Raw genomic sequence first — 288,358 nt, 5'->3', positions numbered from 1 at the left:
ACATACCCAGTATGGAGAAGCTCTGCACTCAAACTATTGGTAGATGAAGATACAAATATTTTTTTTATTATTCAAGCACAAACATGATCATTCTGCTGATAGAATAAAATAATCACTATATATGAGCCACAATACATGGACATTACCCTGAAAAGGATCAAAATAATATTCAGTTCTACAATTACAAATACCAATCCGGCAAGAATATAAGTACGGGGAGGAGGAAGAGGTCATAGAGAACCTGACCCTCCAGGGTATGAACCTTTCTTACCGAAACACCGAGAGAGAGAGAGAGAACAAACATGATTATCGCAAGTAGCCATTTGGACTATGCTTTTTATTTATTATCAAAATTTATTTGCATCTAACTAGAAATTTTCTTTTCACCCATTTCAAGCCCTGGGGGAACAATTTATCACTTTATTGTATAAGCCTATATAATGTATAACAATTTGGGAATTGTAACAAGTCGTAATATTTGTCTCTATGAGCGTATAGTCGTAATATATACACCAAAATCGTAATGGTTGGCATCTCTGTGATTACAAGATAAATAATAATTCCTGAAATAACGTCATATTTGAAATACATTTGGAAATTTCGTTAGCAACAACTAGAACATTCGGTATTTCATTGGAAGGTATAAGGGTAAAATACTTTTGTTATGAACAGAAATAAATTGGGTACTATGTTCCAGGTACTGATAACAAAAATACAAGTTTAAAACAAAATCAAACTGCAACAAATTCCAATAACACAATTACACATAAGAGAATTTAAAGATATTTTAAAGCTTAATGTCATTAAATGAATAAACCTATTTCTGGTTATATTAACACATGAACACTACAACATTACTAATAGTGATACATGTAGTCTTGTGCTATTATGGATCAAATGTGATACCGCAGTGAAAAATAAGCTACCAGAATATTTTAACTCGTTAAAATATCATAACTACGTGAACATCATACAAACCAGGGAAGTAGAGGCAGAACAATGAACTGCAATAAATGAAAATAATCTTACTTTACATTAATTTAACTTCTCACGGTCTTAAATTTTTAAAACAACCCATGTTAACATAGATTAAAACTCACTTGAACTAAAAAAGATAACACTTCATTACACACGTTATTTTCAAAACAACCTTATTTAACTACATAAGTTTATTTCTCCAAAACTAACTAGATCTCATTTAAACAAATCCAGATGCTGATAATAAAAATATCACTTTCAGGCTGAATGATTACATAAGTACAACTGTATTGTTAAAATTTAATGTTCAATGCATTTAACAGCTTAAATATTTTAAACAATAAAAAACAGCTGTATTCTCTATTATTTTACAAAAAAAACAGTAACTCTAAAGCTGCAAACTCTCTTTGTTAACCTGAAGATGACCTAAGAAAGTCGAAACATTTGTCTACTTTATTTCAATAAAAGTTTTAATACCCATACCAGTCATCTTGAGATACACTGATGCACACTGTTTGTGTCAATGTACAGCAAAAAACTATTGAATAATAATGCAAAATTGAACATGTTATATGGCTTCTTGAAAAGTTTCAGTTTACTAAATGTTACTCTATTTTATGTTTGTTGCATAACTTTCCTTTTTTTTACATTTTCTTTAACAAATATTTCTTGTTCATTGCATAGTTCCTCAGACAATTAAAACCTTAGAAATATGACAATAGTAAACAGTAGTCTTGTCAACAGAATCCATCTTATGCAAAATTTGTTTTTCTACTAAAAATTTTATTTTCTACCAAACTACAATAACATAATTCAAATGAAGTATAAAACAATAAAGCAACGTTTCAAAATAAATCATGGTTGTAATTATAGTTCAAGATACTGACAAATATATTTTCTTTCAGCAGAAATATCACCAAGCTGAAGATTTTATTATGGCATGTCTTGATGGTGGCATGTGGACGAAGTGATGCAAATGTCAGAATGAGAACAATGGTCGGCATCGTAATTCCATCTTTGCAAGTCGAGATACGCCACAGTGCAGAAACTCATTGGATGGAGAAACCAGTGAGAATCTCTGACTTGGGGATGTTCTTCAAATCCCTCTCAACAATAACTTCTCATGATGAGTTCAAAGTAGCATGAGGTGTAACCTCAATAGGTATATTCCCAATCACCTTTGAATACAAAAGGAGTTCACTGTGTTGAGATGTGGATGTTTCCACCAATATGTCACCAGATCAAAGATTCTTCATTGACTTTGGAGAGCCAGCAAGTCCCTCTAGTCCCTTCCGAATGAAAAAGGGAGACATATACCCTAAAGGTTTGTCTGAAAGAGAATAGAGTATAAGTAAACGAAGTACAGATGTAACAGAGGTTAAAGCTTACTCCTCAGAATCTTCAAGACATAGTTGTTTACCTATGGACTGTTTTTTCAGTATTTCATTTAAGTTTTTATTTGAAGGATCCATAATAAAAAAAGGAATATTTTGATGCTCACTAATCCTACCACCCACCATGGAGCCCTACAAAGGGATGCACTACAATGCCAAATGAGGACACTGCAACAATGCCAGAGTTTTGTGATTACTATACCAAACCAAATGTATTTTGTAGTTATATTGAAACCAATGTTACAATTATGGACACGTCAAGTAACAAGGAAAGATTAAATTCTCTAAAGAAATCAGATAAAAAGAATATTATTGTTTTAAAATTACTCTTATACTTTTATGTAATAATTTTAATATTTTAAAATGCAAAGAATTATTTATTCTTAAAATTGTGTAATGTACGTACAATAAATAAATCAAATTTTGATGTTTTTGTGAATATATATCACTTTTTAATCACGTTAAATCCAAGTTAAACAGTACTACAAATTATATGTCTCGTCTTTCAAACATTGGAACGTACACTTACAAACGTAATGACCGACAAGAGCCAGCTGAACTATAGCGTGACCAAACGTTTTGTCTTTACTCCACTTACGAGTTAAAAGTTACCAAAAATGAATAACCCAACATCTTGTCCAGTAGCCGTAATAGACAACTTACAGAGATAGTTTGAGTTCAGTCGTAGTAAATTGAGAAAGAACAATTAATTTCAGTATTTATTTTGTTGACCCAAACTCCGGAAGAACCTGGTACTTACCAGAATTATACGAAAAGCGCTATCTGAGAGTACTACTAATCGCCTGTAAGTTAGTCACTTCTTGGCCACTAGGTTATAAGAGAGAACACTTCTCAGCTACTACTTTACAAGACAAAACAATTTTTGGATACTAGGTTACAAGACAGAATACTTCTTGGCCATTAGGATACAAGACAGAACACTTTTTGGCCACTAGGTTACAAGATAGAAAATAGAATGGATATATACTTCCGAGTCTCATACCAGAAAACTTTTAAAATGGTGGTGAAAGAGAACTTGGTATTCTTATTTTATAATTTAATACATGATTTACCATGTATGGCCTACAGAATGCTGTGAGGTTGGTAAAAAAAAAGTGTCTATGATGTACATTTTGACAGTCAGTATTCTTTAGGATGACATATACAGTTGTTAACAATAGCAGGATGAAGTTAGAAAAAAGAGGTAAGTTATTGGATTTTGCGCAAAGCTACTTGAGAGTTATCTGCACTAAATGTCTCTAATTTAGAAATGATAGACTAGAGGAAAGACACTTAGTCAACTTACCGCCAACTCTTAGGCTTCTCTTTTATTAATGAATAGTGGAATTAAAAGGGTGAAAGGACGAAATGTTTGACCATAGGGTTTGAACCCCCGATCTGCATATTGTGAGTGGAGACTCATAACCATAACACCATGGCATGCTTAGAATAGTAAGGAAGGATACTTTGCCTCCTCCAAGTTTCATTAAAGCATAGGAATAGTTGGCTTTAGCTGCATTCAAGCTCTCTTAGATTGGTGAGATCATTATCACTCTCATAGGTTGGATCATAGGTTATCATCCATTTAATGGGTGGAACAAGTCAAAATGAACAAATCAACATCCAAACAGTTTGGCCTGAGACATATAATTATGCCATATCTCTAGAGGGAGAAGTCTCATCTGAAATAGCTTTATCAGCAAAGGGAATTTCAGGAGTTTACAAAATACTGAGATAAGGCAAAAACACACAGAATGTTGTACAGATATCGATGTCTAAACCCAAACAAAATAGTGACATGCACAGTTGAGGACTAACTCGCTTCCATTAATAACACAAACAATTTTCGTAATGCCGTCCTTCCAGTAGCAGCATGATTGCAAATAAGAAGACGTGATCCCTGACAGTTTAAACATAAAGGTTCACAATTAATGCTATCATAGTTATTATTTCCGTAGCAAACACAGGTTAAAGCTACATAATATAAAGTATTCTAATAACCACATTAATGGTAGATTATTTGAAGTGGGTTTTTAAAAACTTGACTTAATGTTTTCAGAATAATAGGAAAAAACAGACTGAGAATAATGGTGCTGGTTGGTGTGCATCAGTTTATCTAACACCCTGGTCCTGTTGCTTGGACCATATTGGACCTAAAAAACGAGCTTTGATGTTTTAATAACAACAATGTCTATTGATGACAGATTTTCAACACATTTAGGGAGTTCCCCTAAGTCCTATTGAATAAATAATGATATCATTTTACCCAATAAGGTTTGAAGTTTTGTCCAACAAAGAAGAAGAATCTGAAACTGTGAAACAGATCGTAAACAAGATAAGACAGTATTCATAAAAATGAGATATAATTTGGTGTCGACTGACTCACCCACCATGGAATCTTACAAGCTGACATGCTACACTGTCGTATTTATAAAATGCAGCAACATTGGGATATAATAATCTCTACACACAAACACAAATTCTAGACATAACGTCCTCAACATCCATTAAAGATATTTGACATTGACACTCAGTAGACCAACCAACCGATTTTTAGGAAGTCACTTCACAACTTTCCGTCTGAACGAATTAAAGTTTTAAGTTGTGTGTTGTAGTGACCCAGTTATCATTCTACTATCAGGACCCTTTTAAGCTATATGTAACTAATAATTAATTCTAAATAATTTGCTTACTACGCTATTTGAGCTCTACTGGTAATAATTATGTAAAGAGTGAAAAAAATTAAAATATTAGATATATTTTTCTAATGACACTGATGTAAGTGTGAGTGTTACCTCTAGAACAGTACAATACGTACATAGCTAGCATGATATGGCCTCAGTCGATGTTTTGTTGTCCTAAACCCACCGCTTAGATGGAATAACCAAACGAAAACGCTAGACGGCTTGAGGAGATTGTCCTTATAAATGCACCCAAATTCAAATCATTTGACAAAAGTTCGTGAGAGCTTCTTTAGTCGTAAATAGGGAAGTGGTATCAATATATAACATGATCAGTGAAGTAAGTACTACACATCTCAGCCAATGATGTTAGATAGTATTCTGACAGATAAAAAGTACATAATCTTGTTTATCGTGTCAGCTCTCAAAGACAAGACCTGTTGGACAGAGTTTCATAATCCAGATAAATTGAGATCCCAGACATGCAGAAAATGTGAGGGAATAAGAAATAGGAGGAAAATAACTCTCAATCATGTCTCGACCAGCTAGATGTCCAGATACAAACATTTTAAGAGGCTGTTCAAGCAGCAACCTGGGAATTTAGCTGATTTATGTGGTATAACAATTTGAAGTAACAATTAACAAAGATACATTGATGGACTTATGTTATCGTAAGAACAAAATGTACTAATAGGTTTAAAACAAATATAAAATTAGTACATTATAGAACGTATCTACTTTTTGTTTGTATTTATTGTAAGAGTGACAAGCTGCACATTTAAATGCAACTATTCATTCTTTTTTACTCATCATTGTGAATCACCTGTACATTTCCAAATTATTTCCACTGCTGTATGTCCCACAAGCAGTATAACAGTATACATAGTTATAAAATTTATTATTATCACTTCATGGATAGGTTTTTAGCACATTTTTTCTCAACATCATTGATATGGAATCTGAAATTCAAGTGCAAAAAAGACAAAAACGTTCTCACTCCATAAAACTACTTTAAAACATGAATTGCAATATATTTCTTAATATCCTCTTTTTTTTTCTTTGTTACAATTCACAGCCAAGAATTGACAAATCGTGAGATATATTTCAAATACGTATAATGTCTTTTTGGCTTCTGCTGGCTTTGTTTCATTGAGTCTCAGCTGCCAGCTGGTCAGCATAACGAAGGAAATTGTAAAGAAGTTTATGCCAAAGTCCAGGGCTAGTTAGTTAAGCCGGATGGTTTCCTCTGGAGATCTTAACATCTTGACTTCTGCGTAACAAGCACAACAGAGCGGAATATTTCCCACGATCATACTCTCTTAACACCACCAACGTAGGAGTCTAAAATATGATAAAAATTATTGTTAATTTTCTAGAAGACTAACAATAAACACTAGACGTGTGTGTAGAGAGAGGGGGAGATAATCTTGATTTCCAGAAGACTAACAATAAACACTAGACGTGTGTGTAGAGAGAGGGGGAGATAACCTTGATGTCCAGAAAACTAACAATAAACCCTACATGTGTGTGTAGAGAGAGGGGGAGATGATCTTGATTTCCAGAAGACTAACAATATACACCAAACGTGTGTGTAGAGAGAGGGGAAGATAATCTTGATTTCCAGAAGACTAACAATAAACACTAGACGTGTGTGTAGAGAGAGGGGGAGATGATCTTGATTTCCAGAAGACTAACAATAAACACTAGACGTGTGTGTAGAGAGAGGGGGAGATAATCTTGATTTCCAGAAGACTAACAATAAACACTAGACGTGTGTGTAGAGAGAGGGGGAGATAATCTTGATTTCCAGAAGACTAACAATAAACACTAGACGTGTGTGTAGAGAGAGGGGGAGATAACCTTGATGTCCAGAAAACTAACAATAAACCCTAGATGTGTGTGTAGAGAGAGGGGGAGATGATCTTGATTTCCAGAAGACTAACAATAAACACTAGACGTGTGTGTAGAGAGAGGGCGAGATAATCTTGATTTCCATATCTTCTTTTACATGTTTATTAGATGCTACATTCTACTTTCAGATAGACATGGTTTACATGAAGAAGAAATAGTAACATTTCGATGACAGATCTAAAAGTTTATTACTTTTTTCTTTATTACTCGCTATAAAATATATTAAATAATAAGATACCCTCCTCTCATGACTTAGCTAGAAGTCTCACAACTTAAAAAGATAAAATTCGGGTTTTGATACCAGCGATGAATAGCTTATTGTGCAGCTTTGTGCACAATAACATACAAAAAATATTAAAATACATAGGAGAATAGCTTTATTTTATCACAACTGGCAAAAACTGAAATATTCAGCCTTTACAAATATGTTTTAAATAATAAGATAAATTCAATAAATAAATAAATTATTTATCTTAATAATATAACTGATAAAATTTCCAATGAACATTACAAACACAATTCAAATTCTCTGTAAAATACCACGTGATTCATAATGTGTTTTTAATAATGAATATGTTATATGACTGAATATCAAACGTATAAACCTGATTTTGAAGGATTTAATGTATTGATGAAACTGGTGCTCTTTGTTTCTTAACATAACTTACTATATAAACCAACAGATAAAAGTCAATCATGAAATTTCATCAATTTCAACGTAGAATAAGAAATAACGTTTTCATTTTAAAATGTTAAGAAAGTTGAAAGTCCACCTCACAGAAAAACTAATTAGAAATTTACCCAAAATTTCTCGACTTATTTAAAATATCGAAAATCTAATCTTGATTTATATATCTGTTGTGATTGTTTGTGTGTTTTTAAATAGTCGTGAAATACCTGAAATATAGTTTACTAGTGTATAACTGGTACAACATTTCTTTTAAAATCGTCACATAACCATAACTTGAACTTGACTACTTTAGCAAAAAAAAATGACTTGTCGGGGTATTTATTTAGGTTTATAATTATTTTAGGAGAATAAATAGTAAAGTTTACTTCGTGTGCTTTTCTGAACAAAAGACTCAGCCCGGCATGGCCAAGCGTGTTAAGGCGTGCGACTCGTAATCTGAGGGTCGCGGATTGGAATCCTTTTCGCGCCAAACATGCTCGCCCTTTCAGCCGTGGAGGCGTTATAATGTGACGGTCAATTCCACTATTCGTTGGTAAAAGAGTAGCCCAAGGGTTGGCGTTGGGTGGTGATGACTAGCTGCCTTTCCTTTAGTCTTACACTGCTAAATTAGGGATGGCTAGCGCAGGTAGACCTCGTGTAGCTTTGTGTGAAATTTAAAAAGAAACAAAAAATTTAATTTATGATAAAGGTCTTGAGTACCTATCTCTTCATTCAGTGATGAACTGACACCAATATCCAAATATTGTAATGTTAAATTAGCAATGAACTGGAGTCTATATCAAAATATTGTAATGTTAAGTTAGTATTGTTTGTTTTGAAGTTAAGCACAAAGCAAAACAATGGACTATCTGTGCTCTGTTCTGCCACGAGTATCGAAACCCGGATTCTAGCTTTATAAGTCTGCAGTTGTACCGCTGTGTCATTTGTGGGGAGCAACGTGAGTAATGAACTGGCGCCTACCTCTAAATGTTGTAATGTTAAGTTAGTAATGAACTGACGCCTACCTCTAAATGTTGTAATGTTAAGTTAGTAATGAACTGGCGTCTACCTCTAAATGTTGTAATGTTAAGTTAGTAATGAACTGACGCCTACCTCTAAATGTTGTAATGTTAAGTTAGTAATGAACTGACACCTATCTCTAAATGTTGTAATGTTAAGTTAGTAATGAACTGACGCCTACCTCTAAATGTTGTAATGTTAAATTAGTAATGAACTGAGGCCTACCTATAAATGTTGTAATGTTAAGTTAGCAATGGACTGACGCCTACCTCTAAATGTTGTAATGTTAAGTTAGTAATGAACTGAGGCCTACCTATAAATGTTGTAATGTTAAGTTATTAATGAACTGACGCCTACCTCTAAATGTTGTAATGTTAAGTTAGTAATGAACTGACGCCTACCTCTAAATGTTGTAATGTTAAATTAGTAATGAACTGAGGCCTACCTATAAATGTTGTAATGTTAAGTTAGTAATGGACTGACGCCTACCTCTAAATGTTGTAATGTTAAGTTAGTAATGAACTGAGGCCTACCTCTAAATGTTGTAATGTTAAGTTAGTAATAAACTGACGCCTACCTCTAAATGTTGTAATGCTAAGTTAGTAATGAACTTAGGCCTACCACTAAATGTTCTAATGTTAAGTTAGTAATGGACTGACGCCTACCTCTAAATGTTGTAATGCTAAGTTAGTAATGAATGATGAGTCTACATAATATATTCATACACAAAATACAATACTCACTTAGACGTTTAGGTTTAATTCAGTTTTCAATTTACACAATAAAAATAAATAAATGTTATATTTCAAATTATTTTATTAAAGAGTTTATTTGTTTGAATTGAAGACCAAAGGTTTGTGACGTTGTGAGTCCGCAGAGGTACCGCTGTGTCACCGAGTCATCAAAAAGTACAAAATGTAAAGATCTATAATTTATTTTGAGTTGCCAATGAGCGTATGTTACCGAGCACAAGCTATAACATCATATAGTATCAGGATCTACATCCACTTACCACAGATATTGCATTTGCGGCAACAGCATCTACATTCCATTCACCAGAAATATTTCATTTGGAGCAACAGCATCTACATTCCATTTACCAGAACTATTCCATTTGGGGCAACAGTACCTACGTCAACTTAGTAGAAACATTCCATTAGGAACAACAGGCTATAAAACCACTTACTTCAAATATTTCATATGGAACAACATAATTCACATCCACTTACTACTTGGTGGATTTGGAATATGAACATAATATAATTCTTCCTAATAATTCAGACATGTTGTGAAGTTATAAATAAATATAGAAGTTGATGGTTATTCAGGTTTAAGATAAAACCATTATAATATATATTGTGTGTATTGGTACTCTTGTTTGTAAAACAAGTCCAAATGGTTACCTCTCGATGTGGATTCCTTTACATGACGAGGGAACCTTGTAGGACTTTGAAGGGAAGAAGAGGATTCTATTGGTTGAGAGGCGTCGTAGGCACTGAAACACACCACTTTGGCCGTAAAGTCCTGTAGCTGGGTGAACTTGTGATGCTTTCCCCTAAAGTCAGTCATGTGATCCTGCTGGGCAGAGGTAAACTGAGTACTGGTGTTGAACGTTCTCAACGGGTATTATGGGCAGTATGTCTGATGCTAGTGTTTGGGTATAACACTCACAAAACTATGGCATAGCGACACTGTCCTAGTTGGGTAGTGTAGCGCGTCCTCTTGTTGGAGGGTGGGGTCAATGGGTAATGAATCATTCTGTATTCCTTATGGATAATAAAAATAATGAACATCAAAATAAAATAAAATTCATTAGTAAACGATCAATCATAAGGACAAATGGCTCCCTTTTACATTCAGGAGTAACAAAAGGGGCTGATTAGCTCTCCTGATAAAAAAGCTACAATATGAGGATATTTCAGTTGAAATATCTCAAACACAAGATAGCACACTCCTCATGAAATCGAAGTCCATTGGGAATATGCCTTTCAAGGTTACTCCCATGCGAATCTGAATTCCTCAAGAGGAGTGATCATGAAGAAAGATTTACTTAGCATCCCTGAATCGGAGATCCTCGCTTGTTTCTCCAGCCAACATGTTTTGGATGTTCGGCCTCTCTCCATTTGTAAAAATAGAACAATTTGGATTACAAACGTTCTGATCTTGCTGTTTAAATTGCTATGCCTGCCTGCCACTATCAAAGCAAATTATCTGTCACATGTTTCCAATGCTAAAGGTTCAGATATTCTAAGAAATCTTGTTGTAATTCTTTGACACGTGCTCGTTCTGGAGGCTAAGGCCACAACAGCTATGAGTGTCAATCGGACCCACATTGCTCTAACTATAATGGTTCCCACCCTCCATGTTTTCGTCCTTGCCCTGAATTAGCAAAGGAAAAAGAGGTGTATTTTTGAAGACCATAAACAACATTTCCTATCCAGAAACAACACATAAACTGTTGTTTCCTCTTCCATCTCTGATGTATGCTGCTGTACTCCACTCTACTGGTACAGCGGAGGTACAGACAAATCTGTCTGATTCTCTTATAAAGATTTTCTCTCATCATGTGAAGAGTCTTCTGCCCTCCAAGGATACACGTATTAATAAATCTACGTCTTCTCCTGTCTCTTTTGCAGCTTAGACCTCTCTACACTGGTCCCTTTAATGTGCAGGTAAGTTATTTGATGACGCACTCACTGATTGAATTCTAATTTCTCCAACATGGACCTGCCTCACTGTCCCGTAGCAGAATCCTTGTGGGTTAATAGACCTCTTTCTACTAAACAAAAGCTAAAACACACTGCGTACAGTTCTTATACATCAGGGGTGTGCAACATTTTTCGTCGGTGGGCCATATAACCAACTTCATCAATCAAGCGGGGCCACTTAAAAAACAAGCTTATTCGTGTACATGCACAATAAATTAAAAAAAAATTCTCAAAATGCAAGCAATAATATTTTATATTTTTGCATGAGTGATCATTTTAGTGCGACACTTGAAATTTAGAGTCCTTGCAGAGCTTGTCAATATCAGCTTTGACAGAAGTGGTTGCCACTCTTAACTGACTGGTCAAATGTTCATCAGTCAGCTGACTTCTACATTTGGTTTTGATGAGCTTCATTTTGGAGAAAAATTGCTCACAGCAGTAGGTGCTACCAAAAAGGGAGGCAATTCTTTGTGCATGACGGGACAAATTGGGAAACTTTTCACGTACACAGAGTTTGTAAAAGTCTAGCAAACTGTTTTCAGAGAATTTCCTTTTAGTGTCCATGTCAGCCTGCAGTTCAATGAGTTCCATTTGGCAATCATCAGGGCTGTCTTCCACTGCCAAATCAAAAGGTTGAGCGAACAATTTCAATCTAATTTCAGTTTGTCTGAAATCTGGAAATCTGTTTGCAAACTCATCACGCAGCTTTTGTACACTGGTTCCATATTTGGTGCAATCCAGATTAGGAAATTCCAGTTTCCTGGTTGCAAGACATGTAAAATGGGTCAATATGGCTCTTCTCAACTGAACCTGGAAAAGTTCCAATTTCTTTTCAAAAGCACAAATATGCTCAAACAACTTATTCACAAGTTGACTTTTCCCTTGTAGTTTTAAGTTTAAATCAGACAGATGCTGTGTAATGTCTGTGAGGAATGCTAAGTCATTCAGCCAGTTCTCATTGCTCAAGAAGTCCACATTCTGACGTTTGCTCTCCATGAAGAACTTAATCTCCTCTCGCAGATTCCAGAATCTCTTCAAAGTAGCAGCTCTACTAAGCCAACGTACAGCAGAGAAGTACAAAACATCTGAATACTCACTGTCCAGCTCATCTAAAAAGTTTTAAATTGTCGATGATTTAATCCTCGTGTTCGAATATAATTTACGCATTGGACGACATTTTCATGACTTCTGCAAAATCCAGAACTTTGGTGCACAAGCTCTCTTGGTGAATAATGCAATGGCTTACAACTACGTCTTGTGCTCCAATTGCAGTTAGAAATTTCTTGGTGAATCCATTTGTCCTACCTGTCATGGAAGGAGCACCATCTGTTGTAACACCACATAATTTATAAGGATTCAGTTCAAACTTTTCTACAACCTTAAGCACTTGTTCACAAATATCCTGTCCTGTGGTTGTGGAGGAAAGGCTTGCCATATCTAAAACTCTTCGAAAACATCAAAGCCTGCAGTAACAGCTCTGATGAAAATGACAAGTTGGGATGTGTCATTGATCTCAGTGCTTTCATCCAAAGCCAGACTGAAAGCTTCACACGAATTCAATCTCTCTTTCAAAGTTTCTTTGATGTCCTCTGAAGGATCTTTTGTCCTGCGTGAGACAGTAAAGCGGGAAAGGCTAGTTTGCTCCACCAAATATTTTTCTCTGGACATGCATATTCTGTGAATATTGTTAAACAATTTTAATAAATTCTCCATCACTGAAAGGCTTTCCCTTTTCTGCCATACATTCACAAAGCTTAAAACTCAGTTTTGTCACCAGTTCTGAATTTTTCTTGAAAGTGGTAAAACACCTTGTTGCTTTTCAATGGATGTTTTAAATGTTCAATTTTGTCCTTTCGTGCCTGACCAACAATTTCATCAAACTGGGAGGAGTGCTTAGTTGCGTAATGTCGCTTAATATTGTACTCTTTCATGACTGCAATTGTAGTTTGACAGACGAGACAGACAACACCTTGATTATGTGGGACAACAAGATATTTTGTGCACCATTCACTGTTGAATAACCTTCCCTCATCATCAATTTTCGTTTCTTAACTGCTGACATTTTACTAGCCCTGAAATCAAAACAAAAATTATTCTCACGAAAATAGCAAAGTAGAAAAAACATAGAATTTATTTACACATGGAACCTCTTATGGACAGAAACACATGTTTCTAAATTGGCATCCGATCATAGCCTTCCGGTACTTAAATTAATTGAGAATAGCAAAATACAGTGTGACCTCGCCTATTCGCGGTTCGCCATTCGCGGCCCCGCATATTCGCGGGTTATGCGCGAACTGCGTTTTGTAGGTCACAGAGACTGAAAGGGCTTTTCGAGGAGATTTCTGTTGTATTTACTCAATCAAGCCGTTTTATCAATTGTCGTCTTCACAAAACAAGATTGACTGCTATTGGCTGACTGCCTCAGCTTCCCCAACAACGCAAACGGCAAAGCACAGCCCGGTAACGCACGGTACAATTTAGTGAAATACATAACAGTATGCAATATTGATACATTATTACTGCATCAATGAGTATAAGTATCATTAGTGTTTGGGAAGCATTTCATATAGTATATAATCGCATACATATACGTTTTAAAACTGCGTCCAATATTCGCGGTTTTCGCTATTCGCGGGAGGGTAAAGAACGTAACCCCGCGAATAACGAGGTCACACTGTACATAGAATCAGATGCATCTGAAAGCAAAATTTTAATAAATTCAGTAAAGTCACAACAATATGCTAAATAATAATCAATTTACCTTCAATCTCTTGTAGTAACTGTAAAAGGTAATAAAATTTTCACCAATAATGAATGACGGACAGCAGAGGTTAGGGAAAATTGTCGCCAGCGGGCGAAGGCGAGGTTCAGGACATGACGTTGAGTCGTAGACAATAGTGCTAGTGCACGTAACCTATTCATGCCCTAAGGAGGCCGACCAATCGAATTCGGCCTGCTCCTCTCTAGCAAAGATAATTTTAGAAGTTTGTCGAGTCGAAGCCTGGGAATCCCGTAGGATCGATGCTTTTAAAAATATTCCATTTGCGTTGGATTACAGATCAGGCCACATGGTTAGATTACAACAACTAGGGCCACACTAAATGGCTTGGCGGGCCGGGTTGTGGCCCGCGGGCCGCCTGTTGCACACCCCTGTTCTACATAATAAAAATGGCTATTTTCGTAGAGTGGAACAGTCGAGGTTTCCATTTCAGTTTATATGACACTAAAGCCTCGATTGATTTCAATCATCCTGTGTGTCTCTCCTCACAGAAACATTCCTTAAGCCTGTTGCTGCTGTAACCTTTCAGCGATTTTTCTTGTAAAGGAACGACAAATTGTGTGATGGATGAGTTCTGCTGGTTAACTAACTGAAACATAGCTGTTAAAGTTCTTGGAGTACCAACTGAAACAGTTTTGTTTAAGTTCTAGAAGTACCAACTGAAACATAATTGTTAATGCCCCAGGTACATTATGAAAAAGAATATAAATATGGCAGATTATTCAAATAGGCTGCATTAAAATAATAGGAAAAAATACTGGTAAGTCAGCTTATTGGTGATTTTTGTTTGGGACGTGGGAAACACAAAAAAAACGTAATTTCCAATGAGAATAACGTAACTTTAGAAAAATGTTTATATATGTGACATTCCAGTAGTAAATAATTCCACAAGAGCAGAAAACATGGAATGAACATCTTTCACTTTTTCAGCATATTTCCTATTATTGTCGACAACTGGAGACGTTTTTGAAACTCCAATAGCTTTGTTGTGACGAATGTGGGTTTTTGATTAAAACTACAAAATACACTTTTGATTTGAGGAATGTCACTGACTCTCCATCCGTTTTGTCAAGAGAAAGTTCCAATCTTTAGTAACAAGATAAAAAAATGTTGTATTGTAAAACTGTACAAGTTTGGAATCAGGACAATAGAATATCGCTTCAGGAACCACAAAGAGATACAAATACAAGATTTGTATTCATTGCAAATGATAATCAACAATGTTTGGCTTTATAAATATATCGTTGATATACAATAAATCTTGAAATGAGGTATAGGTTTCTTCTAATGAGGAATAACGTGTAGAAATTCAACTGAAGAGAATACTTAAGCAGAGGTTAGGACTATGAAGATGAGTTGTCTGGAAATGATAGAAGTCTAAAGATGGCAGCACTCCTCCACAGTGGACTGTTCCTGTTATTAACAATGTAAAAACAAACCATTTTTAATAGGCCTGCTTTACTGCCAAATAAAAAAAACAAAAATTATAATTTGCGGTCAATCCCACTATTCGTTGGTAAAAGAGTAGCCCAAGAGTTGGCGGTGGTTGGTGATGACTAGCTGCCTTCCCTCTAGTCAAACACTACAAAATTAGGGACGGCTAGCGCAGATAACGCTCGTGTAGCTTTGAGCAAAATCCAAAACAGACCAAACCTATCCAGAATTTTACATCAGAAAAATTGTCAGAAAATTATAAATCAGATTCACTGAACATAATAATGAAAAACTCTCCCATGTTTTCCACCATTGTAACTCAAAAATCCACAGTATATCCACAAAAAAGAGTGTAATTTTAAACAAATAACGATAAACAAAGAATGATGGAAGCTATCTTAATTGAACAAAACAACCCCGCTCAAAAACCAACACCCAGGGTACTAAGATACCTATACCATGTTGTGAAGAAATCTCCAGTAATGTGACCTCTTTATTCTTTAGTGTGTGTATTACTGTGTCACTGTAAACTATTTGTACCTGATAATGAATTAATCAGGTCAAAACGGACGGTGTGCATTTATAATAAAGTTTTATTCGTTACTAAATCAAACTGTTTCCAGTTTATTCTAATATATCTTTATTCGAAGATCCCTGATGAACAAAATTCCACCTTTTGAAATCATTTAGGCTACAGGACTTCAAATTTTTTATTTTTTATTTTATTTATTTATGTTTTCTTAACATCATGAATGTATTCAGGTATATCCATAAATTTTTACTCTAATTGTCCTTGCAGTTAACGAAATTTTTTGTTGTCTGTAAACGTGAGTTAATCCTTCTACTATAATTTCTTGGAATACAGCCTATTCAAAAAGAAATACATAAGCTTCTGATAAATGCATAGGAAAGAATTTAGTTAACGTTACCCACCGCTAACAAGAAAAGTAAAATTGATCGTCACATTAAAACGCTTCCACGGCTAAAAGATCGAGCATGTTTGATGGCAGGATTCAGACCCACAATCAGTAGCAGTTCGTGAGTCGAACGCCAGGTGCCCCAAGGTAACAGAATAGTGTGTTAGTGTTGAATAAACAATTTTATTGTTTTAAATTAAACTTTGGTTTACTTGCTTTACCCTACCATCCGTGTTCGATTTATTCTTCACTTAGATAGTTCTGTATACACGATTTTAAGGCTTATCTGTAGCTAAGTATCACATGAACATGATTCCGTGAGAAAGTCTAAAAAAAATTATGTACAACTGTTTGAAACTGTGGCAGTTTTGTAAATGACTACCTGTTTGTATTTCCTACCTAGGAAGTTGCAATATTACCAATCATCTTGTTTAATACGATATAAAATAATAAACAGTACAAACTATCTTTACCATCAGTCAAAATTATCAAACAGTCCTTAAGCCTTCTCACAACTCCATTATAAAAATATCATTTAAAAGTCAGTTTTGAAACAGTGTTAAGTTAACATTAACATACAGACTGTTTATGTGTCTCTATACAGGTAGGTTCTACACATTATATCATATTGCTACATTTATATTATTATTACAACATTCAGTATAAAAAACTTTATAACAGGATGAAATTACTGGTTTTATATATAAAGCACATAGCGAACTCAAATATTCTATTTGTAAAATACGCAAGATTTCAAATATTTTATATATGAAACAAATAGAGAATTCAATATACATTTGTGAAAATAGATGCATCATGTCTTCTTTTTTTCTCAATGTCACTCATTTTTGATTAGGGTATATGTATCAAACAGGCCTGCCATGACCAGGTGAGTAAGACACTCGATTTGTAAGCTAAGGGTCGCGGGTTCGAATCTCCGTCACACCAAACATGCTTGCCGTTTCAGCCGTGGAAGCGTTATAATGTGATGGTCAATCACACTATTCGTTGATAAAAGAGTAACCGAAGAGTTGGCGGTGGATGGTGATGACTAGCTGCCTTCCCTCTATTTTTGCACTGCTATATTAGGGATGGCTAGCGCAGATAGCCCTCGAGTTGCTTTGCGCGAAATTTACAACAAACCAAACCAAAATCATATCTAACAAGTATTCAATTACAGTACTGAACAAAAGTGTTGTCCCCCGCTGTTACAGTGGTAAGTCTAAGGATTTACAATGCTAAAATCCGATTCCCCTCGATGGACTCACAGATAGTCCGATGTGGCTTTGCTATAAGAAAACACAAACACAAAAGTGTTAAGACAAGAAAATATTTTGTCATTCTTTCCATTTTGTGAGGCTAATTCTTCCATGTCACCACGTAAGAAAACTCAAATATTTTATACCTAAAACAACATGGTAATACTTTACTGTTGACAACCGATGAATCAGTATGAGAACACTTGTCATTCTTTAAATTTTCCGTAAACTTGTACCAAGGACATATCATAAGGGTTTTACTTAAATGAACATACTGATTAAATTTAAGGTCTGAAATAACTGTCATGGTGATCAATGCAGTATGTTAGTAAGGAACTAACATATGGTATCGGTGTATGTTAGAAATCAATTTAATAACACTCCACAAATAAACCTTCATACAGAGAGTGTTTAACACATTATATTAAGTTTTATTTTCATGGCCCAAAAAGCTTAGAGAATTGTCACTAGAGCAGAGAGTTTGTACATAAACTTTACGTTGTGCTGATTGGACTCTATAGCAAATTGCTTCAGAATTGAAATGTTCTCCTAGAACTGTCAAGTACACCCTAGATCATGAGACTGAGACAGGTAAATTAGAAAATAGGAAAGGAAGAGAAACACCTAAACTCAGTTATACTGATGTTAAGTATCTTTGTTTATGCAGCTTTCAGGACAGAAAGAAGACTACACGAGATAAACAGCCATGAACCTAATGACAGAAAAGTGTCCTGATATACAGTGTCAAGAAGACTCAATGAGAATGAAATATTTGGTTGTGAAGCAGTTAGAAAACCTTTACTTATACCTACAATCATCATGAAGAGACTGAATCTGCTACAAAGTACAAAAAATGGACGGCTAATGATTGGTAAAAGTCTTTATGAGTGAATAAGTCCAATTGTGAAATATTTGGTTCAAAATGTAGGTCGTACGTCCGACGGAGGAAAGGTGAAAGATTCTTACCTCAGTACATAGCACCAACCATGAAATATAGGTTGAGTCAGTGTAATGGTATAGAGGTGTTTTTCTGTTAATGCAACAGGAGATATTTGCAAAATAAACGGAATAATGAACCAGTACAGATATCATCAGATACTGATACGTCATGGTATATCCAGTGGTTTGTGTATTATTGGTTAAGGATTCTACTACCTAGAAAATAACTACCCTCTTTCAAACATTAAAAAAGAATCTGCTGGAGTCAGTTTAATGATACAATGGCCCCCATAAAGACCCGATCTCAACCAGCTTGAGTAGATCTGGAACAAGAAGCTGCTGGAGTCATTTAAATGATACAATGACCCCATAGAGTTTACTATGTTTACTGAACCCAACACTTCCACTGACTTTCTGTTGTACTATGTTTACTGAACCCAACACTTCCACTGAGTTTCTGTTAAACTATGTTTACTGAACTCAACACTTCCACTGAGTTTCTGTTAAACTATGTTTACTGAACCCAACACTTCCACTGAGTTTCTGTTAAACTATGTTTACTGAACTCAACACTTCCACTGAGTTTCCGTTGTACTAAATATGAAGATTAATAACATTTTAGTGTTTCACCTGTGATTTATCTTCCAAATAATAATATCTATTATTTTAGTTGTAAGTGAATCCGCATGAGTTACTAGCCTCACGCTGAGAGGATATAGAAAAACAAGTACCATTAAAGTAACTTACATCGACTGTGATACTGGTTTCTTTGACATCAACGTCTGCGACCTTTCGTTTAATTTCTTCTGGTATTTCATGAGACTGCAGGTCGATGTGCCTCCAGAAGTCTCAAGTTGTGATATTTGTTGTTTGATCTGAGGTTTGTTGACCACTGGCACTTCCAGCTTGACATGGCCAACGTGTTAGAGAAGCACTTGCAAGAAACAATTGCATAGAAAGCTGAGACATCATAATATTCCGTCAAACTGGTACTTAGAAGAAAATAGCGGCTAGATACAGTTCAAACTGAAAAAACAACAACTTTGCCCTAAACCACAATAAAATATCCAGTAAAAAAACCTAAATGTACAGCAAAATAAATTTTTCTTTAATATGTACGCCATGGAAATTTAAATCTATTTTCCTATTTTCTTTCTTTATTATTAGATCAATAAAAGAATCACCAATTTTTTGAGGATATGTATATTCAAATACGTATTAACAAAATTTCACGTGCTTTAAATTTCAGAGTTGGAAATATTGCATATTTGTTATAAGTAACTCCAAGAACTGCTTTCTAAATATTGAGTTAACTTACCGAAGAAAAAGAGTAATTTATTCAAAATCAATAAATGACATACTTAAATAAACAAAAGAAAATACGAAACTGATAGACATACAGAAATCTCTCCTATATCGTCACTTTTCTACAAAGAAGATCTGGTAATAACGTCTCCTCTACTGTGAGTACATGATATGAAATAGAAGGATGAAACATTTGTCTTGAAACCTCGTTTATATAGCGCTACCAGTGCTGCATCATCTACCTACACTCATAAAAAGTATGTCACTTTAGCCAACTGTACTTACAATATCAAGGATAAACAAAAGTGTAGAAATCTGTCTGACAAGATTTTAGCCGGTTCAAATCATATATGATCCATACCACCAGGTACCCAGCTCACGGCAACAACAATTAAGCCAACGTTTGATGACTCAACGGTAAGCTTGAGGGCTCAAAACACTAATAATCGAGTATCGATCCAAATGGTTGTAGCTCATTATGACTTTTTTTTTTCAATTAACTCAAGTAAACGAAAGGATGCGTAATCACCTAAAAACTGAATGTACAGCAAAATAACTACTCACAGGTTCCCTCGAGACAGAACCTCTACATGCAATACATCTATAGTCATAGCTTGAGGCCCCCTAATTAGTATGAAGCCCTGGAATTCAGCCCGGTAAGTCCATGCTTTAATTCGAGTTGAATATACTTCCTAAACTTTGTTTCAGTCGTTGCAACAAGAATGTTAAGGCTAGGATCACCAAGACGTCAGAACTTATAATACTGTACAATTTAGTTCCAACTTGTTTAAAGTAGTTTGACATAGACCGTCTCTTGACTTGAGCACTATTTTTTAAACTCTTTTGAAAAATTAATAATTTCAAGTTGCATTTTAATAATAATTTCATTTAACTTTCCTTCATTTTCTAGTTACTGAAATTTATTATATTGGTGTTTAAGAAATAGATTGCGACATGAGTTAATAATAGGTAGCGCTGCAATGCAGGTCCATCACAGAGAAAAGGAAATTATTTTTCGTCGTCAATATTTTCACTTAAAGTAATTGTACGATAATTTTCTGTTAATTTCAGTTAATCACTAAATATTTGTACAATAGAAAATTGGCTGCTACAGTTGATGATATGATAATAATAAAAACAAAATTTAAGAGCAAGCGTTGATAAAAGTAACAAATATTAACTTTCTTTTATGTACATACACAATATTAAGTTTACGTATTGATAACGTTACCATCACTAACTCTTTTTATTTTATTTTTAATCAGGATAAACTGCTAATCATATAAAAAGAAAATTATTTAGACCTGAACACGTTTATCGGTAATATAGTGGTGAGTATCTCCGTTTATCACTTAGGATACCGTGGTTCGATTCTTCGCCGGGGAGGTAGGTGTACGTTTTACTTTTTCTATTAAATATACAATTTTCAACACTTTTTGTCAATTACAAAATTTGAATTGCAGATAACAATATTTTTGAAAAGTAAAAACAACTTTTAAAAGTAAATAAATTTATTTGGCGATGGGCAACATTAAAACTGACTACATGTTTCAGTATCTCTTCGCCACCGCCACAAGAAATGACTCGCACTTGGCAAAAGGAGCTTTGTAAGTGAATAATTTAACTCATTACGCGTTTAAGAGGTTTATATCAAAAATTAATATTGCACTCTATAATTGTGCATTATCACCTAGCAACCCGTCGCCTTATTTAACGATAAATTATAGAGTTTATGAAATAAAACTTCATTTTCGTGCTAACTTATTAAATATCATAAACTTTACGACTTAAACGCTAAATACAATCGAAACATTGGAAAAATTATTGTAAGAAACAAAGTTAAATGCAAATGTTATATCTCACACTATGACTTAAAATCAGAGTCGTGTAAAGAATAACATTACAGATCTCTCTTTAGGGTCTTACAAATTATTGCCCAAAAAGCTTTACGTTCAGTGTCAGGATTCATCTGTCAGGTTGGATTTTGAGAAGCATAAACATTTTCTTTTTGCAACGTTATCTCACTCCAGTCTTTCAAAATGAATGGCGAACCAGCAGAATGTTTCCTCCCCTTTTCGGCCAAGAAAAGAGACTTCTAATTGATTATTGACTGACTATTTGGAATTAAGTACACAGCTACACAATGGGCTATTTGTGCTCTGCCCATCACTGGTATCGAAACCAAGTTTCTAGCGGTGGGAGTCCACAGACATACCATTGTGCCACTGGAAGGAGGGGCTTCTTATAGAAGGGAAAATGTGTAACGTGTTAGTTAAGAGATGAACTGCATAAATGGGCAGCAACAGACAGTACACGAGAGAAAATAAAAATGTGTAATAGAATATCCGTGAAACAACTTAGTTACTTTAAATATACTGCTGAGTCATTATGTTGAATAATCATGTTGAGATAAATTAGTCATTGTTTCGGTGCATATTTTGAAGGTTACCACGTGGTGAAAGTGGCTACCTTTGAGGACGAGCAAGTCGCCAATATTTACACACTGAATTTCAAAAATACGAACGAAATAACTTGTATTAAACTGATAAAAGAAGTTTTATAATATGTGGAGAGGTATGATCACACAGTTCAGTAAAGTGCGTGCCAAATCATTATGCAAGGGTTGTTCATACGAATATTTTGAAAAGTATATTTATGATCTAGGTTAAATTTATGTATATTAACTTCCATATTGTTATACACAAGCTGTGCAATTGTCATCGAAATCTACTAACAAACAAGGTTTTCTAAAATGCCATGAGTTATACAGTGGAAAATAATTAAGCAAGATCCTGGCAAATGACTGACTCTACAACACAAAAATAACAGGCATTGGAGGTAATAATAAATAAAACTGATACAATTAATCTATGTTAACCAAAGAAAACCCACAAACCGCCTAATACATAAGAATCAGAAGAGGATACCTCATTTATTGGTTGGTATAACAACCATTTTCTGACACGACTTTGATGATCCTATCATCGACAGAGTTGGTCAGTTTTTAAATGTCTTTTGCTTCATCATCCCTTGCAAATGATAGTACAACATTTTAGAGATCATCCTTTGATGTAAACTTTCTTCCACCAGCATAAATCGTAAGTTTCATGATATGTCACAAGTTCTCTATGGGGTTTTAATCTAGAGAGGAAGCTGGCCATTCAGTAAGTTAGTTAGTTTTCAAGCATAATTTTGAAAGGTAACTCAATGTGCCATGAGAAGCATGAGATGGGGCATTATATCTCATAAAAATGGCTTTTCTTTTGAATCCCATAGACTTGGACCTTTACCAAGGTTTAGGTTGTCTTTAAAAAATGCAACATAGGCTTCAGAAGTCACTTTTACCTCATCAGGTACTCTAAATGGACCCCAAGCTCAGTACCAATGATACCAGCCCAAAATATCACTCCTCCTTCTCTTCCTTGTTGACGTCTCAACCTTCCTCTGATCCACTCATCTGGTCAATCAAGACTTGCATGACACTTATCTGTAAAAAAACTTCTTCAAAATTGGTTTTTAGATACTATCAGCTCATACGAGTCGTTGGATTTTGTACACAAAGCTTGTTTTGATCACAAGTTTTACTTTACAGTCAGTTGATGAGCTCTGATTTTGATTGAAAAGAGTAAAAAAAATATTGGGTCTGACTACCACTCTTATAGAGCACTCACGCCATCGAAGTGTTGAGCACCTAACGTGGCAAAGAAACGCATACCATAAATTCTTAATTCACGTTCTGAGCACGCTAACCATTATGCCACGGTCTCGTTATGAGGTGACATAGTATAAAAAAATGTTAACGTCAAATAATAAAGACTTACCTATTTTTGTAATGATGAGCATTTTTAATTTAGTGGTATACGATTGTAAAGAAAATGTGAAAAACAAATTCGGGTAGAAAATTAATTTCAATCCATTTTAATAATTCATTATAAGTAACTAATTTTGTCTCAATCATATTCTGTAGAGACAACTTAATTTAAATAATTATAAATTAAAATAGAATTAATTACGATTTCTTTAAATACACTCTCAGTGGCTCAACGGTGTGTCTGTGAATTTACAATGCTACAAACCGGTTTTCGATATCCCTTGTGGACACAGTACAGAAGTTCCCTTGCGTAGGTTTATTGTTAATTACCAACAAACCTTTAAAACAAAATACAACTGTTATAATAATGAATCTAAATTTGGACAACTTTTGTGAAACTGTCTAAAGAGCGAACAAAAACTTTGTTTATCTGGGGTGATTTGATACTGTTGTTTTTTATTGAAAATTTCGCTAATAACCATTTTTGCACACCTACTTAGTGCCATTTAGTGTATCACTGGTTCCTACATAATGTTTTTGTCAAATAAAGAGAAAATTAGTGATTATCTTATCAAAGATTATTAGTATTGTATTCACGTATTTTTTTCTTGTTTTATTTTTGACCAAGTGAAGGGTTAATCGTTTATTAATAATGATTCATGTTAATTAGGGTTCTTCTGAATGGAAAGTAAGTAAACTTTGTCTGTAATAACATTTAAAACAAAAGTTAAGCACGTCTCGAACATCCAAAGTATTTGGAACTGGCTTGTTCTTGTGCTTAATATTTGAGTTTCTTTGTTTGTTTGCAGTTAAACACAAACCTATACAATAGGTTATCTGTGCTCTGCACATAAAAGATATCGAAACCATTTTTCCAGCAGTGTAAGTCCGCAGACGTAACGCTGTGCCATTGGGGAGCTAATCTTTGGAAGTAAACATTTTTACAGTACAATGAGTGATTGTATACGGCGGTGTTTAAAACAACGGATTTAACAAGCCCAGGGTAATTAAACAGCATTATACTAATGATTTATTAGCATCAGAAAAAATTTGTACTGGTTAAGCACGAAGATACCCAATAGGTTTTATGTGCTGTACACATCATGGGTATCGAAACCCGAATTATAGCGTTGTAAGCCTGCAGATTGCCAATGGATGTTTATTTGTTGGAAAGGGAAGATACTTTTTGGACACAAAGTAGAACAACTGTTGTGAAGAATTTCAAGATTATTTGTTTATTTAATTTCACTTTAAGGACGAACAAATACATCATCGGATATTTAAGATGTAAACCCTCGAATTTAAATTTACGCAGCACTTTGGTTGATATTTTCTTTAGCTTAAGTATTTTATTTTTGCAACGGTTGATAAAATTTGCATTCGTGAAAGAAATAAATTGTTTTTTGTTTCTGTACGTTTAGGGCGATTTTATTTTTCTTCTACCAAGTTAATTATTTTTAGATACTTATTACCTTCCCGTTACACCAAACATGCTTGCCCTTTCAGGCGTGGAGGCGTTGTAGTGTAACAGTCAATTCCACTATTTGTTGGTAAAAGAGTAGCCCAAGAGTTGGCGATGGGTGGTGGTGACTAGCTTCCTTCCATCTAGTCTTAAACTGCTAAATTAGGGACGGCTAGCGCAGATAGCCCTCATGAAGCTTTGCGTGAAATTCAAAACACAAAATTATAGATCGTTTCTTTAAATCAGGGGTCACCAAACTACGGTCCGCGGACCAGATATGACCCTCGAGGTCATTTTGTCCGGCCCGCCAGCAGCTAGCCTCTTGGAAATAAAAAGTGACATAAAAATGTCCGACTGTCATAACAAAATAAATCACACCGATGGCCGCTTTAAGCTGGAGAATAGAAGACGTTATGGTAAAAAGAATCAAGGCTGTCACGCGCATTTTTAACCAATAGGACAATTCTTCATTCGTCCTTGCTGCCCGTTTATTCATATCGAGGCACGTATCTGTGAAAGCATTAGGATTTCGAAAACGAAAACAGACTTAACCTCGTCCTATCGACTCGTCTTGTAAATTCAGTGGCCTAGGGTTATCGCTTCAGCAAGCTCATTTCTCTTAGTAGTCGGGTTATGCGCTTTTCGTAACTCGTTCTTAGGTAAAATGTCGTGGCAAACGTACGTTTCAATATATTTTGTTTGTGCGTTCTTGGATCTGTACAATACGTTTCTCTCAGCGTTCTGTTTTTTATTTTCAGATCCTGTTTTTTTTTCACCCATCGTTATGGCTGCTTTTAAAAGAAGAAAAGTGGACTCTGAGTGTCGTGCTTCAATGAAGAATGGGCAGAAAAGTACTTCTTTGTGGAAACAAAAAACCAGAAAGCTACTTGTGTGATATGCACCGAAAGTGTTGTCGTTTGAAAGAGTACAATCTTTGGCGTCACTATGAAACAAAACATCTATCAACATATTTGAAATTTTCAGGAAAGCTTCTTTCCGAGAAATTTGAATCCATGAAACGTGTTTTTGAATCTCCAAAGAATCTCTACACGAGAAAGTTTACTGAAAATGAATCTGTCACTCATACAAGTTACAAAATAGTGCAACGGATGGCAGAGCGAGGAAAACCTTTAACTGACGGCAACTTCATCAAAGAGTGTATACATCATACATCAGCAAGCACTCTGTGAAAAAGACTGAGATATTTCTTGCGTACTGAAACCAGTCATTTCTGCAATGAACTTCATTCGGGGTCATGGACTTAATCATCGCCAGTTCAAGGCGTTTCTTGAAGAAATTGATAAACTAACAGACCAAATTGACAAATTCAGCAGGCCAGTGAAAGTTTAATCAACAAATTGTAGTGACAAATCAACAACTTCAGGAGTTTTGTCAGTAGGTAAATTATCAAATGCAACAAGCCTCATCCATGAATAGTGGAGAGGAAGATGTTTCTGTATGGTATAGAGGAAGAAGAAGAGGTTGATGAATCAAGTGTCAGATTACTGAATACAATCGGACATTGCCACATTTAAGATTGTGTTGGTATGCAGAAAGTATATATTTTACAGACATAGATGATAAATGTCTCTTAAACCCTATTTTCTTACTATAAATGGGTACATTCTTGAATTTGAAGAGTTGAAACTGAAAATATATGGGAAGAAGCCACTATTAACGTTTTAAAAGCAAGAACAATGAATTTGCAAGAAATAAAGTAAGAGTAAAAAGAGTTGAGACCATCTGCTCTGAGTCTGAGATGTTAAATTTATATATGTAAAAATGGCTGGTATGGATTGAGAAAATATTTATGTAGAGGAAGTTCCCAAAGAAAGAAAGAGGTAACTGACCGATAGCTGACCACATGTTTGAAGGGGGTTATGTAATTGAGTGTCGGAATGTAGAGAGCGAGCTTAGATGTTTGATTATATAATTTTATATTTTATATTTTATTATTATTATTTATTATATTATTTTTAATATAGGTATAAAGGTGTTCCCTTGTATTGGTTTATTTTGGGCTTGAGTTGTTGTATAAGTAAGGCTTCTTTAATTTTGCGTTTGTTTATATATGTTCCTTTGTTTAGTATTTGGGTGTTTTTTATGGTTATGTTGTGTTTATTTGATTTGCAGTGTTCGAAAATGTGTGAAGGTGACTTTTTGTGTTCTTTGAATCTGGTTTCCATTTTTCTACTTGTTTCTCCAAATAAGAAGTCGCGGCAGTTATCATATTGTATTTTATAAATAATGTTGGTATGGCGTTTGTCAGTGTAGTTTTTACATAGTATAGACCTCAGTTTTGTGCCTGGTTTTTGAATAAATTTAGTATTAACTGTAATGTCATATTTTGTTGCTAGTTTTTGCAAAATGTTAGTTATTTTGCTGCTGATATCAGGAATATATGGCATGCAGCAGTATATGGTTTCGTGATTTTTTGATTCGTGAGATATATTTACTTTTGTTGGTTGATTTTGCTTTCTGTCTAGGTGTGTATTATAATGTTTTCTACGGTTTGTGGAGGAAACTTATTGATGTTGATAAAGTATTGTTTTATTTTGTCTAATGCACACTTCATTTTATCTGGTGAGCATAGTTTTATGGATGTGTTTATTTGGTTTCTTAGTATGTTGAGTTTTTGTTTTGTTTCGTGTGCTGATTTCCAAGGAATATGTAGTGCAGTATGGGTGATTTTTCGGTGGATTTCTGTTTTAAATTGTGTATCGGTTCTTGTAATTTTGAGGTTAAGAAATGATATTTGATTGCTTTCTTCTTGTTCACATGTGAAGTTGATGTTGGGATGTATAGAGTTAATGTGATTGAAAAAATTAAGTTTTGTGTTCTGTAGATGTGAATCACAGTACGTAACACTATGTTGTGGATTACTGGCTAAATACTAACAAGTGTATTCTGGACTATGTTTCGGCGAAGTTTTTCATCTAGTTGAAATACGTAACAGAACTATTTAACTTTATGATAATTTTACGAGTAACGTTTATTTTTTAGTCTTAAAGTATGTGATAAAGTTCACATAAGCTGCTGAGTTTTTGTTATTGTTGTTTTTTACGATCCTATTAATTGTCAGTTTAAAAGCACATAAATCCGAAATGGACAGTTTAAGAAGAATCTGGAAAAAAAAAGGTACTGAATTTGTGTAATTTTTGTTAAAATTCAGAATTTTAATGTTTCGAAGACTAGGAAATTAATCCTTGTTGTATTATCTTTTACTTTGTATACCTAACCTCGTCAAAGCATTTTTGTAACTATTTAAAGAACAAGTTTAATATTAGTATCAGAAAATTAAATACTAGGTTTGAATAATATCCAAGTTATTTATATTTTTTATTAAAAGAAAGAAAGTGTTTGGAACTATCTCCATTCGTCGTTCGTACAGTTTACAATATTAGTATTAGACCTATTATATTTTAACACTACATTCGTTATTCGGTCCTTTGTTGTTTTTTCAAGAAGAAATGTTGAGAAACTGAATAAATAACATAATATTAAAAATCCAATACGCCTAATATCTATAATTATGGTTGGACAGCTAAGAAAATGTATTTATACCAATACATGTATAACATATTAGTTATTAAATGTAACTTTGTATCAAACCCGTAAACCTTTGTTTGTTTGTTTTTCGCATCGACATTGTTGTGAACGAGAGTACAATTTGTCTCTGACGTAGGAAGCTTCGAAATTCAAATGCACGCGAGGAAATTCGAGAAGCTAAACGTTCAACTTTCTCTGAAACTTGTTCTCTAATAGTAGTTCAACCTGTGTCTACAAAATATCGTGAATACTTGTTTATGCTAAGTATGTAATAATGTTTCAAATAAGGAATAATATAAGATATAGTTACACATCAATGATTTAATGAATGTTCCGTTGATAATGTTAATATCGATGTAACTTGGATTTATAAATATTCATTAAACAAGACGTTCATTTCCGATCGTATAATAATAACTTAAAATATAGAAGAGAATAGACTAATGAGTAATATTAGGCTAACGTTTGGTTCAGATCTAGGTGGGTATTAAAGTAACTTAGGTGGCGATGATATTCAAAAATGGTTTTTGTTTTCGAAATATTTTCATGGTGAGCGAAATCGAGAGTTTTAAAACTGCCTCATGTGACTTATGTATTTATTCGTTTTAAGACTTTTATGTCCCATTAAAAAATACATAATTAAATTGCCTATGTTATATTAAAACGTTTGGCCGAATCTGCATTTTTATCAATTTTTTTCATTGTAAATAACTGGCTATTCTATAGTATTTTAACATTTTGTGTGAAAGCTTTTAAATTTAGGTTAAATTTATGTTATTACAACTTGATTTTCTGTCATATTACGGTAAATGCTGATTAATTTTCTAGTATTTTAAAAATAAAATATTTTTTGGGCATAGGTGGTTCTTGATTAGGAGTTTGGCTTATATATGATATTTTTATGGTATGTTCAAATCTTCTTGGCAAAGGCTTATAATAAAAACAAGAAGAAAACTCAAAGAAATATTCCTGAATTGTGAAATGTCTAATCCAGCGAATTATTAATTGTGATGTTAAAATCTGTGTGTTTTATGGTAAACGAGAAATGTACAAATTCCTAGTAATATTTACAAAAATACAAAAATATGTTCTTTTCTAACCTATCTTTAAAATATCGTAACAAATGAATAAATCGAGTTTTTATTAATTTTTTTTACATTAACGTTTCATAAAAAATTATTATACATTTTTTGACTAAATGTTTAAAAATCTGTTACCTAAGGCGAAAAATATTTTTATTACTATAATATATATAATAATATAGCGTTATCTGTTGGGGTAAAATATATTTAATTCTTTCTGACTCATAGTCACTGGTGTTTATTCTGTAAGTAGCTTCGCCCGTTAAGAAATGAGGGGTTGGGGTTTGTTACCCCCCTCCAACGTCCTCGCCCTTCGTTCAGTGAGTTTGTTTATTAAAGATTAGAAGGAAGGCAGCTAGTTTTCCCCCCTGCCAACTCTTGGGCTACTCTTTTACTAAAGAGAAGTCGATTGGCCGTCACATTATAATGCCCCTCACCTGCTGAAACAGACGAGCATGCTTTGGTGTGACGGGGTTTCGAACCTTCATATTACGAGTTGGGCGCCCTAACCACTTGGTCATGTCTATGAAATTCTATCCAAGAGATATATATATACATTGAAATGAATTAGGCTTGTGTGACGGGTGTATATTTAAACGAACCCTTTGATCTAGATTTATTGCATGGTAGAATAAACATTTTGTATTTCTTTGTAAAAATAATAATAACTGTTTCGTATTCTTCCAGATTTTCATTTTTTTTTTCGTTCTTTAGTTGAAAACTTTTGCAAAAACTTATCACCCTTCACATTTTAAGATGAAAGATGTCACATATCCTATCATAAATATTCTTATTTCAGTTGCTTCTGAAGCCAAGAAGTCATTACAGTCCCCGTGAAACGAATTCATATTTCCAGTGAATTAAAACTGACTTGAATGTCTACGCTGGGGTCATCAGTATCACTTGAAGAAATGGACTTGAGGAGAAACTTCATACGAATAACTCACCTCATCGAGATGTCTCTGGTTGGCATCAAATAGAAAATAACCATTCAGTCCTATCTGTGGAAGAGTCACAATATTCTTGTAGTTTACCCATTTTCTTAATAGATATAAATGATGCGCAGACACAAGATGTTCTTGATTTGTCTCCAAATGACTCTGTGGCTGATCTTACTGAAACCAAAACCACAGGGTGACTCTAAATGTTGGTGGTGTCAAACATCAAGTGATGTGGAATACTTTGAAGTGCTTCCCTCAAATCCGCTTAGGTCGTCTACGACTATGCCGAGATCCTGAAGAATTTGAAGAATACTGTGACGAGTATAATCCTGATGAAAACGAGTTTTTCTTTGATCACAGTCCTGCATCATTCACTTCGATTATTAATTTTTACCGCACTGGAAAATTCCATTTGGTGGACGAACTTTGTGTGAGGGCGCTCACTGACGATGTTGATTAATGGATGTTAAAAGAAACTTGTATGGAGCCTTGCTGTATGAGCAAATACTATGAAAAAAATGAATCAGTTTTTATTGACTTAGACGTTCAACGGTTTACTTTTAGAACAGAAAAGTTTGAAGAAGGTAAGTATGCGCAATGTAAGCAGTTTGTCTGGAACCTAAAGGACCTGATACTTCAGTGGCTGCCAAAGTATGTTCATTTTTATTTATTCATGTTATCACTACCAGATGAATACTGCATTCATTTTATTATCCTTTTATCTTATATGAAGTCGTATAAATAAAGTAAATTCATTACTAATTTGTTTGTTTCACTAGTCCCCCAATTACTTTCCTCCTTCCCACGCGGCACGTCCATAAGCTTGGGGACCTACAGCACTAACGTTTAGGGTTTAATCCCTGTGAAGGAATTATCTAAGAATGCCCATTGTGCAGTTTAGTACGTAGTTAAAAGTAAACTATTTTCACATGCGTATGCATATTAGTAGCTTCAAAAAAAATTTAGATTATATGCTAAACTTATGGCTTTATATGTTGTAGAAAAGTACGTTCACCGTTTTGAATATCTTATCTCATGATGTTATGACTATTCTCATGAGATTTGTTACTTAAGTATAAGATGATTCACAGTGACAAAAGACAAAAAACAATTAATGAGGCCAAAGTCCAATAGCCTCCAAATCTCCGTTTCTGTGCGTATGTACGTATTGGAAGTAAATGTATAATGGGTAACAAGGAATGGTTTCACATTAATTCACTGTTCTCCTAACCCCTTTTAACCGAATTAATTTCCAAAGTAAAAATCTCACGAAGTTTCATATTTTGTACAAAGCAAAACTTGCACGTTCCCTTACTGTAAAATCTGTATTTCAAGAAGGAAAAGAGCGTTACTGTTTGTTTTGCTGGTTCTTCAAATTCAAACAAAATAACAATATGGGTATTGATCATCAGTTTTAGAAAGCACAAAACTCAGAAGGAATTGTTGTAGATGAACTATGGGGACATAGCACGAAACAGAAAGGACACCAAGTTGGTTACAAAATATATTATCATGCAACAATAACATGTGACATGGTAGAATTGTTACACGTCTTTAGTTTTCACCTAACAGTTCAGTGGGTGGGAGCCATGAGGGAAAAACTGGTGCTATGTCTACAGCGAGCTCTTCAAAGGGCCACCAGCTTTGGCAACATTATTTAATTTATCATACAATGATATACTATTTATTGGCAAATGAGTAGCGTGATTGACCGTCACATTATAATGTCCTCACGATTGAAAGGGCAAGCTTCTATGGTGGGACGGGGATTCAAAACCACGACCCTCATGTCGGGTCCTTGAGGTTATATTTTGTGTTTTGTCCATCTTGAGGTCTGTATTTTGTGTTTGGTTCATAAAATGAAAGGCATGCAAGGTACAGTTCAAATAGTTGAAACAGAGGATAGATGGAGCTCTCTAAATAAAATCATGGACCATCGTACATCTATCATTTCTTCATCACTGCAAGGATGAACTAAGCTGAAGACATTTCTTACAAAAGTTAGTAAAACTTAATATTTACATTCCCATGATTGTTATTTTACGTTTTTAAAGGACATCCATACCTATCTACAACTTGCCAAGGACAGGGGATGAATGGCTAAACTGAAAACATTATTGGATTTGGCACTTGATGTTTACCCTTAAAATAGTTTTTGGATTGGTTGTCCATTGTTTTCATTCTATTCGGGTGCTACTACTGCAATTATTCCTTATTTGTTATATTACAAAATGTACTTTTTATGATGATTTTATAACTGGTATTTTTATTAATTCTTACGTAACACAGGTTTGCGAATTAGAACTTTATAAAAGTTGTTTTCGTTTTAATAACGGGTGTTTCGTAATTTAGCTACGTAGATTTCGAAAATAATATTCATTTTGTCTCTCATGTAAGAATTATTTACAAATCATAAAAGGAAAATTACTAGAATCAAATTATTATTTCGTTTACTCACAATGAACATTTTTTTTATTATTATGTTTGGGTCACATACCACTCGGCTACGCGAGCGTCTTATCGATTGCCAATATTTTAAGCGTTAGAAAGTGTGACCGGATTTAAATGAAAGTAATTAACTTGTCTCAACATACATATGGCGTATTATGAAAAATCTGTACGCGACGAAGAAAATTGATATCATTGTTGGATTCAGCGTACAAGAATTACTGTAAAACGTGAATATTTCAAGACAATAAAATCATCGCAGGCAGCCCTGAATGTCTTAGACACATATACTTACATAGTGATAATAAATATCAATTAGTGATTAGAATTTTACTATTTCTTTTGATCATTGCCAGCTTCTTTGTGTTCTTCATCCTGCTACCATCCATCACACAGATTTTAGGTTCCTTAAAGGAACAATATGATGAAGATGATTAGTATCATCATCATCATTAGTCTCATAATCATTATGATAATCATCTTCATCATCATTAGTCTCATCATTATTATGATAATCATCTTCATCATCATTAGTCTCATCATCATTATGATAATCATCATCATCATTATTAGTATCATCGTCATCATCATCATTAGTCTCAACATCATCATCATCATTAGAGTTAGTACCATAATCATCATCATCATTAGTATTAGTAACATCATCATCATCATTAGTATTAGTATCATCATCATCATAAGTATTAGTAACATCATCTTCATCATCTTCATTAGTGTTAGTAACATCATCTTCATCATCTTCATTAGTAACATCATCATCATCATCAGTATTAGTAACATCATCATCATCATTAGTATTAGTAACATCATCATCATCATTAGTATTAGTAACATCATCATCATCATCAGTATTAGTAACATCATCATCATCATCATCATTAGTATTACTAACATCATCTTCATCATCATCATAATCATGATCATCATCATAATTAGTATTAGTATCATCATCATCATCAGTATTAGTAACATCATCATCATTAGTATTAGTAACATCATCATCATCATCATCAGTATTAGTAACATCATCATCATCAGTATTAGTAACATCATCATCATCAGTATTAGTAACATCAACATCATCATCATCATTAGTATTAGGAACATCATCATCATCATTAGTATTGATGATGATGTTACTAATACTATTGATGATGTTACCATCATCACAATTAGTAAGATCTTCATCATCATCATTAGTGTTAGTAACATCATCATCATCATTAGTATTAGTAACATCATCATCAACATCATTAGTATTAGTAACATCATCATCATCATTAGTGTTAGTACCATAATCATCATCATCATTAGTATTAGTAACATCATCATCATCATTAGTATTAGTAACATCATCATCATCATCAGTATTAGTAACATCATCTTCATTAGTAACATCATCATTAGTATTAGTAACATCATCATCAGTATTAGTATTAGTAACATCATCATTAGTATTAGTAACATCATCATCAGTATTAGTATTAGTAACATCATCTTCATCATCTTCATTAGTAACATCATCATCATCATCATTAGTATTAGTAACATCATCATCATCATTAGTGTTAGTACCATAATCATCATCATCATTAGTATTAGTAACATCATCATCATCATCATCATTAGTATTAGTAACATCATCATTATCATCAGTATTAGTAACATCATCTTCATCATCTTCATTAGTATTAGTAACATCATCTTCATCATCTTCATTAGTAACATCATCATCATCATTAGTATTAGTAACATCATCATCATCATCAGTATTAGTAACATCATCATCATCATCAGTATTAGTATTAGTAACATCATCTTCATCAGTAACATCATCATCATCATTAGTATTAGTAACATCATCATCATCATTAGTATTAGTAACATCATCATCATCATCAGTATTAGGAACATCATCATCATCATTAGTATTAGTAACATCATCATCATCATCATTAGTGTTAGTAACATCATCATCATCATTAGTATTAGTAACATCAGTATTAGTAACATCATCACCATCATCATCATTAGTATTATTAACATCATCATTAGTATTAGTAACATCATCATAATCATTAGTATTTGGAACATTATCATTAGTATTAGTAACATTATCATCATCATTAGTGTTAGTACCATCATCATCATCATCATTAGTATTAGTAACATCATCATCATAATCATCATTAGTATTAGTAACATCATCATCATCATCATTAGTATTAGTAACATCATCATCAGCAGCAGCAGTATTAGTAACATCATCATCATTAGTATTAGGAACATCATCATTAGTATTAGTAACATCATCATGATCATCATCATCAGTATTAGTAACATCATCATCATCGTCATTAGTATTAGTAACATCATGATCAGTATTAGTAACATCATCATCATTAGTATTAGTAACATCATCATCATCATCATCATTAGTATTAGTAACATCATCATCATCATCATCATTAGTATTAGTAACATCATCATCATCATCATCATTAGTATTAGTAGCATCATCATCATCATTAGTATTAGTAACACCATCATCATCATCAGTATTAGTACCATTATCATCATCATCATCATCATCATTAGTATTAGTAAAATCATCATCATCATTAGTATTAGTAACATCATCATCATCATTAGTATTAGTATCATCATCATTAGTGTTAGTACCATCATCATCATCATCATTAGTATTAGGAACATCATCATTAGTATTAGTAACATCATCATCATCATCATCATTCGTATTAGTTACATCATCATCATCAGCAGCAGCAGTATTAGTAACATTATCATCATTAGTATTAGTAACATCATCATCATCATTAGTGTTAGTACCATCATCATCATTAGTGTTAGTAACATCATCATGATCATCATCATCAGTATTAGTAACATCATCATCATCATCAGTAGTATTAGTAACATCATTATCAGTATTAGTAACATCATCATCATCATTAGTGTTAGTATCATCATCATCAACATTAGTATTAGTAACATCATCATCATCATTATTAGTATTAGTTACATCATCATGATCATCATCATTAGTATTAGTAACATCATCTTCATCAGTGTTAGTAACATCATCTTCATCATCTTCATTAGTAACATCATCATCATCATCATTATTAGTATTAGTAACATCATCATGACCATCATCATCAGTATTAGTAACATTATCATCATCATCATCAGTATTAGTAACATCATCTTCATCTTCATTAGTATTAGTAACATCATCATCATCATTAGTATTAGTAAAATCATCATCATCATTAGTATTAGTATCATCATCATCATCATCATTAGTATTAGGTATCATCATCATTAGTGTTAGTAACATCATCATGATCATCCATCATCATCATCATCATCATTAGTATTAGTAACATCATCATCATCATCATTAGTATTAGTAACATCATCATCATTATTAGTATTAGTTACATCATCATCATCATCAGCATTAGTATTAGTAACATTATCATCATCATCATCAGTATTAGTAACATCATCATCATCATTAGTATTATTAGTAACATCATCATCATCATTATCATTAGTATTGTATTAGTACCATCATCATCATTAGTGTTAGTAACATCATCATCATCATTAGTATTAGTAACATCATCATCATCATCATCAGTATTAGTAGTACATCATCATCACATCATCATCATTAGTTCATCAGTATTAGTAACATCATCATCATCATCAGTAGTATTAGTAACATCATTATCAGTAGTATTAGTAATCATCATCATCATCATTGGTGTTAGTATCATCATCATCATCATTAGTATTAGTAACATCATCATCATCATCATTATTAGTATTAGTAACATCATCATGATCATCATCATTAGTATTAGTAACATCATCTTCATCATCTTCATTAGTAACATCATCATCATCATCATTATTAGTATTAGTAACATCATCATGATCATTATCATCAGTATTAGTAACATCATCATCATTAGTATTAGTAACATCATCTTCATCATCTTCATTAGTATTAGTAACATCATGATCATCATTAGTATTAGTAACATCATCATCATAATCATCATTAGTATTAGTAACATCATCATCATAATCATCATTAGTATTAGTAACATCATCATCATCGTCATTAGTATTTGGAACATCATCATTAGTATTAGTAACATCATCATCATCATCATTAGTATTAGTAACATCATCATGATCATCATCATCAGTATTAGTAACATCATCATTAGTATTAGTAACATCATCATCAGTATTAGTAACATCATCATCATCATTAGTGTTAGTACCATCATCATCATTAGTATTAGTAACATCATCATCATTAGTATTAGTAACATCATCATCATCATCAGTAGTATTAGTAACATCATCATCATCATCAGTTATATTAGTAACATCATTATCAGTATTAGTAACATCATCTTCATTAGTAACATCATCATCATCATCATTATTAGTATTAGTAACATCATCATGACCATCATCATCAGTATTAGTAACATCATCATCATTAGTATTAGTAACATCATCATCATCATTAGTATTAGTAATCATCATCATCATCATTAGTATCATCATCATTAGTGTTAGTACCATCATCATCATCATCATTAGTATTAGGAACATCATCATCATCATCATCATTCGTATTAGTTACATCATCATCATCAGCAGCAGCAGTATTAGTAACATCATCATCATCATTAGTGTTAGTACCATCATCATCATTAGTGTTAGTACCATCATCATCATTAGTATTAGTAACATCATCATCATCATCATCAGTATTAGTAACATCATCATGATCATCATCATCAGTATTAGTAACATCATCATCATCATCAGTAGTATTAGTAACATCATTATCAGTATTAGTAACATCATCATCATCATTAGTATTAGTAACATCATCATCATCATTATTAGTATTAGTAACATCATCATGATCATCATCATCAGTATTAGTAACATCATCATCATTAGTATTAGTAACATCATCTTCATCATTTTCATTAGTAACATCATCATCATCATTATTAGTATTAGTAACATGATCATGATCATCATCATCAGTATTAGTAACATCATCATCATCATTAGTATCAGTAACATCATCATCATAATCATCATTAGTATTTGGAACATCATCATTAGTATTAGTAACATCATCATCATCATTAGTGTTAGTACCATCATCATCATCATCATTAGTATTAGGAACATCATCATGATCATCATCATCAGTATTAGTAACATCATCATCATCATCAGTAGTATTAGTAACATCATCATCAGTATTAGTAACATCATCATGATCATCATCATTAGTATTAGTAACATCATCTTCATCATCTTCATTAGTAACATCATCATCATCATCATTATTAGTATTAGTAACATCATCATGATCATCATCATCAGTATTAGTAACATCATCATCATTAGTATTAGTAACATCATCTTCATCAGTAACATCATCATCATCATCATTATTAGTATTAGTAACATCATCATGATCATCATCATCAGTATTAGTAACATCATCATCGTTAGTATTAGTAACATCATGATCATCATTAGTATTAGTAACATCATCATCATAATCATCATTAGTATTAGTAACATCATCATCATAATCATCATTAGTATTAGTAACATCATCATCATCGTCATTAGTATTAGTAACATCATCATCATCATCATTAGTATTAGTATCATCATCATGATCATCATCATCAGTATTAGTAACATCATCATCATCATCATCATAGTATTAGTAGTAACATCATCATTCATTAGTGTTAGTATCATCATCATCATCATTAGTATTAGTAACATCATCATCATCATTATTAGTATTAGTAACATCATCATCATCATCATCATTAGTATTAGTAACATCATCATCATCATCATCATTAGTATTAGTAACATCATCATCATCATCATTAGTATTAGTAACATCATCATCATCATTAGTGTTAGTACCATCATCATCATCATCATTAGTATTAGGAACATCATCATGATCATCATTAGTATTAGGAAAATCATCATTAGTATTAGTAACATCATCATTAGTATTAGTAACATCATCATTAGTATTAGGAACATCATCATTAGTATTAGTAACATCATCATCATCATCATTAGTATTAGTAACATCATCATCATCATCATCAGTATTAGTAACATCATCATTCAGTATTAGTAACATCATCATCATCATCATCAGTATTAGTAACATCATCATTAGTATTAGTAACATCATCATCATCATCATCATCATCAGTATTAGTAACATCATCATTAGTATTAGTAACATCATCATCATCATCATTAGTATTAGTAACATCATCATCATCATCATTAGTATTAGGAACATCATCATTAGTATTAGTAACATCATCATCATCATCATTAGTATTAGTAACATCATCATCATCATCATCATTAGTATTAGGAACATCATCATTAGTATTAGTAACATCATTATCAGTATTAGTAACATCATCATCATCATCATTAGTATTAGTAACATCATTATCAGTATTAGTAACATCATCATCATCATCATTAGTATTAGTAACATCATCATCATCATTAGTTTTAGTGACATCATCAGCATAATCATCATTAGTATTAGTAACATCATCATTAGTATTAGTAACATCATCATCATCATTAGTGTTAGTATCATCATCATCATCATCAGTATTAGTAACATCATCATCATCATCATTAGTATTAGTAACATCATCATCATCATCATCATTAGTATTAGTAACATCATCATCATCATCTTGTATTAGTAACATCATCATCATCATCATTATTAGTATTAGTAACATCAACATGATCATCATCATCAGTATTAGTAACATCATCATCATTAGTATTAGTAACATCATCATCATCATTAGTATTAGTAACATCATCATCATCATCATCATCAGTATTAGTAACATCATCATTAGTATTAGTAACATCATCATCATCATTAGTGTTAGTACCATCATCATCATCATCATTAGTATTAGGAACAACATCATCATAGATCATCATCATTAGTATTAGTAACATCATCATCATTAGTATTAGGAACATCATCATTAGTATTAGTAACATCATCATCATCATCATCATCAGTATTAGTAACATCATCATCATCATCATCATCAGTATTAGTAACATCATCATTAGTATTAGTAACATCATCATCATCATCATCATTAGTATTAGGAACATCATCATCATCATTAGTATTAGTAACATCATTATCATCATTATTAGTATTAGTAACATCATCATGATCATCATCATCAGTATTAGTAACATCATCATCATCAGTATTAGTAACATCATCATCATCATCATCAGTATTAGTAACATCATCATCATCATTAGTGTTAGTATCATCATCATCATCATTAGTATTAGTAACATCATCATCATCATTAGTATTAGTAACATCATCATTAGTATTAGTCATCATCATCATCATTAGTATTAGGAACATCATCATTAGTATTAGTAACATCATCATCATCATCAGTATTAGTAACATCATCATCATCATCATTAGTATTAGTAACATCATCATCATTATTAGTATTAGTAACATCATCATGATCATCATCATCAGTATTAGTAACATCATCATCATCAGCAGCAGCAGCAGTAGTAGTAACATTATCATTAGTATTAGTAACATCATCATCATCATTAGTTTTAGTGACATCATCAGCATAATCATCATTAGTATTAGTAACATCATTATCAGTATTAGTAACATCATCATCATCATCATTAGTATTAGGAACATCATCATTAGTATTAGTAACATCATCATCATCATCATTAGTATTAGTAACATCATCATTAGTATTAGTAACATCATTATCAGTATTAGTAACATCATCATCATCATTAGTGTTAGTATCATCATCATTAGTATTAGTAACATCATTATCATCATTATTAGTATTAGTAACATCATCATGATCATCATCATCAGTATTAGTAACATCATCATCATCAGTATTAGTAACATCATCAGCAGCAGCAGCAGTATTAGTAACATCATCATCAGTATTAGTAACATCATCATCATCATCATTAGTTTTAGTGACATCATGATCAGTATTAGTAACATCATCATCATCATTAGTATTAGTAAAATCATCATCATCATTAGTATTAGTATCATCATCATTAGTGTTAGTACCATCATCATCATCATCATTAGTATTAGGAACATCATCATTAGTATTAGTAACATCATCATCATCATCATCATTCGTATTAGTTACATCATCATCATCAGCAGCAGCAGTATTAGTAACATTATCATCATTAGTATTAGTAACATCATCATCATCATTAGTGTTAGTACCATCATCATCATTAGTGTTAGTACCATCATCATCATTAGTATTAGTAACATCATCATGATCATCATCATCAGTATTAGTAACATCATCATGATCATCATCATCAGTATTAGTAACATCATCATCATCATCAGTAGTATTAGTAACATCATTATCAGTATTAGTAACATCATCATCATCATTAGTGTTAGTATCATCATCATCATCATTAGTATTAGTAACATCATCATCATCATTAGTATTAGTAACATCATCATCATCATTATTAGTATTAGTAACATCATCATGATCATCATCATCAGTATTAGTAACATCATCATCATTAGTATTAGTAACATCATCTTCATCATCTTCATTAGTAACATCATCATCATCATTATTAGTATTAGTAACATGATCATGATCATCATCATCAGTATTAGTAACATCATCATTAGTATTAGTAACATCATCATCATAATCATCATTAGTATTTGGAACATCATCATTAGTATTAGTAACATCATCATCATCATTAGTGTTAGTACCATCATCATCATCATCATCATCATCATTAGTATTAGGAACATCATCATGATCATCATCATCAGTATTAGTAATCATCATCATCATCATCAGTAACATCAGTCAGTATTAGTAACATCATCATCAGTATTAGTAACATCATCATCATCATTATTAGTGTTAGTAACATCATGATCATCATCATCATAACAGTCATTAGTATTAGTATCATCATCATCATTTGGAACAGTATTAGTAACATCATCATCATCATCATCATTAGTATTAGTAACATCATCATCATCATCATCATCAGTATTAGTAACATCATCATCATCATCATCATTATCAGTATTATTAGTCATCAACATCATCATCATCATTAGTATTAGTAACATCATCTTCATCAGTAACATCATCATCATCATCATTATTAGTATTAGTAACATCATCATGATCATCATCATCAGTATTAGTAACATCATCATCGTTAGTATTAGTAACATCATGATCATCATTAGTATTAGTAACATCATCATCATAATCATCATTAGTATTAGTAACATCATCATCATAATCATCATTAGTATTAGTAACATCATCATCATCGTCATTAGTATTTGGAACATCATCATTAGTATTAGTAACATCATCATCATCATCATTAGTATTAGTAACATCATCATGATCATCATTAGTATTAGTAACATCATCATGATCATCATCATCAGTATTAGTAACATCATCATTAGTGTTAGTATCATCATCATCTTCATTAGTATTAGTAACATCATCATCATCATTATTAGTATTAGTAACATCATCATGATCATCATCATCAGTATTAGTAACATCATCATCAGTATTAGTAACATCATCATCAGTATTAGTAACATCATCATCATCATCATTAGTATTAGTAACATCATCATCATCATCATTAGTTTTAGTGACATCTTGATCAGTATTAGTAACATCATCATCATCATCATTAGTATTAGTAACATCATCATCATCATCATCATCATCAGTATTAGTAACATCATCATTAGTATTAGTAACATCATCATCATCAGTATTAGTAACATCATCATTAGTATTAGTAACATCATCATCATCATTAGTGTTAGTACCATCATCATCATCATCATTAGTATTAGGAACATCATCATGATCATCATCATCAGTATTAGTAACATCATCATCATCATCAGTAGTATTAGTAACATCATCATCATCATCATTAGTATTAGTAACATCATCATCATCATCATCATTAGTATTAGGAACATCATCATCATCATCATTAGTATTAGTATCATCATCATCATCATTAGTATTAGTAACATCATCATCATCATCATCATCATCATTAGTATTAGTAACATCATCATTAGTATTAGTAACATCATCATCATCATCATCATTAGTATTAGTATCATCATCATCATCATCATTAGTATTAGTAACATCATCATCATCATTATTATTAGTATTAGTAACATCATCATGATCATCATCATCAGTATTAGTAACATCATCATCATCATCATCATTAGTATTAGTGACATCATCATCATCATCATCATTAGTATTAGTAACATCATCATCATCATCATTAGTATTAGTAACATCATCATCATCATTAGTATTAGTAAACATAGTGATCATCATCATCATCATCATCATCATTAGTATTAGTAACAATCATCATCATTAGTATTAGTAACATCATTATCAGTATTAGTAATCATCATCATCATCATCAGTATTAGTATTAGTAACATCATCATCATCATCATTAGTATTAGTAACATCATCAATCATCATCATCATCATCATCATCAAGTATTAGTAAATCATCATCATCATCAGTCATCATCATCATCATTAGTAGTTAGTAACATCATCATTAGTATTAGTATTAGTACATCATCATCATCATCATCATCATTAGTATTAGTAACACATCATCATCATCATCATTAGTATTAGTAACATCATCATCAGTATTAGTAACATCATCATCATCATCATCATATTAGTATCATCATCATCAGTATTAGTAATCATCATCATTAGTATTAGTATCATCATCATCATCATCATTATTAGTAACATCATCATCATCAGTATTAGTAACATCATCATCATCATCATTAGTGTTAGTATCATCATCATCATTAGTGTATTAGTAATCATCATCATCATCATCATCATCATCATCAGTATTAGTAACATCATCATCATCATATTAGTATTAGTAACAATCATCATCATATTAGTAATCATCATCATTCAGTATTAGTAACATCATCATCATCATTAGTATTAGTATCATCATCATCATCATCATCATTCAGTATTAGTAACATTACATCATCATCATCATCATCAGCAGTATTAGTAACATCATCATCATCATCATCATCAGTAACATCAGTATTAGTAACATCATCATCATCATCATCATCATTAGTATTAGTAACATCATCATCATCATCATCATCATTAGTATTAGTAACATCATCATCATCATTGTATTAGTATTAGTATTAGTAACATCATGTATTATCATCATCATCATCAGTATTAGTAACATCATCATCATCATCATTAGTATTAGTAACATCATCATCATCATCATCATCATCATTAGTATTAGTATCATCATCATCATCATCATAGTATTAGTATCATCATCATCATCAGTATTAGTAACATCATCATCATCATCATTAGTATTAGTAATCATCATCATCATCAGTATTAGTCAACATCATCATTAGTATTAGTAACATCATCATTAGTATTAGTAACATCATCATCATCATCATTAGTAACATCATTATCAGTATTAGTAACATCATCATCATCATTAGTGTTAGTATCATCATCATCATCATTCGTATTAGTAACATCATCATCATCATCATTAGTTTTAGTGACATCATGATCAGTATTAGTTTTAGTGACATCATCTTCATCATCTTCATTAGTAACATCATCTTCATCATCAGTAGTATTAGTAGCATCATTATCAGTATTAGTAACATCATCATGATCATCATCATCAGTATTAGTAACATCATCATCATCATCATTAGTATTTGGAACATCATCATTAGTATTAGTAACATCATCATCATCATTAGTATTAGTAACATCATCATGATCATCATCATCAGTATTAGTATCATCATCATCATCATTCGTATTAGTAACATCATCATGATCAGTATTAGTAACATCATCATCATCATTAGTTTTAGTGACATCATCAGCATAATCATCATTAGTATTAGTAACATCATCATCATCATCTTCATTAGTAACATCATCTTCATCATCAGTAGTATTAGTATCATCATCATCAGTATTAGTAACATCATCATCATCATCATTAGTATTTGGAACATCATCATTAGTATTAGTAACATCATCATCATCATTAGTATTAGTAACATCATCATGATCATCATCATCAGTATTAGTAACATCATCATCATCATTAGTATTAGTAACATCATCATGATCATAATTATTAGTATTAGTAACATCATCATCATCATCAGTATGAGTAACATCATCATCATCATTAGTATTAGTAACATCATCATCATCATCATCAGTATTAGTAACATCATCATCATCATCATCAGTATTAGTAACATCATCATCATCATCATTAGTATTAGTAACATCATCATTAGTATTAGTATCATCATCATCATCATTAGTATTAGTAACATCATCATCATCATCATGACATCATGATCAGTATTAGTAACATCATCATCATCATCATTAGTTTTAGTGACATCATGATCATTAGTATTAGTAACATCATCATCATCATTAGTTTTAGTGACATCATCTTCATCATCTTCATTAGTAACATCATCTTCATCATCAGTATTAGTAACATCATCATCATCATCAGTAGTATTAGTAGCATCATTATCAGTATTAGTAACATCATCATCATCATCAGTAGTATTAGTAACATCATTATCAGTATTAGTAACATCATCATCATCATTAGTGTTAGTATCATCATCATCATCATTAGTATTAGTAACATCATCATCATCATCATTAGTATTAGTATCATCATCATCATTAGTATTAGTAACATCATCATTAGTATTAGTACCATCATCATCATTAGTATTAGTAACATCATCATCATCATTAGTGTTAGTACCATCATCATCATTAGTGTTAGTACCATCATCATCATTAGTATTAGGAACATCATCATGATCATCATCATCAGTATTAGTAACATCATCATCATCATCAGTAGTATTAGTAACATCATCATCATCATCATCATCAGTATTAGTAACATCATCATCATCATTAGTATTAGTAACATCATCATCATCATTAGTTTTAGTGACATCATCAGCATAATCATCATTAGTTTTAGTGACATCATCATCATCATCATTCGTATTAGGAACATCATCATCATCATCAGTATTAGTAACATCATCATCATCATTAGTAACATCATGATATTACTAATGATAAAACTAATGATAATGATGATCATCATCGTCATCATCATTAGTATGTTCATGTCACTAATGATGCTGATGATGTTACTAATACTAATGATGATGCTAATGATGATAATGATGATACTATGATGATGATGATACTAATGATGATGAAGATACTAATGATTAGTATCCTCATCATCATTAGTATCATTATCATCATCATCATCTTTAGTATCATCATCATTGGTATCATAATCATCATAATTAGTATCGTCATTAGTATAATCATCATCATCACTGCTTACCCAAATGTTGCTAGGGACATTTCCAATACTGCTTATCCCCCGTATCCAGGGACATTTCCGGCACTGCTTACCCCCGTCGGTAGGGACTTTTCCGACACTGCTGACCCCTTTTTGCTAGGAACATTTCCAACACTGATTACTCACCGTTGCTAGGGACATTTTCTACACTGCTTACCCCCTTGTTGCTTGGTACATTGTCCCCACTTCTTACCCCCGTTTCAAGGGACATTTCCCCCACTGCTAAACCCACCGTTGCTAGGGTCATTATCACCCATTGCTTATCCCCGTTTTTAGGGAAGTTCCGTCACTGCTTACCTCTCTGTTGCTTGGGACATTTCCCCCACTGCTTACCCATCGTTGCTAGCGACATTTCCCACACTGCTTAACCCCCCGTTGCTTGGGCCATTTGACACACAGCTTACTCCCGATACTAGACTTTTCCCACACTGCTTATCTTCTTGTTGTTTGGGACATTTCCCCACTGCTTACCCCTCGTTACTAGGGACATTTCGGACACTGCTTACCCTCCGTTGGTAGGGACTTTTCCGACACTGCTTACCACCCATTGCTATTAATGGTGTATGTTAGAGTATAGATTACCATACCATATGATTTTATTCTACTGTCTAACTCTCTACCTATTAATGGAGTATTTTAAAGTATAGATTATCATGCCATATGATTTGATACTGCTGTTTAACTCTAATTATCAATGGAAGTATGTTAGAGTATAGATTACCATACCATAATATTTTATCGCAATGATTAAGATAAGATTGAGAGAAAAAAAGACATTTAAGTATTCCAAACGAAAGTTTTGCCGCAATACCAGTGTTATCTTACCAAAAGCTCACCATCACTAGAAAAAATGTGTAATAGTAGAGAAAGAAAAATCTGTTTTTTCTATATAAGGAAGTCATGAAATAACTGCGTTCAAAGATGCTACACCTTTGATAAAGCGTTTTGAGAAATTTCCATGTAGTGTAGCATCTTCGTTACTATCTTTATAGACACAAGTTTTACTATCTAGTTAATCTTACGGCATTGAGATCTTTAACAGAATAACAACCATAAATAGTTCAGGAATTTGACCATCCTACTAAAAGAGATCTATAGTGATGGGATTTTAACGTTTTGTCAACATGACGAGGGACGTGATTATCATTTTGATGTGAGACCTTTTCATCACATAAAACATTATACCGTATTCTCATGCTGCTCTACCGTTTGTCAATATGTAATTGTGGATTATCGTTACAAATGTCCCGTATTACTCTCCACAGTTCAGCTAAGCCTTTTAATTAACTTTCTCAGTTTTTATATAAGCCTATTCAGCGTAACACATGTTAATTGTGAAATCCAAACCATTGTTGTGAATATTCCATTCATCCATTTTTCTCTATCCCATCACACAAAATGTCTTTTATCCTTACTAGATATTTCGATATAGAATGCATCTGCTAAAAGTACACGTTTCTAACTTTGGTCATCTCGTTGTGTGTTATTCATTGTCCACTTAAAACGTTTCATCCTGTCACCTGTTCTCAGTGGTAGTTTTGTAGTGGCTATACACCCATTTGGATTACTTCGTACTAAATGTGTATCTTACTGTTGTCAATATTACCTTCATCCTTGTATTTCAGTGTGGATTAAACTGTCAAAAGTTCCACGAAAAGCTTGCTATTTCTCTGTGCCAACCACATTGTAATTATCCTGTTAAAGACCGCCTTCAGTTTCTGTTAAAGTTTGATCTCTTCTGTCTACTGGTTCGTTATCAAGTGAAACTATCTTTCCTTCTATTTTATAACACACTAGAGTAGTCGATAAAGATAAAGTAGAGTAAAAGAGTAGTCGAAGAGTTGGCGGTGGATGGTGATGACTAGCTGCCTTTTCTCTAGTCTTACACTGCTAAATTAGGGATGGCTAGCGCAGATAGCCCTATTGTAGCTTTGCGACAAATTCGAAACAAACCAAAGCTACCCCGTGACTTGACAACAAACACATTTTTGGCTATTTCTGTTTTCAGATTTCATCATTATTGCGTATATTATATATAGATAGTATATAAATATATTTAATACTTCCCATTTTTGTGACGTTTATGAATTATAATGATGGTTCTGGTGAAACGAAACAACGGTGTTATCGTTTAGACGAAATCTGTGAAAAACAAAACAGTTTTGGTAGCGTCGTACAGTGTTTTATAATTACATATTTGTTCACCTTCTTAGTAACCAGAAACTTCCATCAAATGAAGTCATCATCTTGAAGGTGGATCCTACATTCTCGTCGACTTTCAAACTTCTTGTTTTTTTGTTGTTGTTTTTTTTACTTTAGATATGTGACAATTTGTCAAATTTTTTTTGTAGCTATATTGAAACCAATGTTACAATTATGGACACGTCAAGTAACAAGGAAAGATTAATTTCTCTAAAGAAATCAGATAAAAAGAATATTATTGTTTTAAAATTACTCTTATACTTTTATACCACAAAAAGTGCATTTGTAATAATAGGATCTACATCCACTTACAACAGATATTGCATTTGCTGCAATAACATCTGCATTCCACTTACCAGAAATATTTCATTTGGGGCAACAGCACCTACGTCTACTTAGCAGAAACATTCCATTAGGAACAGCAGGCTATAAAACCACTTACTTCAAATATGTCATATGGAACAACATAATCTTCATCCACTTACTACTTGGTAGATTTGGAATATGAACATAATATAATTCTTCCTAATAATTCAGACATGTAAAGTTATAAATAAATATAGAAGTTGATGTTTATTCAGGCTTAAGATAAAACCATTATAATATATTGTGTGTGTATTGGTACTCTTGTTTTTAAAACAAGACCAAATGGTTACCTCTCAATGTGGATTCCTTTACATGACGAGGGAACCTTGTAGGACTTTGAAGGGAAGAAGAGGATTCTATTGGTTGAGAGGCGTCGGAGGCACTGAAACACACCACTTTGGTTGTAAAGTCCTGTAGCTGGGTGAACTTGTGATGCTTTTCCCTAAAGTCAGTCATGTGATCCTGTTGGGCAGAGGTAAACTGAGTACTGGTGTTGAACGTTCTCAACGGGTATTATGGGCAGTATGTCTGATGCTAGTGTTTGGGTATAACACTCACAAAACTATGGCATAGCGACACTATCCTAGTTGGGTAGTGTAGTGCGCCCTCTTGTTGGACTCCATTGAGGGTGGGGTCAATGGGTAATGAATCATTCTGTATTCCTTATGGATAATAAAAATAATGAACATCAAAATAAAATAGAATTCATTAGTAAACGATCAATCATAAGGACAAATGGCTCTCTTTTACATTCAGGAGTAACCAAAGGGGCTGATTAGCTCTTCTGAGTTTGTAAAAAAGCTACAATATGAGGATATTTCAGTTGAAATATCTTAAACACAAGATAGCACACTCCTCATAAAATCGAAGTCCATTGGGAATATGCCTTTCAAGGTTACTCCCATGCTAATCTGAATTCCTCAGGAGGAGTGATCATGAAGAAAGATTTACTTAACATCCCTGAATCGGAGATCTTCGCTTGTTTCTCCAGCCAAGATGTTTTGGCTGTTCGGCCTCTCTCCATTTGTAAAAATGGAAAAATTTGGATTACAAACGTTCTGATCTTGCTGTTTAAATTGCTATGTCTGCCTGCCACTATCAAAGCAAATTATCTGTCACATGTTTTCTATGCTAAAGGTTCAGAGATTCTAAGAAATCTTGTTGTAATTCTTTGACACGTGCTCGTTCTGGAGGCTAAGGCCACAACAGCTATGAGTGTCAATCGGACCCACATTGCTCTAACTATAATGGTTCCCACCCTCCATGTTTTCGTCCTTGCCCTGAATTAGCAAAGGAAAAAGAGGTGTATTTTTGAAGACCATAAACAACATTTCTTATCCAGAAACAACACATAAACTGTTGTTTCCTCTTCCATCTCTGATGTATGCTGCTGTACTCCACTCTACTGGTACAGACAAATCTGTCTGATTCTCTTATAAAGATTCTCTCATCATGTGAAGAGTCTTCTGCCCTCCATGGATACACGTATTAATAAATCTAAGTCTTCTCCTGTCTCTTTTTTGCAGTTTGGACCTCTCTCCATCGGTCTCCCCGAAGTGCAGGCCAGTTATTTGATGACGCACTCACTGATTGAATTCTAATTTCTCCAACATGGATCTGCCTCACTGTTCCGTAGCAGGGACAGCACTGTCCCTTGTGTGTTAATAGACCTCTTTCTACGAAACAAAAACTAAAAGACTGCATACAGTTCTTCTACATAATAAAAATGGCTACCTTCGTACAGTGGAACAGTCGAGGTTTCCATTTCAGTTTATATGACACTAAACCCTCGATTGATTTTAAACATCCTGTGTGTCTCTCCTCACAGAAACATTCCTTAGGCCTGTTGCTGCTGTAACCTTTCAGCGATTTTTCTTGTAAAGGAACGACAAATTGTGTGATGGATGAGTTCTGCTGGTTAACTAACTGAAACATAGCTGTTAAAGTTCTGGGAGTACCAACTGAAACATAGTTTTGTTTAAGTCCTAGAAGTACCAACTGAAACATAATTTTTAATGCCCTAGGTACATTATAGGTAAAGAATATAAATATGGCAGATTATTCAAATAGACTGCACTAAAATAATAGGAAAAAACACTGGTAAGTCAACTTATTGGTGATTTTTGCTATTAGAAGTACGAATGGTAAGAACGCAATGTCAGATCTCTTGAAATATCCAAATGAGGAAAATTTAAGAAGATCGTATAGTTATATATAAAAATATGAGTTATTGAAAATTTTTCTAAAGCCTGAATAAACTTTAGATAATCTGTAAAAATAAAGCACATCTAATAAAGTCCCTGTAACTGTCACTACGTTTGTTTAATCTTCTGTAGCTTTATGAAATTTATTTGGCTCTATATCATTTTAATTAAACTGACTGAATGTAAAAATAGGAGGATGGTTACAGTTCGCAGGTATTATGACTGAAATGTTAATAAATTGCATCCATTCATATATAATATATCTTTAAATTTTATGACAAGGAACAAACGTTTTTCGACCCGGCATGGCCAAGTGGTTAAGGCACTCGATTCGAAATCCGAGGGTCGAGAGTTCGAATCCCCGTTACGCCAAATATGCTCGCCCTTTCAGCCGTGAGGACATTATAATTTGCGGTCAATCCCACAATTTGTTGATAAAAGAATAGCAAAATTAGGGACGGCTAGCGCAGATAACGACCGTGTAGCTTTGAGCGAAATCCAAAACAGACCAAACCTATCTAGAATTTTACATCAGAGAAATCGAAAGAAAATTATAAATCAGATTCACTGAACATAATAATGAGAAAGTCTCCCATGTTTTCCACCATTGTAACTCAAAAATCCACAGTACATCTAGAAAAAACAGTGTAATTTTAAACAAAGAACCAAATAACGATAAGCAAAGAGTAAAGGGAGCTATTTTAATTGAACAAAACAACCCCGCCCAAAAACCAACACCCAGGGTACTAAGATACCTTTTCCATGTTGTGAAGCAATCTCCAGTAATGTGACCTCTTTATTCTTTAGTGTGTGTATTACTGTGTCACTGTAAACTATTTGTACCTGATAATGAATTAATCAGGTCGAAACGGACGGTGTGCATTTATAATAAAGTTTTATTCGTTACTAAATCAAACTGTTTCCAGTTTATTCTAATATATCTTTATTCGAAGATCCCTGATTAACAAAATTCCACCTTTTGAAATCATTTAGGCTACAGGACTTCAAATTTTTTATTTTTTATTTTATTTATTTATGTTTTCTTAACATCATGAATGTATTCAGGTATATCCATAAATTTTTACTCTAATTGCCCTTGCAGTTAACGAAATTTTTTGTTGTCCGTAAACGTGAGTTAATCCTTCTACTATAATTTCTTGCAATACAGCCTTTTCAAACAGGAAATACATAAGCTTCTGATAAATGCATAGGAAAGAATTTAGTTAACATTACCTACCGCTAACAAGAAAAGTAAAATTGATCGTCACATTAAAACGCTTCCACGGCTAAAAGATCGAGCATGTTTGATGGCAGGATTCAGACCCACAATCAGTAGCAGTTCTTGAGTCAAACGCCAGGTGCCCCAAGGTAACAGAATAGTGTGTTAGTGTTGAATAAACAATTTTATTGTTTTAAATTAAACTTTGGTTTACTTGCTTTACCCTACCATCCGTGTTCGATTTATTCTTCACTTAGATAGTTTTGTATACACGATTTTAAGGCTTACCTGTAGCTAAGTATCACATGAACATGATTCCGTGAGAAAGTATAAAAAAAATTATGTACAGCTGTTTGAAACTGTGGCAGTTTTGTTAATGACTACCTGTTTGTATTTCCTACCTAGAAAGTTGTAATATTACCAATCATGTTGTTTAATACGATATAAAATAATAAACAGTACAAACTATCTTTACAATCAGTCTTGACTTTGAGGGGCTGCTCACTGGAACCTGATGAAGACTGGTGATGACTATGTAAACATTGTACGTTCATACTTACAAATGGTAAGGATAATACTAAATTATTTTTGACTTTGAGGTACTGCCTCACTGGAACCTGATGAAGACTGGTGATAACTATGTAAACATTGTACGTTCATACTTACAAATGGTAAGGATAATACTAAATTATTTTTGACTTTGAGGTACTGCCTCAATGGAACCTGATGAAGACTGATCATAACTATGTAAACATTGTACGTTCACAGTTACACATGGTAAGTATAATACTATATTATTCTATACTTTGAGGGATTGCCTCACTGGAACCTGATGATGACTGGTCATAACTATGTAAACATTGTACGTTCAAAGTTACACATGATAAGGATAATATACTAAACTATTCTTGACTTTGAGATACTGCCTCACTGGAACCTGATGAAGACTTGTTATAACTAGGTAAACATTTTACGTTCAAAGTTACATATGTGAGAATAGTACTATATTACTCTTGACTTTCAAGGATTGCCTCACTAGAACCTGATGAAGACTGGTTATATCAATGTAAACATTGCACGTTCAAAGTTACACATTATAAGAATAATACTATATTCTTCTTTACTTTGAGGTACTGTTTCACTGGAACCTGATGAAGACTGATCATAACTATGTAAGCATTGTATGTTCAAAGTTACACATGGTGAGTATAATACTATATTATTCTTGACTTTTAGGGACTGCCTCACTGGAACTTGCAGACGACTGGTCATATCAATATATATACATTGTACGTTCAATGTTACATATGGCAAGGATGATACTAATTTATTCTTCACTTTGAGATACTGCCTTACTGGAATCTTATGAAGACTGATCATAACTATGTAAACATTGTATGTTTAAAGTTACACATTGTAAGTTTAGTACTAAATGATTCTTGACTTTTAGGGACTGCCTCACTGGAACGTGATAAAGATTGGTAATAACAAAGTAAACATTGTACGTTCAAATTTACTCATCGTAAGGATAACACTAAATGATTCATGACTTTAAGGGACTGCCTCACTGGAACCTGATGGAGACTGGTGATAACTATGTTAACATTGCATGTTCAAAGTTACACATTGTAAGGATAATACTATATTATTCTTGACTTTGAGGTACTGTTTCACTGGAACCTGATAAAGAATGGTCATAACTATGTAAACATTGTACGTTCAAATATAAACATAGGAAGGATAATACTATATTATTCTTGACTTTGAGTGATTGCCTCACTGGAACCTGATGAAGACTGGTCATAATTATGTAAACATTGTACGTTCAAAGTCACACATGGTAAGGATAATACTAAATTATTTTTGACTTTGAGGTACTGCCTCAATGAAACCTGATGAAGACTGATCATAACTATGTAAACATTGTACGTTCACAGTTAGACATGGTAAGTATAATACTATATTATTCTATACTTTGAGGGATTGCCTCACTGGAACCTGATGATGACTGGTCATAACTATGTAAACATTGTACGTTCAAAGTTACACATGATAAGGATAATATACTAAACTATTCTTGACTTTGAGATACTGCCTCACTGGAACCTGATGAAGACTTGTTATAACTAGGTAAACATTTTACGTTCAAAGTTACATATGTGAGAATAGTACTATATTATTCTTGACTTTCAAGGATTGCCTCACTAGAATCTGATGAAGACTGGTTATATCAATGTAAACATTGCACGTTCAAAGTTACACATTGTAAGAATAATACTATATTCTTCTTGACTTTGAGGTACTGTTTCACTGGAACTTGCAGAAGACTGGTCATATCAATATATATACATTGTACGTTCAATGTTACATATGGCAAGGATGATACTAATTTATTCTTGACTTTGAGATAATGCCTCACTGGAATCTTATGAAGACTGATCATAACTATGTAAACATTGTATGTTTAAAGTTACACATTGTAAGTTTAGTACTAAATGATTCTTGACTTTTAGGGACTGCCTCACTGGAACGTGATAAAGATTGGTAATAACAAAGTAAACATTGTACGTTCAAATTTACTCATCGTAAGGATAACACTAAATGATTCATGACTTTAAGGGACTGCCTCACTGGAACCTGATGGAGACTGGTGATAACTATGTTAACATTGCATGTTCAAAGTTACACATTGTAAGGATAATACTATATTATTCTTGACTTTGAGGTATTGTTTCACTAGAACCTGATAAAGAATGGTCATAACTATGTAAACATTGTACGTTCAAATATAAACATAGGAAGGATAATACTATATTATTCTTGACTTTGAGTGATTGCCTCACTGGAACCTGATGAAGACTGGTCATAATTATGTAAACATTGTACGTTCAAAGTCACACATGGTAAGGATAATACTAAATTATTCTTGACTTTGAGTAACTGCCTCACTGGAACCTGAAGAAGACTGGTTATAAATATGTAAACATTGCACGTTCACAGTTACACATGGTAAGGATAATACTATATTATTCTATACTTTGAGGGATTGCCTCACTGGAACCTGATGAAGACTGGTCATAACTATGTAAACATTGTACGTTCAAAGTCACACATGGTGAGAATCATATACTAAATTATTCTTGAATTTGAGATACTGCCTCACTGGAACCTGATGAAGACTGATGATAAATATGTAAACATTGCACGTTCACAGTTACACATGGTGAGGATAGTACTATATTATTCTTCACTTTCAAGGATTACCTCACTAGAACCTGATGAAGACTGGTTATATCTATGTAAACATTGTACGTTCATAGTTACAAATGGTAAGGATAATACTAAATTATTTTTAACTTTGAGGTACTGCCTCACTGGAACCCGATGAAGACTGATGATAACTATGTAAACATTGTACGTTCAAAGTTACACATGGTGAGGATAATACTGTATTATTATTGTCTTTTAGGGACTTCCTCACTGGTACCTGATCGAAACTGGTGATAACTGTGTAAATATTGTACGTTCAAAGTTACACATTATAAGGATAATACTAAATGATTCTTGACATTAGGGTATAGGCTCACGTGAAGCTGATCAAGACTGGTCATAACTATGTAAACATTTTACGTTCAAAGTTACACACGGTAAGGATAATAATAAATTATTCTTGACTTTGAGGGACTGTCTCACTGGAATCTGATGAAGACTAGTCATAACTATGTAAACACTGTACGTTCAAATTTACACTTGGTAAGGATAATACTAAATTATTCTTGACTTTGAGGAACTGCCTCACTGGAACCTGATGAAGACTCGTTATAACTCTGTAAACATTGCACGTTCACAGCTACAGAAGGTAAGGATAATACTATATTATTCTCTACTTTGAGGGATTGCCTCACTGGAACCTGATGATGACTGGTCATAACTATGTTAACATTGCACGGTCAAAGTTACACATTGTAAAAATAATACTCTATTATTCTTGACTTTGGGGTACTGTTTCACTAGAACCTGATGAAGAATGGTCATAACTATGTAAACATTGTACGTTCAAATTTACACATGGTAAGGATAACACTAAATGATTCTTGATATTGGGGTACTGTCTCACTGGAACCTGATGAAGACTGATGATAACTATGTAAACATTGTACGTTCAAAGTTACATATGGTAAGTATAATACTAAATTATTTTTGACTTTTAAGGTCTGCCACACTGAAACCTGATGAAGACTGGTTATATCTATGTAATCATTGCATGTTCAAAGTTACACATTGTAAGGATAATACTATATTATTCTTGACTTTGAGGTACTGTCTCACTGGAACCTAATGAAGACTGGTCATAACTATGTAAACATTGTACGTTCAACGTTACACATTGTAAAGATAATACTAAATTATTCTTGACTTTGAGATACTGCCTCACTGGAACCTGATGAAGACTTGTTATATCAATGTAAACATTGCACGTTCAAAGTTACACATTGTAAGGATAATACTATATTCTTCTTGACTTTGAGGTACTGTTTCACTGGAACCTGATGTAGACTGGTAAAAACTATGTAAACATTGTACGTTCAAAGTTACACACGGTAAGCATAATACTATATTATTCTTGACTTTGAGGAACTGCCTCACTGGAACCTGAAGAAGACTGATGAAAACTATGTAAACATTGTACGTTCAAAGTTACACATGGTAAGCATAATACTATATTATTCTTGACTTTGAGGAACTGCCTCACTGGAACCTGAAGAAGACTGATGATAACTATGTAAACATTGTACGTTCAAAGTTACACATGGTAAGTATAATACTAAATGATTCTTGACTTTGAGGGACTGCCTCACTAAAACCTGATGAAGACTGGTGATAACTATGTGAACATTGTACGTTCAACGTTACACATTGTAAAGATAATACGAAATTATTCTTGACTTTGAGATACTGCCTCACTGGAACCTGATGAAGACTTGTTATATCAATGTAAACATTGCACGTTCAAAGTTACACATTGTAAGGATAATACTATATTCTTCTTGACTTTGAGGTACTGTTTCACTGGAACCTGATGTAGACTGATGAAAACTATGTAAACATTGTACGTTGAAAGTTACACATGGTAAGCATAATACTATATTATTCTTGACTTTGACGTACTGTCACACTGGAACCTGATGAAGACTGGTCATAATTATGTAAACACTGTACGTTTGAATTTACACATGGTAAGGATAATACTAAATGATTCTTGACTTTGAGACACTGCCTCACCTGAACCGGATGAAGACTGGTCATAACTATGTAAACATTGTACGTTCAAAGTTACACATGTTAAGTTTAATACTAAATGATTCTTGACTTTTAGGGACTGCCTCACTGGAACCTGATGTAGACTGATGAAAACTATGTAAACATTGCACGTTCAAATTTACACATGGTAAGGATAATACTATATTATTCTTGACTTTGACGTACTGTCACACTGGAACCTGATGAAGACTGGTCATAATTATGTAAACACTGTACGTTTAGATTTACACATGGTAAGGATAATACTAAATGATTCTTGACTTTGTGAGACTGCCTCACCTGAACCGGATGAAGACTTGTCATAACTATGTAAACCTTTTACGTTCAAAGATACACACGGTAAGGATAATACTAAATTATTCTACACTTTAGGGACCACTTCAGTGGAACCCGATGAAGACTGGTCATAACTATGTAAATATTGCACGTTCACAGTTACACATGGTAAGTATAATACTATATTATTCTATACTTTGAGGGATTGCCTCACTGGAACCTGATGAAGACTTGTTATGACTAGGTAAACATTTTACGTTCAAAGTTACATATGTGAGAATAGTACTATATTATTCTTGACTTTCAAGGATTGCCTCACTTGAACCTGATTAAGACTGGTTATATAAATGTAAACTTTGGACGTTCAAAGTTACACATTGTAAGGATAATACTATATTCTTCTTGACTTTGAGGTACTGTCTCACTGGAATCTGATGAAGACTAGTCATAACTATGTAAACACTGTACGTTCAAATTTACACTTGGTAAGGATAATACTAAATGATTCTTGACATTAGGGTACTGGTCACTGGAACCTGATGAAGATTGGTGATAACTATGCAAACATTGTACGTTCAAATTTACTCATTGTAAGGATAATACTTAATTATTCTTGACTTTGAGGGAGTGCCTCACCTGAACTGGATGAAGACTGGTCATAACTATGTAAACCTTTTACGTTCAAAGATACACACGGTAAGGATAATACTAAATTATTCTACACTTTAGGGACCACTTCATTGGAACCCGATGAAGACTGGTCATAACTATGTAAACATTGTATGTTCATACTTACAAATGGTAAGAAAAATACTAAATTATTTTTGACTTTGAGGTACTACCTCACTTGAACCTGATGAAGACTGATGACAACTATGTAAACATTGTACGTTCAAAGTTACACATGGTGAGAATAATACTAAATGTTTCTTGACTTTGAGGGACCGCCTCACTAGATCCTGATGAAGTTTGGTTATATCTATGTAAACATTGTACGTTCATAGTTACAAATGGTAAGGATAATACTAATTTTTTTTTTTACTTCGAGGTACTGCCGCACTGGATCCTGATGAAGTCTGATGATAACTATGTAAACATTGTACGTTCAAAGTTACACATGGTGAGGATGATATACTAAATTATTCTTAACTTTGAGGGACTGCCTCACCTGAACCTGATGAAGACTGGTTATAACTATGTAAAGATTTTACGTTCAAAGTTACACACGGTAAGGATAATACTAAATTGTTCTTGACTTTAGGGACCTTTTCAGTGGAACCTGATGAAGACTGGTCATAACTATGTAAACATTTTACGTTCAAAGTTACACATGGTGAGGATAATACTATATTATTTTTGTCTTTGAGGAACTGCCTCACTGGAACCTGATGAAGACTGGTGATAACTATGTAAACATTGCACGTTCACAGTTACACATGGTATGGATAATACTATATTATTCTTGACTTTGAGGGCCTGCCTAACTGGAACCTGTTGAAGACTGGTGTCTTCTGTGCATCAGTGACTTGGAATGTATTCTGGATACTCTAATGGTCTTGGAAGAGTCTTGTTGCAAGAAGGCACGAGCAACCCAGGAAATTGAAAAACAGCGAGAGGGGCGAGTGGGCAACACTGAAACTATGTTTCTGCTTGCGTAATGAAGGTGGCACGCAAGAGGTAACATATCGTGTTTGGACGGGTAGCGTATTAGAGTGACCACTTAATAGTCTTGAAACGGTAGCTTTGCTTGAGAAGACAATTATGAGTGGTTATAATCAGCAGAGACCTGTAATGCAGATATTTTTCGTGCATTCGGGTCAGAAGAATTGCTCTTACCTTGATCATATTTAGGAAGTACTGTTGATGAACTTGATTTGGTAACAAAAGAGCTGAAAGACTTTCTATTACTTCGTTGACCTCGTGTTGAGCAACTGTCTCTTCTGAAAAGACTTTCTTAGAAACCTGTTCTAAAGGAGGAAATTATTGTCGCACAGTAGTTGATAAAGAGAGAGTAGCATTCCGGGCTTTACCAGCATAAATGTAAGGCTGATGGACACACATAGCAGTTCCATGGGCATCACTACAGATGGCCCCCACATCTGTGCAGTTGATATCAGCATGACCATAGATGTGGCATTTAGAACACTTAGGTGTATCACAATGTTTAGAGAAGTGTTCTTCTAGACCAGATTGTCTACACTGGCTTACCATTCCAGAATAGTAGACCATTAGAGTGTTGGTATAAACACGAAGAAAGTTCGGAACTAGAGTAGACATATCCATACGCACACAACGGTTTCCCGTTAGGACCTGCTATGTGAAGATCACGACCAAAGGTAAATTGTACTGTCATTAGCTCACACGGTGCAAAACGGATGGTGACCCACTTCATATTAGAGCCAACTAGTGAAACAGGGATAACTTCATTGTGATGAAGAGAATGGCCACGTCCTAAAAGTGTCTGAGCGACTTTAACACTTGACAAAGTTGCAATGTATTTAAAAGTCCCCAGGTGTTGGAGACATACAAGTGAACTGTTCCCTAATTCTGACTTCAAGGAATCGATGATTTCACTCGCTAAGGATCAGACATTATCGTCTGACATGATACTGCACTCCCACTGCGAGTGTCCGTAGAGTTACAGGAAAAAAAACAAAAACGCTACGAAATACAAAATACGTACAAGATGTAACACCACTTTATCAAATAATCACATACAACTATATACACTCACAAACAGAAATCAAGTCCAAAGAGATCCGCAATCCACACGAAGAGCTGCCAAACTCGGTTCCAATGAAATTCTCAACTAAAGGAACATGGAGTATGAGTTTTCGTTATAGCAAAGCCACATCGAGCTATCTGCTGAGTCCACCGAGGGGAATCGAACCCCCTGATTTTAGCGTTGTAAATCCGTAGACAAAAGAACATAGAAGTATAAGGTTTGGTACAAAAAATGAAATTGAGTAATGTAAAATGTTTGTTTTTGAAATTCGCACAAAGCTACTCGAGGGCTATCTGTGCTAGCCGTCCCTAATTTAGCAGTGTAAGACTACAGGGAAGGCAGCTAGTCATCACCACCCACCGCCAACTCTTGGGCTACTCTTTTACCAACGAATAGTGGGATTGACCGTCATATTATAATGCCCCCACGGCTGAAAGGGCGAGCATGTTTGGCGCGACGGGGATGCGAACTCGCGACCCTCAGATTACGAGTCGCTCGCCTTGCCGGGCCATAATGTAAAATGAGTCACTACATTCTACTTCGATATCAAGTGTTTGTTTAAAACTTCATAAAATTATTTTACTTTAAATGTTTCTCTCTTCTTGTTTCTTAAAGTCTCCTTTGTAGATATTTTTTTTTATTTTATGCTTTCAAAATAAACTCTTTTGAGTTAACGTTCGTTTGACTGCCCTGCCATCTAATGTACAAAATGTAAACTCCATTCAGCGAAGAATTGTTACTTCTTAAAATGTGCACTATCAACTATCTGTTTCTCACGTATTTTTCTTTATAAAACAACTTTGAAAGTACGATAAAAAATAATGTTTGTATATTCTAAATCATCATGTAGATTCTTTTTTCTTTCATAAAAATTATCTTTTCTGAATTCATAAGAATAAGGAATAAAAATTGCTAGTAGGCTCCAACTGTATTAGAAAAATATAATTATATAAAATAGTATTGATTAATGTATAATATTATAATTTGTTAAAATGTAATATTGGAGAAACATTAAATTGTGTTTTATTATGACGAACATTTATTTTTCAAAATGTCACATTGTTTTCATTTATTTGACATTTAAAGCTATGTTTGAACATAACTCTGTATTGTCTCATTACAAATTCTGTCACTAGTTTATTATTCTAATTTAATAAATCTTCGAATGTGAAAACTCTCATAAAGTAAAAGTGAAACAACTGTCGTGTAGCTAGGTCTGTAACTGGTGTGGTATTAATTCACCAAACTTCTCAGCTTATTTACTGTTATGGTAATTTTATATATATCATGTCATGATACGTTTTACATTTTGTTTAAAATATTTTCAAATATATACATAATGTTTCAAATCTTTGATGTATCATGTCAGTGAATGAAAACAAAGAGGTGAGTCGATTTAATAATATTGAAACATGTTAAAATATAGAAATAGAATGATATCTTTGTACTTAGGAACGTTTTGCAAATGGATTGAAACTTATTCTCGATTATGTATACACACTGCTGGCCAATATTAAGGCCAATGAACATAACGAAAAAATACGCATTTTGACTAAACCACTTATTTCAGAAGAGCTTCGAAAGATGAAAATAAGAAAAGGGAAAATAAAAATAAAAAACGTGTTAGCATTTAATAGGGAAAATGTGAACACTATGAAATTAGCCTAAATACTAGCTGGTCAAAAGTTTAAGACCATACCAAAAAGAAGTCATAAACAGGGTAGGAAATGCCCAGCAAGAGGTCTCAATATCGAGTTGCACGGCCGTCATTGCGAATAACTTCAAACGTTCGCTTTGGCATGGTCAATATAAGCGTTTACAGAAAGCTGGCTGGAATGTTATTCCAAGTGGTGAAGATGGCTTCACGAAGATCATGCACTGTTTGGAATTGACGTCCATTTCTACAGACTTCCCTTGCCATCCACCCCAGACATTTTCAATGGGGTTCAGTTCGAGCGAACACGCTGGATGGTCCAAAAGAATCACGTTGTTCGCCATGAAAAAGTCCTTTGTGTTGCAGGCATTGTGGATTGCAGCGTTGTCCTGCTGAAAGAACCAGTTATTTCCTCACAAGCGAGGGCCTTTAGTCAATAAGCATGCTCTCTCCAACATGCCGATGTAGCCAGCTGCTGTTTGACGTCCCTGTATAACTTGAAGCTCCATTGTTCCATCGAAGGAGTAAACACTCTACAACTTGATGGAACCTCCTCCACTGTGTCGTGTAGATAATGTCTCCGATGGGATATACTTATCGTGCTAGTAACGAAAGCCATCTGAAACATCCAGGTTAAATTTTTTCTCGTCAGAGAACAAAACCTTCTTCCATTTTTCTACGTCCCATGTTTGGTGCTTCTCAGCAAAATGTAACCGAGCTGTTTCGTGGTGTGGAAGGAGGCGTGGCCTTTGAAGACGTTTACGGTTTTTAAACCATTCCTCTAGTAGATGCCGTTTTATTGTTCTTGAGCTGCATCCTGCGTCCGTAAGGGCCTTAATCTGGTTCGACAATCGGCTAGTGTCTTGCCGGACAACCCGTCAAATCCTCCTGCTCAACGCCGGAGAAAGTTTCTTGGGCCAACCACTTGAAATTCTCGTTCTGTATCCCTCAGGGTCTTTTAAGAAATTTGTGACAGCAGTTTTACTACGCCCAATCTCACCAGCGATGGCATGTTGAGAGAGACCTTGCTTTTGCAGTTCGACAATTCTGCCACGTTCAAACTCTGTCAACTTTTTAGCCTTTGCCATGTTTTTACCCAATGAAACACAGGATATGTAGTAGGAGATTTTGACAACGCTAATGCTTGAACACAAATGACTAAATTTTGTTACGTGTTTACTTCGTTTCAGATTGGTCTTAAACTTTTGACCAGCTAGTATTTAGGTTAATTTCATAGTGTTCATATTTTTCCTATTAAATGCTAAAAAAGTTTTTAATTTTACTTTCCCTTTTCTTATTTTCATCTTTCGAAGCTCTACTTAAATAAGTGGTTGAGTCTTACAACGCAAAATGCATATATTTTTTCTTTATGTTCATTGGCCTTAAGATTTTGATCAGGAGTGTATATATATTTGACTGTCCAAGTGAAACGTTTCACACAAGTGAAATATTATTTAGCATTGGTTTACTTGTTTTTCTTTCACAATATATTTCAAATAATTTATCTATAATTACGGTTATATTATGGTTTCTGTGATAATTGTTAAATATTAAAACTGTCATGGATTAGAAGTGAAACCAATGATATAAAATAAGGTAATATGTAGATTGATAAGAAAAAAATAACCATGAAAGTGCCAAATATTTATCTAATTAATTTATTGTAATTAATTGTGGTCATGGAAACAACTGAAACAAACTGAAAGTAAATATATCTCAATCAAGCTTTCTATATATGAGAAACCTAAAAACACTGATTTCTTATCCAATCCTTGGAAGATAAAAAAATGTGATCTTTATTTTAAAATAAGTAGTGTTGTGGTAATTTATTATATATCAAAAATGTAAATTACATTTTGTTTAAAACATCTTTATTTTGCTTTCATAAGCAGATATATTCTTTCGAACCTTGAAATATTTAATCTCTTCTTATATATATATGCAGAGCGAGAAAGAGATACACGAAATTATTATCTATGAAAAACAGTATTAACAGAAGATTTGTTTCATGAATGTTATTAGAACTAATTCTTATAATTATATAACTGACTTTAATTAAAAATTTAAATAATTACAAATATTTAAACAAAAGTTATAAAAATATATATAAATCTCACATATTTTCTGACTTTATTTATGAGAGCTGCAAAACACTCAAATAAGCATAACTCCATGAAAAATTCTAATATGAATCTGGACTGCATGTTTATCTTCTTACAGTGCTGAAAACTCATCTGCCTAAATAATACACAATACTTATTAGTCTGAATATAGACTCATTCATGTAACACACACTACAATACCATATGAGGAATTATTTTGGGGAATTTAAAGTTTGGTGGAAATTTACTTATTACAACGAAAGTTGTCCGAGATTTATCGACCTCGACATGTAGTTTATACGATCATAACAATTTTTATATTTATCTCAAAACTATTCTCAACGCTAAGTTTCGTCACCTGTACATCACCTTCACTGAGATAGATCTAACCATTGTTACGAAGAAAACTTTAATGATTATTTTCATCCAAAGTTAAATTCTCGTATAATTTAGGCTGTAAACTGATTCTATTTTTAAAAGATATATAATTTTAAAAAATCCTCAAAATCAACTGGTACAAAAAAACAAAATCTAATTTAATTACAGATATTCAAAACAAAAACCGAATCAAAAACAACATATAAATCACAGCATCATGACAGTATGTGTATATTTTAATAAATGTTAATAGATAAATAAACCTTACATATTATTTCAGATCCCTAATGTGACCTAAAGAGCCAATAATTTGATATACAAATATGCACATTGACATTCTATAATTATTCTCATAAAATTGTCAAATCCCCTTTAATTACAACGAATCCTTTTGTATATACATTCCTTTCTAATTTATGTTTGTTTTTCGAAAGAAATGTAGAGAAATTTGGAGTAGTCGATAAATTGGTGAATTTTAATTGTAACGTAGTTTATAGTAGAGACAGAAAACTGTTATGAAACAATATTCATATATTACTAGTTTTATATCTCAATAACAAATTGAAGCATATTCTGATAAACTATATAGCAATGTAAATCTATTTTCTTTCTTCTACTTTCTTTATACAATACTCACAAGTAACAGTACAATTTTACCGCGAAAGAGTTTCTGAAAAATGAGTCACAATTATTTGAAAGCATTGACGTAAAACCTGTAAAGAGCTTAAGTATGTAACTGATAGAGGTATTCGTCTCACGAACACATCATATTACAATGAAAATAATATTACGACCATACCAATACTTTTCATCTACAGGATAGATGTCTCTTTGTTTGTTTGTTTTCGAATTTCGCGCAAAATTACATGAGTGCTATCTGCTGTACCAGTCCATAATTTCACAGTGTAAGACTAGAGGTGAGGCAGCTAGTCATCACCACCTACCAACAACTCTTAGGCTGCTTATTTACCAGCGAATAGTGGGATTGACCGTCACATTATAACGCCCTCACGGCTGAAAAGGCGAGCAGGTTTGATGCGACCCTCAGCATTGCGAGTCACGCGCCTTAACCCACCTGGCCATGCTGGGCCTGGGGATTAGATAAAAAAAAAAGTGTTTGTAAATACAATTGTAAGCAGAACACATTTTTTTCAGTTACCGTTTTTGAAACTCAATAAATATAAATTAATTTTATATTCTTGTCTTTGATGTCAATGACGACCTTCGCACACGTGTTACTATCGGCTATTATAACACTATGTAACACATATTTTCCTGGATAGTATGTGTTATTTCTTAATTGCTTATGTTGTAAAAGTACAGAAAATGATCATTATTCCCTTCAAACTTTGCTTTTGTGACCTAGACAATGAAATTTAAAAATTAACCTATTTTCTATGTAAAAATAGGCAAATTTGTACATTTTCATTTACATAAGATCTGAATAAAACAACATATTAATGAAGATTTACATGTATTTATACTAAAGTTATACAAAAATGTTTAGAAGTGAGTAGTTTCTCGAGATTTGCGACTGTAATGTAAATCACTTTCACGTATCAGCCTCCAAGTATAGTCTCCTGTCATGTTTTCGTTATACGCTCCCAGGTCACAAAAGAAAAGTTTGAAGAGAAAAATAGGTCTTTTCCATTTACTTTAGACATAAGCAATTGGGAAATAACACTTTCTGTCCAGAAACAAGAAAAAGTAAAAATTTTGTTACATAGTGTAATTCAATCCCCTGTTATCAAGCGAACCTTTGCGATATAGTAGAAAAAAAATATGTATTTCTTCTCTATCATCAAATAAGGTTGAGTTTGTTTTCGTTTTTCAAACTCCTTCACCTTTTGATGTCACCATAAGCGGTTTTGGATATATATTTTGAACAACTAACGTTATATTAAGAACTACTCCATCGTACAAATGTTTAACATATTAAATATTTTGATTCACTAGATATAATTCAATTATGTTATTGTAGAGAAATTTCACATGTAATCAGTAAATTACTGGAAAAATTGTTAAAACTTAATAGTGGTCCTCATACAGTGTCGTAATGTATATTATATGACTTGTGTGTTTAAACGTCTTTCACTTCGACACTCACCTGTTATCAGTTTTGAAACTTTAAGGATATTCGTATATTACCATACTAATTAATTATTGTATATTATTTAGCTACACCAGCTGTTCAACGTTCTAAGAAATGAACGTGCTGTTCAGTCTGTCATCTAGTTTAAATATTTTCGCAGAGTTATGGTTCTTTTAGAGTATTTCAACTCTTGTTATTGACCTAACTATATTGTAAGAAAATATGTAAAGTTTTAAAAAATTTTAGAAGATAAAAACTGCGTCTCTCATTTTTATCTCTTCTTCAGAGTACAACTTTCGATCGAGTTCTCCATGTAGATCCTTAGGAAGGAACAATTCTCCAACAATAACGACAGCTCGGTCAGAAACAAGTATTATACTTAGTATAAAGTTATATGGTTCTGTTACATTTGTTGATAGGGTGTGAATGTCTTTGTCGACGATTCTAACCCTAATAGCTAGACTATGAATTTTATTTAGATTATGAGTTTTGTTGGCATAATCGGTAGCAACTTTATATTTTGTTTAATTTTCTTTTATAATTAATTTCTATATCATATTAATTGATGTTGTATATTAGTTAATAATTTTCGGTAAGACCAACCATGAATTTTTAGCTAACATACCAAAACTTACCTATATGTCCCCCGCTGGTACAGCAGTAGGTCTACAGAGTTACAATGCTAAAATCGGCGGTTTAATTCCCCTCTGTTGCTTTGCTATAAGAAACACACACTTTCCTATATAGCATATATTTCTTTTATTTGCAGTGTGGTTAAAATAGATGTTTTTTAGTCATTATATAACAAGCTATTGTTAATGCGTATGAAATTTTATGTTCTTTCTAATCCAAAATGTATTTTGTTATTATATTTAGCCTCGTGTTTGAAAATAAATTAAAATGAAACTGAGCTAGAAAGTTCACATCGATACATCAATAAATCTGGGAATTTAATTTATCAAGTTGTTGGGTTTTTTTTTGGAATTTCGCGCAAAGCTACACGAGGACTATTTACGCTAGCCGTCTCTAATTTAGCAGTGCAACACTCGAGGGAAGGGAACTAGTCATCACCACCCACCGCCAACTCTCGGACTACTCTTTTACCAACAAGTAGTAGGATTGACTGCAACATTATAACGCCCTCACGGCTGAAAGTTTTGTTTGTTTGTTTTTGAATTTCGCACAAAGCTACTCGAGGGTTATCTGTGCTAGCCGTCCCTAATTTAGCAGTGGAAGACTAGAGGGAAGGCAACTAGTCATCACTACCCACCGCCGACTCTTGGGCTACTCTTTTACCAACGAATAGTGGGATTGACCGTCACATTATAATGCCCCCACGGCTGAAAGAGCGAGCAAGTTTGGCGCGATGGTGATGCGAACCCGCGTCCCTCAGATTACGAGTCGCACGCCTTAACAAGCTTGGCCATGCCGGGCCCACGGCTGAAAGAGCGAGCATGTTTGGTGCGACGGGAATTCGAACCTGAAACCCTCAGATTACTAGTAGAGCGCCTTAAACCACCTGGCCATGTCGGGCCCTTTATTTTTTAGTATCCACATAGTATGGTTTCATAAACACTAGCTGTTGCACAATCAACTGAATATTATAGTGTTAGTTGCTGTTGTGTTTAATAATGACTTTCAATTATGAAATATGTATTCTCACTTTCTTAGAATTTTACAGTCTACGTTCTTTTATTACAAACAAGAAAGTATTATTTTTATTTACCATCTAATTAATATTGTAAGATTGAGACATTCTGCCTTACCCTGTTACATGAGACCTTGTGTGTATCATTTAGCAATGAAGACAAGCCTTCAAAATATTTCCATGAACTTATAAAAGTTAATTTTATGGTGAATAGTACTTTTTGTTTGTTTGATACACGTGATATACATATGTAATAATAAAAATAAAATTAAATGATTGTGTCGCACGCTACAGCTGTGGATATTTTAATACCTTACCTCCAATAACAGTCAATAAAGTTAATAATATGATATAAAAATTGAGTTTAAAAGAAATTAATGTTTTTTATCAAACCAGAGATATTTCCGACTATTTTCCAAAGATTAGTTTACCATCTGAATAAACGTTTTACAAAGTGGATATTAATTCGCCAAAATGCTCATTGTTTATTCCATAAACTGTTATCAAAATTTACTTTCGATTTTTTTGTTGTTTCTCTGAAACAGGGGGAGACAGGTTTAAAAATGAGAAACAAATCTCTACATATGTTATGTGTTCTTAGCAAACTCTCTACGAATTTTGAATTTGTTTTTCTGTGTTAAATTAACATTCTTTTTGTAGAATTCACCCGATATTATGTATATTATTAATTAAATCTCTTTCCGGCATGGCCAGGTTGGTTAAGGCGTTCGACTCGAAATCGCAGGGTCACGGGTTCAAATCCCAGTCGCGCTAAACTTGCTTGCCCTTTTAGCCGTGTGGGCGTTATAATGTGACAGTCAATCCCAATAGTCGTTGGTAAAAGAGTAGCCCACGAGTTGGCGGTAGGGAAGTGATGACTAGCTGCCTTCCTTCTAGTTTTTCACTGCTAAAGTAGGGACAACTGGCGCAGATAGCCCTCGTGTAGCTTTGCGCGAAATTCAAAACAAACAAATATAAAATCTAGCCTCAATACTAAGTTTTTCTACACAGTAAACATTTATCTATTAATTTTACGAACAGAAACGACTTTTTGTTTCTACGTTTCAAAAAAATAACATATTTTTTTACTGAAACTACCAAGACTTTGGCTTCTTCCAAAAATTTTAAAAATTAATTTTCTTCCAACTTCAACAAAAGAGCGATCTTCATAAACACCTTCCAAAATGGGTGTTGTTTTACCAAATTCTCATTATATATTTCATAAAGTGTTCTCAAAATTTACATTAACTTTTAGAGAAAATTTGTCATTTAAGAGTGAAGTATATCACTACATATGAGAGGTCACGTTGTGTTTTTATCTTGTACACTATACATTATTGATGTTTTCCAGGTTAAAATCACTTCTCTTTTGTAGTATTAGACAATATGTATTTTGTTAATACAATCTTGCCTCAATCAGGGATGTTCCTACGAAAGAAACGTTATCCAATATATTTAGCGTAAATTTTCAACTTGTAGGTTTATCAGCTATTTTTTTACGGTTTGGAAAGAAATTCCTTCAGATTGATGGATTTGACTATGTCCAAGGTCTCATAACTTAATTTACTCATATATTTCTTGAAAGATTTCAAGTGCTTCGTGTGTGATGTTTCTCTCGTGTTTTTATACTGTGAGATATTTGCTTTCACTGAATATTTTTATTATAAAAATGTATTTTTTAAATCTCTTTATTTAAATGCTTACATTCATGTTCATTTTGTAGTAAAGTCTGATATTGTAAGACTTTTTACATTACTTTTTTTTACATTAGTAAAAATCAAAAGGTTTTGGTTTATTTTGAATTTTGTGATGGCTATTTGTGCCAGTTGTCCCTAATTTAGCAGTGAAAAACTAGAGAGAAAGCAGCTAGTCATAACCACCCACCCCCAACTTGTGGGTTACTCTTTAATTTACGAATAGTAGCGTTGATCGTCACTAGGTAACGCCTATACCGCAAAGAGAGCGAATATTATTGGTCGAATGGGGGATTCGAACCCGCGACCCACAGATTGCGCGTCAAACGTCATAACCACGTGACCAAGTCACATTATTGTGCTGACACCTGTGGCTATTAGTCTGAATCGTAGATGATATTACAGCTCCTTTTGGACCATTTTATAAAGTCTTGTCAAAATAGTTTTTAAGTTACGTTGATTCGCTGGTAACATTGTTTGTTATTGTACAGTAAATTAATATAGTTTGTTCAAAACGTGTTAGTTACCCGCGTCTTTTTATTAGTTTCACTCGCAGTTTAATCTCTCTGTATAATTAAAATGTGTTAATAATAATTAGAGTGTTTTCTAAAATTGCAAGATTATGTAACAAGTAGATAGGTTAAAATGTTGATGTTTTTCCCAAATACATTCGTTGTGGTTCTTTATAATTTAACACAGAAACAAGTATAGAAGGTTAGTTGAATATGCTAATTTTTCATATTCCATTCGTTGTGTGTATTTTATAAATTAATACGTAAAAGTGAACTTTGTTGTGATTTAGAGACAAGTTATTTTTTAAAATAAATGTAGCATTAAACCATAATTTTTTTTTTAATTTACACCCCATTGACACAGTGGTATGTCTGTGGGATTTCAACGCTAGAATCCCTGTTTCGATACCCGTGGTGGATAAAGCATGGATAGTACAATTTGTAGCTTTGTGCTTAATTAAAAAACACAACTTTTTACAATTATGTTCTAATTTTCTTTTTATTTCATCTATATAATGCATTTTGATTAATACGTATAGCTATCAGAAACTGACCCATACTGATTAACTTAACAAACTATTGCTAACACGTATAATACAAAACACACAGATTTATAACTGTCAGCTTATTACGTTTTCCGATACCTCTCTTTGTTTTCTTGTTCTCCTGACGAATGCAGACTGATATGAGATGTTGAAGATAAAATCAACATGAAAAGAAGCCACGTTGTGGTAACTGGTTCTAGTAAGAGGTTATTAAAAACTGCAATCATGCAATATCTATAAGTATAGTTTGTTGATAGATCAAATAATTTCCTGTCGGAGATATAGTTTCCGATAACGTTCCGTTTGTTTATTTTGAATTTCGCGCAAAGGTACACGACGGCCATCTGCGCTAGCCGTCCCTAATTTAGCAGTGTAAGACCAAAAGGAAGACAGCTAGTCATCACCACCCACCACCAACTCTTGGGCTACTCCTTTACCAACGAATAGTGTAATTGACCGTCACTTTATAACGCTCCCTCGGCTGAAAGAGCGAGCATGTTTGATGTGACGGGATTCGAACCCGCGACCCTCAGATTACGAGTAGAAGTGCCTTAACCGTCTGATCATGTCCGGCCTATTTTCTATTTAAATAAGGCTTAGCGGCTTAATTAAGCAGATAAGATTTTGAAATAAGGATATCAGGAAACAGGGGTAGTCTTGATGGAAATAATTTGGATATTATTTACCTTAAATATTTTTATTCTCAAGCAGAAGGATAAGAAGAGAAAGATATCAAGAATTTATTTCAGCTTTTAAACAATAAATAATTTACATAAGATTCTTAGTTGGAGTAAGAAATTCTATCAATTACTTGTATTAAAGAGAAATACATTTTTCCCAGTTGTTTACATTTTGTGTTGTAAAAGTTCGCTAAAAAAGATATATATTGTACTGAAAATCTTCATTTAGGATTACATAAATAAAACAGCATGTGACTATTTACGAATCGTCTTGTAATTTTTATCAGACGAAAATGAACCGTATCTGAGATATGTTTTTCATGATATAAGGATATCATAGTAGATTATCCATATCATAAAGGGTTTTATATTATTTTCCATGGGTTACAGATGTTTTGAAGGAAAATATCTGAGGATAATTTGCTTATTACTTAAATTTTGAATCCAGTTTATAAGTTATGATTGTGAGAGTGAAAAATGAATAAATCTAGTACTCGGTTCAAACTAGCTCTTTATCTGATTTTCTTAGAATTTAAAACGTTTCTGGAGATACACGTGAACTACTACTCTCCTACTAATATATTGAACATTATGTAGATTTCGTGTTTTGGAAACTTATCAGAGCAAAGTTGTGAAGCGTCACAAATATGTGGGGGAATTTTGAAACTTGTCTTATTTTATATTCTTGTCAGATTGGGAAGGACTTATTCACCATTGACTCGTTAACAATACTTTTAGTTCATACATTTAGTATAGTTTAATGTTTACTGTACCACATTTTGAAATCACAAGACACACAAAAATTGCGATTAAAATGTTTTATTTACAATCAGCAAAAAATATCTAATTTTAGTTGTTTTACAATTCTAATCATTATAGTAAAATATTAAGATGTGAATGATATGTGGAATGATATGTTGGATAATGTTCGTTCTTTCTTTTACAATTAAATCTCTAATAACGTTATTAGATGTAGAAGGTTATATTTAAAAAAATTAACAAATTAAGTACTAGTGTGATAAGAATCTATAGAATAGTATAATTTGTACAGGGTCTTTTTGTCCTTTTGTGTTTTAACATATTTCAGTAAAGTAGCTCATAAACACCGTCCAGCAGTTTCCATTTACTATACAAATATTTATGATAATGAAGTGAAACCAGTGTATGTGATGAATAGAAACATTCTAGTAATGAAGAATCTTCATAGTAAGAAGGACTGTTGAGAATGTTCGTACATATATTCGTAATGACTACGTAGATTTATATTCTAACTCATAATTTTCTTTGGCGTAAGCATATTTCTAAGGTTATATAAAATGGGTTATCTGAGCAATAAGATGAACTGTTCAGAAGGTTACGTAAATACATTCGTAAATCATGTTTATATTTCATTTTAATATATTCATTTTTCATAAATCAGCTTTGGTACAAAAGTGCCACGAAAGGTAAGGTGTGTAGAAATTTACTCAACGTTAGAAACTAGTTAAACGTCACTAATGGTGTTGAAAGTTTGGATCACCTTATTAGAAAAAAAGAATTTTTAGCTCCAACATGACACGGTTCAGAAAATAGATGCTATTATAACTTGAAGTCGATAAAATTTATTGTACAGGAATGGATAGAAACCTATCAATATGTTTCCACTGATGAGGAGAGAGACTGGGATTCAGAAAACATGATGGACGTTCTTAAGATTATTGGAGGTTTGAAATCCACAAATCCACTTAATTCTCTTATTAAACAATTTGTATAATGTACGACAAAAGGACATGGAAGTCTCAGACGTAATTCCAGTGAAAGCACTTTACTTTCCTAATAGGCCTGTGGAACACTTTTCCTTCGTATACGAAGTTGTAGTATTGGAGAAGTATAGAAGGATATGTGTATCACTTGAAGCAGGTTGAGTGAAGATATTGAGTTAGCTTGCATAGACAGAATGGCTTTTTGACCGATAGCTGACCACATGTTTCAAGGCAGTGGTTTAATTGAGTGTAGGAATGTAGAGGGCGTGTTTAGAGGTTTGATTATATTTGTATTGGGAACATCTTTATACCTATATCAATAAACATAATTAAACATATAAGCACGCCCTCTACATTCCTACATTCAATTACACAATCCCCTTCAAACACGTGGTCAGCTATTGGTCAGTTACCTTTTTCTTTCTTTGTGAAGCTGATGATGACCGAAGAAGGTCGAAAAGAATGGCTTTTTGTTACTACCTGAATTTACTATTTTAACCTTTGCCCCAAACAGTAAACACACACAAATTCTACTGTCAAGTACAATATTAACATACAACTGGTAGTAGCCAATAGGTTTCAAGTAATTAAACCGAATCACTTAAATAGCTGTCTGTCAGTAGTTAAGTAGTTAAATATTTTCAGACATTTTCTGTTAGTTTTTAAGTTGTATTTATGAGAAACTCTTTGGAAGGCATTATAAATAATCCTTCTTATAATTAAAATGTCCGTATTGAAGGTCAGATGAATATACTATGTTCTGTAGTTTCATCAGTAAAGTACAAATCCTGTTCAGAGAATCCATCAAGCGTTACTCTATGACTCTATATCGGTGTGTTGAGTAACACATACGTATTAATTACAAGTTATTTTATTTTTGCATCGCACATAACGTGTGATTAGGTGTTGATAAAAATGAGCGATGGAACTTTAAATATAAATATAACTACTATGAAATTTCCTACATAGTGAAGTTGTACATGTATGTATACGTGCCTTTGAGTGTGTATATATGTGTCAACCCTTTTAACATCATGATATTCTAATGGGAGTTTATTGTAAACTTTACCAGTTGTGCATGTACTGGGAGAGGTCCAACGAAAGGCTTTACTGTATTTGATGAATTGGCCATAAATTGAAACATAATATTGGACATAATTTGTAGTTGAGAAACTACTCATAATTATTAATAATGTGTGTTTGTGTGTATTTTCTTGTAGCAAAGTCACATTGAGCTACCCGCTGAGCCTACCGAGGGGAATCGAACTCCTTATTTTAGCGTTGTAAATCCCAAGGCTTACTGCTCTACAAGCAGGGACATTATTAAAATGAACTCTGTCATTGCACGTAATAGTCTCACGTAATTACAACATTAATTATAAAGAATATGAACACGCGACTGTATACTACTACAGATGTCTTTGGATCCAATAGGCCTTAGTTCCATATCACACATCACGTACAATAGTAAACATTCTTTAATGTCAGTACACTGAAACCTCACACAATTATGCACAACCTTACCCAAATGGAACAATGAGCAAATGTTTTTTTACTAAATGCTGTTACCTACAACTATGTAAGCCAAACAGAGAAAACTGGAGGTACATCATTACCATTCTGCCAAACTGTTAAAATATTTCAAGAGCCTCACATTTCGTAACAGCTATGTCTGTTCTTTACCATCGGACGTTAGATTAAAATACCCTAATTTTTGTTTGAAGACTGTCAACACTGACCGAGATAAACAACGTGACTAGGAACAAAAATATTGTTTTTTGCACAAAGCTACTCAAGAGTTATCTGTGCTAGCCGTCCCTAATTTAGCAGTATAAGACTAGAGGGAAGGCAGCTAGTCACCACCACCCACCGCCAACTATTGGGCTACTCTTTTACCAATGAATAGTGGGATTGACTGTCTGATTATGACACCCCCAAGACTAAAAGGGCGAGCATGTTTGGCGCGACGGGATTCGAACTCGTGACCCTCAGATTACGAGTCGCACGTCTTAACACGCTTAATATTAAGAAAAATGTTTTGACAAATGAAAAATCGTATAAACGCTAGAGAGTCCTGTTTTTTTTTTCGTTTTTTTCGTAATTCAACAAAATCTACAATGTCACAAACCGTCCAGTAGTTACAGAAACTGTTTTGTTTACATAACATGCAAACATGGAACAATGGTACTTGTATGTAAATATAACTATCATTCTTAAAATACAACTTAGACAGATAATTACGAGTAAAAAAACATTAAGTAGATAGAATTTGTGTCGTTTTCACGTCTCTATTTAATTTTCATTCCGTATTTTGTTACAACTATGAATAAAAACATAACATTTAAATACGTCTTAGCTCGATATTTCTTGCTAAAGATAATTATATACATACAGAGAACAAAGATTTGCACGTGATGTTCCACAGAAATACTTGAAATATGTTTTTGATATAGTGTGGCGTAAATATTTCTATTCGCTCTAACAGATTCTCTATTCCAAGACATCACCAGGTGGTTAAGGCACTTGACTCGTAATCTGACAATCTGGGATTCGAATCCCTGTCACACTAAACATGAACATTTTTCAGCCGTGAGCGCGTTATAACGTGACAGTCTATCCCACTATTCGTTGGTAAAAGAGTAGCTCAAGAGTTGGCGGTGGGTGGTGATGACTAGCTAGCTGTCTTATGTCTAGTCTTCCAATGCAAAATTAGGAATGGCTAGTGCAGATAACCCTCGTGTAGCTTTGCGCAAAATTTTGAAAAAAAAACAAAGAAACAAACCAAAATATTGCTGAACAAGACTTGTCTTTGCTTATTTTTGCAATGCTAACGTTTCTTCGCGTCTGTAGTTTGTCCGGGTAACACAAGATCGAACTCATTTAAAGTTCATTAAAAATGAGAACTTGAACTGAAAATGATCAACTAAAAGTATGATTATTACCAACTACCATCTTTGTTTTGATGTGAGTTAATGAACTAAAGTGAATAAGTAGTTAGTTAGACTCATCTAAAACAGTCTTAAACTTAAATTAAAACATTAAGTTTCAAGAAGAAACTAAAACATTTCCAATCCACTGTAATTACAGCATAACGAAACATTATGATTAACTTATTTAAATAGTTCCATATTGTTTAAATTATTCACACCAATCCCATTTAGAGTTGTTTAGGTGTGGATTCATCTATTGAATAGTTACCTTTGTGCTAATGTAAATGTTTTTTAGAAGTTTCTACCCTTAATAATTTAAACTTAAATGTAAGAACTCAACTGGAGAAAAGTCAAGTCTGATATAATTAAACAGGATTGGGGGATATGGACTCATCATGTTTTCAGCGAGTTGCTGGTTCAGGGTATAATCAAAACTGTTTGAGGTTATACAAGTGCATTGACGTACATCGTACACACGTACATTATGTATTATACTGCTGATGTTGTTTTAATTAACGTCAAAAGGAAAGGCATGTTTGATGTTCCATCAGTTGTTAACGTGATGTACTTCTCACGCAGTTCTTTGCTTTCATATGATACTCTCTCCATATTCCATCACCTTCATCAGTGTAAATTATAATCTATTCTTAATAGACTAGGTTCCATAACGGAGCTATGCTTTTGTGAACGTGGAACGTTAAATTCTAGGATATAACGTTACCATTGTTATTAACCATTTAATAGCAATTTATATTGTATCCTTATACTAATAAAACTACGAAAATATGCATGAAGTACAATGGCGTTTCTATTAAACTTTTGTTTATTAGCACAAACACAGCTTTATCTTTGATAAACCAAAACTTATAATTGGAAAATTATATTAACTTTTTAGAGTGATTCATTCATTTCAGGGCGCCAAACTAACGAATATTGCTGTTCATATTTTTGAAAATGTTAGTTTTAGTGTTTAATGAACTTGAGAGGGTAAGCATATGTTTACAAACTTTGAGTAATTAAGAGAATGAGTAACAAACCTTTATTTGAAACTATCAGAAGGTCCACATTACAAACAAACTGATGAAATGTTTGTACAATGTTATCAAGTTTAAGGTAAAAACTTAAAACAAATCGAGAGAACTCTAAAGTTAAAGATATCCAAGATGTTAAAATAAATAGCTCTTTAATCTATGAAATAATTTAAAATAGATAGTTTTTTATCTATAAAATAAGTTAAAATAAATAGCTTTTTATCTATAAAATAAGTTAAAATAAATAGCTTTTATCTATAAAATACGTTGTTTCACTGTTCTACCTAACTTTACATCCTTGTAACTTGACCATATCTAACGCCATATACGTAATAGTAATGTGCATTAAACAATTTTATATACGTTTTTTTGGAAAAGTAAAGTTAACACTAAAATCAATGTTACATTGTCTTTTGTATTATAAACAACTTCCTTGTTTATACTGTTTCTTTGTCAAATTTCATGAAAACTATTTTTGAAGTGATAAACTATAATTAAGGCAGTTATGCCAACAACACCTACCACTAACTCTTGGATTATTTGTTTTACCAACAAATAGTAGTATCGATATTCACATAATAACGTCCTTACAGGTGAAAGGACTATTTTTTTCATTTGTTTTGAATCTCGCGCAAAGCTACACGAGTGCTATCTGAGCTAGCAGTCCCTAATTTAGCAGTGTAAGACTAGATGGAAGGCAGCTAGTCATCACCACCCACCGTCAACTCTTGGGCTACTCTTTTACCAACGAATAGTGGGATTGACCGAACATTATAACGCCCCCACGGCTGGGAGGGCGAGCATGTTTGGCGCGACGCGGATGCGAACCCGCGACCCTCAGATTACGACTCGCACGCCTTAAGGCGCTTGACCATGCTGGGCCAACAAATAGTGAAACGAAAGTGAATACATTTTAACATAAGAACGTATTTTCTGGTACATGTAACTTAACATGAAACATTTACCGGAGAAATACGTAAAAGAAAAAAAAAAAAAAGACTTCATTCGCTTATATTAATATCGTTTCGTAAATTGTAGGCCAAGTTTTTGCTTCTTGAACACTGTTGGGTGTTCCTTATAGATTTTTGGCTGCTGGTCACGAAAATCACATCCAAATTTGCCCATCACGTACCGTTTCATTGAAATCTTCAGTTTTGCTACAATGGAAAAACGATATCAGGGCAACTGGAATCCGTCAATGCTTGCTGACTACTGTTAGATACTGCAACGTGAAACACCGGACTTTGAATACAAACAAAAATCAGGAGCAAAACACTTTTAATTATGTTGAACTTTATAGCCTATTAGAAACATAAACACAATTAAATACGTTATTGTCGGTAAACAGTTAACTGTCTATTTCTCAGAGTTCCTACGTGATGAAGCAAAACCAAAACTATATTTGTACATATCACCAGGTACCTGTCACAATCAGTAAAAACTTTTCAGGAAGCAAAACTTAAAAAAACAAAATGTTGTGCAGTGTAATTAGAACCAAGCAATTCATCTGAAAGCACTTAATGTATAAGTTTATTTATTTATTATATTTGTTCTCTACTTTCATTGACGAGTGTTAAATACGTATAACTAAAAAAGTATATATGTTAAAAAACATATGGTCAAGTTTTTGGTTTTTTGTAGCCTTGTATTTCTACTGTTTGGGCGTTATTTTTTTCATTTTATTAACGTTTCTTGACCACACGAAGAAACAAAGAAAACTTATGAATAAAAAAAACGCGATGAACAGAGTTGATTCATTCTGTCCTTTTACTTTATTTGTCATACATTTTGTATTGGTTTTATGAAAAAAAAATGAAAGAAAGAACACTTATGTTTGACATGGACCCTTTCAACATACGCAACAATCATAGAAAAAAGACACTTTCATTTAGAGTGGTCATTTTTCCGAAAATTACGAACGTTAAATATGTTTGCTTTTTTCTTTACTAAGCCTAATATACTATATAATGCGTTGACACTTTTCTAGATATATCCCAATCTTATTTGCTTTTAAAAATTTATGTTAATAAATCTTTATCCAAAACTCGAATTTTGTTGAGCGAAATGTTAATTCGTATTAACTTACTATATTAGTGGTACAACGACACCTCAACTGGAGTATGCAGCAACTAGCTGCATTCAAAAGTGTGTGAAAATCAATGAGAAGCGTTTTGATTGCATGGGAAATTCCAGGTTCTGTGGCTGGTTTAAACATCGTGACATCGTCTTTAATGGTCATAATGAAATCGTGTTTACTTTTGTTTTGGATTTAGTATTTAGAACACACTGTTTTAAATTCAATCGCTTCTAACTAGCCATACAAGTGATATGTCTAAGGAGTAACAAAGCTATAAACTGGGTTTCGATACCCGTGAAGAGCAGCGCACAAATAGTCTATTGTTTAATATTGTGCTTCACTTCGAAAGAAACAAACACTTTTAACTGAGATCTCTTGTTCCTGTTGAGCTACAAATCATAACTTTTAGAAAATTATTTTGTAGGAATATTATTCATGCACAAAAATACGGTAGTTGTCACGTGCAAAGCTTTTAGAATTTAAAGATTTCGCCGGTCAGTTATGCCCTATATGAAAAATATATCCCAAGTCTGTGTTTCAAAAAAGCTGTATGCAAGGTCCTAAAGTGGAACAGCTAAGGGTGAGCGGTCAGTTTACGAATTAAGACGCTAAAATATGGTGTTCGATTCCCTATGCTGCACATAATATTGTGTAGTTTTGCGCTAATAGAGACAGAGAAAGAAACAAACTTTCGTAGTTGGAACAAGAAACTGACACCGTTGTTCATAGAGGTGGCTAGAGTAGAATTGATTGATTGATTGTTTTGGAATTAACCAAAAACTACATAATGGGCTATTTGTACTCTACCCACCACGGGTGTCGAAACCCGGTTTCTAGCAGCGTGAGTCCGCTATACCACTGAAGGGGCGGTTAATGTGAAACGCCGAGATACTCCATAAATGATGTAAACTGTCTTAACAATGTATAGTAGTATAAATATTACGCCCGTGCGTTAAGTTGACATGTGACGATTACCATTCAATGTATGAAGTACTTACAGCGAATGTTTCACTGCTGAGAAGAGACGGAACCTATAGGTTGAATTGCTTGTAGACTAATAGTGTTCAGATGTTTAATTAGTTGCGCCAGTTCAATAGGCTGGTGTGTTCGTGATGACGATAAATCCACTTGATGTAAAAATGTATCTCAAGACGGCTGGTATGGGTATTAAAACTGTTATTAAAATAAGGAAGAGAACAATGTTTAGAATGTATCTCAAGACGGCTGGTATGGGTATTAACACTGTTATTAAAATAAGGAAGAGAACAATGTTTAGGTTATCTTCAGGTTAACTATCTTTTCAGGTTAACAGGTGTGTTGTTTAAAGTTACCTCATAGAAAGATTCGAAGCTATAGTTTTTGTCTTTCCAAGTAAAATTATTTAAAAATGTGACTGTGTAAAAGGATCACCGTACTTTCCCAGAACATGTGTCATACTGTTTCACTATTGGTGGAGAATCATAATTAAAAGAGGTCGGCAGAATTACGTTATCCTATCATAACATACGATACAATCGATCTAGTTTCTATTGAACCGGGATAATGTATAATACAGGTCAATTGATCGATTGAAAAGTTCTGAAAAACATATAGACATAGAAGGGTCAAAGTTACACACAAAAAGGACATGTTAGGTGTAGGATAGATTCTGCGCTAGATATCAATATTTCTTAATGATGTCTTCTTATTTTAACCGCTATAAAAATCGACAGCAAATACCTTTGAAAGTTTATTTATTTAAAACTAATAAATTCTCGTTTCTTTTAAGCAAATTGTAAATTCTTCTCACTTCCTACAGTGTTCTAAGGCACTATAGTATTTTAAGGCACTACAGTGTTCTAAGGCACTATAGTGTTCTAAGGAACTACAGTGTCTTAAGATTTGCTTATTTTATTGAATTTTGCGCAAAGCTACACTAGGGCTATCTGCTCTAGCTGTCCTTAATTTAGTAGCGTAAGACTAGATGGAAGGCAGCTTGTCATCACCACCCACCACCAACTCTTGGTCTACTCTTTTTTATATACTTGAAATACTTACATAATTGAAAGTCGAGTGACTTAACCACCAGGCCATGTCGTGCCTATTCAGTATGTGATTCCAGGATACATTCTATAATGCTCTTGTATTTTAAATGTGTAGTACCTAAGGTTTAAGAAATAGTTCTTAAGACACCAGGCCCAACATGTCCAGGTGGTTAGGGACGCTCGACTCGTAATTCGAGGGTCGCAGTTTTTAATCTCCGTCACACCAAACGTGTTCATCCTTTTAGTCGTGGGGGCGATATAATGTGAGATTAAATCACATTATTCGTTGGTAAAGGAGTAGCCAAAGAGTTGGCAGTGGGTGGTGATGATTAGCTGCCTTCCATCTAGTCTTACGCTCCTAAATTAGGGACGGCTAGCGCAGATAGCTCTCGTGTAGCTTTGCGCAAAATTCGAAACAAACCAAACCAAACAATGCTGAATATAAATATTTATTAACCTTGAAATCAGCAGGTTATATTCTTCAAGTTACTTGTAATATATTTGTTGTAAGATATGTTTATATACATTATATTTGTGTGCAACGAAAGATAAATAACATCTATTGATATTACGTGATTTATATATTCGCACCTACAAAATTGGGAACACTAAAGGATTGCACCAAGCTATGGTTTTATCCAAGGACAAGAAATTTGTTTTACGTTAAGTTCTGACAAGATTGTTTGTTTTTTAATTTCGCAAAGAGCTACTCGAGGACTATCTGAGGTAGCCGTCCCTAATTTAGCAGTGTAAGACTAGAGGGAAGGCAGCTAGTCATCACCACCCTCCGTCAACTCTTGGGCTACTCTTTTACCAACAAATAGTGGGATTGACCGTCACATTATAATGCCCCCACGACTGACAGGGTGAGCATGTTTGATGCGACTGGGATTTGAAACCGCGACCCTCAGATTAGGAGTCGAGCACTTTAACCACTTGGCCATACTGACAAGAATTAGTTTTACCTATTGAGTTTAATTGAGAATGCTGGAAGTTAAGTATGTGTTTGGTGCTTTAGAAATGTTTGAATGCATAAAGAAGTATTATAGTGGTCGGCTCGTAATCTGAAGGACACGAGCTCATATACCATTATGGAAAATGGTTGCCTCTTCACGACCAGCCATGACCAACCATGATGGTTAAGGCATTCGATTCATAATACAGGGGTCGTGGGTGCGAATCCCTGCACACCAAACATGCTCGTCTTTACAGCCGTGGAGGCGTTATAATTTGACGGTCAATCCCACTATTCATTAGTAAAAGAGTAGCCCAAAATTTGGCGGTGGGTGGTGATGACTAGCTGCCTTTCCTCTAGTCTTACACTGCTAAATTAGGGACGGCTAGCACAGATAGCCCTTGAGTAGCTTTGTGCAAAATTCCAAAACAAACAAACAAAACAAACACTATTTGTTGTTCCTGTCCACGTCAGCACATTCTGAGGACGTATATCAACATCAGGTATTGATGTTTTCAGTTGTAATTTAGTGCTAATAGAGTCTACCTTTATTCATCTCCACATGTCTTAAGGATAAACATCAGTATTTGGTGTAAATGTTACAATTATCTGTATTATAACAGAGTCTGTCATTCTAGTGCAGAAAATACGACAGTCGATTTTATTACACAATAAACGGTAACAAATATTTTATTGATAAATTTAGTCTAAGGCAAAGTTTACTCATCTTTCAGTTAAAACCAAAAGTGACATTTTAACAGTGACAGGAAGACACTTCTTAATAAATAGTAACGTTATTCTAATGAAAACATAGATACTTATATCGTACGACAATTTTTGGTTAGACCATGTCAAATAGTGCAAATGATTAATAATTCATCCACCAATGTTCTTTGTATTAGGATAATTAGGTTGTTAGACATTCACGCAAGATAAAAGATTCACTTGAGTTGGATACAAATCCAATGAACAACATTAAGTTTCATAAAAAATGAATAAATCCAATTACAACCACTCGTACTGACATCACAATTCAGTAAAATATTTGAAGTAAAAAAAGTAGGTTTAATTTTGTGTATAATTCTGACATCTAATCTATGACATTCACTTTGTAGTTCCCAGTAATAATGAAGATAGTATTTGAATAACACACATCTTTAACGATACCAATCCAATATTTTGCACAGTAACATCTAAGGTGTAATTACACTCGCATGATATCAATATTACTTAAATAACAGAATTTTGTATCTAAAAAAACAAAACAAAAACAGTGGTGAATTATTGTAAATGGTTTCAGTTCTCTTCTGCCAAGTGATGACAAAACAATGATATGAAGGAAGAGCAGATACATCAGGGACTTTTCTCGCTCTGAATAATGTAGTTTCTTAGTTTTTGTGAAGCATTGAAAACCACAGGATGACAAAGTTTGTCGTCTTTGTTAGTATTGTTCGTATAGATTCCTGTTAACCACAACCTTACAATTATAACCATCATTCCAAAGCGTTATGAGCAGCTATAGACGTCTAGGTTTCGTTTAGAGATCTGAAGACCACTCGCTATTGTAGATATTTTAGTCTAGATAAGTGACTTTTCTAATAATAATTCCTTCGTTGAGACAAGACTATACAAACAAACTAAATACGTCTCAACTGTACTTAGCTGATGACGTCAAAGAAATTCCAGTAACCATTGTTTTAACACAATATAATTATTCCATGTCCAATAATAGTTACGGTATATTAATTAGCTGGAATAATCTAAATGTATTCATTCAGTTATCTGAGGCAGTTTGAGTTGTTGCAGATGTCTTATAATCACTGCTCAAAGTTACATCGTCTGGTGTAGTTCCAGATATTGTTAAAATTCTTTTTACGATAAGACAATTTTGGTTGAACAATATCGCAATGAATTGACAATAACAGTTGTTACGAACTATGAACATCTATCCAAGCCTCGTGTGAAGGATCAGAAAACAATAAATAATAAATGTAACATCCTTAGTGTAAACGCTATTTCTCTAAAGTTGCTCTTAGCCAATGAAACTATGGTTTCGATTAAAGGATGATGTTTAGAGCAGTCCAGAAAACGTGATAAAACATTCATGTATTTCTCTACTTTCAGCGCCTCTTTTTTCCTCTGATATCCACCTTTCTGTAGTTCCATACATACGTTTAAGTTCTTTTTAAGATCCAGATGGAAAACAACATGGCCCTCATCAATTTGTGTCATATATCAACACGAAAGTGTTTGCATTTACTTTCTTTACCTCCATTATACGTAGTCCATTCAGGTTAAGCATGTTCTGAGATACACTGAGACACAAAACAAAATAAAGAGTTGAGCATGCTGTTCTTAAAAGAGCCATAAAGTTATAACAATATCAAACAAGTACAAGATACAAACAGAAAGTATACTGGTTAGGGTTAGGTATGCTTACAGTTAAAATGAATTATTTTATTACCTGAAAATAATGTCTATTCCTCGCACGTTTTTGAATAACTGTAAAGTTTTATGAGTATTTGACACAAAAAAAAAAACTCCTGATAAGACGATATAGATTTATAATATTTGCTTTCCAGCTGACTTTTACTCTATATAACAGATATCAAGGACACATGGAAAGCACTGACCTGATAAATTTAGTACAGGTTTTAAACGCAAAGATTTTATACGTATTTACAATACCATTCAAATAAAAATAACCGATACTATTCTTGGGTGTTTAAGATTATTAGATGAACATTATGCCCATAAAGATATAAATGAATTCATTTATTTTACAATGAAAACCAAAAACATACTATTCTATTTAAGAGAAACCCGAACAAGCGTCACAGAAACTTTGTTCGTTCAACATTAATGGTTTCCAATATGTCATGTGGAGATCCTGTTATCTTGAGATTGCTCAGTCAAACGAATTGGTAACTTACACTCGTGATGTAATATTATGATCGAAAATCTTTCTATTACGAGAGATTGGAGGAATAGTACTTTAAGTTACCCCGTTTCGTCTGGTCTGGTTGATGAAACTCTCCTAATAGAAATTTTGCTGGTTCGTTCTCCTATACGCGTAGGATTTTCTGATAAAATTTCAAATCAAACACATCATATAATAGAATCGTTACCTCCTTACGTCAGACATATAAACTTTCTTCAAGTGGAACCAATAAAACAGCCTGGCACTCAAAGAAAGCAGTCGATCGAAGGGTTTCTCTATGAATTTTTTATTCATTTTTGGCGACACCGGTGATCAGTTTTAAACGTTAAAGATTTCAGTTATCGTCTTAACATACGTAAAAAAATTAAATACTTCAGCTATCGTCGTAATATACGCTTCCTGTATTTCGTTATTTTGCAAATTATTGGATCATTTAACGCAGTACTTTCAAAGACGTGATGAACTACCGATAGATTTGTAGCTCATATCATACTTAGAGCAGCTTATAAAGTTTAAGAAATTAAACAAATGTTGACCCTAAAGGAGAATTTGAAGATGTTGACCCTTATTTAACATTACGTTTTTTTTATCCATAGAGAAAAAAAACACGCTAAATTAACAGCACTGCAGTGAGGCACACGTATCACCGACGTTGTGTACTTCATACGGTAACATATATTTGTGAATACGATATTATGTTTTATTTATATATTGGAAAAAGTTACTTTTGTTGGTGGTTTACGAGTGACTAGATAAGCACTTCGTGTCTCTAACCTTCATAGTAAAACAATTTCCCGCGAGTATTCCATGCGGTGGACTATAAATGGCTCGTGCCGGTCTGAAACCTTTGCTATTTCTATAGCTTCAGAGGTGTTTCCTGCTGTATGAAGACTTCCTTCTTTTGAAGATCCGCCATCAAGTGATGATATAGGAGAACCGCCAACGTAACTAAGAATTGTCGAGACATCCTGTACATGTAACACAGGCTTTTTAAAACAGTTTACCTACAAAAAATACCATTACATATAACATGTTAAATAACTGTGAATGAAGTAACGACCATAGCTTATAATACAAGATAAATTTTTGAAAAGTGAGTGTAAAATGTAGTATACTTTTAGAGTGTGTTATATATTAAAGAACTTTACACTCTAAAAAACAAATAGCTAAATAACTTTTCTACCTTGCATTAAGATCGACTTTTCTGCTAAATAGTGTTTCTTTTTGTCATAATCAGAATTACCTGTATTGTTTCTAGAGTGTTTACCTACGATGCCGTTGTAAAAATAACTCCCATATTCCAGCATTTGTGGAGAATTGGGTCTTATAGGTTGGCCTTTGCAGCTAATGGGGTCGGCAAGGCCAGGTGGTTAAGGCGTAATCCGATGGTAGCGGTTTTGAATCCCAGTCGCACCAAACATGCTCGCCCTTTCAGCCGTGGGGGCGTTATAAATTGACGGTCAATCCCACTATTCGTTGGTAAAAGAGTAGCCAATAAGTTGGCGGTGGGTGGTGATGACTAGCTGCCTTCCATCTTGTCTTACACTACTAAACTAGGGGCGGCTAGCGCAGATAGCCCTCGAGTAGCTTTGCGCGAAATTCAAAATAAATCAATCATTTGCATCTAATAACAATAATACCAATAACTAGGTCATTCAGTTAAATTGATTAGCGTGACAAAAATCTCAAAACACCTGGCCTGCATTTATTTGTTTTAATTCTTCAAACTGTTAGAGAGGATAATTATAACATTTAATTATGAGTAATTATTTTGTTTCCTGTTAGCTATTAGTTACTGAACACAGTATATTCATAGTGTCATTATTACACGGCATTTGTTACTTTACACGATTTATTGATATTAACTCTCTATGTTTTTATTATTGTAATAAAATATCTCATTATTTGTCCTCTGTTTATGTTTTAAGTAATTTAAACTCTGATTAGAAGCCAGTTTTACGTAGGAAAAGGCCTAAGAAGCACTGAATGTATTCCAATCTAAAATAGAACCTTACTAACAAGTGATCTATTTTATTATAATGATGTATTTGTTTGCGTATTAAAGAAAGTATTAACAAATTATTTTATGTACTTTTCATTCTAGGTTTTTATATATTATGAAAACTGCAAAAGTGAAACAATTCTGCAAAAAAATATATTTTGAGATAATATTTTCAATAGTTTTCATAAAATATATTTTGTGTTTATGATAATAAAACACATAAAGTCTAAACATGTTAATCGCATGCGTGTTGTTGATCCTGAAAATGTATTAAAGAGAGCGCTGTGATTCAAACAAAGAACTATAAAATTCTGGTTCGATCCCGGCGGTGGATACAGCATATAGCCTACGGTGGCTTTCTGGATAACGAGAAACCCACTTGAAATAAAAATGTATCTCAGAACGGCTGGTATGGGTCTTAACACTTTTATTGATAAGCAGAGAACAACGTTTCGACGTTCCTGGCCCGGCATGTGTTTTAAGCCCTCAACTCGTAATCCGAGGGTCGCGGGTTCGAATCCCCGTCACACCAAGCATGCTCGCCTTTAAGCCGTAGGGTGTTATAACGTTACGGTCAATCCCTCTAGTCTTACGCTACTAAATTAGGAACGGTTAGCGCAGATAGTCTTCGTGTAGCTTTGCGCGAATTTCAAAACAAATCAAAACAAACTCAACTTTTCTAGGTCTTGTTCAGGTTAATAAAAGTGTTAATACTCATACCAACCACTGTGGCTTTGCTCTAAAAAAACAAGCTTAGATACCTGAATAAATTATAACCGTAACCGTTAAAAAGCTGAAACTTATTAAAAATTGTTGCGGTTAAAAAATTAAGTTAAACAAGAGAGGTAACAAAAAAAAACAGTTTTGGTACCGCGTTAGGTTCTGTCAACGATTTAATTACAATGAATATTACACTCAACACTAGAAAACCTATATTAAACTTTAGAAGGCGGATTTTCTATGTACATAAATTAAGTTAATGATAAAATGAGAATAATAACTAATGTATAATAATGAGAGGCAATCTAATAAAAAAAGTGGATTTTCATGTGAAATCACAGGACTATAAAAATCAAACTTCACCAGTTACACTGTGCAAAGGCTTATTAAAGTATAGACTCTTTTTAGGACATAGCAGCATATAACATGGGTGAAAGATAGCTTTCTTATATGATACAGGAACATATAATTGTTTGTTCGTTTGTTTTTCCAAATTTTCCTCAAGCCACGTGAGGGCTACTTGTGCTAGCCGTCCCTAATTTAGCAGTATAATACAAGAGGAACGCAGTCAGTCATCACCACTCACCGCCAACTCTCGAGGTACTTTTTAAAGAATGAATAGTGGAATCGACCATCACATTAGAACTCCCCCACGGCTAAAAGGGCGATCATGTTTGGTGTGACAGAGATTCGAACCCGCTACACTCATATTACGAGTCAAGCGCCCCAACCATCTGGCCATGATGAGCCTGAAACATACAGTCATGTAAAAAGTTAGGACACCCTATGAAAGGTAAAAGTTAGGACACCCTATGAAAGGTAAAAGTTAGGACACCCTATGAAAGCCTGCGTATTTTTGCAACATTTTTGGACACATAGATATTTAATTTCAATTTTAACAGTACTGAAGAAAACTCTTCAAGATCTTCTGTAAATGTAATTCTACAAAAATGCATATTTTAGCTGAGGTAAAAGTTAGGACACCCCCACATTTATTCCCACTTAATATGGCTCAACTCACACACAGGTTTATCACACCAGGTGAACATGATTAGAAGATCGTTACTCAGCATTTTGAATGAGACTTGCCCTATTTAAACCTCAGACATTCAGTTTGGTGTGCTCCTGACTGTTGAAGTGAGAGTGGGCACCATGGTGAGAACAAAAGAGCTGTCTGAGCCTTCAGAAAAAAAATTGTAGCAGCTCATGAGTCTGGTAAGGGATTTAAAAAATTCCAAAAGATTTTGAAATCAGACATTCCACTGTCCGGAAAATAGTCAACAAGTGGAGGGCTTTCTAAACAACTGCCAAGATGCCCAGGTCTGGTCGTCCAAGCAAGTTCACCCCGAGAGCAGACCACAAGATACTAAAAGAGATCTCCAAACACCCTAAAATGTCATCACGGGACCTACAGCAGGCTCTGGCTACTGTTGATGAGAAAGTGCATGTCTCTATAATCAGAAAGAGACTGCACAAGTTTAACTTGTATGGGAGGTGTGCAAGGAGGAAACCTTTGCTCTCTAAGAGAAACATCAAGGCCAGACTGAAGTTTGCCAAAGAGAATGTAGACAAAGACCAGGACTTCTGGAATAATGTTTTTTTAGGCAGGTGAGTCCAAATTTGAATTATTTGGACACCAGAACAGAGAACATGCTTGGTGTAAACCAAATACAGCATTCCAGGAAAAGAACCTCATACAACTGTAAAGCATGGAGGTGGAAATGTCATGGTTTGGGGCTGCTTTGCTGCAGCAGGACCTGGATAGCTCACAATCATAGAATACACCATGCATTCTACTGTGTATCAGAGGGTGCTTGAGGAACATATGAGTACATCTGAAAAAAAATTAAAGCTGAAGCGGAACTGGACCCTACAACACGACAATGACCCAAAAAATACCAGTAAATCCACCAAGAACTGGCTAAAAACTAAGAAATGGAGAGTCCTGGAATGGCCGAGTCAAAGCCCAGATCTTAGTCCCATTGAGATGCTGTGAGGTGACTTGAAACGGGCTGTACATGCAAGAAACCCTTCAAACATCTCACAGCTGGAAGAATTCTGCATTGAGAAGTGGAGCAAACTTTCTTCAGACCAATGTCAGAGACTGGTAGATGGCTACAAGAAGCGTCTCACTGCAGTTATTTCAGCCAAAGGGGGTAACACTAGCTATTAGGGGTAGGGTGTCCTAACTTTTTCCTCAGTTAGAATATGCATTTTTGTAGAATTACATTTACAGAAGATCTTGAAAAGTATTTTCTTCAGTTTCAATTGATTAGTTATATTCCTATAATCTCTCAGTAATGTTAAAATTGAGATTAAATATTTATATATCCAAAAATGTTAAAAAAATACACAGGCTTTCATAGGGTGTCCTAACTTTTTCACATGACTGTATAACACGAGTATATTTTTCCATCATTACAGTTTCAACTGATTTTAGTTTACAGTTTAAAAGCCTCCATCCTTCAACAGGAAGTAACACACAGTTCTCGTATGGTCCGTTGTTTAGTTATAATCAAATGTCCTTCATTTTTGTTATTTTTTATTTATTTTTCTTTCGGCCTGTTTCTACGATATGCCCTCCAGTGGCACAGTGGCATGTCTGCGGACTTATACACTAAAAACCGGGTTTCGATACCCGTGATGGGCAGAGTACAGATAGCCCATTGTGTAGCTTTGTGCTTAATTCAAAACAAACAAATAAACAGTTTCTACGATATAACAAATTAATATATATCTCGTCGGGTCGTCACCTTGTCGTGGCGAGAGAGCATGCCCATCACAGTGAACCTGAGAGTGATGCCGTCGGGAGTCTTGCGCTCATGGTGGGGTCATCCATGACGGCAAGGTCGAGGGTGAGGTTCCTGACAAAGAACGATCCAACCCCCCAGTTCCAAACGGCCAGTCTTAACGAAAGGAGGACCATAACTGAAATCCTCAACGACAGGAAGGGAGGACGAGGCCTGCAGCAGTTCATCAAGTTCCAATCGTCTTTGTTTCCTTTCCATTGGACTCAACTTGTTGACTGTCAAGGACCGCGTGTCTGCTGGTCTGCAACATCAGTTACACTTAAATCAGCGTATTCCAAGTTTAACAAGGACAGAAGAAGAGGTTCAAGGATGGCCTGAAGACAATACTCAAGAGCTGCACCTGAAGATCCCTTAACCATCAGGAAGCAGAATTCTTTGAGTCGTCAAGAAAACATTTTGGAGAAAAGCGAGACTAGAGAAAACAGCGCCATTTACTTCTGAAACCTTTCCTTCCCTCTGAACTGGTTTACCCTCACTGCCAGAAGACCTGTGCAGCAAGGACTAGCTTCATCAGCCATCTCCAAACCCATGTATGAACTTGGAGGACCATCATCCTCGACCTCGAGGGATTCCCACGACAACGATATATATATATATATATATATATATATATTGTTCTATAATAACCTTGCGTTTCAATGACATCTTGATAAAGTACATCTGCTCTTTCACTTTATATATATATATATATGTGTGTGTGTGTATATATATATATATATATAATGTAGATTTCTTTTATTTCATATTTTGGTAGAACTAACCTACCCTATTTCACCGAGAGTTTTAATCAATAACGTTTTTCTTTATTAAGCCTTAATATTACGTAAAACTGGGGTATAAAACAATCATTCTTACTAAATTTACGTTGAATACTCCTCTTAAGTCACATACAAACCAATATCCAATACACTTTTAAGTCACACGGAAACCAACATACAAAACACTTAGATTAGTTACAACCAAATTTTACGTGAGTACGTGAATGTATTCATGATGTTAGTGCACGTTTCTACTTGCGTAGCGAAGAGTAAATAATACGTTGATGGTGTTATTATTACCTCATATATTTTGTCGTCTAAACTGAGGTTGAAATTTGTCTTAAAACAGACACCAATACCTAAGGAAAGGAAGTTATTTGTCAACATAAATTAGAAGATAGAAAATTATGAGTAACCAACTTGTCTTAAATTAAATGATTGATAGAGCTTTTGATTTCAAAATATTTACTTTGGAAAAGTGAATCTAACCCTTGGTTTGAAACACGGTGAATCTCTCATAATATTCATCGAATACTTGTATAATCACTTTAGTAACCGTACACAAACCCAAGTGGATGTTCAAAGCCTCTAATTTATTAGCTAAGCCATAAAGATTATTTACGAAGAGTGTAACTTCAGGCTTCCCCTCCCCCGATTATCGAATATTATTATATCTCCTCACTAATTTAGATTCATTAATACTTTACTTGGAACTCAGTCGAACACTGTTCACTGCAATATATACGATGTATTATTATTGTTTATTTTATCCTTATTATTCTAATATCGAAATATCTATTTAATAATATTAAAACTAAGTAAAAGCTGAAACAAGAATATAAACTAGTTGCTCAGAAACAAAAGTAATTGTAACTATTTTATATATAATACTTTGTATAAGCTTTGTGTCGCTTAGCCTAAACCTTTGCACTCTAGTCACAATGTATAAGCTTTGTATCGCTTATCCTAAACCTTTGCACTCTAGTCACAATGTATAAGCTTTGTATCGCTTATCCTAAACCTTTGAACTCTAGTCACAATGTATAAGCTTTGTATCGCTTATCCTAAACCTTTGAACTCTAGTCACAATGTATAAGCTTTGTATCACTTAGCCTAAAACTTTGAACTCTAGTCACAATGTATAAGCTTTGTATCGCTTAGCCTAAAACTTTGAACTCTAGTCACAATGTATAAGCTTTGTATCGCTTAGCCTAAACCTTTGAACTCTAGTCACAATGTATAAGCTTTGTATCGCTTAGCCTAAACCTTTGAACTCTAGTCACAACATAACAGTGCCAATTTCGTAATGTAAAAGATAAACACAAAATCAGTTTCACGAGACAGTGAAATTCAGTTCCCTTCTTTCAGTTAATTTGTCTTAGTAAAAAAAGCGTCAAAGCTTTGAACCCAAAAAATTCTGTTTCAGTTCATTTAATACGTGTGTTGTGTTTTTTTAGGGACATATTTGTAACAAGACAAATATTTCTATATAGGTGAGGAGAAGAAACACAAATCTTTCTGTTAGATAGAGTTTACGTATAACAAGGATGAACTTTGAAGCCGATTGTGTGTTATAAGAGTGACCGTGAAACCTGCTGTTCGGTCTGAACCGGAGTAGCCCAAGAGTCGGAGGTTGGTGATGCTGGCTGAATGGTTCAACTAGCAAATATATGTACAAATAACACACCACCACGTACTGTTAAATATATCGATTTTTAAACTTAGAAGAAAACTGAGCTGAAAGTCCACAAAAACAACAACATAATAGCGACGTTCCATTAAAGAAACCTGTTTATCATATATTCACTACAGTTAGATATATCTGAGATAACCAAACTTTTAAGAAACTAAATAATGCAGCCAGATAATTATAGATCTTGTACTAGAACTGTCATTACAGTCTTTAATCACTTTGTTACATTTCGTAGTTCTCTGTATAAGTTGTTGGACAGACAGCTGTTTGCGAAGTCTCATGAGCATTATTTTCTACCTCGGAATCATTTTTATTTATAGATTGCAATGAGATTAAATAACTTCTGATTATCTTTGATGAATTGTGCTACTAGAAATATTCGACACATTCCTAGTAAAATAAGTTTAACATAAAAGGGAAAGTTTGGGAATCTGGATTATTAATCTCGGTGTCTCATAAAATATATCAGATTAGATATATACAGCAAGCCTTTATGTTAATTTTATAATAACGGCTGAATCTATTGTATTAGCCAAACTTGATTCTTTATAAATGAGCCCTTTATCCAAGCTCGTAGTAAAGTATCAAGGACAATATAAAGATAACAATCATTTAGTACTTCCAATAAACAGTAATCTATCTATATTAATTATAACAAATAAATTAATCAAAATGACTATAAACATCAGTCTGAATAATTCTGTTTAATAAACTAACCAATGAGGGTTAGTAAGTTATTTTAAAAGTGTTTTTGAGTCATTAAATTTGACATTATTTGGCTTTTCGTAGACAATATGATTCCATCGAAACTTTAACTCTTTTTGGAAAGTGCTTATAACAGCAGAGGCCCCGACATGGCCTGGTGGGTTAAGGCGTTCGACTCGTAATCTACGGATCACGGGTTCGAATCCCCGTCGCACTAAACATGCTCGTCCTTTCAACAGCAAAGTCATTATAATGTGACGGTCAATCCTAACGGTCAATTTTAAATTAAATCATAATTAATTTAAATACGTCAACTGACATGAATAATACCATCTTAATTTCGTAAAATAATCAAAACCAAAGGGCCCGGCATGGCCAAGTGTGTTAAGGCGTGCGACTCGTACTCTGAAGATCGTGGATTCACCTCCCAGTCGCGCCAAAGATGCTCGCCCTTTCAGCCGTGGAGGCGTTATAATTTGACGGTCAATCCCACTATTCGTTGGTAAAAGAGTAGACCAAGAGTTGGCGGTGGGTGGTGATGATTAACTGCTTTCCCTCTAGGCTTACACTACTAAATTAGGGACGGTTAGCGCAGATAGCCCTCGTGTAGTTTTTCGCGAAATTCGAAACAAACCAAACATAAATACTCCTATCGTTTACTCTTCAAATACTCAGTTCCGAATGCACGAGACATGAAAATGTATATAAATAATCACATATTGTGTGTCCTTAAAGCTGAGGTAAATCAGTACATTACTGAAATTATATTTAGCTAATTAAAATTTGTAATGAACTTTCGTGTTTATTTAAACTGCATCATGACCTACCGGTGCTGTGCTCACAACGATTTTATCATTCATTTTACTGACGATCCCTGGGGTGTAGCAGGCATGAAGTGAAAGAAGAACCTAAGTTAGCCACAAGCCAACTTTTCTATATTTAAATATATTTTTCTTACAGTAACCCTTGAAATAACAAAACGAGCACAGGTTTTGTTTTGCAACGTGTGGATTGTAGAATGTGAAACGTAAAGACAAGAACTCGTGTGACACATTAGATTCCCCAGGGAAATATATTTTAATAAAGTCTATTCATTTCTCAAGTGTAACTAGATCACATAAGTACTTAAGTGTAAAACCTTGATCAGCTGTAATAAGCCTAGTTCATAAAGATTGACAGTCGAATTACAAGAACAGAATATTTCATTTATTCGCTATGTCAGCTTGCTATTTAGTTACAGTACTTGGATTCATCGATTAGTAATAGGAGTAACGTGTTCTCAGTTGGAATCCATTCATCATGTTGCAATCCCTAATTGTAGTGCCGAGAAATGGTGAAATGTGAATACATTTTAGATTATATTCAAATTTCTATTATAGATGTCGTGAAAAAAAAATTCATTCTGAAGACCTCGCCTTAAACACTTTTATCAATATCTCAGAATAGGTCCAAAATATTAAAAAAAAAATAATAACAGTTTTCTAATATACTTACTTCCCCATAATATTTTATCGTACTAATGTTTCTTCACCTAAAAGAAAGTGGACATATTAGTATTTTACGTTTCATATAAAATAATTCAACAGCAGTTTAATTCTGCATTGTATTTACCCTGCGCACTGATTGGCCACATCACGAGAAAGACAAAACTAAACTTCCATGTGATTGGTTAATCTCACAGATGCGGAAATCTCTTTACGTTATGACAAGTTTTCAAGACAAACGATCAAATTGATTCGATTGATGTTTGCTGTAATCTATAAAACAGAAAAAGAACATTCTACGAATAATACCTAAAATGAATGCACGCGTGTATATTTATACACAGACTTTAGATATGTATATTAATTTATTGATAAAGACAAGAGCAGTTATTACGTCTCTTACCTCTGTTGTGAAGTGATTATAAAGATAAAACAGCGATAAAATAAAGAAATATATTTATTTTGGCAATTCGACTAAGTAATAGTTAAATAAATAACGTAATTAATTATTATGTTTCGAAAGTATATAGAACATGAAGTTCAACAAGTATAACATATCGTTAACGGATTTTTATTTCTTATTGGGTTATTTTAGCGAAACTGCCATACGCAAACTAAATAGTCGATTCATTTAACCAAAACGCTCCTACAATTAAACTGAAAACACCTGTATTCACGCTCTGTACTTTAATGTCTCAGGGTTTTTTCAGTTGTGTTTTTATGTCTCATTACCTCTTTAATTCTAACACGTAGGTTTTGTTTCCAGTTATAAAACGTGTGTAACTGTTAACGTGTAAACTACACAGTATAAACTGATTTCATTTTGTACCATGTTGATAGAAAATTAGCATTCTATTTCAAACATCCGGACCTCTGAAGCCTATCCATTATTATTCTTTAGTATTATCTAATATCTATTTTCTTGAAACAAATCTAGAATAATCAAAAGTTTGTGGTAAAACAAAAGTTTACAGCAGTATTACAAATCATCTGTCATGTTGTATATCCAGGTTGGAACTAACCTCATCTTTAACCTGCACTGCTTAAACTAAGCTTTAAACTACGTGACATAAGCTGGACGACTCTGAAAACTGTCTTTTTAACACCTTCTCTCATTTTACAGTAGCTGAATACGAAAATACAACAGCATTCAGACACGTATATGTTCATTTTCGTTAGTAGATGGAATCAATTATGTAACAATTAGAACTGAACACGTTTAGATCTAAACAATGGATTAAGATTTAAATATAGAACTGACACGTTTGTTTGTTTGTTTTCTTTTAATTTTACACAAAGCCACACGAGGGCTATCTGCGCTAGCCGTCTCTAATTTACCAGTGTAAGACCAGAGGGAAGGCGGCTAGTCATCACCACCCACCGCCAACACTTGGGCTACTCTTTTACCAATAAATAATGGGACTGACAGTAACATTATAACGCCCCCACGGCCGAAAGGGCAAGCATGTTTGATACAACGGGGATTCGAATCCGCGACCCTCAGATTACGAGTCGATTGCCTTAACCACCTGGCCATGTCGGGGCATTATTTTAGGACAAATTATTACAAGTACTTCTTATAGGTTAAGTGAACAGTACTATATTATTCACTTTTGAGCCAGTGATACTAAGTAATTGTTAGTAACAAGGTGAGTGGAAACCTCAGTGAAAGGGAAATTATTTTGAATTTCTAGAAAAGTAATACATAATAAAGAATATTCTTTATATTTCAACATAATTGTAAAAAAGAACATGGTGTAACTATATGTTTTCATAAAGTATTTTTATAGTATACAACAACTTTGTTCAATAATAACGAAATAGATTACAAATCATATCTTACTTTATTTGAACCTCTTTTAAGTAAGTCAGGACAATCATATCTTTCTTCCAGAGGAACACCATCTTTTAGCCTGCGGATTTCTTCGTCTCCTAAAACATAGATAAATGATCTATCTAAGAATCCACACCACTTTAGGATCAGTTTTTATTTGAACCCATCCAGTACAATGTGCAATAAAGTATTGGATTCAAAGAGATCATCCTTAAGATTAGGCGTTAGTTACTAAAGTTTCCTTTTATGATCAACAGCAATGATCAATATATAGTAGAGGAAAAACACTGCAAAAATAATGGTAGGTTTATATCTATAGAAATCTCCTTTCGACAGTATTCTACACATACGAGAAAATGTTACCTAAAATGTGAACTATAGTTCTTTCACTGTCTTCAGGTACAAACGAATTATATAAGTTATTCTCTCGACGAAACTGAAGGTCTAGTGAGATACTAATTTACTATCTAAACGAAATTGAAAGCCTAGTGAAATACTAACTTACTATCTCGACGAAACTGAAGGCCTAGTGAGATACTAACTTACTATCTCGACGAAACTGAAGGCCTAGTGAGATACTAACTTATTACAAAACAATACTTACGTTAGTAAACATGACATTATTTTCTTCTATAAAATGACAAAATATGTTTGTTAAAAGAATATTATTCCTGTCCTTTCGTTCAGACAACAAAACATTAACAACAATAAATCAAAGAAGTAATGTAGACAGCAGTGGGATTCATTTGTACTAACACAGTGGTTTGAGAATTCACTATAGCAACAGTGTTCTCGGGAGTAATATGTCGCTGAAGTGTAATTCGTTTCGGCTGTTTATAGATTAACCTGTTTTAGTGCCGTAGACGAGATAACTCGTACAGACCGATCGATAACACAGTGCCACGGACAAGTTAATTCGTTCTCAATAATACCTAATTTCAACGATAGATGTCAGAACCATACATACATTTGACCTACTTACAAATTATTTCACTTTCGATCCAAAATGGCGTCACGAAAAAAGTTACAAAATGAAGAAGCATTAGAGCTGTATTTTAGCAGATGAAATACTTGGCAGTCAAGAGGTTAATATATTTCTCTCAAAGATATCTGACACAGGTGCTGTTTTACAGCTTAAAAGTTAATGTGGTAAAAGAAATACAATTTGACATCCAGTACATGTAAGCTTATAATCGTATTGAAGCTTGGAGTAAATGGACTGCTCCCAAGACGGTCCAGTATTCGTCACGAATATTGTTAAAAGTGTTTAAGGGAGTTTTCTAGTTTGAAACATATGTTATTATACACATGTGCAAATACAACTATTTTTATATTATGTGCTGCTACCAATCTAAGCAGATGCTTCTCACATGTGACTTACCCCAAGCTTCCAGCTGTGATGAACAGGATCCAGTTTGTGTTGGCCGATTTAGCTCTCGTCTCTTCCAGAGTTCTTCACTATCTGTCATCTATTAAAGAAAAAATATATACTTTGTAAACCTATTTGGTTTTTATGCATTTGAATTAATTTCATAGACATTTTTGTTAAGAGGCGCTAAATACACATAAACAATTATCACATGTGCACGTGGAAATATACAAGTTTCATTCGATTTTTAATGCTACGTCAACATTTGAAAACAAGAGTCTGTGAAACTGTGAAAGATATTAGTCAGAGTGCGTTTTCCTTATAGCAGATCCATATCGGGCTATCTGTTGTGTCCACCGAGAGGAATCGAACCACTTATTTTAGCGTACTAAATACGTAGATTCACCGCCGTCCTAGCGGGGGTCTATTAGGTAGATCTAAATTAGATAGAAATTACGATTAATATTAATGAAAAGATTAGCATATTTCCAGAGAAGTTTTTAAAAGAGAAATATGTTTATACAATGCACGTAAATAATGGATATTTCCCATAAGCCATTTGTCAAGTAAAGGGTAAATTATTGAAAACAAATCTGTTTATAAACATCTGTACGTTGAAGGACAAAGGTAACTGCAGGTGCTCTAAAGGTTATATTTTAAAGATCTAACTGGTTAGCACAGCCTAATAAACAATTTTTAATGTATCTGGTTTAGACTTCATAAAGTTCACTGGTTGTTAGCTTGGTGGGGAATAAGAGAATAATTTAATACACCCTGTCTGACTAGCATTTCTTACCTAATATGGTTTATTTTTATTAATTTAGGTTTAGAGTAAGGCCTAGAATATAATTGAGCTTTAGGCATAGCTAATATATCTTATTCTATTGAAAGGTTTTCAATTCAACATGTAACAGGTATGAGAACGAACTTCACACTGTCCTCACTAACAGTAAATGCATTATTTTTAAAATACGAACCGGGTTTAATATAGACATACACACGTAGTTTTAGCTACACAACTAACATTACATACAGTTGTAATTAACTATGCGTAACAAAAAACGTGAGGTTGTGACGATTCCCGCTGGTACGCTGTTTTGGCTGGGTTTACTATTGTTTCATATATTTGTTATCCTTTGATCATAATTATGGAATAGAATAGCAAACAGAGAGGTACAAAATAACACGTACTACAATAAAATAGTTTTTTAAACAATAACAGGTAGTACAGTTATATTACACAGGGCTTTGTAATTGTGTATTTACATTATCATCAAATGTAACAAACAGTGGATTAAAGTTTAGTTTCACCAACGTTGACAAATAGTAATAAAAACGATTTTCTGTTGTTATTAAGTTAACCCAAAATTGGGCGAAACATGGTTATATTTTATAGAGTATTAACTTATTTATACTTTCTCAAATTGTATGGATATGTCTAGAATAACATGTTATTTTTGTCGTTGTTGTTGTTTTTACAATTCAACGAAAAAACCTTTAAAATTAATGCACAATAAGTAGTTATTAAAACCAACACATTCTCTAAACAAGGCTCTCACATACATTTATACGTTATCTAAACATTACGCACGTTTCGATGCTCTGTGACGTCAATATGTATGTACAGTATTGTATATAGCATGTATTTGTTTTCAATAACTGTTTATTGTACAATGAATTTATCGTTATATTCCGTTTAATTGTAAATAGAAGTTTCACAGAAGAATCGTTTTAAATAATTTAATATTTGTTTATTTAAAACAATAATATTATTAAGAATTAAAATAATATATACATATTGTTTACTTTCTGAGAGGGCGCTGCTTAAACGTAGTTCTCCATTAAATTATAATGCCAAGTGTTATTGTAGAACATTCAATAAAATCGAAACAGTAGACTAGAAATTATCATTTTAGGTCAAGGAAAACGACTTATCTTATTGTCTTTACAATTTAAAACTTTAAATGTTAACTGAGAAAACATTTTTTTTTCTCAAGTTCTTTTGAATTTCACACAAAGCTACTCGAGGGCTATCTTCGATAGCCGTCCCTAATTTAGCAGTGTAAGACTAGAGGGATGGCAACTAGTCATCACCACCTACCGCCAACTCTTGGGCTACTCTTTTACCAACGAATAGTGGGATTGACTGTCACATTATAACGCCCCCACGGCTGAAAGGGCGAGTGTGTTTGGTGCGACCGAGATTCGAACCCGCGACCCTCGGATTAGGAGTCGAACGCCTTAACACGCTTGGCCATGCCGGGCACTTCTCAGATTCTTGGAGAACTTAAAATCTTCCAGTTGTTTACGAAACATTTAGGTCAGAAAAGCCAAGCTATTGATTAACTATCAACACCTTAAAGTTTATCTACAAAGCTGTCAATTACTGTATAATATTCACATAAGTATTAAACATAGCGGAATAAGCAATGAGTTTTTTTTAAATTTCAAGCAAATAACAATGCAACTGTCTTAACTTAATATGAAAGTAACAAAACAGTTCGCAAAATAGCTTATTACATTTATCGTTACACTCAGTATTCCTAGCATGTTATTTTAAAGTAGCTTATCTTTTGGTAATACATAACAAATGCAGGCTCTTTTGAAGTAACCTAATTACGTAGGGAAAGTCTCTGACGTATTAAGTTTTAATTAGGTTAATTCTATTGTTTGTAAGCCTATCAGTCTTCAAGATGCCTCTTTAACTGCTCTAAGTATTAAACATTTATCACTATGAATTATAACAACTTCATTTAGACTGATGCCAACTTCTCTGTCGTCTTAGATGACATCTATCTAGCACTTCTAACTTTACTTTTACCAGGCTTGTATTTATTATGCCTAGATGAGATGTCCAAAACAATTAGTTTTACGTTCTATATAAATCTTTTATGTTAATTTAGTGCATTACACATATACCGTTATTAAAGTACGTTTGCTTGAATTTTACGTGGTACATTAGAAATCGTCTTGAAGCAAGAATTGTTTAATTTTTATCTCTAAGGTAATTTTCGTTTCATTACTTGCTGTTGTATTTAATTATAATTAGGTTTGGGTTTAAATAAGTCTTTCTCAACTTCAATAGAAAAGCTACCTTACGTTTTATTATTTATATACAAGCCATAGTTCTGAGTTTTAATAACAATAATATCTAGAATTACATTCGTACCATTTATATCAAATCTATGAATCTGTGAATGTAATTTCACCTGAAGCAAATATTAGTTATTTATATTTGTTTTAACTTATTATTTTGGATTAAAGTATTCAAAACAAGTCAATATTGGATGCTCAACAGAAAATGTTATTTGTAGATTTCAAAGTTTTGTAACTGCTTAGAAGAACAATTACAAAGTCAATAATTATATTATCAGATGATATTGATCGAACCAGCTATCCCAAACAAACATTACATATCGATATTGATAACATATATTTTCATTTTATAAAATATTTACTCATCTTTGCAAGTTTCTTTCTTCTGGTTTCTATACTCACAGCAAGATTGGTCTTGTGAATTAAACTTGAATGAACATTATCTGGTACATTTCATAAAGTAATGGAATTATTAAACAAGGAGAAAAGGTATTGGCAAATAGGCCTAGTTATTATCTAAGTTCTCCAACCAAACTGAATACCCTGAGCGTCTCTTTCTTTACGAGCGAGGCCTAGTTATCATCTAAGTTCTCCAACCAGCCTGAATACCCTAAGCGTCTCTTTCTTTACGAGCGAGGCCTAGTTATCATTTAAGTTCTCCAACCAACCTGAATACCCTGAGCGTCTCTTTCTTTACGAGCGAGTCCTAGTTATCATCTTAGTTCTCCAACCAACCTGAATACCCTGAGCGTCTCTTTCTTTACGAGCGAGGCCTAGTTATCATCTAAGTTCTCCAACCAGCCTGAATACCCTGAGCGTCTCTCTTTACGAGCGAGTCCTAGTTAGCATCTAAGTTCTCCAACCAACCTGAATATCCTGAGCGTCTCCTTCTTCCCTCGAAACCGCTTCTGCTGTTCTTCCGCTTACAAAGAATGGTTGTCCATCCACATTGTTAAACATCTTTAAATATTCTTCATTTTGTACAAGTTGGTATATTCGGAGAGCCGCTAGAAGATAATATTTTTTATCACGTTACGAATTACAGCAAACACTGACTGTGAAGTTACAGTAGTTTATACAGTAAATGACTGAGTCTTTTAATGCCTATATGCAGCAATACAAACAAACTGTCAAACGACTCTAAAAGACAGTTAACTGTTATACTGAAAAAAAAAACAACTTAAATATGTAGAATATATTTCTGACATTAAAACAAGGATACTTAAACAAAACAATTAAATATTTTCTCAGCTTTGTTAAGTGTATATTTACTGTCACTTTAATATTATATCATGAAATTTTCTATAATGTACAAACAGTTCTAGTTCTGTGAAACTAAAACGTATTTCACGTGTCTTAATACTATTTTAAAAACACGCCCCTTTTCCTCCACCCTCTCAGTGGCAAAGCAGTATGTCTTTGGAACTAGAAACAGGGTTTCGATACCCGTGAAGGGTTGCTTTGTACTTAATTGCAAATAAGCAAATTTACTAATTAAAACCTCCTCTATAATGAGAGAATAACGACTGTAGTGTTAAATATCCCTTGCAAAATATCCTGTATTATAACATGGATTAAGGAATATTGATGTTCAACCACTGAGTATATTATTAGGATGATTGTCTTAGCTAGTCATTATATTCTTTAAATATATACAATTTGTGGAAATTATGTCTCGAACAATACTAAATCTTTATTCTTGAATGGAATGGTTTTATGAGCAAATTGTGACGTCAAACGTGTCCAGTATTTAAATATATTTCTCACCACAGTAAGACTGTTGCACATTTCAAAGAAAAAATGTACTATTGCTAAACGTTTTACATTAAAAATGTCCCATGTTTTCCGTAACGGACTCTTAAAGCCTTTGAACACGCTACTTTCTCCTTAAATTATACAGCTTAAGTTGTAACATTAGAAAATAGTTTCTACCATGATGTAGATTTATTATTCAATTAATGTTTACTGGTATACGTTCAGTTATACGATAAATAGTTGTTTGTTTGTTTTTTTCTATTATAAGACTGGCCAATCAATATACACGTTTTAATCGAGATTACTATTTAATTTACATGACTCATATCTCCAGCTTAAGTCACAGAATATTTAGTGTAAGTAGGTGTTGTTTTAGTTAAAGTGTTAATCACATGAAGACAAATTTGGGGGGAAGGTAAAAATACAAATCTTACCCCCCGCTGGTACAGCGGTAAGTCTACGGGTTTACAACGCTAAAATCAGGGGTTCGATTCCCCTCGGTGTATTCAGCAGATAGCCCGATGTGGCTTTGCTATAAAAAAACACAGACAATCGTACTCTATCAAATTCAATGATTAGTTTGGTTTGTTTTGAATTTCACGCAAAGCTACACAAGGGTTATCTGCTTTAGCCGTTCCTAATTTAGCAGTGAAAGAATAGAAGTAAGGCAGATAATTATCACCACCAACCGACAACTCTTTTGAGACTACTCTTTTGCAAACAAATAGTGAGATTAACCGTTACATTATAACGTTCTCACAACTTAGAGTCGAGCATGTTTGGTGGTATGGGGATCCAAACCCATAGCCTTCAGATTGCGAGTCAAACTCCCTAATCACGTGGCCATAAAGCACACAAAGTCACACAGCGATCCATATGTGCTCTGCCCATCAAGAGTATCGAAATCCAGTTTCTAGCATTGTGAGCCCGCAGACATGCCGCTGTACCACTGGGGGGGAGGCGTGAATTTTGAAGATAGATAACATTATTCAAGTTTTACCTTTATATGAGCATTTCTTTTTTTTTTCTCTTAAAGTGGAAATTACCGACCATAGACTCGGATCCAGAGAGACATGTAGTTCTGCATTATTAATTTTACTGAATAATTTATTCGTAATCGCGAGAACAAGAATCTAAGTACAAATGTACACCAGAAGTAAAACTCCGAATTTATCTGCATTACCTTATCCTTCCAATTCTATTATGCTGAGCTGTATTTCGTGTTCGCTTTCTCTAATATTCTTTACAAGCCAAGAGACAGAATGAATTTAGCTGTAATTTAGCTGTAACGTTAATCTAGCAACGAAAGAACAAACAGTTACAGAAATACTTAACACACGGAGCTCGAGATTGTATAGGTAACCTGATTAGCTAATTATTTTCTAACATATGTTGTAATTGGCAAAATATATGTTTATAAACACACATATATATATATGAAAATAACGATTCTATTTTTTTAATTCAAGCGAATTTGAAGACAAGAATATATATGTTCTTTCAATTAAATATGATGTTTGAACTAGTTCAGAAGCAAACTGCATGAAAAGCGTACAAGAGAAACGGAAAATACTTGTATTACTCAACAAATTTGTAATTAGTTTTATATTTAAATTCTTTATCATTATTTATATTTCAAATAAGCAAATAAACATTTTGAGTAGGTAATTTATCTCAGACTTTTAAGAAACATTACTAACGCAAAGACAGTAAACGTCTAATTACGAAAATATATAGTTTAAATAAAATACAACGTCCTAATTTCAACTTATCTAAACATGATGCCAAATAAAAAAACGAAACGAAACCTTGGAAGGGGTTTAGTTCAGAGATAGAGAAGTCTGAGGGATTATCTCCCCAACAGGGGAGTTCAGTAACGCTGTAGTTCCTTATAAATGTGTTCCCTGCTGAATATTTAAAAACTAACAATTAGTCAATGTATCATATACGTCCCTTTCAGTAGCGCAACAGGATATCTGCGGATTTACAATGCTAGAAATCGGGTTTCGATACCTGTTGGCACAGCATGACCAGGTAGTTAAGGCACCCGACTTGTAATCTGAGGGTCGCGGGTCCGAATCCCTGTCAGCCGTGGGGCGTTATAATATGACGATCAATCATACTATTCGTTGGCAAAAAAGTTGGCCAAAAGTTGGCGGTGGGTGGTGATGACTAGCCTCCCTTTTAGTCTTACACTGCTAAATTAGGAACAGCTAGCACAGGTAGCCCTCGAGTAGCTTTGCGTGAAATTAAAAACAAACAAACAAAAAATCGACAGATGTGGTGGTCAGAGCATCCATTGTGTAGATTCATGCTTGATTATACCTGAACAAAGGATTACATATAAAAATTATGATTTATATTAATAACGTATTCACAATAGATTTTAATCTGATTACTTAATGTTTTGAAAGAAGATAATTTCGTTTGACTTATTTTACACGTTAATCATTGAAAAAAAACTCAAAATATAGATTACCAAAACGTTATGAGAGAACTTTAATTTTTATAATATAGATTATGTTTATAAGTTTGTATCTATCATAACCCCTTGTTTCACAGAGAGATTGGATCTCATTGTCGATAACGTTTTACAAATATGTTAAACAAATTATCCAACAGACCAAAATATATGTATAATTTTATTTATTAAGAAAATTGTGTTAAACATCAACCCAGCTACTACATAAAGAGGGTATGAATTTCTCTTAGGTTTGTTTTGAGTATCTGAAACATAAGTTTGTTTGTTTGTGTTTGAATTTCGCGCAAAGCTACACGAGGGCTATCTAGACTAGTCATCCCTAATTCAGCAGTGTGAGACAAGAGTAAAGGCAGCTAGTCATCACCACCCACCGACAACTCTTGGACTACTTTTTTACCAACGAATAGTGGGATTGACCGTAACATTATAACGCCCCCATGGCTGAAAGGGCGAGCATGTTTGGTGCGACGGGGATTAAAACATGCGACAGAAAGCTGTTATCGTCCGCTAGAGAATTGAGAAATACACACACACACTGATATACGAGCTCGGATTTAATTATATGTAAGAAACATATGTCTTTATACAATTAATTTTGGATATTTAAACATATCAAACGATGGTTTTGTATAGGATTTATATGCAAAAATATCACAAGAAATGAGAAGTGATTTTAATAAGTTGCAGGAACAGTAGAGTGTAGATATTAAATTACGTAATTAGAATTACGTTTTTCTTATACACAGTTATGCTTTAAGCTTTTCATTTTTGTATTTGTGGTACTTTCACTCTTAAATTAAGAACAACCGCTTTACTATGCCCGTGTGATTAAAGACATTGAATAGTGGTTTAATTATAGGAGAAGAAATAACATCTGGTGTTTGTGTTTTAGTTTTGTTTAGCAAGAAATCTAAAACTTTATAAGTTTTATTTCCCAGTTCCACAGATGTTTCATCATCTCAAACTCTGTTATACTATGAATACACTTTATGAAGTTTCTTATATTAATACATCTAATTATAATTATATTATAAACCACAAGTTTGGTGCTTTGTTTTATTTATATTAAAATATATGTGTTTCATTAATTTTGCTCTGCACTTGTTACCATAAGTCTACACGAACAAAACTGATCAAAATTATACGTGTGAAGTTCGGGTTTTATTTTAGTTTCGTGATTGGTTTGGTTTGTTTTGAATTTCGCGCAAATCTACACGAGGGCTATCTACGCTAGCGTCCCTAATTTACCAGTGCAAGACCAGAAGGAAAGCAGTTAGTCATCACCGCCCACTGCCAACTCTGGGGCTACTTTATTACCAACGAATAGTGTGATCGACCGTCACATTATAATGACCCAACGGATGAAAGAGCGAACATGTTTGGTGTGACGAGGATTTGAACCCGCGACCCTCAAATTACGAGTGAAGTGCCTTAACTATCTGACGATGAGGGGCCGTTTCACGATTGTCCTGGTGTAATTCTTTACGTTATTCATATGTGCTCAATTCATATGTATTCAAATATTAAGGAAATAATATAAGGACCTTTGCTTATTTTCAACTGTTTCAGAGTAATAATTCAAAACAATTTAAAAATTAAATTATGTCGTCGGATTTTTCATTATTTATAAGTTTATGTCGAGGTTTAGCCCAGGAATTTGCAGATGGGGGGTCACGATCGTATCCATGTGATGGTATCACATAATGTAATTCACACTATAATAATTACACTCAATTCCTCAGTGTCAATGGTAGGTGATGTAGTGTTGCTGATCGACCGCCTTCCATCTTTAGGTAGCATTTAATAATAGTGATTGTGATGCAACAAAGTGACGACCATAAAAATCGTCCGTTTAAAACCTCTAAAATGTCGTTACATTAACAATGAGTATTAGATATTACTGACTGGACAAAAGTAAAGTTTATCGTGCTTATATAAGTAAGTAAGTGACTTTTCCAGACAAGCTTACAGAAAAATAATTACGATTCTCATCGTTCCAATTTTTTTCACGGAACTACTCGGTCTGGGATCTCAATGATTCCATTCTTATACCGGAAAGAATGCCAATATTATGGACGATGTGTTAGTCTGGAAATGTAATTATATTTGAGGGTAGATTGGTAGAGATCTTGTTGAGTAATGAAATCGAATCGATTATATGTACGATCCACGCTAGGTGTTCCTGGCGCACAAAAATATTTCTAATAAAAGTGAAACAAAGAAGTATGATTTTTTTTAAATATAGATTGTTATTGTTTTGAATTAAGCACAAAGACTACACAATGGGCTATCTGTGCTCTGTTCACCACGGGATTCGAAACCCGGTTTTAAGCGTTGTAAGTCCGCAGACATAGCGCTGAGCCACTGGAGGACTTTAAATATATAAAAACAACTACGATTTGTTATATACGTAATTAAAGTAGCTGTAGTAACATAGAAAGTTTTAATGCTATGAAAAATCGAGAAAGCTAAACCTATAAATATTGAGTTGCAATGATATATAAGAATAGTTCCTACTTTGGCCATGAGTAACATATTACAGTGAGTTGTCTAAGTAGAGATAAAAGTTTGATATACTCTAAATAACTAAGTTCTAATAATTCTAACATTTTGTTTCAATACATTTTTATAGAACTAAAGTTTCCTGTGTGAGTCTAGCTCGCTTCAATAATTATATATACATATATATAAATTGTTATTTTAACTCAAAAACAAGCCAAAACAAGTGTGCATTTTATAATCCCACATTGTAGTTTGTATCCTGGGAACTTTCTAGTTGACGCAGCTTTTTTGTTTTTTGTTTAATATGTTTTTGTTTCAACTTGTTTTTGAGTTAAAATAACAAATTATACAATTATTCACAGATTTACTTTTGCTGTTTTAACGAAATCCTTTGTAATGATTTAACTTCATTAAAATGTAATTGTTTTCATTAATGTATATGTAGATCCGTATTTGCTTTCATAACATTTAAAATTTACGTATTATACTTGTAAGATATAAATTAAGTTCGTCAGCTGATGGTTTTTCTACACAGTACACATGCAAGTGCTAAGGTTCGTTATTTTCCCTACACTTCAAGAATTAACCACTTGTTAGTGTTGTTACAAAATATTATAATAAACTTAGAACAGTTACGTTTAAAAGAGCTAGAGACTAAAAATTAAAACACCTTAAAGTGAATTCTATAAAACTTCTGGACGAGTGAAAACATGTTAATATCATTCGGTTCACTCATAAATATAGTGATATTTGATTTAATAATTAAAATTACAGTTATTTACTGTTGCTAAAATATAATATATTTTCGTACATCTGTTGAAAGAGGTTTGTTTTTTGTCAACAATACATAATTTCGTTTTAAACGGTGTGTTACCTTTATTACTGCAATTTCATATTTCTAATTTTCAAGTATTCATATCTTACTTCTCTTAAAGACAATTTATAATGTTTGTATTTGGTTTGTTCTGCATTTTGCACAAAGCTACACGAGGGCTATCTGCACTAGCTTTTCTTAATTTAGCAGTGTAATACTAGAGGGAAAGCAGCTAGTCATCACCACCCACCTCCAACTCTTGGGCTACTCTTTTACCAACAAGTAGTGGGATTCTGTGATGTCGAGAAAACCCATTTGTAGAGAATTATATATGTAAAAACAGCTCGTTTGGGTTGAGAAAATATTTTACGTAGAGGAGCGAACAATGTTTCGACTTTCTTCGGTCATCGTCAGGTTCACAAAGAAAGAAAGAGGTAACTGACCGGAAGCTGACCACATGTTTGAAAGTGGTTGTGTAACTGAGTGTCGGAATGTAGAGGGCGGTGTTAGATGTTTGAATATATAATTTTGAATTATTTATTTACAACACAACCCCTTTCAAACATGTGGTCAGCTTCCGGTCAGTTACCTCTTTCTTTCTTTGTGAACCTGACGATGACCGAAGAAAGTCGAAACATTGTTCGCTCCTCTACGTAAAATATTTTCTCAACCCAAACGAGCCGTTTTTACATACATGAATAGTAGGATTGACTGTAATGTTATAACGCCCCCACGGTTGAAAGGGCGAGTATGTTTGGTGCTACAGGGATTGAAACCCACAATCCTCAGTGCCTTAACCACCTGGCCATGCCAGGCCGTATAATGTTTGTAATAAAGCGAAAAAAAATGAAAACTAGTTTTACTGAAGGTGAAAACATTTACAGAGAACTAAGTTAGTTTTGATGAATATATAAACCTAACAAAGTATTATTTTAACCTAAGAAAAATTATTTGATTAATTAAAAGTATTAACACAACGTAAAACATAAAAAGAGAATTACATATAGAACGTTCCAAAAATGTAATTTTTAATTATTCTAATTACACATTAAACAAAATCGAAAATAAAGATTTTTCTTAGTGGTTTTAAAGTTCGACACTTACGAAATTAAAATTTGATTTTTTTTCTCTGTTCTGGACTGTTTTTATTATTGAACTGCTAATACAGCTTGTTTGGCCAGAAAGTTAGAAGTCTCTTATAGAGACTGTAATTTTATTTCTTCGTTAAAACTTTGGATATAGGCCTTTAATTATACGTAAGAAGCAGCTAATAGCATTAAAAACACTTAAACTTGTTAAAATCAAATACATGTTGCAATTAAACATGAAAAATGAATTACTGTTGCTACATTTGTTAAAGAAAATCGTTCACATTTAATCAGCATAATTTAAAATACAGTTAAATGTGTTAAGAGAAATTAAGATTATGTTAGAAAAACATTAATGACATTATTAACGTGTTAAAACAAACAGTGGTGGGCGAAACTGAAACCTAAACCTTTGAAGTGTTATGAGGCAGGAGCATTACTCTCAAAATTTAACAATTTTTCATGGACTTTGTAAGTCTGGCTTGTTTTGTTTGTTTTTTGTGGTTTTTTTTTAATTTTGCACAAAGCTATTCGATGGCTATCTGTGCTAGCCGTCCCTAATTTAGCAGTGTGAGACTAGAGGAAAGGCAGCTAGTCATCACCACCCACCGCCAACTCTTGGGCTACTCTCTTACCAACGAATAGTGGGATTGGCCAACACATTATAACACCCCAATGGTTGAAAGAGCGAGCATGTTTTAGTGCAACGGAGATACGAGCCCGTGACCCGCAGATTATGAGTCGAGCGCCTTAACCACCTGGCCATGCCAGGCCTGAATATTTAGCACAAATATTTTTACGATGCTCTGGGAGAAACTTAACTCTATAGTATTTTAATATATTCATCACTGTGGTAGTGAAAAACAAATCATACTGTGTAATCATTCGTAAGATTATAGTCGAATACATTTATCTCTTTTATAAATATACAAACAGTTATTTACAAAAAAGATATTGTTTCAATGACATATTGTGGTTATTGAATACAACTATTACCCTACATTTTCACTTGTTAACCAACACTATGTACTATTAGTTTACCACAGTTCATCAAGCTCACAAGATCTATTGATATCAAAATGTGGATATAATTATTTGACCTCCATACCTTCTGCTTCTCTTCGTAACTGATGTCTTCTCCGTAGACAGCAGGCTACAATAAAGGCAATTAAGATAAATATTACTGCTCCGCACACAGCAATGGATGTCCAAACTAATCGTGAGATCAGCGCTTCTTTGCTGTAGACTTGATTGTTCACGACCTTGGTAGACTCCACTGATGGAATATCTGAAAAGGTATTGCAATGGATAAGTTCTTACACCTTGTATCATTTATTCTAAAGAGAGAAAAAAAAAAGATTTGGATAACCAAATAGTAGAAAGATTATGAGATCTAGTATTCTTAGCAATGCAGGCTTATTATGCGTTGAGTTGACGTATACATTCAACATCACAGAGGTTAAGCACGTTGTACTCAAATGATTTTCACGCCTCACCATATCATTTCAGTTTATGTTGTCACGTTCGGTAACGCTCTTTGTGACGACTGTGCGTCTAAAGAACAACAATACAACGTATATTTCAGCTCATTAGTCACACTGTCATGTACGAAGCACATCACTTCTACCTGCATTCTTTCCTTAATCCATATAGTGTATGAGGACGGTATTTTCTCAGAATTTATTTCAATTATCTGATCGCAAAGAGATTCACAGTCATTGAATCAGACGAGCTGACCAACGTCTTATTAAATAATACCATAAATACCTTTTTCATTATCAATCATGTTTAGGTATGCGACAGGTAAATGGGACGTATGTCTGGTAGGACCCATACCCTGTTGGCTTCGTTTTGAAGTACAGATATTTCGTGATCAATTTTGAGTCCTAAAATTTGTGTTAAAAATGCCAAGTTTTTCTTATCGCAGATTGTAGAAGGTATCTGTCTCTAGTAGATCTATGTACATTTGGTTTCCAGTACCATTAAATACAAGGGATGTGCCCTACTTTGAAATTTTAAATCCTCGATCTAAACTCGTCATTGTGATCTAAATGTGTGAATATTTTGCGTTGGAAAGGATTATTACAAACCCTTTCAAAGGTGATCAATTATTGATATCCCCACACTTCTTGCAAAAGCCTACAAACAATGTCAAAATGTAATTCTGATACTATCGGTTCCACTGCAATTTTTCATTCAGCGTGGTTTTAACGCAACTTGCTGATTTCCATATTTAAATTGGAATTAATATCACGTACTCAACCCTCTGTGTTGTTTCCCGTTGGGACAGCAGTAAGTCTTCAGATTTACAAAATCTAAAATCAGGGGTTCGATTCCCGTCGGTGGACAAAGCAGATAGCCTGCTGTGGCTTTGCTATAAGAAAACACACATACACACGCGCGTGCACATGAACTCCCAAATACAGATAGGTGGAAGGAAGTAGCTATTTTGGAATCTTCCTCAGAGAGGTTCATTTTATTTTGTGTTCCATAAAAATGGATGAAGATCCTCGGATCTATAGACAGAATCGTTACAAACAACACAAGGGCTTATTACCTAACTTCTTATGCCCTTATTTGTATACTAAACTTTTATGTATTTCTTTCTCGAGAACATTTTTATTGCAAAAAAGAAACAAACATTTTTTTTCCAAAATGCAATGAAAACATTTTAATGAGGAAAAAGGATCAGTGGACTCGTCTTTCTTTTTACACGCTTTTAAAAATAATTGATTTAATTTAAACATTTTCGACTATGATATAAATATTCGTCGCGATAAAGTTTCCCTCTGATTAATGTTTTCGCGCCAAAAATGCTCGCCCTTTCAGCCGTGGGGGCGTTATAATGTGCAGTCAATCCCACTATTCGTTGGTAAAAGAGTAGCCCAAGAGTTGGCGGTGGGTGGTGATGACTAGTTGCCTTCCCTCTAGTCTTACACTGCTAAATTAGGGACGGCTAGCGATAGCCCTCGAGTAGCTTTGTGCGAAATTCAAAAAACAAACAAAACAAACAAAACTGATTAATGTTACTATTCAGTCCAGACAAGGAAATAAAACTGGTTTGAAAATGTTTCGTAATGTTTTAAAACGTCTCTATTCTTATCTTAACGATACGCACCATTCATGATATTCTGTCACGACCTTGTTCTCACTTCCTATCTTACAATTTTTAATATGCTTTGTAAATATTTATTGTTAACTTGTTAAACATTCCTTTGAATAATTTTGTTCAAACTAGTTAATTAAATGTTCATATTTCGGTTTTCAGAAAAAAAAAGTAATACATTTTCGTACCAATATATAAAAAATAAATTGAATATAAAATACTAGCAGTGTAAATGCTGGTGTTCAAAGTTTCCCATTACTTTCGATATAAACTTTTCATATTTTGAACACTGTGAGGTTTCAACTACTCTAACATCTCCTGGTGGCTCAGCGGTAAGTGTGAGGGCTTATAGAGATAAAAATTGGGTTTCGACATCAGAGCACTGTGTAGCTTTCTGCTATAAAATAAGCAAAGAAACCTACCCGCACGCATCTTCTGCTAGTTTCATACTTAAAATCAGTTTCTAGTTTCATAGACCGTAAGCAAATAAGAAAGTGAAACCAAATTCACAATTCGACTAAACAAGACACTCTTTGTTGTAATCATTCAGTTTAAGAGAAAATTTTTAAAAAAATGCATTAGAACGTAGGTACTCAGCATAAACAATTTTGTATATTAGTATCGTAAATAAGACGTTTAATATATTTCTGTTTCTTACAACCAACACTTACGTCTCGTCCACAGAATTAGTTCTTCACTCGGCTGACTGCGTCCTAAATAATTTTTGGCAACTACTTTAAATAAATATTTAGTTTCAGGTTTCAGATTTCTGAAAATATAAATGGAAGAGTTGATATTATGGACAATGCTGTAGTTTCTGTCGTCGGAATCCTTCCAAAATACGTCGTACGCTTGACTATATCCACCGTCGAAACCTGGTTTCCAGGAAACACAAGCTGAATTGTGAGTAACGTTGCAAATACGTATTTCATATGGGCGGTCTGGCTCACCTTTTAAAAATAGAAATAAAAAAAAAAGATAACGTGAAATTAACAATAATAATTCCATTATTTCTTAGTTGCTCAAAATAGAAGCTATTTTTCAAAACTACAAAATTCAATGCTTGACATCAGCCAACTCATTGATTTAAAATCTAAACTGACTTTATAAAAACAACTTCTTCTAATCGAGGTTTACTAACAAATTTACATTTCCAAATGATTGGATTGAACCCTTAAAATATGTTTACCAATCTTATGAGAATGGTATTGAATTAATTCTATTAAATCATAAAAGAACCTTAGAGCGAATTGTGTATTAATTTTATTAATATATCAAAATCATATTATTAGTTTTATTAACAACTTAAAATTGGAAACAGATGTTGTATGTTTTTGTTGAAGTTTAAAAATTAATAATAGGAAAAAACATTACTTGATTTTACAAGATTTATATCCACTGACGTTTTTCCAACGATGTTCGAAACATCACAAGTGTAAGTGTCGAAGTCAGTCGAAGTAACATGATATACATGCAGAACGTTGACCCAGCTCATATCTTCTTTTCTTTCAGTTTTAATGGTGTATTTCCACACTGGAAACACCCAACTGATTGGCTTACCTTTAAAATACCAATCAAATGTGACATCAGGCATTGCATCGACTTCGCACCTTATCACAACAGTTTTACCTTCCTCACCAGCAACTTTTGTTTGCATGTTTGACTCTAGAAACACTGGCCTGTCTAAGAAAGAAATAAAATTTCAAGTGAATATTCTAAACAATAATACTGCCTTGTCACTTTAAAAACTCTTTGAATTAGGTACTATAAAAATTCTGCTCTTTATCAGATATGGTTCAAACAATGAACTAATAAGTAATAAGCAAAGAAATGTGAAATCAACTTGAATAATCGTTACCATATATTGAAATACTGATAGATAAATCTCGTATTCGAAATCTCGGAACATCGAAGTATTCATCTAGTAAGTAACAATTTTTACAAATGAAATTTAAAAAAAATCAGCAGGACAAATGATAACTTTCACAATGTATTCTTCAAAGTTTTTTATCCAAAGACATGAATTTGGACTAACACATTTTCGCTAATCGTACGTCTTAAGGTATGATTAGATTAAGGAGTAACTGTTATAGTGAACTAAGACAACATTGGTTACGTTTCAGATTTACAAAATTTTCTAACAATTGACTTGGAAATTAAAAACAGTAGTGTTTGGATTTATGACTTAAAAAATTTTGGAGTGATTGTTATGGAAACCGAAACTAATAATTGATACGTCTTTGATTTACAAAAAAACAACAACTTGGAGTAATTGTTATTGAAAACTGGAGCTGATAACAGCAGAAAGATTCAAAGTCAGTGAACTTAGAACTTTGCAGAAAGTAACTCGAGGTTACTTAATGAGGGAAAACTCACACATAACTGAAAGCTGTACTTGTTTAACGTCGTGTTGGCCAATGCCATTATAGGCTACACACTCATACTCTCCGGAATCTGTTCTTGTTATCTTGTTGATTTCCAGGAGAAATTTTCCGGAACCCAAATTTCTGGTCTCGAAAACCGTGTCCACACCCCGTCGTCTCCACGTTCCCGTGTCACGTGTTATCGGATTGCTATCGATCCAACACTCTAACAAAACCTTCACACCCTCGTTTACCATTTGGTTTTGGGTAAGATTTAAAATTGAAGCAGGATCTGTAGTAAAAAAAAAAGGCATGTCTCTGTTTACTTCCATAATTTTACTGTCTAATGTAAAAGAAGTGTTGAAATACTTCTTTTACTTCAGCGTATTTTACTTTGTTCAACCTCAATTGTAATTTGACATTATTTTTCTACATCTAAAATAATTTCACGTGACTGAAAATTCCCAGGCATCAATTTTGTTTTATGTTTTATTGCATAATTTCTAAAGGTACAAGATATATTGTAGCTCGGCATGTTCAGGTGGTTTAAGGCACTCGACTCGTAATCCGAGGGTCGCGTGTTCCAATCTCCGTCACACCAAACATGCTCGTCCTTTCAAGCGTGGGGGCGTTATAAAGTGACGGTCAATCTCATTATTCGTTGGTAAAAGAGTCTTATTCTCTTGTTTTACACTGCTAAAATACGAACGGCTAACGCAGATAGCCCTCGTGTAGCTTTGAGCAAAATACAAAACAAACCAAACCAATCTGTCGTAATGCGAGCGGTTTGTAACACTACATAAAATGACATCTTGCAAATACGAAATGAATATAAAACTGCAGCCGATTCTTGGGAAAATGGGATACCACTTTAAATAGCACAAATTACGTGTTTTTTAGCCTTGAAATTTGTGTTTTACCTAGTTGCCATGTTTTGCGTTACAAAAATTTGTTTTAGATTTACGCACATAAAATTTAACGTTACTGAATCTATTAATGTTAAACTCAGAAAATTTGCTTTAAAAATAAATTGTTGTATTTCATTTATATTTCAGTTAACGGTTAAACACACGAATGCCTTTACACAATTTTATTAAGACATATATTACGCCCCCTAGTGGCACAGAGGAATATCTGCGGACCCATAGCGCTAAAAACCAGATTTCGATACTCTTGATGGGCAGAGAACAGACAGCCCACAGTGTAACTTTGTGCTTAATTCCAAACAAACAAAACATATATTACTCCTACACAAAATATTCAACTCTACTGATGCATTTGATGATCCTTGGTCATTCTCTGCCCTACAGTAGTAGATTCCACTGTCCAATCGACTGGCATTTTCCAATTTTAGAAAAGGTCCCTCCACACTAATCCTCTGTCGTTCTTCATAGTTAAAGCGCGAAGAAGCTGGCGATATTTCGACCTCACGGAAAATCCACGTGTATTCAATGGATGGTGGATTACCTCTTGCAGACATATTCACAACGATTGTCTGATTTTCTGTGATATCAATTGTCTTGATCTGGTGCAAAAATACAGGTTTATCTAAAAGTAAACAAAATGTCTCCGTAAATCTTTGTATTATTCCTCAGTTAACTTTATTTATCACTAAATTTAAGAGAAATGCCAACTATTTTAAAAAAATATCTCCGTGCATAAAGTAGATGTCTTATAATTCTACTTAACAGAACTTATTGGCAGCCCACCCACTTACCCCCAGTGGTACAGCGTTATGACTGCGGACACATACCCTTAAAAACCGGGTTTCGATACCCTAAGAGGGCAGAGCACAGCTAGCCCATTGAGTACCTTTGTGTTTAATTCTAAACAAATAATTAACTCGTTGTTGAAATTGTGAATAATTGTTACCGTACGATATTGGATTGTTTTATTTTTACTAAACTTATTGTTGATTATGCGAGTAATTATTACCATAAGATTTTTTTATTGTTATATTTTTACTTAATGTAACTCGTTGTTGAATTTGCTAATACTTATTACCATACAATATTCATTGTTTTATATATTGTTTTTGTTATTTTTAAACTTACATAATACCGATAGAAGGAACACATCTCTGACAATTCCTCGCGTGACCTTATTAACAGCCGAACATGTGAAGAGGGAGCCATCGTCTTCAGCTGTCACAACTAATTCGAGCTTGCTGACCGTTGAAATTCCTCTATAAATAGCATTAATACCTTCTTCCTGCTCACTTTCTAGCTCTTGATCGTTTTTCCACCAAGAAATACTTGCAGGGGGTTGGCTACTATCTGTTACACACACCAAGGAAATCTGTTGAGAAACCAAGTGGGAAAATCTAATGACAATCACATATCTATTTTACGACATATGTAAAACACATATATATACTTACGTATCTGTAGGTATTACTGAAGTACTGTTCTTCCTGGGTTAGATCTACAAACATTTCCGTTTCAACGTATCAATTGTTTAATGTATAAAAATAACATTTACGGCGATATCTCGTTCAAGAAAGCCTTGGAGCAATCGATTACACATAAAAACGGAACAATGGTACTCATGAAGTGGGAACAAAGTAGTATTGTACAGTCTTATCACGAGAGATTCTTTAGCTAAAATTGAAAGTTTAAAAGAGCATCACGACGATACGTCCTAATGGAGAAGACTCATTTCCTATCTTTTGAAAATGAAAAATAAGGAATTGAAGTTCTGGTGATCTGAACACAGAAATGAAGTTCTGGTGAGATAAACACCAACTGAAGTTCTGGTGATCTGAACACAGAAATGAAGTTCTGGTAAGATGAACACAGAACTGAAGTTCTAGTGAGATGAACACAGATATGAAGTTCTGGTGAGATGAACACAGAAATGAAGTTCTGGTGAGATGAACACAGAACTGAAGTTCTAGTGACATGAATGTCCCTAATACTCCATAGTGTCACAGTTTCGTCTAACTTTTCCGAGTATTTGTTTCTGAGACATAAACAATCCACTGGCTGTCCGACTTTCAAAAGATTCATATTGTCAGTCCAAATGAAGCCATTTTATAATCTCAACAATCACAGGACATTAAGAGATCAACAAGAGGACATGACAGTGCATGACGAATTTAGAAGCTATTCTATCATAATAAAAAAGACCAGGGTAGACCATAGAGTAAGGTGTTAGTGTAAGTAAAAATAAATACTTTAAAACGGAACAAAATAATGTATTCCAGCATTTTATGAAGAATAATCCCTAAGCCTTATTGTCGTTAACTCGTGGTAGGTATAAAATCAAATATTTGGTGAAGCCTAATCCATGGCTTCACAAACAATGACTATTTCACTGATACGGACTAGTAGCTTGACACCTGACAAAGGCATATCTCAGTCGGATGTATATCCACGTTTCAGTACACTCAGTAAGCTTTCACCTTCTGTATTTGAGCCGAATCTGGCAGATTATAACATAACAATGCCAAAGTTTCAGAAATGTCTAGATAATTAATTTGAATTCACGACATTCAATGTATGTCAATGGGGAAGTGTTGAGACATCATAGATTACAGAGACATAGTGATAAATAATGTATAAGCAAATATTCATCTGAATTGTTCAAGGTTACTTTAACTTTATATTTATTTAACGTTATTTCTTAACTTAGAATTACTGTAAGTCAAACAAACCTCATAAAGATTTTGCTAGAAACGTTTTACTCATATAAAAAGCAGCTCTTTCCTACAGTCACAATTACTAAAGCTTATAACAAACTAAGAAATTATTGTAAATGATATACACACTACATAACACCATATGATTAAGCTTGACAGACTAATGAACGTAAGTGACTATAAAACTTTCCACGTAATGAGTCATTAGTGTTTATCACTCTTGGAGACCCCGATAGGACAGCGGTAAGTCTTCGGATTTACAACGTTAAAATCAGGGGTTCGATTTCCCTCGGTGGACACAGCAGATAAGTCAATGTGGCTTTACTATAAGAGAAACAATATTGGGTCGAAGCAACATTGCTACTCATTACAGGTGAATCACATTAACTTTTGGTGAGCCATGTTTAAACGGTATATTTAATATACCGAAATTTAATCTCAATATTGTTTTAATTATTTTTCATAAAATTGGTTCTTTATTTCTTTTTCCATTTATCATTCAGAAACTTACATTTAATTATTGATTTTCGATATGACCCGAGTCATATTTTCAAACACACACTTAAAAATATCACCTTAAACAACAACAAACAAACAATTATAAGGTAAAATAATGGGGCGTTAAGTTTGTCTGGCTCTATTTACAAATAAGATAACGGGGCGTTAAGTTTGTCTGGCTCTATTTACAAATAAGATAACGGGGCGTTAAGTTTGTCTGGCTCTATTTACAAATAAGCTAACGGGGCGTTAAGTTTGTCTGGCTCTATTTACAAATAAGATAATGGGGCGTTGAGTTTCTCTGGCTCTATTTACAAATAAGATAACGGGGCGTTAAGTTTCTCTGGCTCTGTTTACAAATAAGATAACGGGGCGTTAAGTTTGTCTGGCTCTATATACAAATAAGATAATGGAGCGTTAAGTTTGTCTGGCTCTATTTACAAATAAGATAACGGGACGTTAAGTTTGTCTGACTCTATTTACAAAGGATATTTTAGCGCTGCAGTCGTTACTATTTCATTATAGAGAAGATTTTAATAAGTAAATTCGTTTATTAGTTTGTTGGTAATTAAATACAAAGCTACACAATTGGCTATCTGTGCTTCGTCCATCTGTGGTATTGAAACCAGGAATCTAGCGCCGTAAGTCCACAGACACACCGCTGTGTCACTGTGTTGATTAGTTTAGTTTGGTTTGATTTGAATTTCGCTCAAAGCTATTCGAGGCTATCTGCGCTAGCCGTCCCTAATTTAGCAGTGTAAGACTAGAGGGAAGGCAGCTAGTCATCAATAGTGGGATTCACCATAACATTATAACGTCCCCACGGCTGAAAGGGAGAGCATGTTTGATGTAACGGGGATTCAAATCTGCGACCCTCAGATTACGAGTCGAGTGTTTTAACCACCTGCCCATGCCGGGCCATGACTTGGTTAGCAAGTATAAATAAAAAGACACGTCAGAGACTACAATACTTGCAAAGTATTTATCAGGAATGGAAATATATATAATGTCAATATTAGGCATTTAATGTGTTTTTTTTTTAAGATCCATTCAGATAAGATTACAGAATTATAAAACATATATCAAAAACAAAATATAGAAAAGAAATAATTGAAAAACCATATAAATAAAAGTTGTTGTTAAAATTTCATATAACAAGTACAAAACACACTTTACAGAGTCTAAATCAACTAATAGCAAAGCCGATAACCCGAGCACTTTGGGAAGTTTGACCTGTTTTCTCCTCGAGTGAAAGGCGAGTCCGTCGTCCGAAAGTGCTCAGCAATACAAGATTTCTGTTCCTACTTAAAATAACTCGATAAGTGAAGGCTACAGTAAATAATACTACGCTTTACTGAAACTCTCTTGTACACATGATGTTTTTCTTTTTACTTAATGTTCTTTTTAAGAGCAGAGAAAGAGAAAGATATACACATTTAACGTTACTTATTCCATTTCTTACCTTCTCCCCCTCCCTGGGGAATTTCGGCGTTGCGTCAATGGTCACATTCCTGGGTGGAACTTGATCACCAAAAAAAAATAAAATAAGAAGGAAGTATGTTATTACTTTTGTCATAAGACAGCGACAACAAAGCGACACAATGTATTCTGTTTATTTGTTGTTGTTTTTCATGGGGGGGGGGGAAAGTTCTTCAAGATAGAACAGCAGGTTATTCACAGAATGTACTATACGTTTCTCTTGCCGGGAGTTATTTCCGTGGCCATGGATATTGAAAATAATTATGTTAAAGAATTAGTGTTAGCTTCTGGTCAAAGTAAGTAACGAGCTTAAGACGAAAGTAATAAACAAGGTGAAGTTCAGTAATTAAATATACTGTTCTTACGTCACTACTTACAAAAACTAGAACGTATTTGTAATAAACAACGTGAAGTTCAATAATTAAATATACTGTTCTTACGTCACTACTTACAAAAACTAGAACGTATTTGTAATAAACAAGGTGAAGTTCAGTAATTAAATATACTGTTCTTACGTCACTACTTACAAAAACTAGAACGTATTTGTAATAAACAACGTGAAGTTCAGTAATTAAATATACTGTTCTTACGTCACTACTTACAAAAACTAGAACGTATTTGTAATAAACAACGTGAAGTTCAGTAATTAAATATACTGTTCTTACGTCACTACTTACAAAAACTAGAACGTATTTGTAATAAACAACGTGAAGCTCAGTAATTAAATATACTGTTCTTACGTCACTAATTACAAAACTAGAACGTATTTGCAATAAACAACGTGAAGTTCAGTAATTAAATATACTGTTCTTACGTCACTACTTACAAAAAACTAGAACGTATTTGTAATAAACAACGTGAAGTTCAGTAATTAAATATACTGTTCTTACGTCACTACTTACAAAAACTAGAACGTATTTGTAATAAACAACGTGAAGCTCAGTAATTAAATATACTGTTCTTACGTCACTAATTACAAAAACTAGAACGTATTTGCAATAAACAACGTGAAGTTCAGTAATTAAATATACTGTTCTTACGTCACTACTTACAAAAACTAGAACGTATTTGTAATAAACAACGTGAAGTTCAGTAATTAAATATACTGTTCTTACGTCACTACTTACAAAAACTAGAACGTATTTGTAATAAATAAGGTGAAGTTCAGTAATTAAATATACTGTTCTTACGTCACTACTTACAAAAACTAGAACGTATTTGTAATAAACAAGGTGAAGTTCAGTAATTAAATATACTGTTCTTACGTCACTACTTACAAAAACTAGAACGTATTTGTAATAAATAAGGTGAAGTTCAGTAGTTAAATATACTGTTCTTACGTCACTACTTACAAAAACTAGAACGTATTTGTAATAAACAACGTGAAGTTCAGTAATTAAATATACTGTTCTTACGTCACTACTTACAAAAACTAGAACGTATTTGTAATAAACAACGTGAAGTTCAGTAATTAAATATACTGTTCTTACGTCACTACTTACAAAAACTAGAACGTATTTGTAATAAACAACGTGAAGTTCAGTAATTAAATATACTGTTCTTACGTCACTACTTACAAAAACTAGAACGTATTTGTAATAAACAACGTGAAGTTCAGTAATTAAATATACTGTTCTTACGTCATTAGTTACAAAAACTAGAACGTATTTGCAATAAACAACGTGAAGTTCAGTAATTAAATATACTGTTCTTACGTCACTACTTACAAAAACTAGAACGTATTTGTAATAAACAACGTGAAGTTCAGTAGTTAAATATACTGTTCTTACGTCACTACTTACTTACAAAAACTAGAACGTATTTGTAATAAACAACGTGAAGTTCAGTAATTAAATATACTGTTCTTACGTCACTACTTACAAAAACTAGAACGTATTTGTAATAAACAAGGTGAAGTTCAGTAATTAAATATACTGTTCTTACGTCACTACTTACAAAAACTAGAACGTATTTGTAATAAACAACGTGAAGTTCAGTAATTAAATATACTGTTCTTACGTCACTACTTACAAAAACTAGAACGTATTTGTAATAAACAACGTGAAGTTCAGTAATTAAATATACTGTTCTTACGTCACTACTTACAAAAACTAGAACGTATTTGTAATAAACAACGTGAAGTTCAGTAATTAAATATACTGTTCTTACGTCACTACTTACAAAAACTAGAACGTATTTGTAATAAACAACGTGAAGTTCAGTAATTAAATATACTGTTCTTACGTCACTACTTACAAAAACTAGAACGTATTTGTAATAAATAAGGTGAAGTTCAGTAGTTAAATATACTGTTCTTACGTCACTACTTACAAAAACTAGAACGTATTTGTTTTGTTTTTTAACTGGTTGCTGTAGAAATTTTAGGCTGTAATCCCAATTACAAACCTTTTCTTTATTAACAAGTCATGTAGTCTCGGATTCGTGTACCAGTAAGGTCATTGTACACATGTATATCAATATACGTATTTATACAAAATGTTTACTTTACATATAGAAAACGCACTACATCTTTTATTGATGAAAAGCACGCCCACATATATATATATATATATATATATATATTTATCTCATACCGTACACTCAAAGTATTAAGTTGATGTTTTATATTTGAAACACTAATAATTCAGGGGACAACGGTTGTTAAATTATTATTCAAAACGTTGTATTTATGCCGCGTTAGGATTTGCTTTCTATAGAAGCCAGTGTCACAGGTGTTTGCCTGCAGACACACATTCCTGAAACAACAGATAACTATGTTCACAACATTTTACTATGCATATATGTAAGGTTAGGGCTCTTGGCAATGAAGTTAGATTAGAACTGACGCTTCAACTAAACGCAATATTTGAAAGAGAAGCGAGATTTAATAATCAGTTTTACGGATGAAAACCCTTGAATTCGTTTCTTGGAATTCTTCCGGATAATATGTCATTTACGAATATTTTTATTCTTTATTTTTCAAATAAATTCTGTTAGTTTAACAGCCCTGATAAAGTTTGTTCGTGCAAATCAGGGATCTGAGATATGCAGTATATGACTCGTAACTTTCGACGGCTGGTTTGTTTGTTTCTGACATTCATACACAGCTACACAAGGTCTACCTGATATAGCCATCCTCAATTTTTAGCTTATAACTAAAGAGAAAGCTTCTAATAAACATCACCACCAGCCGCCAACCCTTAGGGTACTCTAATCAAATAGTGAGGTTTGATCGCCAAAAGTTTGACATTCACGACAGCCTTCTGTGGAAAAATATTTTCCGACAACAGCGCGTGAACTGCTAATCCTTAAGGACATTTCTGGACCTCTTTGTTGGTTAATACACCTCAAAGAAAATATTTTTTAACAACACTTTAAATTATTATTCCAAATAATATAACTATTATCATTCTAGAGCGTACAAAGTTGTATACAAACTACAGATTGAAAAACACCACAATAATCTATTCTTTAACTCAAGTAAATAGAAAGCTGCAACACTCAAAGCTTTTAGTGAACGACTCAAACACATTATGTTTATAAGTTTGCCGAATATAATTTTTAAATAAATCTTGTTTATAGTGTTGCTGGTTTGTTTTGTTTTGTTAACTATCGCTCAAAGCTACTCGACAACTATCAGCAATAAATTAGAGAGAATGTGGCTGGTTACCAACTCCTCATCATTCCATTTTCAACGAATATTGGGACTGACCATCTCATTATAAGGCTCCACAGTTGAAAGGACGAACATATTAAGTAACAGTATTCAAAATCACAATGTACAGCCAAAAGTCGTACCGGATCACGATGACGAATTAATATTATTCACAAAATATTAAAACACAAAATACTATAGAACCTTGTGGTATTTGAAAACCTACAATATATTACCTTTCGGTTGTTCTTAATAATTATTTGTGCTTTCAAGTATTACAATCAATTCTAATTGTCCAAGATATGTTTACGGATGTTTCACTTTTCTGCTTGTATGCTTGGTACTCCTTAGAGGAAATTATGTTCAAATACTTTACTTTTCAACACTTACAATTGACGGATAACTGAATGCTAGCGATGAGAGGTTTAACTGTGGCAGAATTGGAGGCCTCGCATCGATAAACAGCGCCATTGTCTTCCCGTCTTGCTTTGATCATGAGTTCGCTAGAAATTCCACTTCCGGTAATTCGAGACTGAGTGCTGATCTGAAACAAATTACAGTAAAATTCTGCGTTAAGCTCCACGAGAATAAAACAATCAGTTCATGTTCTGACATCTCACCGATGTTACGTAAAGTGCAAAAAATTTCTAAATAAGGATTACTGATTTTCGGTGAAACTACATTTTTACAACATACACAAAACTATATCTCTGGCACGGTTCGCCATAGCTTTTAATCTGCACGTGTAAGTTATTATTCCTAATTATTTGAAGGAATAAAAAAAGAAACTGAACAGAAACTACTGTATACACACATATTCGTATTAAAGGCTTTTTAACTACACAAAGTGTAACCTTTTTTTTCTATAGATTCCTATGGACTGTTAAACCCCGTTCTTATATTAAATAATAAAGGAGTTCGTTGTTACAGAGCAAGTACAATATCAAAGTACACGTAACATGTTACTCTTGTATTGAAAATTTAAACATGAAAATACAGTTATATGTCCACTGAAATTATTATACCTACATATTATTTTGAGAAAATTCTAAGAATTCTAGTTTTTGCGTGTGTGTTCGTTAAATCACAAACAATGGTTCATGAAGACGGAACGGTACTTCAGTAATCCCCTCAAGGGCCGATAAAGAACAGTTGTGTGTTTGAATATCGGCTATTTTCATCGTGTATAGAAAAGTAATGCAATCTGAAACCGGGCACGTGACACTTTGCACTTCGATAGAAGAAAAAAAGTGCCAAGGGAAAAATACAATTGCTGAGTTTAAGTTTTTTTTTGTTTTATTTTTTTACTAACTGTAACCATGAGAAAGAGTCCATAAAAAATTGGACCATGCAGTTTCTTTACTTGGCTAGAATTTCGATATAATAACAAAGTTTGCTTCAAAAACGAATAATGATGCAGATTGTGGATAAGAAGATAGAAAACAGAGTTAAATTGCCTCCATTTTGCATCATATGACATCGACTGACTCTCGCTATATATCAGGCCATGCAAGTGAGTTCATAATTCTTCATAGATGCGAATGTCATTGGTTAAGAGAAAAGGAACTGATAAACGCAATTTCTGTAAAATATTGAATTTGCTGTTACTACGATTTCTGCTTTAAATTATGCATATAATATTCGGTTTTGATACTCTGAGATGATTAAGAAAACTGTAAGATACATACAGCGAGTGGACTAATGTTCCACATCATGATGGATTCCATGTCATACGACATATTCTACTTGAAATTTCAATATTAGAGAAAAAAATCACCTTTCTCTCTCCACGAAACCACTGTAGACGTGCTGGAGGATTACCTCCAAGAGAAATACAGTTAAACTTCTGAATGTTTCCTTCTAGGATAGGATTTCCTTCCTCGTACTCGAGAATGGCTGGTGGATCAGGTGGATCTGTTACAGTAAGACGTATCTTAACTTTTATTTGAAAACAAATAACACTCTACCTAATTTTTACAAACGCTTAAGGTTAAAAATTATTGTCGTTCTGAGGAACGAGTCCAGTTCGTTTCGTATAGAAAATTAAGGAAACGTTACAGTAAGGCGGTGCTGTAACATGTTTACGTATTACACTTAAAAGGAGAAAAATAGTTACTGTTTACAACACAAAGATAGCTAACTATTAATATTTTCTTCTCCAATCAATTTTATATATATTCTGATATTGTCTTAAAACAAATGCCCCTCGCTAGTACAACGGTAAGTCTCCAGATTTACAACGCTAAAATCAGGGGTTCGATTCCCCTCGATTGGCTCCGCAGATAGCCCGATGTGGCTTTGCTAAAAGAAAACACACAAACACACTTAAAATAAATAATGAAACTATATTCTTCATTTAAGAAAACATCCAATCATTTTAGATCTTGTACTTTGAACGTCAATATTTATAAGTGAAAAAGAATTAGTGCTATTTTATTTACTTGAAGAGTGTGCTTGTAATTATATATTATTACATTAGTTTCAAGCTGTGAATATGAGGGAAAGGTTTCTGTCCAAAAAGGTCGATCATGAGTGTATTATTGTTCTTAAATATGAATATTGCTAATGTTTACGAGAAATTTGCTTTCGTGTTACAATTTCAGAAATAAAATACTCGACATTTCTTCAGATTTGAGAATAAAATGTTACTATTTATTGCTATTACCAAAGAAAAAATATAGATGCTAAAATATCTTCAAAATAAAAGCAACAGACAAGTAAAAATATTCAAGCTACAATTTCACTTAAGTCACGTAGATTTTTTTGCATAAAAAGACCAAAATACAATCTCGTAACTAGCGAACTAAATATCGTAATATATACGCACATCACAAATATATGTATAAATATAGTAATTTTGTTGAACTAAATATCGTAATATATACGTACATTACAAATATATGTATAAATATAGTAATATATACGTACATCACAAATATATGTATAAATATCGTAATATATACGTACATCACAAATATATGTATAAATATAGTAATATATACGTACATCACAAATATATGTATAAATATAGTAATATATACGTACATCACAAATATATGTATAAATATAGTAATATATATAAATATAAATATCGTAATTTTGTTGACGAGTTTAGACAAAATTTTCTTGGAAAACGAAAAAAAAAAAAGAATCAAGCGGGGGATTGGGAAGGGGGGAAAATGCCTTTTAGGACATTAAAAGAATTTCCAATAACCAAAACTTTGGTATACCTTAAATCAAGCATGACAAAGAAAGGAAAAGCAAATTTCACGTTGTTACTGAAAGTGAATGAATGGAATTATAAAAACTGTACAGCTCAATGTTTTGCATGCACCCCCTTTATATGAAGAAAATGTGTTTTCTTACGGTGTTTCTTTTGCTGTTTGGTTATTGATGACATGAAGATAAATTTTTTTCGAAAAAATATTATAGTCTAATTCAAAGTTAAGGTAAGGATTGTAGTTATGAAGGTGTCTTAATGGTGTTTAGAAACATGTTGTAAATAAAGATTACAGTTGGTACTTAACAAGTCTATCAAATTGTGTGTTTACATTTATTGCATAGAACAAAAATGCAATTTACAGTTCTTATAGCAAGAACAAAAGTATAAAATAGTTTGTTTCTTTGACAAATTTCGTGCTAAAGCACTTTAGAGGTACCTGCGCTAGCTGTTCCTACTCTGGAAATGATAGACTAATGCGAGGGCACGTGTGCGTGTGTGTGTTTTCTTATAGCAAAGCCACAACGGGCTATCTGTTGAGACCACCGTGAGGAATCGAACCCGTGATTTAAGCGTTGTAAACCTGAAGGTTTACCGCTGTACCAGCGGGGGACAAGAGAGGCGGTAGCGAAAATCACCCGCTGCTAACTTTTTCTATACTCTTTACCACTTAGTAGAGTGATTAGCTTTAGCTGTATACAGCAGAAAGAGCGACAATTCTAGAAGGCAGGTAGAAAGACAAAGATATATTACAGCATAACATACACAAATATCTGAGTTATTTTGGGAAATTTTCAAGGTAGAAGTTTGAAAACTGGCTACATTTAATATAGCTAATAATACCATCATTTTAATCTATAAACACATCATTATATATAATGTATTAAATTTATGACCTAGCTGCTAAAAGTACACTACAGTTAACAGTAAGTTATAGAAAGCTTCTGACATACGCTACTGTACTGGCATATTTTTATATGTGAGAACCCTTACGTAACACTTAGACCCAGATAAACACATGTTTCGTGACAATTTACCGATTATTCGACAATCCAATACACCAAGTATGTAACTTTGATTTGATGATTGTATCTCAGTTTTCCCAATGATAAAGATTCTTAGAACAAAAACGTTAAACGAGTTACATATACGAGTAGTTATATTTATTTATTTGTCTGAAGTTAAACACAAAGCTACACTATCTGTGTTCTGTCCTTCACGGGGTATCAAAACCCAGTTTCCAGTGTTGTGAGATTGTATTACTAGGGGGCGACAAAGAGTAAAACACCTTTATGAAGTCTCTAGTCCTCGCCATATAAGCGAAAAAAAGTCATACAACAAATTATAGGATAACACAGGGTTCGAAAACACTCATCATGCTAATTCTGTGTAATAGTCTTGTCAGTAAAATGGAGTTTATTGACTTCCTCCCAAAATAACTGTGATGAAGCCAGACATATGTAACAATCTTATTAACGTGATAACAAACAAAGGACTGAATGTCTAGAAGATAAAAGTTCACAGGATTTTAAACATGCCTAGAAACTGACATTTACAGTCGTGAGAAACAGATGTGTCTTTAGTCATGGTCTTGTAAGTCGACGTCCATGTACACTGATGTATGGTCCAATACTGAACTTATTGTCTTTCGTAGAACGGTTGCTTCAATGAAAACTGAACTATGACATAATAACATGTATTCGCAGCCACATGAATGTGTAGGAATTTGTTCAACAGCTGTCGAACATCATATAAAATGAATAATTCACAAAATATTATAAAAATTGTTTAATATTAATGAAGACAGTTTTGTAGAAGTAAATGTTTAATGTAAGACTCAATCAAATAACAAACGAATACCTTGATTGTTGTAGGCCTAATACGACATTTTAACATGGATGATAAGAAGTCAACTAAACTAAACAAAATAATATCTACAAGTTTGGTAATAATTTGGGTTTGTTTTACATTTTGCACAAAGCTACACGTTAGCCGTCCCTAATTTAGCAGTGTAAGACTAAATGGAAGGCAGCTAGTCATCACCACCCCCGCCAACTCTTGGGCTACTCTTTTACCAACGAAAAGTGGGATTGACCGTCACTTTATAATGCCTACACGGCTGAAAATGCGAGCATGTTTGGTGTGGCGGGGATTCAAACCCTCGACCCTCTGATTGAGAGTCAAGTGCCTTATCCACCTGGCCATGCCGGGCTGTTTAGAAAGACCAGTTATATCAATTGTGAATTTCATTTTGTCACCTTCCAACTGTTTTGCGGCAAGTCCTCTGGATTACAACGCTACAAATCGGGATTCCATAGCCTGTTGAATAACTGTGTGCTTAACAACTACAAAATCAATTTGTTTCGTTCTATGTTGAGTATCAACAAAGAAAAACTTATTAGTATGGCAATTACATATATGAAAAAATGATTAAACTTATATAAAGAAAATATTAAACTTCACTAATCGTGTTTCTAAATGATGACTTGTTGCAGATATTGACAGGAATAATCAAATATCAATACATCTAAAATGTATAACAGTACAAGAAATTTGTGGCAAGTGAAAATTAGAATAAATAAAGTATATAAAGGTGTGTGTTTTCTTATAACAAAGCCACATAGGGGTATTTGTTAAGCCGACCAAGGGGAATACCTCATTTTAGCGTTGTAAATCCATAGACATACCGCTGTACAAGCGCGGGGCGTATATAAAGGGCTTTGAGAGTTTTGATAATAATATGAATGATTGTAAGTCCTAATAACAAAGCAATTATTGTTGTTGTTTTTTTCTTTCTATATCTGAAATTCCATAATAGCTGTCGATTCTTTTAAATTCCATAATAGCTGCCGATTCTTTTAGTTTACCCATTTGGCCGCGAGGGTGCGTTTGACATCAATGAATGGAACTCAAACTCCTCCGTATCGCACAGATATTGCATAGAATATATTTCACATTCCTTTACCGAAGTTTAAAAATCTGTCAGTTAACGTGTTCAGTACACCTGTACTTGTATTGTTACACTTACACGAAAATGCTATTATTAGAATATCAAATACATTTTTGTTCTGGTTGTGTTACTTGTTGAAATACGTTAACACCAAATAATTTTCCACTGGACAAAAATCAGAAGCTCCCAAAGATAAAAGAGAAATGTAGGTTTGTAAAACAATATTCTCCATGGTACTGGGTTAGGCCAATTTTGATTTATTTTCTCCCACCTTTCGTCAGCAACCCTCAGAAATGCACAAGCCAAAGTTGGCTTTTTTTTTCTGATGGTGGACTGTGACGTTTGTGTACAGCTTTTTAAGAGTCCTTTATATACCGGCTCGGCATGGCCAAGCGTGTTAAGGCGTGCGACTCGTATTCTGAGGGTCGCGGGTTCGAATTCCCGTCGTACTAAACATGCTCGCCCTCCCAGCCGTGGGGTCGTTATAATGTGACGATCAATCCCACCATTCGTTGGTAAAAGAGTAGCCCAAGAGTTGGGGGTGAGTGGTGATGACTAGCTGCCTTCCCTCTAGTCTTACACTGCTTTGTAAATTACTGGTATGTTTCTGAATTTGTAATTATTTAGGCGAAGTGTTCCACTGGCATGCGTCACTTCATGTGGACCTCCATAATCATTAGTTATTTACTCACATCAATATTGATTTTTGGAATGTTGTTAATAAAAACGAAGGTGTACAACGAGCTAATGATGTTCTTCCGGATTAAAACCGGATGTTCAGCGTTATAAGCCCTCAGACTTATCACTGAGCCACCGGCTCTTATCTTTGAGATTAAAGATTTGAATACCTAGGTTTTTCGTTTGTTTTGAATTTCTCGCAAAGCTACACGAGGTCTAGCTGCACTAGCCTTCTCTAATTTTGCAATGTAAGACAAGAGGAAAGGCAGCTAGTCATCACCACCCACCACCAACTCTTGGGCTACTCTTTTACCAACGAACAATGGCACTGACCGTTACATTATAATGCTTCCACAGCTGAGAGGGCGAGCATGTTTTTTGTGACGGGAATTCGAACCCGCGACCCTCAGATTACGAGTCGAGTGCCTTATAACCACTTGGTCATGTCGGGCCTGAATACCAAGATAATTCATTTATGACACTTGGACTAACTGTTTAAGATTTCTCGACGGCGGCTTCTGCAGTTAAAAGATAACGCAGCCCCTGGCTAGAAATCTTTAAAACGAAAGCTAATAATTGAGTGTTTAAGACATCGAAAGAAATTCTCGTTTGAAACAACACTCTGTAAACAGTTGAATTCTTATACCCGAAACAACACTTTGTAAACAGTTGAATTCTTATACCCGAAACAACACTTTGTAAATAGTTGAATTCTTATACCCGAATGGAATCATCCAAGCTTTATTAAATAATATACATTTAAACATAATAAAAGTAAACCGTGATAGTTCACAATCTCTCACAATTCAAATATACTCTTCAAAAAAAGAAACGCAAAAGGCAAAATATGAGACAAATTGTTAACAAGTTTATTCCGGGTAGTTCTGTATGACATGCGAGAAACTTTGCACATTCACTGCTGAATATCCAAAGTCTGCAAAGGCGAAGTACACGCTCACTAGATGAAGTTTAATGTCACTCAACGTCAATAACGAGTATGCCCCCCGTGAGCATCAATAACTGCTTGGCATCTCCTGTCCATGGAAGCAATGAGATGACGAATCACATCCTGTGGAATGGCTGTCCACTCAGCCTGCAAAGCTGCTGCAAGCTGAGGTAGAGTCTGCGCTTGAGGTTGTCGCCGTCGCAGACGTCGGTCCAACTCGTCCCAAAGATGTTTGGTGGGGTTTAAATCTGGTGATCTGGAGGGCCAGGGAAGAACGTTGATGTTGTGGTGTCTCAAGAAGACAGTGGTGAGTCGGGCTGTGTGAGGACGGGCGTTGTCATGTTGAAAAACGTCGTTGACGTTCACCATGATGGGTTGCACATGGGCCCTAAGAATCTCGTCGACGGTTGCGTACGGTCTGATCGGAAATCCTACGTAGCCCTGGTATGGTTAAGGCAGTAGACGTCGCAGTGGTGGTCCTATCCCGAAGGTGACGTAACTGGATGTTGCGATCTTGTGCGGGCGTGATCACACGAGGTCTGCCAGATCGTGGACGGTCACGAGTTGATCCATGTTGTTGGTGACGATTCCATAGCCTTGTGATGGTGCTTGAGTGGACATTCACAGCTCTGGCAACATCTGATCGAGATTCGCCTGCTTCCAAGCGACCAATGGCGTTATTGCGTTGTGCTTCAATCAGTCTTGGCGTAACTGTATTGCGTGTCGGTGGCTTAACACTGAGCTATGGAAACCGAGAACCCGTCACTTTTATAGGGATTTTGCACACGTCGCACTTGCAAAACATGCAGATCTCTCAAACAAATTTATTGGACACGCATGCGTTTTGGCGAAAAATCCGATGTTTTCCTTCGTTTTCAAAGTGCACAACTTTTATTGTCATTTTGGTCTGACAATCAGTGCCTTAACACGTGTAACATCACATACTCTGAGCTTGTAACGTTATTACATATATTTCTCTTTAAAATAACAAAAATATCCCTTTTGCGTTTCTTGTTTTGAAGAGTATAAAAGAACGACATATGAAAGGTGCTTTTTAATCTCGAATGATAAATGTGTGGACCTCATAACTGCCTTATTGCTTCCCATATCTACGCAGTGCTTAGTGTATTAGTTATTCCGTGATGTGGTTACTGTTTTTTTTTTTTTTTTCCATTCTCAGAAAAAGGGCCTGGCATGGCCTAGCGAGTTAAGGCGTGCGCTTCGTAGTCTGAGGGTCGCGGGTTCGCGCCCGAGTCGCGCCAAACATGCTCGCCCTCCCAGCCGTGGGGGCGTTATAATGTGACGGTCAATCCCACCATTCGTTGGTAAAAGAGTAGCCCAAGAGTTGGCGGTGGGTGGTGATGACTAGCTGCCTTCTCTCTAGTCTTACACTGCTAAATTAGGGGCGCTAGCGCAGATAGCCCTCGAGTAGCTTTGCGAGAAATTAAAAAAACAAACCATTCTTTTTACCTTTCTCTGATGAAATAGTTTTTTTTTCTTTTCTTATGCGATATGCGATCTATATGAAGGAAACTATAAAAAGATTACTGTTTAAATTGTTTGTTTTGTTTTTGAATTTCGCCCAAAGCTACACGAAGGCTATCTGCGCTAGCCGTCCCTAATTTAGCAGTGTAAGACAAGAGGAAAGGCAACTAGTCACCATCACATACCGACAACTCTTGGGCTACTATTCTACCAACAAATAGTTAGATTGTCCGTAACATTATAACGCCCCTACAGCTGAAAGGGTGAGCATGTTTGGTGGGACGAAGACTCAAACTTGCTAATCTCGGATTTCGAGTCGAGCGCCTTAACCACCTGGTCATGCCGTTTTCATTGTATAACAATCTGAAATAGGTTATTTGTTTGTTTGTAATGAAGTAAAAATAAAAAGCTACACAATGGGTCAGTTTCTAGCATTGTACGTCCACAAATATTCCGCTGCGCCACTTGGTGAAGGAGACGGAATATAGTGTATAAAGCTTGTAAGAGAAAAACAACATAGAGGTTTCTAATGATAGAGGTTTCTAATCATAGAGGTTTCTCATCATAGAGGTTTCTAATCGTAATCAGGAAGTTTGAAATAAGCCAAACAAATAAATCTAATATTAATATGAGAGAAAATGTTTCGAACAATACAAAAAGCGTATTCAATATTCGTTCAAACTTGATTATGACGTCAAGTGGTATTGAGGATACGTTTATATAAGTTTATACCATAACACTGCTATATAGATATTTGACACTCCAATGATAATGCTGGCATTTCCTTTCACTTGTTCAAATAGAAATGTAGAAATGCGAAGTTATAGATGTCTATTTCACTGGTGATTTGTGTCAAAAATGTCGTTAACATTAAATTTTTCTTAGTAAGCGTACAGCTACTATAGCTTCTGTCTGTTCTTATGATGACAAAATATTATCATATATATTGAAATCCAGTCTCCATTGAAGCTGCTAAGAAGCTGTTATAGCGAAAGTTGTGAGTTATGTACAAAAATGATCTTAAAACGTGAGTCGTGGCTTTATTTTTGAAAGAGCTAGCTCATATTACATGCGTGATGTGTCAGAATAAGTAGAAATACTTAAAAATGAATTCTACTCACGGGAAGACATTATATATTAGAGAGTAATATGCCGAGGACCTATTGTTTTAATAACAATAAGTTATGTAAAGCTGAACGGAGTGTAATATGCTGAGAACCTATTGTTTTAATAACAATAAGTTATGTGAAGCTGAACGGAGTGTAATTTGCTGAGGACCTATTGTTTTAATAACAATAAGTTATCTGAAGCTGAAGGGAGTGTAATATGCTGAGGACCTATTTTATCGTTTTGCTTTTTTATTATTACACGTGTAATAATTAATATTCGTCGCGTGTTGTTATGTACTAATTGTATTAGGTAACATTGATTCTGGAAAAGCAAAATTATTTAAGGTAATCTCTCATTGTTTCAACCAACTTGTAAGATAAATTAGTATTTTAAACCATTTATGACCAGTTAAATCTCGAAAGAATACTTAGCTAGATACTATTTGATAGATCTGTTGTAGCTATTATTTAGCGTTGTAAATTGTAATATGATTCGATAATTTACTGAAATGTTTATAAATAAGGCAGTAGAAATATTACAAAACACAGTAGAAATATTCCAAAACATTACAAATATTCCAACAAAAACTAAAATATTATTGAGGAGTAAACAATTTTTCTTACATGAAATTTTTATTTTCAAACTTCCATTGGTGTATCCAATGACGTCATCTCCTGCTCGACAGACTACAGTCTTGGAATCTGCATCCTAAAGAACCAATAAGAACACAGGTTACGAAATTCATACCAATTAATTTTTGTCTATAAGTTTTCCAAACTATTGATTAATGATTTACTGAAGTTGAAAACATTCTGAAGGCTATAAGTACATCTCAAAATTAATTATGACTACAGTGAAGTACAATTAGTTCCCAGAAAATAAGTATTCGAACCAAGATGTCTAGGTAATGGTAGATATTCTTTGAGCTAAAGCACAAAGCCACAGAGTGTTTACATCGCGGGAATCCAACCTCGATTTTAACATTATAAGCCCTAACATTTACCTCTGTCAGAAATTCATAAAATAAATGTTAAGAACCAGTAATTATTTGTTTTTAAATTTCGCACAAAGCTACTCGAGAGCTATCTGCGCTAGTCGTCCCTAATTTAGCAGTGTAAGACTAGAGGGAAGGCAGCTAGTCATCACCACCCACCGCCAACGCTTGGGCTACTCTTTTACTAACGAATAGTGGGATTGACCTCACATTATAACGCCCCACGGCTGAAAGGGTGAGCTTGTTTGGTAGGACCGGGATTCGAAACTGCGACACTCGGGTTACGAGTCGAACGCCTTAACCCATCTGGCCATGTCGGGCTAGGAACCAGTAAACAAACTATTTAAAACGTCATTCATGCTCTGACAACCAGGACGGTTGATCATCAAAACAAAATGTTACTGTTAATATGGTATAATCTGAAATTTATTATATTTTCCATAGGGAAGCTGGGAAGGGATATCCAATACCATTCATCCAGAAGAAAAAATGTATTGGGTAATTAAACTACTTTTTATCAAGTATGCTGAATATGAGTAACGAGCTAGGATGCTTAAAATAATGAGAAGTGCTAGTTTTGGCAGTGTGACACATTCATCTAGGGTTACTGCCAGTTTCATGTGTTAGGCCTGAAATTATTAAATATACTACTGTCACATAATCCGTGATGACGAGAAAACCCACTTGTAGAGAAAATTATATATGTAAAAACGTCTGGTATGGGTAGAGAAAGCACTATGTAGAGGAGCGAACAACATAGTGCTTTCTCTACCCATACCAGCCGTTTCATTTACATATATAACTACTGACACAGTTTTATGTTACCATGAAAGTTGGCTTTTCCTCCTGTCTATAAGGGCTCAGCCTTAAGTTTGAGAGCTTATAATGCTAAACTTCGGAACGTGATCCATGCAGTAGGCACGAAGCAGTTAGTTAGCCTAAAGCCCTAATGTGATGCTTTGCCTTTAAAACAAAAAAAGTAAACGAAAACTTTCCAGTTTAAATAAAAGAAATACTAAGCTAAGGAAAGATAGTTCATTGAAAATTTGAAAGAAAAATGTGTTTTCTCATTTTTGGAGAGTTGGAGAATTTACCTGCCTGGTGAGAGAGATGGAGATCTTTGACTTGGTGATCCAACCATCAATGGTTTTGGTTGTGTACTCTTCTTCACCAGAAATATATCTCCCATTTACTCGCCACCTAACGCTGGGTGCAGGGTTACTAGGAGAGGTGGTGCACGTGACAATAATAACATCTCCTCTCCTACCTTCTGCTGGACCAGTTACGTAAACTCCCTCTGGTGGATCTGGAAATAAATTAGGAAAACAGTGATGTCTGAGGTTTAATTATGTCGAAATGCTTGTGACAAAAGCATGCATTAATAAATATATTTCTTGCAAGTCTGTTTAAAACAAATTTGAATTTTTGATTAAACATTCATTCAAATGTTCACTTATTGAAATGAATATAATTATTAGATGTCGAATTTGTAAAATTCTTTAGTCTATTTTACATAACATTTCATAGAATGTTTCTGACCTCTGAACATAAGTAAGCTAAAATTCCTAGCTAGTGTCAAATAAAAAAAACAAAAACGAAGTGATTTGTTATAATTAGCAGCTTATTTGTTTGTTCATGGAATGGGCTATCTGTGCTGTGCCTATCATAGGTATGGAAATATTAGTGGTTGAACTTACGTATAAAAATATATATCAACTTAAATAATACAGTGTGAAAACTAGTTATTAGATATAAAATAATAATGAATTATGATTATAATATGATTCCTGAGAGATAAAAATGTTTAAGTTTTTAACAACCAACGTTCTCCTCTTTCTTCTCTGAAGAAATTTTCGATTTTATGATAAATGATTGTAATTCCAGCCATATTTTATTTTTTCTTTCATGAAGTCTAGAATTCATAACATAACCTTTACCTCACTAACCTCCTTGAATATTTATAATTATATTCACAAATTAATTATTAATCAATGCCTACGCCACGCCAGGACTCATGTTCTAACCTCATTCGTTGTTAATGTTCACACAGACACGTCACAAACAGCAAAGTTGATAAACAAAAAAAAATTAAATAGGCACTAAAGTATATTAAAAATAACAAAAATCACATGGTTTAGCTCACCCAAAACAAAGGCAGCTTAACAGAATTTTTGAAGCACACGAAAGAATCTTTTTTTTTTTTATAATTATTCACCGTACGTTTTAGGCCCGGCATGGCCAAGCGTGTTAAGGCGTGCGACTTAATCTGAGGGTCGCGGATTGGAATCCCTTTCGCGCCAAACATGCTCGCCCTTTCAGCCGTGGAGGCGTTATAATGTGACGGTCAATCCCACTATTCGCTGGTAAAAGAGTAGCCCAAGAGTTGGCGTTGGGTGGTGATGACTAGCTGCCTTCCCTCAAGTCTTACACTGTTAAATTAGGGACGGCTTGCACAGATAGTCCTCGAGTAGCTTTGTACGAAATTCAAAAAAACAAACAAACAAACTACATTTTATTGACAAAACAAAATTACTTGAAATATAAGTGAAACCTATATTCATTAGGTTAACTAAGAGTTCTCGAAAAAATCCTTAGGCACGTTTTACTTTCATTTTATGTATGATACTAGCTTATCTTTAAGAGATAACGTGTAACTAGTACTGTGTAACTATTATTCATGTGACCCTTTGATTGAACGTAAAAGAATAATCAAAGCGTAACTTTATTTTTGTTTACTTTTGAACAAATTTGATTTAAGGTAAGCACATTGGATTTTTTTTTTTTTTTTTACTAAAAGGGTATTTCTGATAAATTCAATTTTTGATTTTAAGTAATGAGAAATTCTATACAGTGGAATACGTCGTGAAAGAAAAACAATACTTTAAGTTTACTGATTTTCTTTATAACGTACGACATCTCCTGCTGCATTGGTGTCATCGTACATGACATCACTGATATATCTTTTATCTATGAGCTTCAACCACAACGTATGTCATTGTTCCACATTATTACCCGCGTTCTTTTGCGCCTTTACCCTAGACAATGTGCATGGTATTCTAAATGTAACAGCTCACTGCGTTATTTATATTAAGTTGCAATTATTATGAGTTAGTTGGGATCAATTTTCCTTATCTTGGGACTCCACTTTATCCAACTGTATAGGTGCAATGGTTCCAACCACAAGAAGTGTATTTTTTCAATATCTAGAATAATTCCATGTTTAATTATTGTTTTAAATACAAACAACATTTATAATATTACATTTAAAAATGTCAAATGTCAAGATTTGCACACGTTCACCTTAATTGGCGAAAACAACATTCAAACTTAGGTGGTCGTCTTATCTCGTCTTCTAATCTTATAAAGACGTATAAAAGCAAAGGTATGTGGCAATCCCAAGCCTATTTTAGGCTGTAATACATCACAAACCGTATGTTTGATGGAAATGAATCCGTGCTGAAAGCTAAATAAAACATTACTTTCTTTGGGTATCGAAATCATGTACTTTGCTACCGACATCCTGGCTAAGCTGACTCCTCATTTGCGACATTGAAATGGAAAAAAATGAGTAGTCTTTTCATTTTTACCTCAATTTATAGGAGTCAACATGGGATTCTACACCGAATGTCATCTGAGTTTGGACAGTTTGTCACTACAACTTGTGCCAAAAGGTAGACAAAGGTACAACAAAGAACAAAATTATTTTAAAATACTACAAAAATAGAATCATGGTTTTATTGAATTTAGCTGTGTGGGAGACTTGTACAAATATATTATCAGCACTAGATTTTAGTAAGAAATTCAATTTATGGGTAACCGAGAGAAGCGTTTGAAAGAATCCGTATCGTTCATTATTACGTCATTAAGATGAATCTCGAAATCTTTAGTATTTCGTACATTATTTATATCAAAATATCTGAAAGGTATTCAACATTTGCTGAAGATCTTACTTGTAATTAAAATGAGTTGCGAGTACAGGAACTTACATTGGACGGATATGGTTATTGAAGCGGACAATGGCTTTTTTACTACTCTGCTACTAGCTTCACACCGATAGGTGGCGTTATTGTCGCCTGGAGTTGCAGTGAAGGTCAGCCTGCTTGCAGCCATGGTGTTGTTATAATTGTAGTTGCCATTCAATGACGTATTAAAACGAAACCAACGTAGCTGGGCGGGTGGATTTCCTCCTTCCGAAACGCACGTTAGAGAAACAATGTCACCTTTCCTAATTACGTCTTTTCTCGTATACCCAGTTATTACAGGTGTTTCGGGTGGATCTGAAATAAATAAAAATAATTTAGGTTATGTGATGCTATGCACGATCTTATGAATTGTTTTGATTTGGAACAAATGAAATATAAAGGGCTTGAACATAAAGACAGAAGTATCTTAAATGGTACGATGATGTATTTTCAAACAAATGCCACTAATGATAGTTCATCAAAATGAAAAACATTCGTGGATCTGTATTGTTTATACATATTATTTGGAACTAAAATCGTCTATAAATGACATTATGATAGACACTGAAAGAGATACACGTTAAACAAGTGTTTGTATGAAAATAATCAGATATTACAGTTCTAACGTTGCTTTTACTTGTAGTCTCAAATTTATATACCAATTTTTCGTTTTGAGCTATTTCTAAACGTTATACACAATCAGAAATAACTTATAATATTACATCTGAGACAAAATAAGACTTTCAGGATGATCTAATAGATCCACTCAGTCCATTATTGTGGAAATTACCCATATTATGGTGATTCATGTGGTCTTAAAAACAAATGATTGGTCACCTAGCCCCATGACAAATATGGTAGTCTTACACTATTGTTTCATTTGTCTTTGAAACGGATCACAGAGTTTAAGTTTGCTTCACATTGTACGTGAGCCACAGAAATACTTGAAGGAAACCATAAATGTGAAGAGGGCCCGGCATGGCCAGGTGGGTTAAGGCTTTCGACTCGTAATCTTAAGGTCGCGGGTTCGAATCCCGTCGCGCCAAATATGCTCGCCCTTTCAGCCTTGGGAGTGTTATAATCAGACGGTCAATCCCACTATTATTTGGTTAAAGAGTAGCCCAAGAGTTGGCGGTGGGTGGTGATGACTAGCTGCCTTCCCTCTAGTCTTACACTGCTAAATTAGGGACGGCTAGCGCAGATAGCTCTTGAGTAGCTTTGCGCGAAATTAAAAAAAAAAAATGAAGCGTTATCAGACGAGTCGAAGAAAGCCAGTTATAGTCGGTTGAAAATTGACTTAAATTATCCCAAAGTAACACGAGATATTTTAGCGGCAACAAGTCACTGTGTCCAATGTACCAGTGATTAGAATGATACTAAACAAAGCTAACCTATTTGTTTGATAGGCAATGAGACACATTCCGTCCAAAGTAAAGCAAAAAGTAGCTCTCCATCAGTGAACGCTAAGAGCACTTCTGGTGAGGCAACATGTGAAGTGTTATTTCTTTTTATAGATGAATCACATTTTCTCTTCTAGTCGGATGATACTTTGGAATTAGATCCATTTTATCTTCCATGCTGTAAATTCGCGTGTTTGGTGCTGGTGGAAGTTGGTATGACAAGGAATAAGGATTGGTGTAAGTACGATAGAATGACGCCATTACCTCCATATCTAATACGGACCATATCTTACACTCTATCGCGGTATCTTATACAGTACAATTAGCTCTGACTTCATCTTGAAGCATGATAATGGCCGTTTTTAGTTTCACAAATTAGTCAGTAAATTATTGTAGGAAATGTGATTTATTCGAATAAAATGAAATGTATGCCTAGTAGAATTTAACCCTATAAAGTATATATACATAAGACACTCATGGGAGAAACCTTACATCCTGTAAAGTAGCTCCAGGTCTAAAGAGGTTTTAAAACGAGTGTCTGAAGATTATACAGAGCGTTATTAACACTACGTTTATAAGCATACACTATTGGTGCTTAAAGTTCCTAGCTGTTTGTTGGAACCGTACATCATGTTTGAATTACTTTAATGATATGAATCTCCCCTTATTAAATCTTTATTCGTAATTATAGGCTGAAAACAAGTCATTTGTATTTCGAAAGACGTGAATAGTCATAATGTGACTACACTGATAAATATTAACCGTAATAAATTTTATTATTATGGATTCTAATTACTTTTAAGTTTTAAAGAGTGTATTTTTAAAAAAAATACTGCGACTATTTAGTATTTGTTATCAGTATATAATATGCATACAGAGGTAAATATCTCTTAGAAAATACTTACAAAGGACACTTATGGTGACAGAAGTTTTCCATGCTTGTGGCATGGCAGGATGGACGGCTTCACAAGTATAGATGGCGCCATTGTCGTCCAAAGTAGGGTATATTAAAATCGTACTTACTGTTGTGAAAAGTTTATTTTCTTCCTGTCTAATAACTGTATCTTCTGATTCTAGAAAAAAAAACAAAAAAAACTTCATTTTTTTTCAACGAAAATAAAATAAATATAAACAAAACAAAACGCGACTGATTTCGCTTTTCCTCACACTCGATTTAGTACGTTTCTGGTTTTCTACTTAAAACTACAGTAATATTTAGCACATTGCTTCCCAAAAAAAAATAAACTCATAAATGAATTATTACTCAAGTTTCTAAAGAAACGTAATAGAATTTCCCTAACTACTGGATAAGAAACGCGATGATTACAGACGTATCAGTTTGATAATAAGTGTTCCACAAGAAGAAAGAAAAATGTTACATGTCTACCCACCTGTTAATAACTGAACATTGTTTCTGTACCACTTAAGTTGAACGCTTGGCTTGCTTCCTTGAGAGCTGCAGCCCATATTGATTCTTTCACCTTTATGGACTTTGATAGTTTCGTGAGTTGCTCTACCATTTATCGTGAGCTGGTCCGGAGGAACTATTCGATATGAAATACCTTGATATTCGTTGATAAGTTAAATAATAATATATACTGAATTCATTGCAATCCACATTTCCGTAAAACGTAGCCTAAACTTACGGTTTAGTTAGTCCACAATTTCCCTTTAAGCGTGTTGTTTCAAGACATGTCAGAATTCACAGTTCTGTGATGCGAATATTTTTTTTCAGTACTTCAGATCACGATGCAGTAAAATACAGCAGCGTAATTTTCTTGAATTACATAAATTGAAAACAGAACCGTAAAATTCGACGAGTTTAAAAGATAGTCTAACGTTAAAACAAAGCAGCGAATAAAAGTGTGAAAACTCCGAGTTGAACTCGACGTATAATGTGTGTGCGAAAAACGTTAGTGTTATATCGTCTGAACTACTTTATCCATATAAATTAACATATAACTATACTTGCTTTTCAAACTCTTGTGACTACTGAAGAATCTAGAATTATATTTTGTGCTCAGGATATGTAGGTCATATATACAAAACTCCTTCATTTCTTAACATATAATATAATAGAATAATGTCTACCACTAATATATCTATTATTTTGTATTGGTTGTATACAAAACTCCCACATTTGTTAACACATCATACAATAGAATAATGTCCACCACTAATATAACTATTCAATTGTACTGGTTATATATATATATAAAATTCCCACATTTCTTAACACTTTAAACAGGATATTTTTTTCAGTGAGTGAAAGGAAACAGCAGATAATTTTTTTCCTGCGTGCTTTGCAAAAAATATTCATTGCTAATTTTTAATACAAACGATGGTCAGAAATCTATTGATACACTATTGCCTCAGTAAGTTTCATTGACGTCTTATTAAAAGCATCACATTTCCGAAGTTAGCATTCAAAATAAATACTGAATACTATATATGTGTATGTTTGGTACCAATAATTAAATATAAGAAATATTCTTACCAAACCTGATTACAAACTTTTCAGATAAAAATTGAACGTATAATTTCTTATTTCATATACTAACTATGCGAGTTGTTGACATATCTCTAGCATTGGTAGTCTCTTCCTTTTTCGTCTTCAAAACAAAAGATGTATAACTGTAATCCCAAAAATATATTAAGAGTTAAATGTCTATAATATGAGTAATATTTTGTATGCAATTAATAGATCGAAATGCTCCACATCGCAATAGAAAGAGAGAGACTGTTATTACTGTAGGCCTTCAGACCGTTGTTACACTTTTTGTCAATATGTGAGAAAGAGAAATAATAGAACTTTACTGTAGGCCTTCAGACCGTTGTTACACTTTGTGTCAATATGTGAGAAAGAGAAATAATAGAACTTTACTGTAGACCTTCAGACCGTTGTTACATTTTGTGTCAATATGTGAGAAATAGAAATAATAGAACTTTACTGTAGGCCTTCAGACCGTTGTTACATTTTGTGTCAATATGTGAGAAATAGAAATAATAGAACTATACTGTAGGCCTTCAGACCGTTGTTACACTTTGTGTCAATATGCGAGAAAGAGAAATAATAGAACTTTACTGTAGGCCTCCAGACCGTTGTTACACTTTGTGTCAATATGTGAGAAAGAGAAATAATAGAACTTTACCGTAGGCCTTCAGACCGTTGTTACACTTTGTGTCAATATGCGAGAAAGAGAAATAATAGAACTTTACCGTAGGCCTTCAGACCATTGTTACATTTTGTGTCAATATGTGAGAAAGAGAAATAATAGAACTTTACTGTAGGCCTTCAGACCGTTGTTACACTTTGTGTCAATATGTGAGAAAGAGAAACACTAGATTATTACTGTAGGCCTTCAGACCGTTGTTACATTTTGTGTCAATATGTGAGAAAGAGAAATAATAGAACTTTACTGCAGGCCTTCAGACCGTTGTTACACTTTGTGTCAATATGTGAGAAAGAGAAACACTAGATTATTACTGTAGGCCTTCAGACCGTTGTTACATTTTGTGTCAATATGTGAGAAAGAGAAATAATAGAACTTTACTGTAGGCCTTCAGACCGTTGTTACACTTTGTGTCAATATGTGAGAAAGAGAAACACTAGATTATTATTGTAGGCCTTCAGACCGTTGTTACATTTTGTGTCAATATGTGAGAAAGAGAAATAATAGAAATTTACTGTAGGCCTTCAGACCGTTGTTACACTTTGTGTCAATATGTGAGAAAGAGAAACACTAGATTATTACTGTAGGCCTTCAGACCGTTGTTACATTTTGTGTCAATATGTGAGAAAGAGAAATAATAGAACTTTACTGCAGGCCTTCAGACCGTTGTTACACTTTGTGTCAATATGTGAGAAAGAGAAACACTAGATTATTACTGTAGGCCTTCAGACCGTTGTTACATTTTGTGTCAATATGTGAGAAAGAGAAATAATAGAACTTTACTGTAGGCCTTCAGACCGTTGTTACACTTTGTGTCAATATGTGAGAAAGAGAAACACTAGATTATTACTGTAGGCCTTCAGACCGTTGTTACATTTTATGTCAATATGTGAGAAAGAGAAATAATAGAACTTTACTGTAGGCCTTCATACCGCTGTCACACTTCATGTCAATATGTTCTAGAAGAAGCTTTTGGCGTTAGGCATTCTGACTCTGTTTGGAGAGAAATTTCTTGTTAAATTATTAGTTAGCAATGAGAGATTATATACAACAGTTGTTGTCGAAATAAACAGCACCTCACTCTTGAATCCCCTAGAGAAATAACGAAGAAAAATTAGTATGAAATAACATTGAGTTCCAATCTCTGTTATGTTGAAGCGTATACTTCTATGTTATCGGTTTGTCAATATCAATGTTTCTGGAATAAACAGTTTCCTTTTGAATTTTAATTAGAAATACTTTATATATGTACATATAATACGCCCCTTTATATCTTTGACCACCAATGATTTTCATATATTTATGTTTATTCAAATACTTATATTTATTTATTTTTATATGAAGCAGATTCTAATCAAAATATTATCTTTCAAAAGTTGTAAGCATGTAAAGAATGCTATATTTTTTTAACATACAGCAAGAACTGGTGCGGAATATTTCCTAAGTTTGTTTGTTTGTTCTTGAATTTTGCCTAAAGCTACAAGAGGGCTATCTGAGCTAGCCGTCCCTAATTTAGCAGTGTAAGACTAGAGGGAAGGCAGCTGGTCATCATCACCTATTGCCAAGTCTTGTCTACACTTTTACGTGCAAATAGTTGGATTCACCATCACATTTATACCGCCCCCTAGGCTGAAAAAAGTGGCATGTTTGGTGTGAAGTGGATTCGAACATGTGACCCTCGGATTACGAGTCGAGTGCCTTAACCATATGGCCATGCAGGGCCTTATTTAATAAGTTCCGGTTCGATGTTCGTTACTGTTTTACGTATTTTATTACACCGGTGTTATCCATAAATAACAATGTATCTACTTTACAGTACGTTGTAGTTCACAGCAGTTACTAGAATTATGTGACAAAATATTAGCTTGATCATAATTATGCATTTTAGGTAACTAGTCTTCTGCTAAATTTAGTATAAAAGCTTTTTTTTTTTCCTTCCAAAAGAAACAACAACCTCAATTTTAAATAAAGCTAGAAATAAAGAGTACATTTGTGTGAATTGGTTTGGTTCGTTTTGAATTTCTTGAAAAGCTACACGAGGAGCATCTGCGCTAGCCGTCCCTAGTTTAGTAGTGTAAGACTAGAGGGAAGGCAGTTAGTTATCACGACCCTCCCCAAACTCTTGGGCTACTCTTTTACCAACGAATAGTGGAATTGACCGTCCCATTATATCGCTTCCACGGCTGAATGGGCAAGCATTTTAGGGTGACGGGGATTCGAACTTGCGACCCTCTGATTACGCGTCGGGTGCCTTAACCACTTGGTCATGCCGGGGCCCATTTGTTTGGATGTACAAGTAGAATTTTGTAGCGAAAGTCCTGGTTTACGTAACCACATTAAAAATATACCTTCAACTCAATAATATAATGCTTATTACTCGAACATTCAGAATAACTTTTATTAGACAGAGGCCTATCGACATTTGAAGCGTAAAGCCAGCTGTCAAGAATTATTAAAATAAAATAAAACTCTTTCAGCTAAACTCAAATTTTCTTTCTTTATTCGTTAATGTTTGTTATACCGAATTTCGGTTCAAAGATACGTCGTTATTTGAACCAATTTTACGAAAAAATATCTATTTCTTCAACTCAAACTCACGGGAATTGTTTTCACATAGTTTTACCGAAGACATATAATGTATCGAATGTATAGCTGGCCTATAACTCTCATTGCAATGTCATACAATTCCATCATGTAGTCTTCCAGGCTTTTATTTCGTTATATATATACTATCATTATACGCCATGATCTCGACCTTCAATCTGCAATATAGTGACGGACTGACCCCAGGGTGCTACATATTACTTCTGTCTCAACGAATTCACGTCCTAGAAGCCTTTCAACAAAGGCTACCCAATAATAATCGTTGATCGATGTCTCACAGTTAACATGAAGTGGCTGATAAAGTGACTCGACAAAAATCAGTGATCGTTAAATATTCGTCGATTTTCAGATTCAGATATGTTTCGTTTCTGATTTTCATGATTCTCACACGATAATTTTTTATTCTCTAATAAATTCAGTTTCTTTAGGGGTAAAAAAAAAAGTTTGTTTGTCTTTCCTTATCTGTAATTGCTGTTTGGGACGCACTCGAATCGTAATCCGAGGGTCGCGGGTTCGAATCTCCTTCACATCAAATATGCTCGTCTTTTAATCCGTGGGGACGTTACAAAGTTACGATCAATCCCACTATTCGTTGGTAAAAAAGTAGCCCAAGAGTTGGCGGTGGGTGGTGATGACTAGCTGCCTTCCATCTAGTCTTACACTGCTAAATTAGGGAGGGTTAGCGTAGACTTCCCTTGTGTAGCTTTGCGCGAAACTCAGAACAAACCAAACCTGATCAGAACAGACACACTGAATATTTTGAAACCTCTTTAAAAAAGAAAAAGAAAGGATAAAAAGGCTTGTTTGTTTAATTTTTGAATTTCGCGCATAGCTACACGAGGGTTATCTGCGCTAGCCGTCCCTAATTAAGCAGTGTAAGACTAGAAGGAAGGCAGCTAGTTATCACCGCGAACTGTTGGGCTGCTCTTTTACCAACGAGTAGTTGGATTGACCGTCACTTTATAATGTCCCCACGGCTGAAAAGGCGAGCATATTTGGTGTGACGGGGATTCAAACCCGCGACCCTTGGATTACGAAACGAGTGCCTTAACCACCTGGCCATGCCAGGGCCTATTAATTACCGTATTCACAACGAAGGATAAAAAAACAGACATAATAGAACTGTTACCTTAATAAAAGGTGGACTGAATTAGTATGTAAGACATCATTTTATCTTCAATATTGTGTGAAACTAATGCGTCATTAAAACTCAAGGATGCAGTGTTGAAGTTGTATCAGATTCAATGGATTATAAGATGACTTTCCTAGCGATTCTCAAACTAGAAATATCATTTCTGTGATTTAATATAAATATAATAAAGATGATATAATTCTGACTGTGGTACCAACAGAATACAAGCCAAAATCCATGTTGATTTCATATATTCATTAATATTTAGAAATAATTCTAAACCAAAGATTTTCACAGTAGGATCCATCTTGAGCATTTTCGGCTCACCACTGGAAGATACCAGGCTGGCTCGTGTGGCACGTGTTAATTATTTTACTTCTATTATTTCAAATGATTACAGGAAACAAATGAATCTAACCAATAATTTTTAGATTTTTGTGCAACAACGAATGGGAAAAATAATTTTTTAGAAAATATGTTCCATAATTACGGCTAATATTTTGTGGTTCAAATGAATACACACGAATCCTGGACATAGAAAGTAACTTTTTTTTTTAGTTTTTTTACCTGGTGACATCTTTCTCAACAATGGCGCTGTGTAAAATGATTTTACTATGTTGTTTTAATCTAAGAAGTGATAAGGTATTATAAGCGAAAATTCTCCTGCAAACCAGTTTTCATTAGAAGTCCTGCTATTGGAAAAAATATAATTTAATTGTTAACTTAAATGCTCAGAAATAACGTTTCGATATACATCCTGCTCAGACATAATACATATTGTAATACATATTTAAACACAATAATAATATAATAAAAACTGATTGAGTAAAGTCTAACTTTCTGATTTATTCGCATTATGAATTACATTTACAGACATTCAAGGTAGCAGATTAAATGCTACTTCTGTTTACCCACAAAAGGCTGTGAGATTACTTAAACAATTGTAGCAAAATCGTAAATATATTACTCATATACACGAATAAATTAATGTGAACTATTTGTGTTATTCAATTGTTTATGGTAAATTAAAGGTTAACTTACCCAACACAATTAGTCGAGCAGCTGCTCTTATGGGAACTTCATTATGAGCTGGTCTAACCTGGGATATTAAAATCGTTTACTTACTTCAACCAGAATTATTTTTGAGCCCTAGTCGTAATAACATTTCTATTAGTTGAAACTCGTTGAACAGAAATGCTGCTCAAAACAATATTAAACTTCTCACATTGTGTATTTCACTAACACTTGCTATTTATTCTCCAGTTTTGATTTTTTGTTCAGCCCCTTATTTCCAGTTTCTCAAACATTAGAACATTTTAATTTACAGGAAACATATGTTCAAAAAGCATATCGTTTTCATTATCATTTGACACACTTTAATATTTTAAGTATTGAGGAATAAAATCGGAGAATGATTTTAATCAGTTTGTCAACACACCTGACACTGGTATTCACCTTCGTCCTCGAGCTTAACCTTTCGAACCCTGAGATTGTAAATGCCCTTTTCTACATCAACAAGCATGCTGTACCTCTTGTAACCAGGTATGTCTGCTTCAAAACCTGTATCCAAAGAAAAAAATTAACATATTTTACACTAAAAATCTATCGAATTGTGTTGGTTTTTCTCCGGCAGGTGGTGAGAGCACCCATGTGTTTTTATCATGACGGGTGACGAACTCAGGTCCTTCCATTAAAGGACCTTAACATTAATTACTATTTATTCCTCACGGATGGGTGTGCTTGGTTAGAGGGAAAAGTAAGACTTGTTGCTACAATACCTGCGGTAGACCAAGAAAATGGCCTCTTCAGAATTTACATAAAATATCATTGGTAGAAACTAATCAAACGGGGTTTGCAATAATGTTTTTGTAACTTTTGTGTTTCATCTGAGGCTGTGGGCTTTACATAATTAATTTTATAGCTATAATAGATTATGTATTTCTCCACGTGGGCAACATTCTAGAGGTTGGAACTACACATTTTTATCGGTCAAATTTCTTTTTCGGTTATTATAAATAGTTCTTCACAAAGACCAATGTCTTTAAAACTTTAATCTGCAATATTTGGTCGATTTATATCGGTAGAAGGTCACGTGTCGGACATTGAAATGAATACTTTGAATACTTAAATACTTTGAATACTTAAGTATCGCTATTCAGGCCTGGTTTGTTGAAACTAATGCTCACAGGTCCGGCAAGGAACTCGACTCGCAATATGAGGGTTGCGGGTTCGAATCCCCGTCACACCAAACATGCTCGCCCTTTCAGTAGTGAGTGCGTTATAAAGTAATGGTCAATCCAACTATTCGTTGGTAAAAGAGTAGCCCAAAAGTTGGCGTTGAATGATGATGACTAGCTGCCTTCCCCTGCTAAATTAGGGACGACTAGCTCAGACACCCCTCGTGTAGCTTTGCGCCAAATTCAAAACAAATAAACAATGTTATGTTCGCAAGTAACACAGATTACTCTTCCTATTTATACCACTTACCATTAAAAAGCCATTTACATGACAAAGAATATTTATGTAACATTAGTTTAATGATAAAAATCTGGGACGTCGACTAATACTGCTATAATTAATACTTTACTTCTTTCCACGTTCAAGGAAGATCAAATTTGTTATGAAATAACCACTGTTTCAATCAATTCTCCTCGGTGGGCCGAGCAGATAGCCCGATGTGGCTTTGCTATAAGAAAAACACACACACACACTGTTTCAATATAAAATTTATTAAGGTTCTTCGATCATTTTTCTTCTGTTATAGGTTATCTTCCTGAGTAAGTTACAGACACTTATTATCCAATGAATTATAATAATTATTATTATTATGCCACTCGATTCCATGAAGGAACATAGGGCCGCAATCGCTTGCGGATTCATTAACAGGCTGGTTTTTTAACTGAGCAGATTGTTAGCCTACCGCACAACCCCCAACCAGGAGCCGTCCCTAATTTTGCAGTGTAAGACTAGAGGGAAGTCAGCTAGTCATCACCACCCACCGCCAACTCTTGGGCTTCTCTTGTACCAACGAATAGTGGGATTGACCGTCACATTATAACGCCCCCACGGCTGAAAGGTCGAGCATGTTTAGCGCGACTTGGATGCGAACCCGCAACCCTCGGATTACGAGTCGCACCCTTAACGCGCTCGGCCATGCCGGGCACATCCAGTGAACACTTTACAATTAATTGTGAGCCAGTTACCCCTTACTTTGATCGTTCGACTTACATTTCGCAGTGATGAATATTACATTGTTGGACTTAAATATAACCAATAATCCACGTTAAGTTTATAAGCGAATTATACATTTGCCTTCACAATGTTACAAATGATGCTAAAAAAATAATATTCAGTTACAAAGTAATCGGCCTGATTGTGTATAACTTTTGATCATCCATCCGCTGAATATCTATAACTTTCCATAACTTACTTGGATATTTTGAAACACAATAAAGTAAGTCTGTGATCCATAAAATAATTTATACTAGTTAGGCATTTTCAATATCTTACGCTAGTATTTCCTTCGTGGATTATCCATATTGTTTATTATTATTCCATATTATTAATCCATATTATTCGATTAATTAGGAGTTATTCCGAGTATTCTCCAGGTGTTGCATTATTACACTTACATATTCAACAATGTTCACTTGACGCAAAATTCAAACAGAACCAAAGAATAATAAGTGTCTTTAGAATTATTTACAAAGGAAGACGTTATCTGATCGTCACAAACATGTTTCTCAGAGATGGGAGATTCACGCCTGTTTCCGAAAAACCAAAAGACTAATTAAAATCTGAGAAGAATTCCTGGGCAATAATAATATTATGTAATGGTGTTGCATCATTGGGAGAACCAATATAGTCATTACTTTGAAGACTGATTCTTCAAAACAGATTAAATTCACCACGTAAACAATGCTTAATTTTGACAGAAATAACTGATCAAATGAACTTGTTTTTATCATTCTAAACATGTTTCAGAGGTTATTTTCTTAAATCATAATTAATTTAAATACGTCAACTGACATGAATAATACCATCTTAATTTCGTAAAATAATCAAAACCAAAGGGCCCGGCATGGCCAAGTGTGTTAAGGCGTGCGACTCGTACTCTGAAGATCGTGGATTCACCTCCCAGTCGCGCCAAAGATGCTCGCCCTTTCAGCCGTGGAGGCGTTATAATTTGACGGTCAATCCCACTATTCATTGGTAAAAGAGTAGCCCAAGAGTTGGCGGTGGGTGGTGATGACTAGCTGCTTTCCCTCTAGTCTTACACTACTAAATTAGAGACGGCTAGCACAGATAGCCCTCGAGTAGCTTTGTGCGAAATTCAAAAACAAACAAAGCAATCAAAACAAAAATTAACTGAAGTCTGTATATTGTATTTATTAGACCAATTAAAATCAGTGGAGTCGAATTATGTTACGCTACACGTTTATTTCACTGCCTTCCTTCGATTTGCTCTTTCTTCTTGTCCAAATATCATTTTGAATGAGCTAAATGTAAAATCAATAACTGTAACAGAAAAAAAGTAAGACATTTACGTGAATGGATAATTAAATAATCCGAAAGCTGATCAATTTTAGACACTCGACTCGAAATCGTTGGTAAAAGAGTAGCCCAAGATTTGGCGGTGGGTGATTATGAATAGCTGCCTTCCCTCTAGTCTTACACTGCTAAATTAGGGACGGCTAGCGCAAATAGTCCTCGTGTAGCTTTGCGCGAAATTAAAAACAAACAAACGATTAATAATAAAGACAACAAATATAAATAATTGACGCTTCTAATTATTGAAGCGCCCCCTTACTACTTCAACTTCTTTTGACTCGAATATTATATTTTGTAATGAATAACAGCAATCAGGATATTTTACATTTTGAAGTTTACAGATAATAATATTAAATATGTTAATTCTATTTGCCATATTACCTTAGAAACAAGCATGAGATATTTTAATTATATAATGTATAGAAAGAAACGACAGTATTTCAAATCGGAGTAACATTGGTAAATATCCACACTGCCGATATAAAGTCGCATTGGAAGAGCGCATTTTAGAACTGCATATTGAAAACGTTTGGTTTTACTTGTTTAGTATCACATCTCAAAAAATTGATCGATTTTTCGAAAGATAACGCAGTAATGAACTACTACGCAAAATATTTTTACACTCATGTCATGATACGCAACAAGGATTTATATTTTCTAAGATGAGAATATTATTTGTATTTCAAATAAAAATATGTAAAGAACAATATGGATCAACTTGGCATCTGGGGACCATCCAGAAAAAGACCAATAGCAAGTCGTAATGGAATATAGTAAGCAAAGTAGCGTCCTGCAAAAGGTGAAAATCTATGAAAACATGCATAGTGGCAAAAGACATTTACAATTCCCTGACAACAACATGCAACGTAATCACGAAGGATTTCTACTTGTAAAAAGTATACAAGTTATGTGTATACAAGCTGTTTCCACGTCATATCCGTCGAATCGTCACATACTTTAAAAAGCTGAAGAATAAAAATGGGTATTTATTCAATACGAAGACATATCTCTAAAGTCGCCCATGGATTTCTCTGCAATCGGATGGTCGAAAATTTCAGTGGAAAAAAAATTGTCGCCCTCGTATACTTGATGGATTATAGAAAGAAAGCAGTGCAAAATAATCTGTTTTGGACGTGAACGTCTCACAGAGAAGCTATTTGCAGTATTAACTATGCTAGAGAGCTATTGTCCAGATGCACGGTCGTCAGGCAATATATGACCAAACGTGGGTATTTGCATTGTAACAACTAAATAATGCTCCAAATTCTTTGTACTATAACGTACTCAAACTTCATATTAATGTGAAAACAATAATGTTTCACAGGCATCAGTATCCTAAGCACAATGAAACTACAGCAAAAGCGATAAATAAAAGCTTATTAATAATCGTAATAACGTTTTCTATACCAGAAGTGGAAAAAAATATCTATATATTTCTAATTTTATCAATTTAACAAAAATCAATAACAAGTACTTTGACTAATTAATTTAAAGTCCTAATCATGTAAGACACTACCAAATATAAACAGTAATGAACAAGCTATAATCTATAAGCCTAAGCAAGTTTACTAATAACTAATGAGAAACCTGACATTAACAAAAAAGAAGTGTCTAACATAATACTTAATGATGTAATTCACCATGATAAACTAATTAGCCAACTTGCAGTTATCAAAAATTATTGATCGATCTGGATCGTTATAAAATAACAGTTAAAGTTTGGATAGTAATAAGTGAAATACATTTTCCTAATGATTATACGGATAGAGTTCCTTAAGAGAAGTAAAATGATCATTATATATTATTGATAGAGTCCTCCTGGTGGAATCACACGATGTTATGGACTTACAACGCTAAAATCCGAAACTGAATTCGCTTCTGTGGAAACAGCAGATAGCTTAATATAACTTTACTTAAACAGAAACAAACTTATTGACAAGATAAATAATACAATAGCCACAAAGCCAACAGTACTATCGTGTGTGAGCGTGCGTGTTTTTTCTTATAGCAAAGCCACATCGGGCTATCTGCTGAGCCCACCGATGGGAATCGAACCTCTGATTTTAGCGTTATAAATCCGTAGACTTACCGCTGTACTAGCGGGGGAGCAAGAATACTATTATAGTATCAAATAAAGTCAAATAGTACATGAAAAGTAGTTAACGAAAAACTGTTGTTTTAAAGTAATGAAAAAAATAGATTTTCATGAAGAAAAACGAAAGTTAACATGGAAATACAAATATAAATTATTTATTTCTGTTTCAGAGACAGAAAGCCTTGAATTTCTAGAGTATTATTAGAATGTTTACTAGAACATGATCAAAAGTATGTGTTTGCTCCAAAAATCACAGGGAATTACACGAAACACGGAAAGTTAGGAAATGTTTAACTTCTTCCTGGAAAAAAAAAACGAAAAACAGTTCAAATAGTACAAACTCTTAAAAGCTCAAACGTGTATTAATTTGAAACTACTTACGTAATATATCGAAAAAGCTTTCTACTAAGTTTTGTGGAATAAGGAAACAGCACCTCAAAGTCAGAAAATTTGACTTTCTTTTTCGCATAAGAGTTTCAGAGCTTATATCCGTACCAAAACAAGTGAAGCCTCTTAAAAGACGGATCAAAATATATTTGACTTTAAGAGCTCTTTACGCAAAAAGTTGTGTTGAACTTGGCAAGTACGATAAGTAGAAAGAAAAAGAAGTGAGCGAAAAGTGGATTTACCACTATTTACCACTATTCTGAACAAGTAGAGGAAAAAGGGATTCCGACACAGTTTCCAGAGGCAAATCCTGCTTTTGAAATTCAGACTTTCTATATAAATCGCAACTATAATAAACATTAAAAATTAAATTACACTTTAATAATATTAAACGGCCTCAGAGCAAATGAACATTTTCTGGCCTAACGATTTTATACTAAATAGAGATTATGTTGCACAGGCTTAAATATTTTAAAAAAACAACAACAGAAAACGTGTACTATATTCTGTTTAACTGTGACTGAACGGCAGCAAAAAAGGGTACGTTAGAGGAACCACATCCAATAGCTAGTCCTTTCTTGTGAAGACATAACAACATGTGTTATTTTATTAAGAATCTAGAAGTGTAAGCAGATCTGTAATTGGATAATATCCAAAAAAGTTATGATCTCTTTCTTCCAGTAAAGTTTGGCAATTTCTTTATTGTAGTAATCCACACAACGATTAGGTTTTATTTTTGTTTTGTCATTTTTTTTTAATTTCGCGCAAACCTACTCGAGGGCTATCTCCACTAGCCGTTCCTAATTTAGCAGTGTAAGACTAGAGGCAAGACAATTAGTCATCACCACCCACCGCCAACTGTTGGGATACTCTTTTACCAACGAATACTGGGATTGACCGTCACAGTATAACGCCTTCACGGCTGAAAGGACGCGCATGTGTGGTGCGACGGGAATTTGAACCCGTGACCCTCAGATTACGAGTCGAGTTCCTTAACCACGTGACCTTGCCGGGCCCAACGATTAGGAAATTGTGGAGATATGTTATTTATGGAACGCTCACAATTTCTGAATTTATTGTAAAACATCTGAGAAACAACTGAGACAACAAACCAATGTCTCAGAATGTTTGTTCTTGTCAAAATTTACCCTATGTAGCTTGACATCATAATGATGTGTGTCACACACAAAACACTATGTCTGATATAGTCCTGGGAACTACCTCCTTAATAAACGTTTATATAACAGCAAAAGGTGCCTTTTCTTAGGAGCTATTTACGCCTATTTTAACGACTGAATAAACCTAAAATGGGACTAGGTAAACAAACGTAGAAGTATTATGGTAGAAAAAGTGAAATTGGACTTCGTGTGAATCACGAAATACGTAGAAATCGAGCGTGACCAACCGACACTATATTAATATAGGAAGGTCTGTTATTATGTGATTATTAGGACACTCAACTTGCAATCTGCGGGTTCGAATCTCTCGTCATTGAACATACTCGCCCTATCAAGACTAGTCACTCAAGCGTAATATTTCGTAGCTAATTCAAATACCCGAAGAGCCGACACTTAATTAAGAACGTTAAATGTTAAAGGAACTTATATATAGCTGACAGTGTGCACATTCTGGTAATGGTAATAAAGCAGTGAACTTTATTTAAATAACAGTTAAGCCAGTTTACATGCTTATGATTTAAGGCTTACCATAATAAAAGTCAATAGCTTCTTAATGGTCCATTGAGTAAACTGCACGGTTCATACACGCTGTTTTCGTATAATTAGAATTTTACCCACATTATCGTAATTTCATTACACCCTTATGAATTGTTTTTTTTTTTTTGAATTTCACGCAAAGCTACACGAGGACTATCTGCGCTAGCCGTCCCTAATTTAGCAGTGTAAGACTAGAGAGAAAGCAGCTAGTCATCACTTCCCACCGCCAACTTTTGGACTACTCTTTTACCAACGAATAGTGGGACTGACGGTCACATTATAACGCCCCCATGGCTGAAAGGGCGATCATGTTTTGTATGACGGGGAACTGTAGGTGCTATTAGTCTAAAGTAATTTCGTCTTCACAGGTTTGAATTCGTTGATTAGGACTTTCCTCCTAGAAGGGTTTGCTGGTTTACTTTGTATAGTTCGTTCTTTCAGTGTAGACATACAAATAATGGTGACTGTTCAATTCACACGTAATCTATAGGGATGTATCGTAAGAAACTTTAAGGTGATATAAAGTTCAATTCACACGTAATCTATATGGATGTATCGTAAGAAAATTAAAAGTGATTTAAAGTTCAAATTACACGTAATATTTACAAATGGATATATTGTAAGAAACGTAAAGATGATTTGAAGCTCAGTTACACGTAATCTATATGAATATATTGTGAGGAAGTTTAAGGTAACTTAAAGCTCAAACTTAGCCATAATAATTTATGATACCAAATGACCACAAAAAACAAGTGATTTAAGTAAATATGTCCCTTTAATGAAACATTGCCCAAACATGCCCTTAAAAGTAGACAAGATTGAATTATTTTTATCCTGTCATTTTTCATTTTGGATTGAAACATATCAGGGTCCCACAAGAATACCATTAGTTTGTTTTGAGACACATTAACTACGGAAGATTGGTGTGACATTTATGTTTTAAATCATTAACGTACATTAAACAAAAAATATACTACAAAACCCACGAGATCTTTAAGATCTATATAAAACATAATTTTGACTTTATCATTATTACATGTAATGAAACAAGATTCGAAAGACTTTATCATGGTAGTTATTTTACTTGGTAACATTAGTTGCAATGTTTATAGCTTATATACAAAATATCATATTGGTATCATGTAAGTTATTTAAATATTCATTTTATGTGCATTTTTGTTTTTATTTATACGTATAACAATTTAAAACTTTGTATAAAATTCTAGGGACGTAGGTTAAAGTTTCTACAGATGTACTTCGTGATAAGATTGTGTCTGATTGATACCTTGGATTAAAGTTATTTCATTAAATAGGCAGCACATAAGTGGTAACGTAAAATCATCGTTTCATAACTCTGGAAGAAACATTAGCAATACAATGAACAATTAAGCCTAAGTCTTTAAATTAGGTTTTGTTTTTGTTTTGTCTTTTCCGGTTTAAAAATATCATTTTTTGAACATGCAATCTATTAAAGTGACATGTTAATTTTTTTTGTAAGAAAGCAGATTCCAATCTAAACGAATCAGCCTTAATAAGGTTCAGAGTGAGGAAAATAATTAAATCATACACTTCAACAGATATGGTAATTGCAATTGAACAATTCATAACCAACTCTAGATTACAAAGTTAACAATTCATCCAGCAAGTGATGAAATAATATTTTTTATGAACATATTGTACGTAAAAACAAAAGTGTCTTACGTTTATGAAGGACCAGGTGATTAGGTTCAGGTTATAATAAATCAGAATGGAATAATATTTTTTAAATATATCTGAGTGAAGACGATACATTCCCAGTGATGCCGTGAAGACTTTGAAAAACAAAAAGTAAGATTTGATAAATATTAAAAGTGTTTGAAATAATACCAAAAGTATTTTTCAAATATTACTAAACTAATGAAGCATATTACACTATGTAACACAAATTTTGTTCCTGGATAGTATGTGTTATTTATTAATTAGGTCCGGTATGGCCAGGTGGATTAAGACGTTCGTCTCGTAAGCTGAGGGTGGCGGGTTCGAATCCCCGTCACACCAAACATGACCACCCTTTCAGCCATGGAGGGCGTTATAATGTGATGGTCAATCCCACTATTCGTTGGTAAAAGAGTAGCCCAAGAGTTGGCTGTGGTGATGACCAGCTGCCTTCCTTCTTGTCTTACGCTGCTAAATTAGAGACGGCTAGCGTAGATAGCCCTCGAGTAGCTATGGGCGACATTTATCAACGAACAAACAAACATTTATCAATTGCTTATGTTATAAAAGTACAGAAAACGGCCATTATTACCTTCAAACTTTGCTTTTGTGACCTGGATAATGAAATTTATAAATTAACCTATTTTCTATGTAAAAACGTGCAAATTTGCACATTTTCATTTACATAAGGTCTGAATAAAACAACAAATCGAGATTTACATATATTTATACTAAAGTTATACAAAAATGTTTAGAAGTGAGTAGTTTTTCGAGATTTGCGACTGCAATGTAAATCACTTTCACGTATCAGCCCCCAAATATGGTCTCCCATCATGTTTTCGTTATAGGTACTCAGGTTACAAAATCAAAGTTTGAAGAGAAAAATAGGTCTTTTCCATTTACTTTAGTTATAAGCAATTAGGAAATAACACTTTCCGTCTAGAAACAAGATAAAGTAAAAAGTTTGTTACATAGTGTTATGAAACATAATAGTGTCTGTTGTTTTAAATATATTCTTCATAATGAAAAGGAAAATAGTGAATGCGCACCAAAGATTGGCTTAATCCGATTAATATATATATATTATAATTCTGTACAAACAGAAGTATAAAAACCTAAACATTCAAAGAATGTTTTGAAAACATTGTTAGAAGTTTATTAAATCGCCAAATCTGTAGAACCGATTAATACGTTTACAAAAGATAATCGAAAAATGTTGTAAGTATATTTCCTCGTATTGTTTAGGACGAAGTTATTAAAATTACTGCTCGTATTTTTAACCGGAGAAGGCAACCGGACGGTAGCACACACCGCCAACTCCTGAAAAATAGCTGAAAAAGTGAGAATATACAGGTTTCGATCCCGAGACCCTGAAAAGAGCAACTTTTCACCTATTTACAAAATGCTTAAGTAAAATATGTATTTTTAAAAGAGAAATACATTGAATACTAAGACAGTATTTCTTCAAAAATCTACTTAACATTTGTGTAGTTGAATTGTTTTTTGTTTGTTTTATAATTTCGCGCAAAGCTACACGAGAACTATTTTCGCTAGCCATCCATAATTTAGCAGTGCAAGACTAGAGAAAAGGCAGCTAGTCATCACCATCCACCGCCAACTCTTGGGCTACTCTTTTACGAACAAAGAGTGGGATTAACCGTAACTTTATAACATCCCCGCAGATGAAAGGGCGAACATGCTTGGTGCGACGGGGATTTGAACCCGCGACCCTCAGATTACGAGTCGAGATCCTTAACCACCTTGCCATGATGTAGTTGAATAATTACAAGCTTTGCGATATAAACATAAAGAACATTAGAGCATGAAGAGTATTTTTTTTCACTTTTGTTGTTTTCCGAATTTTTTGTAGAACGTAGAAAAGCTTTTTTCCATTGGTATTGAAGTACCATTACCGATCACAGAAATTTGTATGGCGTGGTTTATGAGATTATTGCGAATTTCACAACGTGTTTACAAAGGAAGAAATGATGGAAGCTAAACATCTGCCAGGTCGTAGTAGAAGCTGATAACATAATCTAGTCTCAGTCACAGTTAAGAACTTTAACGTATAAAGTGTTAACGCCATCTTTCGGTGTGCAGAGCTTCAAGTTGCGCAAATTGATTTTATTTTCTTAACAGGAGGCATTTTAAAGCGTCTGGCCAGCTAAGCAATATTCTTATCCATAAAAAAACTCGTATGTTCTCCAACAGGCAATTTTCCGCTGAACTATTGAACAATATTTACCTTGGTTTGTAATAACTAAGAAAATTTAACAAATTTCTTGTATTCTGCGTATTTATTCAACCTAACAGAAGATAAACTAGCAATCTGTATTTAATAAATACGGTTAATTTAAAATTAACTATTATACCATGCTTAAGAATAAAGCGTATTTTGAAAACGTTTCGACATACGAACTTTAGAATAAAACGAACATATTTGAAAAGTTTTATTTGTGCAATTAAAAGAACACATGAACTTATCAAAATATCAATAACTGAATGTGACGAACTCTTAAAACTGGTTTGGTTTGTTTTGAATTTCGCGCAAAGCTACACTAGGACTATCTGCGCTAGCCGTCCATAATTTAGCAGTATAAGACTAGAGGAAAGGCAGTTAGTCATCGCCACCCACAGCCAACTCTTGGGCTACTCTTTTGCCAACGAATAGTGGGATTGACCGTCACATTATAACGGCCCAATTGTTGAAAGGGCAAGCATGTTTGGTGTGACAGAGATTGGAATCCGAGACTCTAGAATTACGTGTCGTGTACAGTAACCACTTGGCCATGCCGGGTCCTTAAAACTGAATAAACTATCTAGTGTTTCATTTTTATTTTTTGTAAAGCACAAACTAACATAATGGGTATTGGTATTGCAACAACCAACCATAATTATCAAAATGAAGTTTCTAGCTATGTAAACTTTAAACTAAGGGTTGAGCCACTTGGAGTGAGGGGTAATTATGTAGGGTAATCTTGCCTCTTTTTCTCTTCATTTTTACTGGAAATTTATATAATTAATTTCTATTAATGTAATTATCACTATAAATTAGTTCGATGCTTACGAATACAAAACATAGCATCTCATGACATTCTGTGGAAGTAGTTTCAAAAATAATAACAAATTGTACTTTATGAAAAAATTGTAATGTATTTATGTATTTTCTTATTGCAAAGCCACATCGGGTTATCTGCTGAAATACAGTGTTAAATAAATGTCGTCATATTCTTTCAAGCTCTATTTTTACGATTATACAACTACTTTACAGAGTTGTTTCCATTACAAAAGTATCCTTTGTAATGCTTTCCTGTCTAAACCACACTTCATCTTCCTGAAAGCTTTCAATAAGTCATTCAATGTCGGAGAGCAACAGTTTCTCATCACACCCTCTTCAACAGTGTTTGATAGCCCAGGAATTCATAGTCGCTGTATTTTTCCACTTGACAGGCACGTCTTATGTGTATGAATAACCATTACATTATCCAGTTCTACGAAATATGCAACAATTGAACACGTATGTCTTGAAATCGGTTTATACACACGTGATTTATATCGCTTTTTAGCGGGCCCCTTTCCTGATGGTCCTGGTACCTCAAGTTGATACTTATTCCGTTATTTTACAAAGTTTTTAGTTACAGTGAAACTCTGAATACCTCATGTGAACACAGCTCATAATAATAAAAAAGTTGCAAGTCAACCTTTCTCAAAACGATCAATTTGTAATGTATTTCTCATACACGACATTTCACTACGACTTTATATCGGCTGCAACTTCGCGTGACTTATTCAAAACCATTTGAACAAACAGTCGCGAGGCTTCTGTTTTTAATGTTAATAACTGATATGTATGCTAGTTGACTGCATACATTTTTAACTTTTCGTAAGAGACTTCTATTCATTGTTTCTTTTTTTAGCTATAGAAAGCAAACAAATGAATGTTAACCCATGTATAAAAATTAATTTATTGAAAGACGTATGTTTGATAAATTCCTACTTCCACTTTTTTCATTTTATTTAGAAATAAAACTAATTCAACCGGTATTTTTCTAAGAAACCATAATTTTTCATTTAATATTAACCTGTTTCTCCATTTCTTATTTAAATATTAATTTCATCCCAAGTGCCCTATACATACAACAGTTGTTATTTGTTTCTTAGAGCAAAGCCGAACTGAGTTATCTGTTGTATGCACCGCGAAGATCGAACCCCAGATTTTAGTGTTATAGGTTCCTACATTTACTGCTCACCTAATTCGGAAATACTTCCGCTAAAAATATCTTAAATATGATTAGGTTTAGGACTTGATTAGGTATAACTTAAATAAATGACGTTGTGATTTACAAATAAAACAAGTATATGGATCAGTATATAAGTTTATAAGTCAGTGAACAAAATTAAGCTAAATATACATAAACACACATGATTTATTAACATCATGTCTATGTCTCAAGCCTTAAATTTATTGGTTGTGATTGTTACTAGAAGTAAAGATTTTCGTCCAATTACTTTTCAAAGTATTAAATTATATATATCTAAATATGTACTAAATTAACTCTAACATATGCATTATGCAGGGTAATTTGAAGATTTTAATAGGTTATTATTCTTTGATGATGGACTTTTCCTTGGAAAGTAAGGTAATAAGAGAATAAGGTCTTTAGCAATCCTTATTGTTCTGTTGCGGATTTTTTTAACGGATACATCACAGTGTACCATCGTTAGATCTCTGGGCTTACACGCTAAAATCCGGCTTTAGTTACTAGCGGATGGAACAGCAGAGATAGTCCATTCTGTAGTTTTTTGTCTAACTACGAACAAACTTTCTACGGAAAGTAATGTAGTACAAGGTGTAATTTAATTTTTTTTAACAAATCCCTATCGTTGTTCAATGGCTTTTGCTACGGAAAGTAATGCAGTATGAAATGTATTTTGAAACTTTAAAACACAGGTTTATTGTTGTTCAAGGGCCCTTGCTACAGAAAGTAATCTAGTATGAAGTCTATTTTGAAACATTTAACCACATACTTACTGTTGTTCAAGGGCCCTTGCTACGGAAAGTAATGTAGTATGAAGTGTATTTTGAAACTTTTAAACACAGTTTTATTGTTGTTGTAAGTGCTCTTACAACGACTGAATTCATGTTGGCAAAAATTTGTCAGATAAAATCATTTATGTAAGTTTCCCATCTAAAAAAAATGTGATGTTCCTCAGCCCGTGCAAAAGTTTCATAAACACTAAAAAATATTGGTTGAATCCCATGTTTCTGAAACAACCAAGAGCTAGACTAGAATTTTATGACTTGTAGATGATTACTTTAATTGTAACATTTTCATTATTATTACAATTAAACTGTGCATTTAGTTTTTAGAAATAAAGAAAAGTTCACAAAGAATAATAGTTAGTAACAGTTATCTTTTGCTAGTCAGTACATTATCTGTATTTTGTTCCGTGTGTTATGAAAAATATATTAATAAACTAATATGGGATTTGTTCTTTTGTTCCCTGGTTTTCTTTTAATAAAAAGTTAATCACTGTATTTTTTTACCGCACAATCTTGTAATACATTTCGAGTAACATCTCATTAAGCTTAAAAGTTCCGATTTGCTTTAAAGTTTTTTTCTGATTAATTTTATGGCATTCGACCCGACAATAGCCTAAATGTTTAATTGTTGGAGAGATGCTGATAGTTCCAGATTCAATTCAAAAGTGTTTTATTCTTTACATGAATCTTATAATTATCCAGGTTATTATAATTAATTGTTGAACGAGCAGTGTATAAAAACTTAAATAAAACGTATTGCTAATTTTCACCGTGTGTATTCGTCCTTCAAATACAGTGAAGACCGGGTTTTTCTGCAGTTTGAACTTTTAACGCAATGTGATTTATACTCGTAAGTAGCAGCTTGTTCAACGTCCAGTACAAAGATCATTATTTAATTCTTAGGGTTAACATAGTTCGATGTTTATAAAATATATAACCTTTGATCTCTTTCATTTACTTACACGCTACCAGACCGTGATGAGTTATGTGAACAACGGTTACATTCGCCTATTCTGTCTGACAAGAATTGTCTAAGAATTTGTAGTTTGTGGGGTTGACTAACTGATTTCCTTCTGGTCTATCACTTCAAATTATGGAGGGCTAGAGCAGACAGTCTTCGTTTAGTCTTTCTGGTTTTTATCAAACAAACCATTTGTGGCTGTATTCACCAAATCCAAATTTGAATATGTTATTTTATAGTGTGTGTGTTTTGTTTTTTAATAACAGTTAATGTATCGACGTTTAATACTTTGAAAACAAAGAAGAAACACATATTTTCCATTTGATTATTTGCATTGTTTCCGTGTTCAGTCAGAAGCAACTATATTTTATAATCTTCCTGAGTCAACCTACGTTAATATTGCATCTTCCAATTCAACAAAAACCAAATGTTTTGATAATTACTTTACTCACGCAATCTGATGAACACGCTATTGTACGAAGTTCTGGTTCGTATAAGTTGTAAATATAATTGCTGTACTTTTAAGATTTCACCTTAACAACTTATTCTGCGTTTTATGAACGCATAAATTCTTTTATAGTGAATAGAGAATAAAATGTAACATTTGCAAGTATTGGGAGGATGGGAAACAGAGCGGGTTAGCTCTATAATAGAGCTCTGAATTTTAACAATGGGGATTTGGATACGAATGTATGTGAAGCCATAAAATATTGTCTCGAGTTTAATTTCTAAGTGTGACCCCCCTCAGAGGTACAGCATTCTGTCTGGGGAATTAAAACGCTAGGAACCGGGTTTCGATATCCTTGACAGCCCATTAGTAACTTTGTCTAAACATGAAAAACCCAATTGTTCATGTTTTGCTCGAAGTACATTAGCCATCTATAATAGAGCACTAACTGAATGAACTGATAGCGAGAAAGTGTTACAATAATGCAAGTAAAAATAAAAATCTATAAATAAAATAAAAATTTTTGGTTTGTTTTGAATTTCGCGCAAAGCTACACGAGGGCTATCTGCGCTAGCTGTCCCTAATTTAGCAGTGTAACACTAGAGGGAAGGTAGTTAGTCATCACCACCCACCGCCAACTACTCTTTTACTAACTAATAGTGGGATTGACCGTCACATTATAACGCCCCCATGGTTGAGAAGGCGGGTATGTTTGGTGTGCCAGGGATTCGAGCTCTGGACCCTCGAATTACGAGTCGAATACCTTAACCACATGGCCATGACGGGCCATATTTTTTTTTAGTTTGATAAATAAAGAAAGCAATGATAATTTGATGGTGGTTTTACTGATAATAATACATTCTAGTGGCTCATCCCTAAGTCTGTAGACTTCTAAGGCTAAAAATCGGGTTTCGATACCCGAGTTGAACATAGAACAGGTTATCTATTGTAATGTTTTGTGTTTATCATCAAACAAGGAAACTAATGTGTTTAGAGAACATGTGTAAAAATGTTGAAGAAAAGACAGTGAAAGAAACTGTTTGTTTGGAATTAAACATTTACCCACTACTGGTATAGAAACATAAAGCTACACAATGGGCTAGCTGCGCTTTGCCCTCTACTGGTATAGAAACATAAAGCTACACAATGGGCTAGCTGCGCTTTGCCCACTACGGTATAGAAACCTGGTTTCTAGTGACGTGAGTTCGCAAATATGCCGCTGTGCTACGAGGGAGGGGCGAAGCACAGAGTAATATAATACACGTTAAACACTTATTTCTCAATATGCGTAAGAAATACATCATCTTACTTCAAGTTTTCTTAATTATTGTTACATCACTCAGGAAACGTCTCAAACACTTCAGTTTATTTATTATTACTTTAAATTATATATTCTTTACTGATTGTTTATGGTGAGCAAGAACCGTATTTTACTTAAGTTCAAAGGTATGGATTGGCTGTGTCTGTTGACAGAGACTGGAGGTATGGATTTGCTGTGTCTGTTGACAGAGACTGGAGGTATGGATTGGCTGTAATGTCACTAGAGACTAGAAGTATAAGTATAATTTCTGACGCCAGTTACTGGGAGCATCGAACTCAAGTTTAGAAGTCGAAGATAAGAAGAGATAAATTGTTGTGTTTGTCTGTCATTTTAGTCATGAAACTCCAGCTGATTGAAGCCTTGATTATAATAACATTATTCCTGGAATTGTATACATTGACACAAATAGCCCAGAAACAAATGTTAATGAGATTACAGTAAATAGTCAATGTATCCAACTTGGTCAGAAATAAATATAAACAATTGTCCCTCATTTAGCAGTGTATGACTAGGGGAAAGGTAGTTAATCATCACCATCCACCGCTAACTCTTGCGCTACACTTTTACCAACTAATACAGTTATTGACCGTAACATTATAACGCCACAACTGCTGAAAGGGCGAACATGTTTGGTGCGACCGGGATTCGAACCCGCGACCCTCGGATTACGAGTTAAACGCCTTAACAGACTTGGTCATGCCGGGCCCAAAATATAAACAATATTTGTGGATTTATAGCGATCTTTGATGTCCTCAGCTATCACAGAAAAAACGGTGAACATGAAAGATACATATATTACATAGTATAGAAGACGTTTTTGCCATAAATTACGAATAAGTGCATTTCAAATGTTAAATGATAAACAGAATGTAAATTATACTTTGGATAACGTGCAGCTTTAAAACCGTCAGATAACTGTACTCGAATCAGAGTTCTTAGTTATATTCACCATGAACGAAGTTTGATAAAAATAAATGCACTCTAAAGGGGGATTGTTTCCTTGTAATGCAGCTAAAAAATGTAAGACAGTCTTTTTAGCATATCCAGAAATAAACGAAATATTTCATCATCATATGCACTTGTGGTATATTTTTATTATTTGTGGTAAACAAGTTTCAAAGCTTCGAAACTTAATTTAATAAGTACAGCTATTATGTAATTTAGAAGTCTAAACAGTTATAGACTTTATTTAAGTCGAAGTTTTCATATATAAATATATATACAATGAGATAACTGTACATTTATAAGGTATTTACTGACCTTAGTAGTAAGTCTACAGGCTTAAACCACTAAACATCAGGGTTCGATACCTGTTGTGAGCAGAGTTTAGATGGCTCATTGTGTAGCTTCGTGCTTTACAATAACTAAACAAAATCTTGTAAATTTCAAAACACCTGTGTTGTACATATGGTGACTAGGAAACGTTTCGGAGCTGTCATACAGCACTGTACAAAAGTGTTAAGACAAGAGAATACCCTGTCATTCTTTCAATGTCATGGTGCTAACTCTTCCATGTCATTACAAAATGCTAATTTCAACATTATTGTTCTGCTTCACATTTCCATGTTGATAATTGAATGAGCCAGAGTGAGAATTCCCATATATTTGTACCAAGAGTATGTCATAAGGTGTTTTGCTTGAATACACAAGCTGATTAAATTTAGGCTCTGAAATAACTGTCATAGTACGCCATGTACTGTGTTAACTACATGAAAAGAAACCGGCAAGGAGCTATCGTATGGTACCAGCATATTCCGGAATAACTCAATTTGAAAGCACAGCACAAATAAAGCTTGATTAAAAAAAACATTATTGTAAGATTATATATTAAGAACTATTGTCACGATATATCCAAAAAGCGTAAATAGTTGTTAGTAAAGCAGACAATTCGCGTCAAAAGCTTTACGTGATGCAATAAGTTGCTGAATTCTTGAAAACAATATCAAGTACACCCTATATCGTGAGACCGAGACAGATAAATTTGATAATAGGAAATAAAAAGCAGAACTACTAGACTCAATGATACTGATGTTAAATATCTTTGTTTATGCAGCCTTCAGGACAAAAGGAAGACTGCCATAGTTCTCAAGCATGAGAAACAACCATGTACCAAATGACAGAAATGTGTCCAATTTTAGTATCAAGAAGACTCAAGTTGGTCGTGTAGCTGTTTAAAATATTTTACTTTTATCTCCCAATGCTGTCAAGAGACTGAAATTTGCTAAAGAGTACAAAAACAGGGCTGTTCATGATTGTAAAAAAGGTGTTTATAGACGGATAAGTTTAAGTTTGGAGTATTTGGTTCAAAGCATAAGTTGTACAAAGGGAGGTAGAGAAATAAATTATACTTACCTCAATGTAGAGCACATGAAACATGGGGAAAGCAGGGTGATGGTTTGGAGTGTTTTTCTACTGAGTTGAGAGGAGATACTTGGAAAACAGAAAGAATAATGGACCAGCGCAAGTACCATCAGATACTGATCCGTCATGGTATACCCAATGATTTGCATGTTATTGATAAAGTATTCTTTTGCCAAGAAAATAATGACCTAAACATTCATCCAACCAATGCAGAAATTACTAAGTTAAAAGGAAGCTGCTGGAGTCATTCAAATGATCTAATGTCTCCCACAGAGCCATGATCTAAACCCAATTGACCAGATCTGAGAGTTAATAGATGAAAAACTTGACAAATCAAAAATTACTTCTAAAGAAACTTTATAGAAGTGTATTAAAAACATTTGGAGTAAAATCCCAAAGGATACTTTGATTAAATATATCGAAACAATGATTTAAATACTGTCTACAATTATTAAAGCAAAATGCGGACAAAATAATAACTGTTTGCTGAACTCAAGAAGCACTTTCACTGTACTAAATATGAATATTAATAAAATGTTGGTACTTCACGCGTGATTTACCTTCGACTGTTATTTGAAAGTAGTCTGAAATCTACTTTTTGACTTTGTCTTCACATTTTTGCACAATACTGTACATAAAGTTATTTATCATATACGAAGTGGTTTTGTTTTGAATTTCGCGCAAAACTACTAAAGGACTATCTGCGCTAGCCGTCCCTACTTTAACAAGGTAAGACTAGAGGGAAGGCAGCTGGTCATCACCACCCACCGCCAACTCTTGGGATACTCTTTTACTAAAGAATAGTGGGATTAATTGTCATATTATAACGCTTCCACGGCTAAAAGGGCAAGCATGTTTGGTGTGACCCTCAGATTAAGAGTCAAACGCCTAAATCCACCTGGCCAAGCCCATATATGACGTGTCAGTAACGATAGAAAACATTACAATTTACATAACTATTCATTAAATTGTGGCGTAAACTCTAATTGCGATATCATGTTGCTGAAAATGTATCCATTAATGGCATTTAAAGTATTACTTATATGGAGGTAATTTGTTAATTACCGTAAAAAATATCACTAAGTATATTACAAAGCGTAAAATCAAAACTTCAAGGTCAGATTTCGCGAGCATTTTATAAAAACAGATCGCTTCATTTTGCGGAAGGAAACGTGCCGATATGTAATTTTAATAAATTGATTAGGATATTAATTTACACAATAAAATTAAAGATCATCTAATTAGTAACTGAAGTATTATAGTATGTTTCGTTTATTGAAAAACACAAAGTTACACAATGGACTGTGTGCCCAACGTGGATATGGAAACACGAATATTAATATTATAAGCTCTCTTTGACTTATCGTTGAATCATCGGGGACAGATGTTGTGTGTCCAGGGTTAAAGCAATAATAGTGATTTCCTGACTGGTACAGTTTATATATATTTTAGTCTTATATTATGTGATATAAAACAGACTTGTACAGCCTCATAAAAAAGAATAAACTACTAGAACAAACACTGTAATATTTGGAAATAGTCTGAATCTACCAGATTTTAAATTATGTATCATGTACAATTTTTTATATGAAATATTACAAAGAGTGGATTATTACTTTCTCTTTTATACATTAAATTTTATATTATTATGCTGGAAAAACAGTATATTTTTTGACTTACACAAGTATAGTTTAAATGATGAAATATTATGAAATATACCTTTCAAAATGGCGTTGAAATACGATATGGTGCTTAGAACTGATTTCAAATGTAACACATTACAGATCCTTTTCAACAACACTATTAAATTTCGTTATTGTAGCTCAATTAATTAGTATTAGTTGTTTTTTATCATTAAAACAAAAATATGGCTTTGCTGTCATCAGTCAATGTTAACTTTCTTTTTTCACGCAAAAATATGTTTTTTATTTTGGATTTTTGTAACATAGTTCGTTATTATGTTTCTGGTGAATTTCGTAACGTTTGTGTTGCAAATATACACAGGTTTCTGTGTCCGATGCGGGGATCAAACCACGAATTTTAGAGTTGTAATTATGTTGGAAAATTGTTACAAACATAAAAATAAATGTTACGATAATTCCCAAAGGTGTCGCATACGTCAGTAACTTAGTTTTCTGTTTAACGGTTCTTTTACATTTGTAATTTTAATCTTTTTTTGTTTGTTATTACAGAAATACCTAAAGAGTTACTTATGGTGCTGAAATTAACATAAGTTTGATGAAAACTGTTTTAAGAAAGGTTTGTGTCATACATCTAAAATCAAGCACAATGTTAATACTACGTATAAAGTAAGACTAGGAGACCTAGTAAGAAATATTTGCCTCCTTTCAGTTATAGAATTAAATATAGAACTAGAAGACCTAACAAGAAATATTTACCCTCGAGAACAACTCAAAACTAATAGAAGTTCCTAAAAAGGGAGTTATAATTCGGTTCATCCCGAACCTTTTGAGAATTTGAAGTCTTTTCTGACAACTCTAAGTTGACCATTATATTTTCGAATGAATATATGTTGGTTCTCGTATAGAAATCGAAACGTCGTCTTCTCTTATTTCACAGTTAATAAAAGTTTTCAACCTACTCTTACCTAAGATTGTTTCAAATCCGCTCTTCAGAGGTCAGTTCACTTGCTTTATTGGTGAACCTTGAGGATTTATAACTCAACTTAAAACCTGGGAGATTATGAATGTCCGTATCTTTAAGAAATGACAAATAGATAATTTATTTACAATCAATACATATTTCAAACTTATTCAATAATTCCATTTATATAAATGATGTTTGAAACCATCAGCAGTTAATGAAACTCCATATTTATAGAATTGAGGTAATTTGTCTTTTTTCTCCCTCAATTATATAATTACTTCACTTTATTAATTTAGAAACTAATTAAACGTCTGTACAAGAATGTTAATCAACACTATCGTATTACACATAAACAAGTCCTTCCACATCTCCAGTATATTAATTTTTTATCATCTTCACATTCTCATGCCCCTCAAATTCGTGGTCCACCCAAAATCAATAAATCAGGTGCTTCATTACATCATTTTACTTTCTTTTGTCAAGCTTCAAATTATAGACTTGGAATTCTTAGTTTAAATATTGGCTCTTTACGTCCCATAGTTTTATTATTTAAAAACCAAAAACAACCAAAAACTTTAGCCTAAAAATTAAAGGCTATCGATCCTTGAGTTCTTGTAGTTAGTTTGATGTAGAAAAATATTTCACCACACCTACCGGTTGAGAAAACCATTAAACGTCCACTGAAATTCTATAAACATGATTGTAATCCATGATCCTGATTAGAATAAAAAAAACAATATTTCATTTGTTTTTCAAAACCTCGTATAAATATTTATGTCGAAGTTTTCAGTTATGATCAAGACGAAGTATGGTAAATCGAGTTACTTTTTTTCAGTTTTAGCCAATGGATATATGTTGAAGATGGAATAAATTATTGTCATATCTACTTCCATTCATCTTTTATATATATATATAATACATTTTGCTGCTTCTGTAAGCTCAAATTGTATTGACAGCTTTATAAAAGATTTTAATATAATCCATCACAGAAACACGGTAGAATAAGAAATTGGTGAAAAGATTATATTTTTAAATGTTTTGGTAGAATAAAGTTTAACCCTCCTGTTTTCGTGATAATACAAACCCAGTAGTTTGTTTTTAGTGGAATCCCTTTTACGATCCTAAATAATAACATAGTTCATAAAAAAATATTTTCCATACAGCTACAAACACTTGTTCCACTCAATAAGCTATTCTAATTGGAAAAAAAAAATAACAAAACGTGTTGTAATATCTACTTGTGTCACAAAAATAAGTGATAAATCAAACCATATCGTCCTCACAAAAACTAATTACAGATCCGTAAATTGGTAATTAAAAAAAAAATCTGCCTCTTCGTTGTGTATTGCTGTACCTCCCTAAACCTTTACATGCTATTAAAAATTGTGGTCAATATGATTGAAGAATGACACAGATTTGAATGTCAAATGTTATATGTCAGCTACTATTAATAACGGTTTTGTTTGAGTTATGGACAAAGCTGCACAATGAGCTCTCCGTGCTCTGCTCACCATGGATATCGAAACTCGGGTTGCAAGTCCGCAGAAATACTGACATGCCAGTAGAGGGCGTTGACAATGGCGTATCAGGAAGGGAAACGTAGAGGCTGCAATAGTTCTTACGTGTGTGTTTTCGTGTAGCAAAGCCACATCGGGCTATCTGCTGAGACCATCAAGGGGAATCGAACCCTTGATTTTAGCGTTGTAAATCCGTAGACTTACCGCTGTACTAGCAGAGAGCAATAGTTCTTACGTGTGTGTGTTTTCGTGTAGCAAAGCCACATCGGGCTATCTGCTGAGACCACCAAGGGGAATCGAACCCTTGATTTTAGCGTTGTAACTCCGTAGACTTACCGCTCTACTAGCAGAGGGCAATAGTTCTTACGTGTGTGTGTTTTCGTGTAGCAAAGCCACATCGGGCTATCTGCTTAAACCACCAAGGGGAATCGAACCCTTGATTTTAGCAATGTAAATCCGTAGACTTACCGCTGTACTAGCAGAGGACAATAGTTCTTACGTGTGTGTGTTTTCGTGTAGCAAAGCCACATCGGGCTATCTGCTTAGACCACCAAGGGGAATCGAACCCCTGATTTTAGCGTTGTAAATGCGTAAACTTACCGGTGTACTAGCAGAAAGCAATAGCTCTTACATCAAATATAAATTAGCCGTCAACTTTCAACAAGGTTGAAAGAACATAAAAAAAATATATTTTCATATGCTTGAACTTATTGTTGATTAAATATCATGACTCATTTGATTTTTCAAATGTTAAAATAATGAACACAGAAATCATGAAAAAGTTAAATAAATTCACTTTACCAAAACCAAAAATCGAACATTAATTAGTATACAGGATTATATTTAGTCTACTTTTTCGTTGCTTATCTATTTTTTTACATTACGTTTAATGACGTAAGATGATGACGTCATTCACGTTTAGGGAAAATAATGTTTTCTTTTTGAAACAAATATTTAACGTGTATACTTTTTTTAAGGTAAAAATAAAAAATATCATATTGTTCCAGAATGTTCATAAAGAATAAATAACATAATTAAACAAGTAACAATCTACGTAGCTTGTAAGTTTTCTGCTTATTCAAATGACATGTCTGGTATTACAAGTTACGTAACATTGAAATAGCATATTTCTTCATTTTATGCTAACAATACCCATAAGAAAATAATATTTTATATCATTAATAAGCAATAAATAAATAACCATTATTTAAGAATGGCTTCTCCTGTCATCTGCAAAGACAGATGAGTTTTGATATTATGGATACAAAAACTGTTTTAATTAATATTTTACGTATAAATGGCCTTGTCTCTATATTAATCACACATAATTTTACTTAGCAATAAAGTAAAAAAAAAATCGACTTTCCAGATAACAGTAATAATCCTTTCAATACAGCCAACTTTTCCTTATTTTTATTCCAACAGAGCAGGTGGTACATGAACTGTTTTAGTAATACAATTTCTGATAAAGCCACAATGGCAAAACATTGGCTTACATATTATCATCTATAAAGCAATGGTAGTTTTTCTTTCTGTCTTTACTGCTGAAATGCCTTTACTAATTTAATATACACTACAGAATAATTGAATTATATTTTAATATAAAAAACAAATTATACGAGAATGGGAGTTTGTGACAAAAAAAAAATATTTTTTTTATTTCAACAATGTTTCCAAAGTAAATACTTCTAGGCTTACATCGTATTAAAATAAATAATAAATATCAGTTCCAAAGTAAATACTTCTAGGCTTACATCGTATTAAAATAAATAATAAATATCAGTTATTGATATGAGACGATTAGATCTACTACGTGACAGTTTTTAATATTGACTTTTAATGAATCTTCAGTTAAGAAAGTATTATATTGTCGTATCTAAGTAGTCGTTATGGGTAAACTTCATTGTGCTTGAATATGTTGATTGCTCTAATAGAGTTACGTAAGTAGGCCAAGTGCTTATTGCGCTCCACTCGTAATCTGAGGGTGGCGGGTTTGAATCCCCGTCACATCAAACTTGCTCGTCCTTTAGTCTTGGAGGAGCTATAACGTGACGGTCAATCCCACTATTCGTTAGTAAAAGAGTAGCTTCAGAATTCGCAGCGAGTATTGATAACTAGCTGCCTTTTCTCTACGCTTACACTGCTAAGTTAGGGACGGCTAACGCCCTCGTGTGGCTTTGTGCGAAATTCAAAACAAACTTAGGTCACTATACGTGATCTTATATAACTAATAGGTTCTTTTTCATTTATCAAATTACTTCGAAATTATGGATTGAGGTACATTTTATAATTGTTAAAAAATGTAACTAATAGTTCATTAGTTCGTCACCAGGTGTGCTAAAAAGTAGAAATAAAAATGGCTACTTTTGATGATTTTTAAGCATTAAAACGTTCTATACAAGAGTATAACTTATAACATCATAGTAACGAAGATAGGTTTTTGGCTAAAAACTATATTACAGCATCATAATATAAACTTGCTTGCGATAAAAAGTTGATTTTACGTCTTCATTAAAATCGACTGTCAGCAATAACAAAAGAAGAAACATGTTGCAAATTTTCTTAAATTGTAAAAACCATAACGCAAATAAATAAGAATGTCCAAACAAGAAACGGTAAAGTATCATTTAGATTTATGTGCTTTACATAAAAAGAGTAACCGTCAATGTGTGGTGATATGAACTCGTTGATTATTATTACGCTCAGAAAATTAGTGCGCGTTTTTACCGAAAATTGACTTTAAATGTTAATAAGGAAGATTTTTGTGCTTGTTCTTAGCAAACATTTGCTCGTGAAATCACTTATGCCATTAAAATGAATGCTAACTACTGAACAATATTTTAAGCCTTTCTTGAGTAATATTGTACGTCATTGTACGTCATCTTCAGGTTTATTAGAGTTTCCCAGAATTTGTTTTTCATTCGTCATCAAGTCCATAATTCCTTTTACTTCTGTCCTGGATCCAAGTAGGATCATAAGAACCACAGTCACGACGCTTTCCATGACTGAGACGTATTGGAATGCGATGTTTGTTTGTTGTTGTTTTTTACATGACATCTACTTTGTTTTCTCTTAGGACTTACGAGCAGACTCTAGTGTACGATATAAATATACACACACACAAGTATAAATATACACTCAGTGTTATTTTTTCCAATTTTCCTAAGAACATCATATATGCTCTCTTTAATGTTTTTATTATTAGCTCTCAACTATTTTTGATAGAACGCCTCATTTATCTTCTGGTTTATGGTCTTTAAAATCCCTTAAGCGTGTTGCGGTAATTCAAAGCATTTAGCTTCTAGCTTTCATTTTGTTCGCACTGGTTTCCTATTTAGTCGAATTTGTCTGTCATGCTTCTACAAGGTTTCTCTATTCCAGGATATCCCCAGGTTTGAGTATCGATTACTGACGAGAGAGAACATTTACATCTGGTCTGTGTTATGTTTACCTAGTGTTAGTTAAATCAGTTCACTGATGAACCAGTAAGATCGAAGCCGAAAAAAATTGTTGAAAAGAGACATATTATTCTGTGATAACAAAAATAAGCGTTCATAAATACGTTAAACTAAAGACGGTTAAGAAATAAAACTGTGAAACTTAATGTTGGTGATTAGAATATCACTGAAATCCAACTTGAATATAGATAATAACATTATAATAAAATTACTCTATTCTACTGTTTTATACGTTCTATAATTTTTGTTCATTCACATTAATGACTACGTTCAAAGTATTCTGGGCTAAAATTATTTTACCAAGTGCCTTTTTGTCCGTCTAAAGTGCTTTAACATTTTTCATTTCACTTACACTACTGTTCGTATATTCAGGTAAGTTATATAACGTCATATATACTCCGGTAGCTTTATACCATGTGTTTTGTCTTATAAAGTGCAGTATAACGAAACTCGTACTAATCTCAACGCATGATGAAAGTAAAAATAAAAATTACACAGAAATGTATCGAGAAAACACATAAAAAGGGATAGATATAACACAACTTTTGTTTTTACCAGCCAGCTTTTGTTATTTAAAATCCCCATAAAAGTGTGAGAAAAAATGCTCTTGGGGTTATATTTTTATAAATTTGTTCTTATAGTAACTGTTAATGAAAAGTTTCACGGACGTTATAACTTTAAATATATTCTGTTTTATGAAAACATATCACCAGTACCGCTTGATTTAACGTTGCTGAATTCGTCCATTGATAAAAGTTTTATGATTATATGTCTCGCCTCAAGAGATATTATGCGTAAAGGGAAGCTCTTAGGACATCTATGTTAATTACAGATCCGTGACCACGTAAAATCACTATAGACTCAACACACGTAATAAAATGCTTTAAAATTACACGCTTAATTACCTTGGTTGAGGAATAATTCCTGCAAACATGCAGCCGTATAACTAGTTTTAAACTAAAGAAGTCAGACGTGTAAAACGTACCAGGAAAATCGATATCATTTGATCAGAAATCGATTATAATGTTATAAAAATGTACTGATTATTTTATTTTATTTATCTATGTTTCTCGGTTGTTGTTTTCTTCATATATACATTCTCGTGTTTATTGCGTAAAAATATTATGAGAGAAACAACACATATTGAAATAAGGGTCTTGAGGGGTCTGAAGTCCTCTCACACTTGTAGCTGTGTAATTACACGTTAGAAAAGCACGAGAAAGGATGAAAGAAAAAACTATTTTTACTTGTTAAAAAAACTGAAACGTGTTGAAATAATAAATATACCTAATGATTTAATTGTAACGGATAAAACTGACAACGTAGTAGGAAATTGATGAACGTAACGTTGCAACGTTGTGGTTAGCCTTGGTAAAATGTAAACATATTTTAGGCGTTCAAATAAATGTGAATAAGAATACTTTGAAGTATTTTTCTATATGTCTTTCCTATGTTTCTAATTTTAATACCAAAACACGGAATAGCAAGTTATTCTCTTGTTTGTTTCGTTTGTTTTTGAATTTCGCACAAAGCTACTCGAGGCCTATCTGTGCTAGCCGTTCCTAATTTAGCAGTGTAAGACTAGAGGGAAGGTAGCTAGTCATCCCAGGGACGACTTGCGAAGATAGCTCTCGTGCAGTTTTGCGCGAAATTAAAAAGAAAAATCAGGCGAAAAAAGTGTAATACCTACCAAATACTTACGAAATTCGTTAGGAATGACGTAAAATACTAAATAACTCCATTGCAATGGTTTAAAATGTGAACATTTCATTTGATACTCACTTTGATTTTATTATCGAACAAGAATTCCTTCTCAATGTGTCGCGAAATACACGGTATGTAATTTTACGTCGGCGTATTTCTTTCAAAGGTAGCGATTTATTGAAAACGGTTAGATGTATATATTTGTTTAGAATCAAGTACATAGCTGCGCAATACGCTAACTGTGCTCAGCTTACCATGGATATTGAACCCAGGTTTACAGCAGTGTGAGTCCGCAGACTTCGGTGACACGTTGCGTTTTTTCCTTTGTTTTTGGAAATTTCACGAAAGTTACTCGAGAGATACTTGCACTGGTCGCCCCTAATTTAGAAATGATAGCCTAGAAGAAAGACACTTAGTCAAAACTACCCGCCGCCAACTATTAACCAACAAATGGTAAAATTGAATACGTCGCATAACAGAAGAACGTCTGATCATACTGATCTGAGCGACGTTCATGAACTCGCCATTAATGCCATTTTAGTCCTTACGTCCAAGAAAGCAAAAAAAACACTCACAAAATGAATGTTAATATCTCACCCAAGCTACATACAGAGACAAATGTCACATCATAACCATATATAATGTAAATTTGTTTTGCAGCATTACTCATAAATTTTTTGTATTTGCAGTTTATTTGTTGACAGTTTGAAATCTCGTTACAAGAAAATTGTGTTATATTGACAACGTATAGCAGTAATTAAACTACAGAATAAAATGTATCACTTTTTTTCTTAAGATGTCGGGATAAATAATAACTTTATCGCTGACTAAATTACATTAAAATGAGAGGAGAGACTCAACATACTGATACAGTCTATTCCACCACATTGGTGTTGCTTCTGACGGCTGAGAATCTTAGCAAAGCCCTGCAGCATAACTTTTATTGTAAAGGATTAATCCTTCTTGTTTTAGAAGCACGTAGCTGTTCCCTGTAGGCTTTTCATAAACTACTTAGTGTGAAAGGATTACGGTTTCTCACAATCAGTTTCAACAGTCCGAACAAACAGAAATCTATAAATGCTGCATCTGGCGACTTGGCCAGTATATCTTCGTATGGTATAGTGTGAATATCTGTTATTTGATATGAACGGATATTCTGTGGAAGTAACTTAGTTGCACGTGGTACCTTTTTTTTTTCAGTAGACAGATATGTATATAAATTATATTGTATACGTAGACGGCTTTTGCTACTGGCCTCTTTTTGTGCTCATGGATTATCACTTGTTAAAAGAGGCCGACTGAGGTACGACTTGCAAGTCTCTTTCTCAGTGGTCATAGCCCACTGACCCTCATGTTTATCCATACTCCTCTGTTTTTGCTTTCCACTTTCACTAAGTAAAAGGAATATATAAGCACGTGATCTTAGCATATTTTTCTCAAACATGGTCAGTTTTTGGTGGAATGTCGCTACATGGAGCATATACATACACATGTACCCGCGCGCACGCACATACATACAAATACATTATTTTATAGATTGTTTAGGGAGAAAATTCATGATGAAACTTAGTAAAATGGACGGTAACTGCTTCTTGTGGAAACACAAGTATAGAGGACGACGTTTCGAAAGTCTTACGCCTTTCGTCTTCAACAGTACAGTTGTATCAGTATTAAAGGGAGGACCATTTGAAATGGAAGGGTTCGAAATGGAAACTATACTATTAATCAGGGTTCAGCTTAGTATAGTAATACGTTAACATCGTACTCGGAGGCTAGAATGGTAACTTCAAGAACACGTTTGTTGTTTCCCTTTGCTGATTGTTATTGTTGTTTTTTGAATTAAACACAAAGCTACACAATGAGCCCACCACGGTATCGAAACCTGGTTTTGAGCATTGTAAGTCCGAAGACATACCGCTAAGTCTCTATGGGGCGTCTTTGTTGATGTACCGTGTTGTAATTAATGTTTGTTTTTATTTATTTATTTATTTTTGGGAAGCTTCTTTGTTGTTGTTTTTTTTAATTTCGCGCAAAGCTACATGAGAGCTATCTGCACTAGCCGTCCCTAATTTAGCAGTGTAAGACTAGAGGGAAGGCAGCTAGTCATCACCACCCACCGCAAACTCTTGGGTTATTTTTTTTCCAACGAATATTGAGATTGACCGTCATATTATAACGCCCCCACGGCTGAAAGGGCGAGCATGTTTGGTGCAACACTCTGATTACGAGTCAAACTCCTTAACTCACCTGGCCATGCCCATTTTGGAAAAGCAACCAACTTTTCACCTCTAGCTGCAGACCATGTAAACTGAGGAGGATGTGGGGCGTTAATGGGTTAGAAAGCCTACCCATTTACCCCTTCATTTTCTTCTTTTAATACTTCGTGTTTGTTTGTTGTTATGCACGAAACTACACAAAGGGCCATCTGGATCTGTCCACCACGGATATCAAAATCCGGTTTTTAGTAGTATAAGTCCGAAGCCATGCCACTGTGCCCTCTTCTAAGCATGTGAGGCTAACAAAGTTGAGGTCAAACTTACTTCTGCCGATGTTGGATATTTATTTTCTGACTGCAATTTTTTCTCGATAAGACTGTTTTTTTCACTCTGTGTTATACTAAATTAATTATGTTTCATCTAAGGTCTGGATTTGCTATTTACCCTTTCAATGTAAAATGTTTTACCAAAATGTGTAATTTACATACGTATGTAAAAGGCGCCAAACAATGTTTTATTTTAAAACTATGTTGTTACGATACATGTCTTTTTCATTTTCTATCTTTGTCACGTGATTCCTGGTTGTTTTTTTTGCACACCCATAATATTTTTAATATAACTTTTTCAACCATCTATAATGTTAAAATAAACTCATTTATGCAAAGTGTTATTTCAAGCACTTGAATCAGAGAAAGATTTTAGTTTTAGCCGGTTTTTATTTTACAATAATAATTACAACCCTCGGACGAACAAGTGTGATAATTATATTCAAGTCCAAGCCAACAAGACACATTAGTTGTTTACACCAAAGTGTGAAACCTTCTGCATAAATTTAAACTGTTCACAGTCGTTTCATTTCATTACATTTATAACTGTAAAAATTATTAACTTTACGGTGATTCATGTACGTGATGCAAAAGTCAGAATTCTAACGACAGTGTAGCAGCGAAGTACAAAGATAGAGAATAACCGGGCCATGCATGGCGAAGCGTGTTACGACGTTCGACTCGTAATCTGAAGGTCGCCGGTTCGCATCCCCGCCGCGCCAAACATGCTCGCCCTCCCAGCCCTGAAAGGATGAGCATGTTTGGTTTAGTTTGGATTTCGCGCAAAGCTACACGAGGACTATCTATACTAGCCGTCTCTCATTTAGCACTATAAAACCAGAGGGAAGGCAGCTAGTCATCAGCAGTCACCGCCAACTCTTGAGCTGCTCTTAATTAACGAATAGTGAGATTGACTGAACGTTATAACGTACTCACGGCTGAAATGGTGATCATGTTTGGTGAGACGAAGATTCGAACACGAGACCCTCAGATACGATCGAGCGCTTTATCTACCTGGCCATGCCGTGTCCTTCACGCCTAGATTCACCGTTCAAAGTATAGTAAAGTCAAAAATAACTTTGCCCAACGGACTTTTATTATGAACAATGAGAGCTTACTTTTAAACATTCATATTCTATACCGATGGCTCAACAATAAGTTTAATGGGCAAATAACGTTAAAAAGTTAGAGTCGATACCTGAGATGAGAAACCACATAAACAACCTCCATTGTTTGAATACAAACACACAAAAATTCTCTCTCCCAAAATTATTATCATTTTAACGACGTATAATAATAGGTTATAATAAAATTCTTATTTATGTCTATTAAGTATTTTTTGCTTTATATACTATTATATTAACAATCTGCTTCGTCACTCAAACCGACAACAAGTGTGTGTGTTTTGTATAGTAAAGCCACAAAGGGTTATCTGCTTAGCCCAACGAGGGGAATCGAACCGCTGATTTTAGCGTTGTAAATCCGGAGACATACCGCTGTACTGGCGGGGGGCAACTGATAACGAATAATTCATTAATAGGACATAATGGCATATATTGTAACCTGTTTAATCATTGTATTAATGGATACAAATATTATAAAATAATTTTTATGTAATTTGTACCAAGTTTCGGGTATTTTTGTGAATGTTTGAGTAAATTTGTGTACCCTTTACTTCTTATTCAAAATTATGTCTCGAGATTCTTTTTGTACAACTACCAAAATTTATTATTTTAAAACTGAGAGAAACCATTGGAATAAAAATTTAAATTTATATTTCTTTTACTGTCCAACCGAATACAACTAAGCGTGTAATCTTCTCTCCGTGAATTCATATATATATGTGTATATAGAAGTAAGTAATATGACCTCACCAAGTAGAAATCCATCTTTGCTCCATTGAACAGCACCTTGAAGATTCCCAACTTGACAATGAAGAATTCCTGTAAGGCCTTGGACAACCTCTGTATCTTGAGGTTCTACAATAAAATGTTGTTGAACTCCAATGGAACCTAATAAAATGACAAAAAAATGCATTATGCATAAGGCTTTACAAAAAATATTACGATTTCTCATACCAACCAAATACCACTCTTTTAGGATAAGATACTATGAAACTGGTTTTCCAGGTATCGTTTTTATTCTAAGAGTATCGTTAAATTGGTTTTCCAGACATCGGTTTTTAGGATAGATATACTATAATTGTTTGTTTGTTTTTTGAATTTCGCACAAAGCTACTCGAGGGCTATCTGTGCTAGCCGTCCCTAATTTAGCAGTGTAAGACTAGAGGGAAGGCAGATATACTATAAATCTGGATCTCAAGGTATTACTGTTTTTAGAACACGATATCATGAAGTCGATTTTCTGGATATCGCTTTTTAGAATAAGTTTTGTTTTTAATTTAGCACTAAACTACACGAGGGCTATCTGCGCTAGCCATCCCTTATTTAGCAGTTTAATACTAGAGGGAAGGCAGCTAGTCACCACCGCCCATCGCCCACTGTTAGAATATTTTGCACTAGGAAGGGGTTTCACATATCATTTGAAAGGTGCCCGATTTTCAGTGACATAATATTACTTAAGTAACACCAAACAATGCTAAAATGTACTTCTGATACACACCTTTCCCTGAGATTTAATATTTGCTGTGGTTCTCAATTGATTTGATAATTTGCATAACCAAAATATTTTTTCAATATAACGTACGCATTCATGTTTAGCCAGATACAAGTTATTTAATGTTCAGTTTTTATCATAAAAAATTACATTTAAATAAAGTTTGCATTTTTGAAATATTGTATAAAAAAGCTAGATATGCGAAGAAAACTTCTGAAAACTAAAATAATCAATTTTAAAAACACCTTCTTTTCTAAGAATCTTACCAAATTAAAAAAATAATAATAAAATAAATTCTTGAAGTTTGTTTATTTAATAAGTTTCAGTATCATCAAATGCGACCCCGTATGTGTCTAAAATCAATGAAGTATTAGTTTAAAGCCTCAAACAAAACGTATTCCAAAGAACATAATTCATTTCAAACTAGAATTTGCATATACGATTTATTTCATTCTTTAAACCGAATAATACTATTATTTCTTCACAAAGTACAGATGTTGTAAACATACGTTTGTCCATTGTTGTGCTTGTTCTGCGTTAAACAGATTTCATCTATATATATATATATATATATATATATATATATATAAAACTCTGCAAAATATATTTATATCAATCGACTGTGAAAATTTAATTATAATTAAAAAAATCTTACAATCAGTGTTTAGAGCATCTCTTTTAAACCAGGAATAAATATTACTACACAGGGAATAATATTATGTTTTTACGGTTCTCACTAATAAGTACATAAACGCTTGTACCATGTTTCAACTACGTTGTTCAGTTTAATGTTTAACCACGAATTAGCAGTTATCGTAAATCCATGATAATTTATTACTTCATTAATACAATTTATTTTACTTACAACAAAAGTAATGCATGTTTATTCGTAATATAAAAGAACTTTAAAAGAGTGCAACTAACCTAATCTACAAAATTTAAGAAAAAAAATGTTTTTTTTTTAATATTCTGAATTCGTCAGACGTACGAATGAGTCTGCCAAAAATCTGATGCATTTTTATTCATGTTTTACTACCTTTTACAGATGGCTAAAAATATTGTATAGAAACTTCATAAAAACTAAGTTGATATAAGTTTTGAAGTAATAGGAGACTAAGCCTTTCTACTTGTTGCTTCAGAATTTTTATTTTTCGATTGGATCACCGTAAGCTACTAATTGTGTTGAAACTAAAACTCAATCCATCCTGTATTGCATTGCATATTGCTGAATAAATACACTTGTATTACTTTTTCAGTCATAAAGATCAGGTATCCATGATGTTACCGATGACTTTGGCAGTAAACCCAATAATGTTTCACAAAATTTTGCCAGTTTCAAGTTAGGCCTAGGTGTATATACTGAGCAAACATTATAAAACAGTCTCTAATAGAAGTATAGCATCAAAACTTTAAATGACAAAACTAGATATATTAAACATTTTAACTGATATTGTAACTAAAAGAAAGAATTTAGTTAGAGCTTAACTTTGCAAATTAATTTATTTGGTATTTTTGTAGGTCTCTCACAAGCCAGTAGGGGGACATTATTGTTTAAAACTTCTCAATCCTATTTTTCTTAATTTAAACTTAAATTTATTGGAAATATTTATTGGTTAAAAATAAGGCATTTTTCTGCACTCTTTTGGTGTTGGGGCTATGAAAAATCATTTGAAGTGGTCAAGCAATTGAAATACGTCAACGCATCACGAACTTAACGTCCACTCTCGAGAAGACGGGAAGTCTCCAACTGATACGCAGAGCTATTCAGATAAGTGTTCCTGTATGTTCATCCTACTGCTGACACTCGTGATGCTTCGACCTTCCCTACCGAATCGCAGGTGAAATAGTTTGTACCTCAATTGAAAGATAAACCTAATAAGGTTATAGCAGAATTATAAAGTGTTGGTAATAGTTTATATTATGATAATGTGGCTTTATTGATATATACTGAGGTTACTGTCATCAGGAAGACCTTAGTACTAGCTGGTATGGAGACTAAATAATGCTGTATTACACTTTAAAAATTTATCTATTAAAATATGAAAAATTGTTTCGCAAAGAAACTTCAAAAACAATTCTTCTTGGTTGTTTTTATATTGAACTCTTAATATTCATTAAATTTTAGTGTAAAGAAACCACACGGCTTTTGAGGAACATGTTAATATTTTGGTTGTTTTCATTATGTGTAACCCTAAAAACTAATCTAAGCATTCACCCCATTCAAAGCTAAGTAAACTTAGTTTCCCTTACAAAACATTGTTCAAGTTTCATTTATGGTATAGACTAGTAAGAATGATAAAACAGTTCCTGACAGCTCTGATGACTCTGTGTTCCAGAGTACAGACATAAATCGATCCGTTCCTTAGGTGGCAATCAATGTTCGTGGATACAGTGCAAAGTGATCCGGCGTATTATTTTCACTAGAACATTAAATTAAGAAGCAAATGTTGATTTTATAAACATAGTACCGTGTCTTATTATGCTATGTTCCAACTTGAATACCCCAATCAAACACTCAGTGGTCATACGATGTCTATCCAAAACAGTAATTTAGCCGATAATTTTATATTTAAGGGTACAATTTTAAACGAACAATTCATATTTGTTTGTGAAGTCTAATGTTTCAACTAATCAGGAATTATTCTTAAAATTATCCTAAGTTTGAACGCTAGAAGCTATGAATAACTGAAACTTGTTTGTTTTTTCATCTGGTCTGCGAGTCAGGGGGAAAGTTTTCCAGTACTTTCTTTGTTTTAATTCTAAATATAAAGTGCACACATCTTTGGAAGTCTATAATTTGAATTTCCTATCAATTTGGCAGAATTAGCACTATTTTTAAAGCTAAGAGAAAGTAAAATCCATACTTCCGTTAAAAAATCTCCCCCCCCCACACACACAAAATTAGTGGCCACAGATATCGCGCAATACATGGTACGGTTCATCTGCTCCATAAAGCTGTTTTCATCGCAACATTCGCGATTTTGGTATATGTAATCGAAAAATACTCAACTGGTTGCTTGCTGCTTCGATGTGGCTAAATGCAGCACTCGTTTAACGTGGACATTCTTGTTATTTCGTGCAAGAGAAATACAGTCCAGCCAACATCTAAAGTTTCCTCCTCGTGGCCAGACGCTATGGAAAGTTCAATTCTTTGGATAGTAAAATATGATTTTGACCGGTAATTTACTGAACTTTTTATCACAGTATAATTTTATAGGCTTTAACATGAATAATAGAAACAGTTACACCTTTCTGTGGCCCACCTAATCCCCTTACAAAGTACACTGTCAGGTTAACTTTACATGTATGAGAGAAATGGATATGATAAGTAAGTTTCCAAATATGGTCTTTTCTTGCTTAGAACTGATATTTCTGTGTGAATGTATACAATTCATTACGAACTTAGTTATATAACAACAAGACTACAAGGTTAAGCCTATAATTAAAGAGACAAGTTCCGCGTGCTTGTATCCCTGGATCATTAGACCAACGCATATTCGAAGCGAAATATACAGAATTATTGTAATTTAATCAGAGCAACTATTATAGTAGCTAAGATATATTGATCTGTTTTGTTAATTTTCTGCTATGTTATGTTTTTTCATGTGCATGTTGTGATGGGTTTGTTTTAATGAATATTAAAATACCTCTTTTACCTTTTGTATTTTTAATTAGTTTTCTAGACGTTTCTGTTGTGTAAATAATATAAATAAATCAAGTCTTAATTTGGCTTTCTTCTATTTCACCAACTATAACGTATCAGTGTTTTTAGTTATCTGTATATGATTAACCAGCCCTTAAATCACGTTGTTGCATTAACAGGCACGTTCCGCTACCCACGAAATTCCAAATGTAATATTAAACTGCTAATGACTACAAAAGGACACACAAAAGAAACGTCGCCTTTTGATAAAGCGGATTAGAATTAGAAAATTAGAAAACCTGGCATGGCCAGGTGGGTTAAGGCGTTCGACTCGTAATCTGAGGGTCACGGGTCCGAATCCCGTTCGTACCAAACATGCACGCCCGTTCAGCCGTGGGGGCGTTATTAGTGACGGTTAATCCCACTTTTCGTTGGAAGAGTAGCCCAAGGGTTGGCGGTAGGTGAAGATGACTAGTTGTCTTTCCTCTAAACTTACACTGCTTAATTAGGGATGGTAGCGCAGATAGCCCTCGAGTAGCTTTGCGCGAAATTCAAAAAACAAACAAACAAACTAAATGGTATTAGTACCCCTTATACGTACAGGTGAACGAAACCGAAACCCAGAATATCATGCAATAATTATAACGTTGTCTTGTTTAAGATATAACAACTCGGTTCGTTTATATGATGTAGAATCCGAGAGACTTGCCATGTTTAGATTTAAATAACATGGTGTAAGTAAGTATTCATTCCTAACATCTATCGGTATCTCTAAAAAGACGAATTGGGCCTGCTACATCACGAATATATTATACTGAACACTAAATGTTACTTTTGTGTTACATCTTCCAAACAGTTTCTGCCACCCTACATTACATAAGCAAATAGTGTACAATGTATTACATCTTTAAGTGAATGTTTCTTTTTGTTTGTTTGTTTTAAATTTCGCGCAAAGCTACACAAGGACTATCTACGCTATCCGTCTCTAATTTAGCAGTATAAGACTAAAGGAAAGGCATTTAGTCATCACCATCCTGCGCCAACTTTTGGGCTACTCTTTTACCAACGATTAGTAGGATTGACCGCTACATTGTAATGCCCCTACGGCTGAAAGGGCGAGCATGTTTAGTGCGACGGGGATTCGAACTTGCGACTTTCAGATTTCGAGTCTAAAGCCTTAACCCACCAAGCCATACCGGACCTTAAGGGAACGTCATCTCGCACGTTGTTTCTTAACGTCATAAAAGTTAACCAACGTTTTCTGCAAGATATAAATCCTGAAATAATTACATGTATAACTTATAATTCCATATACTGTGATTATTTCAAAAACTTTCAATAACATGGGTCGTATATAAAAAATGTCTGATAAGTATATAAAGATACACTGCGTACGACCTACAATGTTAGAGCAAGAAACGTCACATGAAAAGTTAATTAAAAAAACAACTCAGACTACCCAGGCGTGTGTGTTCGCGTATTTTTTTCTTATAGCAAAACCAGATTGAGCTATCTGCTGTGTTCACCGAGGGAAACTGAATCTCTGATTTTAGCGTCCAAGTGGGGTACACGCCAGCTACACAGTGACAAAATATGCGAAATATCCAAATCTTCAACATGGTAAAACGTTTTGCATAAAGCAGTTTACTATAAACAAATAATCTCTTATCAGAACTAAAAGTACCACTTCAAGGTTGCAGTCTCCGAAATTGTAATATTAAATAACAGGTTTTAATTTGGAGAAGAAAATTATATATTAGCAATTTCAAATTGTTTCTTACCATACATGAAGCTACACAGTGGTTTTTCCCACCGCGGTTGTTGAACAGCAGTTTTTCGCGTTATAAGCCCTTAGACTTATCGTTCAGCCGCCGGGGTGTTAATGGATGCAAAATATTACTTTTTTATAAAACGAATGCAAAAGGTATTTTTTGGTGCAAGATATTTCATTTATCAACATAACGTAAATAATATTTCAAATTCACAATGCAACTAGTAATTAATTTTACAGGAACCTTTGTTTTAGTTTATTACACAAGTTTACGGCTAATTTTCCGAGTCTTTAAGAAATAAAGGCCAATCAGATTATGAAAAGCAAATATAAAATAACAATAATGGAAGGTGCTCTCCATAGTTGCACAGGAATAAAGCCTATTTTAGGGTTAAAAATAAAAGCAAGAAAAAATATATTTCGACTGAGTGAGATTTGTTTTATTATTTATTAAGCTCATGTTAGAATTGTATAAAGATAATAGTAAAACATAGTATGATTCTCATCAAGCAAGACAAAAACACATAATATGTATTGTGCCAACCTTTGGAATCGAAATTCTTTTTTTAGGGTCATAAACCTTAAAAATTACCTGAGTCGCTGAGGGAAGTTACAACAAAGACGAACGTAATACCTGAGTCGCTGAGGGAAGTTACAACAAAGACGAACGCAATACCTGAGGTAAGTTACAACAAAGACGAACGCAATACCTGAGTCGCTGAGGGAAGTTACAACAAAGACGAACGCAATACCTGAGTCGCTGAGGGAAGTTACAACAAAGACGAACGTAATACCTGAGTCGCTGAGGGAAGTTACAACAAAGACGAACGCAATACCTGAGGTAAGTTACAACAAAGACGAACGCAATACCTGAGTCGCTGAGGGAAGTTACAACAAAGACGAACGCAATACCTGAATCGCTGAGGGAAGTTACAACAAAGACGAACGCAATACCTGAGGTAAGTTACAACAATACTTTGTTCAGATTGTTAACCAAAATGATTTCTCTTTCTCAGGCTCCTTGAGTATCCCAGTGTGACAGCGCTAGGTCTTTGGATTTGTAATGCTAAAACCAGAGGTTCAATTCCATCGGTAGATACAGCAAATAACCCGATGTGGCTTTGCTCTAACAAAATACACAACAAAAAGCTTGTCGGTAGCTCAACTGTAAGTCTGCGAACCTAAAACGTTAAAAGTCGGGTTTTGGTAGCAGCAATGGGCAGATCACAGATAGCCCATTGTGTAGATTTGCGCTTAACGAGCGAGAAGCTAGTTAGTTTATGATTTAAGTTCTAGAGAAGGTCTTAGAGAACCAATCTCCAAAAGTAACACAGGTGAAATGGAAGACGTACTCAAAGACTTGCATGTTTCATCTACAGGAAGGACTTAATACAGAACTATTAAGTAGAACCACATGTACATTGCATCTTTGTTTGTTCGTTGTGTTCATCTATAAAATAATAGCACACAAACAGATTTATTAAAGTAACCACACAATTAACTGATTTTAGTATTGTTATAAACCTAATATAGAAATGAAAAATTCCTGTTATGTCACTCTAGCCTGCTGTTAGCAAATAAGTGTTTTATAATACTTATAGATTCCATGCCATTCTTACAAGAGACATTGTACTCGCCTGTCACGTGACTATGTTTCACTTTAACCCTAATTTTCAGCAGTATTTTTGTATAGACATTGTGACTCGTGTTCTACAGGTCCTATCTAATACAATGAAATATGATGTCTCGTGTTGGAGCACCAAGAGTTATTCTTGTAATTGTCTTTTCTAAGATGGCGATGCACGTGTTTAATGAATTATACTTGTCATATTTTATTAGGTTTATTATATTTTGAACGTTTCATTCTTCATTCAGTCCCTCAGGTTTTTCGAGTAGAATGGTGTATAATAATATTCAAATCATACTATAACAACTATATCCGTTGCTGACGACGTGTTTCGTTCAAATCAGAACTCATCAGGCCTAGTGGGACACGACAGATAATTTAGTTGTAGGAATACCAAAACAAAAAAAAAAAACTGTTGTAGCTCGGAGTCCTCTTCTAGGCCAAGTTATAATTAGAATTTTTACTTCTTTAAAAATCCTAAATGACGAAAGAATGTACTGTTAGCAATTAAAATAACCATAACACTAATGCCCCACTTTCCGTCAGATTAAGCCTCATTCTAGTTAGTTATGTTAAACCTTAAAAGTAAATTGGAATGTCATCCTTTGTATTTCATGATACATTCTCAGTTTATATACAAAAGCGACTTGCCTGTATAACCTGAGAATCGGCATGGCCAAGTGTGTTAAGGCGTTCGACTCGTAATCCGAGAGTTGCGGGTTCGAATCCCGGTCGCACCGAACATGCTCACCCTTTCAGCCGTGGGGGCGTTATAATGTTACGGTCAATCCCAGTATTCGTTGGCAAAAGAGTATGTTGGTAAATAGCCCAAGTAGCTATTGAGTAGCCCAAGAGTTGGCGGTGGGTAGTGATGACTAGCTGCCTTCCCTCTAGTCTTACACTGCTAAATTAGGGACGGCTAGCGCAGACAGCCCTCGAGTAGCTTTGTGCGAAATTCACAAAACAAGCAAACAACATTTTATTAAAGAACTTGGTTGGCTGTTGAATTTCGTGCACAGCTGCACGAGCGCTATCTGTGTTAGCCGTCTCTAATTTATCAGTGAAATACCAGAAGGAGAGCAGCTTGTCATCACAACCTACTGCAAACTCTTGGGCTACTCTTTCACTGACGAATAGTAGAATTTACCGTAACTTTATAACGCCCCATTTTTGGTGTGATGGATATTCAAACCTGCGCCATTAATCATCTAGCCATGCCGGGCTGACTTTATTATAGGTATCCATGTTGTTGAATAAGGTGAAGCGAGTATCGTAAGTTCACAAAAGGTAAACAAGTAAGCGAGTATTAGTTCATGTCAAATATTGTATTGTGAGCGTGTTAGGGCGTGCGACTCGTAATCTGAGGGTCGGGGGTTCGAATCCCCGTCGCGCCAAACATGGTCGCCCTTTCAGCCGTGGGGGCGTTATAATGTGACGGTCAATCCCAGTATTCATTGGCAAAAGAGTATCCCAACAGTTGACGGTGGGTGGTAATGACTAGCTGTCTTCCCTCTAGTCTTACACTGTTAAATTAGGAACGGCTAGTGGAGATAGCCCTCGAGTAGCTTTGTGGGAAATTCAAAAAACAAAGACAAACTATCGTGAGCGTGTGTGTACCTATGAAGTTTCTACATAACTGCTTTAGGTCTCTGAAATAGGTAAGGTAAAATATTGTCACCAAGAGACCCATCGCTTAGAATTTACTGACAGCATTCTTGATGGTTAGGTCGAAAACCATAAATGAACTTGTTACGTACAAAAACCCAAAAGCGAAATATGATATCTAAGTATATTCTGGGAGACAAACAAGAGTGCTTTGTAAAATTCAACTCTCTCATACGACTTTAGCCTTTATGTGTGTCAAAGGTGACCTTTACTTTAGCCTCTTTATATGTTAAAAGTATGCCTACAAATTTGTAATAATATATATTTACTTATTTATGTTGCACTCGGGCCCGGCATGGCCAAGCGCGTTAAGGCATGCAACTCCTAATCTGAGGGTCGCGGGTTCGCATCCCCGTCGCGCTAAACATGCTCGCCCTTTCAGCCGTGGGGGCGTTATAATGTCACGGTCAGTCCCACTATTCGTTGGTAAAAGAGTTGGCGGTGGGTGGTGATGACTTCTCTCTAGTCTTACACTGCTAAATTAGGGACGACTAGTACAGATAGCCCTTGAGTAGCTGTGTGCAAAATTCAAAAACAAACAAACAAATTTTGCACTCGAATGTTACTTAAACCGAGCGACTGTTCCCTGACGACTCAATAAATCTTAACGTTATTAAATATTAATCACTTTCAATTGATTTTAAATTTACTGGTCAAATTATAAATGTTTTTTTTTCAGCAACCGATAAAAACAGTCGAATATTTTTGTAAACTATTTGCAAAGGGAAATAGAAGCGTTTAATTTTGATACACTGCATTTCCCAATCATAATCTTAGCTTTCAAACATCATTTACTATTGCAAGTAACACACACAAGAGAGAATACTCCGAACTCATAACTTTCACAAGTAATAATAGCCGATGTTGGAATATATAAACCTGTCATGTTTTGCGAGAGAGATAGATCGATGCTTCAATTGAAATTAGATTTATAACACAACAGGCTAGAACGACCATATAAATGTTTGTGTCTATACGCACGCACTAAGTATTCGCATGGATAGATTTATTATGCTATATATTGGGTTGAGGAATAATTCGTGAGCGTTTTTTCAAGTTAAAAAAATATATTCATAAATGAAACGCTTTCGCAAAATATTTCATGTCATTTGGTAGATAATTTTTTGCTCTAATAGATGGTGTGTTTGATTTTCATATGTCTTTAATTTTTGCTTTCATTTTCAGCTCATTAAATGGAATGTCAAGTGGACAAAATCGAGCATTTTCGACACATCTGCTTTTCGCATTTAATTTCTTGCAATTTCGTTTAAAACAATGCATACTATATACCTAGGTATTACATGAAATAAAGTATCATAATAAATGTTTTGGGTGTAATGTGTTCATGCATTGAAGTATTGTATAGTCTTGCATGTAATGCTTGAATGAAATTATTTAAAAACGCTCACGAATTATTCCTCAACCTAATATAAATGTGACAACTTCAAAACCAAGCTGGAGATATACGCGTTTACGAATGTATGGTAATTTCTTTTCTCCTCTGTTTCCAATTCCAATCATTTGTTCATTGTACACGAATAAAGCAGGATATAAAATGCTAATAACAAAAGAAAAACAAATCGAGAGAAAACTAATTAGATGAATAATCAGGCTTAAAGCTACAATGCCGAAACCGAAAATAATGAGAGATGAAAAGTTACAATATTCGTAACATAAAATTAATAGTCCCTGTTTAATACGTACGTTTTGCATAATTCAAAACCTTTCTGTCGTATAATCAGTATCAAACAGACAACAAATCATGGGTATTCACGTGTAAAAAAATAGTTTTAACTGAAATAACCAAGAAAATAAAGCAGAGTACATAAATCACGTTAGCACTTTGAGATGAACAAATTGTTTGCAAACAGAAAGGTTTGCTTCTGGCTGTACCAGAAATATTCTCTGGTGAATAATAAATCATTGAAACTTCCAAATCACATCGCGAATAGCCAAAATATATGTGACAAAGATAAGTTTAACATAGAGTGATGTTGAAACATACATGTTATAGATATTTTAACACTCTTAAATTATAAAGAAGATATAGGATACAAGCGAAAATTTTGTTTGTCAAAAAAGAAGTTTTAATACAGTTGTATCAGATTGGTTACTTTACTTTCTGTTAATTTCTATAGCAAAATAAAGGGATACATTGATTTAAGTTTCATTTAAGTTTCGATATACATATTTAATATACAAAAATGTAGATTAAATGTTATTTGGCATGACCTCTTGTGTAGACTTTACGATTAATAATAAAAAATAAAAATGAGCCAGATATGTACTATTTTAAGTACAGAGAGTTAAATATATTATACTGAATCAATTTTAGGGCCTTGTTCGTTATTACATTCCATGTTACAACACACGGCCATGATCTACCGGTCAACAGCCCTGCGGCGTTGAACCAATGTTAAAGGTTGTCACATCCAAAGCAAACCACGCCTTCTTTACTGCTTTCCATAATTCATCTAATGTACGAGTGCAGCGGCTTTCAAACTACTGTTTCAACTGTCTAATTCTACAGGAGTTTGTTTGTTTTGAATTTCGCGCAACGTTACACAAAGGCTACGCGCGCTATGTATAAAAGTCTATAGCCTATGCAACTGATATGTCTACATGTGTATCATTAGTCGTTTCACTCCCTGGATGTTTGAGGTTGCAACGGCTGAAGAAGAGGTACAATTGAGAGTCTGGTCTTGGTTCTCTTAGAAAGGAATGTTCAGGTTTTCTTTTCGCACTAATTCTTCTAATTATAGCTTCTAACACAGTATACAATGATGACCAAGAAACTTTTAGAAAATGTTTTGTTACGCGCCATGTACCACTCTCGTCTTTTTGCACTTATTGATTATTAAAAATTAGCACAAGACACGTTGCATAAAGTTATCACAATACACGTATGCTTCGTGGAGTGTCACAACATACAGCTATGTTTTCCCCTTCTGGTAAGTGACACTCAGACATATGCAACTTTCATTTTTATTTCAAACTCTCTTTGTCTGTGTGTCTATCCGTCTGTGTGTTTGTGTTTCTTATAACTACTTGCTGTGCTCAACGAGGGAAATACAACCTCTGATTTTACCATCGTAAATCCGAAGACTAACCGCTGTCCCAGCGATGGACAATTTCAAACAAAAATTCTTCTTTATTATGTTGTGTACTATTACGTCAGGCACGTGGACGGCCTTTGTCATTGACGTTTCTCCTCAGGGATTCTTTGCATATTTCATAAGACATCGCTCTGCGCCTACCACCCCTGGGACACAACTTGATAGAGGCATTTTTTTCCTGACGGCCCCGGTACCTCAAGTTAATCCTTATTTTATTTTTTCAATGACATTATTTACAAAGTATATCCCTGTCCAGGAAGTTATATGTCCCCATCTGAATACGTCTTTATGAGCTCAGTGAATAAATATTTTGCATTGTTTTGGAATCCATATATATTTCTCCAAAACTATTGATTCTCAGTTGTGTCACACTATCTATGACACGCCACAAAAAGTTAAGATATAGTTTTTATACATCCCGTTCCCTTTCGAGTTTATATCATTCGTGTTCGTCACCTGCTTTGATGATATGCATGCTGAAAATCGTTTTAATGCAATGCACTGAACCCTCTAAATAACGCAGTGTTCTTGCACACTTGGTGTTGAGGGGATATCTGTTTGAGAAACCGATTTCATAAAATCAACAAGTATTCTCAAGTTCTCAATAATATTAATGGCTTTACCAGATACTCATGTTATTCCTCGAAAACTTCAATCTTCTAAATCATACAATCCTACAAGCTCTAAAGCCCCCCGCTAGTACAGCGGTATGTCTTCGGATTTACAACGCAAAATCAGCGGTTCGATTCCCCTCGGTGGGCTCAGCAGATAGCCCGACGTGGCTTCGCTATAAGAAAACACACATACAAGCTCTAACACTGTAGACGTTATTTTTATCACTAAAGCTTTTGTTGGAAAAAGTTTCCCAATAGGTTTATGGACTAACAATGATAAAGACAATTCATTATATTGGGAAGAGTACAAATAAACCATTCTGTAGCTCTGGACAAAAACATACAAATAACTAAGCCTAACAATCCATGAGACAGACATCTGCAGTTACATTTACTTAGACAAAACATACTGTTTAACGATATATTTAATGATACTTTGATATACATTTCTGCAAATTGTTTCGACGTTTTGCAAATAAGTGTCATATGGCACTAAATGAAATATATTTCACTTCAAAAACAGGGGTATGAAGAAAATATTTATGACGAATTTATTATTACATTTATTTTAATTTTGATGTTTGTTTTAGTTAAATATATATTTAGAAATGCGTGTAAGTTATACTATTAATTGTGTACTGCGAAATTCTCGCCTATTCACTAACTTTGTAGAAGATTCTCGAGAGTAAGAATCAACATACTGTGTCTTACGAAAGGGCTAGCATATTTTCAAGTATTGGCACCAACTTAATTTTGATAGCCTCACCTAAATCGACGCGCCAAGAGACAGTATATTCTTGTTGGTTTGCTATAGCTTGTATGCTGTAGACCTTAGAAGCTATAACTGTGATAAACGCTTATTAATCGGGAAATTTCGAACATTACAAACCGTTAAACTTCAGCAGATTATCCCAGATGTTAGTATTTCTAAACAAACTTATATTAGTTCAGTAGCGAAAATCTCAATTTGTGATAAGCGAAGACCGAAGAACGAACAGCTAGCTAGGTCCCTGTACCAATATCAACTCAAAATCAATTTGGTCTTCCTGAATCGTCGATTAAAACAAATTCAGTTCCAGACCTGACAAAAGACTCAGAATTGTTTCTACGTTTGCAAACTTTTGTAGCAATTGTAGTAATAAATATTTTTAATAACCGTTATTACAAAATGTGGTATTAGTAAATTAAAATATATTTGCGATGTTAGTAAATGTCATAAATTTGATTTATATCGACATTCAGTTAATTTCTAAACCAAAATTACAGTTTAACTTACTGCAGTCTGTTAGAAACCGTAATACTGACCCAATAAATTGAAGGCTTGCTTGAGATAAATTATAATACGTAACATATTTAATATTTTATTATATATAAATGTGCTGAATAGAATAATCTCTATTCACATACTTGAATATACATCATAGTGAAATTTTATCTTCTTAAATTGTTAAGCCTTATAAACTTTCGGAGATCATAAACAGGAGAAAGTACATCTAAAAAACTTGAAAATTCACTGTTTATATTCACAGTAATTTTACTGTTGTTGAAACTTAAGATTAGTGTTAAAGTCTACAGTTATTCAAAGATAGTCCTCGGTTAACGAGAAACCATCAGCCCAGGTTAAGATTATAACACATTAGCAAAATATCACGATAGTTTTGAATGATCTAACACATTAGATTCAACACTGCTATAGTTAATTTCTTGAAAGACCATACTCTAATATTCAGATACATTATTACAGGTAATTCCATGGAGGACCCTACTGTAATCTTCTGATATATCGCCATAGGTAATTCCTTGAAGGACTCTACTGTCTAATTTTCAGAAAAGCTTATTTCACTCAAGAGAAAATAAGCTTTAGTCAGAGACTATATTAAACACAATGCTTATTAGACTATATTAAACACAATGCTTATTGTTTAAGTTAAAGGTACTTGGAAAATATTTAATCCTTAATAAGGATATGTTTTCGAAAACCAGCCAGTATTTAAGGTCACAATACAATACTATGAATTTCGTCAGACTGCGCGAGTAAAGCTTACTTTTGTTTAAATATAGGTATTAAACACGAATATTTGTACACAATCGAAAGTAATATTGGTTGTGTTTTGTTCTTTAGTCTGCACTGACTGGTTTGTATTAAGTAGTGAAGAATACACATCCTGAAAATTTTGACAAATATGTATTTCTAACATTTCAAGGAACGACTCTTGTGTAACAATACAAATCCACAGAAAGCGAACAGAAGACAGATGCCAAGCTGATTAGTGTGTTCGACTCGCAATCTGAGAGTCGCGGATTCGAATCCTTTCAGACGTGAGGGTATTAATTATAATGTTACTTTCAATACTAATATTCGCATGTAAAAGAGTAGCACAAGAGTCAGCGACGGGTGGTGATGATTAGATGAATTCTTGTCAGTCTTTCTTTGATGAATTAGGGACGGTTAACGCAGATAGCCCTATTTTAGTTATGCGCAAAATTCAAAACAAACTGAAAACAACATTATCTTAAGGTTTTACAAACTCGAGAGTTCTAGTAATCTCTATAGAATATATGGAAAAGTGTCAGAAGCAAAAACAAAAATATTATTTTGTTAGTTTATTTTAGCACAAAAGTTATACAATAGACCTGCCCACTTTAGGAAGTAGACCTATGGGTTTTAACTTCACTACTAATTCACTAGGAGTCCTTATTTGAAGTTTTAACACTTAAAATTCCCACCATATTGTTTACCATTTAAACTGATAAGAAAGGTTTGGTTTAATTAATAACTAACCTTGTATTGCGCAATCTCAGAAATAGAATTAGTAGTTTCATTTCAAGTATGGACGTTCCATAAAACTTCATACAAGTTTCTTAAGAAGCTATTTAATCTAAAAATAATTTTATTAATTTTCGGCATTTCTAGTCTCTTATTAAAGCCATAAAATCTAAGAAAATTTAACTAACACTTGAACCAATCTTTTAAACAAATATCAGCCCGGCATGGCCCGGTGGCTTTCGACTGGTAATCTGAGGGTCGCGGGTTCGAACCCTGGTCGCACCAAACATGCGCGCCCTTTCAGCCGCGGGGGCATTATAATGTGACGGTCAATCATACTACTCATTGGTAAAAGAGTAGCCCAAAAGTTGGCGATGGGTGGTGATGACTAGTTGTTTTCCTTGTAGTCTTACACTGCTAAATTAGGGACGGCTAGCGCAGATAGCCCTCGTGTAGCTATGCGCGAAATTCAAACCAAATGTTAATCTACTATCAGTTATATTTTTGTTTTCACTCTTTCCCATAAAATTTCAAGTCTCACTTGACAAATAGATAAATAATCAGTTGCCGAGATTATAATTTTAAATAAAATGACGAAGACACACCTCAACTGTTGTGTTCAAAATTCATTGACAAATGACAGCTTAATATACCAGAATACATGATTAATGGTGGAAATTGAAGCTAATGAATAATTAATAAAAGTAAAAACAACATAATACCAAGAGAGGCTAATATTTCATCACGCCATGATGCTTGAAAGACTTACAAAAAGTGATAGTGACATGGGTTGATAGATCCGTAGATCATGAAAGTGCGAGTGAAAATAAACCTTACACTGACTGCAATGTTACAATTATTCTACTATTTCTGAATATTATTCTCTTCTTTTATTAATTTGGCTTGGAAACAACTTTTTAGTATATTCTATCACTCTTGATACAACAAAGCCCGGCAGGGCTAGGTTGTTAGGGCATTCGAATCGCCATTTGAGACTTACGGGATCCAATCCCCGTCGCACCAAAACATGCTCGTGCTTTCAGCCGTGGGGGCATTATAATGTTACGGTTAAGCCCACTATTCGTTGATAAAAAAACAGCCCCAAAGTTGGCGGTGGATGGTAATGAACAGCTGCTTTCCCTCTTGTCTCACACTACTAAACTATAAACAGCTAACGCAGATAACCCTCGTGTAGCTTAATGAGAAGGCCCGGCTTACTGGGTTACTTTCGACTCGTAAACTGAGGGCCGCAGGTTCGAATCCCCGTCACACCAAACATGCTCGCCATTCAGCTGTGGGGGCGTTACAATGTGACAATTAATCCCACTATTCGTTGGTAAGATAGTAGCCCAAGAGTTGGCGGTGGGTGGTGATGACTAGCTGCCTTCTCTTTAGTCTTACGCTGCTGAATTAGGGACGGCTAGCGCAGATAGCCCTCGTGTAGCTTTGCGCGAAATTCAAAACAAACCAAACTTAACGAGTAAAATCTAAACAAACAAACTAATGCAACGAAATTGTAGAAATCAAGATGTAGTTCCGCGGTTTTCAAAACTATTACGTAAAACTTATTTCAAAGTTTAACACCTTGAGATTATGATAATTGTAAAATATTTAACGTTATTTAACCAAAATTTAAGATGATAAATGAAAGTGGAGGCTTTGATTTTTTACATAAACTGCTTTTCTCTGATTTTCCCTTGATACCTCTAAAATTACAATCGTTAGATATCCAACACACGAACTCACTCATTATGCGAAAACAAATATTTTGCATGAACGATGATTTATCGAAATTCATTTTGTATCATCACAAAATGGACGCAACTTTTCTAATACTTTATCTGCACGTGTAGTTTCTAAGAAACTTGTTCATCAAACTACTTATATAAAAACAAAACAGTAATACTTGTTTGTTTCTGTTTTGTTTTTTGAGTTAAGCACGGGTATCGAAAGCCGGATTTTAGCTTTGCAAATCCGCAGACATACAGCTGAGCCACTTGGGGGCAACAGTAATACTAGATCCGTGTTTTGAGTAAAAAAGAAGCCATTATATCATGTGCTTACTCTGGTTGTGTTATATGAAGCTAATATATCACACCTTCGCTCTGGTTGTGTTATTTCTCGCCATGAAATTTGTTGCCGACTGAAGAGATAGAAAGAGTCAAAAGGCCACCTTGTATCATCCATTTGTTAGCTCTAAAATAATCGATTCTTCACTGGCTCGTACGGTGTTCACAAATAAAGACGAAAAGTAGATGGCACTAGTCAGGAGCCATTTATCAGATACCGTAATTTAAACAAAAAATATTTCCACTCTAATAGTTTAGGTTAAGCATGTCCATATATCCAGGATTACAATTTGAAATATTCGACATATTTATTATAAATAATATTTTTTTCTTTATTTATAAACATTACTAAGCTTTATTTATTTTATTTTATTTTATTTTAGTACACGTACATCAAATTTTCTTATTCTACAACATACTATCTATATCCGAATCAATATAACTCGATATATTAAAACAATGTGGAAGCTAATATAAGAGAACAGACGTTTCGATATGGAACGTCATGGGAACATGTTTCACTGCAAAGGAAACTTGACTATTTAATGAAGGTGTCTTTTTCAAGTAGACCCGGTATGGACAGGTGGTTAAGGCACTCGAGTCGAAATGTGAGGGTCGTGGTTTCGAATCTCCGTCACACCAAACATGCTCGCCCTTTCAGCCATAGGGGCGTTATAATGTTACTGTCAATTCCACTATTCGTTGTTGAAAGAGCAGCCCAAGAGTTAGCGGTGAGTGATGATGACTAGCTGCCGTCCTTCTGGTCTTACACTGCTAAAATAGGGATAGTTAGCGCAGATAGCCCTCGTGTTGCTTTGCGCGAAATTCAAAACAAACCAAATATATCGAGCACGTCAGTTAAATGCACGGATAAACGTACATAAAAACTAGTACAAACCAAACTACAAACAATACAAAATACACTACTTACAACAGCAATTAAAGTACCAAGAACTACATCATCAGAATTCATGCATAAATAAGCTCATATGACAACCATAGCAGATAGAATCCTACATAATACAATAAATTATTCGGACAAAAACTGGAGAAAAAACCGAATTAGTAAGCAAATTAGACAGATACTGTTATACATGATTAGAATAGTCCAAAACACCTTACAACAGTAAATATGCACTGCTGGCCAAAATCTTAAGGCCAATGAACATAAAGAAAAAAATATGCATTTTTCGTTGTTAGACTCAACCACTTATTTGAGTAGAGCTTCGAAAAATGAAAATAAGAAAAGGGAAAATAAAAATAAAAAAAACTTTTCAAAATTTAATAGGAAAAATGTGAGGACAATGAAATTAGCCTAACTACAAGCTGGTCAAAAAGAAGTCCTAAACAGGATAGAAAATGTCCAACACGAGGTCTCAGTAGTGAGTTTCACGGCCGTTATTGCGAATTAACTTCAAACATTCGCTTTGGCATGGTCGATATAAGCGTTTGCAGAAGACTAGCTGGAATGTTATTCCAAGTGGTAAAAATGTCTTTACGAAGATCATGCACTGTTTGAAATTGACGTCCATTTCTACAAACTTCCCTTGCCTTTTCAATGGGGTTCATTTCGGGTGAACACGCTGGATGGTCCAAAAGAATCACGTTGTTCGTCATGAAAATGTCCTTTATCCTGTGGACATTGTGGATTGCAGCGTTGTCCTGTTAAAAGATCCAGTCATTTCCACACAAGTGAGGCCCTTCAGTCAATAAGGATGCTCTCTCCAACATGCCAATGTAGCCAGCTGTTGTTTGACGTCCCTGTGTAACCCGAAGCTCCAATGTTCCATGGAAGGAGAAAACACCCCAGATCATGATGGAACCTCCTACACTGTGTCGTGTCGAAAATTTCTCCGGTGGGATATCCTTATCGTGCCAGTAACGTTGGAAGCAATCTGGACCATCCAGGTTAAATTTTTTCTCATCAAATAGCAAAATTTTCGTCCACTTTTCAACGTCCCATGTTTGGTGCTTCTCATAAAAGTTTAACCAAGCTGTTTCGTGGAGAGGAAGGAGGCGTGGTCTTTGAAGACGTTTATGGTTTTTAAAGCCTTTCTCTCGTAGATGCCGTCTTACTGTTTTTGAGCTGCATTCAGCGTCCATAAAGGTCTTAATCTGGCCGGTGTCTTGCTGGACAACTCGTTGAATCCTTCTGCTCAACGCCGGCGAAATTTTCTTGGGCCGACCACTTGAAATTCTCGTTCCGTATCCCTCAGGGTATTTTAAGAAATCTGCAATAGCAGTTTTACTACTCCCAATCTCACCAGCGATGGCGCATTGAGAGAGACCTTGCTTTTGCAGCTCGACAATTCTGCCACGTTCAAACTCTGTCAACTTTTTAGCCTTTGCCATGCTAAGGAGATGTCAGTAAGAGATGTTGACAATGCTAATGCTTGCACACAAATGACTAAATTTCGTTACGTGCTTACCGATTAACGCTTCGTTTCAGTATGGTCTTTTGACCAGCTAGTATTTAAACTAATTTCATAGTGTTCACATTTTCCCTATTAAATACTAAAAAAGTTTTTATTTTTATTTTCCCTTTTCTTATTTTCATCTATCAAAGCTCTATTCAAACAAGTGGTTGAGTCTAACAACACAAAATGCATATTTTTTCTTTATGTTCATTGACCTTAAGATTTTGGCCAGCAGTGCTATTTCCAAATAAAACAAAAAGGCCACCTATAAACTAGATTCCACATTTGTTTAGGGATTAGCTAATAGACATTGAAAGGGACTTATGTGAATGTTTTATGGTTAATATCTGTCTAATTATAGTGTAAATTATTATGGAACTATAAAGAGAAATGATATATTTGCACCAAATGTATATGTATTCTTTGATAGATTGTTTAGGCAGAGTATTCATGATAAAAGTTTGTGGAATGAATGGCAACTGCTTGTTGTGGAGACAACAAGTGTAGAGAACGACGTTTCGAAAGTCATTTACGTTTCATCTTCAGGTTCACTTATGTCTCTACAACAGGCAGTTGCCGTCCATTCTCCAAAGTGTATATGTAGATAGTTCATGGACATTGCCCTTATAGGGGACTGAATAAGACCGGGTTACTCTGTCCGTCGTGTGCTATGTATAAATACACTTGACAGTTGTAAAAGAAATACACAGGAAGAAGGAAGAGGTCAAAGAAACCTGACCCTCCTGGGTATATAAACACAAATACCAAAATAACCATAAGAGAAAAAAAAAAAAAGTTAATTTAACGAGTGTTTAACTCCTATAAATTTAGATTACCACCAACCTGGTATTTATTATTATGTAAGATAATGATTTTTTTATATAAAGAACAGTAGTTTTAACCTTTTTGTTTTTTTACGAACATGACAATTGTCAATAATTGGAAAGCCAATATACGCCGAGCGTGGCTCAGTGGTTTATCACGCTGGTCTTTGGATCATTACTGCATGCATAAAATTACGCTTTGCACTCTGAGAACTCTGGGTTCGTTATGGTGGCGACGGTAAATCTGACTATTCGGTGAAATAAGAGTTAGCGGTAGTTGCTGCTGACCACTTGTCATCCCTCCTGTGTGTCAGTTCCAAGTTAGAAACGGCTGACGCAGATGACTCTCAAATATCGGAAAATGAATGAACAAGCAAACAAATCACGAAAAGAAAAAAAATATCAGCAAAGCTGAGTTGTTCATAAGTCAAGTAATTAAGGCACGATGGGCATAACCTAGTGATTAACGTCTAGGGTTGCGGATTAAAAACTCAAAGGCTCGTGGTTCGCACTTAGGGCAAATATGACGTCGAAACAGTGATAGTAAACCCTGTTATTTAGTAAAACAAAAAAAACACAGACAAGGTATATGGCTGATTGGCTGACATCTTTGTAATCAGTAGTTCGACATTATAGACACATGATCCCTAGGGATCTTTCTTCTGACCGTTAAGTTGCATCAAGTGTCGAATGTAATGGCCAAGACCTCGATAAACTCTGTCATCAATTAGAAATAGAACAAAAGTAGTGTATAACAAGGTAGAACACATATCTATGTGTTCAAATATTCTTAAGTAAGTTATACACCTCTGCGGAAAAAAACTGTGGTTTAACGTATTTCATCTTACTAATTTTTTAAAAATAAATGTACCTGTTTTATCCCCTAAACTTAATGAAGAAACAGAAAAGGTGCACGTGCTCTAAGTTTTAATGAATTAAACAAAGTAACAGAAGGAAGTTAAAAACAAGCAAAACTAAAGACATTTTGGGTTTTCATAGTGCTTTTATCACAAACATGTATACAGATTTGTCAGAAGTGACAGAATAATTACACCGTTCGTGAAACTCCTTGTAACAAATTTTCAAATTCTAGAGATTAGAGTCAGTTTGGCTTGGATTTTTTTTTCAAATACTGGTAACTTAACTTTAGGCGTTTAGTACATAATTTTTTTACCTCACTAAATCTTCACAGGAACAAAAACAACTTAGATCATATTTCGTTTTATTTTCTGAGAAAAAGATATTCTAGAAAAAAATAACAACTTAACTTGTACCTAATATACATAACACTTCACACTCGTGTCACCCATTGGTTTCAGTTTAGTTACGTATAATTTTAAAAGTCGTTATAAAAACGAATTTTATATCATTCTCTTCAAGCTCTCGTATTGTTGAAATTAGTTTCGAGACAACTCGATAGAGTATACAATAACAGTCTGATATATATATGTACATATTAAAGATAATAATTTATGTACTTATGTATTTCAAAATGAGCCTCATAATGAATATCGCAAAGTAACGTGCTTTCTTTATTTACATTATTATTCATAAAGGTTAGAATTCGTTACCTCGTCGGTTGATTACCCTCTGTTACTACGTTATTTTCAATCATAATTTCAATGACATCTCATTATGTTCGCTCGCTTTAGGAAATTTAGGTTAGTCCTAACTATACATATTAGGCTGACAGTACGAAACGACCTCTATAATAAAAGTAAAATAATAAGAGAACCTGAACCTGATACAGCCTCGAGTTAGGCCTATCGAAATTCATCTTCGAACTCTCTTTGACCTTTCATTTATATCGATACCACTACGTTCTGGTCAGTTTCACTAATCGTTAGTAAAAGTACTTCAGTAATTATTTATCAGTGCAAATTTATGATTGATGGAGCAGGTAATCTCGAATTTCTTTGCGTGGACTTCAAATTTACTATATATACGTAAGCATGACGAAAGAACATAAAATCACATTACGGTAACGGTTTGATCGTCAGCGCCAACAAACTGTGAAAGTGACTATTAAGGCCTAATTACAAAAAAAAAAAAAAAAATTGTTGCTCGTAATTTAAATTACGTAGAACGTATTACGTATATAGAATTATTATAATTATTATTATTACAATAACCTTAACTCTAAAATGGTACTTGCTATTTATAATTTAAAGGACAGTTTTATTATGCTACATCTGAGATAAACGTTAGGGTTAAAAACGTTAAAGCGCAATCATCCTTAATTTTAAACCGCTAACCAGAGATAGGAAAAACAGTCAGAAGCACCCGCAACCAACACAAATACTGTAACCACATGGTTACCTTAACCTCAACTTAAACAATTAGTTCACAGCTGTGAATAGCAGAACATTTTAAATATGTTCTAGGTTTGTCTGATGTTAACCACTAGGCTTCGCTCGTTCTAATTTTCAAAATGATAAATAAAAATTACATACTAGGCATAGTGTCATGGATTATTAATTTGAAGCGTGACCGTAACTGTAATGAAGTTAAAGAAAACCATTATTCATCCGCCACAAAAAGAACTGATATATATTTCCATTTTCAGTCCTGTTAACGACATAGGCTTAACTGTGCAAACTTTAACGTTTGTAAGTTATTTTGTACGAGTTTAAACTTTTCAAGAATTTTGTTAATCTTCATAAAAACAAGTACATGGTTATTTACACAGCTGTTCCTTTATAAGGACACAGAAAGTACGCATTCGTACAGATTATGGGATTAAAAACGTACTTCACCATTCACTCGTTTCTCGGTAACATCAAATAAATGTAGAATTTTTATTTTATAAGTTTCAACACGACACAGATGTTACAACACTCAGTTACATTTGTTTCTGGCATATCTAATTATTTAATTACCGTCTTGTTTAAGTACTGTTTTCTACCATTAATTTCACACAGTATACATATTCATTATTTCAATGAACCTCTTACAAGACACACAGTATAGAACAGAACAAATATTCAAATTATTAGTGGACTCTAGAAGTAATTCGGAAAATTAGTTACTGTTCTGGTGGCGTTTATGTTCACACTTATTCTGTCACATATGTATTGTTTAAGAGATCACAGTCAAGAAAGGCGGGTGGAGGCCTAGAAAGGTTATAATGTTTTGGAAACGCCAAAGTGACGGTTACACAAACCTGGCGTTGAAATTTTAGAGTTTCTGTTCCAAAATTCGAACTATAATTATTTGTCATACAGGTTGCAAGGCTGGAGAAGCATTGTTTGTTTGCGTAATATATCAACACAGATTGAACAAAACAAGTTTGTATATATACTTGAATATAAAAGGATTTAATAAATAATGTTTGTGTCCTCGTGGGAGTACAGCAGTAAGTGTACGGAGTCATAAAGCTAAAATCTAGAGTTCGCTTTCTCGTGGTGGACACAAAAGGTAACCGTATGTGGTTCTGCTCTAATACAAACAAAGGTGTTTGTTTTATTCTGTTTGTAGTTTTTAAGAGCTAATGATTTAGAGTTATACATAATGTCAGACCGGCCATAACTTACACGTTATAGTAGAACGATCCAACAATATATTGAGTTTATGGCGTGAAGCAATTTATTTTCAGACATGTGTATGAATTTACGTGACATCAGTGATCTGTTGTGCTTTTTTCGTGTTTTCTGCGCAGCTTTGAAAAATATGAAAAGACGTTAAGTTTTTGTATTGAAGAAAGTTTTAAACAAAAAAGGATGAAATATGCGTTACATTTCTCAAAGATTGTAAGATAAAAAACTCAGTAATAGTACGTACGAATTAGAACAAGCAAAAATGTGTAAGCCTAGTGAAGTTTAAATTCATGAATCCGTCACATTAACAAATATGTGTAAACCGATATATCCAGTTATAAATACGGCACATGGATTAAGCTGTATTGGTATTGTTAATGGAAGTGTTTCAAACTTCAATTTGTAAATATAGTATCAAAAACCGATACTGATCTCTATTTCAATAAATAGATCCTTTGGAAACAAGCAAACAAAAATTCTCATATTTAATATTGTCAATGTATAGCCACAACGTAGTCATTTTTCAATTTTGAATGTTGTTCAAACGCAAATAATATGTTGCAATTTCCATAATTCTTTTAGAAATATAACCGAAACAAAAACACGTGTTCGTGTTATTTTTATTGTTAAGTTGGTCTTATAACACTAACACCCTTATTTTTCAATACCTGTGACTGGTTGAGCACAGAGAGCCAATTGTATAACTTCGTACTAAACAACAAACGAGTTATAAGATAACGTAAAGAAAGACAGACAACGTTATTTGAAATCATGAATGACACGAAGTTATTCCATTCCGTTGTTCAACTGTAACAAACTATTACAAGAAGAGCATTATAAACATAGCTTGAACTTACAAGCAGAAATTTACATATTTTGAAACTATGTTTATCTCGTTTTATTTAATTTTTTTTTCACAGATATTCCTATCAGCGGATTAAAAACTTAATAGAATCAATACAATATTTGTAACCGAATTTTAAAATTTTCAAACGATAAAGTAAATTTTGATATAATAATAATAATTAAAAATGTTATATTTAAGTATATCAAGCAATATCGATAATCATACTGCATGTATATTTTCGATGTAATACGAAAGAACATCTACATGGGAGGCGTTTAGAAAAACGCGATAAAATGCGTTTATCGTTATGTTATTTTACAAAAGCTTAAAGAAATGGATAATAAAATTAGGTATGTTAAAGTTCTTAAACCTATCCAGGTACGCAGGTGATGTTACATTTAATGACTGTATACATACATATCGTTGTCCAGGATATGTTTATCGAGTTTTACGTTATGCAGTTAACATTTTGTCATAATAGTAACTAATTTCAATTGCTCTTAGGAAACTAAAGTACAACTAAAAAATAGAGAATCAGTCGAAGTAGATCGAAACTATGTTTATTTGTTTATCGCTTGGATACATAGCTACCTGTGCTGTTTGTACCATGTCCACCACAGATATCGATTTTTAGCGTTATATATAACGTAGAGATCTAGTCTTTAATAGACTTTGTGTTCTTTTTCACACTTGAGATATACATTACAACACTAAAACCAAAGATTAGTCAGTTCTATGTCTTTAACAATTAACAACATGTGATCAATTGAGATATTATTTACATATATATTTGAAATTCAGCTTGTGGCCTTGAAAATTTTGAATTAGAGTATCTAGCCAGAACGGCAGATAAGCTTGTTAGTTAAGAGGATATGTCATATTTCCTGTTGGATTTAGATAAAGATGTTCAACCTCCGAACACTTCATCCACCATCCGAAACGTTGAACTGTACGTCAGTCACTCAGACTTATTCTGTGTGTATTTTGCTCCCAATGCCATTAAAAAAAACAAATTTTGTTTTTAATACCTTAGGTCATCTCCTCTGTTATCACATAGCAAGCTAATAATATCAAGAGAGTGCTATGAGTGACCAAACTTATCACAGAAAATATCGATAAACATGGAACTTTGTTAGTTTTCCTCTGAATACTTTGTCTGCTGAATTTAGGAATACTATTATTGTTTTAGCAAATCGTTTATAAACGGAAAACTAAACTATTCGTTGTTACTTGCTTTGTTTTTGGCATTCATTAAACATATCCCCTTCTTATAAATATTTGCCTACCATACCCCTAAAATATATAGTTTCAGCATAAATATATGTATTTGTAAATAAAGTATTTCAGTTAACTTTAACTTATGAAACAAAATATGGATAAAAGGAATACCTTAAAATATTATGTTAATGGTTACAAAGTTATTAAACAAATACTTACGTATCCAGGAGAGTAGGGACACTTAACCCTAAAGTTCTATTGATGGAAGATCAAAACTTACATTAACTTCATTATATCATCAACACCTATCTCTATACCTAATCCAAAACTAAATATAACAGAATAACATACAGAAACTCGTATTTGAGTAAAATCTGTAAAAATCAAAATATGTATTTTGCGAACTAAAAATAAGTGTTTGTTAGAAGAGTCCATTACTATGGAAAAGAACATACACTTTGGTTTTTCACCCAAATTAACTCCATATATCTCAACATTTAGTTCACCTATGAGCTAACCAAATAATATTTCTCAACCTCAAGATTACAAGAACCGATAAACAATTCAAAACAGAAATCCACAGAAAAATCACCCATACTGGACTATACATTCCTGGGACTCAACACACACACAAAAAAAAACTCAACATATTAAGAAACCAAATAAACACATCCACAAAACTATGTTCACCAGACAAAATTAACAATGAATTAGACAAAATAAAACAATACTTCATCAACACTAATAAATTTCCTCCAAAACCGTTGAAAAAAATTATATGCACATACCTGGAATAACAACACGGTCAACAAACAAATAATGAATCCCAAAAAACAACAAACTATAAAACTTTACATTGTTGTATATAATATATTCTTGACATCAGCTAAAAAAGTAACCAACATTTGGAAGAAACTTATAATAAAACACAACATTCCAGTAAACACCATTTTTTTCAAAAACCAGGTATAAAACTGAAATCCATACTATGTAAAAACTAGACTGACAACCACAACACCAAATTATTTATAAAATGCAACAACTGTGACGACTTCTATAGTGGAGCAACAAGCAGAAAAATGGAAACGAGATCCAAAGAACACAAAAAGACCTTCACACATTTTTAAGCACTTTAAATTAAATAAACACAACATAAACACAGAAAACACCCAGATACCATGTAGGGAAACAAACAAAGAAAGGCAAAATCAAAGTAGTCATACTTATACAACAACTAAAACCAAAATTTAACAAATATAAAGGAACACCTCTATGCCTATACTAATAACCTAATATCCACTGCAACGCCCCCTACAATCCCATATCCATTTACACACTCGTCCTCAAGACATGTACCCGGCAACACTTAGTTAACTCTTTGTTAACCTGAAAATGACCAAAAAAGGTCGAAATGTTGATCTGTACTTCATTTAAATAAAAGTGTTAATACCCACACCAGACGTCTCGAGATAAATTTTTACTTCAAGTGGTTTTCTCGTCATCACGACATCCATTACTACGTCTGTAAGTCCGTTTTCTTACACTTAATTAAGACTTACTACGATAGTGTTCAGTATCTAAGGTACCGGGCGTGACTAAATGATTCAAGTTTGAAAATATTTAGAGGAAATGTCTCTGAATCTCACTTTTAGCTGTGGGCATGTAATAAGAGTAACAGAAAGTTAAATTATTATTTGATTCACAGCGTCGGACAGCGTCTTGCGGCAGCAGATATAACTGGCTGGTTGACTTCACTCTCTTTGGTCAATAGTTTAAAATTATGGGTCTACAACCGAATCCAAGAGAATTCTGACTTGACCCTTTAGCCTACCTGTGTTGAAATTACTATTATGTTTTGAAGTAACAGCTTCAATTCTACTTCAAGTCTGTTAGTGGGCACTCAAATTTTTAGCTTTTTAATATTTTACGTCACTGATAATAACTCGCTACCTGTAAGTATAGACTTGTCACTATACATTCTAAGGTTGTTTTAATTAAACATAGTTGCCTCTTGCTGCGTATTGACTCTAGTTAACAGGTGTTGTCATAAATGATCAATATGTTTACGTGTGCTAGTTTTATCAGAAGCCAGAAACACCGATATTGATGGTTTTTGGTTGCTGCGTACATTCTACTTTCAGAATATTGTCTAACAGAAGCAAATATTTACAAGCTCAAAGAAACGTCAAGGACTTGAAAGTTTATTCACAATAATTAATTTTAGAATATATCAACTTATTCCTTTCATATTGTTGTTAAAATAGGATCCGATTATAAGAGATTATTTTGTGTGGATCGACAATGGTGTCAGTTACATCTATCACATTTTTACATAGTCAAATGTGTTTAATGGTGTTATAAAATACGTACGAGATCAAAAATCACTAAGTTATTATAAAGTGAAGACTAAATACAACTCTTGTCTCATTTTTGTCAGGCCCGACATGGTCAGGTGGTGTTCGACTCACGATTTCAGGGTCACGAGTTTGAATCCTCATCACACGTAACATGCTCGTCCTTTCAGCCATGGGGACATTATATTATTACAGTCAATCCCACTATTCGTTGGTAAGAGTCGTCCCTGAACTGGTGGTGGGTTGTGATGACTTTCAGTCTTCCCTCTAGTCTTACACTGCTAAATTGAGGACGGCTAGCGCAGATGGCCCTCGTGTAGCTTTGCGCAAAATTCGAAACGAAAAAACGAACAAACTCGTTTTTAACTTTTGTCTACACATTTATAGTGAATATCACTAAGATACTAAGTTGATTCACTATTTTAATTGTTTTAAACATAATTTATAACTCAAGTTGTTGTTGTTTTTAAATGAGGTAAAAATACTACAATTAGAATCAGGCAGTCTATGTGATTAGAGGATTGGACAGCCATATATCTTAAATTCATGGTTCAACTACGTCTAGGTAAAGTGTACAACAAAACGTTTTAATATTATTAGGTCACCTTCAGGTTAGCGTTGGTCTGTATTTTATTTTAATTAAAATTTTAATATTCATACCAGCCGTCGTTGGGATACATTTTTATTTCAAGAGTTTTTTTGTCATCATGAAAATACACAACACTTACAACTTAAAAGAAATAGCTACAAGTTCTTGAGAACTTAAGGCTAAAATTGAATCCCTTCGCTGTTCAGTGTCAAACATCAAAACTGGCGAATCTTAGGTTGAATTATAAGAACATTTCATTTCAATAAGTACAATAGAGATTGTGAATGTTATTTCATTTATTCTGAGATGCAACTCGCCTGTCGATCAAACGTCTACTCAAAAGCTTATCTGGGTCTTTTGTTTATATCTCCTAAAGCTTTAGTTAAAGGAGCGTACTATAAGATTATCAAATCAATCGTAATAAAGCAGCAGCTTAAGCTAAAAATGTGATAGAACCTATGGGAGTTTAAAGGTTGTACTTTGAACTATCAAAAAAAAAATTCTTGTACCATATTACAAATTAGAACATAATTCTATTGCACAATCTTTGCTCACAATGTTAAGTTATAGAATAGCTTTAAAAAGGAGAATAGGGCATTATTAGTACCAATATTAACTGCAAAAACATCATCGTATCAAACAGTTTCGTAACATAATGTTATTTAAATTGTAATGTAGTTATCAACAAATGTTTTCTTGTTTTTTTGTGGAATTTAGCGCAAAGCTACACGATGGCTATCTACGCTAAGCCGTTCCTAATTTAGCAAAGTAAAACTTGAGGAAAGGCAGCTAATCATCATCATCCACCGCCAACTCTTTTACCAACGAATAATGGGCTTGGCCGTCACATTAAAACGTCTCATGGCTGAAAGGGCAAACATGTTTTGTGTGACAGTGATTCGATTCTTCAATTACAAGTTTAGTGCCCTAACTACCTGGCCATGCCAGGCCAAATATTTTCTATAAAGTTTGCATACATCACTTCACGATCATGACCGTTTATTTATTACTGAACTAACTAAAGTATGAAACTTCTGAATCTATGAACTAGTCACCTTCACGAATATTGTTCTTTTTTACAAGAAAATAATCATTGCAGGATTCAAAATTAGAATATTGTTTGTATAGCAATACAGTGGTGGTTACAAGATCATTGTAATAATATATATATTTTTTTACAGAAAATATTCCAGACAATAGTATCAGCCTGTTGAATGAACAGGTGCTCGTATTATAAGTTAAGGCTTACCTATAATGTTGAAAATATTGTCCTACAATTGTGGCATAATGAAATTATTTAAAAATAGAAGTTCAATTTTATATACTTGTTTCAACTAAGTTGTATAGACAGTAAAAGGTAAGCTAAATTCCTTATATTAAGATATAAAGGATTACCATACATTATCTTATGTACGACAGACTTGCTATTATATATCTTTTTAATATCCATCTTTAAGTTAAATTGATATTTAAAAATATACATAAACTTATACTGTTAAATCTGTGCCACGAGATTCCCGCCTATTCGATAAAATTGTAAAAGATTCTCAAGTGCAAGAATCAACAGTTTACTGTGTGTACGTAAACACTAGTGTATTATGTATGTTGTTGTGCCAGATGAAATTTCTATAAACGCTTTTCACGCCTATAAAAGTAATAAAAGAGACGGTATGTATTATTGGTTTGATATTGTTGAGATGTTATAAACTCTGGAAGCTGCAACTCAATAAAATTAAAGAAATTACATACTCTAAAAATTGAACTATCGCTCTTAGTAAAGGTATGTGTTACCGCTCTCTGTTGCAAAATATTCATACACTTGCATCACTAAGATGTGTTCAGAACATTGTACGTAACACATTTACGAAGAAATATCTTGGAAGGTGTGCAGTTGTCAGACAGAACTTGGTACAGGGAGCGGCATATTGAGGCACCGAAATCGTTTAAATATTAAATATATTAAAATTTGTCTCTCTACGACTTTTTGACATCGCTGAGAAAGTGACAATTATCTTAGTTAATTTGACTTAAAGAAATGTCCGGAAATAACGCATATTTTATAAAGAAAAACAAATGCTCATATCTTGTTATACAATAGTTACATTTTATATATATAAAATGTATTTGGTTTATTAAAGCAAAACTAATATATATTGAAAATGACATAGGTGCTCCAACGCCTTCGAAGATTGTTTTTTTTCTACTTGAAGAGTAAAAAGAGAACTACATTATTCATAAGGCGAGAAGAATTTCATGTAAGCTTGACTACAAAAAAACTGAACAATCCAGTGCGAAGAACAACAAAACAACAACTGAACAATCCAGTGCGAAACAACAAAAGAAAGTTCGAAGATAAAAAAGTCAGAGTATGGAATAAAATAAGTACTATAAAATAATTCACAAACTAACACATTTTTTATCTTAACACTTTGAAAATCTGAGGTTTCACTTAATAGTATATTCGTGCTGAAATTTTTTTCATTCTTTAAACCGTGTTTCTTTCACCCGTGTTTGAATGTGTTATTGATTAGTTATGTCTATTCTTTGTCATGTTCTACATATTCCCTCTACGAAAGTGATGTGGTGAATTAGGTGTTAACCTCAGTTTTACTAAGAAAGTGATGTAGTGAAATTGGTGTTAATCTCAGTTTTACTAAGAAAGTGATGTGGTAAACTGGGTGTTAACCTCAGTTTTACTAAGAAAGTGATGTGGTGAATTAGGTGTTAATCTCAGTTTTACAGTATATCAATAAAATGATCCAATGTGAGCAAAGTTACTTTGTTTTGCTGTAGAATATGAAATACCAGAAATTCGTATTTTGATTTAACTGAAACATATTTAGAAAAATGTGTAAACACGTGTTTATAAAGTTTCGTATGTGTACAAGATATTTCCTTTTATATACTTTTGATTTTTAATTAATTATCTCCTAACACATTATTTTGAAAGTTCATTATTTTAATTCTTCAAGTGTTTCTGTTATTTTATATTCTGTTTTCATTTAATACCTGTCACGTTGCTGTGAATTTATGTGTTTTTCACAGTGATGTTGACATAAGCGCTCTGCCTGCGTAGCATATCTCTATCTGATAGATACTTCCGGCTACAACATTTTTCATTAAAAACAAACAGCCCACAGTCAACGAAACCACTCCATCTTCTGGGTTATTTTCAACATTTCTCTTTACGATTCTTTGGGCTACAATATTTATTGTGATTAAGAATTTTTATTTTCAATGTAATCGCCAATAAACGTTCAATCTCAGTCACTTTCGTTTATTGTTTTTGACTCTGGAATTATGAAAACAAATATATATTTTGGAAAAGCAAGTTAACCGTTTTCTGTTTGGTTTCTGCTAACAGTTCTTGAATTTAGAAGTGTAAAACTTGTCTGTTTTGTTTTTTGAAATTACGCAAAGCTACTCGAGGGCTATCTGAGCTAGACTTCCCTAGTTACACGTATTTGTAATATAATAACCTTATTATCTAATACATTATATCATTCCACTTTACTCTGAAACCAGAGTAACTAGTCACGCCAAGTTATTTATTTTATTCCAAAGCTATTTGTATTTTTGTTTCTTTTTGAATTTCGCACAAAGCCACAAGAGGGCCATCTGCGCTAGCCGTGTTTATAATTTAGCAGTGTAAGACTACAGGGAAGGCAGCTAGTCATCACCACCCACCGCCAACTCTTGGGCTACTCTTTTACCAACGAATATTGGGATTGACCGTTACATTATAACGTCCCTACAGCTGAAAGGGCGAGCATATTTGGCGTGATGAGAATTCGAACCTGCGACCCTCCGATTACGAGTTTATGGCCTTAACCACCAGTTTCCATGCCAGGCCCGCATTTCATGTGTAAAAACTGCTTTCTGCATACGAAAGCTGTTCAAAAAATACGCGGACTGTTTGAATTGCGCGGCTCCAGTTGGTTCCAGAGGAATCCGCTTGGTGTCGCTAGGTTTGCACAGATCAGCTCATTACGACGCCATTTCCCGATTGCAGATATCTTCATTTGTGTATTAGCTACGCGGTTTTAAGTGAAGTGCGATTTTTTCGTTTGGCGGATTTCAGAATGAATGACCTGAAGGAGCAACGACTTGCTGTGAAATTTTGTGTTAAACTTGGAAAATCTGCAACTGAAACTTTTGCTATGCTTAACACGGCTTACGGTGATGTTGCTATGAAGCGTACGACATGTTTCAAGTAACATGAACGTTTTAAGGATGGTCGACAGTCCATTGAAGATGATGAGCGTCCTGGACGTCCTTCCACGTCAACTGACGACCCACACGTCGACAAAATCAACACCCTGGTGCGGGCAAATCGACGTCTGACTGTCAGGGAGCTTGCTGAAGAGTGTGGGATATCAGTTGGATCCTGTTACGAGATTTTGACCGAAAAATTGAAGATGCACCGCGTTGCTGCGAAATTCAGCCCTCAGAACTCGTGAGTTTTTGGCCAAACACTCGATTACTGTTCTTCCCCACCCCCCCTACTCACCTGACCTTGCTCCTTACGATTTTTTCTTGTTCCCCAAACTCAAAAGACCCTTGAAAGGAAGAATATTTGAGACGATTCCCGAGATTAAGGCAAATGCGACGAAGGAGCTGGAGGACATTACAAAAGAAGTGTACCAGGACTGTTTCAACAAGTGGAAACACCGTTGGGGAGGAGAGTACTTTGAAGGAGTCCCAGACCTGTAACTTCTAAATAAAGTACATTTTGTTTTATGACGTCAGTCCGCGTATTTTTTGAACAGCCCTCGTAGATGTTTTTACTTATTTTTAGTGGTTGGAAGCTATGGTTTGGAAGCTATACTTTAGGTACGATGTTTCAGATTAACACTTGGCTGTTATTTTTTAATAATATCAGACACGGTGGAAATAACAATTCCACCAAGTTTCCTTAAAAAAACGAAACTTAAGACGAAAGTCTAGCCCACCCTCGGGAAGTCTCATACTCCTTCGATGTTAGTGTGTCTCAGTTTTGTCATGTTAGATTTTTTTTCCCCATACAGCATTATCTTTTCACTTTGAGACAGTAACATATTAACAAAAGTTATTTCGGACAAAAACGAATAAATTCGTTTTTTTTTTAGAATCAATGTTTTACTGTACTAGTTTTGGTTTTGTATCTTTACTCAAGATTTAAGAAATTTCAAAATAATTATGACGTTTACTTCTCTGGTTTATTCCGTTTCACATAGTTTTATATAGTTTTTTTCAACTTTTTATAATTTTGTAGTATTGCTTATAGCTCCGAATTTTGTTTTGTTTTACATTAGAACTATACTCTAAAACCATTCACGTTATATATTACCTAAAACCTACCTCATGCGTTTTTTCTAATTGTTGACCTCCATCACCTTTTTCACAAAGAGTTAAAGTTGACGTGGTTTTTTTTGTGTTTCATTTCTAATCCACTTCTTTTACGTTTAACAAAATCCACTTTTAAATCAACGTCTACCTCGTTTTTACATCAATTTACTCTCTATTAGGAGAGTAGAGGTTTTTTTTACACATATTTCTGTCTTTTTTTTAACAAGATGGTGCACCGCGGGACAAGATTTCACATCCACATTCATTTGTTAGAATGTTTTTAAAACCTTTAAAACACCTGTTTAGGTTTCATCTGTAGATGTTCATATTTAAATAAAATATGTGAATGAAAGGAAATGTTCCCGACCCTATATCATGTTAAAATATTGTACACATCGAAATGTTTGTTTATCTGTTCACTTCGTTACTAATATTTCAAATAAATAAATGTGTAAAATAAATCTTATTATGATTGAGTCTTGTCAACCCGCTATAACTCCTACTTCTTTGACTTGAAACTATTTTAAAAGTATTAACACAATCGAATACATTATCAAATTTTTTTTGCTCTTACCCCAACATATGAAATTGACCTGACTTTTCAGAACATAAATGAACGAAAGATCTGAGAACTGAACATATCAGTGTTTCAAACAATAAACTTAACGATTATTCGTTAAATAATCTTCCAGTGTTATATTTGCAACAGTGAATAGTGTTATATCCCTACTTTTGTTATCCTCGTCTTTCAGAACCGCTACAAAATACAAACCCATTCATATTGATAAAAACACCTGTGGAACTGTATACCAATCATTGTAAGCTACTTAAAAGTCTCATCAATATGGGTATTAGCACTTTAAAATAAAGTACAAAACAATGTTTCGATCTTCTTAACCCATTTTCAGGTTAACAAAGAGAATTTGCTAGTAGCTAAAAATACATTTTTACTTCAAGTGGATTTCTCGTCATCATGAATAATTGAACTATATACCAATCGCAGTCAGCTGCTTAAAGACAAAAGATTCATCTTGTAAATGAACTTCTGTTAAACTGTATATGAACTGGAGTGTTATCTTATTAATAAAACACGTAGAATCCGAAACAATTTTCCTATTTCAAAAGTAAATAAAATCATACACATAATTTCTTGTTTTAGAAGTGCTGATGTCATGCTGAGCTGTAACCTACAGAGTGTATGATTCGTCTCTAATATTTACTTAAGTTATTAGATTGCTGCAGGGAATCTGATATTCGCAACATAAAATGTTTGTTCATATTAGAGCAAACAAAAAACGTAAATTTTCAAATCACTTACAAATTAAAACATAGCTTAATCTTAAAACTTCATTAAAGTAATTGAGCTCTAGATTAAATTAAAGAAAAATTTGGGAAATCATCCTGTTTTATTTGAACATTAGAAAGCCTTTGTTTGCTTTATATCTTTTTCCAATGAAGTAAATATAGAAATTTAATGTAATTTTCATATTAATTAATGTTTTTATTTAAATTCCCAACAATTCCTCTGTTTAATTCTGTTTCTTATTAAGTGAAACTTTTTATCTTTAACTGTTGATAATTATACTTTAACTTATATAAAAAAATACTTAAACTACATAATAAACATCCATACATTTTCTTATATAATTTAAGAATACTAAAAATATAATATTTGAAAAGAAAGTTTCTCTGTTCAAACTTATTTTATACGAGAATTTCTACACAGTAAAACCTCACAACACAACATGAAAAACTTTCTGTGTCTGGTGCAAGTGGAGGTCTACGGTTCAGATATTGGATTATTATTCACCATATTCATTGATGTCGCGTAACAACACTACTGTTAGATAGTTTGAACTAATGGCATTACCCTTCAATAATGGCAAGTTTCATTCTTAGGACAAAATTAGATATTAACTTGTTAACAAAAGTAGCTTAGAAGTTGTACTGTAATATTTTGAAACATAGATAATCCTTGCTGTTAACAATAATTTCAGAGTTATACTAAATAATATAGAATATTTGGTTTAATCTTTTACATGGAAGAGCGAACAACGTTTCGACCTTCTTCGGTCATCATCAGGTTGGGTTTTCTCGACATCACTGATTTGGTTTAATCGCAAAATCATACACACTAAGTTAAGAATTAAAATCAATCTTATAATAAAATTGTCTTATTGTAAATACCCGTGGTAAGCACAATATAGATAGTCCATTGAGTAACTTTGCGAAAACAAACCAGACTATATTGTTTTGAGATTTTTGCTCAAGAAAATGCATAATAAACACCAAGAAATAGATAGTTTTCCCCAATTTTGTTGTAGACTTCGACTTTAGAGACACAAGTACTTAGTAAAATGAGTCAATTATTACCTTCCACATAACAGAGTATGCAATTGGTATCTAATGAGGTCGTTATGGATTTGGTAACAAAAGAGAGAGGAACATTATCTAACGTTGTTCTTTACGTAATTTGTGCTTCCTTAACAGGTACTGCGTAATAATACAAGAAAGTAAAACAATGGTACTAGACAAGTTAAGCACTGTACCCAATAGTATTAATGAAACGGACATTAAATAACTAATAAAGTATAACCTTGCACCATGACCGTGAAGCTATTAGCTATGAATTTTGATTTAATATTTGACTGTTTTTTTTTCCTTTTCTATTTTTTAGAAAAAAAAAAGCAGTGTTAAGTTTAATGGTTTTTATATTTTTGTAATGGTGATTCCAAACATGCATTAGCAGAAACCCTTTGTTAACAAACGTATAATTATACAACAGATCACTACAATCAGGTAATCAATGTACCAGGCACAATTCCATGTCAGAAAACACACCTCTTTAGACACATAATTTGCACTAGGACTAATCTGCCATTAAATTATTTATGTTTTGATCGAGACGGAAACCAACATTATGGTGAAGAGTTAACACTGTAAACCATAGGGAAATAAGAAATTCTTTGCATGTGCTTTAGATGGAAATTGTTATAATCAGGTGTTGAAAAATGTTTTAGAATTCTTGTACTGATCTGAGTGAAAATCATCTTTGAGCTAGAAAATTCATACTGGAATAAGGGTTAGAATATACCATGTCATCACATAGTACGTGTTATAATCGTGAACTTAACAGTTTCTTTTCTCTTAGTGGGACATGAATAATTCACATTTCCAACCATACCATAGTCAGATCAATTGTACCAAAGTGTCCAACATCTTGCTTATTTGAAAAACATCAAGCAAAAAGTAATATGTTCTATTTTAAATCATTATGTTTCCATAACACATCGGTCTAACTTCTGGGAATCTTTTTTTTTTCTCTGATAGAACGTTTGAAAATAACGTTACATGAATCGAATTCTAAAGTTCTGTAATTTCACTTTAAAGAAGCTTACTCCTGTCGGTTGTTACCTCAACTAATATGTTTTGGTGTCAGACTAACTATTTGCTAGAATGCAATGACGTCATTAATATTTAGTATTGAGTGAACTTATTCATAAAATAAATTTAAAAATTAGATCAATATTTACGCGCTAAATAAACGTATAGGTACTATATATACACTAGTTAATTACATTGCACGAGAAGTGTTAGACATGAAATACAGAAAGTTCTAAAAATTAAACTCTAATCAAAGCAAGTAATTCAATTCTGATTTTTAGGGCTGTGGCAAATGCGCATGAAACCCAAGTTGTTTTATGTCAGTTTTACCTTCACAGCGACCTGTTTAAAGACATTTTCATTACTGCTCTTCCAACCAGAAGGAAGAGTTTGTTATTATGTAAGAATCCACACTTTTCTAGTATTTGTACAAAAAGTTCAGAACAGGAATACAGTGTAATTAAGTGGCCAATGCTATGTTCACCATTCGTATAACTAATCTTTTTAATAAAGTGCTAATATAGTTGAAAAATAACTACTTTGCTAATTCATTCGAACTGACTCGATTCCTTTTTGCTTCGTTAGGGTAATTACGCGTAAGTAATTAGTACCACCTTGTAATATACATCTGGGGAATGAAACATGGTTTTCCGCAGTGTAGTGCCGAGCGGTTTCTTTGATAACCCTCTTTTTACTCATTCTTAAATTGCACTTTTACGATTACAATGACAAACATGGCAAGGAGGTATATTATACGTAAATTAACCATAAATAAATAATGAAAACAGTGGTTTACTATTTGCAACATCTTTATACACTATAAACTTGATAATTCAAGATAAAACTAAATAGTGATTAAAATTATCCAATAACGTTCTTGTTGCAGATTTTTAACAATACGTACACGTTTCAATAGATCCACCGTATTAGCTCTCATTATTTCTGTATCTATTAGCACCCTTATTTCTTATACGAGACTGAGAAATGGAAGTTAAGATTGATAGACAGCGTATCCCCACTGTAATGTTGGTCCTACTTCTTTCGTCACCTACAAATCCTAGCATACATTTTATAATCCCACATTATAGTTTATACCCTGAGATCTTTTTAACTAGTACAGCGTTTTTTGTTTAATTTGTTTTTGTTTCAGCTTGTTTCTTAAGTTATAAATAAATATGATCAGTAAGAGGTTTGGATTTGTTATTTTTAACGCCATCCTTCTTTGTGATTTTGTTTACTCAGCGTTATCAAAATGCATCGGTTTTCACTAATATATTTTAGGATTTCATTTGAATCATACGGAGCAGATGAGAGATTTTCACTTACACGTCTTTCAGTTGCTTTGGATTACGTGTGTGAGATATAGGTTGCCATTTGTCTTTATGCGTAGCTTTTCGATATGAAAAAAATGAAAGTACCGTTCCCCATGTGATACGCTTGATAAAAAATAGTTAAGTTCGATATCTATAGAAAGCTATATACTTCAGACTTAAATAAGGGGAGTCATCAATAGCCACGGCTGTAATTAGATCTGAAATCGGTCAAGAAATGGAGATATAAAAAAAACAAATACATTATATCTCCGGGAGCATTTATGAAGGGACCAGAAATCAAATCCAATGTTTAACATATCAGGAACATTTCCGTGTACATCTTACTTGCCAGCACAACTTGGTTTACTCACTTCTAACATTTACTGATGCGAGCTAGTATAAGCGAATCTTTGTTTTTTGTTTATTTTTGAATTTAAGACTAGAGGGAAGGCAGCTAGTCATCACCACCCACCGCCATCTCTTGGGCTACACTTTTACCATCGTCACTTTATAACGCCCTCACGACTGAAAGAGCGAGCATATTTGGTGCGACGGGGATTCGAACCCGTGACCCTCGGATTACGAGTGATGCTTAGTGCCTACTGAGCTTTAATGCTGCCAGATTTGTTTTCAAGTCATTTTGAAATTAAAGTAACCGACAACGTATGAACTGTTAAATCAATCTGAATTCCTATCCATAACCTCTAATATACAAGTTTGGTAAGACTTTAAGAAATTTAAAACATGGTTAAGTACCTTATTTTGGTGGTGGTGTTTGTTTTTGAGTATTCTAAAATTTGTGTCATTTTAAATGTAACGTCTTAAGTTTTCCGAAAGTTTTTGGCCCCAGCGGCACAGCTGCATGTCAGCAGACTTACAACGTTAGAAACCGGGTTTCGATATTCGTGGTGGCCAAAGCACAGACAGCCGATTGTATAGCTTTGTGTTTGACTTCAAAGAAAGAAACAAACAAATCGATAGCTTTCATATACTAGACATACCATTAACCGTTAGTTTTCGAGACACACCTCTAATTATTGATACTCTATTGATTAGCAAGATAGATAATAAACTACTGATTAGCGTAATAGGTGATACACCACTGATTAATGTATACTTTTAACATCTTAAAATAAAAAATAACAAAAATAATAAGAAAAAAAGCGAATCTTTCGACTAAAAATATTTATCACAACAGTGAATTAATACTGTTTGCATAGAATCTTTATTTCTATTATTGTTTGCATAGAATCATTATTTCTATTATTGTCTCTCCTATTCGGCTTCGTAAATACCACAACTGTTATTTTATGTTTCAACTATATCATTCGAGACTTTGAAAACGTGTACATGTTATTGGACGAGTTGTTTTGTTTTTTTCCCTTCATGAATATTCATTAAAGTAAATGATAATTGTTAAAATTATAAATATAGAGAGCACCCCCTGAATATTACTATCACAGTAAAACCTTACCAGAAGGTAAACGTCATTATAGATATTGTAGTTTTTGTCTATATGTCAAGTTATCAAAGTATACATTTGTACTAAGTTAATGCATTATTCAATTATAGTATAACAGTTATACTATATAAATTACATCAAACCTACAAATTCGACGTCTTTTTTTTTAACTCACGTAAATATGAAAATAAAATTATGTCAAAAATAAATATGGTTTATTCGACTTTAAAATCTTTTTTTCAGTTTACAACAAATGTTAAAGAACAAGATGTTAATAATTAGTAAGTATGTAGTTTTGTTTGCTTTTTTCAAATTCAGAAGCCATTATGGGCACTTTTGCATATACCCCTCAATTTAAATAAAATTTCCACTAGGTTTGGTTTGAATTTCGCGCAAAGCTCCTCGAGGGTTATCTGCGCTAGTCGTTCCTAATTTAGTAGTGTAAGACTAGAGGGAAAGAAGCTAGTCATCACCACCCACCGCCAACTCTTGAGCTACTCTTTTTACCAACAAATACTGGGATTGACCGTCACATTATAACGCCCCCACGGCAAGTTTGGTGCGACCGGAATTTGAACCCGCGACCCTCACATTACAAGTCGAGTAAGTGGCCGTGCCGGGCCTTTTCCACTGTGTTTCTGTTATTTTAACAACTTTTAAAAATAGATAACTACATGTATTTATAAAATATACATCTAAATATAAATAGATATGTTTAAATATAAAACACAAATTGAATTCATATATTAAGTGTCTATAATTTCTTTTAAATATATTAATTAGTATTATATTCATATAGCAAAAACTTATCTTTTGCGAGTAGGGTGGGGTTGATGGAATAGTACCATTTTATAAAATGTAGAATAGAATAGTACCATATAATGAAATGTAGAATAGAATAGTACCATATAATGAAATGTAGAATAGAATAGTACCACATAATGAAATGTGAAGTAAGTGGGACGAAAGATTTGAGAAACTTTTAATCGAAACTTCAACTCCAGACATTTCTTATCGCACGTTCTTTCCATGTTCATATTTTTGTAAAAAAGTTTCTTTTTCTTATGTAAACAAACTACCTACACATATTTTAATTGCAGAAAATTATAGAGAGAAAATAGCCTTTATAATAAGAAATCATTTGCTGTGCATTAGTTTTATATATTTCAGTACACGTAACGTTTATCATTTTTCTAATGCTGAATATCGTATCCTCAGAATAGCGTTAAACGTTTCAGGTTAAGCACTTTGTATTCTGTTATATATATGTTAACACAAACACACCTCAATAAGCACATGCAACGTAATTATATTTCCTTACCTTAGAAAGGAAGAAAAGTACATTAAGAAGTCAAATACAGTAAGCTATGTTAATATACTCTACAACTAGCAACACAGAAGTGAGAAAACGTTGACAGGTTTGGTATAATCTCTTACTTGTCGTTTTTATTCTGTTTGCTAGAAGATGAACGAAAACAAACAAACAAACATTGATCTTACACGTACCTTTTAAAAGAGTTACAAAAATGAGCACCCATGTCACCGCCGGCATGTTCTCTAGTTCGCTGTGCCAAGCGAAGGATTGCTCTTTACTTGTCTGCGAAAGGCCCGATAGATTAAGATAAATATAGCCTCTGTCAAAGTATCAAATATTACGGTTTGTCGTATATTATAGGAGTTGTAAGACTTGCCAATTTTTTTTCTCTCTTGTGAGTTTCGTTTCTTCTCGAATAATCACTACCAAACAGAATATTGAGAAGAGGGTATACTATTCGTAAGTCGGTATTCCTTTCAAGACTCTTAATTCGAGAGCAGATGTTTCTTCGTACGAGTTTCAAACCATAAATAATTAGATCATAACTTAACTTTATCACGGTAAAATGTGAACGTATACAAAATCCTGCACCAACTAGAGTGAGATATAACGTCTATGTTCACTCACTAGGCTTACCTACACTGCTCAAGCTGCTTCTCTCACCGCCACAGTTATTAGACTGCAACTCATCGATCACGTGCTCTGCACTGCGAGCCGGCGCACAAGCACATTGCGTGCGCGAGAAGCACATATTTTTGACATTCCGAAAGTGTCGAGATTATATGCTAGCGTAAACATTACATTAATAGTTACAACACCAAATGGTGAAATAATAACAATAAATAATTATGAAAACCAAATCGTTACCCAAAACTACCAAATTCAGACAAACTATATATTTTATATTTCAAAATTTCGTTTTCCACCTAAAACTATCAATATTGAAAGAAAAACATAAGTTCCAAACATACTTGACTTCTTACACGCAAAAGATGCTTAAAAAGGCATATTGATCGCATTCAATAATTCGATTAGCCAATTGGTTTTAATTATCAATATTAAGCTACACAGTTTGTAAATAAACCTCATTCTATACTAACATTGATAAATTTCAGCTCGCGAGCACCAGTTTGACCAGGGTCATTCCACACCAAACTCACCCAGAAAAAAAAAACCAAAAAACATTTCTCAGCTCATGTCATAGACTTTTTTCTTTGTTGTCCCTAATTTAGCAGTGTAAGACTAGAGGGAAGGCAGCTAGTCATCACCACCCACCGCCAACTCTTGGGCTACTCTTTTACCAACGAATAGTGGGATTGACAGTAACATTATAACGCCTGAAACGACTGAAAGGGCTAGCATGTTTGGTGTGACGGGGATTCGAACCCGCAACCCTCGGATTAGGAGTCGAGTGCCTAAACCACCTGGCCATGCCGAACCACAAATGTTTTAGAGTGTATCTAGAAAATCGTATTAAATTAATTGAATTAAATACATTAATTGTCTTTTATTTTTCGCTCTCTTCCATTCATAATGATGATATAATTTTCTGAGTACAATCTCCAAAGTACGTTGTGTACAACTCAGAGCAAAAAAATATTAGGGTTAAAAATTACAATCTGAGAAGTATTACATTAGTAGGAAATGTTAGTTGACGTTTTATCCACACAAGTTTTATCCAAATAATACAATAACTAACATGATTGTCCTCAATTCGCATGGCTTACATGTAAAGTAATAGAATTAAAATAGTACCAAAACACATCAGAAAACGCGACTGTTCACATTCACGTCTCACATTTAAAATGATCAATCGTTGTCAGTGTTGACAAAAAATGATGTTAAGAGATAGCGAAATTAAAAGAATGAAATAGAATAAATGACTACAACGAGATCACTTATAGTATTGAATAAAAAAATTCAACCCCTTCCACAGAATGACCAAACAAAGAAATGAAACCATGGATCTCAAATTCACTAATTTTGGAAAAAGGAAGCAACTACATATGCTTGGTTTTGTTTTTATATATATACATTAGCTCGGCCTGGCATGGCCAGTCGGTTAAAGCATTCGATTCGTAATATGAGGGTCGCGGGTTCGAATCCCCGTTGCATCAATCGTGTTCGCTCTTTTAGCCGTGGGGGCGTTATAATGTGATGGCCAACCCCACTATTCGTTGGTGAAGGAGTAGCCTAAGAGTTGGCGATGGGTGGTGATGAACAATTGTCTTCCTTGAAGTCTTACACTGCAAAATTAGGGACGGCTAGCGCAGATATCACTCGTGTAGTTTTGCACGAAATTCATAAAACAAACAAATAATATACTAGGTCGTTGAATGAGACATTTACCACAATTTTAAAAGGTAAATACGAGAAAGAAGTATAATGAGATAAAATGAATTAACTTAATACGAATTAATTTCCTGACTTTTCGACTCATTTCTGTTTCCGTTCTGTTTTGCAAATATATAAGGAAATCAAACCTCAGGAAGCAGTCATCACTAGTTGTGTCAAGGTAACAAAATAATTTCGTTGTATATCACTGCTTGATTAGGAAGTTGAAGCGGATATGACCAGAAAGTACACAACATATATTCTGAATGTTTGAGAAACTTGACCAGGAGCATATGGTTTCTCTCTTTTTATTCTGTAATAAATACAATTTATATTACAATTTCATATACAGTAAACTTCCTCAATTGATCTACTTTTCTTTTGTACCAGGTATATTAAGATACTGATCTTTATTTGTACAGATATTTCACGAATATTGTCAATATGGTCAGACAGGAAATGTATGCTAGTTCCCGTACTGAATAAATACGTTTTATACTGCCTACACCTGATGGTTGAGCGATAATTTAATTTTGTGGACTTGTAACGTCACACTCAGAGATTTGGTTCTCGTTGTTAGACAGAAAACTCCGGCTCCACGTGGCCAGGTGGTTAGGGCGCTCGACTCATACTCAAGGTCGCAGGTTCAAATCCACGTCATACCAAACATGCTCGCCTTCTCAGCCGTGAGGGCGTTATAATGTGACAGTCAGTCCCACTGTTCATTGGTAAAAGACTAGCCCAAGAGTTGGCGGTGGGTGGTGATGACTAGCTGCCTTCAATTTAGTCTTACACTGCTAAATTAGGGACAGCTAGCGCAGATAGCCCTCCAATAGCTTTGCGCGAATTTCAAAACTCTAGAAACTCTAGGTGGACTCAGCAGATAGCCCGATGTGGCTTTGCTATAAGAAAACACACAAACGTACACACCCGCGTAAACTATTACATTATACAAATGACCAAATGTGATGTCACTCGTAATGTCATTGCTCTTTCTAGCATTTATAAGTTATCTTAATTACTTCAATATTGAAATTAGCCGAATATCGTCAAAAGTTTCTGAAAGTTGTCTTCTTGTTAGTAACAGTTATTGGCATGTAACGTCAATTCCAGATAGGGCGAAACTATATTTATTTTGACAAAGTCCGATCTGTTAATATAAAACTCGATGTCCTGAAGCCAACTATTATTATTTCAAACTATTTTTGAAATAAAAAAAAGTCGTTTTTTTTAAGTTTTAAAGTCGTATTATAGTAACATTGGCAAGGTATCTAATCAAAACGTTCCAGTGGACTTTCCAAAAATTCGAGAAACGCTACAATATCAATGAACCACAGATGTACAGATTTGACATTTTCTCTGACAAACTTATTATTAAGAATAAACGAGAAAGGTTTGTTTGTTTTGGAATTTCGCACAAAGCTACTCGAGGGCTATCTGTGCTTGCCGTCCCTAATTTAGCAGTGTAAGACTAGAGGGAAAGCAGCTAGTCATCACCACCCACCGCCAACTCTTGGGCTACTCTTTTACTAACGAATAGTGGGATTGACCGTAACATTATAACGCCCATACAGCTGAAAGGGCGAGCATGTTTGGCGCGACGGGGATGCGAACCCGCTACCCTCAGATTACGAGTCGCACGCCTTAACACGCTTGGCCATGCCGGGTCCAAACGAGAAAGGATTAGAGAATAAAATCAATATGTGGTTAAGCTATCACGAACCGACAAACTAGGGTGAAATTCAACGTTTGAACTTTCGAAGCAGATTGTGTTGAAAACCAGTCAGTTGCTTTTCTACTTCGTCTTTTATTGAATAATTCACGAAAACTTCACTCTTTTGAAAATCGGTTTATTGATGCGACATTGGTGGATAAAGTCACTAAAGATGTCTTAGCTTCTCGACATCTCTCTTACAAAGTTATAGTACTTTTGTTTCATGATACAATGTAGCAAACAATGCTAATGTTTTTGTTATATGTTGCGGTGCATTCAAACGTAAACAATTGGGAATCTTCAGTAACCTTGACACCTGATATTGTATTAGGCAGAAATCGACTACGTTAATCTACAATTTCTTACATATTTTGAAATACACCGATCAAAAGGGTTTGATATCCTGAGTCCAAAACTGCAATTTGGTCTCCAAAATGTCAAAAATAACGGAGCTATGAGTTCAAAGTTTGTTATTGAAAACTCAAAGCTAACCTGTGGTTAAAAATTACAGCTCGGGCTAATGAGAGTAATATGTTTCTTGGCGTGATAATTGACAAACAGGTAGGAGTTTTACGTTTATACATTAAGTAAGTTTATTGAAAACGAACGTACGTTAATTTAGCACCATGATATTTAATGGTTCATGGACGACCTCTCTCAGTAAATCGATTCTTAAATACCACTGTTTGAAAAATCACTGTGGTGGCAAAAGGTTTCTCTACTAACTCTACTAAATACTATTAACTAAACGTTATCTGATACATTGTCAAGGCGTAAAGGTATCTCTATCTAATTGTCACGAGCATGGCTGGTCGATGTTCAAGCCTTTTGGGAGTTTTTATTTTTATTTGTTTACCTGTTTGTCACCAGGGGCTTGTTACTATTTTTGCAGTTATTAACTGTATGTCAAATAACGTGATGATTATTTGTTCACTTATATTATAAATATATTGTGGATTACACACAAAAAGTATCCTAAGTGACAGAACATGCTAGACCTCATGTATTGAATTTTTAGGAATAGTATTTTTATTTCAGAAAGATATAACATTTCATGAGTTGTATTATCTATATTGGTGTTAAATCACAAGTCTTACGCCTGTGTTATAAATTGGGAATAAGCTAAGTCAGTCTAACGTAGTTGTTAATAATAATGTACGTACACAAACTGGAAAAAATAAAAATGGAGAACACGTGCCTATTTTATCCTATTTTTATTTTATATTTGTGCTTTAGACTTCTTTGGGCTTATGCAACTTTTTAATTTGCGAAAATACCGAGTTCGATTCCTCCCATTGCATAGAACGCTGATAGTCCCCAGATGTCGGCTTTTTTATAAAACAGCTACACCATCACGTTCATTGTTCAGCATTACCTCAGTTTGTATTTACTCTACATATGTTCCACTTATTATTTTAAAACATCAGGTATATTATTTATTTAAAATCCAATAGAAGCTTCTAAACAAAGTAATTACAGTATTTGAGCACGTGAGACAATTTCTAAATTAGTTTGACTTTCCATTCCCACCATAGTCATGATTTTATAGGGTTTTTTCCTACATTTTCAAACAGCATTCAATAACAAAAACTCATTTAAATACTTAAATACCGATACGAGTGTTAAGTTTGAATTTCTGGAGCTTTCTGATGCTCTGTATGTCATCTCTGTTAGTAAATCATCGAATGAAAGAAATTTCTTGCTGTGTAAATAGTCTGTGCATTTCAGTTTGAGTAAAAGTCTCATTAACATGAACATTAAAACCCGCTATAGAAATTAAAATGACGTTTCTTTAGGCTTACATAAAAAAGTAAAATTTTGAAAATTATATCTACGTATCTATTATATCTACATCAGTATGTCCTTTTTTAGATATGTTGATAACTCTTCCATATCGCCACCACTGGCTCAGCGATATCTCTGTGGATTTACAACGCTAAAACTCAGGTTTCGATACCCGTGGTGAGCAGAGCACAGATAGCCCATTGTGTAGCTTTGTGCTTAATTCAAAACAATAACAACTTCTATATGATCAGTAAAATCCACATTGTAAAGAAGAATGGAAGACGCTTTGACTTTCAAAATGGCCGAGCGCGTAAGGCGTGCGACTCGTAATCCGAGGGTCGCGGGTTCGCGCCCGCGTCGCGCTAAACATGCTCGCCCTCCCAGCCGTGGGGGTGTATAATGTGACGGTCAATCCCACTATTCGTTGGTAAAAGAGTAGCCCAAGAGTTGGCGGTGGGTGGTGATGACTAGCTGCTTTCCCTCTAGTCTTACACTGCTAAATTAGGGACGGCAAGCACAGATAGCCCTCGAGTAGCTTTGTGCGAAATTCCAAAACAAACAAACAAACAAAGACTTTCAAAATATTCTTATTCGCGAACGTCAGCTCTGAGGTTTGATTTGTTTTGAATTTTACGCAAAGCTGCACGAAAGCTATCCGCACTAGACGTCGATAATTTAGCAGTGTAAGATTAGAGGGATGGTAACTAGTCATCTCCACCCACCGCCAACGTATAGGCTACTCTTTTATCAACGAAGAGTAGGATTGACCGTCACATTATAACACTCCCACGATTGAAAGGGCGAGCATGTTATGGTGTAACGGAGATTCGAGCCCGCGACCCTCAGATTACGAATCGAGCGTCCTAACCACCAGGACATGCCGGGCTTCCTATAAGAAAAGCGAGGTTAAGGTTTATTTTTGTTTGTATTTTGGATTTCGTGCAAATTTGCACGAGGACTCTTTGCTCTTGTCGTCTCAAATTTAATAGTGTTATGCTAAAGAGAATGCAGATGGTCATCACTGTCCAGTGCCAACCCTTAGTCTATTCTTTTACCAACCAATAGTATAATTGATTGTAACATTATAACGCCACCACGGCAGAAAATGAAAGCATATTGGCACGACGGTCGAGATAAAAAAGATATGATAATATAGGTTGATGTTTTCACTATACGTACAAACAAAACATCAGATAAATCAAACTTGGTTATCATAGTTTTATAAGTTGTTTTTCTCGTGTTTTTTAGAGAAATATGTAGAACATTCGAAAAAAGTTTTCTGATATTTAGGCTTTGAAAAAAATACACAAAAAATATAGAGACCTTCAAAGTTGCGTTTTTCTTCTAACAAAGCCACATCGGGCTGTTTGCTAGTCCACCGAAGAGAATCAAATATCTCATTTTAGCGTTGTAAATCCGTAGACTTATCGTTGTACCAGCGAGGGACCTTCAAATCTATCTGTTGTATTTCAAAAGTTGTCGTGCATATTTAGGGAATTTATACAATTTGACAAAACATTAAGAAAAACATCCTTAACACTCCAGATATATGTAAACTTTATTGTAACTAACGTTCGAATAGCAAACACTTTCACGCATTTACCTTAGTGAAGCGGAAAAGGCGAAACGTTGAAGAATTGTTTCTAAAATTTATATATATATATATATGTGGAGTGTATAGGAGATGTTTTTCATAAAGTTTTTATAACATACAACAAAACCACTTTATAATTAATTGTGTTCATATTATGTTTAATGAATTATTTATGTTCAGAGTGCCTTCATATATTCTGCAGTATTATTGGTTGATGTAAAAAAAAATGGAACCAAAATATAGACTTTAAAAGATAAGTTTCGTTTTTAAAGTTCGCACAAAACTACACGAGGGCTATCTGTGCTAGCCGTCCTTAATGTAGCTGTGTATGGTTAGAGAGATGGCAGCAAGTCATCACTACCCACCGCCAACTCTTGAGCTACTTTTTTTACCAACGAATAGTGCGATTCATTGAAACATTATAACGCTCCAATGGCTGAAATATAGAGCATGTTTGGTCTTACGAGATTCGAACCCGCGATCGTCTGATTACCAATGGGGTGCCTTAGCCACCCGGCCATGCTGTGCCCTAAAACATAGAATCTAAACACTCTTTCACAATATTGTTTAGATAAATACCTAAATTGTACAATTATGTTATTGTAGTCTTAATTCAATGTTAAATCACCACAAAGTTCAAAGCAAACATTACTGTTGTAATTTTAAAACATGGCCTGCTTTGTAACTTATTAAATGTGACTACTTTCTGGGATAAAATTTTAAGAAACCATTTTTCCACCAAAATAATTTTTAAGGTGTCTGAAAATTTTACTGTCTTTTCTTCGAGCCTTTAATGGGCACTAAAATCTTTCAAAAATAACAAAATTGGTCCGGCATGGCCAGGTGGTTAAATCACTCAATTCGTAATCTGAAAGTCGTGGGTTTGAATCCCCGTCACACCAAACATGTTCCTCTTTCACCCATAGAGGTGTTATATGTGACGGTCAATCCCACTATTAGTTAGTAAAAGAGTAGCTGGCGGTGGGTGGTGATGACTAGCTGCCTTTCCTCTAGTCTTACATTGTTAAATTAGGGATGGCTGGTACAGATAGCCCTCGAGTAGCTTTGCGCGAAATTCAAAACAAACAAACTCTCGGTGTGAGTCTACAGACGTATCGCTAAGCCATTGGACGAGAGACAACAGCCTAAATAAAGGTGATTTTTTATGTCGTTCCGTTGTTCAACATTGAACTTCGATTCTAGACGAACAAGACTACAAAAATGTCACACATGGAAAGTTTAATTCTTTGATTTTCCTTTTTTTTTTAAATTCTGTGTCGCTCGTTAAATCAGCGATAAATGACAGGCTTACAGCGTTAAAATGCCTGGTTCGATTCGTGGTGATCTGAATACGAATTGCGCTAACAAAAACATTTTTTTTTGCGATATATTTTGTTTAAAAAGACGAATCAGTTTGACTATTACACTTATTTTTATCCTATGCAATAGCTGTAATTTTGTATGAAAAACTTGTCCTGTTCGTATTTTTGAGAACCAAAGAATTTTATCGAAGCGATAAAATCAACTCATGCGCATGACAAGTATGCGCATGGCAAGTGCATTCGACTGTTAAAAAATGTAAATTGTGCTTTTTTTCTCTTTCGGGATAATCATGTATCATTTTCTTCTCTAAAGATATAATAGCTGTTAAATGTCTGTCGTTTTAATCTCTTAAGCTTTCTCATGAAGTAGTTAACACGTTCGGCCCGGCATGGCCAAGCGCGTTAAGGCGTGCGACTCGTAATCTGAGGGTCGCGGGTTCGCATCCCCGTCGCGCCAAACATACTCGCCCTTTCAACCGTGGGGGTGTTATAACGTGACAGTCAATTTCACTATTCGTTGGTAAAAGAGTAGCCCAAGAGTTAGCGGTGGGTGGTGATTACTAGTTGCCTTCCCTTTAGTCTTAAACTGCTAAATTAGGGACAGCTAGCGCAGATAGCCCTCGAATAGCTTTGCGTGAAATTCAAAAAACAAACAAACATAACTTGAAGCTATTAGTGGCAATAACAAAAGTGATAAGTAATATTTGAAGCAGGAATACAAATAGACATATAAATAAATATATATGAAATTTACAACATGCTTACGCTTTTACAGCTAAATCCTTACCAACTTGCATTGGATAGCATTCCTTACAACCGACCAAGCAGGAATGATGAAAACCCGCGTAGATTTAAAGGTTCCGTCTTGAGTTGGTCGTTGAATTCGATTAACAACCTAGCGGGCTGATACATGCACCTATACAATACAATTCATTTAATAATATGGTATCTGGACCACACTTTATAAATATCACATTCCTATAAATCTAGCGTTACGATGAAATGTGGTTACAAATCTCATAACATTATAACGTGTTACACCTGGGAGGATTTAATTAAATGTTATCGTTCATATGGGCTTATACAATAATTAACGGGCTTCTATAGAAAATACGCCACAGTAGTTTTTCTGCATCAACAGTTTCGGAAGGGCTTATCGATATCTTTCGCAAGTTCAAAACTAAGAGAACACGTGTTTCTCTTGCGAAAGAACTAAAACAACTATTTGAGAACTTTAACATGAAGAGAGACAAGAGATAATGTATTATTAATATCCGACGAAATAGTTTGTTTTCTCTTTTCTTCAGTTTAGTAAGTTACTTTCCACACTTTATTTAATATATCGTACTGAAAGTTAAAATATTTTTAGTCACTCGTACTCAAAATAAAAATATATTGGTTAGATTTGAAATTAAATTGAAAAGAAAATTTAACACTACGGATTATAGAGGTAATAGAAATATGAAGTTTACTAATATAACAATCAAGATTGAAAGAGTATTAATGTAAACCAATCGACGTTGAAACAGTATTAAAATGAACCAATCAAGATTCAAACGGTATTAAAATGAACCAATCAAGATTGAAACGGTATTAAAATGAACCAATTGAGATTGAAACAGCATTAAAGTGAACCTATTGAGATTGAAACAGTATTAAAGTGAATCAATCGAGATTGAAACAGCATTAAAATGAACCAATCGAGATTCAAACGGTATTAAAATGAACCAATCAAGATTGAAACGGTATTAAAGTCAATCAATCGAGATTGAAACAGTATTAAAATGAACCAATCAAGATTGAAGGAATATTACTATTTGTTACTTAAGAATTATGGCACCAGAGATCGAAACTTTGTAACTTCCTCCCTGCAGTAGAAGCTGTAACATGTAATAAAATAATATTACACATTATTATGTACAATTTTATAATATACACGTTTTAAAAAATGTATTTCTTACTTATTCCCATTAGTACCGAATACATTTAACTACGAGTTGGGTAATATAACATATGATATTATTACACCTAAAGGAATATTTATAAATCAATTACTGGAAGGATAATTATGAATTACGCAATCACGTACGAATAGCGAACTTACCATTACACACTAGATGGGATACATTAAGTTATGTTTTGACTCATTAATGTAATGTTCCACTAAACCCGTCCGTTATAACTCATTTTAAACACAATAATGATACACCTAGCACAGGAAGAATCTAAGAAAAGGAAATATTGACTGTAAAAACGGAAATAAGCAATCGTGAAATGAGTGAAAATGAAGTAAATGTTTACTGAAAAATAATAATTGGAGATCTCGTTTCGTATGAAAAAAAAAATAAACAAATTTATAAAACTCGATTATCCAATCCAGACTGCTAAGCTAAAACAAGCAATCTAGATTGAGAGTAATTTTTGTAATAACTTTCCAGAACGTGCTCCACATAGATAAACCAGGTTGCTGAGTTTTACGTCCTTTTGTTTTCAACTCTGAAGCTTTCGTTATCTGAGAACGCGAATATTCTAGCCCGTTTGTAAGGGAAGTATGTAATGAAAAACAAAAATTTAGATAGGTAACGTTTTGTAGGTAAGAAATCTCACACTGTGATATATCGGCTCCAGTTAATTCGGATATTCAAATAAACACGCAAAGACGACTGAAAACATTGAAAACGATCAAGAAATAAACTGAAACACGTAAAGATATAAGTACGTGTAATTGATTCACTGCGTCTTTGGCATTTCATCTGATTAAACAGACTGATTAAAATAGTTTTTATTGCGTTGTCACTTGGAAACAAGAATAGAAGAAAATAATAAATGGATAACACACATAACATTAAAATCGATACACTATTAAAAAGCCCCGGCATGGCCAGGTGGTTAAGGCACTCGACTCATTCTCCGAAGGTCGCGGGCTCGAATTCTCGTCGCACCAAACATGCTCACCCTTTCAGCCGGGAGAACGTTATGATGTGACGGTGAATTCCACTTTTCGTTGGTAAATAAAAGAGTAGCCAGAGAGTTGACGGTGGGTGGTGATGACTAACTGCCTTCCCTCTAGTCTGACATTACTAAGTTAGGGCCGGCTAGCGCAGAATCTAACCAGTATTAGAAACCCTTTTTTTTAAATTAAAGGGAGTTGATGAGTTTAACATGTGGGCCTCCTCCAGTACAGCGGTAAGTCTACGGATTTACAACGATAAAATCAGGGGTTCGATTCCCCTCGGTAGGCTTAGCAAATAGTCCAATGTGGCTTTGCTATAAGAAAAGCACATAATAATTAATCTGTGGGCTTTACACGTTCAGACGTTTGCCATGTCCTCATCAGATGTATACTTGCGTGACGTATTATCTAATACTAGAATATAAAATAACAATATCCCCAATTCTGTACAACATAGTTTAAAGTGTGTGGGAACCATAACTTTCAAATATTTAAATAATACAAATAAGTTAGATTCACATTCAATTCAGAAATATATTTACTTGTATGACATACATAAATAAAATAACAGAATAAATATTTGGTATTGTTCTCAATATGTCCATTTGTCTGCGGATTTACAACACTAGAAATCGGGTTTCGATACCAGTGGGGGGGCAAGGCACAGATAGCTAATTGTGTAGCTTTGCGATCAGTTTCAAAGAAAATTAAACATATATTATGTTTACATGTTAATCTATAGAAGTAACAAATGCTTCAGGTAAACATTTCAAGGCGAATAGTGATGAATGTTTCTTATTGAATATAAAGCAAAGTGTCTCAGTATTTGTTTCGTGACTTTTACGAGACAATATAGGTGTTGTACGTTGCCATGTGAACTATTATAAAAATATTTACCGCATACGTATTTGAATCTTCTAATCGTTCGTATAAGTGCTGTTTACTTATACTGAAACTTAGCACTAAGCTCCAATGAAACTACCCGGATGTTATACCACAGGAAAATATTAACTGTAACCAGTATAACACAAAGTACTCGTCAGGGCGAACTGGAGTAATAGAGATACTGAATAGATATAGAAAGGAGTATGATTTACGTATATTTGTGTGTGTGCTTGGTTCTGTTGGTAGGTTGTGAAATTTTCATTCACAATACTACAGAATATATTAAAACAAGAATCTATAAAAAACAGACACCCCCCCCCCCCGAAGAATGTTTAATATAAAAGAAGTACCTAAAGGCAGACACTCCACCCAAGAACATTTGATATAAAACAAGCAATGAAAGGCAGATACTCCTCTGAAGAATGTTTAATATAAAACAACTAGCTAAAGGCAGACACCCCACCTAAAAGATTTTAACATGAATCAAGAAATTAAAGACAAACATCCCTCCGAAGAGTATTTAATGAAAAACAAGTAGCTAGAGACAGATACCCCTCTAATAAATATACTCTTCAAAAAAAGAAACGCAAAAGGCAAAATATGAGACAAATTGTTAAAAAAGTTTATTCCGGGTAGTTCTGTATGACATGTGAGAAACTTTGCACATTCACTGCTGAATATCCAAAGTCTGCAAAGGCGAAGTACACGCTCACTAGGCGAAGTTTAACGTCACTCAACGTCAATAACGAGTATGCTCCCCGTGAGTATCAATAACTGCTTGGCATCTCATCGCTTCCATGGGCAAAGCTGCTGAAAGCTGAGGTAGAGTCTGCGGTTGAGGTTGTCACCGTCGCAGACGTCGGTCCAACTCGTCCCAAAGACGTTCAATGGGGCTTAAATCTGGTGATCTGGAGGGCCAGGGAAGAACGTTGATGTTGTGGTGTCTCAAGAAGACAGTGGTGAGTCGGTCTGTGTGAGGACGGGCGTTGTCATGTTGAAAAACATCGTTGACGTTCGCCATGATGGGTTGCACATGGGGCCTAAGAATCTCGTCGACGTATCGTTGAGCCGTAAGATTACTTCGAATGTGCAAAAGGTCTGTTCTGGCATTGTAGGCGATGGCAGTCCACATCATGACGCTGCCACCACCATATCTGTAAACATCCTGCACACAGTTTCCTGCAAAACGTTCCCCTCGGCGACGGTAAACACGGGTCCTTCCATCCTGCCTACGAAACATAAAACGTGATTCATCGCTGAACCAAACATGCCTCCATTGTCGATGAGGCCATACCCGATGTACCCGAGTCCACTGCAGCCGTGCTTGACGATGTTGCTGGGTGAGGATGACGGCTCTGACTGGACGTCGAGGTCAGATTCCTGCATCTCGTAGACGGTTGCGTACGGTCCGATCGGAAAGCCTACGTAGCCCTGGTATGGTTGAGGCAGTAGACGTTGCAGTGGTGGTCCTATTCCAAAGGTGACGTAACCGGATGTTGCGATCTTGTGCGGGCGTGGTCACACGAGGTCTACCAGATCGTAAACGGTCACGAGTTGATCCATGTTGTTAGTGACGATTACATAGCCTTGTGATGGCGCTTGGGTGGACATTCACAGCTCTGGCAACATCTGATCGAGATTCGCCTACTTCCAAGCGACCAATGGCGTTGTTGCGTTGTGCTTCAGTCAGTCTTGGCGTAACTGTATTGCGTGTCGGTTGCTTAACACTGAGCTATGGAAACCGAGAACCCGTCAATTTTATAGGGATTTTGCACATGTTGCTCTTGCAGAACATGCAGATCTTTCAAACAAATTTATTGTACACGCATGCGTTTTGGCGAAAAATCCGATGTTTTCCTCCGTTTTCAAAGTGCACAACTTTTATTGTCATTTTGGTCTGACAATCAGTGCCTTAAAACGTGTAACATCAATATTCTGAGCTTGTAACGTTATTACATATATTTCTCTTTAAAATAAAAAAAAAATATCCCTTTTGCGTTTCTTGTTTTGAAGAGTATATTTGATATAAAACAAGCAGCAAAAGGCAGACACCCCTACGAAAAGTATTTAATACAAAACAAGTAGATAAACGCAGACACCCATTCAAATAATATTTAATATAAAACAAGCAACTAAAGGCACACTAATTCAAAGAATACTTAATATAAATCAAACAGCTAAAGGCAGACACCAATTCAAAGACTGTTTAATGTAAATCAAGCAGCTAAAGGCAGACACTTCTACGGAAAGTATTTAATATAAAATAAGTAGCTAAAGGCAGACACCCATTCAAAAATATTTAATATAAAGCAAGCAGCTAGAGACAGATACCCCTGCAATAAATATTTGATGTAAAACAAGCAGCTAAAGACAGTTAACCGTCTAATAAATATTTAATATAAAACAAGTAGCTAAAGGCAGACAACCCTCCGAACATTATTTAATATAAACCAAAAAGCTAAAGATAGGTACACCTCAATTAACTATTTAATATAAAACAAGCAGCAAAAGGCAGGCACCCATTCAAAGAATGTTTTATATAAAACAAGCACCTAAAGACAGACAACCCTCCGAACAGTTTTTAATATAAAACAACCAGCTAAAGGCAGACACCCATTCAAAGAATGTTTAATATAACACATGTAGGAAGAGGCAGACACCCCTCCAAAGAATATTTAATATAAAACAATCATATAAAGGCAGACTTCTCTCCAAAGATTCATTAAAATAAAACAAACCGCTAAACTGTTTTTATCTAATTAAATTACGGAAAAACGTTTTCCTCTTTTGCTGGAAGTCTTGCACTTCGAGTTATTTTTACTTTTCATATCATCATTCCTTTTGTCCCTATTCTGTACTTTTCAACTTTTAACAGTCAAATAGAAAGTCCATTTTTGCTCACTTGTTTGTAAATTTATTATTCTTATTTCCCTACAACTTTATTGTTTCTATTTATTTAATTCAGAAAATCTACTATAATGTAAAACAAGGATATTGAAACGCATTAAGACCAAGCGCTTTTTGTCTCTCTAAGTAAATCATAGCAATTTGATTTCAATATTCTACGTATATTCCTGGCATACCATCTCTCTACTACTGCCTACTTGAAACACAAATGTCTTCTTTTTGTTGTTAATGGGTTTTTGCCACGATGACGTCTAACTGTTGTAATGTTTATTTACGTTGTTGCACCGTGAATCTTATTGCCACACAGAGCTTATCAACCAATAATGTTTGTAGTGGATTGTTTCTAGGCACAGTTTTATTATTGGCACACTTACAGTAAGTTGCCATAATAAAATAACGAATACACTCTTTTAATTCATCAAGGCAGGAAAACCAAATCCTGATGAAAACTGATGCCTGTGAAATCGAATTTATTTAAATCACGTGAAATTTGAGAATTATTAATAGCTGTGAACTGATAGAGATAATAAAATAAAACACTGGATTTCTATATTCTGTAATCAAATATTCATATAAAATTTATTTTTTTAAAATAACAATGTCAAAGACCAGATTATTAAATAATGATTAATATCAAATCAGGCCTGGCATGGCCAAGCGCGTAAGGCGTGCGACTCGTAATCCGAGGTTCGCGCCCGCGTCGCGCCAAACATGCTCGCCCTCCCAGCCGTGGGGGCGTTATATGTGACAGTCAATCCCACTATTCGTTGGTAAAAGAGTAGCCCCAAGAGTTGGCTGTGGGTGGTGATGACTAGCTGCCTTCCTTCTAGTCTTACACTGCTAAATTAGGGACGGCTCGGTGCAGTGGGCTAACAACCTACTCACTTAAATACTTGTTGAAGAATCCGCAAGCGATTGCGGCCCTATGTTCCTAGATGGAATTTAATGGTGATAACTAACTAATATCAAATCAAACTCAAATGATTTTCCTAAGAACAGTGATCCATTAATTTCTATGTTTTCTTCAATAACATTTACTAATATAACTTCACAGTAACCAAGTAAAACTTGCAAAATGAAAAACAAAACAGGAGCTATAAGAAACATGCAAGTACAAATAGATTATTAACTCTAGTAATGAATGAAGACAATATCATTAGAGTAACGTCAATGTATATGTGTTTTCAAGTACAAATAGATTATTAACTCTAGTAATGAATGAAGACAATATCATTAGAGTAGCGTCAATGTATGTGTGTTTTCAAGTACAAATAGATTATTAACTCTAGTAATGAATGAAGACAGTATCATTAGAGTAACGTCAATGTATGTGTGTTTTCAAGTACAAATAGATTATTAACTCTAGTAATGAATGAAGACAATATCATTAGAGTAACGTCAATGTATGTGTTTTTTCTTATAGCAAAGCCACATCGCGCTATCTGCTTAGTCCACCGCGAGGAATCGAATCCCTGATTTTAGCGTTTTAAATCCGTAGACTTTCCGCTGTACCAATGAGAGAAGTCAATGTACACAATGCCTCGTATTGCAATGTTAAACCACAATAGGTTAATAATACTGAAAGGAAAACAAAAGTTGTAACAGAAACGAAAGGCTTAATATTTGCCATACAAAATACGATGGACTTCACATTTGAAGTCCACATTCCTTTCATTTGATCCATTATGCCTTTCAAAGCAAAGGCGTTTAAAAATAAATGTTCAAGTCTTTGTTTTGTTGGCCACAAGAATATTTTTCTTTCGAAATCAAAACTGATTTGAAAACAATGGAAACCAAAAGATCACTTAAGTTGCATATCAGTACTAATGGTAGTTAAGGCTCTCGACTCGTAATTCGAGGGTCACGGGTTCGGATCTCTATCACACCAAACATGTTTGTCCTTTCAGCCGTGGGGGCGTTATAATGTGATGGTCAATCTCACTATCGTTGGTAAAAGAGTAGCACAAAAGTTGGCGGTGGGTGGTGATGATTAGCTGCCTTCCCTCTAGTCTTAAACTGCTAAATTAGGAACGGCTAACGCAGATAGCCCTCGTGTAGCTTTGCACGAAATTAAAAAAACAAACAAACAAGCGGCTGAAATAGCAGGACCCACTAATTAGAAGGGGTGTCCACATACTTTTGGTCATGCAGTGTATGCTGTTACCTAAACTGTTCGTGATTGTGTGTTTTAAATACACAAACACTTCCTTTATTTTCTGTTACAATGTGTGTCAATAATATTGGTGTGACCTATAGCATAAACATTAGCATGAAATCGAAAACTATGATATTCAGTTTTTTTAATCAGAAAAACATAAACTCATTTTTGCTCAGACGTAAGTAGAAGCATAGTCCTTTGTGTTGGTTAAAGTTCGTTATCAGTTTTACATTATAAACCTGTGCTTGCATGTAACAGCTTGCTTGTAAACACAGAGAGTGTAGAACCTGACTTTAAGTTGCACATTTAACAGCTATATATTTCTATCCTGTATGCTTAAATTAGCCGTAAATATTCAACAATATTATTCCTTCAAAAGAAAGGGAAAGTAATATTTGTGTAACGAAACTCACAAACGGCAACATCTTTACGTCTTTTCTGAAGCGTGGGTTTCTCGAATTGAGATAAGGATATTGAATATATCTTCAACCATTCGCGTGTTCCATCTAGCAAAAAGTGGAAACTTAACTGCTCGTAGCGTGATACGCATATAAAAATTTGATAACAATCAACCCGCATAAAAGTACGTAAGTTTCAATTGTAACAATTATCTTAGAGATAATCACAGATAGACAAGTATTCGATCAGTGGGTATGACTCACTTAGCCTTTAATTCAATATTTTCCAAAAAAGTAAGTTTCAGTTTTCAGTATCTTTCACTTCCCCACGGTAGAACAGCAGTAAATAAACGGACTTAACCCTAAAATCCGGGATCCTACTTATGTTTCAGTTTTCAGTATCTTTCACTTCCCCACGGTGGAACAGTAGTAAATAAACGGACTTAACCCTAAAATCCGGGATCCTACTTATGTTTCAGTTTTCAGTATCTTTCACTTCCCTACAGTGGAATAGCAGTAAATAAACAGACTTAACCATAAAATCCGGGATCCTACTCCCGCAGTAAACACATCAGTTACCTCAACGTGATTTTGCTCTCAACCGAGCAAACAAACAGCATATTCGAAACAAATACATCTCACTGTATCTTGAAACATAGTTCACCAGAAAACAAAACAAAACGTGTCTATATGACATGTGGAATTATAGAATTAACTGAATTTATCATTCTTGCAAAAGATATAATATCTGAGGAACTCACTCGAAGATATAGAACTATTAACACATTCACAAAACTGTAAATAAATATCCAAACTGGTGTTTTATCTTTCACTTATGTTATCTGAGCAAATCGTAGAGACGATTTATATAAAAAAAAATAATAAAGCCATAATAAGTAAAATAAATAGTAAACGTTTAACAGCATGGAATATAATCTATAAATTTGTCAATAATTATAACCGCTATAATTATTTTTAAAAAATAATATTCTGTCACATCCGGGTCGTAGACAAACAATTTCTGTCTCATTTATTGACCTCCAAAATCACATTATGGATATAAACGATCGAAAATACATCTTTAAAATAGACTTTCAAAATCATATTATCAATATAGATGTTTGAAATTACATTGTAAACTTATACACTTGAAATTGCATTATCAACACATGATCCAGAATCACATTATCAATATACACGTTTAGAATCACATTATTTATAAAAATATTCGTAATCACACCGTTAACATTGACATTAAAAATATTCGTAAACACACCGTTAACATCGACATTAAAAATATTCGTAATCACACCGTTAGCATCGACATTAAAATATTCGTAATCACACCGTTAACATAGACATTAAAATATTCGTAATCACACCGTTAACATTGACATTAAAAATATTCGTAAACACACCGTTAACATCGACATTAAAAATATTCGTAATCACACCGTTAGCATCGACATTAAAATATTCGTAATCACACCGTTAACATAGACATTAAAATATTCGTAATCACACCGTTAACATAGACATTTAAAGTCAGGTTATTGTATGTAGCCAAGAATTATCTATCGTGGTTATTGATATTAAATCTCATTATTGACATAGCTGATTCATGGATGGATACATTATCAACTGGAGAGCATTTCGACTAATTATATCAAGTCGTGGATCGAACATGAAATACATTTTACTAATATGACAACACATTTCAATTGGTGAAGATCAGGGTATAACATTTAACTGTTTCTAGAGATTTTACACAGATCCTCAAAGTGAACTTGTACTAGGCCTAGCATGGAAAAGTGGTTAAGGCACTCGACGCGTCATCTGAGGGTCGAGGGTTCGAATCCCCGTCGCACCAAACAAGCTCGCCCTTTCAGCCGTGAGGACGTTATAATGTTACGGTCAATCCCACTATTCATTGGTAAAAGAGTATCCCAAAGAGTTGGCGGTGAGTAGTGATGACTAACTGCCTTCACTGCTAAATTAGAGACTGCTGGCGAGGTAGCCCTCGTGTAGTTTTGTGCGAAATTAAAAACAAACAAACAAAAATATGTATTATTTTAAGATTGATTTTTACACAGTTATTTTATAAATTATTTAATATAAAAGAACTACCTTATCCACAACCATCCGTCCAAAGATGCAATAGAACCAACTTACACTGTCAATGACGAATTATCAGCTGATTACATTAGAAAACAGGTGTTTTTTGTACCTTTTGATAATGTCGCAAGTCTATAAATTATATATGTGTTATGTAACGAATATCCCTGTTCTCTCTATATGCTCAATTAACTATATAATTCCAATATATATAAAATTCTATGAGATTTATTAAGTCACTAGGGTTGCAGTTCGAATAAATACAAAAATTATTTTGTATATTAACAAAATATATTTTTGCGTGTGTGTTTTCTTATACGACAGCCACATCAGGGTATCTGCTAAGTTTACCGAGTGGAATGGAACGCGTGACGCTAGCGTTGTAAATCCGTAGAATTACCGCTGTACCATCGTAGGACAACGTTTCCGTATATAAGAAGTATTGTTATTTGTTGCAAGTTCGTAAATTGTCGGCTTGAAACTGGAATTGTCAAAATATTTAGAAACTATTTCTGAGAAAACTGTCTTTATTCAAAGAAATGAAAATTCATGGCATAAAACGGGAAAAGAAAAACAATTTAAAAAATGTTTTTTATTAATTTTACGCAATCCAGTAAAATGAATTTATCTCAATGTTTATTAACTGAAATATACATTTCAAGTTCAAGTTATAACCTTAAAAAGCCTCCCAGTAACATAGCGGTATGTCTACAGAATTACACTGCTGAAATCCGAGTTTGGATATTCGTGGTGGTCAGATTACAGACAGCCCATTGTGCAGCATAAACGTAAAATAAAACAAACAACAACATTGGGGTGGATTGTGTGACAAATAACACAGAAATCCTAAATTTCACACATCTGTTTATAACACAATATATTATTACAGTGGGCGCTATTTCCTCACCAAATGTGTTTATAAACGTTATTTCTTTACTTTCGATGAAAGCTACACGAAGGTTATGTATGTTAGCCACCTTTAATTCAGAAGTGAGGGAGTAGAGAGAAGGCAGTTATTATCACTATCAACCGTTAACCCTTGAGCTATTCAGTTATTATCACTATCAACCGTTAACCCTTGAGCTATTCAGTTATTATCACTATCAACCGTTAACCCTTGAGCTATTCTTTTTACCAACGAATAGTGGGATTGACGCTCACATTATAATGCTCTACGGCTGAAAAGACGAGCATGTTTGGTGTGATGGAGATTTGAACCCACGACCCTTAGATTGCGACTCAATCTCCCCTAACCTCCAGGACATACTGAGCCGTCATAATAATTTGTATTAGTTATTTAAACATGATGGATGTATTTCTTCTGCGCTGACTTCGCTTACTCCTTACATAAGCATTTGTAAGTGTCCTAACCATCTAATTTAGAAGTGTAAGACTAGAGGGAAGGTAGTTAGCTAGTCATCACCACCCACCGCCAACTGTTGGGCTACTCTTTTACCAACGAATAGTGGGATTGACAGTCACATTATAACGATGCCTACGGCTGAAAGGGCGAACATGTTTGGTGTGGCAGGGATTCGAACCCGCGACCCTCAGATTACGATTTGAGTACCTTAACCACCAGGTCGGGCCCCTTTGAACATGCAACGTTTTTTTCACATTTTAATTTGGTTATGTTGTGAGTTTTAAGGAATAATTTGGCATTTTTTCTTACATTTAAAATTAGCGTTCTTAGTAATTTTTTTTTTTATTTTTAAATGAAGCTCAGATCAGTTACTTTGAGAATTATATGTTATTTCTCGGAATAATTGAACGAGCTAAATGCCTAAAAGGAAGCTAGGAATGTCTATGGAACGATATATTTATTTATAACATTTCATTAAGTCGATAAAGTTTATTCACATGTTTATTTTTTTGAATAATCATATTGTGCTGTCTTCTGTATCCACCGCGTGAATCGAACCCCAAGTTTTAAAGTTCTAAGGCTATAAGTTTACCAATACTCTACCGACAAAGTGACACAAACGTAAGGTTGCATTATGTATTTTATTTCAATATATAACTTATATACATATATTAATTAGTATTGCTCTTGTAATAATGTTTCTATAACTCACCATAGTTTGTAATAAGGTTTGTATAACTCACCATGGTTTGTAATAATGTTTGTATAACTCACCATGGTTTGTAATAATGTTTGTATGAATCACCATGGTTTGTAATAATGTTTGTATAACTCACCGTGGTTTGTAATAATGTTTGTATAACTCACCATCGTTTCGCTATATTTTGTCGACTGTCACCATATGTATTATTCTTCAAATAACTTTTACGATTAATTTTGAATATCTGAAATATATAAAGCTGTTCAGTTATTTCATTCAACATTATGTTGGCCACATCCCCAATACGAAGAATATGGTATTTTTCATTGAGCGACTAATTCCATAAACCATCGAGGAATTTATTATTCACTTGCGTTTCAGCTACGTCGTGGTTTACGTGACGAACTTCTATTATAAAAACAGCTCCTTGACTAATTTTCTGTTCGAATCAACATTTTTCTAAGGCTCTGAGTTTTATCACTGGATTTGAATTTAGGGCAAACAACAAGGGTTGTCTCCCATCATCCCTAACAATTGACTAAACAGAAAGCTGCCAGACAATGACATTATATCATCTATAATTCACGCTAAAAAAAAAACAACAACAAAAACTGACTGTCACTCTTGTGATTCACTTACAGCATAATATGGAGAATATCATGTGGCGTCGCAGGTGTTTTTTTATTATTAAGGTTAAGATAAATAACGTATACATTCTTTTATCTTACTATGTATGAGATGTTACGAAAGTTTAAGCAAAAACATGTAAGCTTTACATAAGCCAGTAAATAATATGGTCTTCCCTTGTCTTGGTTTTTGGTGTTATATCACTCAGCGCAACAACCCTGGTCAAACTGAATACAGTGGTTAGCATGCCGGGCTTCCCACGGAGAAAGGGCTCAAAGTTCGAGACGCAAAATGACGTTAAACACGCGTGACAGAATTAGAACTAGAAAACAAATTTCGGTGTTCGAATTATCAGTGGTTACAGAAGCGGCAGGTGCTACTAAATGACTGCCCAACCTTAGTTTGAAATTACATACGACTTACTCAACCCTAAATGTTTGGTATTATAGCTTATCCGGTTTGGGTTCCAAATGTCAAACACAACCCGATCAAGCGCTCTGTTGCGGGTCTGTGCTAACCAAACAATCACTTGCAACATTTGAAAGGCAGTTACCTGAGCTTAAAAGTTTCAAAGATTTTCTGCTTTAATAACTAAGGCAGGGAAAACTCAAAATAATCCTCACCCTGCTAATTAAAGGTCAAATAAACACGTGGCTTATGAATTGTCCTTACGCTATAAAGTTATATACTTAAAAGCTGTTTTAACTTGAGAAGAAAGGTTGACGTCTCTATCACCATCATATCAATTTCTGTACGAAACCATTTATGTGATGTTGTTTATTATTGGATGTTTTTCATTCTCTCGCTACATTTTCTGTTACCTTTAGTAAAAGTCTTTCCCGAAATATAAAACGTTCTCTAAAACTGGTGACCCCTCACGTCAATTTTGTGTGTGTGACTAGCGAATGAGTTGCACCTTTATAACCCGTTGTCAGTTTACTACTATATACGTAAAGTTCATCCGTTGTTCAGAAATACTCGTGCGTTAATCGACATTGTTAAAAACTGCAAAGAATTATTATCCTATAATACCATTCCAGGGACCAACAATGCTTTGGACTGTCCGCTTTAGAAATCAGTTTGACTGAAGTATATTTACAGTGACATTATTGTCAGGCCTTTGTTTGTTTATATTATTTGAAGTATCTTATATAGTGATCGATTTTGTAACAACAAAGTAACGAAAATATATCTTGCTTCAACTATAGTTTGTTTTTTCTGTTACTTTAACAGTTTCAGCTACTGAGATATATCACGTGATTTTTTGTAGTTTGTGCAAATTTCTTTTACGTGGAAAACGTGATGTAACGAGTAAAAACTGTCTTTAAGAAACACTTTCTCTGACGTAAGACTAACAACTGTAAATGTTTTACGAGTTACAGTGTGTGTGTTTTGTTATAGCAAAGCCACATCGGGCTTTCTGCTGAGCCCATGGAGGGGAACCGAACCCCTGATTTTAACGTTATAAATACGGAGACTTACCACTGTACAAGCCGAGTGTACGAGTTACAGAGTTTACAGGAAATAAGACGTTTCGATCACTGGTACCCTCATTCACAAGTATACAAATGGTAAAAAAAACTATAACTTATAATAAAACATACAGAAAGTAAGTTAAGAATGAAGCTATCAAATACTATAATACGTACACTATGTCTCTACTACTATTTTTGTACTAAAATATAAATATGTGGTATTACACATAATTTTGAAAGTACATAAAATAATTCGACTATTCCAACAACACAATTTTCATCTTATTTTTAAAATTAATTAAGGGACTGACCCGGTATGGCCACGTCGTTAGTTAGAACGCCTGACTAATAATTTGAGGGTATAGTGCTCGAATCCCTGCTACACCAAACATGCCTGACCTTTCAGCAGTGGGAGTGTTATACTGTTACGATCAATCCCACTATTCATTATTAGACGAGTATTTCAAGAATTGGCTGTGGGAAGTACCTTCTCTCTAGCATTTCTCAGCTAAATTTGGGACGGCTAGCGTAGACAGCCCTCGTGTGGCTTTGCACGAAATTCAAACCAAACCAAATCTTCACTTGAGTGCACCATAAACAGCGTTTTACAAAAATGTATTTCACGTATCGTAGCGACCTCTAGTGGCATGACGTTATGTCTGCGAACTTCCAACAATAGAAACCGCGTTGCAATAGCTGTTAAGGGGTGAAGCACATATGGTACATTGTGTAGTTTGGTGCTTAATTATAAACAAACAAACTTGGCATATGAACTTAGCTTGAGGGTTCCTCTGTCTCAGTCTTATTTTGTATTTTAAAAATATCTTTGTTTGTTTCTTGCTACGGATATTTATTAAGAAAATAATTAGAATTTCTGCCTTTCATACACTGAATGTACGCTTGTTTTCATTCTAATGTGGCGCCTGGCATTTCGTTACATTATGTAACTATCTAGAAAACCCGGCACGGCCAAGTGGTTAGGGTGTTCGACTCGTAATCCGAGAATGGCGGGCTCGAATCCCCGTCGCACCAAACATGCTCGCTCTTTGAGTCGTGGGGGAGTTATAATGTGATGGTCAATCCCACTATTCTATGGTAAAAGAGTAGCCCAAGAGTTGGCGGTGGGTGGTGATGACTAGCTGCCTTCACTCTAGTCTTACACTGCTAAATTAGGGACGGCTAGCGCAGATAGCCCTCTTATAGCTTTGTCCGTAATTCCAAAAAAAAACAACAAGCAAATAAACTCTCTGAAGCAATACCAAGCGTAGAGCGCGCGTGTACCTGATTAGACTTCGACTTATCAGTATCTCTTCCAGTTTATTCTCAAATTAAAATTCTTTCAGGCAGGATTAGAGTAAATTAATCTATGAGACCTTGGGCGTTGTCAAATACATCAGTCGAAAGTATTTGAACTTTCTGAGTCCTAAAATAAAATTAGATCACGATTCAGTCAAGAGATAACGGAGCTTTGAGCTAGAATTTCGTACTTGGAAAAACAAACGAGAATTCGGAGTCGTTCTATGAGCTGCTATATCAAGGCCAAAAATATATAATAAATAACATCTATTTTACGCTAGAAGAGGAGGTAATAATCTTATCTAAACAACACGCCAGCCTACCAGAAGTCGTCCAACTGAGCGGATAAATTTTTGACTGGTCAGCGAAAACATAAACAGTTTTGTCCTCGAGATTCCAGTATTTCATATCTATCATCTTTCCTCAACTCTCTTATTTTCACCAGTTGTCATTAAAGGCGAATTACAGGCATTCTTGTCCAAATATCTCTCCACGAACAAGATAGCGCTGTCTGTCCTATTCTCTTTGTCTCCATCTTGATTCTTTTAATATATGTTACCGTCACATCTATATAATATGTTAGGGATCTGGCTGATCATAAGAATTTTATTTATTATTGTGCCCCAAAAAAAAACAACAACAACAACAACACGTTTTCTTGTAATTGTTATTCTTAATATTAAACGAAAGAAAATGTGATAGCTGAGCCTATACCTATCATATGTTCTCGGGATTACTTACGCCAAGCTAGATTCTGTTAATGTATAGTTTGTTTTTGAATTTCGCGCAAAGCTATACGACGGCTATCTGCACTAGCTGTCCTTAATTTAGCAGTGTAAGACTAGAGGTTTGTTTGTGTTTGAATTTCGCACAAAGCTACTCGAGGGCTATCAGCGCTAGCTGTCCCTAATTTAGCAGTGTAAGATTAAAGGGAAGGCAGCTAGTCATCACCACCCACCGAAAACTCTTGGGCTACTCTTTTACCAACGAATAGTGGAATTGACCGTAACATAATAACGCCCCCACGGCTGAAAGGGCGAGCATGTTTTGGTATGACGGGGATTCGAACCCGCGATCCTCAGATGACGAATCGAGCACCTTAACCCCCTGGCCATGCCGGGGCCTTGATGTATAGAAACATAAAAGCTGAAATTGTTAGAAATATTACAAGTTTCACATTTCGCTGTAAGTTTGTGTTCATGAAACGAACCGAATCTTTTAGATGCAAAACACTACTAGAAAGTACGAGATTTGATTACATATTGATTATTCTTTGTATTTCCAACGCTCGAAAAGTAAATAAAAGTTTTTTTTTTGCTTTTTATTCTATACAACACACCTTTTGGGATGAACTTGTGAATATCAGTGTATTGAATGTTAGATATATCTTTTTTGTCAGCACGTAGATGTTTACCAATGAACCGAAATATGCAGCTTGCAAAAGCAGACAAAGAAACATCGATATGAAAATATTATGTTTTTGTCCACATTTCTTACATGTGCTTCTTAGAAAATGCATGAATAAGTAAGCTGATCGCTTTCTTCGAATTTATGTTAAATACATCAGAAAAGAAAACACAAAATATTTGAACACATATGGAAAATGAAAATTTATGTTTAACAAGTTTTGGGATAACAAGCACCTTAATTTTGAGACGAAATTCCTTTTAAATTTGCAAACCCCTTCTAATTATTGGTTATAATCTTTAATATTCTTCATGCTATAAGATCTGACATCTTGACATGTTGAGTTAAAGTTTCAAATCCTTTTTACTGCTACATATTCACAGATCTCATTCGTCAACGTCAAAAGGATATGACGTCAAGCGGTCCATCTTCTAAGCACTTACGTGTATTCTTAAGGTTGTGAAAGGAAAAAAAAAAAACGTTCCGAAGATTGAGGCAATTTTCCACCATCTCGTCTCACCGACAAACCTAATTGGATTAAGCTTATGCCTTCTCTCTCTCTCACTCCTGAAAATCTGACATCAAACATTGAAAAATGTGGATATTGCAGAAATGATCCACAACGCCAGGCTACTGGAATACCGAACAGCAATAACAGCTCCAAATACGTGTACAGTGATACTGAAATAAAAGTATTATCGAATACACCATCCAATTAATACCGACGACACTAAAATAGTGGACTAATTTCAAAAATTTAGAATATGCTTACAATATCCGTATCAAGATGTCATGCGAGTACCTTGAAACTTCGAAATGTTTATTGCGATACCAAAAACAAACGTCTTATATTCAAAATGTACAATTGTACAAATAAATAGTTGTTTAATATATATATATCACTTGCCCTAAAAATAAAATATAATTCACATCATATTTTCTTATTGTCCTTATTTTTGGTTGGAATTTTTTTTTCGGGGGGGCGGGGCGGTGTATTCTTCCATCACGCTAATTTGGGTTTCTAACAGATGATTTCTCAAGAGGTTAAACGTCCTGGCTGTTTTATTGCATCTTATGACACGCGTGGGAACAGTGGCTAATTTCTTTCATCAGTGGTACTTTGGCGAGAAGGAATTAGCGAGATATTTTTATTTTAATGTGTTAATCTTAAATGACTTTACATGATTTTACGAAAGTTTTCAATGTATAAAAACATTAAGAAAGTATTAACAAATATGAAAGTTATTCTGAGATAGCTATGTATCCAGTTTTTGTTCATTTTGTTTTTAATCAAAATAACATGATTCGTTTGTTTGTTTGTTTGTTTTTTGGAATTTCGCACAAAGCTTTGTTTGTTTGTTTGTTTGTTTTGGAATTTCGCACAAAGCTACTCGAGGGCTATCTGTGCTAGCCGTCCCTAATTTAACAGTGTAAGACTAGAGGGAAGGCAGCTAGTCATCACCACCCACCGCCAACTCTTGGGCTTCTCTTTTACTAGCGAATAGTGGGATTGACCGTAACATTATAACTCCCCCACGGCTGGGAGGGCGAGCATGTTTGGCGCGACTCGGGCGCGAACCCGCGACCCTCAGATTACGAAGCGCACGCCTTAACGCGCTAGCCCATGCCAGGCCCCGCACAAAGCTACTCGAGGGCTATCTGTGCTAGCCGTCTCTAATTTAGCAGTGTAAGACTAGAGGGAAGGCAGCTAGTCATCACCACCCACCGCCATCTCTTGGGCTACTCTTTTACCTACGAATAGTGGGATTGACCGTAACATTATAACGCCCCCACAGCTGGGAGGGCGAGCATGTTTGGCGCGACCGGGATGGACATGATTCGTCTTTGTTAGAAAACTAGCTTACAAACAAATGTTATTTACGTATATACAGTAAAACAAGAATTGATTTTATATTTTTAAAAAAAGAAATGTTAGCAATAGTTTATAAATATTCAAGAAAAAGAATTTTAAAAATTCATTCTAAGTAAAACGAATGATAAGGATATTATATAAATATATCTCTATACTTGAAAGGCCCGGCACGGCCATCAGGTTAAGGCACTTGACTCGTAATCAGCGAGTTTGAATCCCCGTCACACCAAACGTGCTCGACCTTTCAGCCGTGGCGGCGCTATAATGTTACGGTCAATCCCGCTATTCATTGGTAAAAGAGTAGCCTTACACTTCTAAATTATGGACGGCTAGCGCAGATGACCGTCGTGTAGCTTTGCACAAAATTCAAAACAAACCAATCCATACTTGAAGCTATCGGTACCATTTATATGTTTAGTGTTACACTTTATTGTTTATTTTATATTATTTTCATTAAAACAATATTGTTTATTATCTTTGACGTATTTCTATGTAAACATATATCTGTATTATTGTCATAATATTTTATAACATAATTTCTTTTACAATCTTAGTTAAGCGTACGGTCTCAGCTTTAACCAAAGTCTCCTAAGGCGGTTGAGACTCTCAAGACGTTATGGTATTAACGGTCGAAAATTTCATTAATAACGGTGTTAAAGTTACACGAGGACTATCTGCACTAGTTGTCCTTAATTTAGAAATGTAGGATCAGAAGGAAAGCAGCTAGTTGTTACCATCCTCTGCCAACACTTGGACGACTCTTTTACAAACGAATAGTGGTATTGGCCGAAACGTTATTGCGTTCAACGGCTAAAAGGCGAGTATCTTTAGAGTGACAGAGATTCGAACTCGCGATCCTCAGATTACGTGTAGATCACCCTAATCACCTGGCCATACCGGATGGACAATGTTTCTGAGGTAATGAAATTTTAGTGTTTAGTTAAGAGCAGTGTATTTAACTAGTGAAACACATGGGTACTTTTTTGTATGTATGTGTTTGGTCTAAGTGCGAAGCTTTTTTTCTAATAGGAAATTGATATTAAGCCTTTCTTTGGTAAAGGGACAAAATTATTCCTTTAAGGATGCGAGTAAGAAATCTGAATTACCAGTGAACATACGCCTGGCATGGCCAAGTTCGTAATCCGAAGGTCTCGGGTTCAAATCCGCGTCACACCAAAGATTCTCGCCCTTTCAGCCGTGAGAGCGTTGTAATGTGATGGTAAATTCCACTATTCGTTGGTAAAAGAGTTGCTCAAGCGTTGGCGGTGGGTGGTGATGGCTAGCTACATTCTCTCTAGTCTTACAGTGCTAAATTAAGGACGGCTAGTGCAGCTAGTTCTCGTGTAGCTTTGCGCGAAATTCAGAAACAAACCAACTTAATGTAGGATGCAAATGTTTGTTTGATGAGGTAAAGGCTGCATTCTGTAAGTATTGCATCAGTTTGTTTCATGAGGTAAAGACTGTATTCTGTAAGTACTGCATCAGTTTGTTTCATGAGGTAACGACTACATTCTGTAAGTATTGCATCAGTTTGTTTCATGAGGTAAAGACTGTATTCTGTAAGTACTGCATCAGTTTGTTTCATGAGGTAAAGACTGTATTCTGGAAGTACTGCATCAGTTTGTTTCATGAGGTAACGACTGTATTCTGGAAGTAGCGCATCAGTTTGTTTCATGAAGTAAAGACTGTATTCTGTAAGTATTGCATCAGTTTGTTTCATGAGGTAAAGACTGTATTCTGTAAGTATTGCATCAGTTTGTTTCATGAAGTAAAGACTGTATTCTGTAAGTATTGCATCAGTTTGTTTCATGAGGTAAAGACTGTATTCTGTAAGTACTGCATCAGTTTGTTTCATGAGGTAACGACTGCATTCTGTAAGTATTGCATCAGTTTGTTTCATGAGGTAAAGACTGTATTCTGTAAGTATTGCATCAGTTTGTTTCATGAGGTAAAGACTGCATTCTGTAAGTATTGCATCGGTTTATTTCATGAGGTAAAGGCTGTATTCTGTAATTATTGCATCAGTTTGTTTCATGAGGTAAAGACTGTATTCTGTAAGTACTGCATCAGTTTGTTTCATGAGGTAAAGACTGTATTCTGTAAGTACTGCATCAGTTTGTTTCATGAGGTAAAGACTGTATTCTGTAAGTACTGCATCAGTTTGTTTCATGAGGTAACGACTGCATTCTGTAAGTAGCGCATCAGTTTGTTTCATGAAGTAAAGACTGTATTCTGTAAGTATTGCATCAGTTTGTTTCATGAGGTAAAGACTGCATTCTGTAAGTATTGCATCGGTTTATTTCATGAGGTAAAGACTGTATTCTGGAAGTACTGCATCAGTTTGTTTCATGAGGTAAAGACTGTATTCTGGAAGTACTGCATCAGTTTGTTTCATGAGGTAACGACTGTATTCTGTAAGTATTGCATCAGTTTGTTTCATGAGGTAACGACTGCATTCTGTAAGTATTGCATCAGTTTGTTTCATGAGGTAAAGGCTGTATTCTGTAAGTACTGCATCAGTTTGTTTCATGAGGTAAAGTCTGTATTCTGTAAGTACTGCATCAGTTTGTTTCATGAGGTAACGACTGCATTCTGTAAGTATTGCATCAGTTTGTTTCATGAGGTAACGACTGCATTCTGTAAGTATTGCATCAATTTGTTTCATGGGGTAAAGACTGTATTCTGGAAGTATTGCATCAGTTCTCCTTCCTTTAAAGACTTTCTTGGCTTTACAAACAAACTGAGAAAGAAACCTGTACTATGTGTTCTACAATCCGTAGCGGAGTATTTTATCTATGTTTTAACGTCTTTCTTGGTTCAATAAAAATTATAGAAAACAAAATATGTGATATATTTCGTGTTATACGATCAGTACCGCAGTCTTTATGTTTTAACATCTTCACTGGTTCTGGCCCAGCATGGCCAGGTGGGTTAAGGCGTCCAATTCGTAATCTGAATGTCTCGGGTTCAAATACCCGTCGCACCAAATATGATCGCCCTTTCCGCCGTGGGGACATTGTAATGTTACGATTAATCCCACTATTCATTGGTAAATTAGTAGCCCAAGAGTGGAAGGCGGGTGATGATGACTAGCTGCCTTCCCTCTAGTCTTGCACTGCTCGGTTAGGGACGGATAGTTCTTGTGTAGCCCTGCGCGAAATTCAAACAAACAAACATCCTTCGTTCTATAACAAAATTAGAGAAATCTAAACCTATGCTACATTACTTGTTATAAAATCCTTGGCGCAATCTTTTATCTATTAAACACAATAACGGATTGCTATCTAATAGTAATATCAGATACGGTCTCACGAAGTACAGTTTATTCGATAATTACGATTAAAATCATAGCTCAGAGGTGACTGGAAAAATAATTTAGTGTCATCATTAGTCCAGAAGTTCGTGAACAATAGGTTTATTACAATTATTGTTTCACTACACACATTTTGTTTAATTCTATAGTGAGAATTCTTAAGGACAGTGATATGCTTTATAAATTAATAGAAATTTATCAACTGTAACTAGATATTGCACGTGACAAATTTTCATTTAAAATTTCTCTCTTGGAATGCAATAAATCATGCAAATGGTTTCATACGAACATTAAACTTTGGGAAAGAAGTGGTCTGAAAGACATGTGCGCCATGTTTTTTTACATCAAAAATGAAGTTTTATTAAAGATCCGTGACGTTTTACACACAGACACGGAGCAAGTGAAACTGATCCTGACCTGAAATTTAAACTCTCATGATTGATTTTTAATTTTATGATGATTTGAATCTCTGCAACTGAATTTTTATTTTAACTATTTTCAATAATTTATCATATGACTACTCTTACTGCGGTAGATTACAATTCAGAACGTGTTTTGGGTCGCTCTTAAAGCCAAAGTTAGACAGTAGAGACACGAAATTAGCAAAGTTTAGATGGATGACACGATTATATTAACTAAATGAACATTATAAAATATAATAACTTTCATCTTATGATAATCGCGGTAAATTAAATACAAAAATTATAAAAGCAAACACACCCTAAAGACATTGTACGTTCATATAAGGATTGTCCAAAATTAATTTAGAAAACGCAGGATTGGAGAAATATCACTAAGCCTTATGACACCAGCGAAGACGAATTGAAATATAATAATAATATAGCTTTAGAATAAGGAAGAAGTAGGCCTGGCATGGCCAGGTGGTTAAGACAGGCGACTCGTAATACGCGGGTTCGAATCTCGTCACACCAAACGTGCTTTACCTTTCAGCCATAAGGGCGTTATATGTGACGGTCAATTCCACTATTCGTTAGTAAAAGAGTAGCTCAAGAGTTGGCGGTGGGTGGTGATGACTAGCTGCCATCCCTCTAGTCTTATACTGCTAAATTAAGGGCGGTTAGCGCAGATAGCCCTCTTTTAGCTTTTTGCAAAATTCGAAAATAAACTAGGAAAACATGAAATCGAAAGTTTGAAATAAAATATAGAATGAAGTAAAATAAGACTACAAAAACACGACAAAAGTTTCGCCTTGATTAAGCCTATTTACATGATCACTGAATCATTTTAACTTTATAAATATTCACTAGGTCCTTTGCTGTTATATATGCGTGTGAAACAAACAAAAAACACCTTATAAAGCGTTGCGTGAAATACCAGGAAACTAATATCGATACTATGGCTCGACCTGTAAATAGACTATTGATTGCTTACAAGTCTATGAGATATACATAATTCATTATTCATATACAAATGTTTAATGGATAGTTGTTGATATTGCAAGAGTTGTAGTTATTTCACAGATGAGTGCCGAGCGTTCAGCATACTGTATATAAACACATTAGGTCTCACGACCAACTAATGTTAGAAGTTAAGGAAACTTATGGTATTTAATATTATCAATGTTCAGATATAGCACTTGATGCAGTAATTTTCTGGTTACAGTTGGTTTAGCTTAGAGACAGTTTTACCATAACCCTTACAGTATCAAGCATATTAATATAAATTACTATACGTTTGGTTTGTTTTGAATTTCGCGTAAAACTACACGAGGGCTATTTCCGCTAGCCGTCCTTATTTTAACAGTGTAAGACTAGAGGAAAGGCAGCTAATCATCATCATCCGCCGCCAACTCTTGGGCTACTCTTTTACCAACGAATAGTGGAATTGACAGTCACATTATAACGCTCCAACGGCTGAACGGGCGGGCATGTTTGGTGCGACCGGGATTTGAACCCGCGATCCTCGGATTACGAGTCGAACGCCTTAACACGCTTAGCCATGCCGGGTCCCGGAATGGAGCATCCAGACGAGGTAACACAATCAAATAGTACAATATAAAAACCAAAAGCTTTTTCTGATTGAAATAAATACTCATATATAAAATCTTCAAAATATCTGTGGTGTTTACAGATGCTGTTGACCTTTGTTTTCCTGTTAGAATAAAATAAATCCTATTAATTGGAAGCGCAGGAATTATGCTGAAAGAACAGTAATAACATGAACAAGTTTACTGAGATGTCAAAATCGAATTACTTTAAAATAAACCTTGCGGTGTATGGTATTGAATCTGTTAAAGATGGAAACGCTATATATACTGCTATGTATAAAGCTGTATATATCTTTTTCGTATTTCATGAATTTCAAATTTGAAAAAAAAGATCCTGAATAGGAGAGTGAAACAGTTTATACCAATCAGCGCCATCTGGAATATAATATTTCAAAATTTGGCACGACACCCAGAGAGGTCACTTTTTTTGTCACCGGGATGCTGAATTTTTTATAACACAAGCATTTTGCCAATTACTTGCACGCATAAAATCATTTGCAAAATAATTTTATAACACACTAGTTTATGAACTCACACGAGACTAATATTTTTTTAAAATAATAATCTCGAAAATATTTAATAAATTAAAAGTAATTAACATTTCGTTTATATAATCAAAGTATTCGTCATATTATGATTAGGGCCAGTCATAAGTATATAACGTTTTACTGATAGTCAAACATGATTACAAAAGTTTAAGTCGTTAGTTTTCTGTAAACAATAGACCTATTGTGGCAACACATCTCGCTTGTGTGGCGTGTAAGACAATGCTCATAACAAATACCACTGATGCACCTCAAGAGTGAATCTTTAGAACATACTACAATCCTAGGCCTAGCACACTCCATTGTGAATCTTTAGAACAGAGTATAATCGTACCCATAGTATGTAGTCCGTATAGCGAGCGGTTAGAGCGCTTTAACTGCGACCTGAGAATCCCGCGTTCGAATCCACGTCCCACCAAACATGCCTGGCCTTTCAGCCGTTAGAACGTTATAAACTGACGGTCACCCCCTTTATTCGTTGGTAAAATAGTAACCTAAGAGTCGGCGGTGGCCGGAGATGATTAGTGCCTCCCCTTTACGCTAACACTACTCAATTGGGGACGGCTAGCACAGATAGTCCGCGTGTAGCTTTGCGCAAAATTCAGAAACACGCAAACAAAACAATCGCCTTCTAATCCAGCTTACTAATCGATGTGGTTATCTTAACTAAGGTTTTTTGATATTTTATTTGTCTAATTGTAGCTTACAAGGAAACAGTATTTGTTTTGCACAAAGCTGCACACTAACATATCTGCCCGAAAACGAAGAAAACCACATCTATTTTTATCAGAAAATAAAGTTCACGAGAAAATTTATTTCACACATATGTCATAAGGAACTCATTAAAACTAAATTGTATCTCGTCTCCAAAACAAGAATTTAAAATCATTTTCAATTTTTACCTTAACAATAAAAAATTGGCGTAATTATTTTTTCTTCGTTTTTTTCATGAGTGACAAACTAGAAACATAATTTGAAAGGGCGATGGAAGTTATAATGAGTAATTCACAGAGTATATATCAACAATAGTGGTTATATCACATTATATCAGTTTAGTTAGTGACAATAGTTAGTTGAGCGACATCTAGTGGGTGGTATACATTTTACGCATATCAATATTTCATCTTGAGGTTGGCAGATTGTAACTCACTGGTTTTCTAAGCGACCCCTACAGCTACGTCCCTAAAACGTCAAGCTCGTAATGCAGAATAATGTAGTAAGTTAATGCTGAAGACAGCGACACACTGGTACACCGATTATCGCATACAAATATACAGAGTACGTCTTTAGCATTACTATATGTCATCACTTTATGATACATCCACCTTTTACATTAGATTCTCAATATCTATCAAGATCATTCGTCAGAGTTATTACCCACCACGTGTTTAATATATGCTGACATTGGAACTACATTTTTGTATGTCGAAACTCAAGTTAGATATTTATACTTCAAAGGTGAAATAAATCTTAAAATCCACACGCTATTGCTAACATTAACCACTATTTAGTTAAACCTAATTCATTAGTTGAAAATGCTGAGGAAAAACACAAACAAATGATTGTAACTATAGCTGTTGATAAATTTTATGAGCATTTGTTCCCCATTTTTTAATTTAAGTCAATCTTATTGAATGTATTTGGTGTCGAATGTTGCTTTCAGCAATAGGCCTTTATCAAGTAAAGGTCTCTAAAGCCTACTGTCAAAAGGGGAGCTGTCTTTTATATATATCACGAGCCGTTAGTGGGTACTCAATCTGACATTACATTTTCATTAAAATACGTACTTGTTTTAATTGATAAAAGTAAAATAAGAATAGCTTTAATAACACTTATCATTAGCGAAGCAGACGATTCACTGAGGAGCTCTGCTGAAAACTAAAAACAATGAACCCGAAGATGACGAACGATGCAACTTTGTGACAAAAAAAGAAAATTAGATGGAAAGAAAAAGGAAGCTCAAACTTCACTAAACAGAATGTTCTGTATGCCAAAATGAACGTTAAATGAACTTCACTAAACAGAATGTTATGTATGCCAAAATGAACGTTAAATGAACTTCACTAAACAGAATGTTCTGTATGCCAAAATAAAAGTTAAATGAACTTCACTAAACAGAATGTTCTGTATGCCAAAATAAACGTTAAATCAACTTCACTAAACAGAATGTTCTGTATGCCAAAATAAACGTTAAATCACCTTCACTAAACAGAATGTTCTGTATGCCAAAATAAACGTTAAATCAACTTCACTAAACAGAATGTTCTGTATGCCAAAATAAACGTTAAATGAACTTCACTAAACAGAATGTTCTGTATGCCAAAATAAACGTTAAATGAACTTCACTAAACAGAATATTCTGTATGCCAAAATAAACGTTAAATGAACTTCACTAAACAGAATGTTCTGTATGCCAAAATAAACGTTAAATGCTTCTACAATTGTATTTTCTATCATCTTTTCATAGTAAAAACAAATGCACTCAGTATGTGACACAGTTTGATAAACATTACATCCACTACGTGAAAAGCAATTTTCAAATTAACATATCGTTTAAGGTGTAACTTTAATGTAAGAATTACAGAAACGTTATTGATAAACGGTTAATAAATTCGAGGACTCTTACCTTTGGTTACAAGGACTGGTTTTCACATTCTTAGAATTCAGTTATAAATATATTATAAATTAAAGTTCCAGGTGGTTAGAGCATGCGACTCGTAGTTTGATGGTCACGGGGTCGAGTCTCTGTCACATCAAACATGCTTACATTTTCATCTGTAAGGCCTTTATTATGTGATAATCAATCGTACTATTCATTAATTAAAAAGAGTAGCCCAAGAGTCAGTTGTGGGTAGTGATCACTAGCTTCCTTCCCTCAGGCCTTACGCTGCTAATTTAAGAACAGCCAGCGCAGACAACCCTCGTGTAGCTTTGCGTGAAACTCAAAAAACAAACGAACAAAAATCGATTGGTATTATTTCTGTATTTAAGATATTTGGAAACTCAGGAGCTCAAAAATAGATGTTGAAAACTATATTCTTAACAACCAATAGATCTTAATGAATTAGTCAGATCACGTTGTGATTACTTCAAGTGTGCAATTAATCTTAGTGAACGATGGGCGTTTAGGACTAAGCATCATTTTGCATGCGATTTCGACAGGCGTATTATCTCTAAAAATGGACGTTCGTTATTGTTATTGTTACAGGAAGTTGTTTCAGGTTGACGAATAAATTTTATAAGTTGTTCTTATAAAAATAAAAGTCCTTATTACTTAGGGACTTCACTTCAGTATTCAGGAATTATTCTTTTAAAAATAAAACGCCTTGGAACAAAATGGACAAAAACCGATGCTGCCAAAATTTTGTCTAGTTGTCGTACAAACAGCTGTACAGCCACTTGTCCACCAGTGCACAGTACAACAAAGCTTTCCATGATAAAATGTGATCGCAATTTCAAACTTAGCAAACAGGATTGGACTTTCACCGTCGTGGTGGTCTTGTTATTGTTCACGCTAGAAAACTTTCAAAACAGTGAAAGAGAAGTCGAAACGGTCACTTAGCAATGTGCCAAGTTTTCGGATCCATTGTTTCTGAGTTTGTTCTATCACGATATATCTTTGGGAGGATATTTATTTCTGAACGTCGTCTTTGCCTTAAACTATTCGCTATAACGTAAATAATTTTCCTAGGAACCTACGATATAGATTGAGACATAGATTTAGTTGAACAGACACCAGTTCTACTTAAATCTTAAATTTTAAGAAAAGGAAGTTTCATCTATATCACTGGAGCGTCGACTTATATACTGTTCTTGAAGAGAAGATAGAAACCATCTCTGTTTCTTACATGTAACGTTTTCTCATCACACACTTAAATCTTTACATATCATTAATACTTACAAGTCGCTATAATTGAGTAACACTACAAATAGAAGCGAGTATTTGAAATGGTCTCGTGCAAGAAATACATGTTAATATGATACAGGTTACATGTTATTTTCCACTTTATATGGAGATCTAGACTATCATAGTTTTTACTTTCTTATACTATTTTTAATTATTTTATCATCCAAGAATAACAGGTATTATGAAGTCAGTGTTATAACAAAACATAAAACATAAAACAAAACATAAAACTTCAAATACTAAATATAACATAAAATATAAAACAAAACATAAAACATGAAACAAAACATAAAACGTAAAACAAAACATAAAAACATAAACCTAAACATAAAACAAAACAAAACATAAAAAATAAAACAAAACATTAAACCTGAAACAAAAGATAAAACATGAAAAAACATAAAACAAAACAAAACATAAAAAATAAAACAAAACATTAAACATGAAACAAAAGATAAAACATGAAAAAACATAAAACAAAACAAAACATAAAACATGAAACAAAAGATAAAACATGAAAAAACATGAAAAACATAAAACATAACTTAAAACATAAACAATATAACAAAACATAAAACATAACACAAAACACAAAACAAAATATAAAAAGTAAAACATAAAACAAAACATAAAATATAAAATATAAACCAAAACAAAACATGAAACAAAAACAACAGAAAACAAAACATAAAACGGAACAATATAAAACATAAAACGTAAAACAAAACATAAAACATAACTTAAGATATAAACAATATAACAAAACATAAAATATGACACAAAACAAAACATAAAATATAAAAACCATAAAACATAAAAAACATAAAACAAAACATAAAATTAAAAAACAAAAAATAACACAAAAGATAAAACATGAAAGAAAACATAAAACAAAAAGAATAAAACAAAAGATAAAAATAAACAATAAAACAAAACATAAAAGAAACAAAACAAAACATAAGACACAAAACGAAAACATAAAAAAATCATAAAAAGTAAAACAAAACATAAAACATAACATAAAGCAAAAATAAACAATAAAAAACATAAAACATAATATAAAGCAAAAATAAACAATAAAAAAACATAAAACAAAATATAAAACATAAACCAAAACAGGACACATGAGAAACATAAAACAAAAACAAAACAAAACAAAATAAATTATGAAACAAAAGAAACCAAACATAAAGACATGAAACAAAACATAAAACAAAAAAACGTAAAACAAAACATAAAACAAAATATCAGAAAGATAAAACATTAAACAAAACAACAGAAATAAAAAACAAGGAAATTAATAAATATTAAACATAAAACAAATTATAAAACATAAAACATTAAACATAAAACATAAACAAAAATAAAGACATAAAATATAAAAGATAAAAGAAAACGAAACATAAAGCATAACATGAAATATAAAACAGAACATAAAACATAAAACTAACCAAAACAAAACATAAAACAGTAAATAAAATATAAACAATAAAACACAACATTAAACATAAAAGAAAAGAAAGAAAAAACAAAATAAAACATAAGTTAAAAACAATACATAAAACATAAAACAAAACAAAACATAAAACATAAACCAAAACAAATCACAAAACAAAACATAAAACATAAACAATAAAACAAAACATAAAACATAACATAAAATATAAAATATCAAACATAAACCAAAACAGAGCATAAAAACATAACATAAAACAAAACATAAAACATGAAACAAAACATAACATGAAACATTAAAAATCATAAAACATTAAACAAAACATAAAATATAAAGCAAAACAAAATAAAACATAAAACATAAAACAAATCATAAAATTAAAACAAAACATAAATCTTAAAACAAAACATAGAACAAAAAACAAGACAAAATAAAACGTAAAAAGATAATGTAAACCAAAATACAACTCATAAAACATAAAACAAGACATGAAACATTAAACAAGACATAAAACATTAAAAGCAAAACAAAAACATAACACATAAAAACAAAACATAAAACAAAATAAAAACCATAAAACAATACAAACAACATAAAACATGAATCAAAACATAACAGATAAAACATGAACCAAAACATAACACATAAAACAAAAAACAAACCATAACACATAAAAAACAAAACATATCACATAAAACATGAACCAAAACATAGCACATAAAACACATAAAAACAAAACATAACACATAAATAATAAAAACAAGACATAACACATAAAACAAAAACAAAATAAAACATAAAACATAAAATATGAAAGAACATAAAAAAACAAAAACAAAACAAAACATAAAACATGAAACAACATAAAAAATAAAAACAAAACATAAAGTATAAAAACAAAAACAAAACATAAAACATAAAAAAACAAAAGCAAAACATAAAGTATAAAAACAAAAACAAAACATAAAACATAAAAACAAAAATAAAACATTCAAACAAAAATGAAACATAAAACATAAAAACAAAAACAAAGCTTAATACGTAAAAAAAAAACCAAAAACAAAACATAAAACAAAACAAAACATTGAACATAAAAACTAAACAAAACATAAAACATAAATAAATGAAAACAAAACACAAAAAGCAAAACATAAAAGAAAAAATAAAACATAAAACAAAACAAAACTAAAACAATACATAAAGCATAAAACAAAACAAAACAAGATAAATCAAAAACAAACAAAACAAAAAAATAAAACATAAAACAAAATATAAAATATAAAACAAAACAAAATATAAAATATAAAACAAAACAAAATATAAAACATAAAAATTAAACAAAACATAAAACAAAATAAATCATAAAACGTAAAATATAAAACAAAACAAATTATAAAATATGAAACAAAACAAATTATAAAATACAAAACAAAACAAATTATAAAACATAAAACAAATCATAAAACTAAAAGAAAACATAAATCTTAAAACAAAACATAAAACGTAACACAAAAATAAAAACATAACGTAAAACATAGAACAAAAAACAAGACAAAATAAAACATAAAACAGATAATATAAACCAAACATAATTCATAAAACATAAAACAAGACATAAAACATAAAAAACGAAACATGAAAGAAAAACAAAACATAACACATAAAACAAAATAAAAACCATAAAACAATACAAAAACATAAGACATGAATCAAAATATAACACATAAAACAAAATAAAAACCATAAAACAATACAAAAACATAAGACATGAATCAAAATATAACACATAAAACATGAACCAAAACATAACACATAAAAAACAACACATAAAACAAAAACAAAACAAAACATAACACATAAAAAACAACATAAAACATAAAAACAAAAACAAAACATAATACATAAAAACAAAATATAAAACATAAAAACATAAAACATAATACATAAAAACAAAGTATAAAACATAAAAACATAATAACAAAGACAAAGCTTTAAACATAAAACATAAAACAAAACATAAAACAAAAGCACAACATAACTTATAAAACAAAAACACAACAAAACAAAAAATCAAACCAAGACATAAAACAAAAAACACAACATAAAACATAAAATATAAAACACAACATAAAATATATAACAAAACATAAAATATAAAATAAATTATAAAATATAAAGGATAAAAAATACAACAAAATAAAAACCATAAAACAATACAAAATAATACAAAAATCATAAAACAATGCATAACAAAAACATAAAACAAAAATAAAACATAAAACAAAAACAAATACAAAAAATAAAACAAAAACAAAACATAAAACATAAAACAAAAACAAAATATAAAACTCAAAACATGAAAGAAAACATTATACATAAAACATGAAACAAAACATGAAACAAAATTTAAAACAAAACTTAAAACATAAAACAAAACTTAAGACATAAAACATAAACACAACACAACATAACATAAAATAAAATAATTATATAAATAAATAGTTCTCCAAATGTTCATCTACAACAATAAAATCAAGGTGCCATTTGCTGTAAAAGTGTTTCATAGAGAGCACACTTCTCAACGTCTTGAACGATGACAAAGTGCACAGTTCTCTGTCCCTTGAACGACAATAGAATGCATACTTGTCGATGTCTTGAACGACGACAGAATGCACTCTTCTCTGTCCCTTGAACGACGACAGAATGCACACTTCTCGACGTCTTGAACGACGACAGAATGCACTCTTCTCTGTCCCTTGAACGACGACAGAATGCACACTTCTCGACGCCTTGAACGACGACAGAATGCACACTTCTCGACGTCTTGAACGACGACAGAGTGCACACTTCTCGACGTCTTGAATAACGACAGAATGAACACTTCTTGGTGCCAAGAATGACTAGACTGACTGCATTTCTTATAGTGCAGCTACAACTGAGCATTTTAGTGGCAACATAGTTCTAATTTTGGATCAATTGATACGCAGTTAGAAAAATGAATTAAACCACGTCCGGCTCTGTTTGTTTATTAAACAGAAACTTTTCCGAGTTAAACAGCCAGATTACCTTAGCTTGCTTCTTCTCTTAAACTGTACAAGCAGTTTGAAATAAACTGAAATCAGGTTCAATGTCCCATCGAAATATAAGTTTTTGTGGTTTTTTATTGAGCTATTTATACTCCGCCCACTTCAGGTGTCAAAGCTCAACTTTTAGCGCTATAAGCCTCAGTACTTAAAACTGAGCCACTGGGAGGCAGATGTTTATGTACGCACACTGTTAAAATATGAAATTCTATAGTTAAAAACTATACACATTTCACATTTTGTAAAGAAATATTTCTAGGTCTATGTTGTTTTTGTTGTTTTCTTCTACAAAGCTACCCCATTCGTTAGCATGTTTTTTTTTTTTTATTCTTTGAAAATCATCACGTGCATGGAAGAAAAAAAAATTAGTCTTGAGGCTTTCAGTTTCGTGTTCGTTAAATAGTATTGTACTCTGGAATTCAATGTCTTTTTTAAACCATTATTAAACGCAAACTATCGATTACAATTGAAGCTTTTTTTTTTTAAATAATGACTGCTCAAGCGACGCTTTTACCTCGATAATTTACTGAAAGGTCTAAATTGGTTTTGGTACTTTACCTTGAGACGGAACAGGAAGAAACACAACTTTAGAAAGATAACATTAAAGTTAATCGTGTTATTTTTTTCGGAATATTTATCGCTATTGTTATGTGTTTCGGCCTTACTGTTAATTTCAGATACGATTTGCTACCTTCGTTTCTTTATTGTAAAGATTTAGTAATAAATCTGAACCGATCTATACAAAATCCAGACTCAAAATAGTACTATTTTGCCTTTATAATACGCCAGTCTGAAAAGCAGAGTGCTGTATATTGTTTTCTAACAAATGTAATATAAATTTATAAGTTAATGTAGTTAGTTAGTAACCATATTCTATTCCACTAAGACTAAATTAAGGTTCCTAAAAGAGCATATTACGTAACTTATAAAAGTAACTGATTTACGTAGACATATTTTCCGAAGAGAAGTGTTTTATGAAACCTAATTATTACGAAAAGTATCAATTCTATTCTGTATTCTATGCATAAACTAAAATAAAAGAGTGTTAATAAAATTATAGCAATGTTTACACGTCTATGGGCTTTTCAGACCGATTTTGTAACCCTCGTTTTAGCATGGTTCAAACAGAAAATGTTAATAGAACTTTCATGTTTGCTTTATGTTTGTAATAGTTCATAAAATATTTTGAGATTAGGTACCCTGTAATGGCAGAACACAGACAATTTAGTTTATATAAATTTAGTAACTGGTTTAAATCTCAAGTAGCTCATAGTATGTTGTGCAAATTATAAGAATTGAATCAATAAAAAAAACAGGAATTTCCTGAATTTAATTTTTACGATAACATTTCATAACTTCTAAGGTCAAGGGTGTCTAAACCAATACGATTTAGTTAGAGAAACCTAAATTACGAGTTATTGTTTTTAATTCAGGTCTTTAAGTATAGCTTTGAAAACCTTACTTTATCACACAAAAGAGGGAAGGCTTAGTATATCACAAGGTTTTAAAAGTACATTCAAGCTACTCTAAACGTTATTTACATACATTTGTAGAACACCTTATTAAATACCACTATAAGAGACTCGTGAACACGAAGTTCTGACATACAGTTGTGTAACACCTTATTTAATACCACTGTTAGGGGTTCATGAACCCAAAGCTATAACATACATTTGTTGAACACCTTACTCGATAGTACTGAAGGCGCTTGGGAATAAATTTTAATGTATTCACTTATCGTTAAAACCGATATGTTTTCCTCATCTTTAAAACAAATATCTAATTATTCCTGAGGATTATTATTTTGATGAATAAGAGAGATTTTATAAAGATTTTTATAGATGTATCATTCCGAAAAGACCTATTTTTATACCCATTTATCTGGATATATTTCATCTTTTTATTTTGATTTCTGTAGTAATACGTACAGCGTGATTTTTTTAATTCTTCTGTACTATTTTAACAATAATCACATTTATATTTATATTCAGGTTTCTTTAACTATCAGAATTGTAGTCGTTACTAATAGAAATGTTTCTCACAGTGACGTCACAATACTTAGTTCTTGTCTTACTAATTAATGCCTTTTGTTGCACCCAACAACTTCCACTTTACAAGGGTGTAAGTTAACAAATAAACATTGCATGAAAGACTAAAAATATTATTTTTCAAATCCAATAAAGACTTGTGTGGAATAGACACTAATAGAGAGAATAAAACACATATATGAGATAATATTTCCTACTCTCAGATCGTCAATACTTCGAATTATGAGAAACGTTTAGATTAATAATTATTAAATTTTGTTATCCACTATATGTAATGTCATCTGGTCAACAGTTTGTACAAAAACCTTCACCGGTTGGGGGTATCATAATATGCAAGTGAACTCGAAAATGGAGAGATAATTGGTTTGGTTTGAATTTTGCGCAAAGCTACACGAAGACTATCTATAATAGTCGTTCGTCTTTAATTTAGCAGTGATAGACTAGAGACATGACAGTCACTTAGTCTTTACCATTTAACCCTAACTCTAGGGCTACTTTTTTTTACTAACGAATACTGGGATTGACCGTCACGAATAACGCCTAAAAAGCGAGCATGATTAGTGCGAAGAAGATTCAAACCCAAGACCTTCAGATTGGTAGTCGAGCGCCCTAACCACTTCGCCATGGTGAGAATTGAATACTAAATAAACAGTTTTATTTTTTGCAATACTACGCCGTAATAAAATTAAATTTAGAAATAAGTTTATTAACATCATAATAAAATACAAACCTAACAATCTAGTTTCGATACATGTGATGGACACAGTGTAATTAATCCATTGGTTAACTTTGTGCTTAGTTACGAACAAACAAAATTCAGAACAGCTAACAGTTTTGCCAAAAATTATTTTACTTCGTAAAAAAATAAAAATAAGGTTTTGGAATTTCGCACAAAGCTACTCGAGGGTTATCTGTGCTAGCCGTCCCTAATTTAGCAGTGTAAGACTAGAAGGAAGGCAGCTAGCATCACCACCCACCGCCAACTCTTGGGCTACTCTTTTACCAATGAATAGTGGGATTGACCGTCACATTATAACGCCCCTACGGCTGGGAGGGCGAGCATGTTTGGCGCGACTCGAGCGCGAACCCGCGACCCTCAGATTACGAAGCGCACGCTGTAACGCGCTAGGCCATGCCAGGCCAATAAAAAATAAGACAACGAAGTATGGTTTAAGGTCTTATATGATATAGACAAAGCCTGAAATGCAAAGATATCATACAACTTGTAAAAAGCTTTGGTCTGTTTACATTTTACGCCTTAATTAAGGAACGCGATATAAAAACGTGAAGTTAAGAACTTCACGTAAAAAACTGCTGTTAGAATATACAAATCATTCTTGACGTATGATTAAGGCTGCTAAACACACAAGCTTAGTAAAGGAAGTTGATGTGATTTGTCATTGAATCTAAAGCAATATCTCATGTTTTATAGTAAAGGAAGTTGATGTGATTTGTCATTGAGTCTAAAGCAATATCTCATGTTTTTTAGTAAAGGAAGTTGATGTGATTTGTCATTGAGTCTAAAGCAATATCTCATGTTTTATAGTAAAGGAAGTTGATGTGATTTGTCATTGAGTCTAAAGCAATATCTCATATTTTATAGTAAAGGAAGTTGATGTGATTTGTCATTGAGTCTAAAGCAATATCTCATGTTTTTAGCAAAAAAAGTTGATGTGATTTGTCATTGAGTCTAAAGCAATATCTCATGTTTTTTAGTAAAGGAAGTTGATGTGATTTGTCATTGAGTCTAAAGCAATATCTCATGTTTTATAGTAAAGGAAGTTGATGTGATTTGTCATTGAGTCTAAAGCAATATCTCATATTTTATAGTAAAGGAAGTTGATGTGATTTGTCATTGAGTCTAAAGCAATATCTCATGTTTTTAGCAAAAAAAGTTGATGTGATTTGTCATTGAGTCTAAAGCAATATCTCATGTTTTTTAGCAAAAAAAGTTGATGTGATTTGTCATTGAGTCTAAAGCAATATCTCATATTTTATAGTAAAGGAAGTTGATGTGATTTGTCATTGAGTCTAAAGCAATATCTCATGTTTTTTAGTAAAGGAAGTTGATGTGATTTGTCATTGAGTCTAAAGCAATATCTCATATTTTATAGTAAAGGAAGTTGATGTGAGTTGTCATTGAGTCTAAAGCAATATCTCATGTTTTATAGTAAAGGAAGTTGATGTGATTTGTCATTGAGTCTAAGCAATATCTCATGTCAATATCTCATGTTTTTTGCCCTAACATGACCGAACACAAACTACTTTATTCGTATAATAACTTTGTTTTGATTCGTTACAAATATCTTCTGAAACTGACTTATCACGTGAATCTGCTTTGTTAATTTAACAAAAAAAAGACGTGATTTGCAATTTCTCATCAAGTGAGTTAATTGATTGACCTTTTCATTTGCATAAAACTAATTTTGTTACAGTAAAATGGGCATATGTTCGTGATATAATATTTATATCTAAGGATCTGCATAACAAAAAACACTATATCAGTCACGTACAACTGTGAAAATGTTTTTAATAAAAAAGTTTCTAATTTTTTCAACATTGTAGTTGAGTTTCTTAAAACAGTTCAACAATCCACTATCTAATAATTTGAATATTTTCATCCTATAAAAACTATGTTTGTGTTTTCTTATAGCAAAGCCACATCGGGCTATCTTGCTGAGCCCACCGAGGGGAATCGAACCCCTTTCAGCGTTGTAAATCCGTAAACTTACCGCTGTACTAACGGGGGGGGGTGAAAACTATAGCTCTTGCCAAAAACTATAATTTATTTTTCTTCCAATATTGTTTGGCCTGGCATGACCAGGTGGTTATGGCACTCGACTCACAATTCGAGGGTTGCAGGTCCGAGTCCCCGTCAAACCAAACGCACTTATCCTTTCAGATGTGGGGTCTTTATAATGTTCAGTCAATCCCGGTAATCATTGGTAAAAGAGTATTCCATGAATTGGCAGTGAGTGGTGATGATTAGCTGCCTTCCCTATAGTCTGCTAAATTAGGGATGACCAGCGCAGATAGCCCTCGCATAACTTTGCGCGAAATTCAAAACAAACAAAGTTTGTTTAATTCAGGGTCATATATATCAGAATACTCGATAATATTTTCTGCTTATGTTTTCCTTTTGTTAAGTCGATCCTTTACATTTTTTGTACTCGTCTACCAATGACTTTTGCATGGTTTGGAGTTTATTTGGTTTTAGTTGAGTTTTGTTTCTTAGCTAAGTGCAAACGTGCTTTGTTAACTTGTTCAACAAAAATGTTCGTGTCGAATGGGTTTTAACTGTCTTCTCATTTTCTGTGTCCTCTCTGAAACCAGCCCTAATTAACTTAGCATGCTAGAGATCTCCGAATCGTGACCTGCCTATGTCAATAATCTAAGCAGTCAAGGAATTATTAACTCTAGCTTCATATAAACGGAAAGAAAACGTCTGTTTCAAAATAAGTAGCGATAATCAGTTTATTAAAAAAGTTGTTTCTTTGTTACAACTTTTGTTTCTTTAGCTGCAAAAAACATTTCGAATGAAATATTCCCATTGTTGATTAGAAATTTCGGCAGGTTTACTACACAGTCAGGCCTAGGACATGCTAGGTTCGAATCCCGGTCGCACCAAACATGCTCGTCTTTTCAGCCGTGGAGGCGCTATAACGTGACGGTCACTTGCACTGTTCGTTGGTAAAGAAAAGTAGCCCAAGAGTTGGCGGTGGGTGGTGATGACTAGCTTCCTTCCTTCTAAACTTACACTACTAAATTATGGATGACTAGCGCAGATATCCCTTAAGTAGCTTAGGGAGAAATTCAAAAGAAACAAATATACTCCACATTTACATTCAACTTCGCTAAATTTGAAATACTTTTTTACCGTATGTGTTATAAATGAACACACTTTCTATATAACTCTAAATGGTAATTCTAGGGGAAATTGTACTCCACTGACTTTTTGAGATCAGCGTCTATAGAAAATTATCTGTTTATACCGATGCGCCGCCTTAATGTATTCTTATATCCGGGTTAATTATGTTCTTTTATCAGTGCGTTAGAGTTTTCCTTATAGCAAAGCCACATCGGGCTATCTGCTGAGTCCACCGAGGGGAATCGAACCCCTTCTCTTATCAGAGTAATAAAAGAATATAAAAAACTACTTCTACACGTAACATAAGAGTAAACTAAATTTCAATGAGTCGAGTTTCTCTGATAAAAGAAACAATAAATTATTTGAAAAAATTCTGGGAATGAAAATTAGCGATAACATTGGAATTATTTAGTAATGTGGAAACTAAAATATTTAGTTTCAGAGTTTGTTTGAATGTCAAATAACACCCACGCTTTTTTGTATAATAACATAGTTCTTTGGTTTGTTTTGAATTTCGTGCAAAGCTACAGGAGGGCTATCTGCGCTAGCCGTCCCTAATTTAGCAATGTAAGACTAGAGGGAAGGCAGCTAGTCATCACTACCCACCGCCATTTCTTGGGCTACTCTTTTACCAACCAATAGTGGGATTGATCATCACATAACGCCCCCACGGCTGAAAAGGCGAGCATGTTTGGTGCGACGGGGATGCGAACCCGCAACCCGCAGGTTACGAGTCGCACAGCTTAACCCACCTGGCCATGTCAGGCTATTCTTACTCGTCTGATATCGACTATATGACTCATTTATAACCAGATGTTTAAGTCATCCACCAAAAGTTACGAATTAAACAAAAATCGAGACTCATACTGTGAGTTAAATTATTTTATTGAAATTGTTTATAAACAGATGTTTAAGGTTTGTACCAAAAAGTACCAACCACAAAACCAAACACGACTCATGTTGTAATTTAAAATATTCTATTTCAAGGGCTTTTTCTATTAGTTTTAAATGTATCGGAATTTTTATTGGTACCTATAGCGGTAGTGTATGACAACATTTGTATAAGTCAATACCATTACTTGTCGTCGCAGATCCGAACTGTTATACAAACACAGCAGGGTAGTACCTATTTCTTGGGAACGTTGCGAATATTTGACTATTCAACAACGTAATGCTGCCCCGAGTATATTTATGGAAGATGGTTTATATAAGTAATTATAACTAATAGTCTAAAGTACTCCATACAAATATATATGTGTGTGTGTGTGTGCCTTTTCGATGAGAACTATTTATACAGCAATATTTTAACTAATAAAAAGGGGCCCAGCATGACCAAGCGTGTTAAGGCGTGCGACTCGTAATCTGAGGGTCGCAGGTTCGCATCCCAGTCGCGCCAAACATGCTCGCCCTCCCAGCCGTGGGGGCGATATAATGTGACGGTCAATCCCACTCTTCGTTGGTAAAAAAGTAGCCCAAGAGTTGGCGGTGGGTGGTGATGACTAGCTGCCTTCCCTCTACTCTTACACTGCTAAATTAGGGACGGCTAGCACAGATAGCCCTCGAGTAGCTTTGTGCGAAATTCCAAAACAAACAAACAAACTAACTAACTAATTAATAAAAAGTGTCAGTATTCTCCACGCAATGTCACCCCTACAGTGGCACAGTGTATGTTTGTGAACTTACAACGATACAGTCTGGGTTTCGACATCCGTGTAGGCAGTGCACACATAGTCATATGTGTAGCTTTGTGCTCAGTTACAAAGAACAATTTCTTTACACAAAAAAAAATAAATTTGTGTAGAGTGTTTAAACCAGAAATGTGCATCGAAAGTGTAACTCACTTGGAAGGGAGAACAGTTACCGAACAGAACCCTTGGAATCAGAAAGTCTCTGCTGCGATCGAACTATCCATACTTGTTGTCACCATTAACAAGACAGATCTCCTCTGTGGCTCAGCAGTAAGCTTGGGGAGTTATACGTTAAAACATTGGGACAAGATTCCCGTGGTGGTCATAGCAAAACTTTGTGCTTAAACATAACCCGCTAAGCAAAACAAGATTTAAAGCTAGTGAAGTCTATCAAACCGAAATATCAAAAGTTTCCAGTCGCACGTGCAAATCAGATTTTTTTTTTTTTCCAAAGCAGATGGCAATAGAAGCCGAGAAAAACCATTATTTAACCACATATCTCCTAAATCCCCAGATACAACTTCAATTAACTTGCGTTTCTTTGGTCTTCTTAAGCGAAGTTTTTGAAGATGGTGTCCATGTGCATGGTGGATATCAGTGTGAGCTCCTTCAAGATGAGATCCAAGGTTTTTCTCGTGTTCTCTACGAAAGCTAATTACAGTAATATATGCGATTTCGGGAAACAGTGTGTAATCATGGCCGTCAGACCGAGTGCAAGCAACTAGGCCAAATAAATCGTTCTTAGAAATTGCGACTAAAGTCAGTACTTGATATGTTTGCCATGAAAGATTTAAACAAATAAATATCTTAGTACATATATTCTGAGGGAAATCTATCGGTTATTGGAAAACCGAATTGAAGATGGTTAAGTCTTATGAGACATACAACCATTTTGATATACCAAGCTTAATTCGAAAATTCACTTGTACTGATATATATATCATGATAGAATACAACCTGAATATTTCAGTATATCATTACTAGATCAATAACAGAAGTAAACGCTGTCAACAGAACTCTTGAATTATTGTTTGATTTTTTTTTTGTTTAAAATTTTAGATAGAGGACCAAAATCGACGTGTACAAGGCTACAAAAGCTAGTGTCCAAAATAACTAATCAGGTTAATGTACGAGTATTTATGGGCAAATATGTTTTGGTGCAGAAAAAAAAATTAACTCACCTCTAAAGAATTTAAATAAAGATTTTAATGTAAAGTAATGTATATTTAATTTGAAATAATATAAAATATTAGCTACTATGGCTGTTGAATGAAGTACCCAATATTGATTTTGAAACTTCTAACCAATGAAAGAAGAATAAACATTATGTTAACTTACATAACGAGTGTTACCTTGAGGATGTTATACAAACGTTATCCGTATGATATGGAACGGTAACACAATAACATCAGAAAAACTTGTGGGTTCAAGAAGTCAGGATACAAGGTAAAATGGTTTAAAAAACTTGAGGCCCGGCATGGCCAGGTGGTTAAGGCACTCGACTCGTAACCTTAGGGTCGCGGGTTTGAATCCCCGTTACACCAAATATGCTCCACCTTTCAGCCGTGGGGGCGTTATACTGTGACGGTCAATCCCACTATTCGTTGGTTAAATAGTAGGCCAAGAGTTGCCGGTGGGTGGTGATTACAAGTTGCCTTCTTTCTAATCTTACACTGCAAAATTAGGGACGACTAGTGCAGATCGCGTCTTCTGCTGGTACAGCGGTAAGTCTACGATTTATAACGCTAAAATCAGAGGTTCGATTCCCCTAGGTGGACTCCGCAGTTATCCCGAAGTGGCGCTGCTATAAGAAAAACACACACACAGATAACCCTCGTGTAGCTTTGCGCGAACGTCAAAACAAACCATTTAAAAAAACGGAAACAATTACGCTCACATTTAAGAAACTATGTGTGAAATTTCACACTTTTCTTAAACCTAATAATGCATACTATAACTACCAATAAGAAGTTTTATTTTCGGTTGTATGGTGTAAGTGTACGAAATATTTTATAAATGGATTTCCTGTCACACTTGATATTTCTTAGAAATAAACGGCTTTGGAACAGGACGTTAAACTTTAATCGTACTTGTCATTAGAGGAACATATCAACGCTTAGTTTTATTTGTAAACATAATGGGGCACTAATTAGAATTTGTTTTATGAATAGAAATCTTATTAAATCACACGCACTCGCTCGGTACTTGAAACGTTAACAATTATGAGTAATGACGTAAGCATTGAATGAAGATGTTATATGAGTTAACCAACGATCTTTTCTTTCAGACAGTTTCTTTTGTGCTAGGGTCTAGTGTCACTTAAGGATTGTGCAACCAGCGTATTACTTCCAATCTTTTACAATCAATGTGCTAAGACACCAGTGACTCTGACATAGTCGTAGGCTGACATCTTTAAAACCTAGATTTCGATACCCCTGATAGGCACAGCCAAGATAGTCCGTTGGTTAGATGTATACGAAAGGAAGAAAAATAAGTACATTATACAAATATACTGTTTAGTTGTAATTAGGTACAAAACTACATAACACGATTATCAATACCTGGTTTTTAGCGAGCTCTGCATGGCCAGGTGGTTAAGGCGCTTGACTCGCATTTTAAGGGTAACGAGTTCGAATCCTCCCCAAGCCAAACATGGTCGCCATTTCAGCAGTAAGGCCGTTAAAGGTGCCAGTGTTCGTTAGTAAAAAAGTAGCCCAAGAATTGGCGGTGGGTGGTGATAACTAGCTTTCTTCCTTCTAGTCTTACACAACTAAATTAGGGATGGCTAGCACAGATAGCCCTCGTTTAGCTTTTCTCGAAATTAATAAACAAAACAAACAGACCATCTTTCGAAACCGTTTATTATTTAATTTTCACTTGCTGTAAATTAGGACTTCGTTAATAGTAGTCCTGGAGATGCTCCGTAAATAACATCTACCCTTAAACACAAGGACTAGCGCAATTAAACTAAAAGTAAGAATAAAACACCATTAACACGTACGGTTTCTTTCACTTTATAGTGGCTGGGTGTTAACAAAGTCCAAAGTCGTGCCCTGTACCTTGTATTACCATAGAACCATAAGCTATTCAGAACTATATCTCATTGGCTAGTAATAAAACCAGGTGCTTTCATTTTATAACGAAATTGTAATATTTTATTTTTACCAAACAGAAACTGCCTAAAACACGTTTAGTTTAATGAGGTTCTCGTTCTAGAACTAATAAATTGGGTTGTTTTAAAGAAACCTCCGATCAATATTTATTCGAGATGAAATTATAAGCCTATCAAACGGCAGCCATAATGAGAATTCCAGTAACCTGAATATCATATACAAGTAATAGTAATTTATTTGCATTAGCAAAAATATAAATTCTGAACCTTTTCACCACGTTAAATAACGCAAAGAAGCACATGGGAAAATAATGACAAATAATAACAAAATGCAACTTGTTAATAACTATGCAAATTTTCCATAGGTAAAGGTTGATTAACATTTTAAGATAAGTGGATGAGAAAGTATTGGGAAACAGTAAAATATTCCATTATCAACGTAATAAGTACTAAAATTAGCAGCACTTTGTTGTCTTAAACTGCAAACCCAGCTATAGACAGAGGCTCAAATATAGATTTCAAATATTTACGAAGAGCTTATGATTAAAATGAACTATGTTCCTGCACTGATATATCTGCCTTCTTTCTAGCACAGGACATCTATCCCTAAATTCTAGAGTTATAAGACGCTAACGTACAACTGTTCTACGGATGGAATATAAAAACAGTGTCTGTTTTAGAGCAGAGCTTTATCTCTGTTTCGAAGCAATGGGGACAGAGATTCAAACCGAAATACCTGTCAGTATTTTGTTTGTTGGTTTTAAAGCAGAACCAAAATGGGCTATCTGCTGTGCACACCGCGGGACATCAAACCCTGAATTTTAGCATTGAAATTCCGTATACTTACACGTTTCAATAGGCTCGAATTTTTCCCAATCCTTTGGTGTGAGGATGTTTGTAAAACAATCTTCAATTTAAACAAAGTATTCCCAAATTAAACGTTATTGTGAATTCTAATAATCCCATTGGGAATTTATTTAGGTAAAATAAAATATCTTTACATGTCATTCCCTGTAAGGATCCGATCCTTTATTTGGATCAGCTTATATCGATACTTAATATATTTAAATATCACTATTGTTTATAAAATAAATAATCTGTTCTTTAAATTACTGCAACACAGAAGGTATTCTAACCTTCACCTTGAAATATATTTCAACAGTATGTCGATGAATAACATATTTCATTTCCACTTTGATCTCTATGATACCAGTTAATAAAAAAAGGACATTACTTTGATCTGTATGATACCAGTTAACAAAAAAGGGACATTACTTTGATCTGTATGATACCAATTAATAAAAATGGGACATTACTTTGATCTGTATGATACCAATTAAAAAAAGGAACATTACTTTGATCTGTATGATACCAGTTAATAAAAAATGGACATTACTTTGATCTGTATGATACCAGTTAATAAAAAAGGGACATAACTTTGATCTGTATGATACCAATTAATACAAAAGGGACATTACTTTGATCTGTAAGATACCAATTAATAAAAAGGGACATTACTTTGATCTGTATGATACCAATTAATAAAAAGGGATATTACTTTGAATTATATAATACCAATTAATAAAAAGGGACATAATTTTGATTTATATGCTATAAATTAATGAAAAGGGACACAAATACTCTATATCATTCTCATTTTCTTCCCCTGATAGACTCTACTAAAATGTGAACGTATTTACATACTTTTAAATTACAGCTGTATTTTAATATGATTTTGAAGCGATGTTAATATAACGTATAACACAACAAAATTAATAATTGCAATGAGTAAAACTATCGAATTGGGTGATATTTGAAATTATATATATGATTAATAGAAAATAATATATATCATTAATAGAAAATTACATATATGATTAATAGAAAATAATATATATCATTAATAGAAAATTACATATATGATTAATAGAAAATAATATATATCATTAATAGAAAATTACATATATGATTAATAGAAAATAATATATATCATTAATAGAAATTACATATATGATTAATAGAAAATAATATATATCATTAATAGAAATTACATATATGATTAATAGAAAATAATATATATGATTAATAGAAAGTTACGAAGCTGCGTAGGAATCATAATCGTAAAACATAAATGTCAGTCAGTCAGTTGGTCGGTCACCCTTGGTTTCTACTTGAGTTACACGTGTCCAGTTTCGCCTTTTCTCCAATAGAACTCCCTCTTTTCATTGCCAATGCCTGTTTTAATTGAAATCAATCGCTGACATCGACATAAATAGGTCATAAATTTCAGTACTTTTTCTGTTATATAAAACCCACCAAGAAAAACGTTTTAGACCCAGGGTTTTATTTGGTACTCAGTTTAATTAATTTGTTGTTTATTATGAAGACAAGTTTTTGAAAGATGGTCGAGTATTTATAAGAAATGTGGCTTTAAGAGAACTATTGTAATAATACAGCTGGTGCAATTAGAAAGGAACTGTGAACAATGAATGCTGGCCGAGTACCGATGTTCAGAGAAGACACTGTTTAGATAAAGGAGACTTTACTTACGATAGGTGGACTAGTACCGGTGTTAAGAGGAGACACTGTTTAGATAAAGGAGACTTTACTTACGATAGGTGGACGAGTACCGATGTTGAGAGAAGACACTGTTTAGATAAAGGAGACTTTACTTACGATAGGTGGACGAGTACCGATGTTGAGAGAAGACACTGTTTAGATAGAAGAGATTTTACTTACTATAGGATTTGGTTTCTCGGATCTAGAAATCACTTACGGTAGGTTTTTTCTTCCATTTATGACGAGATTTTATAGTAATAATATTGGGTGAGGTAGACAACACAACAATTCGCTTATTCTGCAACAAATTATAAATTAAAATACTATAAACATTTTTAGTTTACATGCTATAATATATTCGTCCTTTTCTTTTTAATTTTCTGCAAAGCTATATGAGGGCTATCTGCGCTGCTGTCCCTAATGTACCAGTGTAAGACTAGAGGGAAGGCAGCTAGTCATCACCACTCACCACCAGCTCTTGGTTTATTACTTAACCAACGAATAACAGCATTGATTACTCGTAACATTATAATGCTCCCATGGCTGGAAGGGCAAACATGTTTGATGAGACAGAGGTTCGAACCCGCGACCTTCAAATTACGAGCCAAGTGCCTTAACTTCCTGACCCTGCTGAGCCTGAATATAAACATCTTAATCTTCACAGCTAAAGTTATCGTTTGCTTCTATATTAGTACGAACAATTATCAGCACAAACTTTCAAGGTTACGAATCGTATACAGTATTATTTGTTAAATTATTCTTCTAGAATAATTACGGATATCAAATCATTTTATCATTATTGTATTCCCGTTTCATTAAATCCAAAAACGTAAAATTAGCTCATTGGTAAATCTTAGCTGTTTATTTGTACCCCTCTTAGAGAATCTTTAATGTTGTTTGTTTGGTTTTTATATTCACAGAATATTATTCAAGGGTTAACTACGCTAGCCCGGCGGTCGTTTTTAACTGATAGACTAAAGTGAAATCAGTTAGCCAACAGCGCCTGCTGTCGACAATTGGGCTAATACTGTTTGACCAAATTTCATCGTAATAAAGCCCCAAAATACGGGATGATGTATATTTTGTTTTGTGGCAGTATGACTTCCATAGTGGGGTCCGCCGCTAGGACATCAGTAAGAATACGCATTTACAACGCAAAATTCAGGGGTTCGATCTCCCTAGGTAGATATATGCCTGATGTGGCTTTGCTATAAGAAATACACACACACACCCATGATAGACCTTATATCCACAATCTATCAAGTTAACCACCAGGCATTACTCGTCCCAACTAAAATAGCAAATTATTATGTCTTGAGCCCAGCATGGCCAAATGGTTAAGGCACTCGACTCGTAATCCGAGGTTCACGTGTTCGAAACCTCGTCACACCAAACATGCTCGCTCTTTCAGCCGTGGTGTCTCTGTAATATGACGGTCAATTCCACTATTCGTTAGTAAAAGAGTAGCCCAAGAGTTGACGGTGAGCGGTGATGAGTAGCTGCCTTCCCTCTAGCCTTACACTGCTAAATTAGGGACGGCTAGCGCAGATAGCGAAATTCAAAAACAAGATATTAAAAATGTATAGGGAATTGATCTACCAATCATTTTACCAGTAGTCACTAATTTATGTACAACAGCAATCTACCATTGTGTGAGCAGGAAGGATATGAGCTTGCAACGATTCCACGTGGTGGACAAAATAACAGCCGATCGCTTCCGTGTATAGCGCAGAAATTTGCGACGTGCACGCGATACATATAGAACTAAAGTTATTGTGTTGGACTGAAGCTGAAGGAAATATCGACCTCGACGTTTAAATATACCATTTTCCTGTACAACGTCCTAGCACGTAATTCGCAGATCACACGACTCAACCTTATGTGGTGTCTGACTGGAACGCTTGAAGTTTGTATCCATTTCTTATTGCTGTATCACCCAGAGTCATACTTCCTGGATATCCGTTACTTCCTTGTTACCAAAGACGTAAGGTGCTACAATGACATGACCTCCTCCTGACCTTTAGAATAAAGCTACCCAGTCCAAACTAGGAGTTGTATGTTTTCGAATTTTGCGCAAAGCTGCACGAGGGTTATATGCACTAGCCGTCCCTAATTTAGCAGCAAAAGATTAGATGGAAATTGACTATTCATCACCACGCACCAACAATTCTTGGGCTACTATTTTATCAACGAATAGTAAGCTTGATGTCACTTTATAATACCACCATGGCTGAAAGGGCGAGCATGTTTGGTGTGACGTGGATTCGAACCAGCAATTCTCAACTCACCAGTCGAACGTCCTTACCACCTGGCCATGCAAAACCACTGAGTTGTATGATCCTATAACATTTCCTTATATTCTCCATCGTCTTCAGGAGGTCCTTAAGAAACATATTAAAAGTTGCTTCCCGACACACGATGTCATCTTTGCCGATTTGCTAAACTCACCAATTCAGACATGAAATCTGTTCTCTCAAGTCAAACGCATTTTAAACACACATGATGACTTTTTTCTAAAGACGATCCTGTATATTTATTGCTTCTATTTTATAATTTTCTCTGCATATTTAATATACTGAATTAATTAAATCAAATTTATTAATTGCTGACAAAAGGAAAACAAATTCAAGTGTCGTTTATAACGCAATTTATTTGGTTTCACACACGCTATCATAATGATATTGTATCGCCTTCTTGAACCTCATGTAGTTCTTTGGGGTCGACAGGAATTCAAAATATCTTCCAAAGAAAGGTTTGTCAATAAACAGGAAACGCCTGACTTACACATACGCCGCCTTAAGTTAAACCAAGGATACGTATTTCTTTATTACCAGTTTGAACAATGATTTTGTAGCTATTGTTTTCGACTCCATTTCAGTACTGTACAATATGCAACTGCTCAGTCATTATCAATTGCATCTATGCTTTGCCATAAAGAGGACCTAACCTTTGTTTCCTTGTTAACATAAGTTATAACAAAATGACAAAGACAAGCAATTATCGATTTGCCCTTATTCACGTTCAGAGATTATTTAGACGTAAAATTATTCAAAATTAGCAAAAAATCAATGAAAACTGGTGAATCGTAGAATGGAAATGGCTTGATACCTGTTTTTAAAACATCTTAAAATATAACTGCCTAACCCTAATAAGTAAACGTTGTCGGGCTCGGCATGGCCAAGCGTGGTAAGGCGTGCGAGGGTCGCAGGTTCGCATCCCTGTCGCGCCAAACATGCTCGCCCTTTCAGCCGTGGGGGCGTTATAATGTGACGGTCAATCCAACTATTCGTTGGTAAAAGAGTAGCCCAAGAATTGGCGGTGGGTGTTGATGACTAGCTGCCTTCCCTCTAGTCTTCTCTTCTTCTTCATGTGTCAAATCTGCGGCAGACATTGACGACCATGGCATGCCAGTCTTCTCTGTTGTCAATCCTCCTTATCAACTCGATGTTGCTCATTAAGTTCTTGGTGACATAGTTATTGAGGCTGTCGATATATTTAGTTCTTTGACACCCTCTGCTTTTCCTCCCTTCTATTTTTCGACATAGCATCTGTTTCTCTATTCCATTCTTCCTACAGATGTGTCCTAGAAATTCCATTTGTCTCTTTCTTATAGTTTTCATCAAGGACCTTTTGTATCCTGCCAGTTCCATGACTTCCACATTTGTTTTTCTTTCAGTCCATGATATTTTTAGCATCCTTCTAAGGAACCACATTTCAGCAGCTTCTAATCTCTTCTCTGTATCTTTGTTCAGTGACCAGCTCTCACAGCCATATAAGAGAACAGACCATACATATGATTTCAAGGTGTTAATTTTAGTGACATTTGTTATGTTCCTGTTTGTGAATATAGACTTCATTTTATTGAAAGTATCATTGGACATTGCAATTATTTTCTTTATTTCTGTGTCACTCTTTGCATTTGATGTTATAGTATATCCAAGATATTTGAAGCTTTCGACTTGTTTTATTTTCACGTCCTTGCTGGTTATGCTACATGTGGGTGTAATTGATTGTTTTGAGATAACCATGCACTCTGTTTTCTTTGCATTTAACTGCAAGCCTTTTTCTTCACTATCGTCTACTGTTGTTGTGAGGAGAGTCTGTAGATTTCGTTCGGAGTCCGCAATGAGGACTGTGTCATCAGCGTAGCGCAAGTTGTTGATATTGCATCCGCCTACTTTGACTCCCTGATGTTCATTGATGTTTCGTATGATTATTTCGCTGTATAAGTTAAAAAGATCTGGTGAAAATACACATCCCTGCCTCACCTCTCTTTCAATTGGTCTATATTCACTCAATTCATTTTCAATTTTGATAGCTGCCATTTGCTGCCAGTAAAGGTTTCTAAGGATTTTTAGATCTTTAGCATCGATGTTCAGGTCTGACAACATGTCGAATAGGTCATCATGTCTCACTTTGTCAAAGGCTTTAGAATAATCGATAAAACATAGATATAAATCCTTTTGTACTTCCAGTGATCTTTTCATGAGCATGTTTGGAGCGAAAATTGCATTTCTAGTGCCTTTATCGGCTATAAATCCAAACTGAGTATCAGAAATCTCTGGTCTTATCTTATTCCTCATTCTAGACATGAGCACTCTTAAAAGAACCTTGGTAAGAGGACTCATTTGACTAATTATCCTGTGCTGTTCACAGTCAGTTGTTCCGGGCTTTTTCGGCAATTCAATAAAGACTGATTTTTTAAAGTCTTCCGATATTTCACCCGTGTCATAAATAGTGTTCAGTGGTTTTGTCACTTCCTGGATTCACACTTCTTTTAGGGCTAATAAAAGTTAAATGGGTATGTCGTCTGGACCAGCTGCTTTGCCTTTATGTATCTTCCTCATTGCATGTTCCACTTCATCAGGCATAATTGGAAGGCCTTCTGTGTCTATTTCTATGTGTGGGGTTGGGCTTCTGTTGTCGTTATATAGTTCCCCAATATATTCTGACCATCTGTTAAGTATATCTTTTTTATACATCAAGATTTCTCCATTCTTAGATTTTAAGCATTCTGTTTTTGCTGATGGGGTCTTTTCTGTCACTTCACTAATTTTCTTATGCATATATTTGCTGTCT

At 33.9% G+C, this 288,358-nt stretch overlaps 1 protein-coding gene across 1 annotated transcript; it reads right to left on the bottom strand.

Moving 5' to 3' along the window:
* Window positions 1–83,844: 83,844 nt before the first annotated feature.
* Window positions 83,845–227,445, bottom strand: LOC143222506 (nephrin-like). The gene is made up of 23 exons (XM_076449111.1): window positions 226,978–227,445; window positions 184,186–184,323; window positions 151,344–151,465; window positions 150,947–151,004; window positions 144,388–144,540; window positions 143,902–144,069; window positions 141,621–141,911; window positions 138,729–138,940; window positions 137,264–137,348; window positions 128,029–128,165; window positions 126,642–126,795; window positions 122,580–122,638; window positions 119,034–119,277; window positions 118,231–118,527; window positions 116,993–117,271; window positions 115,991–116,299; window positions 115,288–115,566; window positions 112,619–112,798; window positions 103,737–103,876; window positions 99,786–99,873; window positions 98,414–98,502; window positions 87,173–87,402; window positions 83,845–85,772 (listed from the first exon to the last, which is right to left on the bottom strand). The coding sequence occupies exons 1-22, from the start codon at window positions 227,021–227,023 to the stop codon at window positions 87,175–87,177; spliced, it is 3,756 nt and encodes a 1,251-aa protein (XP_076305226.1). The 5' UTR covers window positions 227,024–227,445; the 3' UTR covers window positions 83,845–85,772; window positions 87,173–87,174.
* Between the last annotated feature and the right edge of the window lie 60,913 nt (window positions 227,446–288,358).

The sequence above is a fragment of the Tachypleus tridentatus genome, chromosome 1 (assembly GCF_004210375.1).
Source record: "Tachypleus tridentatus isolate NWPU-2018 chromosome 1, ASM421037v1, whole genome shotgun sequence".
Lineage (NCBI taxonomy): Eukaryota > Metazoa > Arthropoda > Merostomata > Xiphosura > Limulidae > Tachypleus > Tachypleus tridentatus.
This window is presented reverse-complemented; position numbering and strand designations above follow the sequence as displayed.

Bases quoted from the DNA above. Each gene is read 5' to 3' on its own strand.
- LOC143222506 (XM_076449111.1), bottom strand. From the start codon at position 227,023: ATGCCGGCGGTGACATGGGTGCTCATTTTTGTAACTCTTTTAAAAG. The intron at 126,796-128,028 runs GTGATTTTTTTC...AATTTGTTTCAG, and splicing joins GGTTTCGTGGAGAGAGAAAG to ATCAGCACTCAGTCTCGAAT. The intron at 119,278-122,579 runs GTAAGAAATGGA...GTTTCTCAACAG, and splicing joins TCCCCAGGGAGGGGGAGAAG to ATTTCCTTGGTGTGTGTAAC.